Source organism: Microtus pennsylvanicus, chromosome 9 (genome assembly GCF_037038515.1).
Source record: "Microtus pennsylvanicus isolate mMicPen1 chromosome 9, mMicPen1.hap1, whole genome shotgun sequence".
Lineage (NCBI taxonomy): Eukaryota > Metazoa > Chordata > Mammalia > Rodentia > Cricetidae > Microtus > Microtus pennsylvanicus.
This window is the reverse complement of record NC_134587.1, coordinates 13,038,536-13,276,298: the sequence shown is the minus strand read 5'-3', so window position 1 is coordinate 13,276,298 and position 237,763 is coordinate 13,038,536. Positions and strand designations below refer to the sequence as shown.

Below are 237,763 nucleotides of genomic sequence, written 5' to 3'. Positions count from 1 at the left end.
GAACCAGACAACCTGAGTTCTATGGTTGGGGTCTATGAAGGAAGGAGAGAACAGACTCCAACAAGGCCCTCTGGCCCCAGATACACACCAGGGCACGCGAGCACACCTCATATGCAGAGATATAACAAAACAGTTTAAATGTAATATTCTATGATTTTTACCATTACTAAAAGTGAAAAACAAAAATTTAACTCCTAAAAAATAAAACTGGTTTTCCTTCTAAGCTTCTTTGTTCTTTACTGCGGAGCCCATTTGACAACTTTCCATCCATCAGAAGCCATGAGGATGCCACTGGTTCTTTCAAACTTGCTCCCTATGTAGGGCCAACTTTGCACCCTAGAAACCTCAACCTGGGACCATAGACCCACATCATTTCCTGAGGCTTTAGCTCTCTAAAGACATTTGCAGAGTTTCTTTGCAAAGAGTGCCAAATAGCTAAAGAAAAAAAAGTTTTTCCCAAGTATAGTATGTTGACAGCTTACCCAGAGAGAGGCGACATTTGAAGACGAAGTCAGGATATGAACTTCCTTTGAAGTTCGTGTAGCGAGCTGGATGCTGACTGAAACAGCCTTGGTGAATCTGAGTGAACTAAATTCCCAGTGAAGATCGGAGTAAAGATAAAGCACGGAGCCGTAGGGAGAATTTAGACAGAACACAGCCAATCCTTCTATCTCCCTGCTAAGCGGCAAGTCTGGGAGACTTCAGTCGCATGTGCTGTTCAGTCGGCCAGAGTTCACCAGCTCCAGGACTGGAATCTGCCTCTATCGCATTAAACAAAGGAGTCATGTGTCCCCCTGCATCTACCACCATCATCGACACAACTGTGCGTTGCGTGAGTGCGTGCGTGCGTGAGGGGAGGGGGATGCGCGCCCGCGTAGGTGCATTTACAAATGAAGCCTCGTTGCCCTACAGTCTGAATTCAGATCCCTTGAAATGTGATTGAAGTGGTGAGACACTGTGCCAAGAGCAGCTCAAGGCTTCTTGTCTTCCAAAATTAAGACTTCTCTCCCAATAAAGTTTTCACAAGTTGCCAAAGAAGCAACCAAAAAAATTATTTTAGAAGCGGTTAACCCAGTTGCTCTCTTAGAGACAAGCAGTTCTGTTTTCTTTGTAGCGAATTCCTCCACATTGTCAGGGAATGATCCAACACTTCCCACTGTGCTCCATTAAGTTCTTCCAGAAAAGTGATACAGGTGTAACGGGCTCCAGAGAGACTAGTAAGCCAACTAAGGGGCCCTGTGCCCCTATGTCTAGAAACTGGAAAGAGAATACTTACACATATCAATTTCATTCTGGTGCTAGATACTGGGAATTATGCAAGGGGGTGGGGGCTCCCCATCTTTTACTGAAACAATGTTCTTAGAAGCATTTAGAGAAGGTGAAATTCACCTGCAGCTCTCCGCACTATGACAAGGACACCAAGACAATAAAACATAACCAAACCCATTTCTCATCTCCATTCCAGCTTCGAATGGGATAAAGTCATCCTTCCAAGGGCCCAGCTGAAACCTGAAACTGGATCATCTCCATAATTGTCTCCATTCAAAAATGCATTGAGAGGTGGAATGGGTGTGACAGAGAGCAACCCTGCACAACTCAAGTGATTCATCACCAAGGCTCGAGAAGGAAGGGCACAGAGACACAAAAGACCTCTGATAAAATACACATTTATTAGACATTTTCAGCAGCATCATTTCCAGTTGCTTTTTATTCTAATCAAAGTAATTACAATCAGCACTCAAAATATGAGCAACGAAATATTTTGAGAACTGGAAAATAAAATAATCAGTAGTATGTTTCATTCATTCATTCATCCTCCCACCCTTCCATTCATTCATTGTTTAACACATGTGCAATATTAGCACAGAGAACCAGGGATGCTACTTGCTATGGAAAAAAAAAGTGTATATTCATGCCATGGTCCCTGTCGTAAAGAATAAGAAGAGCTGGGATGGACAGTACATCCTGACACAAATGTACAGATTTAGGCAAAGCCCTGAAAAAGACTCAAGAAGAATGTTTTCCCTTTCTCGTCATTGTCAACCAAGGAAATAAATACTCTATAATAATATTTTGTACACAGAGGCAAACACCCAGCTTCACCGGTATCTGTTTGGCACCCCACTTACTGGGGACATGGGTTTGGTTTTAATCAGCTACCAAACTCCAGTGACTAAGGCGGATGACACCTGAGCCGCCAGGCAAGGGCGTACGTTGATTTAAGGTCCATCAAGCAGAGAAGCTCATTCAGCGAAATACAAACTCAGTGTGGGACATAGGGTGACAGACACGAATGTCGGCTTGGCAACTAGGGAGAGCACATTCAAGACATAGCTGGGCTTAGAAGCCAGAGTCACACAGAAGGGTCCAACCGAATCACTTTTTGTACCTTCCGTGTTGTCTGAAGCATCTACAGTCTATGTAACCAACATTAGCCTCTCTCGGTACACTTACTGAGCAAGTTGACATGGAACACTGAACACCGATTATTAGTCTAAGAGCTGGTGTGTAAAAATGGATGCACAAATGAAGCTTGGATGCCTTTCCTAGATTGTTCTAAAGGAAATGTGAGTTGTATCTCTTCTTTGACATAATCAAGGCCCTCAACCAACTCCTTTCCTCACTAGATCCTTTATTCTTCAGCTCGCCAACCCACTCAATAGGTACTTTCAGCGGCAAATGCAAAGACGTACTAATCCTTCCAAAATTTATAGAAGTACAACACCACCCATGACAACATCAGCCTCGGGACAACATCAGTGCAAGGTATACACAGTACCTCGTGATATTTGCAAAAAATATGAAATGGCATGAGTAAAAAAAAAAAAGACACGCAACACACTTTCAACTATAGGCAAACAGAGAAAAATATATCTTTTAATAAAGTACTGAATGTTAACTCTTTCTTCATTTGTCTGTAAAAAATATATGTGCAAAAGTGAGTGTCTACAGATTCCCTAGAGAGCAGGCATGGCTATACATCCGAATCCTCTTTAACAAGGTTTGCAGTATCCTTGAAGGTGTCTTCTGTTGCGCTGTAGCCTGGGGTCGATTGCCTTTTTGAAGCTTTAGCTGGGAGAGAAGGTGATGGAGGGGGGGCCACAGTCACACCTTCCTGCTGCTCACTGTCCATCTACAACCACAACAAGACATGAGTTAGTCACTTACATCCCCAGCGTGGCCAGAACCTTTGCCAGTTTGTCCCGAATAATCTCAATGCGCGCCAAAGCGGTGAGTGTCTGGGCTTAGAACAGAACAGGGATTAAAAGTTACCTCTGCGTAGATTGGATTTTCAAAATTCGTGGTCTGTTTGGGTTTTCGTTTGAAGATGCTCCATTTTGCACCCTGAATGAAAAGAGGAGATGGAAGGAGATGAAGTTTTCTATTTTGTCTTCTTTGTGGGTGTCTTTTCCTAGGTTTTTAAATTCTTATTGAAAAATAAAGTAACTTAGGGATGTTGCTTAAGTAGCATATTGTTCAATTCCTCTTCTGGTTCCTGGACAGTAGTAACTAAGACTCTCTCGGCTATTTTAACGTAACAATTTCAAAATCTTTTCTTAGTGTGAATGTGTGGTGTGTGGATCTGGACCCATGTCATCTAGAAGATTTGCCGTGCCACTAGTCGGGTACAGAGCATAGACACACAGGTTTCTAGAGCAGCTGAGAAGCTCAAGAAAAGCTCTCTGATTTCCAAAATTGTCTTGGCCAGAACACCCACTCTCGCTTCATCACAAACATCATCGCCATCATCGTTGTCACTGTCACCATCATCGTTGTCATCACAACTGACAAACTGACACTTACTGAGTGTCAGGACCTGGTTGAAGAATTTTATGAGGTTCTAATTTTATCTCAAAAATCCCTTGAGCCGGGCGGTGGTGGCACTCGGGAGGCAGAGGCAGGCGGATCTCCTTGAGTTCGAGACCAGCCTGGTCTACAAGAGCTAGTTCTAGGACAGGCTCCAAAGCCAGAGAAACCCTGTCTCGAAAAACCACACACAAAAAAAAATCCCTTGATGCAGGGTTTTCTGTTCCCCCTGTATGACACATATTAAGCCATATTAAGAGAGGTCTGCGTATTGAATGACCCAAAGACACCTCGTCCTCACAAACACACACACACACTTCAGTAGGTTGCCCCCACCCTACTGAAAAGGTGGTTGTAGTACCGGCCACCTCTTTGGCAGGCCCCCACCACAGGCGGCTCAGGTAACCCCTATGTTTTCAAGATGGCTGTGAAATATGGTGCCTGTAGCCCATGACTATGGAAGAGAGGCAAGACCGTTCACCCAACCCACACAACTATTCTGTATGTCACCAACAAGGGAAGATGGAGACATACACAGAGGTCAGAGCCCTTTATTTGGAAAGGTGAAGTTAAGTGATGCCAACAGTCATTGTCTCAGGCTGCAATAACTCCTTGGAACTGAATAAGGCTAAGGAGAGGAATGTGGTGGTTCTCATTCCCCAACATCTTTGGGAGATCCCATGCAGGTCAATGCAACTTGTGGGAAACAACAGGACTGAGTAATAGGGTCCGAGTATTTTCTGCATATTTACGTGGAAAGCTAAACTTGCAAGACTCCTTTAGACATTAATATCCTCAGTGGGCTAACTAAGGGCTTCTGCTGTCTACAGCCAAGTGACTATTTAGTGTCCCAGGGGTCACAGATACGGGATCCCTGGACCTGCGGGGGGGGGGGCAGGGATGTAGATAACAGAACTTGGAGGATCTCCTCTCAGCTTGCACTGAGGTGAAGTGCAAGAACCAATGGGCTGCAAATATGGACAGCTGTGCTGGAATTGGTGATGCTTGGCTCTCATTCTCAACAATCCCTCCATGTCCATCTGTTTCTGGGGCCTAGGGCAACTGGGCAATGGAGCAGCTTCTTGCTGCCTTACCCCTCTAAGGAGCTACTTCTGACTAAAGAATATTACTAGGACTTGGACTAGGAAGAAAACATTAAGAATAAAAAGTAAGTCTAGCACTGCCTTGGGGAACGAGACTGGGACTGAACATTTGACATTATTCTTGGGACCGTAGAAAACAAATTGTCAATGCCCTTTTCAATGTCCCTGGGAAATAGTAAAGTAAAGTAAAACTTCCTTTCTACGGTGTGTGTTTGGGGGTGTGTGACTTTTCTTTTCTTTTCTTTTTTTAAATATTTATTTATTTATTTACAATATTCTGTCTGTGTGCATGTCTGCAGGCCAGAAGAGGGCACCAGACTTCATTCCAGATGGTTGTGAGCCACCATGTGGTTGCTGGGAATTGAACTCAGGACCTTTGGAAGAGTAGGCAATGCTCTTAACCACTGAGCCATCTCTCCAGCCCCGGTGTGTTCTGAGTCACACTGAATTAGAGAAGACGCTCCTGAGCGAGGAGTCCTACACAGTGTTTTGCATCCGGAAGCACTGTCACTTCGAGTTTGCCCCAGTGAGAGGCATTGGTAAGGACACCAATAGTTTGCAGAGGTAAAACAGGTGTTCAGAACCAAGCACGTAGACCTGGGATAACCACATGTGTGTTCGCTAAAGTTAGTAGTTATTCAAAAGCACTTGTTCAATTATACCCCAAATATTCTACGAAAAGGTATAACATATATGCTAAAGAAAATTCATCAGGAGGTGGTCTCCCTCCATCCCCTGGCCCTTTTAGTCTCCAGCACTAAATAGTTTCCCTGGCACACTAAAGGCAATAATGTTTGTGGGATAATTGGCTGTACAATTAGGTGCCATCTATCTAGACTCAGAGGAAAAGGGGATAAGTAGTGCCACCTGGTGGTAGACATTGGTAATAGTAAGGCTCGAAGCGCAAGGGCTGTGTGAGTTTCTCAGATTTGATGTCCTTTTTCTGAAGATAAACTAGACCTGGATTCTGTTTTCCATTCTTTGTACATGGTCTCACACGGATTGATATTAAGTTTCAAAGTCCTTTGCAAATTTCTCTTCACATCGTTACCTGACTTTCATCGGCACCCGGGGAGGCTGGCTTCGGCTCTGGAACGATCTCCGAAGGATCTATGGGACTTCCATAATTCTGGTTTTCCACATTTTCTGATACAGTCACCTGCGAGCCTATTGATGGCCCCTATGCAGTTTTGAAAGAACAAATGAATAAATTAATCTTGAATTCTGTTTGCCGCCTTGTTCTTCACACACACACACACACACACACACACACACACACATCTGGATACCACAGATGAGTGACCCTGGCAGCTGTAAATACCACCACCACTTGCCCCAGGTGAGAACAATAGCCACGAAGTCACCCTGGCAGGCAAGCACAGTCCTCACTATCACGGTCTCTCATCCTTAGGCCCTTCGTTCCCACTGCTGACCATAAACGATAATGGTTAGAGGCCCTGCACAACATTCTGCAACATGGAAAGATTCAGCGGCAAGACGGCTGAGAGCAGATCATGTGACGTCTCACCTGAGCTGCTGAGACCACTTTGGACGTATTGTCCTTGGCTGCATATGTTGGGTTTTCAAATACCACAGGCTGCTTCCCCACCTCCATGATGAAGTGCTCATTCTGGTGGGGAGAAGAGGGAGAGGCGTCACACCCACCGATCTGCTTCAGACAGAAAGGTGTCTCCCTCATACTTGACTGCACACCACACTTTCACAAGGTCACCCAACACATGCCGTCTTAGAGAGAGTGGGGGGAGAACACAGCAGCGAGACCCACGGCTTCTAGGTAGCAAACAATTATTCCAACTGATAAAAATGAACTAAGCCATCTGCCCCAGGAAGCACAAATGCTCTTCCCATGGCTGGATTCTCTATGGCCCTTTAATGTATGCAACTCGCTGTGGTGGGGACAGTGGAGAAAAGGGTGTTGGTATTGTTCTCTCTGGCCAGAAGATTGGAGGTGGAGGCAGAGCACTAGAAGAAGGCCCCTCTGCTGGGCTAATGCTGTGCTAGGTTCATCACCGAGAGTGCGACCTGTAGGCACGTTGCTAATCTACACACGGGACCAGAAAGACTAGAAAAGGTCAACCCTTGCCTACAAATGAATACTTAAAAGATGATGGGGGCCGGGCGGTGGTGGCGCACGCCTTTAATCCCAGCACTCGGGAGGCAGAGGCAGGCGGATCTCTGTGAGTTCGAGACCAGCCTGGTCTACAAGAGCTAGTTCCAAAACAGGCTCCAAAACCACAGAGAAACCCTGTCTCGAAAAACCACAAAAAAAAAAAAAAAAAAAAAAAGATGATGGGGTCAGTTTCCACCAACTCTATGGGATACAGAGGACACACTGTGTTCTTCGTTTTAATATCCCCAGGATTAGTTTTTTCCTTGCAAGAAGGGTTTCTTCCATCAGTTAGTGTAAAGGGAAACCTCAACTAATCCCGTGAGAGCCCCCACTCACCATTGCCATGGATCTATCAATAATTGTCTCCGGGCCAAAAGGGGACACGCCGATGTCCATGTTAACATCAGTCCCCGATCTGAAGGTCACCCCATTTCCATTTTCAGAGGGTTTGGCGAGGCTGCTTAAGCTGGAATGAACCAAAACAATGAAAACAATGTGTTGCGTTGTTACGATTAATTTTTAATCTTTGTAATGATTACCTCCCTTTCATAGTACTGAATCTTAAATGTGCAGTTCTCTCTCCTCGAGGCACATGTCAAACACAGTAGCAAGCCTCCCCCCCCCACGTCTACATGAACACATGAAGGCACGTTCTCAAATCTAAAATCCGAGTAGGAACTAGAAGGGGTCCCTTGCAGAAAGCCAACCCAACACAGACACTGACCTTGGCAGCTTGGGCAGAGTAGGTAAAAGGGAACCAGTTTTTCTATAGTGTAAAAATCCAACGAGTACCAGAGCTCCAATGATGATGATCATCAGGAATGTCAACAGCAAAGCCATTGCTGCACAGGGGGCAGAAACAGAGAGCCAAGGTCACCACCGTGACAAGGAAGGGCTAGAGAAGCTAGACTGGGTGGAACTATTGGAAGCTGGGACTATTGCAGGTCACTCATATTCCTGACACTTACTTGTCCCGGGAGGGATGCCACTTGAGAGCCCAACTTCACAGTGTTCCCCATTGTAGCCGCTAGAACACCTGCAAGCCAACAAAAGGAGATTCGGTTACCTTTCTTAGGTCTGGCTGCATGCACAGAGGCGGAGAGGGCTCTGATCCAGTGAAATGCATGAGGGACAGGCAAGGCAGCCAGCCTGTACCACATCTGCTTCTCCTGCCGACCTAAGAGCACGGGTGTATCTGGCGGGGTAGCACCTGTAGTGGTGATGAGCCTCGTGAAATAAGCCTGTGGGCATCTACTCTGCTCCATAGAGACAAAGGCTGGACAGGTGGCAGCGGTCTGTCCTCCAACAGCTGTGATGAAGGTTTCCAACAGGCATCCATCTCTCCTATCCTATCAGTTGCTCTCACGCGCTCCTAAGCCACCATACCGGGTGATGGTGGGAGGTGGCATGGGAGACCCGCTACTACCCTTTAACTCCTTATCCTTCCACATGACTGGCAGTCCCCCAGCAATGCAGCATCCCTGAGAGATGCACAAGAGCATTGGAGCCAGATCCTGAGCTGAGAGGGCTCAAGCTAGACATGGTTTGGGAAGCGCTGCAGACTCCCCCAAAGGAGGACAAGCTGGTTAGACATGGAAAACAGTGAACTGGGCAAGCATCTTGCACCTGGTTTCCCAGCTATACAAAGAGCTTGGGTTCGCTAGAGGAGCCAAGGCCTACAGCTGGGACCTCAAGAGTCAGACTTACTTGCATTTGGGGAGGTCATTCTCATCAAAATAGCAACTTCCTCCGTGCATGCACCTGCATGGGGGAGGCATGGTGATGGGAAGTTCGCTGGCTGCAGAAAGGAAAAGCCATGCATGGGTTAGTCAGCCACACGCAGCAGAGCACTGCACCATGCAGAACCTGTCCAGGACGGAGGCGGGAGTTTGGGGGGGGGGTGGAGTCAGGCCAACTGAGTCTCCCCAAATCAGGCTATCGCCTGCTCCCTACAGCAAAGGAAACTTCCTAAACAGTGATGAGCCCCTGGGGAGTGGGAGGACCTTCAGAGTACTTTCCTAGCTCTAAGCAGAGAGAGATGTTAAACCCAGAGCATGTGTGTGTCCCCTGAAATCCCCCAGATTCTCTTCTGGGAACCATTAACACAAGAGTTTATTAGACATCGCTGGAAACTGCAGCCCAGGACTCCAGAGCATCGGCAGAGAATCAAGGAAGAGGCAGACACACAGACATAGACGCACAAGCACCCAAAGGACAGCTTTCGTGAGATCTCTTTATAAGGACCCCGGCACTGGATTACTGCTCAGGTTCCCCCAGAATACTCCCACTTGAGGAGTCTGCCTACCCTCTGGGCTCTGAGGGTCTCTTCTCAAAGTCCCCTTATCAGAGAGGCCAGCCAAGCCAATCCCGCCACCCCTGTGCTCCCACTGTCCCTGTCCACTTTTCCATTCTACTCTGACCACCTATTCTTCTACACCATCATAGGTTTGTGGGGTTTTTTCCTCCCACTAGCATGTACATCTCTGATACTTTCATTCATACCTAGTATTTTATAGGCATTCAGTAAATACCACTGAACTAACTGGTAAGTTCATTAGCAATATACCACAAGCAGGCCCTGTATATTACCGTTAACGGGCTTACTTTGGATAAGGTTCTTTTAAATGAGAATCTTATAGAGTGTTTGTGTTTCTATCACATGGTTGTCTGTGTGCCACATGGTTATGGTGCCCTCAGAGGCCAGAAGATGTGACCAGATCCCCTGGGACTGTTGTCACAGGCCGTTGTGAGTTATCATGTGGGTGCTGGGAATTGAACTTGGATCCTCTGAATGAGCAGCCAGTACCACTAGCCCTCTCTCCAGCCTCAAAATAGCAGAATGTTATCCCAAGTCTCCCCCCCCCCCAACCACTGGAGAGAGCACACGGGGCAGGAGAGGAGATCAGAATCAAAGGACCTTTCCTCCCTGAGCACTTCTCCAAATGAGGGCGGTCCTTGCTTGAGTGCTTGCTCCCCCTAGTGGTAGAAACTTTTTTGCCTCTTCATTTCCCCACCAGCTTCATCCAGGAAGCGCCACCCTCAACCCCACCAACCCCCAACCTGGGATGTTAGCCACAAAATAGACTGCTTAGGACACAGAGGATCTAGGTTAGGGATGGAAGACATCACCATGACTTATTAACTATTTAGATGAGCCACTGAAAAATGGGTCTTGCCAAGAAAGCCATCAATGGCACTGAGAACCAAACCACCCCTGCCTTAACCTGGACTTGGTTTCTCAGTAACACAGCCAGCTTCCAAAACAAAGACCTTTGATAGTTAAAATTCCCAAATGGGCACGTGAGAAAAGCAGGAGGATCCCCCAGCCCCCGCTCCTCATACCCTCCCAACACTGCTCCAGGCTAGCTCCTACACCCTCAGGAAATGCTTCTCTACCTTGAGCAAATTCTGGGACAAAGGGAGAAGGAAGAAAGAGCCTTACCAAAAAGCCGCTCTTCAAAAATGTCTTTCTAACATAAATGGCCACATGGCTGCGCCCCCCCGACCCTCCCCACACACACACAGAGTCTCGCCCACTCTTCTGTTTCCCTTATCCCCCTTCCCAGCTACTCCTATTTGAATCTGCCAAGGTAGTAAATATAGGATCCTTGGGGCTACTGAAGGCCCCGCAGCTTTCCAGGCAGTGAGTATCCTCACCTGCATCACAAGCCACAGCGCTGCCACTTAAGAAGCCGGAGCCTTGGGGGCAGGCGCAGGTGTAGCCTCCTGGTCTCAGCAGGCAGAGGTGGCTACAGACCTGCTTGCAAGGGTTGGACACTGGAAAATAGATGAGAACATAGTTAGGTCCTGACGGGAGACAGAGTACCCCAACATTGTATGCCTAGTAACTGGTGTGGCTCTGGCTGGCACTGGCAAAGCCCAAACAGCATCCCAATTATTTCTCCATTGCATATTACCTGGATCCCTACTCACTGGCACTACGATCTGTGCCACCCCATTGAAGTGGCACAATCCTCCCATCTGATTTCTTTGCTATCCAGTCTCTATCATGGCCACTCATCTCTGCTGTTGGAAGGGGGAAATCTTCTTGGTTCAGACCTAAACTTAACATTTATTGGGGCTAAGCAATTTTAAATGGCTCAAAAGACCAATGGGTTCCAAGTCTTATAGCAAGATTTGTCATTACTCAAATCTACCCAAAGGCCACCCTGCTTTCTACAAAACTTGCTGAAAGAATTTTATTGTGGGCTTCAGTTTCCTCATTTAAAAAACAAAGGGGAACCAGCTGATTTGACAGAATGAGCTGGGAGCCACTCAAAATGTTGGGATGGAGCCCAACTAGTACCATTTCAAAACTCTACGTAATTCTAGAATTATCGGAAATGTGAAGGATCTAAGGGTTAAATTAGATTCATGTTTCCTAGATCTGTTCTCAGACTAACACTCTGTGATCTTCATTCTCCACCATCCAAAATACAATCACAGTCAAGAATAACTATAAAATACATTTCCCTGAACCACCAAAACCTGTAAGACTGAGAACACCCACACATGGGGTACAATGAGCCACGTAAACAGACAGTTAAACAGTCTGAAACATGCTGAAATTTGAAGGGTCTTAGTCCAGAGTGAATGCCAATCTAGCACATTTGGGATGAAGTAGAAATCCTAAGCTTTTATCAAGTCAACATTTCTCCAACTGGCACCCAGAGCTTCAGCTGACTGAAAAAGCCAGGTCACCAGGTCACTTAAGACACAGACTATTATATTGAGTGTTCAGGTGACAAGCTGAGAAAAGCCTATCGCCATAAGCCACTCAAGGAAACTAAAACACACATTCACCAATTGAATGAGACTCCCAGCTCCTGGGAGTCTCAGCTCTGAGCTGTAATTTCCTAAGGCTAACACAGGGCCTCAGAACACCAGAGAACTCTGCCCAAGATTCAGAAATACAGTTTAGATTGGAATGACTAATCCAAGCCTACAGAGTTCAGCCAGAACCAGCATACAACACTAAACCAGATGAGAAAAAAACCTGAGCTTGGGATTGGATAGACTTGAGTTTAAAGGCATCTCATTAAACGTAGAACAAGTAAAGAAGCAGCTATCAGTTTCTCTAAAGAAAGAACCTGGCACTGGATAACTTGGTAAAGGCTGATTTCTTTCCTCATTTTCTCCACATGATGCTGAGACATGTTCACTAAGAAGTGGTACAAAAATAAGAGGAGTTATCAACATTTTAAGCTAGGGTTCACAAGACTAAGTACCTAGTTTTGCTATTTTAAGAAACAGACACAACTTCTGACATTCGTGAAACAGACCCACGTGGTGATTTCTTAAAGCCAGGACTGATGTTTGCTAGATCCTAGGACGTCAAAAGTCTATCTCCCAACAAGGACTGACCGAAACATTTCTAATGGGTTTTCCCTGTTCATGATTAATGTAATTTTATTCAGCCTATAATGTTCTCTTTCTGCATTTGAAATGTGTGACATGCTCACGCATACCCACTCTCCCATCAGGACCACCATCATGCGCTAATGCTACAGCCATCCTTCCAAGACTGGGTGTCCAGTTCATCGCATCCCAAGACTGTGTATTACCTGATTGATTGTATCTCAGTTGATGGAAGACTCGAACTTGCGTGAGCCATGGGTTCACCACCAGCACCTTCGCTTTGTTTCCTTTCCCAAATTTATTCTGTCTCCACACTTCTCCCTTCTCCTTAGCTACCCAGTACAGCTGGTCTTCAAAGATGTCCAGGCTGAAAGGCCTCATTGCTGCTCAATAGTGGAAAAACAATTATTATATATTAGTGAATGAAACAATCCCCAGCACTCCTGTGACTGTTGTTGTTTAGCTTGAGGTAATAGCTAGCTAGCTGGACGGACTTCCTGGAAGGGATACATGGAGCTCTAGATAAACTGGATTATTATAAATGGTCTCACTTTAAAGCTGCTGATTTTATTCCATTTTTAAAAAGTGGGATGAACTGAGGCCCTTCCTGCTTACCAGATAAGACAATTCTGGCCAGGTAGGGGAAATATGCTATAAGCTGGATTGTTACAGCTCTGTTTTGGATTTTCGACAATAAAACAAAATACTCCTTTCCTTCTTCCTGTTTCTAGTTGGACACAAGAATACTAGCACATGGAAAATGAATGTGTCTAGACGCAGTTTGATGTAGATTAGGAAGGACACACATTTAGCATGTGGAAGACACAATCTCAGAGGGACCTAACAGAAATCTTACCTGATACTGCTGCTTAAAATTACAAAAAGGATCGTTGTTATGAATTCATTTGCATTTAATATAGCAGTTGGGAATTGATGGGAACAAATCTGAGGAATCACATCCACCGTATCCTAAGACACACTGAAAATTATTAGACAATTATGAATATGTAAACTGTGACTCATTCCCAACCTTCGTTTATGATGACTCTCCTGTCGGTCCCATCATATTTTATTGTTTCAATCACGTCCTCTTTGGAGTCGCTCCAATAGATCCGGTCATCATTCAGATAATCTATGGACAGGCCATTTGGCCAGCCAAGGTCCTGAGAAACCAGAACAGTGCGATGCTCCCCATTCATCCAGGCGGACTCGATTTTAGGCTGCTTTCCCTGGTCGGTCCAGAACATGAGCCTGTAACAGAAAATTCCCAGGTTGCAGCATTTTGTCCAGTGGTGCTTCCCTAGTACTGTGGCACAGGAAATGTCAATGGTGCAACCAACAATTTCCCTGAGAGTGAGTTACACTGTCTTTACAAAGATGACTCTTGCCTTCCAACACATGTTATACAGAAGAAGCAAAGTTCGGTGCTGAGGTCAAGTCCACATTAGGAGTTAGAACTTCGCAGGGAAGCACATCACTACTAGGGGCCATGATTTCACATGTGGAAAAGGAATAAAAGTAATAACAACTCATATGTTTCATATACAAACATAGGACACACTGGTCCTGCCCAAATAGCAAAAGTATCTACTCAAAATAAGGAAGAATTTAGGTGTCACTACACAAATGCCAAATGTCTACTTAAATGTCAAAAATCAAGAAGACCAAACTAGTACTTGTGTTGTGGTCAACTGCCATTTGAAGTATTTCTATAAATAATGCCATGTATATGCATGAACATGTCTTTTATGTATTTTTCATACATAAAGTTTTTATGGCCAGTGTAATATAACCAAATTGTTATCTGAATTTCAATCAGCAAGATACCTTTTAATGCATGCCAATGAAAGGGAGTCAGATGAAATGAAAGCAGACAGCCTCTCACATATACCCCAAAGTGGAATTTCACCAATAGAAACTGTGTGTGGGCTAAAGCATCCCTTCAAACGCTTACCCTAGCCTAGGATTCACAACGATGGCAGCTGGCTGATCCAGATCAGTAGTAATCAGCCACTTCCGGTACCTTCCATCAAGCATGGCCACCTCAATCCGCTGGCTCTTGGCATCTGTCCAGTAGATATGCCTGAATGGAGAGGGGCAGAGTTAAACAACAGAAAAGCCTGGACCAATCACTGAAGAGAAATGTGGACACGAGAAAACTGGGTTTATAAGTTCTGGCTAGTGCAGAAATACTCAGATGCCTGGAAGTTACTCTGTGCTTACAGTGGATACAGCAGATCACAAGCCTCCATGGGCAGATTAAGGCATGTGATTTAATTCTTACTGCCCAGGAGTCTGTGTCCCTTTGGCAAAGAGCCCAACTGTAATCAAGAAGAATTGAGCACCAGCCCCAAAGAGGAATGGAAAGAACATTTCAAATTAACAAACTCAGTACAGCTAGCCTGCCCTCTTTCCATGTCTAAGGCTGCAAGTTTTTCCTACTAAGCAGAGAGAAGGCCTGTAGTTTAATTCCCTCATTCTCTGAGGCTCTATAGCTTTGGTACCAGTTGGTACTAGCTAGCTTTGATACTAAAAACTGCCTTGTTTCTTTTTCCAAATAATTACCAGTGGGAGATATCTTTAATTCTCTTTGAGAATTCTACCACTGAATTAGTCAATGCTGACAAACTCAAAGTTAGTCTTGACCTGGGTGCTTTTCCGGAACCCTTCTGTAGCACACACTGAATATAGAAAAGGACAATGTTTGTATTGCACTCAGAGGTAATTGTATTGCACGCAGGGGTGATTGCTGTGGCCAGAGCAGGCCCAGGCACAGTAACAGCTGTGCTTGTGACTGAGTTCATGCACCTTGGTGAACTTAAACCAGCACTCCCCCGTGAAAAAGAAACAGGCCCGAAATATGGGGGACATATTACCTTCCAACCCAGTCCACGGCTAATCCATCTGGCTGCATTAAGTATTTCAGGCCCAGGTCAACTTCACGAATGGGATTATTGCTACCAGATTCAAAGTCAGGAATGTAGGCTCGTTTGATGGCGCCAAATTCAGAGCCCTGGCCCAGCACAGTGTAATAGAGAACACCTAGAGAAGAAAGCACAGCGAGAGAGGGTCTTGGAGTGGAGTCATTTACTGATCTCTCTGCCTCATTTCCATCTTAATTCCCTTACATCAAACCGCAATAAACACATTATACCTGTGTTACTAACAAGAAAGGCTCGGCTTATCTCTTGGCGATATTTTCTTAATAATCTCTATTGGAAGATAAGTTTAGCTAAGGGGCTAGTTTTCAAAACAGATTATATAGAAATCACACTCCTTTCACAAAGGTGAAAGCCCTGTATGACAGCATACAAAAGGTGTTTTATACTCAGTCTCAACCAAAAGGCTGAGAAGTTATTTAACAGGTATTTATGTGACCTGCTTATACAGATGGCTTTTTCCTCTCTCCAAGACGAGATCCTGCTATGTAGTGGTTCATGGTAGGTTCTTTGACTTGCAATTCTCCTGCCTCCCACCTCTAAGCACTGAGGTTAATCTAATTATACACAGATTAAGACTGAGTCTTAGAGCATATTGGCTTATACCTCTTCCCTATCATTCTTGAAATAAACATATTACATTGGATAAACAAATGTGAAAAATACAAAAAATACGGTTCAATCTTCAAAGGGCACACAATCAGAGAAAATCATGTGGACAATTAGCTGCAAAAGGCATCATCTAAAAAAACCAGAAAATTCAACACAATGTGTGCAGATCTTATACTCACTGACACCCGTGCCCTCCGGGTCCCAGTCATAGTCAACGGTTTGGATATGTTCCCCCTCTTCCAGATACTCGGAGAACTTCTCAGATGAGACATTGTACTTCCGGATTCGAACGTTCTCGGGCAGGAGCAGCAGAGGAGGGTTACCTGTAAGCAAAAAAGGGCTGCTTTGTCTAACCGATTCCACTTGAAGTCAAGGAGGTATCAACACACTGTAGGTATTTCTTTGCGGGGCAGGGAGAAAAGGGAGGAAAAGAGGTAGTAGAGGGAAAAGTTAGTTTTAGAGAAATCTAACCATCAAAGCTGACTGCTCTGCCAGTCAAAATCCTCAGGCACAACTCTTTCCTTTCTTTACTATTTATTTATTTATTTTGCCACCAGAGGCAGTTTAGACAAGATCGAGACCACTACAGAGAGTTCTCATTTTTACTGCAAGACTTTCCCTCACCCACTGAAAGGACTGTAGACAGAATATCTCACAGAATAAATACGGTATTCACAACCCTCACTCTTGACTGACAGGTTTTGTGATTGTCTTAACAGGTAATCATTCCCCATAGCCCAATTTAACTGCCAGCTAATGAGAAACAAGCCAGCTTGTTCTTGAGTTTGCAGGGTTTTTTCCTAAAGCCTAAAGTAGCTCTTTCAACGGTGACTCATCCCAAAATACTTCTCCGGAATTTTAAGATTTTAATTTACTTGCAAAATGTCAATCAAATGTGATTTAAGTGACTTTTAAAAGTTCACTTATTATATATTTCCTCAGACTTGACATTATGTTTCATATGAATATTCTAATTTAGTTCAGCTATCCCCTTAGTTAAAAGATTTAAAAATTTTTAAATTTGCTACTTAATTGCGGGACCGGCCAGCTGTTCAAATGCCTTCACTCTAGGTTCTATTTGTTCTCACCCTGGAGGACAGAATACTAATCAAATGTACACCTCGAGCACTCGCCTTACACCGTGTATTGGTGTAGAGGTTTTGGCCACTTTAACTTGCTATTTTCTCAGTAGGTTTCTTAAATTCTAGCACCAATTTCAAATCCTAAATAAGACTATATACTCCTTAACTGGGAAAGGTTGATTTAGGCCAGATCTCTGCAATTTGGAACATAATGCTTCTGGACTTATATTCTTTCTCTTTTTGACATTTCCATTTAGTATTTATGGTGTCCTTTCTTTAACTAGGTTCTTAGATATAAGCATTAACCTAAAACCAACAATGTTCTGAATGTACCTGCCTTGCTCTTTGTGACCAGCAGTTCATGAACTATACCAAAGAAATATGTCAGTGTCCCGGATTGGTTCACCTCAGGTTTTGTGGCTTCAAATCTTCAGTCACACTGGACTGGGTACTACCATATCATCAATTTGTTATATTTTGCTACAATCTCCTGTTATTTGTGTCTCCTATTTTAGAAATTTTTATCCAGGTATAGAAGAGGCTAAATTCAGAATAATAACTAAAATCTGTCTTTTAATTAATTGTACACTTTCGTTAGAGGGCAATAGTTTAGAGTCTAAAGCTAACAGAAGAAGAGAGAGAAAGTGGAAGTTCATTTCCTGCTACATCATACTCTTCAGGATTTCTGTCCCTCGGAAGTGAACCCGTCATACCGTCAGCGGCACACCGCTCTCCATAATGGCTACTCATAGACTTGAAGCCATCCACACAGAAACATTCATAACTTCCTTTGCTATTTCGGCAGCTCTGGGGGCAGATGCCAAATTCCTCACATTCATTGATGTCTGCAGGCAAAGAAGAAGAAAGTGTGCAACATGGATTCCGACCCAGTCAGAACTGGAGTTCACAAGCCAAGTGGACTAAGAGTGCGTGTGAAAACAAGCAATGAAACCAAAATAAGTTGATGACATAGTTCACAATAAAAAAAATCCACAGTAAACTACTATTGACCCTAAAGACCCTATGCCGCTCAACAATGGACAGAGGATTATTTTAACTAACGCAGCATAACTTCATACAATGGTAAGGCAAATGTTTCCTTGCCAAAAGCATCTATATGGCTGGTATTTGGCATTGCTTCTGTTCTGATAAATAAACAGCTACAGGAAGACTCATTCATTTGGTATAACAACTGAGCTGTATCCAGTACACAGGATGCCCTAGATTCAATCTCTGGTTTGAATGAGACACAGTATTTTACACGACGAAAGACCCCTGACATCATATTCTTCTCTGACAACCTTGATGAGCTACCTACTGAGCCCATGTCACAGAACCCGATGATATCTAAGTAGGTGTGTGACAACCACGTGGGTTGTGACTTGGGATGAAATGCTGTGATTTCTGGTGCTTTTACTTCGTGGACTGGTATAACGGACAGCCGTCACCATCAAGACCTTCATTATTTGGCACTGAGGAAACCACATTAAGGAACTTAGACAGTGGTTTAGTAATAAGGCAATAAACGGAGACCATAAAAATGTAAATTTCTCTAAACAACAACAGAAGGAAAATATTCTACCTTGGCAGGAATTTCTGTCCAGAGTACTAGATTTGAACCCAGGTCTACAGGAGCAGATAAATCCTCCGTTGCTTAACTGGGTACAGTTCTGTTCACAGATGTTTTCAGCACATGTTCTGTTTGCTCCTAGATCTTAAAACAGAATCATAAGTCAGATCAGCCACAATCACACAGACATATAGCCAACTATACACAACCTCCAGATGACCCATTTCCAGAGGTCCTGAAGCAGAGTGGATCTAGGTTCTGTAAATGGTCTGGATGTCATCTACACAAATGTGTAATGGTCCTTAAGGCCATTTCCCATCATAGCTGTAGCAGTACCAGGCTCGGCCTCAGAACATCCAACCAACTCCATCAAATGTTCTTGCTCATTCATCTTATGTAAGCAGGTAGATGGGTGTTAGGTAGATCACACACACACACACACACACACACACACACACACTCATGCATGCACACAGATGCAGGCTAGAAAATGGTTTGAGTATAATTATTCCAATTATTGACTGGTTAATTGGAAGAATGTTTATCAGGATGTGGTATAATACACAGTCGTGTTACACAATTTTCATGCACAAAACGCTTATGATAAAGACTGAATCTAAGCTTTTAATAACCATATCCAGGTTTCCTTTCTGTTTTTTTAAGGCAGTTAAGTGTGTTGGAAATTTGCTTAGTTCATATGTAGAGCCTTAAAGAGCATATAAGAGAAACTTATAAGAGAAATTTTATTATTATTATAAAATTTCTTTTATATAAGTAATAATGATAATAAAATAATTTTATAATATATGTGGATCTTAAACTACTTTAACAATACTCCTGCTTGACTGCCATTATAGCTGAGTTTTTTTTAACAGATTCTTTTTTTTATTATGTATACAATATTCTATCTGTGTGTATGCCTGAAGGCCAGAAGAGGGCACCAGACTCCATTACAAATGGTTGTGAGCCACCATGTGGTTGCTGGGACTTGAACTCAGGACCTTTGGAAGATCAGGCAATGAATGTTCTTAACCTCTGAGCTAAAGAAACAGTGGAATCTCCTGGTTCAGCTCAAAATAGATTTATTTCTGTCTTTCTAACCACATCTGAGGATCTCTTATGGCCTAGTGAAGGTTTTCATTTGTATACTTTGGATGGATTAGTAACACTGAGTAGAAGAATGAATGCCCTTCGCTGCGGATAACTACATATTCCTAAACAAATAAACCTTCCCAGCTTTCTAGCTTTTCCGAGTAGTTTCAGAGTTTTGAGTGTGTCTGAATCGTCTACTTGCCATTCATTGGTAAGATCATCGTAATTTTCTCTCTTTCTAGTGCCATAGTCTCTCTGCATTGAGATAGTCTCACGATTGTGTCACTGGGCTTTGTGGCCCTCTCTCAGCTCTAAAGCCCAGCTCTAAAAGGTCAAGAATGAAGAAAGTTCTTCCTTCACTGAATCATACTCTTTCAAAGCAAGCGACCTTAACGAGAGCAGGGCCATCGCAGGATATGGAATGAAAGATTTTCATGTAATGTCTTTTGTTTGAAGACCAGAAACATCAAAAGGAACATCTAGCCATCACCCTAATCCATGGAACAGTGGCATTAGGGCTGGACATCCAGCTCAGCGCTGGCGGTTGCCTAGCAACCAGCCTCTACAAAAAGAAGCCTATGGCTGTCTGTTTACAAGACGGTCAGTCTCACCGGTTTCCAATTTGTGAAAAAGGAATAAGAGAGCAAGTCACTCTACCTTTATGATCACAGAAATTCTATCTTTGACCTAACATCAGTTTATTTCCTTTATAATTGGATGGTGCTAGGAAAATGTTCATGTCTTTCCATGCCGGGAAATGTAGTGACTGGGTAAAGCTTGGGTGCCCCAAGCACACTCAACACTCAAGTGAGGCATGTTTCTATTGCCAAACATCATGATGCATTGTCTTAAATGTTTAAATATCACAATTGAAGCATTCTATAGAATGTGAAGGAGGGAAGAGATGGGGAGGAATAGAGACAACAAAATTGACATTTATAAATAATTCTATACCTAGCCAGACACGTGTCTTTAATCCCAGTACTCCGGAGGTGGAGGCAGGCAGATCTCTCTGAGTTACATAGTAAGCTCTAGGACAGCTAGGGCTACATAGTGAGACTCAGTCTGGAAATAAAACTTTTAAAAAAGAAAAAAGAACTCTACACTTGTATCAAATGAATAGCATATATGAATTCTATATAACTACACTTATGTGTGAAAAGAAGTTAATGCCATACCTCTTATTTCCTCTAAGTAATTCCACTTGAAAGTACACAATAGATAAACACAGGAGGCACAAGCAACAAGAGAAAGCCACAAGTCAAACTGGGAAATTGGCTAGCCTCCTGAAGCTGTATATATATATATATCAAGCTCTTCATGTCAAAACCCAAATCTGCCACCCAGCTTCATAAATTCTATTAAGAGTTTAATCAAGTAATTTCATCTTGCCAAACCCTCCATGTCCCGCTGAGGGAGTATGGGATACGTGGCAAACCAACACATGGCCATTTAGTAATTGTCAAAAAGTCTTCTGCAGGCCTCAGGGTGGGGGTGGGGTGTGGAGGGGAGACCATATCATGAATCTGAAAGCACTTGGAGCTAACATGGCCAATCTCAGACTCTCACTGGAGGCCTGAATTTCATCCCTGAAATCTATAGAAAGGAGGAGAGAACCAATAACCCCCAAATGGGGCAGACTATAGCATGTATGGGTACACATACTAACAAGAGCTAATTAACTGACTGGTTACTTAAAGATCAGACTGTGACAGAGGGAACCAGGTCACTCTCCTTGCATATATATATATATATGCATATATATATATATAGAGAGAGAGAGAGAGAGAGATCATATATAGAGAAAGCATATATACAGAGGGCATATGTAGAGAAGGCATATAGAGAGGGTATGTATATTAGATAATATATATTATTCCATATCCTATATGGAATATATATATAAGCTATGAAGGGAAATCAAAAATATATACTACTAATATGTCCTCAACAGTGTCAAATAAACCCAGCCCTTCCCTTGATTATGTTATCTCTTCCAGCCCAAAGTCTACTATAATCCTAGCACTTGGAGGCAGAGGCAGGAGAATCAGGAGTTGTAAGTGATCCTTGACTACACCTGTGTCTGAGACCGGGGGTTGAGCCATTCCAGAGTGTATTTGGTTAATTTACTATAATGAAATACAAAGCTAAATGTTGACTTACTGCAACCATTTTCGTCAGAAAGGTCACCGCAGTCATCGACGTTGTCACACACATAGTGCTGCGAAATGCAGTTTCCATTGCTGCACTTATATTCAGTTTGTGTGCAAGGTCTCTGGGTTGGTTTTCTACCTGCAGTTAAAGAACAAACTTCATTGTAACAAAATGCTTCAGCTCCTCTACTCACAAGTAAATGCACGCTTCCCTTCTTTCGCCAGGCTCCCTTGCAGCTAGACTGAGACCAAATGGCTCGTTCTAGCCAATGGTCTGTGAATTGGAAGTGGCATATGTCACAACTGGACTGAAGCAGGTAAAAGCCCCATGAGCCCTTGTGCTGTCTCATATGCTGGGGCTATAACCTTGGCAGTCAGGTAGTCAGGTGATGAGCTCCAAGCTGGAGGATTCTATGCAAGCTGTGCTGCCCTTTATACAAAGGAGAAGGAAATCTTGGTTGTGTTAAGACTTGGAGATTTGCTGGTTGCAGCAGCACCAACTACTATGACACAGACTCTCCCAGATCAGAAACTGAAAGCACTGGGCATCAGTTTAAGCATCAGGACGTCCAGGTTAGACAATGGCAAAGCAGCTGGGAAGAGGGAAGACAGACCACGTGCTTATGAGGTTTGAAAAGAGTGAGCCCAGCCTGTCCTTACAAACAAAGAAGGTCGGTGAGAAACTGTTTGGTGCCTTACTTACCATGGTCTTTTCAGCTGGGCATGGGAAGGAATATACACTCACATACCAGATTAGCAATTAGCAACTAACTGTCAGGGGTAGAGTAACCAAGTCTCATTTTGGACGGTGACTCAACCAGCATTTAGTCTTCTCTCATTGGAAGTAGCTTATTAAATGTTTAAACAAAGACTGACTTTTAAGGGGCACGTCAACATCTCACTCAGGTGAGATGGGAAGGGGGTGACAGGAGCCACATGTGTGTTCGTGTTCTCTGAGATACACTATCACAGACACAAAGCAAGCCTCCTCGGCAGGGCAGAAGGAAACCCCAGAAGAGCATCTTAAAACATCTAAGGACCCTGGTTTCTGCCTTCCCCCTTTCCCGTTTTGCTTACAGTGTTCTTCTTTCTCATCGGTCCCGTCTCCACAGTCATCCACACCGTTGCAAAGCTGGTGACCATAAATACAGCGACTGTTGTCGCACCGGAAACGATGCGGCGACTCACATGGAACATTGACTGAAAAAAAAAAAACAAAACAAAACAAAAGTAGAATAACAACCTACTCTACTCCAGGCTATCCCATAGGCTCACTTCATTCATTCATCATTCATCCATCCATCTGCTTGCTTATCTGATTAATCTCAGATACACAACACTGTTGCGGGTGCTAGGTATATCCTAGATAGAGAGAAGAGCAAGAAAGACTCAGCCTTTATTCCATGGCACTTCATTCAGGCAGGAATAGACTTTAGCTAGAGGTGGAGCCCCCTCCTAGGGAACATGTATATGAAATACAGCACAGGGAGGCGGGCCAGAAAAGAACCCCAAAGGGAAAGAGACGAATCAGGAAAGAACATGGTAGGCTTGAAACCTTTATAAAGATCTCTATGGCCAGGGCACAAATGAGGGGGACATGTGTGGGCCACGGAGCTGCTACTTGTATTATTTGCTGTGGATGGCTGGTAGAACATTAGAAAAGTATGCTAACATTTGCTTGAGTCTCTGCCACTCTGTGTGTGTGTCTCTGTGTGTGTGTGTCTGTCTGTTTGTGAGTGTGAGCGTGTGTGAGTGTGTGTACGCACATACATGCACACTCTCATGCACATGTATACTCACCTCTCCAAAATTTTATTGACTATGGCTATTTTGCCTTACAAAGAGAAGTATCTCCCTAAGGGCTTCTCTAAAATGTCAAGCCAAGAAGTTAAAAACAAAATAAGACACAGATCTGATTAGTTAAGACAACATCAGGCAGTGCTAGAAGGCCACTGTGAAAATACAGCCATTGGATCTTCTCTAGGAAAGAAGGAAACATCAATCCTGGGAATCAAATCTCTGGACCTAGGCAAGTCCATGAATTTGCATTTCTCACTTTCCTGAGCAATGCCACCATTCCCAGCAGGGGAAGACAGGGTGAGAATTATTGAATTAGCTTTGCCCTAATGGCCCCAGACAATAGCAATTTCACTCCATCTGTAACTCCATTCCCAGGGGCTCGGACACCCTCTTCTGGGCTTAGGTAATGTGTTGCACAGACATACATGTACCTATGCACATTTAATCTGAAAAAGGCCCCATCCTTACAGATTCTGCCTCAGAAAGTGTGTGTGTGTGTATTATATATATGATGGTCTTGAATTATTATGTAGATAGAAGTGGTTTCAAGGATCAGGTCATGGGTTGATCTACAAAACAAGGGGAAGGTGCATGTCAAGGAGGGCGCAGAGGAGACCACAACCGGTGCTCCCGCATATGTGTGCGCTTCTGGCTTCCATGCTTGCTACAGTCTTAAGGCTCAAAATCGTGGATTTTAGAATCTGCGGTTGGAGAACTACAGCCAGAAGACAAAGTGAAATCACCAATACTGGTTGTGCAAAATGATACCGCTGCCAGTTCACACACTGCCCTGGAGGAGCACCGAGAAGGTTGCCCAACAGGGCGGTGCCCGTTCCACCCACCCCTCTCCCTCTTACAGCACAGGTGAAGTTCCTCATCAGAGCCGTCGACACAGTCGTTTTCTCCGTCACAGACCCAAAACGACTGGATACACACGTGGTTTTTACACTCAAACATGGCAGCTGGGCAGTAGGTGCCGTTGGGAAAGCGAGTAGCTGTTGGGGAGGAAGGGAGGCACACATGAGACGAACATGCCCTACCTATTAGGTCTCCCTCCACTCTTGCCAACGTGGTTCCCTGTTATTCATTACCCTGTGGCTCTGCTTATTGTGAGATTGAAAAGGGATGTGTCTTGGCTGAGCACTGTAGCACGCGCCTTCAATCCCAGCACTCGGGAGGCAGAGGTGGGTGGATCCTAGTTCTAGGGCAGCCCCTGTCTCTGAGCCCAGTTTTCAGTGATACAAATAATCCCATAGGCACTAGCCACCTGCATTGGAACTGTCTTTTCCCCATCATTTTTTAATGTCTCTTTGAGCATTAGAAGGTGAAAAGTGCAGTTAAATATTTATTCAGTGATTCAAAATACTAAGATGTGAGGGATTTTGTTTTTAAAATGATCTTTAAACATTATCGTGCATACACCATAACACTGTAATGCTGTAGATTCTCAACCCAAGTTCTTTATATGTGCTCATTCATAGCTATTGCCTTCTTCATCTGAAATGCTTTTGTCCAGTTAGTGATTTGTACAATAGCCAATAATGCAAATTGTTAGTACATTCTACTTAAAATATTGTTGATAATTTGCATTTGAATGGCTCCTGCAAACACCTGGGATCCTAAAGGCTGAATAGAACACACTTATGCTTCTAGGAGAAGAGGTGAATTGTGTCTAAACTGCCATTCCCGTGTGCTCGGACACGCAGAAGCTCAAGCGAGCAGGCACTTACGACAACTGGATTCATCGGAAGCGTCCAGACAATCTGCTCTCCCATCACAGGTCAATGCATTGGGCACACAGTGTCCACTTGCACACTGAAAATGTTCGGGGTGGCACGTCTTCATCTCTGAAGGGAAAAGATGGCCTCGTGGCAGGAGAGTGTGAGGAGGCCATCATCGCCTCCTGCCCACACCCTCTGGCTGGCTCACAGCTCAGTCAATGACCAATAAAACAGATCAACTTCTCTATTCAGCGTATGGAGATGGGCACACCTATCACCTGTTAGCAGACCTCACTGCAAAAAATACTAACAATCCCCAAAGCCAGCATTTACTCAGATTTTCTGACTCAATTCTCTGGCCACTTATGACATGGTCACATGACCTTCTGTGTTTATTTAGAAGCACAATGGAAATGAAGGTCGGCTTCTGGGTCACAGCTAAATTAAAATGAGATACTCTTTCTGGCCAGACAGACTGTGAGTTTGAGGTCAGCCTGGTGTATAGAGTGAGTTCCAGGACAGCCAGGGCTACACAGAGAAACCCTGTTTCAACAGAAAAGAAAGGATATCCCTTACTATTTTTCCCATCAATAAGATCAGAATACTGCAAGTTAAAGTACAGAAAATGCAGACTAGAGTCCCTGCACTGTCATAGGGTAAGATTCTGTAAGCCCCTGGTAGTTACCACAATCCCGTTCATCGGAGTTGTCTCCACAGTCATTTTCTTGGTCACAGACCCATCGAGAGGGGATGCATTGCTGATCGGCACATCGAAACTCACTCTCTGTGCACTCCCGAGGAACTGGAAAGAAAAGCCACCTGGCCATGAGTGTCACTGGGAATCACACTGAGGAGAGAGGTTGGGGAGATGCCTAGGCCCACAGGTACCCAGTTCTGTCCTGTGTTCCATTCCCATTCTAAAACCTTTTCTTCTGACTCACTGGGAGTGGTAACACAGCTTTTAATCCCAGCACTTGGGAGACAGGGGCCAGCCTGGTCTACATACTGAGTCCCAGGACACCCAGAGCTGTATAGTAAGGCCCTGTCTTTAAAAACAAATCCTTTCCTCTACGTATGCTTTAACTGCAATTACAGTATGTAATATGAACTTTCTTAATTACCTTTCTGTTCATAGAATAGTGGAAATAGAACCTAGGGTTATCATCTCTGACTCATGCCCGTATTTTCACAGTCTCCCTGGGTTTCCCAGGTTGTCCTTGATCTCACACTTTGACCCAAGCATATTGGGGTTTCTTGTTTCAGACTCCCACATGACTGGGACTACCCTTTCATATTAACAAGTATCGGCAGGTTGATACTTGCTGGTGTGATCAATACACTAATTCTCCCAATTGCCTCCGGTCATGAGCCAGTGATACGTGCTCAGGTGGAGCTCATTTTCCAGACACAAACTGAACGCTCAGTGTAGCACCATCTAGACATACTGCTTCCTTCCCCCAGGCTCATGTCCCATCCCTAGGCGTTATTAGACCTTCTACTAAGAGTTAACTATTCCAGGAGTGATAACCATGCAAATAAGCAGAAATACTCCTTCCCCTGCTATTAGGACCACATTGGGGAAAAAGCTTTCGGTTCAGGTCCTAAGGGTCAGTGCTCTTCCTTACTTTCTTTTTTCTTTGTCATTTGTCAGAAAACATCTCATTTGTGTGAGTAAAAAAAAAAACAATTTGAGGAAATAAATGCAAGAGATGAAAAGTAGACTTGATCAAATAACCCCCTTCACAAATACCTTCTCCCAAAGCTTAACCTATTAGCATTTCAGAAGCCACAAGAAGGGATGTCCCACTGTCCGAGGATGAATTACAAACAGGCATGGCAGCCCTGCTGGCTCCTAGCATTGCGAAGTCCCCAGCACTCACCACAGCTCTCCTCATCCGAGTTATCCCCGCAGTCGTCATAGGCATCACACTGCCAGCGGAGAGGGATGCACTGGTGGTTTCTACATCGGAAATCCCCAGGACCGCATGGCACAGACTCTGCAGAGCACACGCAATTAAGACTGCATAAGCCAAGGTCCCAGCTTCGTTAGGATACAGTCTGAGAATTATGTTTCCATATGCCTGAAGCTCCCGGACGTAGGGACACAGAGATGGCCACTGTCAGCTAACCTATTCTCTACCTTTGGTGGAGAAGGAAGGCATGGCCGTTGTGACTGGCCCTTAAGGTGTCGGGTTTGTAATGGGCAGCAAAAAGCTAAAACATTGTCAGTGGCTTAAAAATGGAGTCGGTGCAACGTTGCCTCTAGTAAGTTTAGACCCATTATCTTTTTTTCTCTTTCAAACAATATAAACTAGGACACTTTGATTTCAAGAGATCGTATATACCTAATTTCCATTAATTTATTTGGTCTTTTGTCCACAGTTTCCATAAATTCTTTCCGTGTTGCCAGAGTGACTACCGCTACCCAATAGATGATTATAAAAGCCACAAAGGCTGGTATGATGGTCATAAAATAATGCATCCAGATCTGGAAATCTCTTGAGGCATATTGTGCCTTCTACCATCTATATGAGATCGGACAAGCTATCTAGACCTGCCGTGTCTGAATAAGGATTCTATATTGGGGAGGCATTTTAATGATATTTTCTTTAAATTATTACATGTTTTTGGACCAGATGTCATTTAAGATGACACGAATTAAGTCCCTTTTCAGAGGTGAAGAGACACCCTTAGGAGACAGCAGCAATTGACACTGGCGTTCTCTTGCCCCTCCCCCACGCCTGGAGCCCCTCCTACCACAGCCTTGCTCGTCGCTGTTGTCCCTACAGTCATCGGCGCCATTGCACACGGCCCACTTTGGGATGCAGCGGTAGTTAGTCTTGCAGCTGAATTCCGTGTGGTTGTCACAGTTATAGGCAGCTGTCACTGAAAAGGAAGAAAGCAAGAAATGAGAATGCGAGTGGGTGCCTGTCCTGCTGTCTCCTCACATGGTGCCGGCGTCTGCAACTACCATGTAACCACCAAACAAACTCTGGGCATCTCTGATGATGCTGTAATGACAGGGCCCTAATTTTCCTTGCTATCTCAGTCTCGTTCATTAGTGTTGTGATGTGGTTTGGAGTGGAAGGGATGTGGTGGTTTGAATGAAATGGCCCCCCAGGTCCATAACCAGAAGCACAATCAGTAGGTGTGTCCTTGTTGAAGTGGGTGTGGTCTTGTCATTGGGATGGGCTCTGAAGTTTAGAAAGTCAAGCCAGGCCCAGTATCTATCCCTCTTCCTGCTGTCTGAGGATACAGATACAGAGCTCTAAGCTACTCCTCCAGCACCATGTCTGTCTGCGTGCTGCCGTGCTCTTATCCGTGATGAGAATGAACTAAACCTCTGAACTATAAGCCAGCCCCAATTAAATGTCCTCCTTTATAAGAACTGCTGTGGTCATAGCGTCACATCAATAAAACCACAACTAATACAGAGCATGTGCTTGGTTTGAGTAAATTCCCTGAGCTGAAATGCTGGTTCTGTGGTCACGGCCATTCGCTCAAGTGAGCCTCACTTTATTCACTTATAAAATGATTAAGCCTTGGGTTTCTGATCAGTGTTTCTCACATACCTTGCTACTATTGTGTTCCGCGTGACACTTAGTGCCATGCTGGGGAGGTACGGCCAGGGTCTGGTTACAAATAAAAGCCGCTCTACTTCGCTTTATCTCACAGCGATGGAGACAAGAAAGGGTATCCCCTTCCCCTGGGCTGAAGTGGGGGGTGCATCCCCACCTGCTGGCCTCCTTGCTCTGGTCTTGCACAGCCCGCCCCCGGGAACTCACTGCATTCGTGGATAGGCTCGTCGGAATAGTCTCCACAGTCGTTGTCCACGTCACACTTCCAGCTCTGAGGGATGCAGCGGCCGTTGTTGCACCTGAACTGGCCAGGCTTGCAGGTCCTGCTGCCACAGTGTGAACTCTCTTCATCCGAGTTGTCCTGGCAATCGTTCACCGAGTCACACTGCCAGGCCTCTGGGATGCAGCGCTTGTTGGCACACTGCCATTCGTTGGCTTGACACCGGTGATGCTCTGCCAGCAAGGCATTCAGTTACCAGGTGAGACGCTATCAATTCACACCGGTGGGGGTCTAAAGAATTCTACCTTAACTTCCTTTCTCTGGGGTTTACATTCTAGGCTCTTATTAGACTCTGAAACTGGGATTATTGCTATTCTCTTCTTTCTTTGTTGTTGTTGTTGTTTGAGACAGGGTTGGTTTCTCTGTGTAGCCCTGGCTGACCTGGAACTCACTCTTCTCTATAAACCAGGCTGGCCTCGAACTCACAAAGATCCTCCTGCCTCTGCCTCCCAGGTGCTGGGATTAAAGGCGTGTGTGCCTGGCATATTGCTACTCTTGATGTATTGAGGTACCGTTTCAATTAAAATACAGTCCTCTCTCATTTTAAATGGACAGGGATTTGTCTTTCTCAATGTCCGCTTAAAGAGGATCCTCTCCTAGCACTACCCCATCGACGACTATTGACCCTAGAAGTTCAAAACCTCTATTAAATACAGGATGGACCCTAACTTTTCTCCAAAAATTTTTTGAGCCAGATTTTGGGTTGATGCTACAAGAATCAACTAAAGGATTGGGCAAAGAGGGCAAAAACGTACCACAGAGAGCACGGTCTTCATCAGAGCCATCGGCACAATCCTGTTGAGCGTTGCACAAGGCCTGGGGGCTTGTACAGTTGCCATCCTGGCATTGGAACTGTCCCAGGCGGCAGAAGCGGTGCGGGCACGTGTCTGGTTCATCGGAACCATCCGCGCAGTCTTTCTGCCCATCACATTTCCACCATATGGGGATACACCTGCACAAAGGTAGAAAGCCTGTAGAAACTCTCAGAGGACCGATGACGTAAGCAATGTCCACAGGGAGAAATGAACTAGACCCTAGTCCCAAGTAGTGGGGGAGGGGAAGGGATGGAGTTTTGAGCGATGCTTTTAGAAGCTAGTGGTTAAAAATTGTCTACCTAAGTGAAAGAAGGCATATGAGTATTTTTTGGAAAGCTGGGGGCCTCTAAATTGATCACATCATGGAACACAAACAGAGCTTTATCTCTCTGTTTATCTCTCCAGATAGTCCAAGGAATTGGGGGGGGGGGTCTTTATCTGCTCTAAAACAGATTTTGGGCTAATATCCAGAATTTACAATGAACTGCAATGAACCCAAAAAGCAAAATGACCATCAACAAATGGCCTAAAGAAATGAACGGACAGTTCTCTAAAGAGAATAACACAAACAGCTAATAAGCAACATCCCTGGGATTTGCATATGCAAACGCAAATTAAAACTACCACCAAACCCCAGTGGCTGTCTTGGCTATTACCAAGAAACCTGACAATAAATAAGTATTGGGGAGAAAAGAGCCCTATTTACTACTCATGGAACTGTAATCTAGGGTACTAAGGAGGGTAGTTTCTGAAATTAAAATAGAATTCAGCTAGACTGCTCTCCTATACCCAAAGATCTCCATATCCTGTCAAACATGTATTTATTACTCTATTCATTTACAAGGCCAAGGAAATGGAACCAGTTATGAATAGCTAACTATGACACAGGCACATCAGGGTTCGTCCAGTTAAAGAAAAAACGACATTAGTAGGAAACAGATGCATCTAAAAGCATGAACCCTGCGAGACACAAATGAACAAAAAATGGACCCCCTGGCAATGGTAGCGCTCTGGCCTCAAACCTCAGGACAGTTTATTAGAAATCAGAAACAGTACTCAAAAAGCTGAAACAGGAGGATTGCTGTGAGTTTCAGGCCTGCCTGGGCTAGGCCAAGGAGCTACATACAAAAATCTGTCTCAAAGAAAGTCAGAAAACTCCCTGCCAATGGCCTCACAGGTCAATGTTTGCCCAAGGGGGCACCAGCTATGTGCCGGGGGAACGGGCGCCTCACTTCTCATTGTTTCCGCAGAGGAACTGCGTGCTGGAGCACATGGGCATGCAGAGCGTTCGGCCTCGCAGCTGAACAGTCTGGAAGTCGTCTGGACACTCGCAGGTGAAGCCTCTCCCTCCGGCTTTGATGAGGCACAGATGAGAACAGCCACCATTGTTGGTACCACAGGGGTTGCTCACTTAGAAGGGAAGAAAGCAAGCGTACACGGTCATATAAGTTGGTGGTTCTGCGTTCATACACCAGATTTCAAAAGTGAGTTGTAATTCTCGGCAGACATTATCAATTCCTCCCTCGTCCTAACGATTTAGACAAAAGAAGCTTGGACACCAGAGGCGTGCAGACAGCCTGTGCCTTGTCTTTCTCAGTTATTGCTTCAAGACAAGGATTAACTTAACTTCCAGTAAGCCCCTATGAAAAATATTAACATTCAGAAAGAAATACGGAGTACCATTGATAATTCTCATTTTCTCTTCCAAGATGTCATGACACAGCAGGCCCAGAAAAGCCACTAAAATTATACTCCAGATCTAGATGTGTGCTCTGCACATTTAGAAGACGGGAATAATATTTGTGTGACACAAAACATGCTGTCATATTTCATAATGACTATAATCTTCTTTTAAATTTGATTTTGTTATTAAGGGATAGTTGATAGGTGTTACAATTGCATACTGATGGAGATATAAAATGTCCTCATCTTTCAGTGCATTTAGGGATGAAACCAGTTAATTGTTTAACTCACCTTCAAATACAACAGTCCTCCCACCAAAATACTAACTACGGGAATGCCTGTAATGGGGGCATGATCACGACTGTCACGTCACTTCAAGGCCAGTCTGAGCTACATACCTAGTCTAAAAGCCAAGAGCTTGAGCTGTAGCTCAACGGTAAAGGCTTATCGAGAATGCACAAGGCCCGGGTTCTACTGCAACACTGTACAGAAATGAGCTTCTCTTAATTCAAGATGTGTTTCAATGACGTACCAATGAGCTTCCTGCAAACCATGTTCCATAAAGCAGCTACACCCGAGTCTGTTTGCCAACGACTCACCGATCGGCTGCCTGTACGGGTGGTACACGTGGATGTCGAAGGGTCTGTGCGTGGTGTTCGCCAGCACCACCCTATTTGACCCATCGTACTTGTTCCCCTTTTCGATTGTCCTTGTATTCCAATCCGTCCAGAAAATCGTGTCTTCAAAAACGGTGAGAGCAAAGGGGTGAGGCAGAGTTCCGTCATACACTGTCTGCCGGTGGTGGCCATCCAAATCAGAGAACCTGGCGGCAGGAAGAGCAAGGATGTAAGTAACACCTCTCGTCTAAACATCATCCAGGACCAGTGAGAGAACTGGATTCAAGTAAGAAAATTCTTCTACCACTCTGAATCTGAGGAAAGCAACAATTAAAAGTCAGAGACAAAAATTGGAATAGCCACAGCTACTAGCTGTGATGTGGGTATTATGGGTTAATAATCTTGTGTGCTAAGAGGAGCATCATTCTCTCGTTACCTAGATCAGTGTGTGTGTGTGTGTGTGTGTGTGTGTGTGTGTGTGTGTGTGTGTGTTGAGTTCTGAGTATATGCAGATGCCTTCAGAGGCATCAGATCCCCTGGAGATGGAGTTACAGGGGGATTGTGAGCCATTCCACATGGGCCCTAGGAAGAAGTGAACCCAATCCTCTGCCATGTGAATTGCTGGGTCAACTCACTACCTCTTGTCACCCTGCCCTCTCCTGGATTCGCCTGTAGGTAGTGTAAGCTCAGACTGTGAACAGTAGAAGTTCAAAATCATCCAAGCTGCATAGGAAACTTGAGGGCAACCTGGTATACATAAAATTATGTCTTACAAAAACAGCCCCGAGTGGCTCTGAGTGTGGATACACAGTTGTTGAATCCCCAGAAAGCACAGCCCTGCTTGGTTACTTAGCTTTTCCTCAAGGTACATACTCAATGTAGCCCAGGTGAGCATCTGCCCAGTACAAGAGATCATTGGTGTAGTCAATCGTGATGGCATTGGGCCATGTTATCTTGGTAGAGATAATCACGGATTTATTGTTCCCATCCATGCCAGTTCTCGCAATGTATGCTCGGGAACCCCAGTCTGCCCAGTAGACATGCCTGCGGGAGCAAACACAGAGGGAAAAGCTGAAGCCAAAAGCTGTTCTCAAGTTGGAGAAATGAAGTTCCCAACCATCCCACAGAATCTCTCAAAGAGGAAAGAGATCTGGCCAAAAGTATCCACAATGGTGAACAGGTGGTCCTCAAAGACGGACGACTGTGGATTTCAATGGCTTTGCTGTAGGGAGTCTACAATTTTCTATGCATGCAACTCAAAATATGAACAGTTACATCCTTGCAAAGACAAGAGTTCAGCTGATGAACACCATTTGAGTGAGCCACACTACTCAATGCAATAACCCACTCAAGCTGGAAAAACAGAATACGATCCCAGCAAGATATTGGCCCATAAGAAGCTAATTGAACAGGTGGATAAAGAAGAGGTGCAAGATGACAGAGAGGCGGTACCCATTTTGAGGATGAAGGACAATTCCCCTGGGATTTTCAAAGCAGAAGGTATTGTTGGCATCCACACAATGCTGGGCTAGCATTCTGCGATGTCGGCCTTCAAGGTCGGAGACAAACAGACAATCCAGGGCGGCATCCAACCAATAGAGTTTTCTGCAGTGGAAAGACAGACCTTACCGTGAGAGTCTATTTATACACAACAGTTCCTATCCGAACTCCCTAAGGTTCACACATACAGTGTACAGGACACTTTTCACCAACAAAAAAAAAAGGGGGCACAGAGAAACAGGAAAGGTTATTAAATGTTTCTACATACCCCAGTAGAAAGGACCAATTAACAGTTTTACAAATTCCATGGTTGAAGAGATGGCTCGTTGGGTAAGGAGGACCTGAATCCTCAGAACCCACAGCAGTATTCTGTTTCTACAGTAGACAGACAGTCGGGCATGTGCAGTGTTCTAGAGGTTCTTACCTGCTGACCCAATCTACAGCCAGACTTTCAGCACGTAGTAATCTGTGGCTTATGATCGTCTCCCGGTTCGTCTTATTCAAAAACATCCGCTCAATGATTTTCTTCTCAGCATCAATCCAGTACAGCCTCTTCTCTACTCTATCAAAATCCAGGGCCACCACATTGCCCAGGCCTTGCAAAATCAGGGAGTAAAACGCACCATCTGTGGTTAGGTTTCTCAGATAGTACCGGTTGCTAAAGATGAGGTAGGGCTCGATGTTACTATTCTGCCGACAGGTCCTCCCATCTGGCTCGCGGATGTAGCCCGGGGCGCACTTGCAGATGTAGGAACCAACTACATTTTCACACTTCTGGCTACAGAGTTGGGGGGACTCCTTGCATTCATCGATATCCACACAAGTGCGTTTGTCGGGCATGAGCTTATACCCAGGGAGACAGGAACAGTAGAAACTGGTTATGGTGTCTGTACAGTTGTGGTCACAGCGACTGATTGACGAATCCTGGCACTCATTAATGCCTGCAGGCAAAAGACAAAGTTACTAGAGATCCATAGGCCCACAGCTTCACCCCTGCTAGACAGTACTCCTGCTAGATAGCGCCAATTCTTAGCAAATCAAAATGAAAGACGACAAGAGGCAGCCCAGTGCGCTCACTGTGATAGCCACACTCTGATGAATCACAAGCTTCAAGTACGATGTGTACATTTGCCTTATAGGATAGGATAAGACAGATGGGTATCTATCACACGTGGCCTAGCCCACCCTATAATCATCATACCCCTAAGAAGTTCATTTTTGTAGCCATATGCTAGTTTAATTGTTTAGAGAAGGAATAATATATATGCAATTAGAAGGAATCCTGCTGGCTATGAATCTGGATGTTTAGTGGGCTTATAAGAGCTCATTTCCTTTTCAAGCCAAACATTTAAAATTGTGTTGTTTGGATCCTACCGCACACAGTGTGTGGCAGTGCAAGCCTCTAATCCCAGCACATTGAAGACTGAAGGAAGAGGATTGCCATAATAGACAGGCATGCTGGTGCCTCTCTCAAATCCCACAGCACTGGGACAGCCTGGTCTACACAGTGAGTTCCAGGCCAGCCAAAGCTGCAAAGGGAGGCCATGCCTCGAAATACATGTCATCCAAATAAAACATTTCTTAAGCTTTAACCAATAAAAATATAATGAGAACTCGACAAGGAAAAGGAAGGTGGAAGACAATAGAGTCTCAAGCTTTTAAATTTTTCACGGGAACACCACCATGCAAGACCAACCAACTCCACAGAGAGGATGAACCGTTGGTGGTATGAAGTTCACACAGGCAGAATTCATGATAAATTTTTAGCTGGCTAAATTTGGTTTGTGAGTATGAAGGGAAGACTAGAATGTTCCAGTCTCCTAAGAATTAAAATGAAGACCATTCTGGATGTCTTATTGAGCAAGCCTCTTAAAGAACATCTTGAATATTATTCTATGCTGTATACCAAGTATGGAAGCCACAGCAAGTTGTTTGTAAATTTCCTACATAGAAAACATCCTGGAAGTCCTAAGCAACCCAAAAGGGTGGAGAATGTACACAGCTCCATCCCGCACCCCTACTCACCGCATCCTTTCTCATCACTGTTGTCTGAACAGTCGTCCAAGTGGTTACAGACTTTCCCCATGTCGATGCAGTTCCCATTGTCACAGCGGAACTGGTGAGGGGGGCACGTGGGTTCTGGGGTGTGGCATAGGTGCTCCTGTTCATCTGACCCGTCTCCACAGTCATTGTCCTCGTCACAGACAAAGAACTTTGAGATGCATCGCCCGTTCTGACAGGTGAACTGATTGTCGCGGCAGGGTGGGTATGTGCAGCCCCTCTCGTCGCTGTAATCGCCACAGTCATTACGCCGATCGCACCTGTGTTAGGAGATGCAGGACCACGGAGAGCGTTTTAACAACCACGGTACCTTAGCCTACAAAATATTCGTCTACCCCAATCTCCAGTTCCTGAACAATCCATGATTTAGCATTCGACAAGTGCCCCTGGTGCCTTAAGAAATATGGCGACAACGTTGTTCACTCACCATTTCATAGGGCATATTAACACAATTCAGACATTTGTAGCTCAAGGGATAGCTAAAGGACACTGGGGGCTTTCTCAAAGAGATACGTTGTATAGAAGTACATAAAGTCTGTGCCCTATAAAATTGTCCTTGGATGTGTCTTTTCAGAACACCTATCTTCCCACACGAGTAATGCTTGCATTGGCAGATCCCTTCATATAGTTCTACTGGCACCTGATATGATATGTGAGTTAGATATGGTAACGGGAAGGAGATTAAAGCCAGTAGTTTAACAAGAAATATCTGTAAAGAAAGAGTGTATATAGTAGTCCTGATTCTGATACCTAACATCCCCAGTTTGTTAAGGGTGATACAGGCTCCTGAGGTGCCATGAGCCACACTGGTCTATGTTCTCTAGATTCCACATAAAACGCCATGCTTGCTGAACAATGTCATGGTGACAATGCTAATAGGATAATTCAAACAGTAGAATGAGGGCAAAGGTTAGTGGCAGAGTGTCATGAGATATTAAGGCACCAGAACCGAACCTACTCAATTTTACAAGAGTGCCATGGGCACTAGGCCCTGCGATGGACATTTGGGGTATAGAGGGAAATGCTTGAATCCCAGTTCACCTGAACGATTGCATGATACACCGCCCGTTTGCACAGGTGAACTCTCCTGCAGAGCAGGTTCTCCTGGTGCAGTTCTGCAGCTCATCGAGGGCGTCGCCACAATCTGCATCGCCATCGCAGACCCAGGACTGCGGGATGCACCTCCTTCTCGGAGGCCGGTCATTTCTGCAGGCAAACTGGAAAGCGGAGCAGTTCCTGAGCGCTGAAACCGAAGCAGACAAGACTCTCTCAGTTTCTCGTCACCCTTTCTAACACTATGAAGGATGAAGAGAAATGAGAATAAAGGGGACAGAGATCATAAGAGAGCTGCATTTTTCAGAAGCAAAACATCTACATTAAAAAAAAACTCTTAGTTCTCCATGAGATCAGAAATCCATTCCTATTTTGAAAATTTGAACAAATAAAATATAATTAATATAATTCATTAAATGTTTCATATTCCATTAGTGGTTTGGTGCCAATCTGCTGGGTGAAAAAATGGTTTATTGGACGTCTCAAAGTCAGACAAAAACCAGAAAGAGGGGTCAGACTTGTCAGTATGGCACGAGGAGCTGAGCAAGAAATAAGATACTCAGAACCACTCATCCCTTATCCAATCCCATGACAAACAAGACATAAGAGCAAGAGAAAATGGTTCCCAGTGAGGCAGTGATGGGGCGGGGGGGGGGGGGTAAAGCTGTGGCCACAAGTTGGTTCTCAAAGGCCAAGCCTCAGGAAACTCTGTCCATTCTGTTCTAAGATGTTAAATCCCCTCAGGCAGCGAATAAAAATCCGGCATCAATGTTATGGGTATAACAACTTCTTTTTGCTGGGCGGTGGTGGCACACACTTATAATTTTAGCACATGGCAGACAGAGGCAGGAGTATATTTTCATCCAGTATATTTAGTCATATTTCCCCTCCCCCAACTGTTCTTAGATCCCTGCCCACATCCCTATTCACAATGTTCTCTTTCTCTCAAACAGAACAAAAGAGATGAAACAATTTTTAGAAAACAAGAGTCAAAACACCAAAAAAAGACAAAAAAAATTCTAACAAAGGAAAATGAAACAAAAAAAAATGTTCATTTGTATTAGCCAACTACTGCTGGGCATGGAGCCCATATGGAGAGTTAATACACCTACTTACACTTCATTATCTATTGCCATAGTATCTCATTTAAGAGTAGTAGAAACTGGAAAGATCTAGAAGGGAAAGAATATGATCCAAATCTATTATTTGAAAGAAACAATGGTACTTAGTGGCCATCAAAAGACAGAATTTTCCTAGCCCCGTGTGGGTAAAAGGGAGCACCAAGTCATCTTGCACATGTGAGCGATGATGTCACACAGCAGAAAATAGCGTGCAATTTCCTTGTCAGTTGGACACTCCAGCCACGAAAATCAAGCCTGACTTTGCTGAGCCCACGAAGAACCTGCCTTCACTTACCGCACTGATGCCGTTGGTCCTCATCGCTCATGTCCCCACAGTCGTTGTCATCGTCACAGATCCAGCTACTCGAGATGCACCTGCCATTGTCACACTGGAACTGGTTAGCCGAGCAGGTGTTCACAGTCTGAACTGAAAGGAGAAACGCTCAATGAGAAGACTGGCTTGTCTGCTTGGTGTCTCTATGTGAAGGACATTCAAATCTAGTTTATGTCGTGGAGGAGCTGACTCACATCCGTCGGGAATACACAAAGTGTCACAGCTGCCATTATTATAATTATTATTATATTATAATAATATATATTATTTCTTCTTTTATATTATAATTATTTCTTCTCCCTACAGATACTCAAAATTCTATATCTACATAGTTTTCAGTGCTGAGGTAAGGATAACATACAACTGCCCCCAGATGAGGGCCGGGGCACCTCATTCCACAAACTGGCACAGTGTGCCTGCTAAGTGCCCTCCCGGGTGTATGTGAAAAATCCTATAGTTTTACAACGCTCAGACAAAAATTTAAACCATGTGTCAGCTGAAGTTGAACTCTGCAAGCCAGACAATCAGTTCACTGGATGCCTCACAGCCGCTCTCATCAGCGGGCACCTTCCGTGGTCTCATTGGCTCCCCGCAGACCCTGCGCTAGCCGCTCTCTGATGAACGCCCACAGCATGGTTTTGGCAACCCTTCTGGGAATAGGAGCCGGGAGGGTGAGCACCCAGCCGTGTGGTGCCAGCATTTGAAGTGAAGAGCCCCGGTTGCTCTAACTGCACCCTTTGCTTCGCGCGGTTGCGGACTCTTACCACAAGTGTCGGGTTCATCAGAGCTGTCGGGACAGTCGGCTTCGCCATCACAGTGCCAAAAGTTTGGAATACAGCGATGACTGGATACGCACCGGAACTCGCTGCTGCTGCATGTTTGCGCGGCTGGAGGACAGGCACAGATTAGAACACAAGCGGGCGCCCTTCTGATGCTCGTCTGTATCTTTAAACTGCTTAATTGCGGCCAGAAAAGGTTGGGGCTTAGGAAATGGCCTTCTTTTCTAAGCTTCTATGGGGATGAAGGAGTTTATTGTTTATTTATTTATTATTTAGGTTTTGGTTTGTGTAGCCCTACCTGTCCTGGCCTTGAACTCAGAGATCCTCCTACCTCTATCTCTCATGTCCTGTGTTTAAGGGTTGTGTGCCCCATGTACAGTTTGAATATATTATATTATATTATATTAATAAAATAACATAATAGATGAATTATATTAAAATGATAAAAGTAATAATGCCAAATCTGTCACTCACCACAACCTTTTAATCATAATTTGCAGAATTCTCACCTATTCATTGGAGCCTTACACAGCCATGGTCACCTAGCTTCTAATGCATAGGTACAATATTAGAATGAATATTTGTCACATATGAAGTTCGGTTCTTCTGCTCTACAAAGCTCCGCCTGCCTGGTCCATTATAACTGACAGATTTCCCGTGAGCACTTACTGGGAAGGCGGTAACTGAATTCTGGTTATTTGTGCGGCTCCTACTGTTGTACCTGATCGCCGCCCTGGCAGATGCTTGTTTTATAGTACTTGGACACCGCACCAGGTTTCCAGAATATAGACGAAGCATGAGACTTCAGATTCTGCCACTCGTGTCTTAAAGCAACTTCCAAACTCAGTTTCTACGGTTAAAGCTAGCACATTCTGTGAAGTATGGCCATGCCTTTGGTTTTGATCCTACTCACCGCAGTACATGGGGTTTTCATCGCTCATGTCTCTGCAGTCATTGTCCCCGTCACACAGGAAAGCCCGGGAAACGCAAATATTTGTAGTTGCGCACTTTATGTGGGTGGGCGGGCAAGTACGGGGAGCTTTAAAAAAAAAAAAGCAGATATATCACAAATATAATATATATCACAGACAATGTCCATGTTACCAGACTCAGGCAATCGTTCAAACCATAGGAAGGCACAGCTCGTGTGAGCTGTAGTAACTCCAAGCTGGCTCTGGAGTGGCAGAGATGAGTCTTATGGAAGTAAGATATACTTACGGCAGTTTTTCTCGTCTGTGGTGCCATTGTCAAAGCAGTTGTCGACGCCGTTGCAGACACGGCTGAGAGGGATGCACCGCCCATTGCCGCAGGTGAACTCCGTGGTGCTGTTGCAGCTCCTGAACAGGCACCCGACCTCGTCGCTGTTGTCTCCACAGTCGTCATAGTAATCGCAGCGATAGCTGTACGGGACGCATCGCCCATTGCCGCAAGTGAAGGCTGTTGATCGGCACGTGTGAAAGGCTAGGGGAAGGAGAGACATTGGAAGGAGATGTCAATTGATGTAATCATCGGCACACAGAGGTGACCACACAGGAACACGTCCTGTATCATCAGAGTCAAGGTTTGGGCTCTAACAGAAAGCCCATCCAGTACACCGTGGAATTTCGTGCCAAACAGTTGCACGATGACATCTTAGCTCCTAACAACAGCACTGAGTCCAGCTTACCACAGACGGTTTCCAGCTCGTCACTGCCGTCACCGCAGTCATTGTCATTATCACATTTCCAATCCGGTGGGATGCAGCGCCCATTGAGGCAGGTGAACTGGGACTGGCTACACCGGGTGCCTGTGTCCGCAATGCAGTGCTTATCATCGTTGGCCAGGTACCAGCTGCCTTCGTGTGGGCACTGACACTCGGCTCCATTTGGTCCTGGGGCAGGGAGAGGTGAAGCGTAAGCCTAGGAACCGGTCTTCGTCTTTTCCAGAACGGCATTTACAACATCTTAGAAATGAAACACCATCTACCTTTCAGCTATATTCTGCGTTGTTCTTTAAAAATAACTACTGTCACACACACAATGGTTCTCATTTTTGTGAAAACACAATATCAGGAAGTACATTTCCTATGAAACTGTCCTCATATTTAAGACAAAAATATCAAACTATAAACAATATCTCCTAAAGGGAAAATTTACATTATAGAATTCCTATTGAAGTCAGGAAGTCAAAACCTTCTTACTCTTTCTCTCCTGGTTTCCACTTAAACCGCCTTTACAGAACCAATTCATGTAGAACAGAACAGAACCCTGTAACATAACCCTTGGTCCATTTGACAAACAGCCTGCAACTAAGAATTTATCCAAGGGTCAACGTCATTGTTGTTGCTATACCATGTTCCTGCTCAACCCTTTACCTGGTGCACAGATATGGCTGCATCCTCCATTAAACTGGTCACAAGGGTTGCTGCACTGCTGCTGCTGTGTTTTGAGAACTCTGGAGATCCCCCTGGGCTGCACGGGCAAAGGCGTGGTCATCGCAATCAGAGCTGACCCATCGTATTTGTTAGCACGGTAGATCTTCTTGGTGGAGATGTCTGTCCAGTAAACGTGCTGGCCGTAGACAGTCAAGCCGAAGGCGAGAAAAGTGGTGCTGACAATGACTTCGCGGTTGGTGCCCCTCAGAGTACTGCGCTCTATCTTCTGCCTGGAACAAAGAGAAAGAAAAGCAATTGCTGAGATGGAGAAAGAATCACAATGGTTAGGCGCCTGGCAATTGCTTATGCTGCTTCCAATGACTGTGCAAATGGGGCAGACATATATGGTGCCTGACTTGTGTTTCTTCCTTGGTGATAAGAAGTCCTGTTTGCTTATCACACCCCGGCGTTCACATATTGTTTAGGACAAGCCAGGCTAACATTAGAAGCAGGAGCAGCCCATGAACAGATTCCCATAATGCATGGGACCTGGCGTGAAATGATATTATTTCGGAAATTTACTTAGAATGACACAAAACATCCCTGCTGTGATTCAAATGAGAGAATGAAGGAAAAAATGAGAATATTTCATCACAAGACCAAAATATTCAAGAGAAGAAGTAACGAGCAAAATCGTTTCATCCCTTAGCCTCTTTCATGGGGAGGACGCCAATGTGGTTACTTGGAGACATCGCATAATTACACTACTAGTGCGCCAGAGAAAAGGGATTGATTTGAAAAGAGGGCCCAAACCAACAGATGTTATTCAAATCTGATGCCTATCGTCAGAAATTGAGTAATGCCATTATAATTATAGGTATACTTAAAGATGCAGGTAAGATCTCTCAGGAAACAGTCACAAAGCTAGAACAGGCAGCATCTCTCCACTTTTTCAGATTTTTGTCACATTAAGCAAGTCCCTCCACATGATAAAGAGACACCTACAGGCTAGCATCTGCCCAGTAAAGAAGGTCAGTCTCAAGGTCCAAAGTGAGTCCGTTGGGCCAAACCAGGCTGGTGTTCACAATGGGGACGCGGAAGTTTCCTCCCAGCGTGGCTCTCTCGATCTTGGCATTAGTACCCCAGTCAGTCCAATACATGTACCTAGTCAAACAGGGGATAAGATTAATTCACAACAAGAAAGCCTTTAAAGACCTTTCCACATTCTTTCATTGTAAATATCCATCAATTTGTAAGGAACTCAAGAATACACCATTCCTTTCCACACATGGATGTTCTGAGTCAAGCCAAGTTAAAAAAAAAAAAATCACTGAGATCTCTGTTTCTCTGCAAGTTCATAGATATTATTATTTATGCAGTAATTTCTGGTACCCACTCCCCCTCAATCAAACAGATAAATGAAGAAGACCACGTCATACCCTCGGCAAGGATCTAATACGATCGCTCTCGGTTTGGAAACACGGGCTATCACTGCACGCTTAGATCCATCTTCAGCCACAGAATTGATCGTCTGGTTTGTATAGTCACTGTAATAAATTCTTCTGTTTATCCAGTCAAAGGCAATCCCATCACAAATGCCTATATCTGGACACAGACAAGGAGAGATACACATATATAATCACATAAAGATGCTAGACTCTCAACGTGCGTTAAAAATACTCAGTATACTGACCATATATCTACTGCCAAGGTGAACTCCACCTGGTGTGCACTTACCTGAAAGGAGGCCCACTGGAGAGCTGGTCCCTGAATACAGGCTGACGTAGGAAATCTGGCCACGGACAGAGCTTAGCTTTTGTGTGAAGAAGATTCTATTATTTCTGTGGTCATAGTCCAGAGCAATGGCGGTTCTTCTCACATTTATCTCTTGGAAAGGTGGGCTATGGTCTTCAGGGTCAAAGTGTAAGCTCCTCAAGGAATTGTTCAAGGTATAGATGAGGAAATCTTCTCTTGAGGTGGCACAGCTCTTGCCATCGTCTCCTAGAGCACCAAAGGCACACCCACACTTGGGGGTGGACAACTCAGGTAGGGCAAAGCAGAAGTGGGCACAGCCACCGTTACCTTGCAAGCAAGGGTTGTTGTCAAGATCTGCTGCTGAAAGGGGCTGGGCACGCTCATCAAAGACGGTCACGTCCCGTAGCAGGTTGATGTTGTCTCTTATCACCACAGGTGGATCTGTATTCCCTGGTTCCTTGCTAGCTTGGAAGATTTTTTTCAAATTTCTATCAACCCATATGATATAGTCTCCAAAAACGGTGATGCCATACGGCGTTGGGTAACGACTGCCATAACGAATCACCTGAGATTCTCCTCCATCAAGATGGATCCTGGCAACTATATCTAAGGAATCATCAACCCAATAAATATAGCCAGAGCTGTGGTCCATTGCCAAGCCCCGAGGTGTGACGATGCCTTCAGAAACAAGGACAGTTCGATTGGTACAGTCAAGAAAGGCACGCTCAATCTTTGGTTTCTGCCCATAGTCAGCCCAGAAGAGATATCTACTCTTGGGGTCAACAACAATATGCCGAGGCATATCCACGGAGACCTTGAGGAGAACACGGCGGTAGGTGGTATTGATCCTCAACACTTCTATCAGGGTTTCATATACAAAGGCGTTGGTGAAGTAAAGATTTCCTATGGGGGAAAAAAATTTAAAAAAAAAGAAGTTGACAAATGAAAAAGCAAGAAGGAAGAAAAATTAGGGTGAACCATTTCTGAATAGAATAATGTAAGGTGGAGGTTTAATCACTTGTAAACTTATAAAAATGAACATTTATCCTTGGATTAAAGAGAGTACTTTTGGAAATTTAGGGAACATTTTCATTCTCTCAAAAATCTTCAGCTTCCTTCTAATGGAAAGGAGTGCACTATGTAAGTGAGGATGAACTCAGCTCTTGATATTCCTGCCCTCTCTACCAAGTACAATAAGTCAGGCATAGGCCAACACACCCAGCAAATAAATGGCTTCTCTCATGAGCATATTCAACTCTGCCATTGCCCAATGACAACAGCCATTGACCACACCAAATGAATGAGCTTATTTTGGCACAGTGAAAGTGTACGGAAGCCAAAACTGGGCTACATCTGTCCCGTTGGGCACACTGTGCTGACACTGTTCAGTCCCACCACCAGAAACAGGGACAAGAATTTGGACTTATCTAATTAAGCTCCTATATTTGCTATTACAATTCAACTTTATATTTGAGCCATATCTACTCATCAAGATCAACAATATATAATGGTCTCTGTTTGTAATATAGTAATATAGTATTTCTCAGAGCACTGTTAAGAGTAAGTAGTAATTCAAACACAAGTAAATTAATGCTATACTGAGTTGGGCACATCAATAACTAAGAGAAATACATGTAATGATTATTTTATACATTATCAAGGAAGCAATTAAGAGTCTGCAACTCCCCTCAGCAGCTGCAGCCCTCTGGAAAGCGAGCCCTGCTCCTCACCGGGGCAGCACTGTACAGCTGACCCTGTTAAGGGGGAATCCAGCCTTGGGGATGTGAGAACAGGAATTTAGCCCTCCCCGCACCCACCCCTTACCATCTGCAGGAAGTTGGAGAGCTGGCCTCAGAGGCATGGAAGCAGGGGAGCTAGTCCAGCCCCTCAACAAATGTCACACTCAAGAGAAGGGTCCCACACCTCACTGGGGTTAGACGGTAGAGCTGGCACTGGTGGTGGGTGCGTCAGTGAGTAAGAGAACTGCCACCACCTGCTGCTTCCACGCCTCCCCTGTTACTACCTGCTAAATTGGGTGAGCTAGCCTGGACAGTGTTCGAGAGCTCATCATGGTGGTGACAATGAGGGAAACCTGGCAGGCTGACCAACCCAGGTACCACCCAGGTCCACCAAAACTAAGGCTATGAGTTGGCCCACCCCAGCATCCACCTCATCTATGAACTGCTAGGTCATGTGAAGGGGCAGGACCTGCAGATGCAAGACTCAGGACAACAGCAGGATATTTGGGAGGGGTCCCAATGAGGGCCCAGTATCAGAGGCCTTGTACCCAACCAACTCATTACAAATGAAGATAAGATAATTTTGTTTGTTTCCTTTTTTTGTTTTTTTTTTCTTTATTTTGGTGGGGAGGTTGCAAGCGCAGAGGGCAGAAACTTTAGATGGGGATATGAATGGGATCCAGATGTATATGCAAGCAAGGATGTGCAGGCAGTTATGACAAAAGAGGCCATGCATTTGAGGGAGGGGGGTATGGGAAAGTTTGCAGGTAGGAGGAGAATACAAAAAATAAAGAGAATAACAGAATACAAAAAAAATGAATCTGCAACTAAAGCTTCTTGACTTTTATACATTTAAAGTAAGCAAATGCCTTTCCTCTTCTTAATTTTAGATAATTCTAATCTCAATATTTTCCTGCTCAATTGCATAAAATAGATTCATCCCCAATTAATTTGTCAAGTAAAATACCTCATCCTTCATTTAGTCTTAAATGACCTTATACCCGATCTAGAAAACTCCAGTTCTGACACAGAGATGAAAACGGAAGCTGTAGATCACGTACCTGCTACCCAGTCCACGGCAATACCCCGGATTCCATTTGAGCCTATGCCGTAGGTAACGATGTTGGTAAAATTAGACCCATCAGGTTTGATTCTACGGATTCCATTAGAGGATCTCACAGAGCTGCTATAATCACACCAGTAAACAAAGCCAGAGGCGACATCCACGTCCACGTGGAGAACGTTTCGCCCTACAACATTTAAGACAAATCAGCAAACTGAACTGGCACTTTTCACATCTCCCCCACTTATTAGCATTTGTGTGCTATACAAACTAATGTGTTTCATTAAAGCCTTTTAGCATATCCTGCTGCCCACTAATGCTCCCTCTCCTCTACTTCTAAACCTCATCTACTTTCATGTATTCGTTTTCTTTATTATTCTTATTACATTATTATTACAAGCTACACTGACAACTTAGTATTTGTTGGCTGAAACCAACTTGTGGGGTGCATCTCCGAGAAAGACTCTCTCTCTTCTCAGCAAGTCTTCATCTAGGAAGGGGCCTTGAGAGACCACTGTTCACTCGGATGTGCCGTCTCCTGCTGCTATTGTCTTGTCAAGACTGCAGAATTGTTAATGGGTGCAGAACTTTCTTCTGAGTGTGTTTCCTTCTTGTTGTTGGTCTGACTTGGTTTTGCAATGCCGGGGAGCAAGTCCATGACCCTTCATTTTAGCAGTGAGCAAGCAAGTTTCATCACCACCCCTTGGTGTTCTGAAATAGATATCCTGGCAAGAATGTTCTTGCGTGTTTCTTATGGTGCTGGAAAACTCTGCTACATACTTTGGCTTATAGCTAAGAGGCACGTTATTGTTTACATATTCACAAATATGATTAAGTCAGGCAGGGTAGCACGTGCCTTTAATCCCAGCAATCAGGAGGCATAAACAGGTGGATCTCTGGTCTATATACAGCTAAACAGGAATACATAGTGAGACTTTCTCCCAAATAAATAAATAATAAAAGAAAAATATGATATAATTATTGGGGACTAATACATCACTTCACCAAATATATACTAATAAATTTGTGTACACTTCATTAACAGAGAAGGAAGGAATACAGAACATCCATTCGGTGATACCTCTTGAAAATCCATGCTATCTATACTTTATAGCCCTCTAAGCCTGTGAATCTCATGAACCAACAAACTCTGGCCCCATTAGATTCTCCACCACAATACAGAGGACAGGACTTGGCTCAGCTCTGGGCTTGACAGTCTCTCGCCTCCAGAAGATTCTGTTGAGCTTATAAAGTTTATAAACCACATTGGAGCTGGCACCAGCTGGAAGCAAACCTTACCTTGGCCAGCCACTGGCACCATGGCCTCTGCGTGATCCGATAGCTCCAGGCTAAAGCCTCTAATTGCAGACAACTTGGAAACAACAATGAAAGAGTTGTATGGGGAACAGGAGCGATGATCAGGACCAAGCTTAAACCCACTGGCGCAGGCGCAGGAGAACATTCCACCTGGTGTGGGCAGGCAGATTTGCTGGCAAGCATTTGGGTTGTTGCTACAGCCATTGGAAGAGTCAGCAGCACCTGAAAGAATGCAAAAATCAGTCTGTAACCTTGTGGACTTGACAGTCCAATTATATAAATAAACACATAATAACTAGATTAGCAGATTAATATCAGTACTGAAAGACAGGAATTTGTTTTTCACCTCCTTGCATTTCAATCTATGAGATAAGAATATTTAAAAGACATTTAATCACACACAATAAAAATAGCATATATGATGCAGAATAGTTGATACTCTTGTGGTTAAAGTGAGAAACTCAATATTATAAATCTAATATAAAAGCTTAGTAGTCAAAGGCAGGCAGATTTCTATGAGTCAAGATACTACTTTCGTGATAAGTTACTATCTTGGTAAAATAAAGTTAATTTGTTGGGGGGAGGGGGTACTTTAGTTAAGGCAAAAAATTCTGTCCCAAAATTTGTTCAACATTGACATTGACAAAAAAATGACTGCCCTTCACGGAGGTCCTATTACAACAGGAAACATACAGGAAGAAAAAAACCATGTAATACGTGATGAATGCTATAAAGTAAAAGGGAGTAAATAAACTCTGAAGCTAATTCTGGCCTTTGAAACGTCAGATAAGTCACTGACACTTAACTGTCAAATGTTTTGCTTACATGTGTATACACCAGGAACTACATGTGGACAGGGTGTGAGTGTAAGGATGTGTGCATATGCGTCACACGTCCGTGAATGTGTGTCCATGACAAGTACTCACTGCGTCGGTGATAAACCTGAAGACCTCTCAAGTTCGGAACGTTATCTCTCAGGACTACTTTGTTGCTCCCAGAAGACTTGTCGACTCTTTCAATAACCTCATACTGCTCGTCAGAGTAGTAAAGGAAGGGGCCGTGGATCGCAAGACCCCATGGGTGGGCCAGGTGGTGCACCAGGATCATCCGCTCTGTACCGTCCACGTTTCCTCTTTCGATCTGAAGGATCAGAAGTCTTGTTACTTCACTGATTCATACTGAATGATCATGTTCAAGTTCCCATTCTCTTGCATCTCTATGGCACTGTTTCCTTTCTACCTATATGGAATTGGTCCAAGACAAGTATTCAGAACAGGCAAACATCCTCATCTTTGAGTGACTCACAGCATGCTTAAGAGTACGAAGAAATGTCTGAGCATGCACAATTATGCAGCAGCTGACTGTGACATCTCCAGAGACATGTTCCCCAGAACTTCAAGCCAGCCTTACTGGATGGGAGCCAAGCATGGTGCTATGGTGTGGATAAACAGTTTTTGTCCACAGAGAAAGAATCAAGTAGATGGCTTCTAGGGAGTGTGAGGGAGTAACTGGCTTAACTTGGGTTCAAAAGCCTATACCATCAGCCAAGCAATAAGTGAGAGATCTGGGTTATCCACTACCTTACAGACAAGAGAACCCAGATGTTATATGCCAGAAATGACAGAAATCCTAGAAGCAAGGAATCATGACCCTTCTGGCTGCCAGTGGCTAGAGAAGAGAGGTTGAGCAAGCTCTCAACTGGGCAAGCATCAAAACTGTAGTTTCATAAAGCCATGGTAGGAATAAAAGTCTGAACATAAGACAAATCAACTTCTGATGATTAAAGAAGGAGAGAGGTGGAGTATAAAGCTCATGGATTCAGGAGAATGAGCGCAGAACAGGGAGGAGTGCAGACAGCCATTGAGTTCTGTCTAGCCAGTACTAACTGTATGCAGAGATCACAGCACGTGATGAGAACATCCTCACAACATCTATGCACCCAAGCATGCATGGTGCTTACATATATGTTGATAAGTTTTATGTGTTTTTATTGTGGTTGGGTGTCCCCGTATGCACAACATCAAGGCTCTCTCTCTACCTTGTGGTTCTCAGGGATTGAACTTGGGTCCTTGAGCTTGGCAACAAGTACCTTTAACAACACTGAGCCATCTCGCTGTGAATAAGCATTGGGACAGCAGAGGCTGTATATTGATGAGAGACAGAGTATGTGGTCCGAGGATCAATACCAAGAACTGCAGTTGGTGATACAAATAATAACAATAATGTCATCCCAGAAATGAAGCTAGTATCTGGGGAACAGAAAGGGGAAAGAGAGCAAGGACTACTTCATGGCATCGTAGCTAACATCAGTGTCTGATGTTACTGAAATTACTACTGTCCAGAATATATTCAACATACAATCTGATTCGTCAACAATCATTACTGAGTACTTCCTTTGCCAAACTCAGCTACAACATCTAGCAGCAACAGTCAAGTGTCGATGGAACCATATAGTACATTTTATTGCAGAGTATAAGGGGCTCCATCTTGAAGTTTTAAAACTATCAGAGGAAATTTCACATGTGTACTAATGATGTCTTTAGCTGCTGAGCTGAGATACTTGCTTAGTCTCTGGTGTGTGTGTGTGTGTTTACTCTGCAATGGGAGAACCTAGAGTCTTTTCAATGATTAGACTGACATCACTTAACACGTTAAATCTATGTCTCCATACAAGTGGTGATTACCTATCCTGAATGAAAGGGGGACAAATAATAACCATCATTCTGGCAGGAATGTGGCACATACTGAAGCAAGGCAAGCACTGTCGAGAGAACGTGCAGGAAAACCCTGATCTAGGTTGCCAAGTAACGCGGCACGTTTGGGATCACAGTGGTGTGAACGAGGAGTGAAAGGCTGCTCATACCACGCCTCTGCTGGAGACCGCCCAATAGAGCTTCTGCTCCTGGATGTCCAGGGTGACAACCTCCAGGTGACTCAGGTCCCCGGTGAAGAGAATTTTTAAAGCTGTTCCATCCATGTTAGCACTTGCGATCTTGGCAGGAACCCCACTGTCCGTCCCCTGGTCTGACCAATACAGTTTCCTACAACCATAAAAAGCATGAGGGTTTCGTGAAACCGGAAATAGAAAGCGGTGATCCAATGTAGAGGGGCATTTAACCGGTGTCCCATCAACATCTCTAGGGGTCTGTTATCTGACGCCAGGGTGGTGGAATTTTCCATCTGCTCAGCCTTCAAAGTCTTCAAGTCAGAATATATTGCCCAAGCTTGTATCATATTTAGTTCCTAAAATTCCTGCAAGTGGAGCACTGAATATTCAACTTGAACTTAAAGGAAGAAACATCTTCCTTCAACATATTCAACATAATTCCGAGTTACTGCTCTTCCTCACTGGGGTTTACACTGTTAAAATGTCAACAGGACACCTCATCAGACGGGGCATTGATGAGGATGGTGCAGACACGGGAACATGCGGGCCACTTGGTACCACTCACCCACGTGCTGGGTCAACTGCTATGCCAACTGGGAGGCCAACGCCAAGAGAGGTGCCATCGTTGGTAATCAGTGTTTTTCCATACCTCGTGTCTCCCCGGAGGGTCACCACCTACAGTCCAAATTCGTGTATTAGAACTGAATTTCTTTTGTGGAAACAAAGATGGCTGGGGTGCAAAGCTAAAAGCTAAAGCATGACCAGTAATGGCTCAAGACGCCATTGTGTTTCCCTCTGTCCCCACTACCTCTTTCCTCTAGGGGGCTGGGAAGAATAATCTCAGCACAAAGTACAACCAGCGCTGGAGAGGTGGCTCAGAGAGGCTTGGACTATGCTCCCAACATCCACATTCGGCTCACTGGAGTGCCTATAACTCCAGTTCCAGGGGACCCAGCATATTCTTAAGGTCCCCCTGGGCACTGCTTCAATGTTCTGCCCTGACATATACGGAGGCAAACACTTCCCAGCATTGGATAAGCAGACAAAGATCACTGCCTGTTGATATACAGAAGGTTTTCCATAAAATCGCTACTGGATGCAAATAGATCACTTCTCTGTATTAGCATTCCCCCCTCACCTCTCTCCCTTCCTCTCTCACACACACACACGCACACATACATGCACGCTACGTTTTCCCCCTCAATCTATGCCTTGTCTGGCATTTCGAATTACTGCTTGAACTACAGTAATTTTTCTGATTTCAAGTTGCCCCTTTCTATTACAATCTCCTACGTTTTCTGGGTCTAAGTGTCTTCTTGGGTCACATTAAATCCCTTCTGTTCTACCTCAAGTTCTCTCATCAGCCACCTGCAGGCTTCATTTATAAGCTGCACCTGTTTTCAAGAAATAGGCACACAGCGACCCCTAGTGGAAAACAGGATCCTCAACACCACCTCCTATTTTCAACATGGAATGTTCCCTTCTGGAACAGTATAGATCAGTTATACTGCCTAAGAGTTATATAAACTCTTGGATGATTCATCTCCCATGTTGAATACAGAGATAATTTGTACCCCATTTCATAAGAGAACTCAGTACCATGAAGACATTTGTCCAAGGTCAAACAGTTCATGAGTTCAGGGTTTTTATCTCTTAGCCTTTTCCATACTTTTTCTAGAAACATACATTGGTCATCCTCCAAGGCTCAGTAAAATAACCACCCCTCACCCTGCATGGTTGCTTTTGCCACACTGGAGCTTGTGTGCAAGGGAAAAAATGCCTTGCTCATCTTTGAAGATAAGATTAATTTGTAGGAAAGAGATGAAGAGCCTTACCCCAATGGACTGACTTGCAGAAGTGGTGTAATAAAGGTTTCTTGATACCCAGTCTAAGGCCAGGCTATAGGAGGACCCAGCCAGAGACAGAGGAGCAAACACTTCCCGCTGGCTGCCATCAGTCTTCACTCTGTGGATTTCACCCTGGCAAGAAAGACAAGGGAGGTGAGCTGACCTGAGGCAGGGGCATGGCCCCTACACAGAAGTCCCCTTCTCGGTACAGCTATTGCCAGTGCCGCCAGTGCTTCCTTGATGCGCCTCAAGGAAAAGCAAACAAAGGTTAGAAAGCTCACCAAGCAGTCTTAAAAACAAAAATTGAAAGCACATTTCAAAGCGGCTGAGAGAGAAGTCAGCAAGACAGACACATCAACCACAGATCTCTCTTCACCCCCCTTTTTCCTCATTGGCTCTTTCCCCATTCTGGCAGATGAAATGAAGTTTCCATGAAGGAAAAACACAGACACTGAAGAAACATTTGCCCCATGGAACCCAAGGCCCCCAAGAGCCGCATCAAATGTCTTCCTGGAAATCCCTGAGGGAACTTTGTCTTAAAATAATGGCCATATACATTGAGCGCATACAACTTACCGGGTTCTCAGCCCAGTAGATGAACTGCTCGGAGTCATCAAATTCAACATTAAAACCATTATGTATCCCTGCTATGGGGACCATAGCATCGTTGCCCTTCACCGCGGGGTCAAGGGAGATTCCGAATATTATATCATTTCTTACAGACATCAAGAAAGGTTGATCACCTGTGGAAGCAGCAAGCAGTGTGTCAGGCATTGCAGCACTAACATAGAAGTGTTATGAGGAACCATCGTCCTCCCACAGAAGCCCCCCAGCCCCTCAGGAGACACTGCCTGAGGATGGTCCGCTACATAGTCCTCATTATCTCCTTACTCAGACAAACTATCAGGATTTGAGTCTGAAAGTTCTCTCTACCAATAGAGAGCCTTAACGATAAATGATGCTGGGAAGGTGGGGAAGTGGAACACACTTGGTAAAGAGTAACTGTCTCGTGCCTCTCAGGTATCGTTTTGAGGCACAATTACTATTGTATGTAATTGTACGTTTAGACCTTTATTGAAAATCTGCAAATGGCCCAAATAAATATCTGTAGCAGAGGGCTGTAGCTAAATTAGAGATTACTTGCCTTGCTTTCAGGAGACCATGGATTCTCTGTGTGTGTGCGTGTGTATGCGTATGCGTGTATGTGCATGTGTGTGTGTCTTTGTGCCTTTTTCCATGTGTCTGTGTGTATGTGTCTGTGTGTCTATGTATATTTGTTCAAGTATCTATATGTGTCTGTGTGTGTTTATCTATCTGGGGGGTGGTCAATAATAACTGCATAACTGAAATGGGTAGAATTCACACGAAAAAATATATAATCTAGTGATGATGTAAAGAAAGACCCCAGGTTGCATTTTGCATTCTGACCCTGAGTCAGAAACCTATTTGGATGTACAACTAGAGTTTGTCTACATGCTTTGGGAAGTATATTTCTTAAGTAAGTTCTCACCCTATAATTTTACATTATATAAAAGTAAAATTGAGTCAAGTGAGAAGGCTCAGTTGGCAAAGCATTTGTCACACAAGCTGAGTTCAAACTCTGAAACCCACAGGGGAAGGAAACAGCTCACAGTGGTTCTCAAACATTCGCACACACATGTACATGCCCCATGTGCACAGGCACACAACCCACATGTAATAATGTAGAGTGAGGTAAAAAGAATATAAAATTCTGAAGAAGAAACAATCAGGCAACCCTATCCACCATTAACCTCTCTTGGTTTACTGATGCTTACTTGGTTTGGTTTTTGGTTTTGCATGGCTGAGATTAAACCCAGGACCCCACACAGGCAAACACCACCCCCACCATCCCACCCCAGTCCATCTTCAGAAACCAACAGGAGACACTAGTGACCACTTCCAAAGCCTGCCCATGGGAAAACCACAAGTGAAATTATTTGTGAAATGACAAGTGATACTATTTGCTGTCGCCATTAGATGTCCCTACAATAATCAGCTGACAGTCTTGTTTGGTGAAGGAATGCCCTGTATCTAAAATATCTATGTCCAGATTAATCTTCTCTGAAAGATTCAAGGACACATTAAATTAAACAATGTCACCAAGGATTAGTAATGTAATAAATCTCTGAGAAAAGTAGCGAAAAAAGTATTGCCAATCATCAAAACCTTTCATCATGAGCGTATCAGTGCACAGTGTCACAGGTCTGTACGGGGCACCATCCTCAGGACCTCAGCTGCAAACACTGGAACCTGAAAACACTATAAATGCCCTAAAAACCCATCCTGTATTTATTTTCCATCTCAAAGCCGGGTTTCCCTAAGATTTGGAAACATGTTGCAACTAACCATTTTGTTTCAACTTCTCTAGCAATTTCTATCAGTTTCAAAGTACTTCCACTCTTCGGTGAGGGGTGAACAGATTCAGAGTAACTTTTTAAATGTCTGAGCGATAGAGGATGATTTTCAAGAGTTCTATGCATATACACCCTTGAAGAAATCATTTCTCTTTCCTTTTGCACTCTTGACCACTTGACACAACACTCCACACACCCTTCAATCAACCTACTAATATAACTAAGATTAAATTGCTCAAATGGCCACTTGTAATATTTCTTAACAGAAAGCACTTATTTCTGGGGTATCAGATAATAACATTAACGATTCTGAAGCTGGAGACCCAGGACAGATCACTCACTCACCAGTGATTATTTGGTATAAGAATAAATAAAACAAAGGACCTGAAAACGTGCAAGCGGACCACAAACATCAAAAATAAATTCTACTTTAAATGCAGAAAAGGTTAAAGGTTGACCCATATGCACAGGTCCACAGAACCTGTATAGCAATAGAGATGCTTAACGCTATCACCCCACTGAACATAACGGAACTGGGTGCAGGGTTTCCCACAGTCTAGCCGCAACTACGACAGGCTTGATCAGAGCACACTTACCTCTCACGCAGTTGACAGAATCATCAGAGAGGTTCCATCCTGAAGGACAAGCACAAGAATAGTATCTAGGGTCCTGTGCAGAAAGCAGGCAAAGGTGACTGCAGGGAGCAAAGGCACATGGGTTGTGAGCTGTGGAAGAAAGCAGAGAATGCATGTGTGTGCATGCGTGAATGGAAACCACCTGCAGAGTCACAAGATTGGCTTTCACAAGGTCCTAGTTCAGTCTATAACCAGGATATACCCTAGATCCTATAATATAAATACAATGTCTACTTGCCAGACCTAAAAGCTACCTTGCTGTATGAAAGATGAAGGCAGCTTTGCATGTGTCCGTTATTTGGACTCTCAGTGTGTATCCTATTTCTTCTACATATGACATGCTAGATAATCTATTCTTTTCCTCACCAAAATACTAAGCATCTGTAAGTTCCCAAACACAGTTTATCTAAACATGGAGTGGGCATTCTAGAAAGGAAACAGAGCTGGTAACTCATGTTGTGGGTGGTAATTTCAGAATGTGAGGATGTCAGAGCACTGTGAGAGGTGCTTAAGGAAAGCTTCTCCAAGAAACCATAGATGACTCAAAGCAGCAATTCTGAGAGAGACGGAAAGAAGACAGGTGTTCAAGACAGAACAGAAAAGTACCAAGGTTCAAAGCTGAGAACTCGCCTGCTGTGCCACTAGACCATGATATAGTCTAGGAGGGTAAATGTAAAACACAGAAGAAACAGGGCCAGACACCACTGGAGAGATTTGAGGAGAGATTATGGGAAGATTAAGTGTTGTCCCTCACAACACCCTATGCATGAAGGTGACCTGGGATGGCCACAGCAGAACACCTACAAGGAGATGGTAACATAATGAGTCCCAACAATTCGCGGCTAAAGAAGGTCACAGAGGTAGTAGCTAATTGCTACATTATGTATACAGAATATGGTATTGTCGCCTACAACGGACTGTTCTTCCCGCAGCAAATAAAAGCAAAAATGATGCAGAAGCCCAGACAAAGCATGGAGTACTGTGGGCAGCAAAAAGAAAATGCCATTTCCAGGCAGGCAGGTATCACTTACAAGACGGTTGCCTTGCGGGATGAATGGCAACGATCCCAAGAGGCTGCTGAACGCTGTACATTTCAACAGACTGGTTGCCCCCGTGCCACTTGTTGGCTTTCATCACCCGCCGAGTACCACGGTCGGTCCAGTACACAGAGTCCTCGAACAGAGTCAGAGCGTGAGGGTGGTGGAGAACCTGGAAGAGAAGCAGACGGTGAGACCTCACCCGGAAATGGGAAGGAATGTCTGGCGCTTAAATACTGAAGATTCTAATTCCTACAGTAGGCACTAGGAATGATACTGAGCATTCATTTTGAAATGGAAATTGTTCCGGGGTTATTTCTATTATATTGTTGGCCTGTATTACCCAATATGCACGAAGGCTCACTCCTCGTAGCATTGACCAACTTGTCAAACTTAAACAGAACTCATTGAATAAAAAAAAATTAAGCACACAACAGGCTCTGTCTTCATTGGGAAAATATAAGTCTAGTAACTTCATTTCACCATGATTTTTAAAGATACATAAGCAAACGACTAGCATCCATTGACTAATGGCTAAGATAAATGTACTGAGTTTCTTGCTAAGAACAGAAGGTTGATTTAACCTCACTAAGTACTCCCTAATCTGGTTTCCTTTTGTTTATTCTCATTGTGCGAATCTGTTCTCAGTTCTCTTTTACTGATTTCTACTGTGGTTTGAACTAAATCGAAAACTTACCAAATCACCTGAAATGACCTGCTTCCGGTTGTGCCCATCATAATCGCAAAATTCAATGTAATCAAGATAGGCGTCCATGAAGTAGACGAGTCGGTTGGGGTAGTCAATGGTTAAGCCACAGGGCCAGAAGATCTTTTCCTGGACGATGACGGTGCGCATGGTGCCGTCCATGCTGGCTCGCTCAATCCGGGGGTGACGACCCCAGTCAGACCAGAACATTAGATGGTTCCTGTGAAAAGAGGAAACGCGTATCCACAGGAAAGATAACTTTCACTTAACATTGTACACCACATGAGTCATGCCTTCCTCTGTGGTCACAAGACGACCACAGATCATCTAGCTATTTTTTTAATAATGTGCATAAAACATGCAGTACCTTATGACATGGAAATGTTCTTTTTTTTTGTCCTTTTTGTTTACCTTATCTTCAGAGATTCATTAACTTCCCTAATGTGGAATAACTATCTGGGAAGTCAGCACCATATTAAACATAAACTCTAACTCAGCATCCTGTGGAAAACATTCTAACTTCATAAACTCTAGGAAATCTTCATAAAGCCTAGGAAAGATTTCTGTCTTTCTTTTACACCAATCAAGACAATGTCTCTTCCTTAACCAGCTTGACAGGATTCTCAAGAAAATAACATGAACATGAAGCAGAAACAGCCATTTTGTTGTTTCCAAATCTCAGCCAAGAGACCCATCTGCAGGCCGTTACTGCATGCCTGAGAAACCTAACATGAATTCAGTAAAGACTCGCAGGGCTAAATCAGTGTCTTTCTTACCCCATTCTGGGATCTAATGCTAGTCCCCTGGGGTTTGAGACATTTGTGTTAATCAGTACAGTCCTATGGCTTCCGTCAATTTTAGAGACTTCAATCGTTTCCAGAGCATAGTCTGTCCAGTAAAGATTGCGACCTATCCAATCAACTGCAACCGTTTCTGTCACAGAGGTGCCGCTGTCGTGGACCTACAGATAAAAGAAGAAGAAAACAGAAATTATGTGACCATCAAGCCGGGCAGTAGTGGTGCACTTCTTCAGTCCCAGTACTCAGGACACAGAGACAGGCAGATAGACCTCTGTGAGTTTGAGGCCAGCCTGTCTACAGAACAAATTCCAGGACTGACTCCAAAGCTATAGAGAAACTCTGTATCAAAGAATAAGGAGGAAGAGGAGAGAAGGAGAAGAAGAAAAGAAATTATATGGAAATCTAGAATAAGGAATATAACAATGTAGCTACCCAGTAAGCCAACAGTATTTTCAGGTAAGTATAAGACATTCATACCTTAAATAATGCAAGGCAGATGTATTAGTGAGTGGTCTCATTTTGATTTTAAAAGCTTCCGCATTTGCTAAGAACTCTACCAATGTGTAAAGACATGCAGTGTTCACAAAAAAAATTGTGACTGTCAGGGGTCAAGAAACAAACTCAGAGATAGATGGTTCAATCACTTAGTCTTGCAGAGGACTTTAGTTTTGTTCCCAGCACCCACAAGACTGCTCACAACTAGGGATTAGTCATCTGCTCCTGGCCTCTTTTGGCAACCACACATACGAGTCAGATAAACTCCAATCAAACAAATTGAGGGAGATGGGTTGAAAAGTTTACGCTCTTGTGCTCCCCTCTGCTCCTCTTAGGAAAGATTCACAAAGAATCTGCATCACGTGGTAGAGAAATCAAAATCGTGGAGAGGCCTGGAGAGCAGCCCCGCAGCCCTGAAGTTAGGAACATCCAGACCTCTTGCAGAGGATGCGTTGCCCGAGGATAAGGGAGGGTAGGACCTTCTCTTGGTGAGGAGCAGTCAGTAGGGAAGGGCACTTACTACTCTCTGGTCTGTTCCATTTTGAAAGGCACTCCAGGTTTTGCCCTGCTGTAAGTCGGACCAGAAGACACGGCCGGTGACTGAATCAAAATCAATAGCGACCACGAAGGAGACATTCTGGACCAGTGAGTAGATGTTGTGTGTGTGGGCTGTGATGTTGTCCACAATGATTTTGTCACGGCTTGCTACAACTAACAACAGGCTTTCAGGGGCTGTTGGGGAAAAGAAAAAAACAAACTGTTAATGAGCTAAAGGGAAAATACAACTAAATACAACTCAAGGGTCTCTTCAGCATCCAATGGGTGAGTAAGGCACAAGAACTCATCACTTCATTCTTGAGCTCTAAGCTGTCCGCAGCCATAAATGCCATCCTAGACACTCCTGAACTCATCGGAAGCTAAACTGTGTCAGGGGAATCTTAATTGTTCATTGGTATAATAGTGGTATCCCAAAATAGCTTGCTTTCTTGAATTATTGCAGAGGGCATCTGAGTATTTATCAGGTTGGAGTGAGCTGTCCTTACGGTTCTCCTTGGGCTTTGCTATCTACCTTAGCACACAGAGGGATTGATTCTTGGCAATGATCAAGTCTTCAGCACTTTTATTTTCCCCAAACATTTAGTTGTAGCAGAGAGTTCTACACGTCTACTTTCCCCCACCTCTTGTCTTTTTTTTTTTTTTTTTTTTTTGAGACAGGGTTTCTCCGAAGTTTTTGGTTCCTGTCCTGGAACTAGCTCTTCTAGACCAGGCTGGCCTCGAACTCATAGAGATCTGCCTGCCTCTGCCTCCCGAGTGCTGGAATTAAAGGCGTGAGCCACCACCGCCCAGCTCCCTTGTCTTTTTAGTAATACATCATACCACGTTAGGTTGGCCTAGGCTACTCAAGCAGAGATAGGTATCTGACGCCACCGTAGCTGTGGTAACCAAATGACTGAGTTCTGACCACCAGGTTACATCCTTAAAGGAAGACTGTTTTCCTAGTCTGCTTTCAAAGGATCGTGAATGGTAACTTCATGATGTTACGAATCAGTCTGTCCCTTGGACCACTCTCATCCAGCCTACTTGGAAAGAAAGGTTCCCTCCTTTTTCACGTTGGTATTTTTGAAGCAGAGCCTTGAACTCATTATGAAGCCCCAGCTGACCTGATCCTACCTCCTAAGGGCTAGGATAACAGCCATACCACTGTGACTGGTAATAAAGGAACTTTTAAATCCTCCTCTGTTGAACCACTTTGAAAGCAGCTGGATCAATATTCTCATACCTATTATTATATAGGTCGCAAGGCATTACATAAATTGGCAAGGAGACTAGTCAGGCTGACTGCTGGTCAACCTTGACAAATGCTTATACTCTCAAATTTCCTGGAGGTGGTTCACCTGTGAGAGGCTCTCACCTGTGGTTCACCTGTAAGCTTGATGATTACCTGTGACTTTGCAAGTCCGCCCATCACTTTCCAGTGTGTATTCTGCATCACATGAGCACCGGAAGGAACCTCGCATGTTGACACATTGCTGGCTGCAAAAGCCTAGAGTATCACATTCGTTCACGTCTTCACAGGTCTTAGAATCGTTGGCAAGCTGGTATCCTGAGGGACATATGCATGTGGCTCCAAAGGGCCCTTGCATGCACTGATGAGTACAACCACCATTGGAGTGTATGCAACTGTCTTGATCTAGAATAAAGAATCATGGGAAAGAGGGTTTTTTTTGACTCACTCTGAAGCAATCCCATGCCAGACTTAATAAGAGTTATTAAGATCCACATTCTCTTGGATAATCGGTATAGTGTCTGAGAATATATTATCCATTGGAACTAAACTCTACGACCACCCTCCGGTATTTAGTGCTGTGAGAAAACACAGCTGACGTCAAGAAACCCAACCGTCCTTGATGAAGCGGACAAAGAAATCTAAATACTCTCTAGGATTCACCAACCTAACTAGAAATGGAACAATAGGTCTTAAAGGTGTCACAGAAAAAGCTAGACGTGGAGAAGACATAAACTGACTGACACACCATCATTTTTTTACTCTCAGGGCCAACATGAAAATGGCTGAGCCTGCCCAAAGCCAGGGCATGTGCCTGGGTATGAAGATATCCTCCATGGCCATGAGCAGCACAACGGGACAGGTTGAGTTGTGACACAGGACGTGCAGTAGCGGGGGGGGTGGGGGTGGGAGGCACAGTAATTAGTACAACTCCAGAATTACATGACACATGTCCGAAGTATTTCACGGTCATACCTGCTGTGGTTCATCTGAGAGTGAGCGTTAATCAAAGAGGAAAGAGAAGGGACAGTAATTAGGATCACATGCCAAGCAGAGCATTTTAATCACAGAAACACAATCCCCGCCACACACAGATTTTGGTTGTTATATGATTAAAATTAGACAATTCTCAAGTTAGAAAAGTTCATAAGCACATTACTAAGAGAGTTAATTTGATGTGATTTCCTCATTTAGTCTCGTTTATTTCTAAACAATGACATAAAAAAGGGGGGAGAACCACAGACACAAGAGCAAAGGACTTAATGAGAAGTACGATGCAGCCATGATTTATTGGAACTAAATTATCAGGGATATGATGGTACAGAGGAACTAAAATCCCTTCCCAAACTGCGATATGGGGACTGTGACAGTGCGAGGTTACAGCAGGACTGTTCAGAATTCATTTCTGGCAGTCACATGTGATCAGGAAAACTTACTGCAAAGTGGGGACTCGTCGGTCCCATTCGGGCAGTCCGAGACGCCGTTACAGAGGACATTCAGATTGACACAGGTATTGTGGCCCGGGCACTGCCACTGCCAAAAGGGACAGCGAAAAGACTCGGGAGGGCAGTTCTTCTCATCGCTCATATCCCTGCAGTCATTGTCCCCGTCACAGGTCCACGGTCGGAAGATGCAGTTTCCATTGTCACAGAGGAAGTGAGTTGGGGGGCAGGTCTTCGGGACGCAGCCATTGTGCTCGTCGGAGCCGTCGACACAATCGGGATGTTTATCACACTCCCAGGTGTTGGGGATGCAGGTGCCATCGCCTTGGCACTGAAACTCATCTGGGTGGCACATACCGGGAGGCCTGGTTGCTAGGAGAAACAAAGGCATATATGGATGGTGATGCACTTGGGTTTGTAAATGCAATGTCATATAGCTACAGAGGAAATTATTCTGGACAAATGGGGAGTTTATAGTAATGAGTAAGACAGAACCAATACTAAAGGCTAAAATGATATCAAATGTTCTTGCACATTATGGTACATAGAAATATTTATGTGTGGACTTGCTTCTGATTCTTTGGGATTGTCTAAATGCCACCGAGCAGATGTTTCAAGATCTCTGTGGTTTAGGGGTTGTTTTTTGGTTTAGTTTTGAGTGAGACAGGGTTTCTCTGTGTTACCTTAAGTAGAACGTATTACAAATAAAATCTATTTCATGTCTGTGAATATAGAAAGAACAGGGTCCACCAGGTGGTGGTGGTGCACACCTTTAATCCCAGCACTCAGGAGGCAGAGGCAGGTGAATCTCTCAAGCCCAGCCTGGTCTACAGAGTGAGTTTCAGGACAACCAGAGCTGTTACCCAGAGAAACCCTGCCAGGTGTGGTAGCACATGCCTTTAGTCCCAACGCTCCAATCAACAGAGTCCATCAGACTTGCCTCTATCCTGGGATTAGAAGACTTTGCTTCGAACCCTCCACAGAAGGGTGACTAAGGCATTTCTAAGGCTATCTGCCTGGCTTTAATGACCTTGAGTCAATTCCACAATTCCATACCATTTCTATTCCATAATTTGCCTTTCCAATTGAGATTTAAATGAAACTGCATTCAGATGGGGCTGGCAAAACAGCTAAGGTCTATGTAAGATTTACATAGTGGAAAATGAGAACTGTCTTCCACATGTGTATGGGGGCATGCGCACCCACGTACACACAAACAAATAAACATAATTTTAAAAACCACATTGGTGAATGTCCTACGATTGTAAAAAATGTAAAAAAAAAACCTAAGAAATTAATTATTTTCAGTATACATTTGTATAACATTGGCTGCCTATCTACAAATCATTATTGGGTACTATTACCCATTGACTCGTGAAGACTTTGTGCTTTATGTCTTCCCCCAGCTTGTCTGAATTAAAAAGAACTAAACAGCAATGTCCAATACTAAAATAAAGGATCTCCTTGTATATATACACCGTGCATGTGGTACTTACGACAGCCTGCCTCGTCAGAGTTGTCCTTGCAATCAACAACACCATCACAACGAAATCGGCTGCCAATGCACGCGCTCCCGTCAGCGCATCTGAATTGCGAGCTCGTGCAGTTTAACACTAGAAAAGGGGAAAAGGGGTTTGAAGGTAACTCCAAGGTAAACTGAGAACACCGTAAGGAAAGACTGAAGCCATCTACTCACCACAGCCCGCCTCATCAGAGCCGTCCACACAGTCCTTATCCCCATCACAGACGTACGTCGGGCTGATGCATCGGTGGTCGGGGCAGCGGAACTGTGTAGGTTGGCACGTCGCTGAAGCTCCTAAGGACATACGAAAACAAAGCCAAGTTCTGTTAACTTCTCAGTTCTCTGTGCTCAGCTCAGCCATAATGTCGAAGCCAGCACAGTAAAACTCAAAATGAGGATTTGGAATAAGACGACTCCAGGGCAGAGCCAATCTTGGAAAACAGAAAACAATGATCACAGAAGCACCAAGTGCCTAGCCATATCTCTGTGAATCTACCAATTCTGAGCAACCTGCATGCTAGCATGCAACAATGCTGGTGACAGGTGTGCAGGCTGCCCAATCCACTGCATAAAATGCATGAAAATCACAGGTTCCTAGGGGGCAAGATTTCAAAGGGCCAGGCTCCTCCAAGAGGAAAGTGAATCACCTAATCCTGCAACCAATACAAGAATTTAGTTTGAGAACTCTGCTCCATCTTGAACTATTATTACTAATTACAATAATAATAACAGGTGAAATAAAAAGGGGGACTATGTCTATATTCTGTATTAAATGTGATGTGTGTATGTGTGTATATATATGCATATATATACATGCATATATGATTATATATGCATGTTAGACAGCACACTCTTGCATGTGATAGCCAAAGGTTGATGTCATCTTCTGTTGAGTGAAATCCTTCTCTCTCTACCCTTTATTCATGGGACAATGTCTCTTGCTTCCCCCATAGTCTACAGATGTAGACCACCACATCTGGTTCAGGCTTGTCTGTGTATCTGGATGTCAAACACATGTGTTATGCTTTGATAAGATTCAGTCCCTATAGAAGACGCATCCAGCCTGTATCAGATACAGAAAGGGTCTTAGAAGAAGAATTGAAAGCCTATTGGTTATTCAAACCATTCGAGGCTCAGCGACCCAGAGCATGCAGCTCAAAACTCACCACAGTTCCTTTCGTCGGATCCATCAGAGCAGTCATTGTCCGTGTCACAGACCCAGTCTCTGGGGATGCACAGGTGATTGTCACAGGTGAAGGAGGTGGATGGGCAGGTAGACGTTGGCCTCGTGGGGCAGTTCTGCTCGTCACTGCCATCTAAACAGTCATTGTGTTGGTCACAGCGCCACTGGCTAGGAATGCACTGTCCACCACGTGCGCAGGTGAAAGCCAAGGGCGAACAAGAATTATCTGCAAACAGCCACGAAGGGGTCAAGACCAGTTGTTCTTGCAGCGACCAAGTCATCTTTCAATACAGCATTACACAAAGTAAGAAGAAATGGGCAAGAAGTTCTGGTTTGTTGAGTACCAAACATAGCATATTATGATGTAGATAGAGTTATCTTAAATTAGACTTTGAGTTGGTATAATCTTGTATTTGCCTTCTTCCTGCAACAACCTCAGGAAAATGTACAGCTTTTCAAAGAACCCTTCTTTGCCACTAAAAGATCTCAGTTGTCTTCATTTTCTAATGGGATACTTGGGTGTTTGTGGAATAATATTTTTAAAGAAGTGTCACTCTGATTGCTTTTATAAAAAATGCTGAATGGTCAATAGCTAGGCACAGATGATGCTGGGAAGAAGGACAGAGAGAAGCAGGGACACCGGGATGAAGAGATGAGAAAGAAGCAGGAAAGCAGGATACACAGATGAGGTAAACAGGTTAACTTAAGCTATCATAAGAGCTAGCTGATAACAAGCCTAACATTTAATAATTGATCATTAATCATTAGTTATGATTTGGTTATTTATAATTAATTCGTAATTAATACTAAGTCTCCATTATTTGGGGCCTTGCTGTTGGGTCCTTCTGCAATGGTATTTAGGACTGAAATATCATGGACTAGAATACAACCTAGAGACTCATTATACTCCGATTCATTTCACTCCAAAAAGGGGGATAAAATACACAGGACATAATGTTTTCTAAGGCTACAGTTGCAAGTACCTATGATACTGTGATACTATTCTCTCCAGTGCCAGTGAGCAAACCTGGGGCCCTGTTTGTGCTAAAAAAATTTCACTACATTTGAGTCCTATCCTCAGCTCTGGTTTGACGTTTTGAACAACTGACTACATTGGTCCAAAGAACTAATGTCAATTGACAATAATCAAATCCACCTGTAACTTTACCTATAAATCATGCTTATTCTAAAATGCCACAGTGGTATTTTCCCATGCACACAGCCCATGTTTTATTATTGCTTTTACGACCACGCCTGTGCTCTATTCCAGCACGCCGATACTTACTAAAGGCAGCACACTGATGTTCATCGCTGCCATCATGACAGTCATCCACGCCGTCACAGCGGAAGAAATCGGGCACACACTTGCCATTGTCGCAGGCAAAAGAGAAGAAGCCACACTGCTCTGTGGGTGGCTCACCGATGGGGTCGCCTTCACATGTCCTTTGATCGCTCTGAAGCTTCATCCCATAGGGGCAGCCACACACCCTCTGGAAGTTGGGTGCTGGGTAGCAGAAGTGGCTGCAGTCCCCGTTGGGATGGGTGGGCTGGCTGCAGTAGTTAGACCCTGAAAATGCAAAACAACTAGATTTGTCCAAGCAAAGCCATTCCAGACCCCACGGTACAACGTTGGAAATCGGCCTGCCAAAGACAGCATTTCATCAAATATTGGGATGTGTATTTCCAAGAAACCAAGCTATGGGAATACAGCACTATGTTGACAAAATAGTTAAAGGAGCATCGAGTCAGATAACTGTGCCCCTAGCGGGGAAACTTGGCAGTGCCCTCACCAGTCTGCAGGTCCGCATCGTATGCTTTCACTTGCATCAAGCTGCTGATGCCACTTCGAATAATTGCCATATCGCCACCATCCGATTTCCTGACTCGGATAATAGCGCCCAGTCTCCAGTCTGTTAAATACAAATTATCTGAAGAAGAAAGACAGAATGATTAGTGCAGGCACAGTTTGAGGAAAGAGCCATGTGCGTATAAGAACGCAACAGTCCGAGAACCCATCTGTAGCCATTTCTTCTTGATGTCATTGTTCACACTGAGGTAGATACATAATGGCATTAGTAGTAATTAGGATTAAACCTCCATGGATAAAAATGAACATAAAGAATCTTAAGAGTGAGTATAGATAGTTAACTGTGGAAAGAAAGAAGAGCACACCATCTCCTGTAGCCTGGGTCTGCATGAGGATAAAGTACAAATCTCATCCCCCAAACAGGTGTGTGTTTGAGTAAAATATCAACAGCTGTGCAAATGCCTACACGATCTTAATAGTTTAGGACTGTAGCGATGCAATCCATGCAAGACCATAACATGCTTACAATGTCAGCCCTATCAAATCAAGCCTCTTTATCTGAGATCCACACTAGTGGGTCATTGACGCCACCAAATCTTATCTCCCTTTATTGTAAACTTTAGTCCCGCCATTCAGCAAAGTATCTCATTGTATTTAAAAAAGATAAGTTCTGTATAGCTAGCTAGTCTTTCACTAAAGGATTAATGATTTGCATCGTGCTGCGAAATAAAAGAAGTTTCTGTACCAGATTCCTATTTGGTATTTGTCCACACTTGGCATGATGACATTCATGTATTTCTGAGACTAAGATCAAAGGTTTTTTGGAGTAGGTCTAGGCTATATACAAAGACCATAACTAACATGGTAAAATGTTCCTGTGTTCTAGCAAATACCATGTGTCTGACGATACTTGAAAGTCAGAGTCATCTCAAAAATTTCAGAGCATTTTTAAAATATTTTAAAAATGTCACACACTGCAGGGATAGACAGCGGAACAGAACATTCAGTATGACTAGCCCTAGTCAGATGCTAAGTATTTGAGCGAGAATGTCTCCACAAGGACACAAGTGGCTCACACACAGGGCTTTCCAACAAACCAAACTGTTTTTCTGCATTTAGTAGCCTAATTTTAAATTCCAAGTAAAAGCATAGCGTACCTTTTATTGCTTCAAAACATACCTTTAAAAACGGTGAGTCCGAATGGATATGTCATCTGAGCTACAGAGTCCAGTCTTTTTCTGTCTAAACCATCGAAGGTGCTGTGCTCGATTTTATCAAAAAAGGCATCTACCCAATACAGTCTTGAAGCACTAAAAGAAGGAAAATGTTATCTAATACCTAGACACGAGCAGAGTGTCCTGAATACTGAGAAACACTGAGGTGGTTCACTTTCAAATATGTCTCCTAAAAAATTAAGTTGTCTGCTTCCCACAAACACAGTAAACTTGAAATCTGTCTTATTCCTTGAGGACCCCCAAAGCATATGTCAGCAAATAGGGACTGGTTGATTAACAGTATTCATTAATTCCCTTGTTGATTAACTCCTTCCTATCCTTAAGATGTCTCTACAAGAAGTTAAACACAAGCTAGCTACATTTCATCAGCTCTAATACAGTTTGGAGCTTCATCTATCTTAAGCCTGTCCTTCTGCTGTTTGTAGAAATTTCAGAATATTTATCCCACCAGCAGCTAACCAATTGCGTTTGGAGTCTGCATCATTTAGCATCCATCACTGATTGGTCTCAGGCATTCGGTGCTCATGTCCTGTGTGCCACCCTGTGTCCAGCATACTGGAACTGTTATGCGTGTTGCCCTCCGTGCCTTCAGTGATGAAAATACAGATAGAATCTGTTCGTACTCACCTCCAGTCGATGGCCAAACCATTGGGCAACCCCAGAGTAGTGTTGACTATAGACATTAGGCGAGACCCATCACTCCATGCTCTCATGATTTTAGCAGGACGTTGCCAAGTACTAATGAATATAAACCTAGAAAGTGGGAACAAATGCAGGAGGCCACCATTGGAGCAAACTGATGACTTAGAGTTACAGTCGATTTCACTCTCCATACCTGCTGTCAGATTTGTTGTGACTATGTAGTCACGGTCACAATGGTAAATGATATTAAAATGGGATACAGAGTAAACACCATGAATAAGAAAACAGATTTTATTCTCTTTTACTCTGGAATTAAACAGAAACCACCTAATCATTCAATATTAATTCTTCCATAGAGAATTTATAGTTACCAAAAAAAATATTAATTCAAAGTTAGAGAAATGGTATAGGGATTAAAAGCCCTGGCTCATGAGATCTGGAGTTCAAATCACTCTTTAGGCCACTCTAGACCATTAACAAGCTTCTCACCTGCACAGATACATACAATATGAACACTAATGAACAAACTCAAAATAACATCTTTTTCTTTAATTTTTTTTCTAGGCAAGGTTTATCTGTGTAGACTCTCTTTGTAGTTCAGACTGGCCTCAAACTCAGCGAGCTACCTGCTTCTACATCCTAAATTCTGAGATTAAATTAAAGGTGAATGCCACTATACCCATCTCTTTAATATAACTCCTAGGACTCAAAACCAACCATTTCCAGTGTAGGCTATATATACTTTAGATAGATACAGTAGATATATCCATCTGTGGGTGGGTGGGGTTTATAAAGAAAAACTAAAAGCATAAAGCCAAAACACATACTTTGTTAGGCAAAACACGGAAAGGTGTGTCCAGGCAGGTCTAGAGTTTGACAATTATTATTGATCTGGCTTGATAGTGTGAGCCCTTCTGGGGCCACTATACCTCACGGAGCCACAGATTCAACATCTCAGAAGTTGATTGTGCATGCCTCCTCCATAGCCTCGCTTTTTGATCAAATGAGGTACTATTGGTACCCTCACCCCAAGTGAGGGACCCCAGCTGACTCACGAGCTAGTTTTCTAACACTCTATTCAAATGCAACTTCTCAGGCTTGCTTTGGATAAAGTACTGAACATGTAGGTAAGAAAACACTGTTCTGTTGCCTCCTGTCTGCCTCAGGGCTAACCGTAGCCCACATAACAGGGATATGAAAGTCCTTATACTAAAAACCACAAGATGATTAGCCCCTGCCCTGCAAAGCTTCATATCAATACATTAAAGCAGGGCAAGAATTGGATCCTTTCGTGATAATCTTGCCACATATTTTCCTGCCTACAGAAACTTCACATTTTTGAAGGAGATAAGGTGATCACTAAAATGTGTGTGCCAAAGGGATGAAATTGAAGGTGAGGTATGCGGTCTGATCCCCAGGGCAACACACTGTGAAGGCATATATAGCCATTCCGTGTTCTCACGTACCCAGCAGTAGGATGCACCACAATGGACCTCGGGGTGTTTAAGTCACTGATTATCTGTCGCCGGGACTTATCAGCCAGTCTCATGACGCTGACACTCTTTAGCCCTCCGTCTGTCCAGTAGAGATTCCTTGAAATCCAGTCAAAGGTCAGACACTCAACATTTCCCAACCTGTTTGCTGTGAGCACTTCTTTTCCTAGGAGTAGGAATAGAGTCGTGTTAATTAAGACAAACTTCCCAACCGCTGCACATTGCGATGTCAGATGAAAGGGCATATTTTTAAAACACGTGTGGAATTCTTTAAAGGAAAAAAAAACCTGCAAATTGCTGAGCAACAATGAGATAAACCTCGAATCTACCCCTTGCCCACAGTCTGGATCTCAGAGAGGAGATAGGGTGGTGATAAACAGACCTGGGTCTGGATTTACTCCCTCGTTCAACCTTCCAGAACTTGTGAGAAAGAGATACCTGAACTCACCTATTACCACTCAGAGACGGCTCTGGGCTGATACTGCCAGGTACAGTCAGGGGGTAGCCCACAGACACTGCCGCCCAACCCTCCCGAGACTCTCGGCAGGCTTGCCCAGCCACGGGTGGCCATGAGAGCCGAGGAACCAGAAGGCCTGGTTACGTGAGAAAAAGATCCCTCTTTCCCTGTATTTCTTTCCTTATGAAAACCTTGTGGCTGTCTTCTTTCCAACTCATTGAGAATACGCATCACATTTCTCTGTTTTTCAGATAATAAAAAGGAAAGGCCCTGGTTCTTTACCCATAGATCAGAATACTAGGTCTTCTGTGTTAACAATGCAAAAGCATGTTACTTGAGTACTTACTGGGAGCCAGGTACTTGGCGTGGATTCGTTCATCCTCATGAGCGAATGGTGATTTCGTGTAATCACCTCATATCGAGTGGTGATTACAATCGTGTGTGTTGTAATTCTAATTTTTATGGTTTCTCTATATAGTTTTGTATTAGGCTTAGAACTCTTATTTAAATGAAAGGCGGAGGTGCTATGGGAATTCCTTCAGCCAGTAGCCTTTAAGATACCAACCCACTTGGGCATGGCCTTTTATACTATAAATGCCAACATAAAGCACCCACATACTCTCTCTCCCAGCTTCTGGACTTAGTTCCTGTTCCCCATCCATGCAGAGGACTGTGATCTGTGAGTCTACCCCCAAATAAATAGCCCTTTATTATACCCATTTCTGAGCTAGAGTGGGATTATTTTATAGCATCCATTATCACTGCTTGATGGTGCATAGCAAACTAGAGATTCCCAATGGAAGCAGAGAGAAGGAGTGAATTCTGCTTTCTGCTGCAGTTTAGCTAGGGGCTCGTGTGTTTGTGACTGAAGGATGGAGAAGTCAAAAGACCACCGGGTGTCTCAGTCTAAGTTTGGGTGGTAGCATGAGCCCATAATTCCAGCACTTGTGAAGTTGAGGCAGGAGGATGGCTGTGAGTTCTGGGTCAGCCTAGGTTAGATAGCATGGATCAAGGCCAGCTGGGGTTTCATAGTAAACTTGCAAATAAATATAATAATCTCATTCATAATTTGTTTTGAAAATAGAGATGTCAGGGTTGTTTATACCCATCAACCCAGAACTCAGGAGGCTGAAGCAGGGGGATCCCTGCAAGTTCCAAGTCAGCATGGACTACACAGCAAACAGAATGAATGGTTGCGTTAGGGGAAAACAAATCAAATATGTCAACACACACACACACCCTCCTCACCTGTGCCATCGATTTTTTGTTTATAAATGATGTCCTTTGCTAAATCGGAGAAAAAGATGGTGTTATACTGGGCATCAAAATCAATTCCAACAAAGAAGGAAGGACTCCCAGTGATGGGAACCATGACGTCTTCCTGGGTGGAGAGGGTAAACGGGATCCCTCGCACAGCCGATTGCGATGAGAAGAGCAGGAAGTTCCTAACAGCTGTAGGAAGAGAAAGGAAACAGCGGTGTCAGTCACAATGCAGCGGGGTCCTGCGCCAGAGACAGCGCTTTTCTGCTCTTCATATAACGGGGAACCACAGTCCAGAAGAAAACAGATTGCTGTGGTAACTCCTTCAGCCAATAGCCTTTAAGATGCCAGCCCACTGGGCGTGGTCTCTCACACTATAAATGCAGCCATTGAGCTTGCATTCCCTCTGCCAGCTGTTGGATTCGGTTCTGTTGCCCATTCGCGCAGGACTGTGATCTGTGAGTCTACCCCTAAATGCCCCTCAATTCTGAGCCAGTGTGAGATTATAGTGTCCATCTTTAAGAGATGAGCAAATATAATGGTCAAGTATTGTAGTCTTCACGTTTCATTACTGCACTTATGCACAAATGTGTATGTTCTCACTCCTGTTGCCCTTTCTGTGTAAGAAGTGGGGTAGGCACACTCCTGAGAGATCAAAGGCCAGAGGAGGGTGCTCTAACCCCTCTTCCCAGAGACTGTGTCTCTCGCTGAACCTGGAGGTCACCATTTTTGGGCAGGCTGGCTGCAGGCACACCCTAAAGACCCACCCTGTCCCTGACCCTCTCTCACTCTCCCAGTACTGGGATTACAGGACTCAAGGCAACCAGAGTTCTCACATGGCTACTGCAGGAACCAAACTCAGATCCTCTCTCACCTACTGAGCCATCACCCCAGTCCCCTCATCATAATCTCATTTATTTTTATATTTATATTTTTATAAATGTATATTTGTAAATATATATTTATATTTTTTTTATTTCTCCTTAGGAGAGTGCAGGCAGCCCAAGAGAAAAGCAGCAGCCTCCAAGAGAACCAGGAGGAAGAAAGGAATTAAAAAAAAAACTATTTTTGAATGAAGCTACAAGGCCAGGTGATCCAGAAATTATTCCAAAATGGCTATGTGGCAATGTGATAGGCACAGCACAGGACCCTGGGGTTCCAAAGCCAGCACTAAGGGGAAAATGTGGGAGAACCCAAAATGGGGGTATACACCAGTAATGCTAGCACTTGGGGTACTGGGGCAGAAAGACCATGAGTCCCAGTCCAGCCTGAACTACATGGGGAAACTGCCTAAAAATAACTCTATAGAATCTAAAGGTCATAGCTGATGACTCATGATAATAAAGAGGGACAGAAGTTTCAGAGGAAAAGATCGAGAAAGCCATGAACGACAAGCCAAAGGGAAATCTCAATCTTCAATTTGAATGGTTCTCTACAGAGCCATTGCAGTTCTTGGTGAGTTGGCCCAGAGCACAGTGGGGCTGTCTGGGCAGAAGCATGCTCACAGAACCCATGGGATGCCTACAGTCCAGGCAGATTTCTTACCTACACAGTGGCGCTCATCAGCGTGCAGTTCAAAGCCGAATTCACACTTGCAGCGGAAGCCCAGGCCGCCGTTATCTGTCCTGTGACTCAGAACACAGACCTGTTCACAGCCCCCGTTGTTACTTCCACACGGATTGCTGGCTGGGGGAAGCACACATATTACGACACTTGAAGTGACACAAGACACAAACAACCATTTGGGGGCCCCACGGTGGCTATAATTTCAGAGTCATGTCTCCAGTCTGGTCTCTCTAACCCTCCACTCCTAGTGGCTAAACTGTGACTCCTGCAGCGTCTAAACTGTGAGATAATTATGTCCGTGTGGTAGCCTCTAGTATATAACTGCTATGTCTCCAATTTCAGAACATCTATTACTTAACGAGTGCATATTTTACAAGTAAGTCAGTATATCAATTCTAACACTGAAAGAAATATTTATTCCAGCTGGGGCCTGAAAAGTTAAAATTGAGTGCTTGGCTAAAGCACAGATCAGGTTCCAAATCCTGCGTGTCACACAAACTAGGTTTTGCCTTCTGATAGCTCATTGTAGCCTATGCAGAGATGCCAACAGTACGCTACTTTGTCTGCTTTTTTTTTTATTTTATGTGTATGAGTGTTTGCCTGCATTTATGTTTGTGCACCATGTCTGTGGATCATGTGTGTGTAGTGCCCAAGCACCAGAACAGGGTTTCACATGCCCTAAACCTTGAATTGTAGACAGTGGTGAGTCTTCTTTCTGAACCTTATAAAACTTTCCCTCTCAGTTGTGTTGATTTGAGGAAATAGTCAGACGTCATTCAGAGCAAATAACAAAAATAATATGGAAGTCTGAACAGATTATGGAAGCTTTGAACCTAGAGATTCCCAGAATGTTTTCAGACCAAGTATACATTTTATTTAAATTTTAGTGTATTAAATGCTATCCTGGTATATGATATTTTGTTCTCATGTGGTTTTCTGTCTTTTTTAATATTGAATTACTTTATAGTTTTTCTTCATTCTAAACAGATTCCTCCCTTAATTAACATGACAGTCAAAATTCTAAAACAACTTTTTCTTTTTGTAATGTATCAAGTCTTTCTGCAGCATCACATTGGTTTCACAGACAATACAAACCCTGCTCTAAAATAACAGTATCTGAATCCAAAGAATCCCTCGTGCGTGTACCCTTCCTTTTGTTACTATGCCTCTACCATACCTACCTCTCCTGGGATTGAAGGTATTTGCAACCAGACTGGGCTTTGAAACATAAGAATTATTGACCAGACAAGTAAACATATCTGGTCCATGATAGCCCTAATGCAAAAATAAAGCTGACATGAAGTCCCATGAGCACAGAGAGCTGGTTGGCATAGTTCATTTGTTGCTATCAAACACCTGTGCAGGCTCTGGACTACACTACAGGATCCAAAACATCAGTTCAAGGACTATCCTTCATCTGTGATTGTAAGTCTAAAATTGATGTTACTGATTTCTTGAAGGTTTAGTTAGCGGCACCCAGATCTCGTGAAGGGTCTCGTCATTAGTTTCCATGGCTACATGGGACAGAGACTTACCATTGGGCTGTCTGAGGGCGTGGTAAACGGCCACCCCGTAAGGCCTCAGGGAAGACTGGTAGTACACTTGAGGGCTGGTCTCTGTGAACTTGTTTGCTTTCATCACGGCCAGCTTTGTCCAATCAGTAAAGAACACGTGTCCCTCAAACAAGCTTATTCCAAAGGGATGAGGGACGATGGAGCCGCCACGAGCTACTGTCTTCCTGTTACAAAAAAGATACGTGTGTGTCATACCATCGTTGCCTGCTTTTATTTTCGTGACATAGTAATTTGTTCAGCTGGGTGCCTAAAAACCTAAATCGATTGTTATGATTTAGAACATGTTGAAAAAGAAATGTTTTAGGGTGCTTTTGAAATCCTCCATACAGGCTGGGGTTGTAGTTCAGAGGTAGGAATGCTTTCTACCATGTTAGGGTCCAGTACCACCAAAGCAAAGGAAAGGAGGAGGGAGAGGATGACGAGGGAAAAGGAGCGGGGATGGGAATTATCCTCCAGCTTGTTCCCTCAGCAGTAATTCCCTGCTGCACTGGGCACCATTCCTCAGCAACTCGAAGACAAGACGGTGGAAGGCACAGGGGGACGCCTGGCAAACCCCCAGGGCTACCACTCTCAGCTGCTGGGTGAAACTGTCCACAGGTCAGAACTGTGGCAGGAACACAACTGACATTTGATTAAGTACAGGAAAGAAGTGAGGTAGAGGGGCTGGAGAGATGGCTCAGCAGTTAAGAACACTGACTGCTCCTCCAGGGGACCCGGGTTCAAATCCCAGCACCCACATGGCAGCTCACAACTGTCTGAAAATGCAATTCCACAAGATCGGACACCTTCACACCGATGCACATAAGGTTAAATAAATAATTTTAAAAAAATTTTAAAAAAAGAAGTGAGGTAGAGAGTGGTTCTAAAGGGAAAAACACATTATCTGAAAGAAAAATGTTACCTGGCTCTGAAAAGCAGTACAATAATGATAATAATGATAAATGGAATTTTTTTAAAGAGCAGGTCACTGCAGGCACAAGTCAACATACAAAAAACTGAAGCTCTTCTTTTAATTCAGTTTCTTCAGATTTATACTGTTTTCCCCAAAGTTTATAAAGCTATTTTTTTTAAAAAAGGCTCACCTTTGAATGCCATCGTAGGTTACAGTTTCAATGTAGTCATAGCGAGAGTCCACCCAGTAAATCCTCTTGGACACCAGATCCAGAGTGATCCCAGCAGGCCACCCCACTTTTGTTTTTACCAGATCCTTCCGGTTGCTGCCGTCCATGAAGGCTCTTTCCAACTTGGGTTGCCCAGAAAGGCTTGCCCAATCTGAGAAAAATAAATAGCTACGAGAGAGGGGCAGAAGATGAAAAAAGTCTGTTTAGTAAGTTCGCCTCACCTATGGGGGTCTAGAGCCTAAAGAAAAACCTAAAGGGAAGGAGGCAGGATTGGTGTGTGGTGTGGGTTCACACTGCTGATCAACGTGAGAGCTACACCCAGAGATGGAGGGCAAACCAGAATACTGACAACAGCCTTCCCCCTTTTAAACCCTGTCCGTGGGTCCACACTTGAGGCATCCCCTTAATATGGTATTGTATTATGTATGGTATTGTATTATAATAATTAAACTGAGCCAGAACCCACAGCTAGGCAAATATGATTAAACAAGAAGACAGTTCACACCACATCGAGTATCTAAAGGACACCAGAAGGTGTGCTTGGATTATATATCCTCATATGGACTTTAATTACATAGCCTTCTATGGACTTATCTTTATATTACATATCCTCATATGGATTTACAACTCTGCTGAAGCCTCTATGCCTTCTAGAGAACCGAACCTAAAAGAGCTCAGAATTGACCTCCAACCAATCAAATGGGGGTTAGATGTTTAGGCCAAGGAATAGGTATATTCTGCCATCACTTACCCCACAGTTGGATCTAAGGCAATTCCTCTAGGACGCCCCAAGTTTTCAGTTATGAGAGTGATACGCTGACTTCCATCTAAGTTGACCACATCAATGCGGTTGACTTTTGTCTCTACCAGATAAAGTTTATTGTTAATCCAGTCCACAGCTAAATTCTCTGGAGTGTCAACAGAAACATTGAGAATTTCTTGGGTATCTAAGCCATTTATGTCAGTGGAAAAAACCTGAAAGAAAAAGCCACAATCAATATATTTAGAAAGTATATCATATATTGTATGACTCGGTTACCTCAATCTTACAAACAGCTAACTAATATATTTTATATTGTGGGTTATCGGGATAAAATGGATTTTATTCAGAGTACATATAAGGTCAATACATGGTTGCATTCTGTAGAATTCATTTTGTTTTGATTTAAGCCTGCATTTTTTCATCCTTGTTGTAACGATTTGTTTTTGTTGCTGTTGTTTTGTGGAGATGGTGGCCTGCTTTCAGTTTTATTCAAATCAGAATTGATAAAAATCAAAATTCAACATTGTGTTATCCCTTAATTAGAAACTTAGGCATAATTGGTTTCCTATTAAAAGAAATATAACAAGAATAAACAAAATTTCATGACTCTTTAGGAGTTTCTAAAATATTATATTGAATATAATACAGATTCAAAACATCAATCCTATATTTTAAGTAAAACAATGTAATGAAGAATTGAGCATCACATAAAGAGTTCCAGTATTTTTTGCCCAACCCTCAATTGTACAGTTATATACAATCTGAAGGTTAAAAAAAAAATCTGATTTTTATCATGCAAGTAAGCAAGAGCACTATGATCGAGTTTCAAAAATGACTACTAAATATCTATCTAGTATTGGAAGGTCTATGATTTCTTTTAATTAAGCTTTTGGATTCCCTTATGAATAAAATTAAAAGTTGCTCAAGGCTGATCCAAATAATAGCTGTCTTTGTCTCATGGGTTACATGTAATAGTATAGCATGGAAAGGGTGCTGATTAACATAAAATATCTCAAGGGCCTTTTTTGTCAGAAAACAAAAGAGCTTCCCCTCCACTCCCCCCAAATGAAAAGCTATCAACACTTTGTGCTTTAGGTTCCATGCGGCTCACAAGCTATGCCCTTGACTTTTCTATTTACCTTATCCTGCCTGGGGTCTGTCCAAAAGACTCTTTGCTTTTGGTAGTGAAAATCCACGCCCGTAGCCTGTCCACGGTTTTTAGACTCTACCAGAATCCGGAAGTTTCTTCCATGAAGATCTCCAATTAGCAAATCCCGACCATTGGAGAAGATAATGGAGGCTGCGCTGACTGCAAGGGGAACCAATAAAGGACAACTGATGTCAGCAGGAGGTGAACTGGGCCACAAAGATGCTTAACAAAGTGAGTTAGAACAGTATCCTCATCACTGGTCCAACGCGGTTAATAATACAGCAAGTCCCCTGATAAACATTAGGACACCTTATCCTCAGGGAATGTGTGGCTCTGGTGAATCCAAATCTATACTACACACTCCCGAGGTATCCAAAATAACATTAAGAAACCACTTAAGTCATATTGGAGTAATATGGTTGGCTGGGTTTCAAAGTTATGTGCAAGGCTCAGTGGGTAGAAGCAAGACTGCTCTTCCAGAGGACCTGGGTTTGATTTCTAGCACCAGCAAGGCAGCTGAGAACCTTCTGTAACTCCACTTCCTGGTTTTCTGACTCCCTCTTCTGGGTTCCTCAGGTACCAGACATGCACCCATACACGCAGAAAAATGTGCATTCAAAGCTGGCATACTATCCACAATAAAAAGGAACAGATGCATGGAGTGGTGGTTCTTGCCTGCCATTGCTGCTGGGGCAGGACTATCCAGAGCTAGAAGCCAGCGTGCCCTACACAGTGAGGCCTAGGCCAGCATGAGCTACACTGTGAGGCTCTGGCTTATAAGTAAAAATAATAAATAAGCAATGACAATAAAATAAAGAGTTAAGACAAGCATAAGTGACATTATCAAAAACAGAACTGCATGCATAATTTATTAGTACATGTTAAAATGGGATTAAATATCTATAATTGCACATTTTTGCATTTTTAAAAAATTTTCTAAAATTGAAATGAAGCAAAGGAATTATTTGTGGGAAAGGAAATATACTCGGAAGAAAGTTAAGGATGGAAGGATATATTTATATATGTATTAAACATGAATATGCTTTTTTAACATGAATGTATTTTTATTTTGCTGTCTGGAGGAGACATCATCCCAGGTTGGTTTAGGCAAAATAGATAAGATTCAACATTCACAAAAAAATTAGCATGTCCGTGTTAAAATTTTCTATTATTTCTACAGATATTTTAACACATTTGTGATAGGTAAGTTAAAGATTAAATACCTGTCCGTGTCAGTCAAATGCAGCCATAACTGTTATTCTACAATCAAATTAATTGGGCAATACGATGGCCTGGGTCAGTAAAGAAGCCATTGAAATGGCTGAAACTTATTAGCTGGGCTGGAGTGGTGCACTTGAGGTAGAAGCAGACAGATAGTTCATGGCCACGCTGGTCTATAGAGTGAGTTAGCCAAGGCTACAGGGATAGAGCTTGTCTCAAAAAAAAAAGCAAAACTAACCCCCCCCCAAAAAAAAGACGGCATGGAATGGAATTAGATCCAATACTTAGTACTGAAAATGGGGAGAAAAAGAAGACTATTAGAAACACCCACTATTATTGCACAAATTGAACCTTAGTGCTAATATACAATTAGGGCTTATCTTTTCTTCCAGGCTGCAAGGCCACCTCCACTCTGAGAGGACAGAGATTCTGTTCTGTCTTCTGCCATCAGCTAAGGAAAGGGAGTACCAGGAGATGACTGACGAATCGAGTACTCACAGGAGTTATTGGCTTTGCAGTGCTGCCCACGCTCCAAGACGTACCCTTCTTCACAGAGACACTGGTGACGGCCTTGCCGATTTTCACACTTCTGGTCACAAGTTCCCCATATCTGGCAGTCATCAAAATCTGTCACGTGGGAAGAAAAGCATTCATAATCATGTCCATCAGCATATAATGAAGGTTATATCCTTGTCCGGAGAAGTATACAAAAAAATAGGAAGGAGAAACCTAAGACATGCATTTTCACAAGAGAAAAATCCAAAAATGTTATAGAAAGCTATCCCCACACACTCACATCACTATATCTCATTATTAATACTAATTAATATTGGCTTACAGGATTCATGCATTTTGCCGAAATGCTTCCCCTTGAAAACCTATACTTTTCCAATAATAAATATTTGTCCCCCGGTTTCTTAGTCTTGTCTGCTACAAAGTCGTCACTGGCTACATATAATTACAAAATAAAGTGAAGATACAGGAATACAAATGTGTGAGAGACCCCGCAAGAAGATGGTCTGTGTTCTTGGGGATTTTTGTTCATTCAAATGTCATAAGCAACAATAAAATTATCTTCCATTTATTCCTTAATCATTCATGCAAAGGTATTTGTTGAATGTTCCTTACATAAAAGGGATGCGAAGTCACACACAAAGCAATCTCAGTTCTATTGACAAAGAATTTTAATATGAAAGACATATATAACAACATTGTAAGAAAGTTCCTTCAAATTGTAAGGTTTGAGAGACGCCCAAATTATCCTATCGTTGGTAGGCCGGTACATTTAAATACCCTTCCTATCTGTGACCCCTCCCCTAACAATGAACCACCTCCTCATGCCCCCTGGCACTAGGGGGGCATATTGATAATTCATTATTTATTTTGTTTTGGTTTTGCTTTGTTGCGACAAAGTCACTCCGCTGGCATTAAAGGATATCACTATACCCAGCTACCGATTTCATGTGTATGTGTGTGTGTGCGTGTTTGTGTGCTTGTGTAAGTATGTGTGTGTGTGCGCGCGCGCGTGTTTGTGTGCTTGTGTGTGTTTGTGTGCTTGTGTATGTGTGTATGCGCATGTGCATTCCACAGTAAGTGCGTGAAAGACATTGGGATTGAACTCAGGTAGTCTGTCTACCCACCGAGCCATTTCACAGGCACACCGTCTAATTTTGATTATCAAACTAAGGGCCTGGAGTCAGAGAGCAGCAGGGGTGTGGATGTCAAACAGAAGACTAGAGCTGGGTATCTGAGGCGCAAATGCCCTTTCCGTCCATCACCCTTGCTTTGCATGCATTTCACATTGGGATATGTGTGACCATTTCCAATAACAGTCAAGAAAGGACTACATACATGGTAAGACCATGACAACCAAAAAGATTGTCCTGTTTTGAGATCCCTACTGTGAAGAATGAAGGCTAATTAAACGTCTATCAGCAGCTGAATGAGATAAGAAAATGAGAGTAGAATGGGGAACTTTCATGAAACTAGGTAGACAAGGCCTGAAGCACAGTCTATGCCCAGACCCCTGCACATTTATCTGTTTCTCTTCCTTTCGTAGTCTTTGCCCCCCACTCCTACAAACAAGCCCTGCTTTGACACAATTCAAAAACCTTTTTGGCTTACGACGCCTAAGATACTTCTGTCCGGCTGTGTGAAACCCTGCCTGCTGAATGACCTCCGTGCCCTGACCCTGCGGCACAATGTCATTCTGTCAACAAACAGCACGTCCTGTCAGTCAGAAACAATGAGCCCCCTAAACTGCTCCGGCACTCCACAGAAACTCCGCTGCCAGGTCGAGACTACCAGAGGCCAGTGAATGGTGGAAAGACACCAGATTTCATGTCAAGATTACTCCTTTTTATTCTTGATTACCACTGAGGCATTCCGTGGAGAGACAGAAGGCACCCAACACCTGAAGTCTCTGTAATGAGGCAGCCATGCAGAGAGCAAAAACCACGCAGGTTTGCTTGAGAGAACAAACTAAAACAATTCCCCTGAAATCTCAACTCGGCTTAAACAACTGTATATCTGGTTTCATAATGTCCTGTATTTAGACTAGAGTTCACAAAGAGAAAAACAGTCATCTTTGAAACGAATATGAAAGAGTTTAGCCCTTCTTAGAACTCAGGGGTAAATCAGGCATTCTTGAATCCTTGACAGGGAAGAGGTCACAGAAAAGGCCTCTGCAGGTGGCAGGGGGCCTTCCAGTCACAAAGGCCCTCAAGTGTAGACTTTTGAGCTTATCTCTAAATGAGGTTGTCTGTAAGAATGTCCCAAAAGGGGACTGAGGGGGACTGAAGGATGTCCGCTGGAATTTAAAACGAGTCCCCTCACTGTTCAACCATGCTGCTTCTATTGTGTCTCAGACTGAATGTGTTTGGTAAACCCTAAACGCAACTGCCGGCACAATGAGGACTTTTTCTGCATCACGTCATTAGCTGGCTACGCTTAAAACTGAATAAAAGCCTCAGTTCAGAGTTACATATTGGAAAGATATATGCTACGTGGAAAGGGGGAGGGGGAAAAGCCCAAGGATAGGTTGTGGGCGGCATAGGACAGGGCACACTGTAAAAGCAAGTCACTCTTGGCTTATCAAGTTTCCACAGCAAGACAGCTGACACCCAACCCCCAGCCCACCCTCTCATGGCCCACTACCCACCCCCATTCTCCCCCACTCTTACCTCCCCCCCACCCCCACCTCATCCACTGGCTTTGGGAATTGTGAAAGGAGCAATGGAGAGATGACGTCACCCTGAGAATGTGGCTTCTGGTATTTCTCTTGGAATTCCTCTTCTACTGAGAGAAAGGGAAATGCCTAGAGAAGGAAAAGCCTGGGAATGGGATTGGCAGCGTGCTGGCAGCCAAGGGAGCAGAGCAGCCTGACACTTGCCAAAGGAAAGGGGCGGTCTCGGCCCACTAATGAGCCCCGCCCCAGGAAGTGGAATGCTACTCAGAAAAATGCCAGGGGGAGCTGATGGAGAAGTCTACCTGCTGGATGAGGGTGGGCCTGCATGCAGTTTAATCCTTGACCACATCCCAGTGCCGTGAGAATAAACGTAAGAAAACATCTCAGTTTCAGACTCCATAAAATGTCTTGAAATTATTAAAAACCTGGACGGATGTTTATGACACCACAGAATTTTCTCAGTCTCAGGGTGACAGGCACGAACCACAGGTTCTCCATGTAGCTCAGGCTGGCCTCAGACTCAAGGAACATTTAACTCCTGATCTTCCTGCATCAATTTCCCAAGTGCTAGGATAACAGGTGAGACATGACACCAGGAGACCCCCTTTAATACTTAAGGATAAATATAATTACTTGAGGGGGACAGATAGGCCATAGGCATACCTTGGGATATAGTCCTAATATTTAAAAAGCTGAAGTTGGCCTATCCAACAACCTCAGAACTCAGTAGGCAGAGGCAAGAGGATAAATAAATAATTGATGTCACAGAACCATGACATTCAGATATCACAGGGATAACTTCCTAGGCTTATTCTACTGAATATATGCTGTAGCATTTGACACTCACTAAGAATTCCAAGTTAGTGACCAGCAAGATGATTTCGCTTTCATACTGACTTAAAAATTAAAAAATTTTCCAAGTTGAATTTGCTAATTTATTCAAACGATCATCTCACTATGGATAGTTACTAAGATCAACTATATTCAATAATTGCAAAGTTATGTTCTAGCCCAATGCTAATAGTAAAAACTGCATGGAACGTCACTTGGTTTGTCCAAATTTAACATTTTTTTAATAGATTGGAATAAAAGTTTTTCCGAAGACATATTTTTCTAAAGCAAAGTCTATTCCCCCCACTGATGAACCACTGGACCCTTAAAAGGATTTCCTGTGCTTGTTTGCGGTGTTTAAAAATCAGCGCGGCTGTATGCCCTAGCTTCTGTTCATATACCTGTACAGGAATGGACTTGAATGGTTATGAGAAGGAAACCATGAATGGGGAGGGGGTTAGAGGGTGCGGCAGAATACAATAAGTGTTCAGTGGAAAGAGAGCGGAAGGAGAATCAAGGATACACTTTGTCAGAAATCAACAACCCCCATAATACTCATGCTAACTTGAAAAAAAAACCAGGTGGTGAACTGGAACAGGTCACACTAGTCAAGCCACTCTCCAGCTGTCACCTCAGGGCTGAAACTGCCCAGGACCCTCTGGTACATTCTGAGGGAACTCTTGGAGCTCCTGGCAGCCACTTACCGGTGCAGGTACGGCTGTCATTGGTGTTGATGATGTGACTCGGGGGACAAAAACATTCTCCTCCGAATGGCGTCTGGTGGCACTGGTACTCACAGTTTAAGAACGAGCAGAGACTTGTGCCTAATCAGAGAAGGAAAGAACCGGGCTGGGTGGATTGACTGGACAAAACGAAGTTTGCCTAATAACTTTTATGCCATACGTAGAGCAAGGAAACCAGACACCTTACCACAATATTATACAGCAAAAGCTTCATTTGTATTGGTAACTAGTAGCTACTAGTGACATTCATAAAAAAAAAAATCAGGTCATAAGCTTTGGTAGTTCTAACTTGATTGGCTTCAAATAGCAGGGTTTCAAAGGTTCTTTTTTTTCTTTCTGTTATTGTCTATTTTCTAAACTTTGAACAATAATTATACAAATTATAATATATATAATATATATATAAATGTTTAGTTTTGAGCTTTTATAATAAAGCTTACAAATTAAATGGAGGAACATTTAGATATGACGAGCGTAGGTGGAGGGGGAAATCCTTGGGATTGGAATTTTACATGTGCTCTCATCTGTGAAACCACCAATTGATTTAGCGTCCAAACTGTATTCGCCTTCAAGATGTGAGATGCTCTCAGACATGATGGGCTAATTGGAGGAAGGAGATGAAAAGGGTGCACTGCTTAGCCAGTTCAGTTTTCCCACTGGAAAACTGTCCTAAGAACCAATAGAAAACAGCTGAGTATACACTGAATATACACAACCTAGGAACCAGAAGCTTCTCTTTTTCTTAGTATATCTTAATATAAGGCAAAATATCACATGTATGAAACAGGATAGAGAGCACAGATCGGTGGGTAGGGCATTTGCATTACACTTATGGGTCCTATGGGTCACACAAAATAGGAATCTCCCATGTTAGAGTCATAATTGTTTTTCCATGATTTTCCATGTTGGCATGCACTTTCCTTCCGTTCTAGCTTCAGCCAAACGGCACGCTAAGGTCGATACATCCGCGAACACGACACTTGCAGACACTTTAAAATGTTTGAATGCTGGGGTCTCCTCTGTCCAGCATCATCAACCCAAGTGTGGGCTTGTAGAGGCAAGAACCACTATGGGAATAAACGTTTGTCCCTGAGGCAACTAATTTGAGAACTAATTCGTTCTGCAAATACCAGCTGACACCGTCTGCTTCTGAGAATCTGAAAGAGAAAGCAGCCCTCCTAGGGTCCCCACACTCACTGCATTGCCTTCCGTTCGTGGTGTTATTTTCATCTTCTCCATTGGGGCAGTCGGGAACTCCATCGCAAACTTTATCAATGGAGATGCACCGTCCAGACCCTGGGCAAGGCCATTCTCTCGGGTAGCACGAATGATGACGCTGATTACTTTCTGGAAGGGAAGAAAAGAGTGCTAGACCACCCTCGAGATTGTGCCGCTCTTCTCGCCAGATGGGCCGGGCGAGAAACAAAAGTCCAAGCAACCCTATGGAGGGTCTACAACCAGCCTCTTCCCGAGATCCTGTGGAATCATTTAAGTTCCACATAACCTTTTCTGAAAGAGGCAGCAAACATGGATAACCCAAGGGAAATGCCAACTCAAAAATGGGAAGGCCGCCTTCCGGACCACTAGAACATAAAATCAACAGATGCTTCAGATTAAGATTGACTCTACTTTCTGAAACTGGAACGTTGAAAGGAACCTGCTGTATGGAACGGACATTCAATAACTGAGACCTGGGGGAGGAACTGCTGGTGGCAGCAGCACAGTGAATACCAAGAGCAATTTCCTTCCCAAATGACAGCGTGCAGGATGTTCCCTAAATTCCCTTCCGACGTTCCCGGCGTGGCTCATCCTCCAGTGATTCAAAGCTCACAGGTTACTACAGGCCTAAGGTGTTTATAAAGGCTCTAAAGCCTAAGAAAAATTACGTTCTCCCTCCTTCCCTGTCTTAATTACTTTTGCATCAGGAAAACAAGTGGTCTTGAAGGGAAAAGAAAAGTGGAGCGATGGCTCAGTGGTTAAGAGCACTCACTGGTTGCTCTTCCAGAGGTCCTCAGTTCAATTCCCAGAATGGAATTTGAAGCCCTTGTATGCATAAATAGAAATAAGAAAGGTATAAAGAAAGGCAAGAAACTGTCCTGTCCGCTCTTCCTTAAAGATGGGAAGGAGGGGATTAATTAATTGATGTTGCATCTGGGATCTAGTGGGGTCACCCAGGTGGTGGGAATCCTGGCTGGCCCTTACCACATTCGTCTTCATCACTAGAATCTTGGCAGTCATCATCTCCATCACAGACCCAGTTCTGATTGATGCACTGGCCATTGGAGCAAGTGAACTGATGGCCTCCGCAGGTGTTATAGGCTGGAAGAGAGCAACAGCAGAGCGCTGGAAAGGCGCAGTCACTGGGGAAAATCGCTGCCTGCATTCAGCTCCTAGACACTCATCAGTCTGGGCCTTTGTAGCTTAACAAGGAAAAGAAGGAAGAAAGGAAGGAAGGCAGGGAGACAAAGGAAGGAAGGGAGGAAGGAAGGAACACAGGAATGAAGGAAGGAGAAAAAGAGGCAAAAACTTTGACTTGAGGGTATGAACTCTGGGCCAAAGAGCAGAGATATGCCGTGATCAAGAGGTTAGATGCTAATACTCAGTAATCACGGACTTTACCATAAGCATTGTAACTGTCACCTACACCAAAACACCCGGAGTCACCCACTCCACAGTGCCTCATGCCTAACTCCCAGAAAAACAGGGAGATGGGTCACCAGCCGATCAAAGCAATAGGGAAAAGACCGCAGGAAGCTGGTGATTTGTGGGAGCTGGCAAAACAGTTACCATGATGTCTTCTAACTTTATAATATTCCAAGAAAGAAATACACTGAAGACATGGAAATATTGGTCAGGTCAGGAGGAAAGATGCAGAGACAGTGATAATCATCTACAACCTTAGAAACTTTCCTGGACTTCTAACTACAAGGCAGTAGAGATTTTAGGATTGGCGTTAGAGGATTTGTTAGCTGGACACTCCCTTCCCTTCCCTCTCAAGATCGACTCTCAAGATCAGAGTTGTGTGACATACTGTGCCTTGCAACTCTGTCTCAAAGAATGCAGGAAAGAATGCAAGCTATCAGCAACTCTTTGCCTCTGCTGTGATCTGTGGAGGATAAAGGAACCCAGGTCAAGCAATACTAATAAAGTTGGAGCAATGGCCCTTCCATTATCTTTTGGCCTCTTCTGCCATCAGAGACTCCTTTGAGGGAAAAATGCTAGCGGACGGAGGAGGAGGAAGCACCCCTTATCACATGACCCAACATAAAGAAGTCACCGTACTGCAATTGTGCTCATCGCTGTTATCTTCACAGTCATTGTCATGGTCACAGACGTAGGCGCGGAGGATGCACTCCCCACTGCCACATTCAAACTCCTTGTGTGAACACTGTGCGGCTGAGACACGAGGTTAAAAAGAGGAAGAAAGATCATTTCACATTAACCCTCACCACCTGATTTCTTTTGGAAGATTCTACCTCTAGTTTAGAAGTAACTTATTAGGCGGTGGGCAATGATACAACCAGTCCTTGGGGAATCAAATGGGCCCAATTTGTGGCTTCTACCAAAATGAATTGTGTAAATACTCCCACTGATAGATGATATGGATCCAGTGCACCCAGGCTTGGGAAGAACGGTGTGTGTCTGTCCCTCCAGTCAGTGTAGGCCGGCTTCAACTTCCCACACCACCACACCACTAAGGCACATGACTTACTGCAGTTAGCTTCATCAGAGGAGTCTCTACAGTCAACCTTCTGATCACACCTCTGGCTCGTGTTATAGCAGGCTCCGTTGGCACACGTAAGCTGATCACATGTTGGATAACCTGTTACAGGAAAAACAAAGCTTCAGCGAAGGCATCCTGAGTGGTTCCACTGTGCAGGCACTGAATCTAAGCGGTCCCTGACCTTCTCAAACAGTCAAGTCTGGGAAAGGGGCATCAATCAAATATAGACATACACATCAAATGATACGCAAATGAGGGAGTCACCGATATGCAAATGAGGGAATCACCAAAGCTTCACCACAGGACAATGTGGGAGCCAAGAGATGTCTAAAGAAGTGTAGCTCGAGACTGAGAATTGGTAAATATAAAATGATTTAAAATGGAGCCTCCTCCTATATAATATGAATTACATCCTAGGAAACTCTTGTACTGCTATACTTGTTCTGGGAAGTGAAGGGTCATTTCTCTCATGGAAGGGGGGAGAGAGAGCAAGCCTAGAAATGAGAAGACCTTGGCCAAGGGCAGAGAAAATAAATAAATAGCCAGTGGCTATTTAATCAAGTTACTCAGTTTCTGTCAACGTGAATAAATAACTACCACACAGGGTCGATTGTCCTAAGGAAACAATGTCTAGTAGACAGCTTGAAAAAGCTGTGATTGCTCACTGGGCGGTGGTGGTGCGCATCTTTAATCCCACCACTTGGGAGGCAGGTGGATCTTTGTAAGTTTTAGTCCAGCCTGGTCTACAAGAGCTAGTTCCAGGACAGGTACCAAAGCTACAGAGAAACCATGTCTCGAAAAAAAAAAAAATAAACTAAAAAAAAACAAAAACAACAACAAAAAAAAACAAAAAAGTTGCTGGGAGTGGTGGCATGGTTGCTCCCCAAGCACACATTACTATTATACCTCGGTATCCATGGAAACTAGCTCCAGGACCACACTGTGTGTATCAAAACCCAGAGTCCTGAGTCCCTCGTATAAAATAGTGCACATTTGTCCACAACCCGTACCCATCTTCCTGTATACCGCATTTATCTTTAAATAGCTTATCATTCCTCATATAAGCTCCAAATACTTGCATGCTGTATTATTTAGAGAGTATTAACAAGTCTGTCTTAGTACAGATGTCTTCAACCTTGAAGCTGACTGAATACACAAATGTGATTGTTGGGTTGCTACAATACACAGACATACACAGATACATACATAAACCATATCTACACAATCATATCAATATTAACCTAGATTTCTGAGCCACAGCAAAAAAAAATCAATGTGCAATGCAGGAATGGGACGCCATCTGTCTGCCCTTTGTATTACCCTGCATCCTAGGGTGTCCTTTACATGAGGACACGCTGGAACTCATGGGTTCGACCTTACTTATTTAGTCATAGGAATACACCACTCAGTTCACTATTGCTCAGGGTTGGTAGCTCAGGAAACTGAGGCAAGAGGATTATTTTTAGCTAGAGAAAAGAAAGCCTGGGCTACATAGTAAGTTCCAGGCTAGCCTGAGCCACAGAGTGAAAAAGCAAAGAGGGGGAAAAAAGGAAGACAAGAAAAATGGGTAACAGGAAGATCTCAAAGGGGAGAAAAGAAAGAGAACTGGCCAATACTGCTATTGAGTTACCGATCCCACATAGGTTTCTCAACACCTGCTTTGCTTTGTTACTGTTTGTTTCATTTTGCAGCAGTGTCTTGCTATGTAGCCCAGGCTAGCCTGGAATTCACTATGTAGATCAGGCTGGCCTCAACTCATGATCCCCCTACTTTAGCTGCCCTAGTGTTGGAATTACGTAGTATTTATGTCCTTCACACAAGTGTGTTCTCCTCCTGGGTCTGACTCTTTCTCCTTGAGGATTATATTCCTTGGGATTTGCAAGTTGTTTTCAGATTTATTTTTAAACAAGGAAAAGGCAAGTCTCAGAGTAAGTAAGATACACATCCCTACCTTGAAGGTAAAGCCCAGCTTGAAGTTGTACAGCCAGAATAAGATATGGATGGTCCCAGAGTCTTTTCAAGCAAGAGCTATGTACAGAATCCTTGCTAAACTGAATTCAACTCAATAACAATAACAATTAACAAGTGTGATGTGGCAGTGAAATAACATTATGGTTGGGGGTCCCCACAACATGAGGAACAGTAGTAAAGAGTCACAGGAATGGGAAGATTGAGAACGACTGGTTTAAATCTATTTTTCATCTTTTTCTGGTGCAAATAATCTTTTCCCAGTTTTTTTTATAGTAAATGAATTAGCCTAAACCCTCTTCGTTTCTAAATATCCAAAACTGGGCCAGTAAATATTATTCTATGTCTAAGCTTCCAAAGTAGCATGCAATGTTCAGTCACATGACTTCAAAAGAAGAATCTTCATGGCACTTCAACATAGTAGCTTCAACATAAAAGTGCCCTACATGCTAGCTCACTGAAGTGAATGATCTTACCCTTCTTACTTTACATGGGAAATGAACAGCCACAATGATGGACAGCCATGGGGGACGGACAGCCATGGGGAGGGATGGCCACGGGGGATGGACGGCCATCGGGGAATATTTCTGGTACTCTGTGAAAGACTAAGAAAGGGTATGTGATCTAAAGCCTTTGGAGGAACAAAAGATTTCCCTACACAACAGGTACTTGGTGGTAGCCATGCGTACCAGCAGCTATGTGAGGGACATACCTGGGGCTCCAGAGTTTAAAACACAAACTCTAAAGATGTGATGTCCACCAATAATATATTCTATTACCAGAAACAATGGATCAATGACTAAAGTACCCACAACTAAGCATGTGGTCCATGTCCAGTACACAATAACTTAGCAAGCATATCGCTCTGAAAAGCAGTGTTCTTTAAAAGAAAAAAGTTGTAAAAAAAAAAGTTGAAGAACACGCTAGTCCTTTGTCCAAGATAATGAGAAGCAGTTGGGCCAGGCTGTCAGCGGACAGCACGTTTGCTCTCTGCAGCCTTCTACTTCTGAAAACCAAACTCATAAGATCCAACATCAAAAACAAAACAGGCAGTTTTGTAGCTAGCTATAATTTTACATTTCTTCTGAACTTTACGACAGCCCCAAACTGAATTCATACCTAAACTGCTGCTTAACTTTGATTATAGAGATGCTTCGGTTTGCGAAAGGGCTTTTAATGGGCCACACAATTCTGTTTATTAATTCTGCCTCCCAGAGATGCAAGTGGTCAGGTGAGGGCCTCACTGAAATCCCTCCCCCTCCACCCCCCACTGCTGTGTGCCAGATAGTTCCAGGAGTCAACACGTTATCTAGCCTTCCGAGAGCAGCATCAAGCCGAAAACCAGCTCTCTGCCAGCCCTCTGGCCAGATAAGCCTCCTGTCAGGGGGAAAATTTATTTGGGTTTGGACTGTGGCTACCACATTTGAGGTGATTGTTATGGCTAGGAAGGATCTGGAATCAATGTGGATTCAATGTGCTGGGCAGGGCTCTTGTTTTCTCCAACCATAAAACTTGAAGGAGATTTAAATCAGTGTCCACTGACAAGGCTCTATCCCTGCAGCTCCCGGGGCCAGCTTGATGTCATCAGGGTGGTATCAGAACGGCCGGAGGTCAGCGCTCTGAATGAATAGCAAACAGCTATTTGTCTCCATCCAACATGATAGTGAATCTCTCTCAAACAATGGGGGACAACTCCCAACTGCAAACCATGTACACCTTCTTGTCTTTTCTGGGTACATAACTTGAGGTGTATATATCCCCGTTTGGATAGTCACCCTTAGGAAAAAAAAAAAAATTCCCTTGCTAAACTTGACAAGGCGTTCCAAGCTAAGCCATGGAACAGGAAGTCATAATTAGACGAGTTTCTTACTGGACAATCCCTAACACTCTTCTTTCTGAGTTTATACATTTGGCAAACCTGCACCTAACCTAACACTTTTTTTTAACCAGGTCAAAGCCATCCTATGACCATGGTGTTATCAAGTAGATGCAAGGAAACAGGACCCAAGAGCCCCAGCTTCTTTCTGAGCCTTGAAAGACTGACAGAGGCTGCTTCACTTCCTCACCCCACATCCCACTCCTTTCTCTTCTTCCCTCACAGATTGACATCTGCCACAAAATCTGCATACAGCATTGTTCTCCCCTTAAATGATTTGGTTTTGTGCAAGAAGCTTTCAAGCTATAGTTACATAATCAAGGAGGTCCAGGCACAATGGCACCAGGTAGGCAGATCTAGGGAGCCAGCTTAGTCTACTTAGTGAGATGCCGACAGCAAGGCTCAAATGAAACCAGAATCAAGGAGGAAGACTTTGGTGGAGGATCTGGACCTCTAAGATTGGAGTCATTTGTTCCAGAAGACACAGCTCAAAGGTACTATAAGAACTTATGAATACTATAAGAACACAGATAAGAAGGTATAGGCCTTCAGTTCCGGGATATTAGAGGCAAAGGCAGTTGAGGGAGATCCAGATAGGGAATTCCAGGCCAGAAAAAGACAGAGACCCTGTAGAAAGGGAAGGAAAGAAGGGAGGGAAGAAGGGAGGGAGGGAGGGAAGGAGGGAGGGAGGGAGGGAGGGAGGGAGGGAGGGAGGGAGAGAGGAAAGATATTCAGTACTCATGAATTTTTTTTCATCCATAAGAGGTGAACACTAATTATTTTCCATTTTGTTGATGAGGAGCCTGAAGCACCCAAGAGGTTGAGGAATGTCTGCTGGAGAGTCAAAATTCAGAAACAAGCAATCAGGAGCCACAACTCCCGTGTTTAAACTACCACAGCAGTCAGGGCTTCTGATTAATTAATAGGGGGAAAATTACAGAATGATCGTGAACGGAAGAGCAATAAAAAAACCTTCAAACCCCGGTATTCATAAGGCTGCAAATTCAGTGAACAAATAAAGTGAATTCCAGACTAGCCTGGTCTACAAAGTGAGACAGGCAATGGAGAGAAAGGAAAGGACGGACAGATGGAAAGAAAGAGGGAGGAAAGGGGGAGATTGGGAGAAAGGAGACGGAAAGAGTGAAGTAACTTAAGGCCATGGGTTTCTTTTTCTCAGTTTGTCATCTCCTTTAGGAAGCCTGGGGAGTTGAGAGCAACTCCACGTTCTTTCACTTCATGGCGTATTTATTCCACGAAGATGCCAATTTGATATGTAAAGCGGGATTCGTCCTCCCTTCCAGCATCTGTGCAGGGGCTGGGATTGGACTCATGGACCTGAGTGACTCCTGCCCTCCTCCCACTACACACATACAAGCTTGCAACGTAAGTGCTAAGTGTAAATGGTGCAAAGACTGCGCAAGGACAAATGCCCACGTGTTACACTCATTTAACATATACCGTACTATTCCCATATAGAAGGAGTTGTGGAACTACATATTGTCAGAGTCAACCACCTTGGTCCCACCCCTATCTCATCCTCAGCATTGTTCCCAGGTAGTGAAAAGAGTGGGCTCCAACTGCTAGGAGCCCAAGTCAGTGTGCAGACCAGACACTCGGCAGAGCGCTGCCTTCATCTCGAGATTGTATCCTACGTCATTCCATCCCATCTATTCTATGCTATACTATTCGACATTGAATATTGAAATCTGTCTTCCTGCCTGAGACTGGACAGAAAACAAATGCAGGGGCATGTGAAGAACCCTGAGCTCAAGTTAGAGGACAGCTTAGACCACATGGCAAGGCCTTGCTGAGAGAGAGGGCAAGAATGGTAAGCTAAGTCAAAATTCTTATAGCCTTTAAATTGTATGATTAAATCTTGTGTGATTAATATATAATGTCCTAATGCGGCTGCCCGTGGTGGCACACCTCTGTAACCCCAGCACTCTGGAAGGAATCTATATGGTGTGTTCTAAGAAAACTGATGCCTCCAAAACACAAATGAATAATTATTATTATTTCATATCCAAAATATCAAGGCACTTTAGATGGAGCTATGCAGTAAAATCCCTTTTCTTATGGAACTCTCATTCTGTGTGAGGGGGTGGAATAACCCATCCGCATAAAGGATATCCAGAATATTGCAAAATAGAGCAACGTATACACAAAAAAGTAGAACAGGGTAAAATAATAACTCAAGAACTGTTCTGTGTCTTTAATAAATAAATAAATAATACAAAAAAATAAAGCATTAAAAAAAAACAAATGTAGAAGCCTAACACACAGCCTTCCTCATAATGTGCTTAATTTTTAGGGATGCGATTAGTTTTCTCTACCAAGGTTAAAGCAGAAAAAAAGAGAACAATATATAGAAAGAAAGAGGGGAAGGAAAAACAGAGAAACACTAAGGAAAATAAAAGTGAAGTTTGCTGGTCGGGAAGATGGACATTAAATAAAAAACAAAACAAGTAAAAAAAAAAAAAGAACTGTTCTATGTCAACAAAATATTGGTGACTGAGAACCTGGACAAGAATGCTCCTGGAAGCTGGATGGGTTGCAGGCCAGTGGATCTACATATAGTGATGGTGTATCTCAAGAGACAGAGAGAGAGAAAGCAAATGGATTCCTCTAGGACAGCTCTGTGTGGCTTCACTGTGACGGGGATAGAGGAACTGGGCAACAGCTAACTGTGATCTTAGACTTGTTATAAACACAGCTAATATTTTTAAAAGTTCTTGTTTGATGGACCCCAAATGAAAAAGATTTGTATTCCTCTTTTTCCTCACATTTCAGGGCCCAGAATCCTGTCTCGGTGTGAGAATGCTAACCAGGGCCAACTGTACTGTGATGTGTGCCCAGGTCACTTGAACAAGGCTCATTGGGCAGCCTGGAGAACTGTGTGTTCTTTACGAGAGCCGTCACAACCCGGAGTGACTTTAACTGTCTTCATTACTCCCTTCCAACTGTGGCCCCAGTTGGCGTTTCCGCAGTTAGACATAGAAAGAAAATGTTTAAATTCTGAAGTCAATAGAAAAGAGCCACTGGGGACAAAGCAATCGCGGTTGCAGGCAGACCAAATACCTCCGCTTCCCAGCAAGAAAGCCTCCATTGTAACAGGGATTTTACCCTTTCTTTAGCATTCCTAAGTAACAAAAGAGAGGGCTGCAAACTCACGATAATTAGCGATAGTTTTGCTTGCACCAAAATCACTCCTATCTGGTGCTCAATAAAACGAAATAATCTTTTTTACTTCCCTGAAAATGGCTACTATTTTTGAGCAACCAAAAGTCACTTCGGTATATTAAATGAATGACCCATAATTGGTGCATTGTTCTGATGTTTATCTAAGACTCCGCATGAGTGGTTTTCCTTGATGCTAATCCCATTACGAGTAAAATGGACTGCAGTTTTGAATCTTTCTGTTCCTTTAAGAAAAAAAAAAAATGGGCAAGTTGTTTAATATCGGGTGCCATTTTACAGATGACCAGATTGAGTAATAAAATAACTGGAGGGTGGAGGCGTGAGCCTATACCTGTTTCAAAGCTTTTAATATAGGCAGAAATATTCCTCAGGGTGTAGGATAACCAACAGTACCTAATGCGTATAAAAATATAGCAGGCAAAAGGCCAGAAGCATTAAGCATCTCTTCTGTCACAGGAAATTTATGTTGGGCGGGCAGGAGGCCTGGCCTCAAATTCAAAGTCCACCTGCCTCCCTCAGCCTCCCTAGTGCTGGGATCAAACGCCAATGCCTATTTCATATTGAGGTCATGGACAATCATTTATTGGGACCTTAATCCTTTTGCCTTTTCTCCATCCATTCCCTACCTTCCCCCTCTCCACCTCCCTAAGAGGACTCCAGCACATCATTCTTTGTCCCGGAAAGGAATTCCTGGAATGGACACAAGGTGTTCTGCCGTAGAGGGCAATGCCTTGGCTTCAGAAACTTGAAAGTGTAGGGATCACAACAGTGAGGTCTGGTCTCACTGGCAGAGCTACAAATAACAGAGCTAAGCTTCTTTAGTCTTCAAATATTGGAAAAACAAATTATCTGGAGTTTCTACATCCATTATTTTCTGCGCCTTATTTATAAGTATTTATAAGTATCTGACAGATCAAGATCCATTTCTGACATAACCTTATTTCTAAGAAAAGGGAAAGAAAAGTCATCATAGTCATAAGCTTGATTTGGGTTTGTCCACAGCAATGACTCCGAGGCAGAATATTGCAAGGGAAAATATGCCCGGCTGCTGGTTAAGTCTTATTTACCACTTGATCACATAAGGAACACTAAAGCAACTATAGCTTCTACATGTCCAAGCTGATGTTTAAAACAGCTAAGCATCAGCGATTAGCACTAACCACTGACATCACACACATAAAAAGACAGCTCGGCACGGCACACTATACAGAGGATTGTTGCTTTTGATGGAGCATCCCCTCCTAGAAGATCCATGCATCCGTTTGTTCTGTCTATCGGCCATTTTCAACCAAAGCAGCAAGGCTCCAGAAGACATTTGGCAATATTTGAAGACATTTTGGGTTATCACAATGAGAACATGCTACAGACATATCCTGCAATACACAGAACATCACAGAATTCCCAGAAGTAAAAGTCTTTTTAGAACCAACTAATTTCCAGGAGATCCAGGAGGGGCGGGGAAGGGGGGATGGATGGAAAACAGAGAATGCAACAAACAAAATCCAGACTAAAATATTCTAGGACAACTGACATGACTTTATCCTCCTTACCCCTCCTTTCTCCCCTACTCCCCTGCCTGCCACACACACACACACACACTTTCTAATTATTTATGTCTGTGAGCATTTGCCTGGACTTTTAAAGAAATCATCCACAGGAAAAACCATAAGGAATAACTATTTAGAATACAAGCTATCAACTAGCACACACCTTCAATCCCAGTACAAGAGGCAGAGGCAGGTGGATCTCTCTGACTTCAGAACAGCCAAGCTGTACAGTCAATACAGTGATGGAAGTTGGTGAAAACCGATTCCTTCTCCCCAAGAGAGCCAAACAATGCTATGGTTCCCATACACACACAACACATACTGGCGTTTTTTGGGCTTTTGGGCGGTTTTTTTTTGGGGGGGGGGTTGAAGAGCTTTTTTCCCTTTTTTTATATTTATTTATTATGTATACAATATTCTGTCTGTATGCCTGCAGGCCAGAAGAGGGCACCAGACCCCTTTACAGATGGTTGTGAGCCACCATGTGGTTGCTGGGAATTGAACTCAGGACCTTTGGAAGAGCAGGCAATGCTCTTAACCTCTGAGCCATCTCTCCAGCCCCCTTTTTTTTGTTTTTCGAGACAGCATTTATCTATGTAACAGCCTGGTCTGTCCTGAAACTCACTGTAGACCAAGCTGGGTCCCTTCCCTTTCTCACCATGGTGCTATCCCACCCAGTTTTTCCCAGAAGATCCAAAGCAGTTGAACTAGCAACATTGCCCTTGGCCAGAGGGTCCTCAGTGGAAACGTTCCAAAGACTGGCTTTTACTCTCTCAAAGCAGCATTCCTTCAGCCCCAGTACTTTTGAAGTAAAGCTTCATTTTTACACATTTGTGGATAAGGGATAAACATATATACACAGCCTGTGGGCTGGTGGCGTAGCTCCAGGGGCTCCTGGAGGATGGACCTTTCTCCTTCTGTAGTAGCCAGACAAGCTGAGTGAACCCTAGTACCGCAGTCTTTCTTTGCAAGAGACTATGATGCCTGCCCCGCTGTCCTAATAACTGGCATTTATGATGTTCTGAATTCACAAAATGCCGTAATATACCATCCATCACCATTGCGTGGTGAGGGACCTAGTGCCTGTTACAAAATAGGAAGTCCTTGATTCATGTTGTGGCGTTGCAGGCAGGCAGGTGTGAACTTGCGCGTGCACACGCATGCGTGCGCACACACATCCTCTCAACTCTAAAATTGCCAGTGGTCAGCCAGTTATCGCCACAATATCCAAAATGAAAGTAAGCAGAATGGCATTCCTAGTCCTCCTGCCTCCAGGATAGCATTACAGGGGTGTACCACCACACCTGGTTTATGCAGGGGTGGGGATCCAACCCAGGTCATGATCCCTGCCAGGCAAACACGCAACCGGCCCCAGCCCGTGTTCTTATCCAGGGTCTCACTGTGTAACCCTGGCCAGCCTAGAACTTGTTATATCGACTTTGTGGCTGGCCGGGAACCCCTAAAAGCCTGCTTGCCTCTGCCCCCCATCTCACCCATCACTGGAGAGTTTTATATAAACCTCAAAGGAAACAAACTCCTCTTTGCTTATTTCATAGTATACAGTATAACGGTTTCTATTTTGATTGCAATTACTTATCCATTATGCAGAGAATACTGTGATTTATCTGCCTTACTTTGTGGCAATCAGTTACAAACCAATCTAGTTATCATTATGCAGAAATACAACTTCAAAACCTAACAAAATAGTCAAAAAAAAAAAAACAGGAGAAAAACTAAGTCGTTTTACCCAGCAATGTAATAAGACTATAGATTTTGATGCAAAATGGAATTTTGTACTCATTATTCAATGATCTTTGGGCATTCTGCTAATGTTTAAAGTTTCTTCAACAACTTGATGTGCTAAGTAAAGCAGGACACACAGAACGTCTTAAAAATAGACTGCTATCAGTCCATCACCCCTAATCCACAAAAGAATCTGCCAAGAGATTTCAACAACAAGAGGCGTATTGTAGGCATTTCTGTCCATCAACAAATCTAACAAGTTGATTAAAATGCCAAAGGCGAAACTGAAGACAGTGCAAAGACCGAAGCCGACTCACGGCAGTTTCTCTCATCGGATCCGTCGGGGCAGTCGTTGACGTGGTCACACCTGTACTCCCTGGGAATACACTGACCGTTGGAGCATGTCATCTGCTGACTTGAGCACGTGGTCCCAGCTGGGAAGGAAGAAGAATTATTTATTTTATTTCTGTGTACAGTGTTCTTGCCTGTATGCCAGAAGAGGGCACCAGATCTCGTTACAGATGGTTGTGAGCCACCATGTGGTTGCTGGGAATTGAGCTCAGGACCTCTGGAAGAGCAGTCAGTGCTCTTAACCTCTGAGCCTTCTATCCGGACTCTATAAATACACATTTAAAAGTCAAGCTGTGGCACCTTTAATCCCAGCACCTGCAGATCGAGGCCAACCTGATCTACAGAGTGAGTTCCAGGACAGGCACCAAAGTTACAGAGAGAAACTCATCTCGAAAACCAAAAAGGAAAGAAACAAAACAACAAACACACACATATTTAAAAGTTATATGACGGAGGGTGAATTAGGATATGGGAAAAGACTGGTAAGTACAGGGTACCAAGCTAACCAATTCCAGTCCTTGAAGGTCTAATTCTGTAGTATAACCAACCACAGTTGGTATGACCTAGCCCCGCCCAGTGTTAATGAAGAATCTGCTCACTGTGTGTCACCTCTAACAGGTTAGACTTCAGGTGTCAAAGAACCAGAAGAAAATGCCGCTCTCAACACTTACGGCAATTCTGTTGCTCATCGGCGCCATCTGAACAGTCCTGGTCCTGGTCACACACCCAGGAGAAAGGGATGCAGGTCCCCTCGGCAGGACACCGGAAAAAGCCTGATCCACAGGACCGTGGAGCTGGAACAAAGGAAAGAGGGCTTATGCTGGCGGACATCTGCCCCCTGATGCAGCAGAAGCGCTTGGAGAGAACCTATGGGCTCTTGCTCCATCTCATCAATGGCATCCAAACAGGACAGGTGACCCCAAATAATATATAAACAGAGAGCAAAGCAGACATAGGCACACACAAACTATCAAACATACATACACACAAATCTAAGGCAAAGTTATCAAAATCCAATTTATATAAAAAGTTAACATGTTTTTGCTACATTTCTAACATCCAATAGTGAAAGTGTCATGTGATGAGATACTTGTTTTAGGGATTTTGGTGAGTTCTGAGCCTTAATGTGTGCATCCTAAAAGTGAAGTAAATACTGTGTGTGTGTGTGTGTGTGTGTGTGTGTGTGTGTGTGTGTGTGTGTGTGTGTGTCTAAGAGCCATGTAATGCGAGCTGTCATTATCACAGGGCCTCGAAATGTCTGCAGACCTGAAGACTATCCATGTATGCTTGCATCCTAGAATAACTGTTCATCCATTCAGCCCCTGTTACTTAAAAACAGGCAGAGCCCGGGAGTCAAAGCGTATTATTCCAGATCATGTGAGCCTGTTCCACAGTATCAGCTTCCACAACCCCAGCTCTGCTCCTTCAAGGGATGACTCGGAAAATAAAAGCATCAACTAGGGACTAGCAAGAATGCAAAAATATCAGGGTCTACCCCCAACACGGAATAAAAACTTGCAGCATTACAAGCTCCCAGGTAACCCATTTGTGCACGAAGGCGTGAGAGGCCCCAGACTCTTGCACTTCTTTCTTCCCATTCTCAAATGCACCGCTGGAGTCTGGCTGCTCAGCGGTGCCATGGAGTGGCCAATTCAAAACAACCCTCATGCTGTCACCTGCCTTCCTGCCTGGGATGATAACTTCTGTCTGTTGATCTGTCAGAAAGAGGGACTTCGAAGCCCGGTGACTCATCACCTAGGACAGGTCATGGGGAGCAAAGGTCTCAAGGACAGTGACTTGAAACCAGCCTAAGACACTTGTGGCCCCTGTTCTAAATGGCTCAGCTCATCCGAAATCTACTCAGAATAATGTTGAGTGATATATACATAAAGCTATATGAAGGGATGTGGAAAATGGTTTCAATAACTAAAATAAATTTCAGATTTAAAATATTATGGTGCTTCACTTAGATTTTTTAATAACGTAAAACCAAACTTGCAACTACTGTAGGTTCTTGGTATTAACTCACAAGCTGCTCTGCACATACATACATACACACACACACACACACACACACACACACACACACACACATGTAGCTCTCCCTGGATTACGAACCACAGTAATTCACATAGCATCGTTTGATTTACAGAATCACCCAGGTGAATAACAAACAAACTATAATTTTCAAGCTTCAAAAAACCAAGTATAAATTCATTCTCAATAAAGGTCGAAGTCACAGGCTCGCAGCAAGGATCTGATGTAAACTCAGACTCTCCCTCAAAAGCGGACACTAACGGCTGCTCAGAAGCCTTAGCCCAGCCCTGGGTCATCCACCGAAGCACAACCTCATTAATGTCGTTCAAAACAGAGCCAGGTCTGGCTCCTCCTCACTTACGACAGCCAATTTCATCTGTGTCATCCAAACAGTCTTTGGTCCCGTCACACCTCCAGGCTTCAGGGATACAGTATCCATTGTCACAGCGGAAATTCCCACTGCCACATCCTGCAAGAGCCAAGAAACAGACATTGTTTTAAGACTTAAGATGTTGAGAGACATGCCTCAAACAATAACAAAAAAAATTATGATATTTCTTGATGGGAGGGGAGGTGGGGAGGAACTGGGAGGAATAGAGGAAAGGGAACCTGTAATCAGAATGCGAGAGAAAAAAATTTTCAATAAAAGAAAAAATAAGTTGTTTCGTGAAAGAAATACAAGTTAGAGATGAAATGAAAAATATTCAACTATTTAGTAGCAAAAGAATGCAAATTATGTGTCAAGTTAGGAAAGCAATTTCACACTGATAACATGAAAGACATTTGTTTGGATGTCTGTAAGAAGGATATTTTCGGGCACAGTTGGTTAGCATACACCTTGACATGACCTGTCCAGGAAGTGGTTTGACAGCGTGCACCTTGCTGTTTAAAATGTTTACTCTGCCAGGCAAGCAGCACACACTTTAATCCCAACTCTCTTGGAAGAGAAATTTGGAACTTCCACATCTACATCTCCTTTTCCTAAGGAACTGCATCAAATAACATAGAGATTCTAAATATTTTCATCACGATATAAACTGTCTAAACCACAACACTCCTATCCAATAAGAAGGTCATACTTTCTCTTGTCTATGTCCTGGCATATTAGGAATCTGTGAAAATGGTTAGGAAGAATTTATCAAAGAAACAGAGGCAAATGTTAACCAGAAAAGTTAGCACAGAGTTTTAATCCCCTTCCTATTAAATGGATTTTCATTACTAAACTATATATAGGGAGTTTAAATTCAGATCAACTGCCTTTTTCCAAAAACTAATGTGAATGTTGTCACGCAAATTTCTGCAACCGAAGTGCACAAAACTTGCTCCAAAGATTAGCACACCCTAAGCGGCAGTGAGGATGGAAAGGGGTGACAAACTCATTGTGCTTAGCAAATATATTCTGCATGGCTCTTGGGGACTAAGCTAAGAGTTGGAAATACTACAAGCTATCCCAAATATCTGGCCAACGAGCTTCCCAAGAATTTTGTGCCAAATAGAAAATTTTCTTCAAAGAGGGCAACCAACACAAACCCAACTTAGAGAATATTCAAATTAATTTCACAAACCCAAGGAATCGGAGTATTTTTTTTTCAAAGTTGGAAAAATACTTGTGTATTTTCTTTCTGTATTTAAAAGCAATCATGCTAAATGAGAAAATTCAGGTTCCTGGCTACAATTAACCCCACCTTAGCTAAATATACAGATCAATTACCTACCCCTAGAATAAATAAACAGGATGTTCTCCTGACTCGTGGAAAGGCAGGCATATCAACAGCGAGACATAAACAGAGCTAAGTGATCTATTTCTAGGGAATATAGGCTACTTTGTTCATGGAATGTTCAAATCTGATTGTCTGGTAGTGACACCCTGATTTATAATGTATGCCGCAAATGGTCAGAAACTTCCCTTGGCTAGATGGTGGTACCGAGTGGTACAGGAGTACGTACCACCCAAATACCTTCTATAGACTAATGCATGGTGGTGGTTGGCGGTGCGGGCCTGGGGTTGGTGGGGCAGGTCTCTTATCAACTACCTTTAAAACACAACAACCTCCCTTGCAAAAATGCCCCTGAGGAATGTACAAATTCACTCTGGAATCCCAGAACTTCTCATTGGATTTTGTTCTACAAAGCAATATTTCCCTGGGAGATTAGGGGCTTTGGAGGTTCAACTGTTTAACACAGCATATATTAAATCACTTTTATCAATTAGGTCTATTGTGAGTAATCCAACATAATATTTATGGGCTTAATGTGTTTGTGTCTCCTAATAGCAAATCACTCCTGATAGAAAACATCATAGCCACTGTAAAGACAACCTGGTCAGGCTTTTATATTGTTGCAAAAAGACAATTCTTAGGTTAGGATATTGAACATATACATAATTGATAATATTTCTTACATAATTTTTAATGTCAAGTCAATTGAAGTTTGTTTATCTTAATCTTGCTAAAATGCCAATTAATTACAAATAGACAAAAAAAATTTTGAAACATTTCAAAGCCAATTATTTAAAATTAAAATTAAGAATGAAAACTGATGGGAAATGTTGGCATTTAAACTATAGGCCATGATTTCCTGTTAGTCTTCCAATTGCTACATTATCTAAATGTAAAACCCAATTTACTCAATCTATCAGTAGTATTTTCATGATAATTCATTTGTCAAATTCATCTTTTCAGTGGGACTTCATGCCTGCTATAACTCTATGTTATAGTTATAAGTGCTATGACCATTGTTTGAAAATATCTCTCCAGAGAAAAACAAACAGACACTTTGTCATTGCTGTGTGGTCTCTCCACAGCCAGCCAAAATCCTGATTTTTGTCAGAAGTGTGTCCTTCATTCTACCCCGAAGAGAATGTGTGTTTAAAAACCAACTGTTCATGGAAAGGTCTAGCGTAGGGCTTGAGCATAGTTGCAGGTGTCCCCAATTTCAACTGATTCAGTATTAATGAATCAGCCTAACTCGCAAGCCCTGCAAAGGTGCCTGTCAATCCTTATGGTGACCGTGCGATACACACCTGGTTGCAGAATGCTGCATCAATGAGCTTAGCATTCATTCAGCAGCAAATAGAAAGAAACGACTTGAACCGTGCGACCCCACACTAGTAAACAAGCCCCGCTGACCGCCGTTCTGCGTTCCCTTGTGTGCACGCCAAATATCCCAAACTCAAAAATGAACGTGGACTTTTCATTTCTTTTTAACTTGCTATCTATTGTTATTGATTTCAGGAACCACAGAACTCATGCGTTGTTGGGAAGGAAGTGTACTAAGATTTGGGGGATTTCACAACACTCAGAAACAAAGGGAAATTCAAAAGAAAGGGTGATACGGTCTGGAAGCTTTAATCCAACATGGAGCTGGATTTCACCACCTTAGAGCCCAAAGGCATTGGTGTTTTCTTCAGAAGTAGTTGACTCCAAAGCTTCAGGACCTAAGTGTTGGGCTAAGAAAATGTTACGATAAGAACTGGACCAGCAGATAGTGCAGAGGAGGTAAGAAGTTAATTGTTTTCCAGGGCAAAGGACAGCCACTAGATTGAGAAAGTATTTGTCTATCATACAGTCTCCAGCGGGGCTCTGAGCACTGTGGATAACGAATGCACACATCAGGAAATCAGTAACAGAGCAAACAAGGAATGGGAACCCATGATCTTGAAGTTAGAAAAACGAAGCCAGATATGGCGTCCCATGCCTGTAATCCCAGCACTCAGGAGGCTGAGGCAAGGGAGGGTTCTTGGGTGAGAAAGCAAAACTCCTAAAATCTGCTTTCAAGGCTGACCTTGGCTTCAGAGTGACTGTCCGGCTAGCCTGGGTCACTTAGCAAAAATCAAAAAAAAAAGAGAAAAGCAGAAAATGAATGAATCAACTTGAAATAAAGACAACAAAGAAGTTGAGTTTTTTTTACCAAAGATTATTTACGTGTATGTATTTTCTTACATGTACAGCATTGCGTGTAGGAATATGCAAATATGTAGGTCTCCAGAGTTGGAGTGACAGGTAATTGTGAGCCACCTTAGGTTGCTGATGGGAACCACAGTCCTGTGCAAGCACAGTGTGTGTTCTTAACCACTAAACCACCGCTCCCGCCCCTATGAAGAAGTCTTTAAAGAGAAAACTATGCATCATTATAATAACCTTTTCATTCTTTTTTCTAATTTTGTGGTATGTGTGTATACGTGTGCACGGGTAGGCCAGAGACATTGGCCAGGTGGTTGCAGGCTGCTCATCACAGGTGTCAAGATGCAATACACAACCTGGTCACCTGTCCCGTTCCTAATCCTAATAATCTAGGTTGCATTAAAATTCTCTTGCACGAGATCATGCATTAATTGGTTTTGTGGACTTTATTCCTAAACATTTGACATCTGCAAATAGGAGTCTAATAGTTTATGAACTAGATTAAGGGTACAAAAAAAAAAGTCAGGTTCCATTTAGTGTTCTGTTATGAAAACCAAGCCATGAAAACGCTTCATAGGAAGCAAGGGTGTGGTCTTGCTTCACTTCCAGTGAGTGCATTGACTGTCCAGTCACCATCAAGCTGAGTAGGATCGCCCATATGATTTGTTACCCCAGCTGTCATTGAAACAGCACAAAGTTAAGCAGATAACCCTCGATCTCCAAAGGAGACTGACCTTCTATGTAGGTCAGAGGTGGAAATTATCCTGCACCATGACTCATTAGAAAGATCAGAGTGATGTCAAGGGATCTGAGATGGAGGGCAGAGAACACGGGTGAATTAAGGAATTGCTCTGCATTTGTTTTGAGATCCAGCGAAGGAAGAACAGTCACCGAGATTTCTTTAGTTGCCACACTTTGAGAACAGACACACGAACTTCCTTCCCCAGGGGGACCCTGTGTTTGGGAGGAAAAGCATGTGTGAAGAGGAAGGATCTGGGTGGACTTCAGACAATGTTCCTCCGACAGCCATTTGCCTCTTGTCTAAGAAAATGTGCGAAAGGGTTAAGAATAGGGGCAGGGCGGGGTGAGGGGTGTGATGAGATGATTGATAGTTCAGGCAGATAAAAGAATCTGACCTAAATCCGATCCCCAGACCTCAGGGCAGGAGAGAACAGATTCCAGGAAGTTGTCTTCTGACTTTTACACCTACACCATGCACTTGAACACCTACACACACACATACACACACACACACATACACACACGTGCATGCACATGCATGCATGCACACACACTTTAAAACGAAAAAAAATTAAGTGGAGTTTGGGGGTGTGGAGAGATGGCCTGGCAGTTAAGAGCACTGACCGACCTTCAAAAGGACCTTTCCAGGGAATCTAGTGCCCTCTTCTGAGCTCCATAGGCACCAGGCATGCACATTATACACACATAGATGCGGTGGAAACTCATACATATAAAGGTAAATAAATCTTAGCAAAATTTAAAAATAGACCAAATAATGTGATGTCAAAATTACTAAAGCCACAAAAATAGAATCCCCGATTCCTATGTGCAAACATTATTTTAGTGTTTATGGAAGAAATCAAAGAGCAGGACTCTTATCCACAGAGCTCAAACCATTGGGAACGTGTTATCCAATACTACTATTTATTGGATACATAGACATATCAATTGGATCCTCTGGATGAATGAGCCACAACAGGAAAAATGTCTGTCCAGTTCAGACTCTCGACCGCGTTCATTTCGTCACCTCATTGCCCACAACACAAATTCACCAGAACATGTCTGCAGTGTTTCTTCTGATTTCCAGTGAGAGATTGCTGACCGGCACAACCCTGTGAGAGAGTATTAACAGCCCCATTTCATAGATGAGTTACTCAGCCCTTACGTTCACACCTAAGCATGCTGACTCCAAGATTAGAACGTAGTAGTCGATAATTTAGGTCTCAATAAGTAGACAACAAAATGACAGCCAAAAAAACTGGATGTGATGGCACATGCTTGTAATCTATTTCTTACACTGGATGGCTGTGCCCTGCTCAAATACAAAGGCCACCCCCTCTGGCCACCAACTCCCAGAATCTCTAAGCAGTTTGAACACTCAAAGTTCAAAATGTGTTAACATGAAGGATCACCTAAGAAAGCCCCTAGAGTAAATTCTTCACTTTGAGAAGATAATAAAATTTCTTAAACAGCCAATTGCACTCCTTCTCGCCCATCAATGAGATCTGAGATTGGGAAATAATCACACTGCAGCTGCTGGTACCAGTAACGTGAAAAGAACTCCCCAGGGAGTGCGATAAAGAATCTTAAGTTGCAGGGAGGCCTGTTTCACCCTGGAATGTTCCAGAGCATCCACGGGCTTCCCCGTTCTAGGGGAGGGAGAGGTCAGGCCAGGAAAGCCAAGACCAGATATCAAAAATCCTAAAGGACTTCTTCAGTAACGCAAAGGCTGTGAAAGCCAGGGCCATAAGCACACGTTCCTCAGGGTGAAGTCATCAGAATCAGATAATTTCCTCACTATCCTCTCCTCACTCTCAACCAGATACACTCGCAAAAATTTATCTGAGCTGGAAATCCATTATGGGTCTAAAACATTACTCCCGGCCTGAACCAAAGAAGTGGAACTGGGTCTCATGTTTTCTTCTGTTAGTTTGAATTTTCTGCAATGCTTCCCCTAGCTGCTAAGTCAAAGGGTCTATAGAGGGATTTCCCATACTTCAAACAGCAAGCCCCAACCTTCCTCTCCCCGTAGGAGAAGGACGCTCATAGGATGTTGAAAAGAACACTCTAAAAGAGGAAAATTTAAGATGCTCTGCTGGCCCCCATAAATAAGGACCCAATGAATCAAACTGCTTCAGAAAAGGGCAACATGCCCTTCAACACTTAAGTGATTTAAAATAGCTTGAAAAAAATACTATAAATCACCCCTTCACATAGACTCAATCTCTTTCCTAACCCAGATCAGTCAACGGATATCTATTGACTTCCTAAATATATCAATATTAGAAAATAGTTGAATGATCTCAAACATTAAAAACAAAAGTTTTTCATGAGAAACAAAGGCACTTTCCTGCTGAAGGGTTTTAAATGGTACAACAAGCCCAACACAACACAGAGTGCCAAGTATTGAATCGATGAAAATGGCGTGGGTGTGTGTATTAAAGCTGCTGGTGGGATTTTGGTCATCCTAACAGGCAGGTAAAATCAGCAGGCCTTCACAATCAAAAAAGAAATGGTTTGATATTACCCTCAATTGCCAACAGTAAGAGCAAAAAAGATTTATTCCCTGTTGGAACTGGGGAGCTGGCTCAGTGGATAAAGGGCTGGCCGTGCAAGCCTGACGGAGGTCGGTCTCCAGAACCCACACAGAAAGCCAGAGTGGTGACACATGTCTGCACCACCAGCATTGATAGGCACGATTGGAACAGGACACAGGAGAACTGAATGGAAGCCGAGAGCCAGCCGAAAGGAGAAACACTCTACCATAGCATTTGTGCCCACACAGACACAAATACTCACACTAAAGAAACTTGATTTTCTTCCTCCTGCCTCCATCAACTGTTAATGATTACAATGTTACAATACTATAAAAAAATGAAAAGGAAGAGGAAATAGGAGAAGAAGGGAGAAGAAAGTGTTCAAAAAGGAGGAATGTCATTCCTAGACACAGAATTCAACGACACCGGACCTCCCAGGCATTTAGCCTTTGTTTAAATTACATCTGGTACCGTGTACCTCCTTCAAGCAGGTACAAATAGCAATTCAACATTTATGGCCCAATCCATGTTTCGCCAACATGTCATTGCTATGTGCCTTTGTAAGTCACAAATTACATGGTAGGAACTAAGTTGCTTCTCATTCAGAATGTATTTTCAGAAAATACATATCAGGTTAAAAAAAAATATTTTTTTCTGTTGCAGCCCAGTGTCATTTTTAGCCCTGGCTTGTTATGCCTGGGTTCATTCAAAAAAGCAATGCAGGCCTACGAATCACTCCCAGGCAGTATAAATGTCATCACGTCATGTCATGTGATCATGATGACACACACAAAGGCTTGTTGACACAAAGTCACAGCATTGTGTTTCACCAGCTGATACTCACGCACGATAAAAATGCTACCCCGGCTGTCCCAGCACTATTAACCAAGTTAAGCCTACCTGTACTGGCTGCCAGAAACAGCAAGAAGAAAAAACATCGCATTACACTTCGTCATATTTGACCTAACGTGTTTTAAGTATCATTAGTAATTAATGAATGGACTGCCATTATTACAAATAAAACTTGTAAATTTTAGTATGTCTGTTTATTTACAAGAGGGGAGAGGCACATCCTATGTGTTGTAGGAGTCAGCTCTCATTTCACCGTGTGGATATTCAGTATCAAATTCAGGTTATCAGGATTAGCAGCAGCACCTTTACCCACTGAGCCCACACACACATACACACACTAAATTAAAGTTTTTAAAAGTCACTAATTATATATATGAGTTACGTTATCAGAGTCCTCAACCTTATGTGGCAGAGAAACACAGCAAAATATTCTAACTGAACGAATGTTCACTACTGCCTTTTCAATACATTGAAAAAACTTAAATCATCCTAAGGCATTCTATTACTTCTGGTTGAACATGAATAAGCATGGCCATCCAACCGTCCCCCAAAAGGTGAACCCACTGCCATGATCCCATCGCTAATAATGAAACCTTAAGGCATGGCAATAATTCATATCTGCAAAATCTTCATACAGTAAACATGTTAAACTTAGTCCGAGCAATCATCTATTAATAAACAGGAAAATCAATTCTCTGTGCGACTGAGACGGAAGGACAACTGTCAGCAAATGCAGTCTTTACAATTCATTCTTGTCCAGTGAACCAAGTCAGCTAGCCCAGATCCATCTAGATCTAAGAAGTTAGGGCAAGCCAGTTCTAGACGGCAAAGCTGATGCTCAGTGCTGCCGAAGTCTCCTGGGTAAGTTAGGATAGGGAAAAACATCTAAACCTAAAAGGCTCTCCCAATAGTCCAAGAATTAGAGGCGTATCCATTCAAGGGATCCTACCCCACTCCGTATCTGAAAACCCCTTCTCTCTCTTGGCTTGCCAGATTTCTTGGCCTCCAAAATCTCCCTGTCAAATGAGCTTGTGCACACAATAGTTTAAAGGAATGTTTTCCGTGGGCATGTGCACTTGCTTAAACAATAGGAAGCTCACAAGGGAACTCACTCTGTAACCGTGCCCTTCTGGTCATTTTCCAATGCCCAAATACCTTCCCTCGATGCAGCTTGATGAAGCAGACTGGAGAGAAACAGGCTGTCCTCGAAGGGTGCATGCTGGGCGGTGGTGGCACAGGCCTTTAATCCCTGCACTCAGGAGGCAGAGGCAAGCAGATCTCTGTGAGTTCGAGGCCATCTGGTCTACAGAGCAAGTTCCAGGACAGGCTCTAAAAGCTACACAGAGAAACTCAAAAAAAAAAGTGCATAATGATGTCATGTATTGTAACAAAGCTTTTGATGAAGCCGAAATTTCATCAAGTTTAGCGTTTTTCTATGAAAGCACAAAGGGCCTCTCAGGGGTGTAATAAATCTTGGATTATTACAAAAGAAAAGGCCATTGGGAATATCGCACAGACCATGGAAGCAGCAAACAAACAAATGGCGTTTGTTGAAACACTGATTTGGAAACCTTGCTGCACTGGTTCTGAGTCAAGCAGCCCAGTGGAAACACACGATTCACCAATTCTAGACAAATGGAACTCGAGTATACATGCGCGCAACCCCACGCAGCAGCCCCACAGGCACAGGCTTCCAAACTTCCAGCACAGGGTTAATTCAGGATGTATAAGTGATTGTAGGTAATTTCCCCTCCCTATTGGTTCACCTATTACTACATGTGGAATCATTATTTCTTCACAATGTGAGTTTACATTTTCCTTCTTCCACTCAGCCTCTCCCATCTAAAAGCCATTGACTCTTACACAGAAGGTTAAGATGCTTGGTGTGAATTGCCAGATGGATGCACACTGCTGATAAAGTCCTGCACAATTATAGTAGAGTGAGGAAGGGGCAGAGAGAGGACTACTGGGCAACCAAGAACTGCCCTGGGTGAAGTCCCTGACGTCATACACCCCAGACTCAGACCCCAGCTCCACCCCTCACCCTCTGAAAGTCATGTTACTGCCAGCATCTGGTTCTCCTCAGAGGATAGTTAGTGATAATAAAAGCTCTTGTCCAGACCCAGGCAGTGGGGGCACGCTCCTTTAATCCCAGCTACTAGGAGGCAGAAGCAGGTGGAATTCAAGGCCAGCCTAGTCTACATAGTAAATTCTAGGACACCCAGGATTACATAGTGAGACCCTGTCTTGAAAATCCAAATCACCGCAACAAAAATCCAGGTTGTTAATGGTATCACCACCCTAGCCGCTCCTGAGCTGGGGGTTCTGATATTTCAAAACAAGAGAATGTAGATATTGATAAAATAAAGACACGGACAAGTTGGTAAAATACTTGCCACTCAATCCCCTGCACAGAGGCAGGAGCCTAAAATTCCAGAGCAGGAGAGGTGGGAAACAGAGAATCTTGCGAACTCACCAACCAATCAGTCCAGCCCAACCAGTAAACCCCAGGTTCAACAGGAGACCCTGCTTTAAGAGATAAGGTGGACATCAATTGAGGAAGACACTGACATCACAGTCTCCACATGCACATGTGTGTGCACATAGCCGCACACACACACACACATAAGCAACAAACAAAATCTGACCACTATACTTCCCAGTTGACATTTCTTCAAGCCCATCCAACCACTCAGCTGGTCAGAAGAAACCTTCCCCAGTGTGGCTTTGCCAGCTCATCCCCTGTGACACCCTCCTCTAAGACCCTGTTCAAATAGTCTGCATGTGGGGTCTTCCTTGCCACCTCACACAGACTGGATTACATCATCCCCTTGCTGTGCTCCCAGACCTCTAGGACTGCACAGCATCATCTCCACATCTCAGCATCTGTGTACAACTGGTCCCTAACAACACAAACGCTTGTGTAAAAGCACGCCAGTGGTCATTCTAATGGGAATGATCAACCAGACGAACCCTCCACTCACAACTTCTCAGGATATAACCCATGCTGGTCACAAAGTCACAATCCTCCTGCCTCAGCCTCACAAATCCTGGGATTACAGGCTTGGGTCAATGAATGAGCAAACCCTACACATGGGAACAAATGCTGATGGACGGCTGGTGTGGTTGATGTGTCCTACCTGGAGGCTCCTCAAAGTGAATCTAATCCTCCTGTACTCTTCTTTCAGCAAATCCTTGACCAGAGGGCATAACAACCTGTTCCAACCAGTCCCATCCTCAAGGTTAGAGAGGCACAAAAATTACAGAAAAGCCCAATGAACAGGTGCACGTCCCGGACACGTAAGAAATTTGAACCTTTTCATAATTTGGCATTGAGTTTTCACCTTTAAAAATCAGAATATGAAGGACCAAAATGTTCTTGATGGGGGGTGGACAGGCAGGTGACAAGGCCTTCTGCTAATGTGGCTTTGTCTGGCAGTCTCCTTTAAGAAGCTGCACTTTTTTCCCCTCAGCGGTTTCTCTGGACAGGGAACTTGACAGTTGGCTTCTGCACCTCAAAAGCCCTCAGCAAGGAGGCTCCTCGGCAGCACTGACCCAACCAGAAACTGGTCAAATGTGAATAATTTGGCACCAGGTTCCCTGTGGGGCCAAATGTTCACCCAACACTCACCAAGCCCTAGTACTTAGCATGTTCGCAATGACCTGTAAATATTCCCGAGGGGCAGAAATTAAAATCGACATTGTACAGTGGAGAAAACCGGGGTTCAGAGCTAAAGTGACTCACAAGAATGCCTCTGGAAAACAACTAAATCTCCAAGTCGCAGCCTATGTCCCAACATGAGAAATAGTTTGGTCCCAGGTTCACTCAGGCCATAGTAGCCTCTGAGACGAGGAACCTTTGAACAGGCTGCGGGCGCTGGGAGGAGCATGGCCAGGGAGCTTCTAAAATCATAGAAATGCCAAAAGTTTGGCTTGGTAGCAAGAGCTTTAAACTTAGATCACTGGCTTCCACCTACTCCCACAAGGCAGGCCATGTATGTACATACATCATGTGTACAGACGCCAGTCTGTGTGAAGGACAGGCTTACAGAGGACGGAGATCAGAGGTCCTCCTGTCTCTGTCTCAATGACTGAGCTGTGTGTCCCCAGATCCGAGGCAATCTATCACCAGTAGATCCTCTTTAGAAAATGGAAGTGGTTTTTATCCTAGAATTGCTGCAAATGTACAAATATTTACAACTCAAATATTTCTTCCTGGCATGGCCCTAAACGATTCTTATCAGCTTTCCTAAGGAGCAAATCACCCACATGATCAAATCAAATCTTTCCGAAAATGCCAATGATGTTCTCAAAAACACAGGATCTATTTTTCTCATATTCTGGCTCACAACTAATTGAAGACCAGAATGTTCGTCTGGCTCGGTGGTATATCCCCATAGTTACATCACTATTGAGGCTGAAACAAGAATTTAGTTGTGCTGTTCCTATGATAGTTTCTAAACATAATCGAATCGAATAAAATAAATGTGGCCAATATAGCCCAATAGGCAGAGGGTGTCCTTTCAATGGTAGGGCAACTTGCCTAGCAACCCGCTAGCAGTTGACAACGGGAAAACAGAACTTTAAATAACCGGGCAAGTTCTTCTTTTAGGACATTATTTGCTGCCTGGCGTCTCCCTAGTGTCACCAGGGAGGAGGTGCCTTAAGTTCCTGCTAAGTCAGTCTTCTGCAACATGCGAAGATGACAGAGCAAGGTCCCTCAAGCCTGACTTCTTAAAACCACGCCGTTAAGTTACCGGGGTGTGTCCTTCTGAAAGTAAAACCGGCTGAAGCATTCACGTTATCAAAGTAAGGCTAGCAGAGAGTGGATGAGACAAGAAAGGGACCATCTCTAATCTGCCATCATTTCAAACTCAGAAGAGCCTTTCGTCTTTAATGTGCAACGTACCGATTCGGTAACTTATTTACAAAATTTATGGAAATTGTTAACAGGGAGTTAATTGATTTAAGTCACCTGATTACCACAGTTAATTAACCACACTGACTTAATCTTCTTTGCAAACATCAACTAATCATTTCCCAGGTGTCAGGGACTCCTTGAATAAAAATTACCCCTCTCTCCTCTTCAAGGGAGATTCCTGTGTGTTTTCTTTTCAGATTCCAACCAAACAACAAGCAAGATCTTTTTCTTATATGGCTATATTGAAAGGGCTTCCATCTTTCCCTGGCTTCCCTCCCCCCACCCTTCCATTATAATAAAGGAAATCCAGCCGTGCGACTTCACCGACCATGTCATTTTGAATTACTTCAAAAACCAGCAGAGAACACTTCTTGAATAAAAATGAACAAATGAAAGGCAATCGAGACTTTCGTCTAGGAAAGTGAATTTCCAGAAAAAAAAAAAAGACTTTATTTGCTGGAGCTGGTTATAAAGGGAGAGCTCAAAGGAACAGGGGCAGGGGTTGAACTCTCATCCCGACTATGGTTGTTACATTAATATATACATAGATTAATATTTATAGAAATAGGAGTTGGGGTGTGGCTCAATGGTAGAGCGCATGCTTAGCATGAAGGGCTCTGTCTAGCATATTCCCAACATGTTACAACATGTGTGTACATTAATGTACAAACAACTTAGCCTATGGTAATTTAAAATAAGATAGAACAGCTCACAAATACAAACATTCAAATCCTGTTGCTATAAAAACCTGTAAAAAATGTATTAATTTTTACATATATAAAAACTAAGGTTAGGTGTGTGGTGGTGCCCAGCTTTAAGTCAACCACAAAGGCAGGGAGATCTCTGTGAGTCTAAGGCCAGCCTGGTTGACATAGTGAGCTCCAGCCATGTCTCAAATGAACATCTCACCCCTGCCACCGAAAGTGGTGAGCTAAGGAAGCAAGCAATGTTACTGGGGTGATCAGAAACAGCCCATGCAGTTTCCCCCTCTCTTCAGTTCTCAATTAGTGTCTTTATCATTTTTCTTCTGAATAAAGGGAGTCAACTGTCTTTGATCTACCCATGCAGGGAACTTCTGGAGGAGGTCAGGACAGTAAGTCACACTTAGATTCCCTCAAGAGTTCTGGGGTTTGAAGAAATGGCCATCTCTCTTTACTTCTCTTTCTCGTTCCTTCACCCACATCAGAATGTCTGAAAAATCATTGTAAATTACGAGGATTTTATTGCAACTGTGGGCATCCCTTTTCTTCGGTTTCCCTTGCAGGGAAACGGCGTAGGCTCTGCACTCTTAACAGCTCAGGTCCCTCATGGTGTGCGCATTCTCTTGTCTGCTCTGCTGGGTTTAATCATTTACAGTGAGAAGCATCGAGCCTTCAATTTTTAAGCCACACATTTTGTTTTTCCCAGAACCTTAGCTTCCATTGATTGTTTAGCAAATTCCTTCTACACTTCGCTGCACCAAATATTAGGGGAGAAGTAAATTTTTATGTCAGAAGTATACTTAAGAAAAAAGAATTCTGGTACATAAAAATTAACTTTAGCAACTAACTTGGAGCCAGGTTTAGGAGCACACAACACTCAGGAGGCTGAAACAGGAGGAATTCAAGGCCAGCTTGTGTAGTAAGACCATACCAAAATCAAAATACAGCAACCAACTAGGGAAAAGTTGCAGTTTTTATTATATGCTAACTTAAAAGGAAAAGGTTTATTTTATTGTACTTATTTATTGAGTGGGCGGGTGGGTAGGAGTAGGGGTGCCAGTGTGACATAGTAGGCACATAGAAGTCATGACAACTTAGTCTGTCCCACTACTATGTGTGTGGGTCGCTAGGGATCAAACCCAAGGGGTCAAGCTTACTCTGTGAGCAGTCCTGCCTGGCCAGATGAATAGTTTATTAGCAGTAAATTAGCCTCCATTCCCAACTCAAGAACCTCTTCTCAAACTGACCACTGCTCATGGGTCTTAACAATTGCATTATTGTGTTGGTTTGACAGATCTTTTTTTTTAAGATTTATTTATTTATTATGTATACCCACACACCAGAAAAGGGCACCAGATCTCATTACAGATGGTTGTGAGCCATCATGTGGTTGCTGGGAATTGAACTCATGACCTCTGGAAGAGCAGTCAGTGCTCTTAACCACTGAGCCATCTCTCCAGCCAAGAAAAGATCTTTTTGAAACCCAAGCAGACCTGAAACTCACAATGTAGCCCGGACAGTCCTCAAACTCACAGCAGAGGTCAACCACATCTAGCTACAATCTTTTCTAGAATCCTATTTCAGGTGAGTTTAGTACGGGCTGTGCTTAACTTTTCAAAGAGAAAATCCCTTTAAAGGCATCTTAAGAACAAGTAATCATACATACCACACATACACATACATACACACACACAAGTTGGCTTCCTTGTGAGACTCTTACTATCTAGAACCTTCTACCCTATAAAAACATAAAATCATGCCAACTTGGGACTTTAGTCCACAGGGAAACAGCGTCCCACTCTGAAGAACTGACATTTTCAGACATAGCAAGAAATGCTTTGGGACACATACCATAGGACGTATCTCCCTTAGCTCACCAGAGTAGCCTCCTCCTGGGTTTAGAGATTCAACCCTCATTTTCTCATCATCTTTTCTAGAACTTCAAATAACAGAATTTGGAGATTCCCCATCAATATTTTGTCATTATTCCATCCCTAACGTGAAGTTGGAAGAGAATTCCCTATGCTAAAGCACTTAGAATTGAGAAGCACATAGTGATGGGGGAAACAGCTCTCCTAGGTAACAAAATGGTAGCTAGAAGAAGCTCAGCGGACAGAAAGACAGCTAGCACGGGAGGAGGCGGGTAAGAGAAGAAGTATTTTTTTTCAACATCAAGGATGTCAAGGGAATCTAAGTCTTATAGCTCCTGGTTTCATCACCCCAGAGGATGGCAAGATCACCACCAACACATGGAATATGCATGAGGGAACTGCCAAAAGGAGAACAAACAGGACCAAAGGTCGAGCCGCTCTGAAATGAGGTCACCTAATCACAATACAAGGGAGGGTTTGTTTGACGAGGCACGGGGGAATTGTCTTCCACTTTCTTCTACTTTCTCTGACTTATCCACGGTGTCAGCATTCTGGGCATTAATTTTAGTTCTGCCACTTAACCACCAGACAAGCCCACCTGTCTTGCCTTGGTCCTTTACTCATAAAATTTCAGGCTGGGCAGTGGTGACACACGCCTTCACTCCCAGCACTCTGAAGTCAGAGGCAGGTGGATCTCAGTGAGTTCGAGGGCAGCCTGGCCTATACAGGGAATTCCAAGGCAGCCAGGGCTACACAGAGAAGCCCTAGCTCATAAAAACAAATGAAGAAAATTTGCTACTAATAAAGCTGGTGAACTTAAATCTGAAAAATATTTAGTTAGGAACAAATACTTAAAAATTTAGTCATTTGAAGAAAAACCCTTTCTCAGAAAAAAAAATTCAGTCGTGATTACTAAGCTCATTTTCCCAGCTTTTTACCTATGTTACTCAGTCATTCCTTGTCTCCAACCTAATTTTGGGGGCATGGGGGTGAGCCTTGACTTTAATGGCTGAGCCATTTCTCCAGTTTTCCAGTCTATTTTTATGTAGGGGAGGCCAGAGGTCAACCTGGGGAGCCATTCACCCATTAAAAAAAAGGCCTGGGACGAGCCCCACTAATCTAGGTTTGCAGGTCTCCCTGCTTCTCCCGTACTGAAATAACAAGCCCACCTTTTTCCATGGGTGTGGGAGACTAAACTTATGCTTGCAAGACAAACACTTTTACCAACTGAACCATTTTCAACGCTGCCAAGAAGAAAGTCTGTGGCCACGGGACAAGCAGCCTTGGCCTTTATCGGCAGCCTGGGCCCCATTCTTCAGGCCTATTTTTCCTGCATCCATCAGGAACGAGGCTCTGCCTGGGCACCCGAGGCTCTTCCCACCTCGGCCAGCTGCCCCCCAGAGTTGGGAATCCAGTCCCCTCTTCAGCGAGGGCCTTTTGTCTAGTTGTTGTTTTCACTGTACCACGGTCCCAGGCAGCTTTCTTTGTGCTCTGTTGAAATACAGAATGACAGACCACTAACGGGACATGGAAAGACTTTGGCTTATCTTTTTGTAAAAGCTACTGTATCAAATGTGTAGCAAAAATGCCAGAATGACCTATTGTGTGTGTACAGGGCAATTTTCACAGGATAACCATGGATCTGGAGGGAAGCTTAAGGAGGAATGAAGAAGCAGCTACTCTCAAATGCACTGGGGGTGGGGTGGAGTGGGGGGGGTGTGGGGGTTCAGATGGAGAGAAAGTGTTGCTAAGCCACTTGTTTTGATTAGGACAACAATTTTCTTTTTTCCTCCCTCAGAGTCTAAAAAGGGGCCTCTAGAGACCCTAAGATATTAAGGGCTGGAAAATTCAGGGTAGGAGGCTCTGCCCCTTTCCAGTACTGGGGGTTGAATCCAAAGTTTTTGTCCACTGAGTACTTTTTTTTTAAGTCCTAGTTTTATGTGGTGTTTGCTCATGTAAGCACAGAGATAGACAGACAGATAATAGAATAGATAGATGATAGATAGATAGATAGATAGATAGATAGATAGATAGATAGATAGATAGATAGATAGATATGCAAGGGTGACCTGAATGTCTGACTTTTCTGCATCTAGCAGGTTCTTGGATTACAAGTGTACCACCACATATAGTTTGTGGTGCTGGGGGTGGAACAAAGATTGGTGCATGTCAGGAAAGCACCCTAAGAACTAAGTTACACCCCCAACCCTACTTTTTCAAACTTTTAAACAGAATCTCACAATATTATATAGAGAATGGCCTGGAACACGGGCATCTTCCTGCCTTGGGCTCCCAAATGCTGGGATTACAGGCATGAGTCATGTCTGGTTAAAATGATTGAGAAGAGTTCATTCTAAATTGCCCAGGCTGACTTCAAATTTGCAATCCTCCTGCCTCAGAGGCCAGTGTAATTGGGATTACTGATATAATAACACTCAGCTGTTGAGGATTCCAGCTCTTAATGTTCACGGGACATCATCCACACATCCATCGGACTCTACTTGCCTGTTGCGGAGCCCTATGGATAAAACAATGAATAGGAGAAATGAAAATCCCTGCCTCAAGAATTTACCTCTTAGAGAAGACAAAAAGTAAACAAGCAATTAAGAAGTTCTGTGACTTCACCTCTAATGCTGAGTGATGTAATGGAGAACATGAACCAATCAGAAAAGACTCAGTGGGCAGTTTGAGCTGGTTGTCAACCCAGGCTACAGGTGGCCTGCATGCACGTGCACACACAAACATACACACACACATACACATACACAATCCAATCTTGAGGTTCATTTTTATGCCTTTAGTTTAGCACTGTGCATGCTATTCTCCTGCCATTTTTTTTCTTTTCTTTTTCTTTTTTTTTTTTTTTTTTTTTTTGGTTTTTCGAGACAGGGTTTCTCTGTAGCTTTGGTGCCTGTCCCGGAACTAGCTCTGTAGACCAGGCTGGCCTCCAACTCACAGAGATCCGACTGCCTCTGCCTCCCGAGTGCTGGGATTAAAGGCGTGTGCCACCACCGCCTGGCTCTCCTGCCAAATTTAGAAAGAGATGCAGGTGTGAAGAACTTGTTTTCACCATGATCGGGGCTTTGCAGAGCAAGGTTAAAGGAGGCCAAGCTCCTGAGAGTGTAAGGAGGAAGTGACTTGAACAGCCATTCTGAACCTGCTGAGGATGTGAATGAGAGATCTGAAGGACAGGGAAGAGGTGGCGAGATCAAAATTCTAAGGCTACAGAGGAAATGGGCTGCCATGGCAACCGCAGAACAGCAAGTTGTTCTGGAAGCCAACGGGCTGCACTGGGGATGTGAGTTCATCTCTAATTCTCAGCTTGCAAAACTAAAAAATGAGAGAGACTCCCATTAACAGTTGTTCTTAAACTGTCTGAGCCCAGCTCTACCTGGAAACTTCAAAATACAGATTCCGTGTTCCTGGTGCAGTGGCTGTAGTCTCTGGCCTATGAGTTTATTACATGCTTTATAAAGCTTCTCAGTAGATTTATTTGATATGGCTTGGAGAGCTGGCTGACATCTACCCAGGGTCCTTAGAAATTATAGCATCCTAAAAAGTTATTGAAGTAAGCAAAGTAGTTAGACTTTTAGGAAGATTCTGAAGCCTGGCACGGTGGCTCATGTCTACTACTCCAGACTTGAGAGGAAGAGGCAGAAATACCAGCCGTGCAAGGCCATCCCAGGGCAAATGAAGGCCTAACTGAAGCCAAACATTGACGGTTCACAGTTGTGAAGCCGGCACCTCACCGAGGATCAAGTAAGCAGTGTCCCAAGACCAGCCTGGGATACACAGCAAGAGCTAAGAGGAAGAAAAGGGAAGAACGAAGGAAATAAAAACAGAGCAGGGTAGGGACAGAAAGGGTAGGTAGGGAAGAAGCCTTCCAGGTTTCATTTCCCCAGACAAGACCAAGAATACATGTAAGCCCTTTGTTCTGGCATTACAACCGTAGGAAAGCTGACTGAAGACAGACCTGACACTAGAGAAGAAGAGAGGGTAGAAAAACACAAACTAAAAGAATGAAAGACTTGCTGAACCTCACCTAAACTCTACTCCAGCTCAGGATTTTTCACCTCCAGGAGCCAGGAAATACTCTATTGTTTTATCCAGTGTGGTTTGGGTTTTCTATTTGTTTCTTTAAACAAAAAGTATTCTCCACACCCTTCCCCACATCAGAATTAAAAGAATGTGGGAGTCCATGCCAGCTACTTTTCTTCCCCCCCTTTAGTAAGGTTAAATAAAATATAGCCAATATTGACATATCCCAGATCAAATATATCCAGTCTTAAATTCAGTGCATCATCAGGCCCTGTAATTTTTGTACCCACGACACTGAGGTAAGAGTGCCAAGAGTTCAGGACTAGCCTGAGTTAGCTACATAATGATTCCAGGCCAGCCTGGGCTACAAGACAAAACCAAAACGTCTCAGAAAGACCAAAGGTGTAGTTGTGTACGGTAGTTCAAGACTATCCTGGGTTAACAGGAGACATTTAAAAAATTAAGCTAGTTCCAGCACAGGCTCCAAACCCTCAGAAAAACTTTGTCTCAAAAAAAAAAAATTAAGCTGTCAATCATGGTGGTACATGCCCTGAACCTCAGAAGGCAGAGGCAAACTAGCCTGGTCTAAATAGAAAGACCCTGCCTCAATTTCTTTAATAATTTATTTAAATTTATTTTATGTGCATTGGTGTGAAGGTGACAGATGGTGTCAGATCCCCTGGAATTGGAGTTACAGACAATTTTCAGCTGCCATGTGGATGCTGGGAATTGAACCCGGGTCCACTGGAAGAGCAGCCAGTGTTCTTAACCACTGAGCCATCTCTCCATACAGTCAACTGTACTTAAGGACATGAAATTTTTTGCAGCCTTTAATCAGAAACTGTCCTTGTTAAAAAAAAAAAAAAAGTCACAGAATTGCTCCCAAATTACATGCAAATGTTTGCTACTTAATAGACAATTGTTCTTATGAGGATTCAAGAAATTCTAGCCTGACAGAACGGTAGTCACATCTTTTCCAGATTTCAGCCTCTTTTGGACCCTCAGAAGTATTTGCATTGCCACATCGTGGGCCTCAGCATTAAGTGATAAATAAAGGTTTATTTTCAAAGTTAGGGGGAATTACTGGCTGTCAGTACATCTGCTTGAAAGAGCTCTTTGGTTATTGCTTACAAACTGGGATCCCAAGATCCGCAGACAATAAACAAGTCATTGTATCCATGGTAACAGTGGCTTAACTTTTCAATGCAGAGACTGGTAATTGCATTTTCTTCTTTCATTCATTTCTTACTGTTTCTTATAACCTTGGGGTTCAGCGTGATCTGAGGGCTATTGATGAAACACATTGAAATTTCAGAGTTAAAAAAAACTACATACTGTCAGCTGGGCAGTGGTGGTGCACGCCTTTAATTCCAGCACTCAGAGGCCAGCAGATCTGTGAGTTCAAGGCCAGCCTGGTCTGCAGAGTGAGCTCCAGGACAGCCAGACTTACTGTCATTTTCTGGGAGAGACATGTTCTTTATTGCTGTCCTTTTAAATCACAGGTGACCACTGCACTTTAGGAAAGAGAATGTCTCCACTTTCTTAGCATCTATCACAGATTTTGATTAAGGACTGACAAAGTAACAATCAAAGTAAATTTATCTGTCAAGAAAAATATTTTCTACCCTTTACAGAACAAGCCTCTGGCTTTGCTAGGAACTCCTTTATAGGTACCAGGATGTATTCTGTCTCCACAGATCTTAACCCGTCTCCAGATGCTTCTGTTTCCTTCTAGCTCATCCCATAGTACTGATCAAGAGCTTGGAACAAGGACTAAGTCCAGGAACCAAACAAATAAATGATAAACTAGAAAAGAAATCACAGCAAAATGAAGCTGTACGATGGACTGAAGAATTCCATGCTCTGACCTTGCCACTCATTTTTCCAAACGTTTTTTCTCTTCACATTCCCCAAATGGGGCTGAGTGGTGGTGGTGCATGCCCTTAATCCCAACATTCAGGAGACGGGGAGGCAGGTAGATCTTTGATGTGATTTCAAGGCCAGCCTGGTCTACAGAGCAAGTTCTAGGACTGCCAGACTACAGAGAAATTTTGTCTCCTGAAACCAACAGGAGAAAAGAAAAACTTTAGTCGGAAAATAAACTCTAGAAGCTCTTCTAAACCTGAAATGCTGGGTTGGTTGGAGTTATGTCTCTAGGGTAGAGTACCTGCCTGGCACTCGGGAACCTGTAGATTTAATCTTTAGTATGGCCACAGTTGTAAAGTTGCAACATGATTCCAGGAACATAGAATGTCCTGTCTTTTACCTTAATGTTCCCAATACTTTCCTCCTCCTTTCAACTCATGTTAGCTTGGGACTGCCAGCTCTAGCAAAATTTCCATACGCCTCTCAAATCTGTCTGCACATTCAAAATGAAAATAGTATCATTAACCAATTTCATCAAATAAGGTTTTGTATCTGATTTACAGTTCAGCCTGTATTCACTGTTCTCTTCACAACCCTACCCTAATTTCTTCCTGAGGCCCACACTTTGGCTGCAAAGTCACAACCAATAGGGAGCACCTCTTCCCCTGGGTAAGGGGACCAATTGTCTGATAAGCTTACAATTAAGAAAAGCCATTGAAATGTAATCAAATTAATGCTAGTAGACGCTGTCTATTAGCTATTTCCCTAATTTACTCTGTACAACCACTCTGAAGTGGATGTGAATGGAAGCCCAATTTATAGACAAGAGTGAATCATGGCTCCTCAAGCAGGAACACTGATTTTCTTGGGTAATAAGAAAAAAAAATAAGTAAGATTCAAACCAAGAGTCTTAATTCAAAATCCCAAGCACCGCCCACATCCTCATGGACCTCTACAGAACACTAAAGCAAACTTAGCCTTTCAAAACAAACCACTACCAATCATTTTCAAATAGAAACCCAAAGCTGACATAGAAGCATGTCCAATCTTCCTTAAACCAGCGAGGTCCTGGGAGGGCTAGCCGAGAACCAGAGAATGACCATCTCAGAGCAGTACAGTAGCTACCAGCTCACCTACACGCTATGGGTTTGTAAGGCATCTCAGTAGCATCGATTCCTTTTAATCTCTTCAGCTTTAAAGTTAATATGAAAGCCATTCCAGTTGTACCAATGAGTGCTTCCTCCATCTCGTTTTCTCCATTCTAGAGCAGAGCTGGACAACTGGTGTGTTTGTAGGTGTTCTACACTCACACTCAGAATCCGTGTGTGTGTGTGTGTGTGTGTGTGTGTGTAGTAAGAATGTACAGTTGGAAGACAGGTCTCATGTAGCCCAGCCTGACTTGGAATTCCCCATTTAGCTGAAGCTAGACATGAACTTCTGATCCCACTGCCTCTACCTCCCTACTTCTAGAATTAAAACACATGCTCCAACTCCTGCCTTTAAACACAGCACAGAGGTAGCTGTGCATGCCAGGCCAGCCAAGACTACACACATTGTAAGACCCTGTCTCAAAAAATAACAAGGAAGGCAGAAAGTGGTGGCGCATGCCTTTAACTCAGCACTTGGAAAGCAGAGTGCAGGATACCTGAGTTCAAGGCCAGCCTAGTCTACGGAATGAGTTCCAGGAAAGCCAGGACTGTAACCTAGAGAAACCCTGTCTTGAAGAAAAAAAAAAAACACCCTACCACACCTGGCTCCCTTGTTTTGGCTTCACTTATTTGTGGCCTGGGGGCACATGTAGCCAGAGGCAGGGCAATGCCTCTCATGCAGAAGCCCCAGCTTTTGATCCTAGAGCCAGAATGAAGGAATGAGCATTTCCTAAGTACCCTATAATTGCTTGTTACCCTGTTTTAGCTGATAAGACTTAATAGCCAAAGTCAATGACAATGAATGTTTTTTAAAATACTGTAAAGTAGGTTCTAGATGTCAATATTTTTAAATATAATAAAATTGCATTCAAAAATTTTTAAACTTCAGTGCTTGTTGTTGTTGTTTGTTTCTTGTTTGTTTTTTTTTTTTTGGCTTTACTACTTAGCTCTGCTGGGATTAAAGGTATGTGCAATGGCCAGGCCAATGGTTTTGTTATTATTGTTGTTGTTTTAAGAGACAGGATTTTTCTGTGTAGCTTTGGAGCCTGTCCTGGAACTTGCTTTGTACACCAGGCTGGTCTTGAACTCAAAGAGATTCAACTAAAGGCATGTGCTGCTACCACCCAGCTAGGCCAGTGTTCTCAAAGTGCTTGTCTAGATCCAGTGATTATTAACCAGGACCTAATAATTCCCCAGACTTCAGTTCTGCAGCAGTCCACACAACAAAACGCCAAGATCTTCAGGAATGTGCATTGATGCCCCAAAAATTTACAAAAAAGGATCTGAAGATGTTGGGGCACTGATGTGGCATAAGTTCTAGACCAAGCTGAAAGCTGAGGTCCTGAGTTTACCTTAACCTTTTAATGGATTCCTCTTTGGCCCCACGGACTTTCTGCTACTGCCTCTTTCAACCGCATTAAAGACTGCCAAGGTCATCTACTCCTCTTCCTCTGCTTCATCTGATAAGCGTGGTTCACCAGAAAGGAATCTAAAAGTCTCAACCAAAGAGGGTGGGGGTCATCTAAAAGAGGAGATAAACAAAGAGAAACTGACTCCATCTGGGCTCTATCACAGATTACATTGCCCTTAGGCCAGGAACTTAACCCCATTCTTTCCACGTTTTCCTCGGCTCCTCCCTGCTGGGTTAACCACCCATCAGACTTAGATCCCTAAGATTCCCTCCAGCTACAGATGCTTCCATTCCAAGATGATTGAAGAGTGGAGACAGAAGCCTATTAAACCCTGAAAGCAATGCAAGCAGAAGTAGAAACCACCCTGACGTAATTACAACAGCAAATAAGAGGCAGGTGAGGGACCAAAAATATGCAGCCTTGATTATTACAGGTCCCACTAAATGGGTCATCGCCACAAAAGTTTAAGCCAATAACAGAACTGTATCAGATTAAAGAATATCAATTTAAGATGGATAATAGATTCTTAAAAAATAAAAAGAGAAGAAAAGGAATCATTTCAAAAATACATCCTAAGGTCTAGGGAATCCTCAAAGAGTGGAGAATGTTCAAGATTGTCTGAGCAGCAGGTAAAGGTGCTTGCCACCAAGCCTGGCCACTTGAGCTGGATCCTGGGATCCACATTCTCTTCCACAGGCACAGACACTCCCACATACATGAATATAAGTTTTTTTTTAAAAAAAATCCTTTTCTGTGTCTTTGAAAACATGTTGACAAATAAAAGACAAGCCACTAGTTTATTTTCATCGTCTATTTTTCTCTTCATTGGGCTAAGTATTTTACATAATTTACCTCCCTATGGTCATATACACCGGGACATTCTCACTAGGACAACTAAGTGGTTCTCCAATCTGGGCGGTCTGCCAGGTATGGCAGTGTACTCTCTAAACCTGACTCAAGAAGCTGAGACAGGAGGATCACAACCAGCAGTGACTACAGGTCAGTCTGGACTAAACACAGAGACACACTTACTCATGAAAAAAAATATTAATAAAAATAATCAATTATCAAGACAAAGAATAATGAGACTTGGGTTCTTCAAAGCCTGAGGGACTCCCGGCATTGCACACCTAATCCCAGCACTCAGGAGACAGAGGCAGGCTGAGCTGAGTTCCAGACCAATATGATCTACAAAGTTCGAGGTCGGTCAGGGCTTCCTGTGTGGGGAGTGGGGGAAGCCTGAAGAACTTAACCATGTTAAGTGAACATTACACTACCACATCTGCTTAAAGACCTGCAGAATCCTTCCCAGCTTTTTGGATATTACACTTTGGATAGAAACTTTCCACACAGAGACAAAAAAGTACACTAAACACTGGGGCTATATTTAGTGCATGATATATAACCCTAAACACTGTGCACTCTCCCTACCTCCCACACACACAATAACAGTAAATCCTTTTTCTAGGTTTCCAATACTTCAGAAAGATGTTCAAAGCAAGAATTGTTAGTCCTCTTCTCCTGCCACCCACCCCCCCCCCTTTCGAAAGATTTTTGCAAGCCTGGTGCTTCCAAACTTCCCAGGAAGTCTGAGATGGGTGCTGCTCGGAGTGCTGTATAATTACTTGATTCCCTCTAAGGAGCTTATGCTAAGAATTGAGGGGGGAAAAGCAGATTAACCATTTGAATACATGCCACGGCCCATCCACAAGCCCTCCCCTCTCGCCTCTATAAATGGGGGCTTCCACAGTCCTCACCCATCAACCCCCAATATGTGATCTAGGGAAATCAATTTATTGCTTTGACTAATCCTGCAACAATAGGGGTTTCATTTTTATTGTGGGGCAATTAAGTTGTCGGTCGGGGGAAAAGAGGGAGGGGAAAGGGGGGACTGGCCCATCCCCACAGACAGATTAGTCCCTGCGGTGGCAGCAGCGTCCACTCTGTCTGTCTGGTGGTCGGTCACACGCAGCTCCAGGCTGCTACCTAGCAACGAAAGCCAGGGAAAGAGCTCCAGGGTTTCTCTCTCTCTCTCTCTCTCTCTCTCTCTCTCTCTCTCTCTCTCTCTCTCTCTCTCTCTCTCTCTCTCTCTCTCTCTCTCCATTCGCTCTTCAGTCCTCTTCATTTCTTTTAGCTTGTCTTTTTCTTCTCTTAAACTTTCCTATTCTGAACTCCTCTCTTTCTCTTTGCTCTGTTTCGCGGGGGGCTCTAACTCCCAGACAACTTGAAAAAGTTTGTAGGCACCTTAGAAACTCTCCGCATTCCAGCCCCAAAACTCGGGCGCAGCAAACCAGCTCCATTCATCAACACAAAAGCACCCGCTCCGGGTAGGAAAGGGAAAGCCCTCAAGAAAGTACTTAGTGTATCAGTGGCTTTCTCTGCCAATCCCACCTCCCGGCCTTATCTGGCTTCGTAAGTGATCGGTATCAAGAGCCGCGGTCTCAAGGGGGTCACCGCGGGACGGAGTTTCGTCACTGCTGGAAGGGAGGCTCTGGCCAACCGCCCCGGGCGCGCAACGGGATCGCCCGCGCCGGTCGGAAGCTGCAGGTGGAAAATTGCGCTGGGAGCTGCGTGTCGGACCGGCCCCGCCCCGGCTAGAAGAAAGCTGCAGACCCACGCGGGAGACCCTCATTCTCCAGGTTCCAGCCTGAAAAGCGGTGAGGGCCAGGACTAATTCCCGTGGGAACAAAGGCGCAATCGCCGCGGGGTGAGCTGTCACAGAAGTCTGTGAGACCGCGTTCCCCAGCCAGCAGAGGAACCGCGCTGCGTTTATCACTCCTAGGGTCACCGGAGCGCTCAGCCCGGCCAACCTCGCCACCGCTCACCCTCGCCCCGCTCCACTCTGAAAAGCCTAGGGTGGACTGCGCAGCGTGCCTGGCTCCTGCAGGTGGCCGCTTACCTTGGCCACTGACTGGCGCCAGGTAGGCAACTATCGCCAGCAGCAGCATCCACGCTGTCGCCGCGGCCGGGCGCTCCATCCTGGAGAGCGCCCTGACCTCGCCGTTCCTGCCCCGGGAGGTGGGCGCGCGTCGCAGGAGGCACAGGAAGCAACTCCGCTGCGGATCGCGGGTCTCGCTCAGCAACTCCGCTGGCTGCTAGAGGCAGAAAGCCGGCCCGGATCCCTGAGACACCAGTTTTCTACCCGCGCCAGTCCCCACCCTCCAGACTGTGCATAAAGCGCTTTAGGCCAGACCGCCCCGGAACTAGCATGCGGGAATCCAATGGGCCAGGCCCCCTGCCGCCCGGCCCGCCCCCTGCACTTTGCGACTCTGGGAGGAGTGGGCACTGGAACACTTGCGCGATAGCACATGCACACTCCACACGCGCGCACGCTTGAGCACGTTCTCATCCAGGAGCTCACGCACCGGGCACACACACACTGCCTCACAAGTTAGGGAGCTCATACCCCTCAGTCGCGCACGCATGCACATTCCACAGTCATACTCAATCACTGACAATCACCGCTTCTCACACACGAGTAAGCGCTGCCCTCGCCATTCAGAGAGATTTGTCTAGAGATGCAGGCAGGCTAGACGGCCAATGAAGAAATTTGCCAACGACACAAACTTTACTAGAGTTTGAGAACGGAGATAGAAAGGAAATTGGGGGGGGGGGGGGCGTCAAGAGAAGCGACAAAAAGAAAAGAAAAGATGAAAAAGGAAAGAAAAGCAATAAAAAGGGAAGGGAATAGAAAAAAAGCTGGGAGTGTGGTGGGGCATGCTTTTCTTCCCAGCCCTAGTTAGATGCACCTAGGCGGGGGTATCGTCTGCAGAGCGAACTACCGGACAGCCAGGGCAAGGTAAAGAGAACCTTTCTGGAGAAGGAGGACGAGATGGAAGAGGACGAGAAAGGAGGGAGGGGAGGGGAGGGGAGGGGAGGGGAGGGGAGGGGAGGGGAGGGGAGGGGAGGGGAGGGGAGAGGAGAGGAGAGGAGAGGAGAGGAGAGGAGAGGAGAGGAGAGGAGAGGAGAGGAGAGGAGAGGAGAGGAGAGGAGAGGAGAGGAGAGGAGAGGAGAGGAGAGGAGAGGAGAAAAAAAAAAAGAAGAGAGCGACCCAGGGAAAGGCACAGAAGGGCTGGAGAGTCCCATGAATTTCAAACCCTGGCCTGAACTCGCTAAGCTCCTTCGGGCCCCTGCTTTCCCCTGACATGATGCAGGCTGCTTTCAAGGGTTTGCTTGTGCTGGGGGGTGGGGGGATTCTGTCGTTGCTGTGGAGGCGATATCTATCTAGCCTCTTGAGCGCTACATCTACAGGTGTCACAGCCAGATAGCTTCTCTTACAGTTCCGTTCACCTTGAACAAAACTTGGGAGGAGGGGCTGTCTTCTCCGTGAGGCCAGTAATGAAACAGCAGGGGTTTGGGGATCCCGCGGTTCCCTGGGGGCCACACTGAACCTGTTAACTGAGGGTGGACCTTAAGCGAGCCCCTCAGGCCATGGTCCCCAGCTGTGCGAGACTCAGCGGCGCTGAGACTAGCCAGTTGGTGCGATTGATTGAGATCGCTGGGAGTCCCGCGGGAGTACGGACTGTTTCCCGGGCTCAGACCATCCCGAAATCTTTTGCCCCGGCAGCTAGAGCGGGTAGGTAGAGCCGGGATCCAAGGAGTCATATCCTTCAGGCAAAGGGCTGTGACGTAAGGAGGCGGCTATCCACGTGGTGCCGGAGTAGGGTCCCCCCCACCCCCCTCCCTGGAGCGACAGCCTGTCAGTCACTGCCGGCTTCTTCTGCCCTTGCACGCATAGTCTGGGCCTCTGCTGACCACAGCAGCGTGGCTTAAATTGGCGGAGTTTGGGGATGGGAGACAAATTGTTACTTTGGGAAGGTAAATCCAGACACACACACAAAAAAAAAATTAATACTTAAAACAGCTTTGTGATAATAGTGATGTCCAGGACTGGGAAATAAAAGTTTGATGCATTGGTCAAAGTCTCCTGCTGTGCGGCGCTCAAGAGGAGGAAGAATTAAAGACACTAGAGGAGTGTAGACGGGTAAAGGGGACAAAGGGTGGGGACTGGTGAGGGGGCACGGTGCTGCACTCCAATCTCAACGGATGATTTATGCCTGTTCCAGAACGATGGTACAAGACTGCGCTGGGCTAATGCAGGCTCGAAGCCTTCCAGAGATTGCATGATCATCCAGAGTCCTTGCGTCCTTGCACCTCAACCGGTTGCAGAGAACGTCAGCCCGGCCCTGAGGCGCATGGGGTGTGTGTGTGTGTGTGTGTGTGTGTGTGTGTGTGTGTGTGTGTGTGTCCTTTCACTGTGGCGGTCCAGGGATCCAAACATTCCTTTCTGCGCTGAAGGGTTTTCCTCATTGTTGCTGCCTTTGTGCATCAGTGTTGCCAATTTACCGGAATTCCAGACGTGGTTGCACAGCAGGGCTCAGACTGACCACACCAGCCCAGCCGCGTTTGTGTAGGGGACCACGCAGCGTTAATCCCAGAATAACGCAGAAAGGGGAGGGGGACATAAAACGGTGGGGATGGGAGGGGTGAGTAAGACAGCGTGATCTATCCTCCCTCACACATTTCCAGTAGAGAAGAAAAAACACTGTCTCAACGCAATTCCAGATCTACTGCCCTAGAAGGAGGTCTGCACCGCACATGTTTTTCTCGGGTATTTGTTTATACCTAAGGATGCTTGTGTCTACATTTGGAGAATAAGCCTATGGACCAGTTTTTTTGGAAAGGCCCAAAGTAATTCGTTTGGGATGTAAGCCAGCATCGCATCACTTCTGTCTGATGCAAAAGTGTGATTTGTTTCACATTTCTCTCTCCGTATGTGTTCATGGGCTCTACAGACACTCGCTGGAAAGGGACATGGGAAAGCGCTCAAAAGTGAACTTTACTGAGTACATTTATGCCAAGTAGCTTCCTTGACAGACATTTTTGTTATCTATATTATCCTACTCCCTCATCTCAATGTCAAATTATTAGAAATATATCCAAGTATTTGCTTCTACCATGAGCCAATTTCATGCTCCCTGCCCTGATCATGAGGTTATACAGTCCCCTTGAGTAAATCAAATTTCCATTAATAATAACCCAACCCTGGATTTCCTCCTGAGTACCACTGCCCCAGCTGCCCTCTGGACAGCTCCAATATAAATGTCACAGGATTCAGCCTGAGTCCTAAGCTCCAGGTCTTGAGTAAGTAGCATCGCCATCCACTAGCGCCTAAGATATTCTTGATCCTCCTGCTTCTTACATCCAAATGCAACGGATCGTGAATTCTGCAAAGATCCAGTTCCATTCACTTCCTTAATATCGTCGTCATAGTCACCAACCTCTTTCATCTGCATTATAGCAAGAACCTTATCATTGGTTCCTTGCTCTCGATGCTGCTCTTCCCACCTGTTTTCCATCCAGGAAAGAACTACTTGTTTTAACAACAACAAATGTCATTACGTGTATTTATCTATTTGTTGGGAGAGGGATGCTTGCACGTGTCCCAGGCATATGTATAAATCAGAGCACAATTTCCGGAGTGGGGTTCTCTCCTTCCGCCATGTGGATTCTGTGGACCAAATTTGGGTTGCCGAGCTTTGTGGCAGTCACCTTTACCTATGGATCCATCTGTCTAGTCCCTATTTTTTTTTAATTACTTCATTTTGTTTTTGAGACAAAGCCTCATGTAGCCATGTTGTCCTGTGTAGCACATAACGGTCAGGCCATACAGACTCTGAGAGAGGAGGTGGGAAGAGTGGAAGAGTCAGAGGACCAGGAGGAAGTCTGCTGTGAAATCTTGTCTTCTAGAAATGACAGGGAAGGGATACCCACGACACCTCAACCGTATGCATGCCTGAGCAGGAGCTGAAGGATGGCAATACCAAGGGAGATGCCATCATGGAAGGGAGCAGTGACACAGGCCCCCCCACCCCTAGACTGCAGGCAACTAAAGACTTCTGCAAGAGGGAGAATTAGTCCTCCCTGAAGTTGAGTCTCCCCAACTGGTTGTCCAATTCCAAATTGTCAGCCCTGAAATCACATCTGTAAGAGCAACACTAAGGAAACTCAGCAGGTTGAATTTTTTTTTCTTTTTTTCTTTTGGTTTTTCGAGACAGGGTTTCTCTGTAGCTTTGGAGCCTGTCCTGGAACTAGCTCTTGTAGACCAGGCTGGACTCAAACTCACAGAGATCCGGCTGCCTCTGCCTCCCGATCAGCAGGTTGTATTTATGTGCTTATAGATATATATAATGAGAATATGCAAAGAAAAAAAAGCCATGAATTTGAAAGGGAACCAGGAAGGGATATATGGAAGGGGTTGGAAGAAGAAAAGGGAAGGGAGAAATTATTATATTTTAATTTTTAAAATGTAAATATATATGTTTTTGAAACTACTACCTGATTCCCTAAGCATGTGGGCAAAAGTAAGAGACCTTGTACAGAGCCAAAGGTTTTCAGAGTTGACTAACTTCCTGGCACGTCTCCTGATTCTAGTTCCTAACCTGGCATCCCCTTACAACAGAGTGAGAAGCTGGGAAGTTCCTGCAAAACAAAGCCAGACAAACCTCATCAAAAACAACCATAGCGACGAAAGCGTGGCTCATTTGTTGGTAATCAGAACACTCAGCACACCCAAAGCCCTGGGTGTTCGATCCCTAACACCAGAAATATATATATAGTACCAAAAGGTATCAGAGGAGATCAAATACGGTTCAATAGGTCTGTGATCCCAGCTCTTGGAAAATAGATGAAAAAGTCTAACTGGAAGTTTGAGCTCAGCCTAGTCTACATACTAAGTGCTAGGTCAGCATTGCATGTCAAGCGAAGAGGAAGAAGAAGAAGAAGAAGAAGAAGAAGAAGAAGGAGGAGGAGGAGGAGGAGGAGGAGGAGGAGGAGGAGGAGGAGGAGGAGGAGGAGGAGGAGAAGGAGAAGGAGAAGGAGAAGAAGAAGAAAGGGAGGAGGAGGAGAAAGAAGAAGAAGAAGAAGAAGAAGAAGAAGAAGAAGAAGAAGAAGAAGAAGAAGAAGAAGAAGAAGAAGAAGAAGAAGAAGAAGAAGAAGAAAAGGAGAATCAGAAATCAGAGATATTTTACCACTGAGGTAAATTTATGACACTTTTGTCTTTAGAAGTTGGGGATTTTGTTTGTTTGTTTTGTTTTCCTAATAACTTCAGACTTGTCACATTGAGGACCAGGTCTAAGCTATAAGTTAGTTAGTGGCCCGTTCCCAGTAGATAGCCAGAGTTGATGAACCCTCAGCAAGACCTTATGGACAATCTGTGCAGGAGCCATATTTTCTATAGCAAAACCACAAAGACCTTAGGTATAACATAACAGCAGGGTCCTCTTGATTTCTGAATAAAGTCATGTGGAAATCTGTGCATGGTAGTTCACACATTTAATCCCAACACCCAGGAGGCAGAGGCAGGTGGATCTCTGAGTTGGGGGCCAGCCTTATCTACATAGTGAGTTCTAGGACAGCCAGGGCTACACATAGAAAAGAAACCCTGTCTCAAACACACAAGGACAAAACAGCAATAACAGTTCAATAAAAAATATCTTGGCAAAGATTAAGAAAATCAGCACTTCGCTGGAGAGATGGCTCTCAGAGGTGAAGAGCCCTGGCTGCTCCTCCGGAAGTCCTGCATTCAATTCCCAGCAACCATATGGCAGCTCACAACCGTCTAGGATGAGATCTGGTGTCTTCTTCTGGACTGTAAGAATACATGCAGGCAGGGCTGGAGAGATGGCTCAGTGGTTAAGAGCATTGCATGCTCTTCCAAAGGACCTGAGTTCGATTCCCAGCAACCACATGGTGGCTTACAACCATCTGTAATGAAGTCTGGTGTCCTTCTGGCCTACAGACATATATGCAAACAGAATAGTGTGTCCATAATAAATAAATAAATATTTAAAAAAAAAGAATACATGCAGGCAGAATACATGTATACATAATAAATAAATAAATCTCGAAAGAAAGGATGGGAGGGAGAGACGGGGGAGAGAGAGAAAGAGAGAGAGAGAATCAGTGCTCTAACAAGTCCCAGTGACAGGGGGAAAAAGTTAAGTAAAATTAGAATGCCCCCAAAGTACAATTTAATATTTTAATAAGGTCACAGGAACTCCTGGGAGTCTCTGGGGCCGAGGCAGGAAAACATGCTCTGACCCAGCCAGAGGCACAAGCACCTGTTAAGGAAGATTTCACAATGCAGAGTGATGGAAAGAAATACAGCAGCAGGGTCAGAACGTTCAACGTCCTAGCTTTCAAATTCCTCTCTGGGGAGCAACCTGCAGGTAAATGTCAGTGGAAAACACCAAGCTAGTTAAAGAGTCTTGAGGAACAGAAGGCCAACAGGATTCCAGTCGTCCAGTCTTTCTTGTATCTCAGAAACTGTGGTTATATCAAGCTCTGTAATAAAGACTATCCAGACAAAAAAAAAAACCCTACATAGGGACAATTACCTCATAGTCACAGTCACATGCAAATATAGCCTTCCATGTTCAAAGATTTGGGGCATGCAACAGAAATCAACCAAGATCTTCAAAAAAACAAAACAAAACAAAAAAAAACTTAAGTCTCTCTTCTTCACCATCAGGCCTCAGAACCTAGTATAAGACTTGGTACAATAAATAAATTTAAAAAAAAAAGACTTGGTACATAGCAGTCCTTTAGTAAGTATTTGGAGACTGAATGAATGAAATTAAGCAGGAAATACTCTTCGTTTGGCTTCTGGCGTTTTACCCAAGTCAGAGCCTAAATACTGAGCTTGCAGGCTACGCCTCATGCTGAAATGATCTTGAGATCTTGAGTACCAGAAATGCCAGACATCATCCGAGTGTTTCAGAGCGCAACCTCTTCAGGCCCATGGTTAACTTTTCAGTGTGCACTAAAGCTTGGTTGTTTTTCTCCACTGTCCTGGGGCACAATAGGTAGAGACAGTTTTGGTTTTCACTGCCGTCTAGATGCCAAGGGTTCTGATAAACATTCACAATCGACAGGACAGGGCATCACAGTCAATAATAATCATGCAAGACCAAGAAACTCTGAAATAGAAGATCAACCCTTTAAGAACTTGACAACAGGGAAGTATCGACCTGCTCCGTTTCCGACCTGGACCAGTTCATCCCTCCTTAGGCAACCTGGTGGTCCCCCGCTCCGGGGAAGTCACCATATTGATGCGAACTTAGTGCGGACACCCGATTGGCATAGCGCACTTCAACCCAGAACTCCTGGACTCGTGAGACATGCTACTATCTCAGCTTCCTGTGTAGCTAGGACTACAGGCGTACGCCACCACACTGGACACTAAGAGAGACTTACATAGATCTCCTGAGTAAATTGGGAGCATGGGGACCTTGGGGGAGGATTGAAGGGAGGAGGGGAGAGGCAGGGAGGGGAGCAGAGAAAAATGTAGAGCTCAATAAATATCAATAAAAAAAGAATTAAAAAAAAAGAACTTGACAATAGGTTAGAACTGATTTGGAGTCCTGAAATCCCAGCACCTTAGGGGTTAAGGGGGAAGAATTGCTATGAGTTTGGAGTGAGCTTGGGCGGCACAGTGAGACTTAAAAACAAACAAAGTCTTTGATAGCAAAACCATTGAGCTGCATTTCAGATATCAAGAATAAAACCACAGGGGCCAGAGAGGTGGCTTAGCAGTCAAAAGGCTGGCAGCTCTCCCAGAGGACCAAGGTTTGATCTCCAGCACCCACGTGGCGGCTCACATGTAACTGCAGCTCCAGATGATAGGAACCCCTTTTCTGACCCAATGGATCTCTGGCCTGTATGTGATGCACAGACCTACATTCAAGCAATACACTCACTTTCTTAATTTATTTTTTGTTTGTTTTGTTTTGTATTTCAAGACAGGGTTTCTCTGTGTAGTATTGCAGCCTGTCCTGGAACTCACTCTGTAGACCAGGGTGACCCAAACTCACAGAGATCCACCTGCCTCTGCCTCCTGAGTGCAGGAACTAAATGTGTGCACCACCATCGTCTCAAAATCCTGTCTCTAAAACAAACAAGACAAAAACAAAATTACAAGGGGACAAGGGGTAGGGGCATAAGTAGGCAAGAGAACTTGGTATACATCATAAGGACTTGAGATGAACCCCTGGCACCCACATAAAACAGTCAAGCATGGCCCCAGGAAAGGAGGTGGAGGGGAAAGACATGGGAATAAAATAACAGGGTTTTTGGGGCGTTTTGGGGGGTTGTTTTTTCGAGACAAGGGTTTCTCTGCAGCTTTGGAACCTGTCCTAGAACTAGCTCTTGTAGACCAGACTGGCCTTGAATTCACAAAGATCTGCCTGCCTCTGCCTCCCAAGGGCTGGGATTAAAGGCATGCACCACCACCACCGGCTAAAATAACAGTTTGGGGTTCAATGAGAGACCCTCTCGTAGGGAAACAATCAGGATACTTGACATTCTTCTCTGGTCCACTTGGGAATTTAAAGAATTACACACACACAATTTTAAAAAAAACCCTCAAACACACACTCACACATTTGATAGAGCATACAAACACACAAAAAAGCAAAAATGTAGCAAAAGAAAAATATCAAAATCATAGACTGCATTTTAAGACCCTTTTTGCTACTATCCTTGCATGTTATTTTCCTTTTTAACAGTACTGACTTTGAACCTAGGGCCTCACCCTGACTAGACAAGCACCATATTGCTGAGTCAGCCTAGTGTTCGTCTTTCTAATAACTAGAAAAATCACTGGGCAAAGGACTAATTCTGTAGGCCAAAGACAAGCTAGTCAGGGCGTCGAGTGCATGGAACCCCAGCTCTTACTGTGGCTAAGGCAGTACGATCATGGCTAATGGACCAGCCTGGGCTAGACAATGAGATCCAGAAGTAAAACAAAACAAACATAACCCTGAAAAAAAAAATCAAAGTCCACACAAAAGAAACAGATAAGCCAAGCTTGGTGGCGTGACTTCTAGTCCCCAGGGCTGAAGAGTCTAATGTTTCCATGAACTCATGAGTTCCAGACCAGCAAGACAGGCAGAATGGTGAAGTAATGCAAGATGGCTACTCTGGTGTTTGTTGATGAGTAGAAGAAAGAACCAGGCACCCAAGTGGATGGGTTTCCAACGGGGAAACAGATTTCAATAGCACCATGAGTTGGCAAACTGTTCAAGAATCTATCAGCCTTACCCAAAACAGGCAGGAGGCTTAGGAAATGGTCAACAGAGCTACAGGACATCGCCTACCGAGAAATGAAAAAGTCCTTTCCCTTCAGTCCACTTAATTTGAGAGTTTGGCCTGCCTGAAGAGCACTGATTGCACACACCCCTCCCCTTGAATGAAGTGCTTCTCAAGATCTGCAATGCCCCAGAGAAGACTTGAGAGGTTGTTACACTTGCCCCGTTCACCTAGGAAGAAACCACTTGCTCCATGGGAATCAGATTTGCTGCCATCTCCTTCCAGCATTCTCTAGACCCGTGTGGTGACACGGACCTGGGTCATCTCAGCACAAGGAAATCAACAACAACAACCACAGTGGATGGGCCAAGCCAAAAAGCATTTCAGAATGGAGACAACAAATCTGACCTCATACATTAGTATTATTTAGACAAAAGCTAAACAAGAAAGCACTTCTCTCTCTTCTCCTCCCCAGGCGGCTAGTAGCTGTTTGTCCCCCTCAAACCCCAGGGGAAATGTTTCCTCCATTGTCATGGGAACTCCGTCTGTTCTAGGACAGTCTCTTCTCTATGCCCTATCACAGCAAATACCACCAGGACTCTCCTTCACAAAAGACATCCTTTGGATATAGACAGTATGTTCCTCAGGTCTTTATTCCCTTAAGATAGGGTCTTGGACAGCCCAGGGTGGCGTTGAACTCTATAACCAAAAACAACTGAGCTTCTAGTCTTCTTTCTCCACATTGCAGGGGCTGGAATCACAAGTGTGCACCATTATGTGGGGTTTTTTGTTGTTGTTGTTGTTGTTTTGTGGGGGGGGGGGTTGGTTTTTTGTTTGTTTTTCGAGACAGGGTTTCTCTGTAGCTTTGGAGACTGTCCTGGACTTCATTTTGTAGACCAGGCTGGCCTCGAACTCACAGAGATCTGCCTGTCTCTACCACCCGAGTGCTGGGATTGAAGGCATACGCCACCACCACCCAGCTTCCATTATGTGGGTTAACTAAACTTTTAAAATACAAAATCGATTTATTACAAACAAAATGCAGACAACATTCTGGTATCTTACACCCAGTTTAGCCCAGTATTGACATCTTATATGACTATGGTTCATTCATCAAAATTAATACTAAGGCTTTTTGGTTTTTTGAGACAGGGTTTCTCTGTAGCTTTTGGAGCCTGTCCTGCAACTTTGCTCTGTAGGCCAGGTTGGCGTTGAACTCACGGAGACCCGCCTGTCTCTGCCTCCGGAGTGCTGGGCTTAAAGGCATGCACCACGACCACCAGGTTAATATTAAGTATTATTAACTACAGTCCACCCTCTGAGCAACTTTGCTTGTTTCTTTTTTCTTTTCCAAAACCCCACCAAGAAGAGGCCACTTCACGTCTAGTCACGTTTGCTTAAGTCCTGTTTGTTTTAACAGTTTCTCAGACACTGTTTTTGATGACCAGGGCAGTTTTGAGGTGGACAGGTCAAGTGTTTTGTATGATGTCCCTGAAGTGGGATTAGCTTGTTTTTCTCATGACTACCCGGGGGTCCTGTGGAGGGCAAGGCCCCCAGGTAAAATGCCTTTCTTTTGCCATTGAATCAAGAATATACTGCATCAGCATGACCTATGATCAGCCAAGCTGCTGCTGACCTTGGTCACTTGGCCAAAGCAAAGTTTGTCTGGCTTCTCTGCAGAACTTAATCCTTCCCCTCCCTTTACATTTTCCACATTTTTTTGTTAGTTTGGCTTTGGTTTGGTTTGTTTCTTCTTTCCTTTCTTTTTCTGAAATAGGGTTTCCCTGTGTAGCCCTGGCTGTCCTGGAACTCTATAGACCAGGCTGGCCTCTCACTCAGAGATTCATCTGCCTCTGCTTCTCTGCGCTGGGGTTAAAGGCATGTGCCACCACGCCAGGCTTTGTTTTTTTGAGACAGTTTTACTTGGCCTAGGCTGGCCTCAAACCTGCTACTTAGCCAAAGATGAGCTTGAACTTCCAACCTTTCATTTCTTTACTTGCCAAGTGCTAGAATGACAGGGATGTGCCCCCATGCCCAATACATTCTACACTCTTTAGAAGGAAGTTCGAATGCAGACCAAGATGCACCATATCCTTAAATGATAGATCCATTAGTTCGTTCCTATTTGTTTATTTATTCAATCATTTATTTATTTTAAAATAGGTTCCTTGCTGTTTAGTTTGTATTATGATCTATAATCTAGTATGACATTTTTATTTTATTTTTTTTCTATTTTCTTCAAATTTTCTTTTTTAATACATTTCTTATTACTCCAAACATTTCAGGTTTAGGGCTCATTTGGTAGGATCCGAGTTGAGTTCCCAGAGCCCATATTTAAAAAGCCAGTCATGGTAGTACACATTTACAATCCCAGTACCAGGGACGATGATCCCTGGGCCATAATACTGACCAATCAGAGAGACCAGTGGAAAGCCTTGCCTCAAAAAGACATGATGAAGGAAAGTCATTGGTTAAAAAATAAAGAAACTGCCTTGGCCCATTTTATTGGTTAAAACATAGGTGGGTGGAGTAAACAGAACAGAATGCTGGGAGGAAGAGGAAATGAGCTCAGAGACGCCATGCTCCCCTCTCCCGGGCAGACGCGATAGCTCTGCTCTCTGAGACGCATGGACGCATGCGGCGAAGCAAGCCACCAGGTCAGACATGCTGAATCTTTCCCAGTAAGACCGGTGCTACACAGTTCATTAGAGATGGGTTGATTGGGATATCAGAATTAGCCAGTAGCCGGGCGATGGTGGCGCACGCCTTTAATCCCAGCACTCGGGAGGCAGAGGCAGGCGGATCTCTGTGAGTTCGAGACCAGCCTGGTCTACAGAGCTAGTTCCAGGACAGGCTCCAAAGCCACAGAGAAACCCTGTCTCGAAAAACCAAAAAAAAAAAAAAAAAACAGAATTAGCCAGTAACGGCTAGAGCTAATGGGCCAAGCAGTGTTTAAAAGAATACAGTGTCCGTGTAATTATTTCGGGGCATAAGCTAGCAGGCGGCCGGGGTGCTGGGGACGCAGCCCGCTGCTCCTTATTACAACAAAGACAAAGTGGTCAGCACCAGATAAATGACACCTCAGGTAAGCTTCTAACCTCCCCAGACACATGCACATAGATGCACCCAAACACACACACACACACGCACACGCACACGCACACACACACACCCCTGTTTGGTCATTGAGAACTTGCTGAGTTGACTCTTTGGTCTCTTTAACATACTCCATCCTCGTGGGATTTGGGGTAGGTTGTGTTTGTTTTATGTTGTTCTTTAGTTTTAGTTTTGAGCCCTTCCTTACTTGCCATCACTACGAGATGGTCTGAGGGCTGGAGATAAAAAGATGTCTTAAGTACATCTTCTAGCCGGGCAGTGGTGGCGCATGCCTTTAATCCCAGCACTTGGGAGGCAGAGGCAGGTGGATCTCTGTGAGTTTGAGACCAGCCTGGTCTACAAGAGCTAGTTCCAGGACAGGCTCCAAAACCACAGAGAAATCCTGTCTCGAAAAACCAAAAAAAAAAGTACATCTTCTATATCGATCACTTAGCATAATATCAATCAAGGTCTTGAGCTGTCTTTTTGCAAGGCTAAGTAAGAAGTGACCCAAAATTCCAAATATGCTAGACAAGCATTCTACCAGCCCCCCACCGAGCTATATCCTCAATATTCTCTGTCTCTCTCTTTGTCTCTGTCTGCCTGTCTCTCTCTGTCTCTCTCTCTCTCTCTCTCTGTGTGTGTGTGTGTGTGTGTGTGTGTGTGTGTGTGTGTGTGTGTGTGTGTAAATGCCATGGTTCACATGCACTTGTGGAGGTCAGAGAACAGCTTTCATGAGTTGGTTCTCTCCCTCCACCTTGTGAGTTCCACAGGTCAAACTCTAGTCCCAACAGTTGGCAGCAAATGCTTAGCCACCCTACTGGCCTGATTTTTTTTTTTATTTTTATTTCAAGACAGGGTGAACGTCAGTTGTCCAGGTTTGCTCTGAACTCACTTAGTAGTCCTGACAAGCTTTGGGACCGGGGCTGCCTTTTTCTGGGCTTGTTGAGAGGCTAGAATTACAGACCTGCACCACCAGGCCCAACTTCACACCTTCTTGTTCTTCATTTCGAAGCTGAACATTTGCTGAACATGCATTATGGTGCCAGGTATAAGCTAAAACGTTTTCTTTTTAAATGCAATGTATCGTCACCATGTGTGTGAACCATGTCAGGAGGCTTTGAGGTCCAGGGAACACAGGCCATGGTGTGTGTATTGTGGAGCTGGCTCTCTCCATTCATCTTTACATGGGTTCCACAGAGCTAATTTAAGCCTCCAGGCTTCTGCTACCAGATGAGCCATCACACTATCCCTGAGCTAAAACTTTTATCAGACATCATGCAAAATCCCAGCTAACCAGTGTTCAATCGATAAATCTTGTTGGTAACAGATTGTCCAAGGAAACGCTTTATGATTTAAGCTAAGAGAGCCTGCCCAGTGAGAGTATGAGCTTCTCATCCAGAATGGAACAAACTGATGGACTTGCTCATATAAAAACTCAGTTGGGAAGTGTGGTGCCACAGCATTTGGGAGGTAGAGTCAGGAGAATCAAAAATTCAAGGTCATCCTTGCTACGTAACAATTTCAAAGACACTCCAGATTGTATAAGACCCTTTCTAAATTTGAAGACAAAGAAAAAGGAAGAGGAGGAGGAGGAGGAAGAAGCAACAGCAATCAGATGTTACCATGCACAAACGTAGTTCCAGCTGCTTTGAAAACAACATACGAAGCTCACTTGAGCCTAGGGGTTTGAGGCCAGCCTGGACAACACAGCAAAGCTTCATCTTAAAATAATACAGAACCAACAAAAATTATAAGGCGATTAATAACACTGAGTGATAAGTCTAAGAAAATACTTGCTAAATACACCTGACCCTGACATAAAAAGACTAATATGTACTCTTTTTTCCCCCCCATTGGTACTAGATGTGGGAGGATGAACCCGTGATCCTAGCACTTTAAAACGGTGGCACAGCCAGAAAATGGTGACACACACATTTAATTCCAGTGCTCTGGAGAGGCAGAGGTGGGTGGGTCCTTGAGTTGGTAGCCAGTTTGTTCTACATGGCCAGTTCCAAGACGGCCAGGGCGACACAGAGAAATCCTGTTTTGAAAAAATAAATAAATATAATGTACAAGGATAAGGACTTTAGAGTCATCCTCAAGCATGCAGCAGATCTGAGGCCGTCCTGGAACACATAAGATAAGATGCTTTTCCTTAGAAGGGAGGAAGGGAGGGAGGGAGAGAGGGAGGGAGGGAGGGAGGGAGGGAGGGAGGGAGGGAGGAAAAGAAAGAAGGAAGGAAGGAAAGAAGGAAGGAAGGAAGGAAGGAAGGAAGGAAGGAAGGAAAGAAAGAAAGGCAGAAAGAAAGAAAGGCAGAAAGAAAGAAAGGCAGAAAGAAAGAAAGGCAGAAAGAAAGAAAGGCAGAAAGAAAGGCAGAAAGAAAGCCTGCAAACACAGCAGTAGCTCCCACTTATAGGGTGCCTACCACCAGGCACAGCGGTATATCAACCTTATAGGTATCATGATTACTCCTATTTTACAGATAAGGAGACTAAGCTCAGAGAGTTTAGGTGATTTTCTCCAAGATTACGCATTTAGATCATTGCATACCTGGAATTTAAGCCCAGTAAGCACAGCTACAGAGTATAAGCTCAGACTTTCTCTGAAAACAGATCTGTGATCAAAAGACAGGGGTATGTAATTAATAACAGGAATAATTCCCAAGCTCGAGAGGTAAGATCAATGAGATAGGCAGGGGAAGGTAGCCCCCCTCATTCTAAGGGAGATGGAGAATGCCTTAAGATTTACCCATCCACAAGCACTTACCCAAATGTTCCCATCCTGGATTAGTTGAGAGCTCTTTCCAGGACAGTAGCTTGGTGTAAGCCGCTGTCTAGATTCGTGCTTGCTGAACTCACCCTGTGTTCAGCCATGGAGATGCTCTAGCGTAGAGGGTCCCGTGGGCTCAATGCTTTCAGTAAATGGAATGAAAGATCCTATGAGAAACCAAACAAGCAGGCAAGCTCTCTTATGCCAGTGTTACCCAGTTCTTTTAAATGTTAATATATTTCATAATAGGATAGTTTTTTAAGTGATTTTTATTTTGTGTGCATTAGTGTTTTGCCTGCATGTATGTCTGTGAGCGTTAGATCTTGGAATTTCAAATAGTTGTGAGCTGCCATGTGGGTGCTAGTAATCAAATCCAGGTTCTCTAAAAGAGCAATCAGTGTTCTTAGCCACTGAGCCATTTCTCTGGCCCCAGACAACCACCAAAATAAACATTTAAGTATTATGTGGTTGTCAGAATCCAAGTGACAGACACAAGTTTTTCTGAAATCTTAATTTTTCCATTGAAAACATAAAATCTCCACCTACTGATTATAATGTACCCTATTATTATTGAAAATCTTTAGTAACATATACATCTTTAAATGCTCTACTTTGTCTGAATCTATTGCAGGACATTTGTATGGCAGATCATAAAAGATATAAAATTTTGCTTATATGCTTTAGAAATTATATATCCTGTCAACATGAAACTAGCACTACATGTAATTAGTATTTCACCCTAAAAATAACTCATCTTCAAAGGTAGGTCCATCGAAACAGGAAAGGTCTTTTTCAATTACTGTAAAAAGAAAATATCCTGCACTATTAGCCCTAGAGATGAGCCAGGCATGGTGGTGCACACTCGTAATCCCAACATCAAGTTGGCTGAAACAGGAGGATTGCCATGAGTTTGAGGTCACTTTGGTCTACATCCAAAGATCCAGAATTACATAGTGACACCCTATCTCTCTCCTTTTTTGTTTGTTTGTTTTTTCGAGACAGGGTTTCTCTGTGTAGCTTTAGAGCCTGTCCTGGAACTAGCTCTGTAGACCAGGCTGGCCTCAAACTCACAGAATTCTACCTGCCTCTATCTCCCAAGTGCTGGGATTAAAGGAGTACACCACCACCACCTGGTAATAGTTTCGTATCTCAAAAAAAGTGCTTGGGAAGCTGGGAAGCAGAGAAACAGGGGGCTGCACTGGGCCTCACCTGACCATGGCAAATACAAAGTGATGGAAAACTTACTCATTTAACTAAGTAGTTTTGTTTTGTTGTTTTTTTTTTGGGTTTTTTTGTTGTTGTTGTTGTTGTTGTTTTGTTTTTTCGAGACAGGGTTTCTCTGTGGCTTTGGAGCCTGTCCTGGAACTAGCTCTGTAGACCAGGCTGGTGTCGAACTCACAGAGATCCGCCTGCCTCTGCCTCCCGAGTGCTGGGATTAAAGGCGTGCGCCACCACCGCCCGGCACTAAGTAGTTTTAGAAATGCTTTGTTACAACGAATTTACATCTTACACAACTATACTTAGGATAGACTATAAGGCTCAGCGGAGTGCTAGCCGTGCAAGCGTGAGCTACTGAGCTTGGTTGCTATTACCAGAAAATAAATGAATACATAAATAAATGCTCCTTTTAGCTTACATAATCGTACTCAACGTCCATATAGTATTTCAGGTGGGAAAGTGGAGGGGGCTTTCGGACACAAGGCTGGAGAAACAAGCCGGGCAAATTCTTTTCTTCCAACAAGTCCCTTTGAGAAGGGAGATAAAGATAAACTAACTTCCCACCTAAATGCCTTTCTCTCTCTGCCTGAGAGCTGGCTGGTTTTCCTCTGCGCTCTGTCTTCCATCCCTGCACGAATGCTTGCTTTCTGTTGGCCCCTTCTTGCTCATATCATTCTTTCGATTAGTAGCCAGACCACTGCCCCCAACACCAAAGAGAAGAAAGGGTGCTAAAACAAAGACGTTGCAAACTCAACTTCACTTGCATTGTTAATTAGCATTCAGAGTAGCAGGTGTCCTGGTGGTAGCCTTCTCCGATGTCTCAATTTTGATTGATTGTCACCACCACCACTGCTCATTCGTTCCTCTCTTTTGAAAGATTTTATTATATTTCTTTGTTTATGTGTATGTGCGGGTGGGGAGAGCACGGGTCATGGCATGCGTGTAGAGGCCAGAGGACAACCTGTGGGTGTGTGTTCTCTCCCTCCACCACGTGGAGATGAACATTGTCAGCTGAATGTAAGTAATTCATATGACTGTCAAGAGAGGGGTATGATAATCATGTATGTAGTATATTTAGCTCTTAATAGCCTATGTAACCAAGTGTTTTGAGGAAGTGGGGATGGTTTGGTTGTTTTCTGAGACAGTCTCCAGTAGCTTAGGCTGTCCTCCAACTCTCTGAGTAGCTGAGGTGACCTTGAATTCCTAAAGCTTCAGCCACTGTGTCCCCAGTGCTGGGACTGCGGACGTGCGGGCGTGCACGACGCACAATCACACCCAATTGGAACAGGTATTTTTATCTACTCAGAATCTCCTAGTCAGGCATTATCCAAACCCAAGTTCTTATCATCTTGAAGATGTTTTTGAAAACAACTGTCATAAAATACCTCAAAAATATTTCATTGATAAAACTACTTCAGAGACAGCTGGGTGTGGTGTTACATTCCTATAATTCCACCACCCTAGAGGCTGAAGCAGGAGGATTAAAAGTTTGAGGCCATTCGGGTGTTGTGGTTCTGGATGTTAACCTGAGCGATGAAGGAGGGGATGATCAGATGGTCCCTCAATGGAGCAGGGAACGTTTTAATGAGCGATGATTCTGCAGAGATGCTGAGCCAAAGGGAAAGTCTGCACAGAGAAAGGAAGTGTAAGCTAGAGAGGCTGTTAGACACAAGATACCCCTACACCATAGTTAAAAGAAATTATTGAGCCAACCTAGGTACATAGCTCATGCTGGCTGGGCTAATCAGAGCTATTTAGTGAGACCTTGGCTGAAAAGGAAAAAAAAAAAAGAATCGTTGGGGAGCTAGGGTTAGAGGTAAGTATACCCAAGACCCTGGGCTCAGTGCCCACCACTTCCCGCCACCAAAAAAGGAATCTCTAAGAACAAAGATGTGAATGTCCTACTTTTTTTTTTTTTGCCCAGGAACATTTTTTTATTTTTATTTTATTTTTTAAATTTATTTATTTATTAAAGATTTCTGTCTCTTCCCCGCCACCGCCTCCCATTTCCCTCCCCCTCCCCCAATCAAGCCCCCTCCCTCATCAGCCCAAAGAGTGATCAGGGCTCCTGCCTTGTGGGAAGTCCAAGGACCACCCACCTCCATCCAGGTCTAGTAAGGTGAGCATCCAAACTGCCTAGGCTCCCGCAAAGCCAGTACGTGCAGTAGGATCAAAAACCTGTCCGCTATGTTCAGCAAGTCCGGTTTTATCCCAGGCTTTTTCCCAGCTGGCCTTGGTGAGTTCCCGATAGAACATCCCCATTGTCTCAGTGTGTGGGTGCACCCCTCGCGGTCCTGAGTTCCTTGCTCGTGCTGTCTCTCTCTTGCTCCTGATTTGGAATGTCCTACTTTTTGCCTCTCTTTGGTCTAAGCTACTAATCACAAATAATCGTAGACACTGCATTTTAATAGTAACACATTCTCATTCGACACTATCTCCTGCAATTTGAGTTCTATGAATTAGTAAACCAAAGTACATTAAAAGTTATACATTCAGCCAGGCGGTGGTAGCGCACACCTTTAATCCCAGCACTCGGAAGGCAGAGGCCGATCTCTGTATGAGTTCACAGTCAGCCTGATCTACAAGAGCTAATTCCAGGACAGGTTCCAAAGCTACAGAGAAATCCTGTCTCGAAAAACCAAAACCAAAGCCAAAAAAAAAAAAAAAGTTATGCATTCTAGCCAGGCGTGGTGACACAAGCCTACAATCTCAGCTAGTTGGGAAAGTCACAAATTCAAGTCCTGTCACAGTTACAGGGTGAGTTAAAGCCAGCCAGAACAACTCGGTGAGACTCTATCTCAGAATGAAAAGTACAACAATGAAGCTGGGCGGTGGTGGCGCACACCTTTAATCCCAGCACTTGGGAGGCAGAGGCAGGCAGATCTTTGTGAGTTCGAGACCAGCCTGGTCTACAAGAGCTAGTTCCAGGACAGGCTCCAAAACCACAGAGAAACCCTGTCTCGAAAAACCAAAAAGTACAACAATGGCTGAGGACATGATTCAGTAGTAGGACCCCCTGACAAGGGTCTGGGTCCAAATCCCAATACTCTCTTCCCTTCTCCCTACCCCAAAAGAAAAAGAGAGAGAAGTAGACTCGGGCATGACTCAGAGATAGAGCACATGTTATATGCAAGAGCTTGGCTTACTACTCAGAACCCCAAGAACTAAAACTTCAGGCCAAAACTTGAGCAGGCCATGGTGGCATACACCTACAATCTGAACTCTTGGACGGCCGAGAAGAACTACCAAGCTGGAAGCCAGCCTGGGCTACAGAGTGAGGCTCTGTACTGAAAACAAAACACAATTTTTCAAGAGGATATATCTGAGTTGGACTGATCGATACTCACACTATTGGTGGTTTAAATAAAATGCATATAAATGTCTATGGTTGCCAGGCAGAGGTGGTGCATGCCTTTAATCCCACCCAGCACTCGGGAGGTAGAGGCAGGCGGATCTCTGTGAGTTTGAGGCCAGCCTGGTCTACAAGAGCTAGTTCCAAGACAGGCTCCAAAGCTACAGAGAAACCCTGTCTCAAAAAACAAAAGCAAGCAAACAAACAAACAAAAAAGAACAGGTCCAGTCTCCGAACTTCCTCTTTTTGTTCCATACTCCAACAAATCCCTCCCCTAAAAAAGAAACATCTATAGTTTTACTAAGACATGCCTCTCTACCCACCTCTAGCCTACTTTACGACTAAATTTTAGTATTTTCTGTTAATAAGAATGTGCTGGTCCCCAGAAGTCCTACATGACAGCCAAAGTAGATGACCTGTGTCTGTGGTCCAAAGGTTGTGAGCCTCCCAGTCTGATGGTCACTGAATAGCCAATATTTTACCCCTTTGCCAAGGTGTTTTCTTAGAAATCTTTCCAGAAAACCATCTCTTGAAAAGGAGTAAAGCCTCAACCCTTGGACCCTGAGATGATTAAGGTAACTGTTTTACTTGATGATAAACCATGGAGGAAGTTAGAGAAGGAAATGTTTAGCTCTCAGGGCTGCCTTTGTACACATTGCAAGTCTGAAGGGCTGTAAGATTTGGTGGACAATCATGGCTCCAATGTCAAGCTGGGCAGCACTCACAAGGGAGTCTTGTAAAGATGACAATCTCCAACCAGTGCCTCAAGACCTTCCCACTATTAAAACCAAAGCAATCTTGTCAAACAACTCTCTCTCTCTCTCTCTCTCTCTCTGGAAAGCTCAGCACAGCCAAAAAACAATTTACGCGTTTACGCGAAGGCTTCTATTCTTCCAATGAAGGGATGCACGTAGAATTACAGACATCAGAGATGACCATGGTGAGGGACATCTCTGTCATCTACCTGGAGCTGAACAATGAAGACCCGTGTGTGACAGGGGCCTCCATGGGCACTGCATGCATGTAGTGCCCACAGACACATGCAAGCAAATCCATTACATACATAAAATAAAAACAAATATTTTTAGAGAAATGTCAAGGGATACATCTCAGTGGGAGAGCACTGGCCTAGCATATGTGTAAAGGGCCTGGGTTCAGCTCTCAGCACCAAATTAAAGACCAGAAAACAGAAACTCAAACCGACACCCGGGCTCTGCATCAGACCAGTTCAGTCAAAATCTCTGAATGTGGGGCAAAGGATACAGGTTCTACTGGGCAGCCAGGGGGAGAAGCTGAGACAGGAGAAGACATAATAATAACTCCATAGAACCATACGGACCATACGACTAACGGAAGGGTTTGAAGGTGGTTGTATCCGTAGACAATTAGTATAAGCTTCCTGGTGGCTTTAGTAACAGTTTCACTCGTAAAATGAGCTCTCCTAGGTCAAGCTGATTTTCCCATGACCGAAAAATTGACTTCACTCTGTGCTTGCCCATACATTAATAAAAAGGTATTCTTAATCTTCCCGTGTGGTTTAGTTTGGGCTTGTTTTTGTTTTGAAAGTATTTTTTTTATTATTGTTTTAAGCGTAGATACAGTGAAGAGAGAAATCTAGCCAAGCGTCAGAAGAGCTTCATTCGGCCAGAAAACCATCACTACATCTCTCTCGGAAGAACTCTATTGAAGAAGAATTGATTTGAAGTTCAGAAGAGCTAGGAGCATAGCTTACTGGTAACGCACTAGTCTGAGGGGCACGCAGCTAGGGGGAAAGAGAACAAGCTTTTTTGTTTTTTGTTTTTTCAAGACAGAGTTTCTCTGTGTAGCTTTGAAACCTATCCTGGAACTCGCTCTGAAGACCAAGCTGGCCTCAAACTCAGATCCACCTGCCTCTGCCTCCCGAGTGCTGGTGTTAAAGGCGTGCGCCACCACCTGACTGGGTGTACAATCTTGAGCTACTAAGTTGATTATAGCAGTTGATAATAGCTAACATCCTAGAATTTCAGTAACTGCCGCACGAACAATTTACCAAAAGCAGCTGGGGTGCAATGGAGTAGCGAAGGGATTTCTTAACCAGAGAAACTTCATCCCTCTGCCACTCGTCTCGTCACCCCTCTAAGGGAACCCAGAGTAGCCTCATTGCCCAAGAGGAAGGAGCTCAAGGCCGGTTACGCAATGCCCCCTACACTCCGAGACGGGGCAAACGGCAAAACAAGGATTGCAGCCAGACTTGGGTGATCCAAAGTCTAGGTTCCTCCCCATGAAGTTCAAGGGTCATTCCTACCTCTGACAACCGCACCAAACATCTTGGCTGCCTTCACAGTTCTACCTCACGCCATCAAATCTCATCCTCAGACCGGACTCTCTAACGTTAAAGCCTCAATTGGCAACATGAATTAGTTAACACGGGGCATACTTAAGAAAGAACATTGCTCTTCTGTAAAATTTAGCTACTACTCAGCGGCAGCTCGTCTTTGTCCAAGAAACAGTAACTCCCAAGTTACCAATTCCTCTAATGGCTTTGGACTTTGCTCCATTGGGGGATGTTTGTCCATTTTTGAGAGGATCTTCATGTAGCCCAGGCTAGTCTAAAACTATGTAACTGAGAGCTGGAGAAATAGCTCAGAAGAACTCTGGCTGCTCTTCCAGAGGATCTGGGTTCAATTCCCAGCCTCCACATGGCAGCTCTCAACTGTCTGTAACTCTAGTTTTGGTGGATCCGACACCCTCACACACACATACATGCAGGCAAAACACCAATGCACAAAAATATTTTTTAAAAAATTGTGTGGCAAGCCGGGCGGTGGTGGCGCACGCCTTTAATCCCAGCACTTGGGAGGCAGAGGCAGGTGGATCTCTGTGAGTTCGAGACCAGCCTGGTCTACAGAGCTAGTTCCAGGACAGGCTCCAAAGCCACAGCAAAAGCCTGTCTCGAAAAACCAAAAAAAAAAAAATTGTGTGGCACACGCCTTTAATCCCAGCACTCGGGAGGCAGAGGCAAGCAGATCTCTGTGAGTTCAAGACCAGCCTGGTCTACAAGAGCTAGTTCCAGGACAGGCTCCAAAACCACAGAGAAACCCTGTCTCGAAAAACCAAAAAAAAAAAAAATGTGTAACTGAGATGACATTTAACCCCTGAGTCTCCTGCACTTACTTCCTAAACTTTGGGATTATAGTTGTGCACTCCCATAATAGGTTTATGTTTTTCTGAAATCTAACCAGGGCTTCCTGTGCACTTAACCAACTGTTTAACACCCTGGCTATGGTTCCCCAGCTGTGTATAAAAAGAGAAATCTTTATCTTGGACAGGAATGACCACATTTTCAAATGTTGCTGATAAGTTTGTCTTTAAGAACCATTACATGAGACAACATTGAGCAGCTAAACTATATCATATATATAGGTTAGAAGAAAGGGGGTGCTCTTGCATTCTTACCTTTTGGTTTCTGACAGACATCACTTGACTTAGGTCTCTGTAAATGAATTTCTAGATAACACCGGAGGAAAGGACAATGGCCACAAAGTCCCCGATAGAAAGGGAGTCAGTCATTTATTAATCAGTATCATTTCAAATACCGCAAAAGACAGCCCTTAATGTGCTAAGATGTTACAGACACGAGAAACTTATACATCTCTCTCCTCAAACAACACATCAATCGGCACCTTAAAAAAAAATGGAAAATCCCAACATTTTTTAACAGAATAAGGCAGAAAGATCAAGAGTTTGAAACCAACATGGCCCTCAAACCCAGACTGTCTCAGAACAAAAAGCAATTAAAAATAACAAAAGAAAAAAAGCCCTGCAATGGTAGCACACAGCCAGCACTCAGGAGGCAGAGGCAGGTGGATCTCTGTCAATTTGAGGCCAGCCTGGTCTACAGAGTGAGTTCCAGGACAGCCAGGGACACACAGAGAAACTGTGTCTCAGAAGCAAACAAACACATTATCAAAAGCAAAGCTAGACTGAGACCAACTCATTGCTGCCATTGGGGTGGCTCAGCTGATAACAGCGCCTGCCACCCAGGCCGAGGACCTGGGTTTGATTCCTCCAATCCACAAGGAAGAAAGGCAAGAGACTCCCTCTGTTGTCCTCTAACCTCATAAATGGTTTTTTCTCTTCTTTTTTTTTAGAAAAGGTCTCACTGTGTAGTCCTGGCTAGCCTTAAACTCTGTTTCCCAGATGTTAGGATTAAAGACGTGCCTGGTCCAAAATTTTTACTAAAATAAATAATTCTAAAAAATCAACTCGGGGACTGGGCAGTGGTGGTGCATGCCTTTAATTCCAGCACTTGGGAAGCAGAGGCAGGTGAACAGACAGATCTCTGTGAGTTCGGGACCAGTCTGTTCTACAGAGCAAGTTCCAGGACAGGCTCCAAAACTACAGAGAAACCCTGTCTCAAAAAAAAAAAAAAAGTCAATTCGGCCACGTGGTGGTAATGCACACCTTTAATCCCAGCTTTTAGGAGGCAGAGGCAGAGGCAGGCAGATCTCTGTGAGTTCAAAGCCAGCCTGATCTACAGAGTGAGTTCCAGCACAGGCACCAAAGCTACGGAGAAAACCCTCTCTTGATAAAAACTAAATAAATGAATAAAATCAACTCGTTGCTTTAAGGCAAATTTCTCTATAGCAAACCAAGGAAGTACTGTCAGGATTGACGATAGCTTTCTGTTTACTCCCCAAAATGACAATTTAAATGAAAAGGCCTCAGGTTGAATTACAGCAAAAAGAAACAAATTCCTGTTTTCTAAGCTTCTCCCTTAGCCTCGGCCCTCAGAAGTCTGCCATGGAGATAGGGCTGGAATGTGGCTACAGGCTAGGAATCGACTCAGTGGCTGGGCAGCTAAAGTCAGGATTGGTAACAGAGCCCCCGAGGTCAGTCAGTGGAGGTGGTTTGTCCTTTACCTCTAGGCCTCAGTCAGTCCTATACAGCCTAGGATCTTGGTTTGATTGGCGGCATCTAATTCCCATTAGAAACTATAGCATTCCCCTTAGAATTGTCTGCTTTCTCCTCCAGCTCTCTATCGCTTTGTGAAGTGTTGCTCCTTGAACATTTGGAGGCGCCTCGTCGCATGTGCAAAGACGCGGGTCTCAAATACGTGCGCTGTAAGATCAAGCTAGTAAAAAACGAAGAAGAAAATGTTTGGAAAAAAAAAAAGAAAACGTTTGAGATGTCAGTGTCTCCTTGAATGGATGTTGAAGACAGTAACTTCTTCTCAACTGAAGGGGGAACCACGCTCCTACTGGGACAGCTTTAGGAGTCATTATTCTGAGTACAGCCTACGTTGAAGCCTGATCTGCCATGAGCAGGTCACTGACTGAAAGAGACTGAACATTTGGCAAAGATGCTATAAAACCTATCTTTAAACAGAGTTAAGTCCAAATGTGTGTTCTCTAAGCAACTGTCAGGTTCCAGCTCTCCTACGTGGCCAGTCTTGAGACACACAGACGGGAGACCTCAGAGTCTTTCTACACCTTGCACAAGGGAGCAAAGGGCAGAAACTGATCATATGCACCAAATCTTGATGGCCAGAAATTCCAAACTTAGTGCAGCCAACATCTCTCTTGCTCTCTGGTTTTTCTTTTTTCTTTTTTTCAAGACAAGGTTTCTCTGTAGCTTTGGAGCCTGTCCTGGAACTAGCTCTTGTTCAGCGGATACTTTAGTGCTGAGGTACTTCCCCAGGCCCCCAACCCTTTTTTTTTATTTTTTTATTTTTTTGGTTTTTCGAGACAGGGTTTCTCTGTAGCTTTGGAGCCTATCCTGGAACTCCCTTGGTAGACCAGGCTGGCCTCGAACTCACAGAGATCTGCCTGTCTCTGCCTCCCAAGTGCTGGGATTACAGGAGTGCGCCACCACCGCCCGGCTCCAACCCTTTTTCATACTGACCCATCCTGAAATTCTTTTCCGAGATGAAGCCAAAGATCTAACTTTATCTGGGGGAGAACTCCTTGGGCTACCATAGGCAACAGCATGGAACTGCCCTGCCTCACGCACTGAAACCTATGAGCCCAATACACCCCTTCTCTGTGCACTATCCCCCCCACACACACACAGGGATATTGTTGCTGTTTAATGTACTTATTTTATTTTTAATTAAATATATGTGTGTAAACTGGATGACTCTGAGCTCTTTTTCTTTTGTTTTTAGTAATTGTGTGTGTGTGTGTGTGTGTGTGTGTGTGTAGAGGAGAAATAGAGAGAGCACTTTACATAATAACTTGTTGTTGTTTTGGATTATTTTTCTTTTAGTTCCTGCATGCAGGCGCTACACATAAACTCATGCAGGCATACACATGTGCATATCAGTAAGTAATTAAAAAAAAACAGGAAAAGGAAGAAGAAAAAGAAAAGAGGGAGGGGTGGAGGAAGGCAAGGGTCAGTAACAAGAATGTCAATCTCTGAGTCAACTCAAAGGATATTTCTAGAAAGTTATAATGTTTTGTTATTCTAATTTTTAAATCGCATTGTATGTGCATGCGTGCGTGGGTACCGGTTTGGAGGTCAGGACAACTTGAGTTGGTTTCCCAGGGTCCCTCTCTAGCCACCAGGTTTAGCAGCAAGCACCTTTTCCCACTGAGCCTTCTCGCTAGCCCCACAGCTATTTAAAATGTAAAATAAGTCAGATTTTCTACAGTTAATTTAGATTATAAAATCTGCTTGTCTTTAAGGATGGCGCATTTTCCATGTCATTCATGGGTTTAATCAAAACTTTAAAAGGTGGAGAGAATGGCAGAAGATCAAAGAAGGAGAAATAGGTGGTAAGCTGTGGTCAGTTTTACATCAATAGCACACAGCCGCCAACTCCTCCTATTTCTTGATAAAAACCCATTAATTCCAACTCCCTCCTGTGCTAACATCCACTTCCAGAAAAATATGCTTGGACCTGCCTCGCGCCTGCATGCCTTTCACACTGCGAGGAGCAGAGGTGCAGAAACAGGCTGAGCCGCTGCAACCTTTCTGCTGAGTTCAGCGCGTCTCTGGCACCTCGGCCCCTCCTCCACCCACCTATGCAGTCCTCTCAAGCCCCCATCGCCGCCTGGGGTCGAAGACAGATCAGATAAGGGCACAGAAAAGGTTACGCGCGGTGACCAGACAGAGTACAAGCATCCACTGTGGGATGGGTGGCAAGAAACAGAACCCCGTGAGACTGTTTTTCCACACGTCCTGAGAGGAGTCCAGAAGGTTGCGTTTTTATCTGTTTTGTATCTTAAGTAAATTCACTAATTTAGAAAACCTGGACTTCCAGGCAGAGTGCAAAAACGGAGGTGCTGGATTTGTGCAGCCGGTCCAAATTGTGAGCCTCTGTCCCATCGCTGCTCCTTCCATCCATCCGTCCTTCCTTCAGTAGGGGTAAAACGGGCTTTACATACGGCCTTTCTCAGCAGCCCAGGTAACTGAACCCAGACACTTCTGCATGCTAGACAAGAATTCCACCACTGAGTTCCATCCTCAGCCCTCCAACATATGTGCTCTTTGAGGGGACTCTGGGGTTCAAGAAGGTTTCTCTGTGTAACCCTGGAACTTGTTTTGTAGACCAGACTGGCCTGGAACTCAGAGATCTTCCTGCCTCAGCCTTCAGAGTGCTGGGATAAAAGGTGTGCACACACCTTTCATTTTATTTTTTTGAAACAGGCTCTCACTCTAGTTCAACCAACCTTTTGCCTCAGTTTCCCCAGTGCTGGAACTGCAAATGTGAACCACCACACCTAGACAGACAATAGACATAATAATTTCTTTGTCAGTAGGAGTGCTCTCTAAAACAATGACAAAGCATAGCGCACTATTTATTTATTTGTTTGTTTGTTTATTTATTTATTGCAAATGGAGTCTCACTAAATAGCCCTAAATGGCCTAGAATTTTGTTGGGAACACCAGACTGGTCTCAAACTCACAGAGATCCACCTACCTCTGCTAGGATTAAAGACACAACACCTGGCCTTCGTTCTGCCTTCTAAGACTTGTCTGACAGTCTTAAGGAGCCCAAACTGACTATGGAACCAAACAGTGTCTTAAACCTCCGATCATTCCTACCTCCTGCGTGCTGTGATTACAAGTACACAGCACCACACCCCGTCTAGGTGGTGAAGAGAATGGAATTCAGGACTTCAAACCCTCTACCTAAGGAGCTCCAGCTCCAGCCCTTAAGGCAGACTCTTAATCAAAGCATCGTTTAGAGCTCTGTCCTGCAGGACCTCCTGAGTAAACTGGGAGTATGGGGACCTTGGGGGAGGGTTGAAGGGGCAGGGAGAGGCAGGGAGGGGAGCAGATAAAAATGCAGAGCTCAAAAAAAAATCAATAAAAAAGAGCTTTGTCCTGCTTCTGCCCCCTACAGTGTCCAACTTATTCTCTCTGATTTAAGCAAAGAATTAATGACAGTCAGGTCCCAAAACCTGCAGCAGTTCGGGTCTTCCAAGGTTCTCCTCAACCCCCTTTCTTTGTGGACACGTGGCCTCAGGGGTGGACTTTCTCTGATGGTATCACCAAGGTGTTTAGGGACTTGAAGGTGCACAAGTCCTTAAATTCCCAGAGGAAATGAAGGACACAAAAAGGCAGTGTTCTGCCTGAGGACAAGGAGAGGCCATCCTGGAGGAGAGCAAGGAGATCCCAGGAGGTGATACAGGGCAAACTGGACGATCAAACAGTCACCGCCTTTGTCAAGATGCTGCCAGACAGGGACGGTCTCTGTGTTCTCTAGGATGCAACCTGCGAAATCAAGGAGAACAAGGAGGACCTGATGTTCATCTTCTGGACCCCTGAGAGTGCATCCCTTCAAGGCAAAATGACCTATGCCAGCTCCAAGAATGCCATCAGAAACGACAGGCATCGGGCACGAATCATGAACAACCTGCTAAGAGGAGGTCAAGGACCACTGCATCCTGGCAGAAAAACTGTGCAGCAGGCAGTACCATCATCTCCGTGGGGGGCAGGCCTGTGAGCCGCTTCTAAGCCCTTCCTCGGAGCATCTAGCAGCCTTAGATCTGCTCTTGGGTGCTGCAGGCTGCCCCTTTCCTGTGATACCCCAGCAGGTGGAGGGCAATGCTTTCACCCCAATTGTCAAACATCTCCCCTGGACCACTCTCCCCCATCCACCCCTGATGGTTCTGGCTCTCACAAACAACTTTTGTGAATCCTCCCGGGTTGAAACAGGCCAAGTTCCCTCTTCGGGCACCCAGTTTTGGGGAGCCTGTATTTCTTCAAGACGCTCCTGCTCCTCATCCCATGCTGCCAACTTCTTAACTGCAATCGTGATGCTGCGCTTGCCTCTTCAGGTCTGTGTGTATGTGGAAGGTTATAGAAATGATCCTCTGTACCAACTGGTAGCCTCTCCTTTTCCCCCTGATCTTGGCCACTCAAGGAAGCAAGACAGCAAGGGACCTTCCTTCCAGACATCATGCTAAGGCTAATAAAGAAACATCCTTCCACACATCATGCTAAAGCTTACAAAGAAACAATAATGAATTAACAGTGGGGTGGGAGACTAAATAGGTATGGGTTATTAGAATAACAAAACCAGGCATGGCTGTGCACTAAGGAGCCAGAAGCAGTCAGATCTCTGTGTTCGCAGCCAGCCTAGTCTACAAAGAGAGTTCCAGGACAGCCTGGGCTACACAAAGAACCCTTGCTTCAAAACTCAAATGAAAGAGGTCCAAGGAAATATTGGCATTTGCTGATCCCTGCCTTACACAGCAACCTGCCTGGGCAGAAAGACCAAAGTAAAGAAAGCTTGTCCCAGTTCTTCACAAGCTCAGTGGGACCTTATCGTGCCCAAATCAAAATCTGTTACTAAGTACGTCTGTTCTCATTAATATGCAAAAGGCTACGAAGCAGCCCAAACGTTCTGTAAATGCTTGCACTTGCCAGGACTTTTTGGTTTGATGGAGTCAACCTCCAGGTACAGGATGTCACATATGAGAGTCAGGACAGCAGATCATCTAGATCCTCTTCTAGACAAGGAGCAATAGACTCCATCCCATCAGGGAACCATGACGCCACCCCTCTCTCATAATACATGTGGCTCCATTTGCTGAGCACTTACTGCAGGCCAATGTCATGCCAAGCCCTGCAGAAACATCACCTCATCTTCGTTTCACAGAAGAAAAGACAGCATCCAGCCTCCTCTGTGGCCTTCTGACTAGCCAGCCTGATCGTGGCCATCATAGAAGTTCCTAGTCAAAACCGGAGTCCACGGCACCCCAGAGCAACCCCACTATTATCCCAGAGGATCCATTATTCTGCATCACCAGTAGGGGCGGTCCGAGAGATAAGGCCACCCACTTCCATCCCTCCTCTATTGGACCCTACCAGATGCCATGCTAGTATTCTGAAGACCTGGGGAAGTTCAACCACAGCCAGCTCAAAATGCAATGAAAGAAGACTCCGGAAGTTCTACAGAGCATGGGTCAGTGTCGAATTAACCCACGGTTACTCCTGACTGTGATGTTACTACTGAAGTTTTCGAGGCCAACGAGGATTTCATCTGCAAACCAAGGACAACCTCAAAACTTGCCATCCAGTATAAGGTACAATACTGTCCTCACTAGCAAAGCTGGCCACATCTCCTACTGTTCCAAAATCAGTGTTCCAGCTGCTCCAAAGAGATGTTTATACCATGGTGTGTGTGTGTGTGTGTGTGTGTGTGTGTGTGTGTGTACGAGCACAGGTCAACTAGGAATCCACTATTCAGCCAGGCTAGCCTCAAACTTGCAGGGATCCTCCTGCCTCTTCTCCCAAGTGCTGGGATTACAGGCATGCACATTCACGCATTTCTAGCTCAGTATTCTGAAACTGGTCAAAACCAAATGAATTCTGAACCTCGGTATAACCCCCTACAGTGCTTGGGTAAGGAGAGACTGTTGAAAGACGACCGCAATGGAGGCTGCAGAGATGGCTCACTGGTTAAGAGCACTTGCTGCTCTTACAGAGGACTTGGGTTTGATTCCCAGCACCCACAGAGTGACTTGCAACAGTCTGTACTTCCAGCTCCAGGGCATTCAAAACCCTCTTCTGACTTCTGAGGGCACTGGATGTATGTGATGCATGACACACGTGCAGCTACTCATACACATAAATAAAATAAAATAAATATTTGCTGGGTGTTGGAGCATACCTTTAATCCCAGCACTCGGGAGGCAGAGGCAGGCAGATCTCTGTGTGCCTAGTCTATGGAGCCAGTTCCAGGACAGCCAAAAGAAAGGGGAAAAAATCTTTTATGAGAGGGAGAAAGGGAAGGAAGGCTACATCAAGCCAGACACAGTACTGCACAGCTATAATTCCAGCACTCCAGAAGCTGAGGCAGGAGGATTGCTGGGAGTTCAAGGCCAATTTGGGCTATATATTGACATGCCAGGCAATACTACACAGCAGACCTTATCTCAAAACACATGGGCCTATAATCCAAGAACTCTGAAGGCAGCTAGAGAAAAGAAGAAAGAAGCCTAAGAAAACAGCCCGGTAACTCCACACATTGGGACTCCTCGGCCACCTGTCGAAGTGGCATCTCAGCAGGTGGTGATTACATCGGCTCTGGAAAGATTATTGACATTCCGTCTGGAACAGTTTCCATATCAGTCAGCATTATGGAAGGGAGAGAAGGGGACCACGGAAACCAAGGGGAATATATAATCTTTCATTTAAGGTCTGTCTGTGAGAGGAGAGGTGTTTTCTCAGATTTGCCCGGAACATCCAGCCTTATCTAATTTTGTGGGCTATTTCCTTCTGAGCCTGTAACAATTCGACAGTGTGTCTCGGGAGGCACGGTGCAGCCGTGGCCTGGCGTGAGACTTATCAGCACATTTTAGATAAACAGAAGTCAGAAGTCTATCTAGATTTGGGATGGGGGTGGCGTGGAAAGAGGAGAAGAGCATCTAAGGTTCACAGAGTGCCAGAGGTGGGGGCACCGAGCTCCGCTGACTTCCCTTTCCTCTGATCTGGATGGGCATATCTGGCCACATCCCTGCCTCTGGTGCTGCTTCTAAAATCCTGGAAGATGAGAACATCCCACATTCAAGCGCTGTTTGATCTCTTCTGAAAGAAATGGTCTCCATTCATACGGAGGCAGATCTGTACTACAGACAGAAAGGAGTGCCCGAGCCAGGGCTGATGGCGCAATGGCAAATACCTAGTGTGCACAAGACTTATTTAACATTTTTTAAGTTTAAAATGTGTACAGTGTGTGTGTGTGTGTGTGTGTGTGTGTATGCGTGTGTGTGTGTGTGTGTGTATGCGTGTGTGTGTGTGTGTGTATGCCTTGTGAGGATTGTAAAATGGGGACGAACCTAAGCTATACAGCAAGACCTTGTCTCTAAAAGAGAGAGAAAGAGACAGTGGGAATGAACCTGTATTCTCAACTACAGTGGAGACGGAGGCAGGGGAATTTCTTGAGCCAGTAGTTTTGAAAGCTGCCTTGGCAACATAGAGCTCCATGCCTAAACAAGAGACGCCAATGGGAATCCTCCAGCCGGAGACTGTCCGTTTGTACATCATCGCTGGTGCCTGCAGGAGTTCGTTCACAAGCGAGAGGGAAATGCTCAGAAGAAGCAATGATGAGGAGCTAAGAGACTCTGAAGCCCCCATGTCACATCACACAGCATTTTACGGTTTTATTTTTTTCCCAGGTCCAAAGGGTAATCAGAAACTACAAGGCACCATAGCAGTCCAAGAGCTAAACTTTCAACGCTAACATCTGACCTGTGGGACTTTGAAATGTTATATAGCAGAATGACCACACGCATGGAAAGCGATCCTCTGGTATCTTACACGGTTGACGGAGCTTCATCCAGGAAGATTTTTGTTTTTGAGACAGGGTCTCATTTTGTAGCCTAGGCTACCCCCCAAAACACACCGTGTACGCTGTTCTCAAACTTACAACAACCCTCCTGCCTCAGCTTCTGAAGCCTGGGATTACAGGCCTGAGCCACCATGTCTGGATTCTGCCTAGGGAGAAGTGATTTGGTTTGATTTTTGAGACGGGGTTTCAGGCGATTGCAGGCTAGCCTTGAACTCACTATGTAGGGGGAAATGACCGTGAATTTCTGATCCTGCTGTCTCCACTTCTAAGTGCTAGGATGACAGGTGTGCACTACCCGACTCTTTGGTGCTGGAGAGGGAGCCCAGGGCTCTGCTCACTCTCTGTCAACTGAGTCACATTCCCAATCCTATTTGGTTTTGTATTGTTGTTGATATTTTGTAGGTTTTTTTCTATTACAATCTTTTGTAGCCCACACTGGTTTCAAACTCATTATGCATCTGGGGATGACTTTGAGTTCACAGTCTCCAGCTCCCCGGTGCAGAGACGACAGGAGCCTAGCAGCAGGCCTAGCTTCCTCCTCTGATTTCTGATGAGTCAAATTTCCACAGCAGCAAAAGAAAAATGGCAAAGGCTGGGAAAGAGAAAGGTCTATCCACGATTAATAAATCCCTCCCCAAGCCTCTAGAGTGACAATTAGGGGGAGAGCCAGAAAGTGGCCCCTAAGCACCGGGACTGTGGATCAAGATTGACACCCAGTGGCCGAGTTCAGTCTTTTTCATTGAAATTTCTTTCTGTATAATATGTCTTTTGATTTCTTTTTCCCCTTTGAGTTTTTGAGACACGATCTCACTCAGTAGCCCAGGCTGGTCTAGAACTCACCCTGTAACCAAGGCTAGTTTCAGATTCTCCATCTACTTGGCTCTATCTCCATCCTGACTTCTGGAATTACAGGCATTCCCCACCACACCCAGATAATTATCCATTCTTTAGAATATACTTAAATCTGTTCTTGCTTTTCTTCTCATTTTTTAAAAAAGATGTATTTATTTTTAGCCAAGTATAGTGGCACATGCCTTTAGTCCCAGTACTCAGGAAGCAGAGGCAACTCGATCTCTGTGAGTTTGAGGCCAGCCTGGTCTACACATAGTGAGTTCTAGGATAGCCTGAGCTACTTAATGAGACCCTGTCTCGGGGGAGGGGAATATTTATTCATTTTTATGTGTATAGCTGTTTTGCCCATATGCACACACACACACACACATACACACACGTGAGAAGTCACTTTCCTCCCAGCACAAAAAGACCTGACTCCTGAGAAGAAGAGACAAAGGACCTCTCTTCTTAGCCACCAGGTAATGTCAACAACTTGACATTTTCCATCTTCTCTGACCCCAACAGGGACTGGCACTAGGCCTGGTCTCAGAACTATTCCTTATCAGCAGCCCCCAGGGCTCCTGGCCTGCACCAGGGTGGAATGGCCGCTTAAAACAGCCCTGGAATTCCAGGTAGCCAGTCACAACACCTCCTATTCACCCCTCCCTGATCGAGTTGTGTTAGTCCTCGGGGAAGTCACCACACCAAACTAAAAATAAACCTAAGCACAGAAAAAGAAAACAAAAGCAAAAATAGACTTAGGAGTAGTCTTTAAAATAGATAACTGGCTGTGGCGGTGTGCACCAACACCCTAGCACTACAGAAGCTTAGACAGAACCTCTGAGTGTTCAAGGCCAGCCTGAGCTACTTCTTTCTCCAAAGGAAGTGGGGCTGAGGAGGTGGCTTACTTGGCAAAGTGGTAAAATGTGTGCCATGCAAGCATGAATGTCTTGCATGAATGGAATTCAGATGCCCAGTGCACCCAGGGCTCTGGAAGGGTGAAAGAAGGACCCTGGGGCTCGCTGGCCAGGCAGTCTAACTGAATCAGTGAGCTTGACTCAGTAAGAGACTATCCCAAAAATAAGGTAGAGAAGCAACTGAGGAACAACACACACATCATACAGAAGCACGCACATATAGAAGCACGCACATACAGAAGCACATACATACAGAAACACGCACATACAGAAGCACACACATATAGAAGCACGCACATACAGAAGCACGCACATACACACGGAGGGAGGGCAGGGGAAGGGAACATAGGAGGGATGAAGAGAGGGGACAAGTGTCCAATTTGGCCCAACTGTTTGGGGCTCTGGTCCTTTACATGTAGAGACTCGTCATCCCTAAGAACAGAACCCGTGCAATGGGTCTATTGCTGTGTTAGGCATTGTATTAGGAAGTTTCCCTACTCCCTACCAGAGTGACTGTCATTCAGCTTTCCAGGATTGGAAACGGAAAGTCAGTGACTCCGAAACACAGACTCTTTCCAAAGAATTTTCCTCCTGATTCTTCACCTTGTTCCTGCCTAACCTCCCTTAGGGTTGGGATAGGCAGTAGACTTGGCATCTGTCACCATCTCCTGTTTCCATGTTTTCCTACGAAACCTGCTGACCCACGGTTGCCTTGGAGACAAGCTCCTGCTGTTCCAGGCTTTAGGTCTGGGCTTCCTGTGACATGGCCTCCCTGCCTACACACATTCTCTCCATTTGATCCCAGCCTTTCCTGCGTCAGGCTTGCTGTTGCTCCAGGGTCCAACACACTTCATATTTGAGCTGGCCTCAGTTCCCTTACATAGCATCGTAAACGCCCTTAGCACAGGAACTTAATGAACTGTCAGATTGGTTACTGCCTTGGAGAATGCTGTATTTCATTAGGACAGGTGACTGGGATTCACCATTAAGAAAGAGAAAGATTTGTCCTTTTTTTGTCCTTCTTAGGGGCTGAGAATATAGTTCAGCAACAGAGCTATTACCTAGCATGCGTGAGACCCTAGAGTCAATCCCTAGCACCTGGGGTTGTGGGGCAACACAACCTTTAAAAAACTAAATTAGGCCAGGTAGTGGTGGCGCACACCTTTAATCCCAGCACTCGGGAGGCAGAGGCAGGCAGATCGCTGTGAGTTCGAGGCCAGCCTGGTCTACAGAGTGAGTTCCAGGACAGCCAGGGCTTGTTACACAGAGGAACCATGTCTTGAAAAACCAAAGAATAACTAATTAAGTAAGTGAGTAAGTAATCTAGCAAAACAGGGACCAGTGCCAGGAGATAGACACAGGCCTTAGCAAAGTGGCTTCAGCAACTAGACCGACAGCTGAATGTGACCGTGTCCTATAAAGCAAGTGCGAACAGTTAGGGACTCCATTCTCAGCATCATGAGAATGTGCAGGCTGGGAGTGCAGCTCAGCGTGGCTGGGAAGCAATGGACACCGTGATGCCAAGTATACTCTACGCAAGGAACAGCAGCCAATTCCCCTGGCTGCTGTGGGCAACAGACAAACTGCTAAGGAAATCTCCAGTGGTGGAGACCCGGACTAAGTGTGTAGGGAAACATCTGGCTAGGATCACTTAGAACCTCAGACTAGAGAGCACAGGTTGCTTCCCTCACCAATGAGTTCCCATCAACAGGATCGCAACCATCTTGATCCTCCTGCCTCCTGCCTCAGCCTCCTAAGGAGTTAGGCTCGCAGGCTTGGGCCAGCAGGCCCAGCTTGAATTATTTCCTGGATGATCAATTTTGCTTTCATTTAATCTCACTCCCCTTCCCGGAACTCACTCACCACATGCCCCATACCCAGAACTAATCTTCATATTTTCTTATACTTTCCTTTCCAGCCTCCCCCACTCATTCCCCTCTCCCCTTTCTGGGAAGACTCTGTGACCCTTGCCCTTCTCTTTTTTAAAAAGTACACAGCGATCTTGTTTATTTGTTTCCGTGTTTATGTTTGGAGAGTCTGAATCTTGGTATGTCTGGTATGTCGCCCAGGCTGGGACCAACTCTTAGGCTCGTGACACACACACACCTCACCTCAGCCTCCTGAGTGAGACTGTGTGTCCCTGTGCCACCTCACCTGGCTGGAAGCACAGATTCTAATTTTCTTACTCATAGAATATTGGTTCTAAGGCACCTATTCTTTCTGTCCGGTTCTTCTCTTTCTTGCCCCTCAACCTTTCTCCAGATCCCTTTTTCCCTTATTTCTTTTCCTAATGTTTGGTGGCTGGGCTCAGTCTCTCCACATTTTTGTAATCTGGAAGCACCTGATAAATCTTGAGATTCAGGACCAGGGACGAGTTGGCTCAATGGATAATGGTGCTTGCTGCCCACACCTGGAAACCTGAGTTCCACCCTCAGATACCATGTAAAGGTGGACGGAGAGACCCAACCACATAAACGTACCCTCTGATCTCCATGTGTGTTCCATGACCAATAAACCCGCACTCACACACAATACAAAATCCTAACTTTTCTATTTAAGGATGCAATCCTAAACAAGCAACTGGTTTTAAGTCTGTGTTTAGCCACTACTGGGGAATCTTTCAAAGTGTATTTAGACTATGTACTCTAGCCTTTAATTTAACTGATGAATTTTGCTTTATTTTATTTTTATTTTTTATTGAAAATAGATTGTTTTCTCATACAATATATCCTGATTATAGTTTCTCCTATACTCCTCTCAGGTCCTCCCCACCTCCCCTCCCATTGGACCCACTCCCTTTCTGTCTCTCGTTAGAAAAGAACAGGCTTCTGAGAGATAACAACAAAACGTAACAAAATAAAATATAATAAATGCAGGAAAAACTATCACGCTGAAGTTAGACATGGCAACCCAAAAGGAGGAAAAGAGTCCTAAGGGCTGGAACATTTGCTCTCATAGTCAAGAGTGCCATAAACATTCTAAGCTAACAGCTATAAAATATACATGGAAGACCTAGTGCAGACCCATGTAGCACCTGTGCCTGCTGCTTCTGTCTCTGTGAGCTCATATGCACCCTGCAAAGTTGCTCCTGAGGGCCTTGCTCTCCTGGTGTCCTCCATTCCCCTCTCTTACACTCTTTCCACCTCCTCTTCCCCAGGATTCCCTAAGCTCTGAGAGGAGAAATCTGGCAGAGACCTCTCTCCATGTAATGTCTGGCTGCGTGTCTCTGCACCTTTCCCCATCTGCCTCTGGAAGAAGCCTCTCTGACTATGACTAGATAATGTTTTGAGTATAGTGGAATATCATTAGGAATCATTTTATTGATTTGTTTCAGACCAGTCATGTTTGGTTTTACCCTAGGTCTTTGGGCTATCTAGTCTCTGTTTCTTGGTTATCCAAGCAGTGTTGGGTATGGGTTCCTTTTTATGTCAAATCAGATATAACCTCGCTCACAAGTTTTATGCCACCATTGATTAACAAATTCATTTTTTTCTTTTTCTTTTTTTGTTTTGTTTTGTTGTTTTTCAAGACAGGGTTTCTCTGTAGCTTTGGAGCCTGTCCTGGAACTAGCTCTTGTAGACCAAACTAGCCTCAAACTCACAGAGATTCACCTCTGCCTCCCGAGTGCTGGGATTAAAGGCATGCGCCACCACCACCCAGCAATTTTTTTATTAAAATTATTTTATTTTGGGTTGGTGAGATGGCTCAGAGGTTAAGAGCACTGATTGCTCTTCCTGAGGTCCTGAGTTCAATTCCCAGCAACCACATGGTGGCTCACAACCATCTGTAATGAGATCTGGTGCCCTCTTCTGGCCTGCAGGCATACATGCAAACAGAACACTGTATACATAATAAATAATTTTTTTTTTTTTTTGGTTTACCGAGACAGGATTTCTCTGTGGCTTTGGAGCCGTCCTGGAACTAGCTCTTGTAGCCCAGGCTGGTCTTGAACTCACAGAGATCTGCCTGCCTCTGCCTCCCAAGTGCTGGGATTAAAGGCGTGCGCCACCACCGCCCGGCTATAAATTAAAATTTTTTTTTAATTTATTTATTTATTTATTATGTATACAATATTCTGTCTGTGTGTATACCTGCAGGCCAGAAGAGGGCACCAAACCTCATTACAAATGGTTGTGAGCCACCATGTGGTTGCTGGGAATTGAACTCAGGACCTTTGGAAGAGCAGGCAATGCTCTTAACCTCTGAACCATCTCTCCAGCCCTAAATTAAAATTTTTTTAAAAAGAAAAAGTTATTTTATTTTATGTATATGAGTGTTTTGCTTGCATGTATGACTGTGTACCATGTGCATGCATGTCTGGTACCTGTGGAGGTCAGTCACAAGAGTGTCAGATTTCTTGGAAATGAAGTTACATGCATCTGTGAACTGCCCCCATTGGGTGCTAGGAATTGAACCAAGGTCCTGTGGAAGAGTAGTGGGTGCTTTTAAACATTCCGGTCCCCCTCCCAAAATTATTTATGTTTTATGTATAAGGGCTCTGTCTGAATGTACACCTGCATGCCAAAAGAAGGTATCAGATCCCATTACAGATGGCTGTGAGCCACCATGTACTTGCGGGGAATTGAACTCAGGACCTTTGGAAGTGCAGCCAGTGCTCTTAACTGCTGAGTCATCTCACCAGCCTCTGCTTAATTGATTGTTTTTTGAGACACGGTCTCACTAGATAACCCTGGCTGGCCTCAAACTTCCCATATAGACCAAGCTGACCTCAAACTCAGAGACCTACTTGCTTCTGATCCTCAGATTTGGAGATTTATGTGTATTTATGACTTTATGACATGAATATGGCATATTTATGACAGGCACTATTTTGGGGGTTTTGTGGGCTTTTGAGACAGTTCTCACCTAGTTCGGAATGCCCTTGAACTCCTGAATTTCCACACTCCACCTTAACAACCCTGGAGCAGTCTAGGATCTTTCTTCTCCCTGCCAGCGCCACACAAGTTCTTGTTAATTCGAAGCATGGTTGAAATTTCTGCTCTATCCTTGCACGATCTGCTAAAAACACACAGACTACTTGGTTGCGTTTACTAAATAAAAGCTAGTAATGTCTTCTTTGGCTTTTCTCCTTGGCTCTGTGGGCAGGTCACTGACTCCAGGGTGTCCACGTCCTTCCTCTGTGACAAAAAGATGAGCCTCCACATGGCCCTGCCTATAATTCCAGTGCTCTAGAGGCAGAGGAGTGACTGGGTTCAAGGCCTGCCTGGGTTGCTTAGTAAATCCCTTGTTAGCCAGAGTTACTTGTGACCCTGGAGTGTGGTGGTACTTGCTTGTAAATCCCCCCCCCGCGCCCGCAAATATGGGAGTCTGTACAAGTTGGATTGTGAGTTTGAAGCCAGCCCAGACTACATGGGAAGACCCTATCTGAGGAAGAGAAAAGACAAAAGAAAAAGGAGAGAGAGAGGAGTGAGAAAGGAATCATGGCCTTTTCTTTTGATCTCAGCTGGCTTCTTAGTCAATCAGCAATAGAAAGTAGCAGAAGCAATGCTGCTGGCTTCTGAATCTAAGTCAGGAAGGGGATGCAGCTGCCACGTGTGTCCCTGTGCTGTGAGGAAACCCCAGTCACAGACGCAGCGTGGCCGTGGCTAGATTCTCAGTCCCAGCTAAGGTCTTGGCTGGCAGCAAGCATCACCAGTGAGCACAGAGTGAAGACACCTGGGGACTCAGCTGCCTTCCAGCTATTGTGGCTCCCACCAGAGGCCTCAGATGTTGGCAGTGGGGGAGGGAGTAAGTCTGTCTTACTATGGATGCTGAAATTCACACATCCATAAACACAATAAAATGGTTTTTTGAAATTACTGTGTTTTGGATTGATTTACTGCATGTCAATGGTAACTAAAAATAGAAGAAATTGCAGGAGGAGATACATCAAGTTCTCAAGGAGGGAACGTTAACTTGGAAGAGTAACTATGTGGAGTAGAAATAAAATTTCCAAGTCTTCAAGCAGAACAGAAGCAAACTTCAGTGTGACTATCCTGAAGTGCCCTGAGGCTCCCCTGAACATTCCTCTCATGGGTATTGCTCTAACAAACCACCAAATTGGCTTGAAATCCATGATGCAGCCACAAATGCCTTTGCATTGATCCTCCTGCCTTCATCTTTGGAGTACTGAGGTTACAGACATACGTCAGCCACGGCACCCAGTGTATGTGGTCTATGAGGTGCTGGGAACGGAACCCACGGTTTCATGCGTGCTAGGTAAGCACACTACCAATTGAGCATAAACACACACATACAGCCATGCACTTACATGAATTCACACAGCGTCTCAGGTGTCTTTTTTTTTTCAAGGCAGGGTTTCTCTGTAGCTTTAGAGCCTGTCCTAGAACTAGCTCTTGTAGACCAGGCTGGCCTCGAACTCACAGAAATCTGCCTGCCTCTGCCTCCCTAGTGCTGGGATTAAAGGCGTGCACCAGCCGGGCGATGGTGGCGCACGCCTTTAATCCCAGCACTCGGGAGGCAGAGGTAGGCGGATCTCTGTGAGTTCGAGACCAGCCTGGTCTACAGAGCTAGTTCCAGGACAGGCTCCAAAGCCACAGAGAAACCCTGTCTCGAAAAACCAAAAAAATAATAATAATAATAATAATAATAAAATAAAATAAAATAAAGGCGTGCACCACCACTACCCGGCTATTTTTTTTTAAGACAGGGTCTCCTACATAGTTCTGGTTCTCCTGCAACTCACTATGGAAATAAGGCTGGCCTCAAACTCACCTGCCTCTGCCTCCTGAGTGCTGGGGTTAAAGGCATACATCGCTATGCCTGGTCCTTCAAGATGTCCCTTTTTATTCAGGAATTTCTATATTACATCCCCTCCCAGAACTCATAATGAGTCTGAGGTGACAATTTAAAAAAAAAAATCCATGTGCCCGTGTGCGACAGTGGGAAAGTACCGGCTCAGAGCCGTCCATTCTGGCTTCTGCTTTGATGTGATCTCCAGCAGCCTATTCTGAGGCAACACATGACCTTGGGTTTCCATTGTCGGGGTAAACACGACCTTTCTTCTGCCAGGGGATTGTGGTTTTGATCCATTGAAAGCCCTCCGTGGACAGCTAGGGATCAGCATACAGGGTGAGAGGTGAGCTGTAAATACGCCAGTGCCTTAGGACCAGTCAGCTCATAAGAAAAGCACCGAAGCCAAACGGACATGGGGCTTCACAAAAGCAGCTATCGTGCCCTGTGTTTCAGAGATGGATTTACGGCTAATTAACTGTCCAGGACCATTCTAACTCCTGTACCTAGGAAAACACGAGCCGAGACAAAAGAGTGATTGATTTTAGTGGGAAAGTCCTGCATTGTGAAACGAGAGAAGGGAGGTTGGCCCGGGCAATCACTCGGACGTTCCACACTTGGGCAGCTTTGCCGTGGAATCAGGGTTTTGCAAGGCTGGCTTTGGTTACAGCGGCTATTGTTCTGATGGCTATTATTCGTGTTGTTTCAAACTATTTTGGAGTAAGGTGATAGTTAAATCTGTCGTGGGAGGATAGCCGGACCACAAGATTTACTGGAAGCTTTTGAAGTTGCTATCACTGGAATCCAGAGGGAGAAGATATCAATCAGTTCTCATTGTGTAGAAGGAGATTATCATCACACCGTTACTATGGGGGGGGGGCGCTTTGCCCTGTAACTGTAATTACCTGTTCTGCACACCCAGCCTTTGCACAATTTCAACGCTGAAAAGAGTCCATGAGAAGATAGTTAAAAAATCTAATTCCCCTTCAATTTTTTTTTTCTGTTCTAAAATAAATCAGATCTACCAGTGCCTGCAAACGCATCCACTCTCATTGATTTGAAACCCAGAAACAGCTGCAATCAAAGCGCTTGGGAGGCTGATGCAGACGTACTGGAGTCAAGCTTCAGTCTGCTTGGTGGATATGGTGAGCTCCAGACCAGCCAGGGTTGCATAGCAAGATCCTATCTCCAAAATAGAACAAAACAATGGCTTAGGGGCTAAGAGCGCAGGTTGCTCTTAGAGAACCTGGATACAGTTCCTACCACCCACCTAGTGGCTAACAACTGTCTGGAATTCCAATTCCAGAGGATCTGAGTCCTTCTGGCCTCTGTCAGCAAGTTCTGCATGCATGCATGTACTCCACACCCTTGCACACAGGCAAAACACCCACACACATAAAAATGAGACAACTAAAAATCTTTTTTGTTTGTTTATTTGTTTTTCGAGACAGGGTTTCTCTGTGTAACAGTCCTACCTGTCCTGGGTCAGGTTCTTGTAGACCAGGCTGGCCTTGAACTCACAGAGATCCACCTGCCTCTGCCTTCCAAGTGCTGGGATTAAAGGCATGCACCAACACTGCCTGGCTGATAAAAATAAATCTAAAAAATAGAAAGAAACATGATCAAACCAAGAACTTGCTGGACATGGCAGCGCATATGCACAACCCAGTCCTGTGGAGGAGGATCAGAAGTTCAAGGCCAGCCTGATACACACACACACAGAGAGAGAGAGAGAGAGAGAGAGAGAGAGAGAGAGAGAAGGATTCCCCCTCTTCCCTATTTCTTTTTATTTTGTTTATTTTTTCTTGTCTTTCTCTACTCTTTCTCTGCCTCTCTCTATTCTATCTTAAGGTCAAGTGCTATAACTGCAGCTAACACTGCCTCCCTCTAAAGCAGTGGTCCTCAACCTGTGGGTCGAGATCCTTTGGGGAATGAATATCAGATATTCTGCATATCAGATATTTACATTATGATTCAAAACAGTAGCAAAATTACAATATAAAAATTAAAATTATGAAATAACAGCAAAAACAATTTTATGGTTGGGGTCACCACAGCGGGGGGGGGGCTGTATTAAATGGTAGCGGCATTAGGCAGGTTGAGAACCACTGAGCTAGATAGAGGTTCTTTGCAGAGGGGTGAAGGAGAAGGCAGTTCAAGGAAAAGGAGGGCTCAAATCTAAAACACCATGAGGACCTGGACAATAGAAGACAGAGGATCTGCAAACAGGTGAAACCGGTTGGATGGAGTTTAAGTTGGTAGTGAGGAAAGATTAAATGGTAAACAAATAGCTTGAGTTTCTGGAAGTGGAAAAACTGGATTCTAGATTCTGCCAACTAGTGGACATTAAGCCCTGAAACCACATAGACCACCGGGACAGACGTGGTGGTGGCTCATACCTGTGATTCCAGCACTTGGGAAGCAGAGACAGAGGACTTTCAAAAGTTCGAGGCCTGCCTGGTCTACATTGAGAGTTCCAGGCCACCCAGGATCACACCCGTGGCAGTTTGAATAAGAATGGCCCCCATAGACTCAAATGTTTGACTACCTGGTCCTCAGTTGGTAGAAATGTTTGGGACAGATTAGAGTGTGTGGCCTCGTGGGAGGAGGTGTGTCACTGGTGGCAGGATTGGAGGTTTCAAAAGACTTGTGCCATTCCTAGGGTCCTCTCTGCCTGCTTGCAGATCAAAACGTAAGCGCCCAGCTGTTCCTGCCACCATGGACTCTCACTCTCTGAAATTGTAAGCCAAATTAAAGTCTTTCATTTATAGTTGCTTTGGTCATGGTGTTTTGTCACAGCGATATAAACATAAATAAATGAAAGAAAGAAAGAAAACAAAAAATCCTATCTCAAAACTATAAACTGCTTTGAACAGTTCATAAATTTTGTGGGCTTGGTTTGCTTTTTTTCTTTAAGACTAATTCATTTTTATTCTGCGTTTATGGATGTTTTGCAAGTACGTATGTTTTGGCATGTAGTACCCTTGGAGGCCAGAGAAGGGCTTCGGATCCCCTAGAACTGTAGCGGGGGGGGGGGGGGGGGGGAGAGACGGAGGGAGGGAGAGGGAGGGAGGGGGAGGGAGAGAGGAAGAGGGAGGGACTGAGGGAGGGAGGGGGAGGGAGGAAGAGGGAGGGACTGAGGGAGGGAGAGAGAGAGAGAGAGAGAGAGAGAGAGAGGGACGGAGGGAGGGGGAGGGAGGGAGGGGGAGGGAGGGAGAGAGAGAGAGAGAGAGAGAGAGAGAGAGAGAGAGAGAGAGAGAGAGAGAGAGAGAGAAAGAGAGAGAGAGGATTTATTTGTAGCTTTGGAGTCTGTCCTGGAACTCACTTGGTAAACTAGGCTGGCTTCAAACTCACAGAGATCCACCTGCCTGGATGGATGCATATGGAAGTGCCAGTTTCCCCAGAATACACTGGCACAGTTGCGTACAACGGCCAAGGTTGTTTTACAAAACAAACACAGCCGAATTGGTTTAGTCCCTATTCATCTGAGGAAAATACAGAACAATACAATAAAAAACATCTGTGAAAGAAATGGCATAGTCCCCATGCATGGCAGGTCTCCATAAACTCTCTGAATTCAATTCAGTCTGATTGATGTAGTTAACAGTGATTTTTTTGCATTCAAGAGAGATAATCAACACCCACTTGGCTTCGTAGCTGCTGTTCTAGGAAGTGGTCACACGGTGGCAATATTGTCCTAGGGAAAAAGACAGACAGGGCGCTTCCCTTCTTCCTTTTCCCTTTCACAATGTTTTTTTTTGTTTTTGTTTTTTTTATTTTGGTTTTCTTTTAAATTAATATTTGTGGGGGCAAAGGGAGGGGAGAGAGTAGCGAGATGACTTGTAGCGGTGGTTCTCAACCTGTGGGTCATGATCCCTTTGAAAGTCACATGTCAGTTATCCTGAATACCAGATATTTACATTACAATTCATAACAGTAGCAAAATTAGAGTTGGGAAGCAGCAACAAAAGTGATTTTATGGTTGGGGGTCACCACAACACAAGGAACTATGTTAAACAGAATTAGGGAGGTTGAGAACTACTTTATTAGAGGTTAAGAGCACTTATTGCTATTTCAGAGGAACTAGGTTCGATTCCCAGCACCCACACACACAATGGCTCACAATTATGAGTGTCAGACGAGCACTAAACCAACGGAGCTATAGCTCAGCCCTCCTCTATGTGACTTTAGACGCATTCTTCAACATCACTGTACTGTAGACTAACTATATAAGGAAGGATGCTGATGATGCCCACCTTACATAGGGGTTGGTAAGGTTCTGATAAGGAAACATCTAGAGTATGGAATGATGGCTGTCATATCAACAGATAGGGTGAAGAAAATGTGCAATTCAGGAAGAAATGGATAGGTAAGTAACGTACCTGCCATGCAAGCCTCCCAGTGCACACACTGAAAAAATTTAAAGGACCAAGCATGATGGTGTGCATCTGTGTGCACACAAAGAGGACAGAGACAGCAAGCTCCCCGGAGCTCACTCAACAGCGTAGCTCATTAGTGAACTTTGACGCAGTGAGATATCCAGGCTTAAGAAATAAGGTAGAGGGCAGGCACTACCTTTAATCCAAGTACTCGGGAGGCAGAGGCAGGCGGATCTCCGTGAGTTCAAGACCAGCCTGTTCTACAGAGTGAGTTCCAGGACTGGCTCCATAGCTACTGAAACACTAGTTCCTGAAGGGGTGTTGGAGAGATGGCTCAGTGGTTAAGAGTGTTTTCTGAAGCCGGGCGGTGGTGGCGCACACCTTTAATCCCAGCACTCGGGAAGCAGAGGCAGGCAGATCTCTGTGAGTTCGAGGCCAACCTGGTCTACAAGAGCTAGTTCCAGGACAGGAACCAATAGCTACGGAGAAACCCTGTCTCGAAAATAAAAATAATAATAATAAAAAAAAGATCTCTGTGACTTGGAGACCAGCCTGGTCTACAGAGCTAGTTCCAGGACAGGCTCCAAAACCACAGAGAAACACTGTCTCGAAAAAAACAAACAAAAAAAAAAAAAGTATTTTCTGTCTAATCATGGGGACTGGTGTTTGGCTATTGGTACCCACATAACACATAACAAGTTGGGCATCTTACAGATGTCTGTAACTCCAGGTCTGAGGAGTCCATTGCCTGCTGCTGACCTCCATGTGTGCACAAATGCATACACACATGTGCTCATGCAGACACACACACACAATTTTTAATGAAAGGAATACCGTCTGGCCCGGGGCAAACACTGGTGGTGCTACCTAATCCAGACACCAAGCCATGTCCGTTGCACACCATTTCCCCCAGCCCCTATGTACAGACGTGTATGCGCCAAGCATGATGAGCTCCCGCTGCCTTGAAGGAGACTTGGGACCATTTTCCTTCCTGCAACAGCTTTGGCCCATTCCTGCAGAGACAGTAATGAAGTGAAACTAGGCTAAGGAAGTAATAAGCAGAACTAACAAGCAAGCAGGTGTGCTCCTGCTGTTTCTAAGTTCTCGGGCAATCAGGCTGATTGACGGGTGGATGAGGACACTGCTGTTCTCATTACTGCTCAGACCAGGCTTGGGTCGGCCATGGCTTGAAGAGGGCTGGTACCATTCGGTCCCACAAGCCTGCCTCAGTTTCTTGGAGGAATCACTCCAGGGGTGAAAAGGAAAATTTGTTCTCCCAAAAAAAAGAACAAACAACTTTTAAGCGTTCTTAGTACAAGTCTAAGTACTTGACATTTGTGTAATTTCCTGCTTGCCTCCCTGGAATTGTTTTGGAGAAGAACTGACAGTCAGGGAATAAACAGGTCGCTGCTGCCTGTGCCCTTGGGGGTACTGGCTGGAGTTGAGTTGACCCCACTAGCAGAAGCTTATCTGCAATCCCAATACCCGCTTTGCAGCACCTACCACCATGACCAAGCTCTGTCCTTCTAGAAATTCTCAACTCTGACTATGCATTAGAACCACTTGGGAGCTTTAAAAATCACTGGCTCAGCCCCGGCAGTGGTGATGCATGCCTTTAATTCCAGCACTTGGGAGGCAGAGGTAGGCAGATCTCTGTGAGTTCGAGACCAGCTTGGACTACAGAGTGAGTTCTAGGACAGCCAGGAATACACAGAAACCATGTCTCGAAAAGCCAACCAAAAGAACAAAACACTGTCTCCCAGTCTATGCCCCAGAGAGCCCCATGCCTTTGGTCAACAGAGCAAGTTCAAAACAAAACAAAAACCTGTCGCTCAGCAGTCTGTTCCATTCAAATGAGTTTCTACTTCATCATCTCTCCGAGGCCATTTGGTTCACCTTTACCTCTGCCTTCTCTCCCCCTCTTCACAGTACAAGTATCCTTGAAAAACTTCTAGAAAACAATTTTCCTTAGTGTTCGGCCCAGATGCGATCAGCGTTTATAAAAATGGATTTTGTAGCCTTGCCGGCTGTGTTATAATCAGTAGGTAACAAATTCTAAAGAAAACAACTTTCTCTCCTTTCTGCAGCCGCCTTAATTATAAAACTTATGCTGGTTAATGTGCTGTAAACAGCTCGGTCGTCATCAGCTTGTTTCCGTGTTCTGAATTTGCATGAAAATATACTAGCAATCAAAGTCATTCTGTTCACGGGGTTTATGCTTAATGCTGTGAGGAGCTGTGCTTTTACCAGCCCATTGAGCACTGAGAGTCAATATGAGTGCACAAATCATGGTGTAAGACAAAATAATAGCCTCTGAGGTCTGTTGTCAGGAGCTATGAGTGGAAGGTTATCAAAATAACTAGGCGCTATCGTAGTACATCTCTCCTTGAAATGTGAGTTGAAAATGTTTGTAAAATGTTCTATAAAAATGACTAAGAATGGGCAACAAAAAAAATTTTTTTTTTGGTTTTTCGAGACAGGGTTTCTCTGTAGCTTTGGAGCCTGTCCTGGAACTAGCTCTGTAGACCAGGCTGGTCTCAAACTCACAGAGATTCGCCTGCCTCTGCCTCCCGAGTGCTGGGATTAAAGGCGTGCGCCACCATTGCCTGGCTGGGCAACAAATAATTACAGGTATTTTCTTCATCCTTTTTTTTTTTTAAGATCTATTTATTTTTGTGTGTATTAGTGTTTCGCCTGCATGTGTGAGGGTGCAGGATTCCCTGAAACTGGAGTTCCAGGCAGTTGTGAGCCATCATGCAGAGGCTGGGAATTGAACCCAGGTCCTCTGGAAGAGCAGTCAGTGCTCTTAACTGGGCTATCTCTCCAGACCCTCCTTGACTTTTTTTTTTTTTTAACTGAGATTACACAGGAGCAGTCACGAAGAATGGCTTAAACTAAGGCCACTCCCTGCATAACACAATGGTACCCCAATTAATGACTGTTCTAAGTTTTGGCTGGGTGGTTGCCCCAGAAATGCCCATCACTTTGTCAGTGAAGGTGAACATAGAATGGCCTGCCTGTTTTCTAAACGGCAGTTGGCATAACAATATAAGTATGAATTTAGGAATATAAGTAACTTGGGAATCTGATAGGTTTAGATGAGAAGCGATGTATCCAGAAAGAGAAGAGCGAAAAGCTGAGGCTTGGGGCATGCACTGAGGGCTGGGTTTAGTGCATGGCTACTGTTGAAGAGGGAGACGTCAAGCTGGAATTCTGGGATAATCTGGCTTGACAAGGGCAAGGAAGTCTACCTTTTAAAGGCGGAGGAAAGGAGGTAGCATGCAACTTTAATCTCAGCACTTGGAGGGCAGAGGCAAGTAGATCTCTATGAATTCTATGCTAGCCTGGACTACACAGTAAGCTCCAGGCCAGCCAAGGATGCAAGGAAAGACCTGTCTCTGAATGAATGAATGAATGAATGAATGAATGAATGAATGGCAGCTAAGGTAGAAGCTAAGTGTGATGTATACACAGGTAATTCCAGAAGTTTGGGAGCCTGGGACAGATGAGGTTTGACCATCTGGGCTACCTAATGAGTTCTGTGCCAACCTCACAAAGCAAGAACTTGGTTCATAAATAAATAAAAAGCAGGCAAGCAGACAAGCAAGCAAGCTAGGGAGGAGACTTGAAGTATGAGAAATAGAATTAAACTCATCGGTTGTTTCTGGCTGGATTAAACTGGAAGTCCACAGAGCTTCTGCCATTAGGTAGAGCAGAGGCTTGATTCCTCTCACAACCAGTTCCCAGCAGAGCAGAGCAGATACAGCCACCATCAGATGTCACGAGAGTTACAGCCTTTAGTGTCTACCTTATCCTTCACTGTCCCCAGCGAACCTGGGCTCTACCTCTCAGTCCACCCAGGCAAAGGCATGGTCATAAACATGATCTCACCCGCCTCTGAACAACGTATAGCAAATGCAATTGCCAATGACCTTAGTCAGAGACAGAGAATTCGTCTGTTTAATTCCGCCTTTATTTATTTAGCTTTAAATTTTTATTGTTATTTATCGTGTATGAGAGAGACACTGGATGTGTCTCCATGCACCACTTGTGTGCCAGGTGCTCTTGGAGACCAGAAGAGGGTATCAGATCTCCTAGAAGTGGTGTTACAAATGGTTGTGAGGCACCATGTGGGTGCCGGGAACTGAACTCGTGTCTTCTGGAAGGGCAGCCAGAGCTCTTAACCGCTGAGCCATCTCTCCAGCCCCAGCACATCCCCCTTTTTAGTGAAATAAGAAGTCCTCATTTGCTAGGTGTGGTGGGACTCACCTCTAATCCCAGGAGGCCAGGGTTGGTGGATCTCTGTGAGTTTCAAGTAAACAAACCAACAAGAAGTCAGCGTTTCTTAATCCTGTAAAACGGGTACCACTGTGTGCACGCGCACACCAGTATGATGCTATAGAAATGCTCTGTCAGCGAGCTACGCCTCTAGCCTTCTATGTTTTACAACAATTTGCCCTAAGGTGTTATTCAGGTATCCGTGATGTGTATTTATTAGTTGTTTGCACATAGATGCTAATGAATATATCGTAGTTAAGACGCACATCAAAGACATCTAACAGTTTAAGTGTGTTCCAGAGAGCTGCTAGGCAACACACCACCAAAAGGACATTGTGCACCTCAAACATTGTTGAAGGCATGGATCAGGAGCGTGGCACAATGGTAGAACACTTGCCTAGCAGGTCTAAAGCCCTGGGCTCAATGCCAACAAGACAAAAGCTTATTGTTGTTGAGTACAGTTCATACTCAGTGTTCCTATCGTCAAACAGACAAAACCCACAGAGAGAACAGAGAAACATTTGGAGATAATGGATTTGTTTATTATCTTGATTGTGGTGATGATAACACACAGGTGTACATATGTTCCAACTCACCAAATTATATGCACTAATTATCTTCAATTTCTTATATGCCATCTATACTTCGATAAAACTAGAAAAAATATTTCAATCAATATTGATTCACATTATTGAACAGAGCAAAAAAATACTTTTGAGATAGTTTTACTACTAACTAGTACTGGCCTAGAACTCACTATGCAGACCAGGTTATCTTTGTGAATTCACAAAGATCTGCCTATCTCCCAAATGTTGGTATTAAAGGTGTGCACCACCACTCCCAGCAATATACGTAACTTTTTAAATAATTATACTCTCCAAAATTTGAGACTAACATTGATCTACATTCTTGCAAAACTTTAAATTTTGTGTTTATTTTATTTTATGAATATGAGTGTTTTGCTTGCATGGATGTCTGTGTACCATGGGTGTGCCTGGTGCCTGTGGTGTTCATAAGAGGATGTCAGATCCCTTGGAACTGGAGTTCCAGGCAGTTGTGAGCTACCACATGGGTGCTGGGAACCAAACCCTGTGTCTCTGGAAGAGCCGCTGATGCTCTTAACCCTGAGCCATGTAACCAGCCCCTCTTACAAAACTGTTTCAAGTCTCGCTTAGTAACAGGCTGCTGCAGCCAGCGTGATAGCACAAGGCTGTAACTCCAGGATGCTGAAGTCAGAACCATGAGGACCACAAAGACTGTCTAGACTGCAAAGCAAGATCCTCCCACCCCCACCCCCCCTCTCTTTTAACTTTGAAAAGGTGAGCATAGTGGTTCACACCATAATCCCAGTATTCAGGAGGCTGAAGCAGAGACATGAACGATGCTAATAGGATTTGAATGATAATAAATCCTAAAGCCAAAATGCCCTAGCCCATTAAACAACGGGTAGAATGGTCCCCATGTCTAATAACATCATTCTGAAGTTAAAGTAGGAGGGTTGATGTGAGTTCACAGCCACTCTGATCGCCATAGTAAGTTCCAGGACAATCAATGAGGCATACACCGTGAAACATTGTCTGGGAGAAAGCAAACAGCAACTGGAGTCTTCTATCTGCTTCCATCCGCAATTACACACAGTGTGTATCCATGACCCCACCAGAATTTAAAAGGCAACTGTGGCCATGAAAAATCTCGAGTACACCAGGAAACCCTAGACCACTCTCTGTGAATATGTAATTTATTTAATATGTTGTTTGTTTACTAACAATTGTCACGTGCTGAAAGAAAGCACTTTGATTCCTTTTTTAAAAAAGTATTTCTAAACCTGGCAAGATGCATGTTCGTAATTCCCAACTAGGGAAGCTAGTTGTCCTATTTCCAGGCCAGCATGAAGGGCCACAAAGGGAAACCTTGTCTCTTTAGGAAAAAAAAAAAGGTAAATAAAATGTTTATACCGTGATCGCTCTGTACAGCGCGTTGTTTAAAGAGCTCGTCTTTTGTTTGCTCACAATAGAGGGACCCCAGAGCTGACCTGTAAAATAAGACTTAAGGGCTGGGGTTGCACACATCTGGGAAAGCAGTGATCGAGACCAGAGCAGGACCTCAGCAGGTTCTGAATCTGGGATGGGAATGTGTGGCCAAAGAGAGTCAGGACCTCCAGGGTCTGCGGGGTGGGCAGGGTGAGAGTCCCACCAAACCAGGAACGTAATTTGATGAAGATTTCTGGATGGTGTAGAAAAATAGCGGAAAGGTTGAAATGGCTAAAAATATGCATGGAGACCAGAGAGGTGGTTCAGAAGTCAAGCACCCTCTCAGACTCCCTCCTCAAACTGATCCAGTGACGCAAAACGATAGGGGGAAAAGCGTGCACTACCTGGTGGAAGCTTGGGCCTCGGCGCCCGCCGTAGAGGCGGTGATGAGGTTAGCGGGTTGCCCTGGAACCCGCAAGACGCCGCAGAACCTCCGCAGTGGACAGCGTCGGCGGGGAACCTCGGTCGCCATGTCTGTGCTGGACGTGTTGTGGGAGGACCGCGACGTGCGCTTCGACGTGTCCTCGCAGTGAGTGTCCCCGACGCCCTGGAACCCCGCTGGGACCTCGCCGTTGCGGTCCCCTGCGGCCCTCGGCCTTGCCTTGGCCCGCTGCCCATCCCGAGTGAGGGAGCCATCAAGGCTGTGACCCTCCGCGTCCGGCGGTGGAGGGGATGTAGGGCAGGGATTCCCGAAAGCGGGGTTCTAGGACCAAATCTGGAATAGCCTTGCCTCTGAAGGCCTGGTGTGACTATGAAATGAGGGCGGTGGGAGTCACCAAAACTTCCGACCACACAAACCTTGTGTCCGGGCTGAGCTTTCATCTAAATCTTTTCGTGCCTGTTAAACAGAAGCCCTGTTCGTGGGGAGTATGCTTTAAAGAGAAGATGGTTAAAAACCTTCCTGCCCAGATGTCGGGGGAGGGATGGGGGGCGCTGAGATAATAAAGGTTGGAAAACACGAAAGCTAACGTTCTCGGATCAATAGATATGTGGCGCCTCAGCAACTTCCTAATGGTGCTTTATCATGAACAGTACCTCCTTGAATGGAAAAATGAAATACTGGTACATTTCTCAGTTTTTGTGGCAATTGGATGCCTAACATGGTATTAGTTCCTTTATGAAGTCAAGGGAAGGGATATTTGTAAAATTACAACCCACAGTAACTCGTTACACACCTTTCATGGCTTTTGTATGGTTCTGGGAGTGGGTGGGGGGTGTGTCTCTTAATCCAAACAAAACTCCATTTTTCATAAACATTTTCAGTTACCAGACAGTTATCACATGCTTGTCACTTAGTGATAGAGACAAAAAAAAATAAGAGAGAGTACTAATCACACACCCTTCCTCCTTCTGGATGCAGAAGGCGAGCTGCAGTGTAAAGACAAATGAGCAAAAGGAACCGTGGAGACAGCTCAGTAGGAGTCCTTTCTGTGTGCTCCGTGCAGGCGTGTTGGTCAGAAGTCAGTTCTCTCCTTCGTTAGGGTCCCAGGGACCAAACTCTGGTCATCGGTCTTGGTGGCAGCCACCTTTACCTGCTGAGCCATATCCCTTGCCCCTGAGGGTGCTTCTCATACAACTCCTTTTAAAATCGTTCCTTCCATAACTGCCTGGTGTCCTTCCTCTACCTAGAAGCCTCTTGGGAGTTGTCTGTTGTCCACAGACATCATCCTATCGTCATGGAGTCCCCAATTCTTCAATAGCTTGTCTCCTCAGTCACCCAACTATACTTCTGTAACAACTCAGTTCTCTTTGTTGCCTGCTTCCCCCCCCCCCCCCGGTCTCTCTCTCTTTCTCTCTCTGTTTTGTTTTTCAAGACAGGATTTCTCTGTGTAACAGTCCTGGCTGTCCTGGAAATCACGCTGTAGGCCAGGCTGGCCTCAAACTCACAGAGATCCGCCTGCCTCTGCCTCCCGAGTGCTGGGATTAAAGGTGTGCGCCACCACCACCCGGCCCTGTCCACCTCTCTTAGCTTTCTTGTTCCTGTTTTTAGTCATGTACTCTTTGCTCTTTTCCTTTTAGTTATCTGGGACTCCAGTTGTGCACCTAGCTGACTCCCAAGTGGCCCTGGTCAGTTGAGGTCTCACTGACTCCCAATGTCAGAGGCCGTGGAGGTATACAGCATATGGCAGTTGGCATTCAGGTGTCCACCCAGCAGACGCTGATGGAGATAATCCTGTCTAGCAAGGCTTACAGAACCACTGACTCTGAAAGCCGGTGCCTGTATCTGTAATTCCTCTCATGCGCCACTTCATTTCTTCCCTAAGAACAGCTTTCGGTGTTTTCCCACTGCTTGTGTATTTATCTTGTGAAAACATTACATCGATTGGGCACACATATATCTGTGAGTGGTCAGGAAGATGACTTTTCATTTATCTGTATAATTTTGATATATAGAAAATATACTAGGAGAGGCAGGCGGATCTCTGTGAGTTCGAGGCCAGCCTGGTCTACAAGAGCTAGTTCCAGGACAGGCTCCAAAGCTACAGAGAAACCCTGTCTCGAAAAACCAAAAAAAAAAAAAAAAAGAAAGAAAGAAAATATACTAGGGCATGCTTTATAACTAGATCCATTGTCCCAGGAGGACTATAAACACTTAGATGCCTGCTTTGTTCCTTTGGCTCAGACTAACTGCACACAATTAGCACATTTTTATCTCAGCACAAATTCAAACTAGACTAAAGGCTCTTTGTAAACAGATCATAAGTTTAAAACTTTACAGCTGTGCACAAGGTCAGAGTCACAGGTGTCTAACAAGGTTGCTCCACAAAGCACCCTAAGGAAAGCATACCAGTTCTTCGCTTTCCAAGACTGCTGACAATAGACCTACGTCTCAAAGTTTGTCACTGGGCATTGTGCCCCACCCCTGGTCTGGTCACAGTCTTACTCCTTGGAGTAAGGAAACCTTGGAGCCTTGTGTTGCCATGGTAAATGGCTTGGCTCCTTATCGTTTACCCTACAAATGTGCTTTTGACCAATGAGAGGTAACTCTTGTAATTTTTCTCATTGCTTCAAGGTCCAAGTGAGAGAGTTAGTTCCTAGGATAGAGGAGAAGACTCTAGAGTGAATTAGAATTAGGACACGAGGATTAGAATAGAAGCAGAAGAATAAAGAGACTTGTTTGGAACAGCACAGTGTGAGAGAATTCATTCGCCCTCAGATACAGAAAGTTTCTTTCATTTCCTGTAGCATCTCATATGGACCCTGAAGAGGACACTGGGGCTGGACCCCAAAGGCCCCCAATACCCCAGGGTCTGGAAGTTGTTTTCAACTGCATGAGCACTCAGTGTTGTATTTATTACACTATTGTCTGCCCTACATCTCTCTTCCCTGAGCAGATTGGTAACAGAGGTGAAGTTCTAACCGGCACCGTTTTATGTTTATTTTAGACAGATGAAAACAAGACCCGGAGAAGTCCTTATTGACTGTTTAGATTCGATTGAAGACACAAAAGGAAATAATGGGGATAGAGGTGAGTAGATTTGAGTTTTATTTATTTGTAGTTTAATTTATATGTGTTGATTCACATTAGCTGGAGAAAAAGCATCATATGTAAATGTAATTGTGAAGAGAAAACAGTGAAGTCCACAGATTTTCTCCAGCAGAGGAAAAGGTAGGTATTAATCCTACAGATAGGAAACACCAATTCTCCCTCAGCGTTAGCCTGTCATTAATGACATGAGATTTGTTAGTATAATGGTTAAAGCTCCAAGAACCTTGTTTGTAAGCACCATAGACTAGTTAGTTCCTGCCCTTGTATCTCCCTCCCGCTAAAAGAATGCAGAGTGATGACCATTAAATATTCTTGGCTGCAGTATCTGTAGCACACTTCACCTTAATCCTGAAGCACTGCACAGCCCCTCAGACTGAAGAAGTCGACATGTACAAAGAGAACGTTAGTGCTACACTGAGAAGTCTGTCTGTCAAGTAGCAGAAAGTCCTGTGGGAATTTCCCCCGCTTAGGGCCACTGAGAAACAGCTGTGGCTGGACTCTAACATCCTTCCCAAATCAAACTGCCTGAAGCTAAAAACAAAACAGGCAATGGTCAGTGTGCAACCAACTGGACCTAAAAGCTCATTACTGTTCTATAGGATTCAAACACATGAATCTAAGAGGTCCATACCTATTTCAACCACAACACCCTCTCTTTCCTTCCTTCCTTCCTTCCTTCCTTCCTTCCTTCCTTCCTCCCTCCCTCCCTCCCTCCCTCCCTCCCTCCCTCCCTCCCTCCCTCCCTCCCTTCCTTCCTTCCTTCCTTCCTTCCTTGTTTTTGATTCTTCTGAGAAAGGTCTCTCTCTATAGCCCTGGCTGTCCTGGGACTCTTGTCGTAGGCCAGGCTAACCTCAAACTCAGGGATATACCTGCTTCTCAAGTACTGAAGTCTTAAGTATAAAGTACTAGAGTATCAAGTATCAAGTACTAAAGTATTGAGTACTAGTATTAAAGGTGTGCCGCACCATGCCAGGCCTTCTCTCTCCCTTTGAGACAGTGTCTCACTATGTAGCCATGTCTGGTGGTGGCCTGGAACTCATAAAGATCTACCTGTCTTGGTCTCAGCCTCCTCAGTGCTGGATTAAATAGAGGCATGCACCACTACGCCAACTCTTCTTAAAATTTATTTTAAGCCTAAACTCCAACTCAGTTTTTTAAAATAATAAATGTAATTTAAAATGTTTTATTTATTCATTTTAATAATTTGTTTAACTTTATTTTATGTGGATTGGTGTGAAGGTATCAGATCCCCAGAAACTGGAGTTACAGACAGTTGTTAGCTGTCATGTGGGTGCTGGGAATTGAGCCCGAGTCCTCTGGAAGAACAGCCAGTGCTCTTAACTGCTGAGCCATCTTTCCAGCCCTCCCAACTCAGTTTTAATACTAGTAGGATTAACTCTGAACTTCTTGGTCTAGCACCAAAGAACTTCTACTTTGTCTGCAGTCAACCTTTCTTGCCTGTACCACTAGCAGGATTGGCTGTATAAGTGCATGGTTCATTTGAATGAGCGCTGTTGGGGTGGAGCAATGGCACAGCACTTAAGAGTGCTTCTTATGCACTGGGGCAGGCTGGCATAGGAGCATCAGTGGGGCTGGGAGAATGGTAGAGGAGGCCACCTGATGCTCCCCCATGATCTCTGCAAATGTGTGCATCCACAAACGCAAAAACACAGGCACACAAAATGAGAACGCTAAGAGCTGCTCAGATGGCACTTGTGTATCGCATTTCTCGTTTCTGTGGCAATGCACGGGACAAAAGGAACTTAGGGAAGGGTTTATTCTATCTCTCAGTTCCAGGTTAGAGTTCATCGTAACAGGCAAGTCATGGCAGCAGGTGCTACCTTGCCCAACCTATGCTTATTTTTTTTTAAATCATCTAAACCAGACTGTCCTCAGACTTGGTATGCAGCTAGTATTGACCTTCAACTTCAGTCCCTGAGCACTTGGGTCACAGCATGCAGCAGCACCTTGCTCAGTTTGAGCATCTGGATCACAGGATGCAGCTAAAATAAGTATTGGACATCGACCCACACACAGGCTGTTGAGCCACAGTTCCCATTCCCATCTCTGTGCTTTGAAAAGGACCTTCAGCTAATCTCTTCTTTCTTGCTTTGAAAAGGACCTTCAGCTAATCTCTTCTTTCTTGCTTTGCCTTTAGGTAGACTCTTAGTAACAAACTTAAGAATCATCTGGCATTCCTTGGCATTACCCAGAGTCAATCTTTGTAAGTATTCTTCTTAAATGAGATGTTAAAGGAAAACAAATTACTTTTTCAGGAGTGTTGGATGGTGGATTTTGTATTTAAAACAGACAAAAACACAAAAATCCAAAGTGCCGAGGACAAAGCTCAGTGGTAAGCTTCATTTTTGCCAAGAGCTCTCTGTCCACTTAGCTACATCCCTAACCTCAATTTGAACTTCTCTCATAAAAACTTTAAAAGTAGTACTTTTGCTCATGTTTAATTTTCAAAGCTTTAAAGTTTTAGGTTTAATTTTTTTTTACTGTATTATGTTTGTCCATTTATGATTTCATACTCCTTATATTCTTTGTCTTTTTTTCAATTGTAGCTATTGGTTACAACTGCATATTGAATATTACAACAAGAACTACTAACTCCGTAAGTCTGAAAAGTCCTAGTGAAGTAGATGTGTGGTGGAAAACATTAGATATTTAAAGTTAAGGCTTGCTTCCACCTTAAATGGAAACTTGCACTTTAACTCTGAACTTTATAATAAATTTGTCCTTACAGAAACTACGAGGCCAAACTGAAGCTCTTTATATGCTGACAAAATGTAACGCCACCAGATTTGAGTTTATTTTCACAAATCTGGTTCCTGGAAGCCCTAGACTTTTTACTTCTGTGATCGCTGTGCACAGGTACAGACGCCCCTCATAGATTTTGAATATGTCCAATTATTTTGATGTAGTGGTATAAAGGATGAAATTTAGATGTACAACAATATCTTCTAGTTGCAAATATCCCAGGTATCTAGAATAATATACTTCATTATCTTATATCTCAGGTATTTAGATAATACACTTCGTTATCATACATTCCAGGTATTTAGAATAGTACACTTCATTATCATATATCCCAAGTATTTAGAATAGTACACTTCATTATCATATATCGAGCACCTTGAAAGAATGAAGTGTGCAAGGTCCCAGGGGTAGTGGTGCACACTTGTAATCCCAGCACTCTAGAGGGTAAAGCAGGAGGATTGGGGGTCTGGGCCATCCTGGGCTATGTATTGCTACTCTTTGTAAAATGGAAGACTATTAGAAAGATTTTACTAAATTATTGACCAAGATAAAAAATTTCATGTAGGGAGCTGGAGAGATGGCTCAGTGGTTAAGAGCATTGCCTGCTCTTCCAAAGGTCCTGAGTTCAATTCCCGGCAACCACATGGTGGCTCACAACCATCTGTAATGAGGTCTGGTGCCCTCTTCTGGCCTGCAGACATACATGCAGACAGAATATTGTATACATAATAAATAAATAAATAAATAAATATGCCTTGAATGGATGAATTGTAAAAGTTTTAAAAAAAAAAATTTCATGTAATGAGTTTACAAGATTTTCAGAAATACAAATAGACATTCAGGTGTTTTCCCCAAGCAATTTTTCTTTATAATTCTTCGGATTATTAGTCATGCTTCTCTGACCATCTATGTACCAGTGTTTGTCTCAGGATATGTGAGGGACACCTCGATGCCTGAGCCCCTGCCTAGCATAGTCAAGGTCTTGGGTGCCATCCCCAGCACTATAGCAACAACATACAGTTTTCAATTTTTATACTCAAACACTTAAATCATAGCTCTTTGTTTGTCTTAATAAGTACTGTGATCAAGACTAGAATACATAGTAAGTTCAAAGCCAACATCTAATTTTTAAGAATACGATAAAATGAAAAGCTTGAAGTGGTTTATGAAGGGAGCATAGGAGCTGCTTTCTATTAATAATATAAAAATATTGTATTCTGGGCCTGCAAGATGGCTCAGCAGGTAAACGTGCTTCCTGCCAAGCCTGATGACCCAAGTTCTGTGTCCAGAACCGACATGGCAAGAGAAAACCAACTGCCAGAAGTTGTTTCTGGTCTCTACACATGTACTGTGGTATGCACGCGTGCATGCGCGCGCACACACACACACACACACACACACACACACACACATAAATGTGAAAAATAAAACAAAAACACTTTGTTGCTTTCTAAATGAATAGTGTAAGCAGTTCCATTCTTCAACTGGTTATATCTTGATGAACTAAAGGAAATTAAGATTTATAGACAGGATGCTCAAACTCTACTGCTTAACAACGGAACAGAATCCTAACTAAAGGAAAATCAGATTTTGGGTTTTTTCTCCCTCTACCTCTCCCTAGATACTCTTTAGCATGGACATAGAGTTTCCTCTGCATGGATAGATACAAGCATAATAGTTTCAGGCCATAGTGAAAATACTAACTGGACCTTTGCCTGTGTCCATAGAGCACTGATAACTTTGACTAACACTGGGAAATGAAGGACTGGGCACTGCAGTAAATGTGTCAGCGTCCTCCACCAGATGGGAAGCTAGAAATACTCATCCTCACTGAAAGAGAAACTATTGTTTTGTTCTATGGGGTTTTGTTTTGTTTGAAATGGTCTCTATAGCCCAGGCTGGACTACAACTCAGTAGTCAACAAACAGTTCTCCTGCCTCAGCCTCCCAGGTGATGAGCTAACAGGCATGTGCTACAACAGCCAGCTGGAGACGGTTTGAATTCAGCATAATGACTGAGTGAAATCTTCAAGCGTTAACCGCGATGTCTCTAGTAGACGAGTAAACGTATCCTCACAGCTCCGCAGTTTCTGCTTGGAGTCACGGATCTTTGCTTTCACCCTTTCTGTAGAGCATATGAGACATCTAAGATGTACCGTGACTTTAAACTGAGAAGTGCAGTCATTCAAAACAAGCAGCTGAGGTTGTTACCACAAGAGCACGTGTACGATAAGATCAACGGCGTTTGGAATTTATCCAGCGACCAGGTACTGCGTAAAGGGATGACTTCTCGGGCTGTCTCAGCAGCCACTTCCCACTCATGGTTGGGTGGGTGTGATTGTTAAAGTTAGCATTAGAGATGTGGATAAACTACAGCTTTAAGTGATATTCTAACTTTCGTGGTCTTGTGCCCTTTACATCGGCTTCTGTTCTGTAGAGAACCAACAAGGGCAGTGGGCCTCAGACATGATCTTGTTCAGGCTGTTCACTCCATGGGTGAGAAACACGGAGTCACACTTGCCCACGCACCAATTCATCACTGTGACACACTGGCAGAGGCGAGCCCTGGTGTGGACAGACAGAAGTACCCCTGGCACTCACCATGTAAAGCAGACTGGCCAAGAATTTATGGAGAACCCGCCTAGTTTTGTTCTCTGAGTCTCACGGTTTATAAGCATACACCCAGTTCCACCAAGACCTTATTTATTTGTTTGTTTATTTACTTATTTATTGGTTTTTTTCAAGACAGGGTTTCTCTGTGTAGCTTTGTAGCCTGTCCTGGAACTAGCTCTGTAGACCAGGCTGGCCTTGAACTCACAGAGATCCACCTGTCTCTGCCTCCTGAGTGCTGAGAATAAAGGTGTGTGCCACATCACCACCTGGCTCCACAGAGACCTTATATCCTGTGTTTGTGCTTAGCTTTGAGACAGGGTCTTATTATATAATCCAACCTGCCCTAGAACTCGGCTTCTTCAGCTGAGTACTGGGCTTCAGACCCACTACCTCACAGCCACTAGCTCCAGGGAGATCAGTGCCTCTGGCCCCCATGGACACTAACGCTCACATGTGCATATCCAAGCACATGCACGCGCGCACACACACATGAATACAATTATATAGGTTGGTGCCACAGCCTACTTCCAACACTTAAGAGGCAGAGGCAGGCAGTTAGTTCTCCATCGATTTAAAACCAGCCTTGTCTACATAGTGAATTCCAGACCAGCCAGAGCTACAAAGTGAGTCCCTGTCTCAATATAAACATATAATTAAAAAAAAAATCTCATTGTTTCTGTTGGTGGTGGTGTTTTATTTTTATGTGTATAGGTATCTTGCCTGTGTATACCTGTGGACCATATGCGTGCCTTGTGCCTATAGAGGCTGGAAGATAGAGGTCATTGGCTGCCTTGGAACTGTATTACAGATGGTTTGAGCTGCCTTGTGGATACTGGGGATTGAACCTGAGTCCACTGAAAGAGCAACTAGTGCTCTTAACTACTAAGCCATCTCTCTAGCCCCAAGTTTTGTTTTTGGAGACAAAGTCTCACTGTGTAGCCCACATTGGCCCTGGACTCATGGTCTTCCTTCCTTAGCCTCCCGAGTCCTGAGACTATGGGGTGAATTACCACATCTGGCTGTAGTTTTGCTATAGTCCGTATTAAAGAGTCATCATATATCCTGATAGGTCGATGGGGGTTAGACCGTGGTTTTATTCTCAGTTGACATAACTCCTTTGCTCAGGCAGAGCTCAAATTTGAGCAAGTATAGAAAGATGTAATTTTTAAAAAATGCTGTGTGTCAGGTACTATATTAAAGCCCTTTTCATGGGGGGGGGTTGCTTTTTTGTTTACTTGTTTAACTGATATTTTTCAAGACAGAGTTTCTCTGTGTAGCCCTGGCTGTCCTGGAACTTACTCTGTAGACCAGACTAGCCTCAGACTCCCAAAGATAGATACCTACCACTGCCTCCTGAGTGCTGGGATTATCATCTGGCTAAGGTGTGTTAAAAAACAAAAACAAAACAGCAAAAACATGGGTTATTTATTCAAATTCCCAATCTACAGTTGACAAAATATACCAAATAGAATTTTTTTTTTGTCATTGAAATGGCTCAGGCTATCAAGCGTACAGCCTTGATAGCCTGAGTTTGATTCCCGGATCCCATAAGGGTGCAGAAAAACCTCACTCCAGAGAGTTGTCCTGGGAACTCCACACATACGCACACACACAATAAATTTTTAAAAATTTAAAAAGAACTTTGTTCTCAGACAGATATACTAACTCTGATGTTTTAACTGTATTGGTGTCCTATTGCTTAATGATACCAGGGTCCAGGCACTCAGTCATCTAACTGTGCCAGCCTGGAAATAGTAGAGTCACTATATAGTATATAGTCCATAATACTAACTTCCTTATTAATCTACTGCTGGGATAATCAGAATTATTCTGGGTCTTAGCAAACAGACTGGGAATACAATCAATCATTGATGTACCTCTCTCTCTTCTACAGGGAAATTTAGGAACGTTTTTTATTACCAATGTGAGGATTGTGTGGCATGCAAACATGAACGACAGTTTTAATGTCAGCATACCATATCTGCAAATTGTAAGTTCATGCATTTTGGTTACCGCCTTTCAATTTAGGGTATTAGTATAGTTAATAACTGGATGTTTGGGGTTATATGAGTTCTGGGTTTTTTCCTTTTTACCATGCTTTTGGGGCCAGTAAGACGGCACAGGTTAAGGTGCTTGCCACCAAACCTGAATTCAGTCCCGATGATCCACATGGTGGAAGGACAGCCAACTCTACGGGTTGTTCTCTGACCTCCTTACTCATACACACTTTGGCATACACGCGTGTCCCTCCCCAGATAAATAAAAAGTAAATAAATAAATTTTAAAGTATAGTTAAAAATAAGCAAATGAAAGCAAGTTTTCAAAAGAGAAAAGGCTTAAGGAATTTATAAATCAGGCAGAGTTGATACTTTTACTTCCAACACTAGAGCAGCAAAGGTAGAAGGATTTCCCCAAATTCAGGCCTAGTATACCTAGCAAGTTCCAGACCAAGCAAGGTGACATAGTGAGACCAAGTTTCAAAAACGGAAAAGGAAGGAAAAAGGACTGAAGGACTGGGGTGTAACTCCCTGATAGTGCCTCGCTAGTGTGTTCAAAACCCTGGGTTCAGTCCCCAACGCTGAAAGAAAAAAAACAACTGTAGGCAGACTTTTCTGTCCCACCAGTTCCAGATAACCACCCAGAGACTTATAAATTATAAACACTCAGCTGATAGCTTAGGTTTGTCTCCAGCCAGCTCTTACAAACTTAAATTAACCCATCATCTCATTTTCTACACATCCTGTTCCCTCTGCATCTAGCTCGAAACTCCTCAGACTCTGCCCTTCTTCCTAGCATTCTCTTTGCCCCCCAAATCCTGCCTAGCTGTCAGGAAGTCAGCTTTTTAATTAACAGTGAGATCAACACATTTCACAGTGTACAGAAGGATTGATTATTCCACAGCAAACAGCTTTCCCAAGAGGCGGGAGCGACGACTCAGTGGTTAAGAGTGCTTGCTGCTCTCTCTGAGGACCCAGTTCAGTTCCTAGTCCTAATAGCAGTTAGCTCACAGTCGCCTGTTACTCCAGCTCCAGGGGATCCGACACCCTCCAAAGGCACATACATGGCATACACACAGATAGATGATCATACATGTAAATAAAGACTAGGAAAAAAGGAGTTAGCCACTAAGCAACAGTCCTCCTTGGCCTGTGCTTCAGCCCTGCCTCCAGCTCCTGCCCTGACTTCCCCTCGTGATGGAGTACGATTAGGATGCAGGAACTGAAATAACCCCTTTCCTCCCAAGGTTGCTTTTGGTCATGGTGTTTATCACAGCAGAAGCCCTCATTAAAACAGTATCACTTTGTGCTCCGTGATCAACAGTCAAGACCGTGAGCCAGCGCACAGCCCTGCTGTTGAGGAGCAGAGGAAGCAGCACATTAAATGGATAGTCAGAGTTTGATAGGAAGGAAATCTAAAGAAACATGATCATCTGTTTTGTTTGTGGTACTGGAGATCAAACCCAGGGCCTTGTACAAAGTAGACAAGTAGTCTACCACTGAGCTATGTTTCCACACAGAAATTGTCAGTTGTCAAGGCTGAGTGTCAACACACGTGTGCTTGATAAATTGATATCTGTATTGTTTATTGCTTGGTTTTGTTTAGTTTGGGATGTTTTGTGAGGCAGAGATTCTATAGTCCTGACTGATGGAACTCACCATGCCATCCAGGAAGGGCCTCAGATTCACAGCAATCCTCTGTGTGTGATTGTGTCTGTGCATGTGTGCGCACCCTGTCTGACCAGTCTGTGTGTGTGATTGTGTGTGTGTGTGTGTGTGTGTGTGATTGTGTCTGTGCATGTGCGCGCACCCTGTCTGACCAGCCTGTGTGTCTGTGTGTGTGATTGTGTCTGTGCATGTGCGCGCACCCTGTCTGACCAGCCTGTGTGTCTGTGTGTGTGATTGTGTCTGTGCATGTGCGCGCACCCTGTCTGACCAGCCTGTGTGTCTGTGTGTGTGATTGTGTCTGTGCATGTGCGCGCACCCTGTCTGACCAGCCTGTGTGTCTGTGTGTGTGATTGTGTGTGTGTGTGTGTGTGTGATTGTGTCTGTGCATGTGCGCGCACCCTGTCTGACCAGCCTGTGTGTCTGTGTGTGTGATTGTGTCTGTGCATGTGCGCGCACCCTGTCTGACCAGCCTGTGTGTGTGATTGTGTCTGTGCATGTGCGCGCACCCTGTCTGACCAGCCTGTGTGTGTGTGTGTGTGATTGTGTCTGTGCATGTGCGCGCACCCTGTCTGACCAGCCTGTGTGTGTGATTGTGTCTGTGCATGTGCGCGCACCCTGTCTGACCAGCCTGTGTGTCTGTGTGTGATTGTGTCTGTGCATGTGCGCGCACCCTGTCTGACCAGCCTGTGTCACCTGTTTAGATAGACAGGTCAAGATTAACGTTCGTCTTAGTTTTCTGTCTCTGTGATGAAACATCATGACCAAAAGCAACTTGGGGAGCAAAGGGTTTGTGTCCACATCACTTCACTTGCTCCCAGAGAAAACAGTCTGTTATGCTTTAAGCACTTAGTGGCTTTTCTAACCCAAAGTCCAAATGCCGCCACAGTGCTCCCAAAGACACATGGTCAGATCTATCACAGCAGTACTCCATGGGCTGGCACAAATTCCGAGTTAGGAATTCTGTTGCTGTTAAAACACCCTGACCAAAATCAACTTTGGGAGTAAGGGGTTTGTTTTAGCTTATTGTTCTACAGCACAGTCCATCCCCGAGGGAAGTGAGGGCAGGAACTCAAACAAGACAGGAACCTGGAGGCAGGAACTGATACAAAGGCCATGGGGGATGCAGCTTACTGGCTAGAACCCTCATAGCTTGCTCAGCCTGGTTTCTTGTAGACTCCAGTACTGCCTACCCTGGTAGCACCATCCACATGAGCAGGGCCCTCTCATACCAATCATGAATAATGGGAATGCCCTACAGGCTTGCCAGCAGGCCGGCCTGATCTCTCAGTTCAGGTGGTCTCTTACCAGATGACCCAAACTTTTGTCGGTTTGACAAAAAACTAACCAGAGCCAGGTGGTGGTGGCGCATGCCTTTAATCCCAGCACTCGGGAGGCAGGCAGAGACAGGTGGATCTCTGTGAGTTTGAGGTCAGCCTGGTCTACAAAATTAGTTCCAGGACAGGCCCCAATGCTACAGAAAAACCCTGTCTTGAAAAAAAAAAAACCACTAACCAGAGCAAGGTGTGAGAAACAGAATGGTACATATAACTTTAATCTTGTTTTAGGAGCCAAGAAAGTCACTGGCTCCTAATAACTGAAAATTGCTGGCCTTTTGTGTAAAATATTCAGACTACCCTTTGACTATAGCAGTCAGGAATATTGGAATCGGGTGGCTCTCCATGGTTGTCTTCTTACATGGTTTTGTCAACTGGCCATCTGTCTTCAGTAGGAGTCTCGTCGTTTTCTGACCCTGTGGAAAGAGGGTAGAGGGTGTCTGCCTTTTAGACGATGAAGGGTAATTCTTTGGCAAAAGTGGATGTGCTAGCTCACACTAAGGTAAGTTAAGGTAGAGGATTTCCCAGAGTTCCAGGCCAGCCTGAGGTATGAGACCCTTTTCAGAAGCCAGTGCTATAGGCACAATACATAATTAAAATAGATGTGTATTAAAGACTCACTGCTACTAGATAATAAAATTGTGTGTCTTTTCTTTTTCATTTCATATAGCGTTCAATAAAGATTAGAGATTCAAAATTTGGTTTGGCTCTTGTCATAGAAAGCTCTCAGCAGGTAAGATATTTTACATTTTTATTACACTGATACATTTTTAACTGTGTGGCTAGGTTTTTAGTTGTTATTCTATAGTAACCAGTTTACTTGCAAGAATATCAGCTATAATATGGAGATCTATGAAGTGTTTGAAATCTTATGGAAATCGATGGAGACAATTACTTCCTGTGTGTTTGCGACCACAACCTCAGGGACCTCAGCCTCAGCCTCCTAAGTGCTAGGATTGTAGGTGTGGGCACCGTTTTACTCTCTGCCAGTTTGCCTTTTAGATGGATATAATCATTATAATCATTACACTGATGAAATTATGAGGGAAATCACTGTGCTAGGTCAACATATTTCATACATTCTCTCAATCTAATAACTCCATGAAATGGCTGTTTTCCCTTCTTACCGTCTAGGATCCCGAGGCCCGCAGGGGTTAAGCATCTTCTCCAGAATCTTGAAGCTGGTAGGGATGGAGCTATATTTTCATCCTGGGTTTGTTTGATCCACACTTGCTTTGAGAAACAGGGACACGGAGAGAAGCATATATACGCTGAGATTTTATATTCTCACAGACTGAACAGTATCTGACTATGAACTGCTGTCTACCCATTATGTGGTGTTTTTGCAAAAGCACATTTGAAACTTTTAAAATGCTTTACTTATGGTCTTGAACTCTGTGTAGACGAGGCTGATCTTGAGCTTGTGATTCTCCTGCCTCTGCCTCCTGAGTCTGAGATAACAGGGCATGTGCAACCACACCCCCAAATCCATTGTTTAAGTGAGCTATTATAGGACTGTTGTAGTTACTGCCCAGCCCTCTGCTTCCTCACAGTATACCCAACAACTATTCTTCCTTTTCAACACAGGGGCAAAGTTATAAAATCAATTCTAGACTTAAAAGTGAATGTCTATTCTCTCTTTTCCATGGCCTCTTACTGCCATTACTAAGTACAATATCCCAGGAAGTGTACCAACAGGTACACTTTATTCTGTGTAATACAACCACTTGATAACCATTCCATGGTTTTTTTTTTTAAATGGGGCTTAGAAAGAGGAAGGAAAGAATACTGTCCAATATTAGTTGTTGAACCAGAATTGAACCCCCAAAAAAGTATGTGCTTTTAACACAAAATATGCTCTTATCTCTTATAGTATGATACTTTAAAAAAAAACTTTCTACCAATCTGTGGTCAATCACAGTCAAGGTGGTTTGCAAACCCTTTAAGGAAATAGCTTCAAATGGTGCATTCTTTAATGGATAGTCTGTTCTTTCTCAAGACCTAGCAAAACTAAGTTCCTTTGGCCCTCACACTCCACTGTGCATATTTTTCACCTGGGAAGATGGGCTTGTGTTTACAGATGATCTGGACATACTACAGAATATGAGGGAGGCAGGCGTTAGGGAGAGAAGTCGGAAGATGGGCCCTTCCACGACACCCTGGAGACTCGCTGTTTAATTTCTTTGGAGCCGCTTGGCTGTGCTGCTCCAGAGCAAGGGCGGTTAGCCTGCATCCATCGCATTCTGTAGCTATTGCTCCTCAGACTTGGTTTTTGTTTTTTCCTTGTTTTTTCTCATAGAGTGGAGGATATGTTCTTGGCTTTAAAATAGACCCTCTGGAAAAACTACATGAATCAGTTAAGGAGATCAACTCACTTCACAAAGTCTATTCTGCCAGCCCGATATTTGGAGTGAATTATGAAATGGAAGAAAAGGTAATGTGTTCAATATTATGGATATAGAGTTTGCTGAATTGATTTCATACTACCTATGAAATTCAAAACTAAACTCACTGTGTACCAACTTAACCATCTATGTAGACCATGGTCAAGTGAGCATGGCCTCAGACTGGCCATCTCTAACTGGTGACTTTACTGTCTTCCGGTTGATTGCCATCATTCATTCCTCTTGCCCAGCCTAGGTGAGCAGCCTGTTCAGGCACAGCCTTTAATCCCAGCACTTGGGAGGCAGAGGCAAGAGGATCTCTGTGAGTTTGAGGCCAGCTTGGTCTACAAAGTAGGTTCTAGGACAACCAGGGCTGTTACTCTAAGGAAACCCTGTCTCAAAGAGAAAAAAAAATCTCTAAATATGTACACATTTATGTACAATATATGTACACATTTCTAGTTTTAATTATTTTGATGATGTTGAATTCAGGTTTAAAACTTTTTGCTTAGGGCTGGAGAGATGGAGAGATGGTTAAGAACACTGACTGAACTTCCAGAGGTCGTGAGTTCAATTCCCAGCAACCACATGGTGGCTCACAACCATCTGTAATGAGATATGGTGCCCTCTTCTGGCATGCAAGCATACATGGAAGGAATGTTGTATACATAATAAATAAATCTTTTAAAAAAACCAACTTTTTGCTTAACTTTTACAACTCACCTTGGTTTTCATGTAAGAATACGAACTATGGACTGACTTGAGTGGTCTTCGCTGTCACCTTTACAAGTATCTGCAGCTCTCACACTGCATTTTTCTAAAACAACTTCTTTCATATTGACTCTGACATCTTAATTTTTAGCCGCAGCCACTTGAAGCTCTGACAGTTGAACAGATTCCAGATGATGTGGAAATAGACTCAGATGATCACACGGATGCTTTTGTGGTGAGCACCAGGAAGAACTAGTAGATTTCTTGTGATGTTTAGACTCATGATGAGTCATGTCTAATGAATAATGGTGTAACTGTGTGCAGTGTTGTAAAACATGAGACTTTTGTTTTTTTAGTGAGAGAATTTCTTTTGTGAGAAGACTTTTAAATTCCCAGCTTAGGGAGGAGGCAGAGATGGTGGATCTCTGTGAGTTCAAGACCAGCCAGCACAACAGAGAGAAACCCTGTCTTGAAAAAAACAAAACAAACAAACAAACAAGCAAAAAAAAACCCTAAAAACAAAACAAATTCCCAAGCAACCTAGGAAATAGCTTGAGAACAGTTAGAGGATTTGATTTATGATAATTAAAGTCTTTACAGAATTCATCTTTATAAAACGATTTTTTAAATTTACATTATTTTAGAAGGATATGTATTTGAAAAAAATACTTTCCTATTTCCAAATATGAATTATTTAACTAGCCAACATATTAATAATGTTGGGCTGGGTGTGTTAATACAAGCCTTCAATCCTAGAACTCAGGAGGTGGAGGCAGGTGGATCTCTGTGAGCTCAAGGCCACTAAGTGAGATACTCTGTCTCAGAAAACAAAGTGATGCTCTCTAGTGTTTCCATGCCTACAGGCGTATGATTCTGACCACAGCATGTACCTTCCCTCCAGCAACAAAGAGATTCAAATAAAGATGTGAAGTTGGCACAATCCACCCTCAAACTGTATACTGACACTTTGAAGTGGTATTTTGATTTGTTTTGGGGTTTGTTTGTTTGTTGAATCTTTTTGTTTTGTTGTGGTTTGTTTTACATTGAATCATGTTTGTGTATGAGTGTGTGCACATAAGTGTAGGGGCTCTTGGAGGCAGAGGCCTCAGATCTACTGGAACTGGAGTTAGAGGTGGTTGTGAGCTAGCTGATATGATTTGGGGATTAAACTACGTGCTCTTCTCTGCTGAGCCATTTTCCCAGCCCCTGGCCTTGAAGAACTCTTGCCCCGCCTCCAAATTCATGTGCTGGTATTGCAGCCACCATCCTTTTTTGCTTGGTTGATTGATTTTGTTGCTATTTTTGTGTGTTTTTTAGTTTCTGAGACAAGGTTTCTCTGTGTAGCCCTGGCTGTCCTGTCCAGAAACTGACTTTGTAGACCAGGCTAACCTTGAACTCAGATCCACCCGCCTTGCCTCTGTCTCCAGAGTGCTGGGGTTAAAGGCATACACCACCATGCCCAGCTCTGAGTGACTGACTTTTTTAATGATGTATTTATTGGTGTTTGGTCTGCACGTTTGTCTGTATGAAGGTATCAGATCTCTTGGGGGATGGATTACAACTGCCATGTGGGTGCTGGGAATTGCTTTTGGGTTATGTTTGTTTGTTTGTTTTTATGTGCATTGCTGTTTTTAAAAAAAAGATATTTATTTATTTATTAAGAATACAGTGTTCTGTTAGAAGAGGGCACCAGATCCCATTATTGATGGTTGTGAACCACCATGTGGTTGCTAGGAATTGAACTCAGGACCTCTGGAAGAGCAGCCAGTGCCCTTAACGGCTGAGCCATCTCTGTAGTCCCTCTGCCATCATCTTCTGAAGCAGAAGTAGAGAAGTCATCGTTTCCTTTCTGGCTAACAGTGCTGTACATCAACAGAAAGCCTGTCTGCTAGAGCATAGAGTGCAACTCTTACAGACATTAATACTGGCATAGGAAATTGTAAAATGTTTGTTGTTTTGTTTTTAAGATGAGGTCTCACAGTGTAGCCCTTGCTGGGGAACTCACTGTTTAGACCAGTCTGGCTTCACACTTGGGAAGTTCTAACTGGTCTCTGTCTCCTCCGGTGCTGGGATTAAGGGCCTGTACCACCACAAGAAATAAGTGGCAACATTATAGGTGAAGAAGCTATCAACTGCACAGTAACCAAATGTGAAATATACTTAGTTATTAAATCTTTCTGAAAATTAACTGCCTGTTCTTTAGGCCCCTGATTTATTTTGTATGAAGCATGTAAAATATTATTTTCTTTCTCTTACAGGCTTATTTTGCTGATGGAAATAAGGTAAGGACATTTTACCTTTAGTTTCTTGTTGTTTTATTTTATTTTTTTGAGTTTCAATATTACAGCATTTAGCATTCACTAACTTAGTGAAACACTTTTTGTTTTTCCTCTTCTTTGCCCGCCTTCCATTCCCACCTCATCTTCTTACCTTCCCCAAAGCAACAAGACCGTGAACCTGTATTTTCAGAAGAACTGGGGCTTGCAATAGAGAAACTGAAGGATGGATTCACACTGCAGGGACTTTGGGAAGTAATGAGTTGAGCTTGAGTTGAACTGGATTTCTATTTAAATATGTCTCAAGATTAAAAGATACCACTTTCCTGCTCTAGGCATGGAATAGTTTTTATATTTATAGCTTTTATATTTTACGAAAAGTTTTTAATAATTAAGGAAAAACTCCTGGATTTTAGAAAACTGCCAGTTTTCTAAAAAATATATTCAAAATTGTAATTGAAATGTACCTGGATTGTAAATGTTTATATTGTACCTAATGCTTGTAAAATAGCAATTTACAGATATTAAGTGACTATATCATGTTGGATTTAATAAAGTTTTTTATTTAGTACCACTTAATGTTTTGACAGTATTATTTTTTAAAAAAAAGATCATTCTTAAGAAATAATCAAATACTTCTTGACTAAAAATCATGTTTATTACCACAGGACTCTAAATGTAAAACTCTAATACAAATACAATTCTGTTTGTTTGTTTGTTTGTTTGTTTGTTTTTGAGACAGGGCCTTACTATGCAGCTCTGGCTGTTCCAGAACTCACAAAGATCTGCCTGAAGCCTCTCAAGTCACAGTTCTTAAACACATCATTTTTAGGGGCTCATTTTTGTAAACACTAATCTTTTTAACTATTGTGTATATTTCTAAAGAATGCTAATCTGTAAATAATGGTATGATGGTTTCAACAAGAAGTTGGTTTGTAAGGAAATTGTTCGTTCATAAATTGTTTTGTTCGTTCATTGACCATCTCCTTGTTTGTATTCAGTGAGACGCCTTTGAACATTTCTCAGATGATGTTTTTTGGACCTCACTGACATCATTCAGTTGTTTTGGATACAGTGACAGTCTAAAGAAAATTTATGGAATCTTTTAACAAATAATTGTACTTAGCCAATTGCAGCTTTCTCACTACTGAGAAAGAAATGAGCACATAAATAGTTTTAAAATAAGATGCAATAATATATATATATAATCATAGACAAACATACATTACAACCTAGTGCTTCCCTGATTCATTAAAAATTGGTGAAAAAGATGCTACATATGTGTTTGTTCTTCTAAATGGAAAATGATTTCTACATACTTAAAGGACCAAAGGGAGTCATAGTATCCAGTATTTAGAGATCACAAGTAAAACGCTTCCATAAACATCGTTCACTGCTGTTCAAGCAAACGGGACTAAAAATGGTCCCCAAGCAAGGAATCACCTCAGACGTCATACCCTGGTGCTTACACCTGACTCACTGATCTTTTCAAATGTTAGGTATTATATGTGGAGAGAAATGAATCACTTCTTGTTTAAAGAAGAGGAGCAGCTGTTAGCTTTGTCCAGCGTTAAAAGCTTTAATGACATCTATAAATGGAAAGAGAACCATTGATCTCCCCCTTCAGCTGTCATCTAGCAGCTGGCAGGACCGCCAACTCACTGTGATAGAAAATAAAATAAAATGCTCTTTATGGAGAGACAACTTAAAGCTTGAAACTACGTAATTCCCTGATGTTGGAGTGTTTGCTCCTTTAGCAGATACTCAAGGACCACCCGTGAGGCCTAGGCACTCTATAGACTGAACACACAGGCCTGCAGCACAAAGCCAAGTCTTCACTGAGCTTACAGGGGGGGCACATGTAAGAACCCCAGCCACTGAAACTTTAGCTTCTCTGTGGCTTTACTGAGTTTAGGACGTGATCATGATTGTATAGTAAAGGACTTCATGAAGAAATTTATAATATCATCTCGATAGAAATGAAGGAACACGTGGGAGAAGTGACAGGGTCTCACACAGCCCAGGCTGGCCTTGAACTCACTATGTAGTTGATAATTTTCCTACCTCCACCTCACAGATGCTGGGATTACAGGTTTGTGCCACTAGGCCTGGCTGGGCTCTTTAAATCACATCTCGGTTCTGTATGGTGTTCCACTCTCATCAGCACCATAAAGTGTGACTCGGTATCGTGTTTTCTTAAACAAGGCCTGCTTTCTAAGTGACATGGATGGTGCAGTAGCTCACAGTCACTTTGTGTCTCTAGAGACAGCATTTTTCTCATAGGGTTGCAGCTGTTCTATTTTTTTAACTTTTTATTTCATGCAAGGTTCTTTTTAGCACTTAAAAGTTACAAAATATTCTTAAGTGTGTGGGTCTTTTCTTTCCCAAAGGCTTAACTATTTTTCTCTGGTCTTGATTCCTTTTAAACTTGTCTTTATCTTATTTTTTTGTATTATTGTTTGTCACTCTATATCCCGTGTATGGCAAGACAGAGTGTGAATGAATTTGGTAATTTAGCAGTAATTACAGTTTACCTACCTAAAAAATAAAGATAATTTAGAATATTTTAGTAAATTAAGTTTCTCTGCATTTGTTATTTCAGTCATGATGGAGGTGCCATTTAAAAGGTTATATAAAACTATTAAGTATATAAACAACTTTATGCTTCCTACTTGAAAAAGAAAATCCTATCTGCTTTGCGTAGAAATGACCAGTTTGCGCTTTAACATTGTAAACCACTGGACTCATAGCTTATGAGAATTGAAATGAACTCACCTCATAGTCTTGACCTTGGCATCACTAATTCAAGCCAAGTGGCTTGCCACTAGGCCATTTTTAGAGGAGTGACTCACTTTTATGATCCGTTTTTCTGTTAGTTCAGTAAGCATTTTCTTGTGGATGCCCTTTAACTTAACGTTCCAAGGCTTTCAACATTTCAAAGTTTTCCACCTCACCTGAATGTCTTGTTTCTTAGCGGTTTCCTTGGTGACCAGAAGTTCCAGTTGTTACTTTCAATCTCAGACAGCTGAACAACTCTCCGTTCCAAGCCAGCTCTCTTAAATTCTCGTCGTTAGAGCTGGTGTCTATATTTAGCTGGTGGGATTAAATTGCAAAGGCTCCAGGCTGCGCGGAGCAAACTGATCCGCCTTTTTACAGCTAGACCTGTGTGCAGCAAGGAGCGAAGACCCTCAGTGTCCCCTTCCTTACCCAGGTTCCTCACAGAATGGATTCCCAGCGGGAGCTTGCAGAGGAACTCCGGCTTTACCAGTCCACCCTTCTTCAGGATGGTCTAAAAGATCTCCTGGAAGAGAAAAAATTCATCGATTGCACCCTCAAAGCAGGCGACAGAAGTCTTCCTTGCCACAGACTGATATTGTCTGCTTGCAGTCCTTACTTCCGTGAGTATTTCTTATCTGAAATTGAGGAGGAGAAAAAAAAGGAGGTCACGCTAGATAATGTGGATCCTGCTATCCTTGATTTGATCATCAAATACCTGTACTCTGCCAGTATCGATCTCAATGACGCAAACGTGCAAGACATCTTCGCCCTGTCCAGCCGCTTCCAGATCCCCTCAGTCTTCACCGTCTGTGTGTCTTACCTTCAGAAGCGACTGGCTCCTGGTAACTGTCTGGCCATCCTAAGATTGGGTCTTCTCCTTGACTGCCCAAGACTCGCCATTTCTGCCCGGGACTTTGTCTCAGATCGCTTTGTGCAGATTTGTAAGGAAGAAGACTTCATGCAGCTGTCTCCGCAGGAGCTGATCTCGGTCATTTCAAATGATGGTCTCAACGTAGAAAAGGAGGAAGTGGTGTTTGAGGCCGTGATGAAATGGGTGCGGACAGACAAAGAAAACAGGGCGAAAAGTCTTAGCGAAGTGTTTGATTGTATTCGTTTCCGCCTCATGGCAGAAAAATACTTCAAAGATCACGTCGAGAAAGATGACATAATTAAAAGCAACCCCGAAATCCAGAAGAAAATCAAAGTTCTAAAAGATGCTTTTGCAGGCAAACTCCCGGAACCTAGCAAAACCGCAGAGAAGGCAGGGGGCGGCGAGGTGAACGGCGATGTCGGGGATGAAGACTTACTTCCTGGTTACCTCAATGATATTCCCAGACATGGAATGTTCGTTAAAGATCTCATCCTCTTGGTCAATGACACAGCTGCAGTAGCTTACGACCCCATGGAAAACGAGTGTTACCTTACCGCCTTAGCAGAGCAGATCCCCAGAAACCATTCCAGTATCGTTACCCAACAGAACCAGATCTACGTGGTCGGAGGGCTGTACGTGGATGAAGAAAATAAGGATCAGCCCCTACAGTCGTACTTCTTCCAGGTACGGAAACCAAGGCTGTTGTTCACCATGTATTAGCCAGTTGGTGAATTTAGGGGCTGCTTACATATTGCTCAAATCGCTCTCCTGTGCCCTCATACACTTTGATACTTACAGAGTTCTGGCAGAAATACTCAATTTGACTTAATATTTAGTAAAAGATACAGGAAAGGAAGTCCTTCCGTGTAACTCACGACTCAGGATTTTCTTTCCATTCTTTGATTCCAAATGCTGTACAACCGCTGATAATTGTAATTCTTCAAAGCTCTGTATTTTAGTAGAGACTAAATTTATCATATTTAACACGATTGCCTAGTAAATAGGTTAGGATCTTTTCCAAACAAAGTTATTCGCCTTTATCAACGTGCCTGACATGCTGCAAGAAGTGAGAATTGGTCTGTTTTTGTACTTTTCCCCTTTAGCAGGATGTTTGGGGAAGCAACATTCATATCTTACTTATTGTTACAGTATAAAATATTTTAATGAAAAAGGACTCATACATATTCTGTACACTTTGAGCTGTATGAGGGAAAATAACCTGCCTCCACAAGTATCTCTATTGGAACTGCATTTAGAAGGTATTGTTCACAATATTACCTTTATTTGATCAGAATTAGAGGTAGGTATTATTATAACTTAATCATCTGTTTAGTGTATCCATAAAACTTCCAGGAAAGCAAATCTTCCTCATCTAACCGACCCTCTCTAGTTTATTTGGGGACATTTGTTTTGTAACAACAGTAGGCTGCACCTAGCAGCTTCTGACTCACTCGGTGACTTCATGTGCACCTCCAGTATTGCCAGTATCAATACTTCATAGCTTATGGTTAGCGCAGTAAGAATCTGTTTAGGTCATAGCTAATCGTGGCCTAGGGTGGAAAGGCCAGAGATAACCAAGTGTGGAATATCAAACCACAGTCACCGAGTGCTCTCAAAGTACACGCCATACCACGTTTTCACAAATCTCTGCCTTTTGCCAACTCATCTAATCTCAACAAAATGGAGTAATAATGTATATTAATCATGTTTCTTAATTGTCTGAGTTCCAGCAAAAGACACCAGCAAACGTATTTGAATGGATCGGTAGGCAGACAGACCGGTATATAATTATATATAGATAAATCTATATATAGATTCAAGGGACAATTACAGCAGAGAATAATCCTCCAACACTCCTGCAGGCTTTGTTCCACTTCATATTACTATATTGATTATAAGGCTGAGGACCTAGCTCATTGTTAGAGTTTGCACACACACACACACACACACACACACACCTTTTGAAAATATACCCAGAGCCCACACTCCTGATTTTCGAGTACTCATTTTAACCTTTATTTTCTCCATCCTATTACTTCCTTTTACCTTTATTGTGCTTCTGATTTCAAGTGAGGTTACCCATCTCAGCACAAGCCACTGAAACAGTTGTACAGAGTTGGAAGGGTGACCCCCTTGTCACTTCTAAAAGCCACAAACCTGGAACAAGATGCTTGAATTAAAGCCATATGCAAGAGCCTTGTATGAGAATCTCAGGTTTCATGTTTTTCTGCTTGGCTGCCCATGTGAGGTGTATTAAGTTCAGAGTGAATTGCTATTTGGTATATGCTGCAAATAGACTGGAATTTGGGTACTTACTAAGGTTTGTTTCCCTCTCCATAGGATTAACAGATTCACATAGTCCTAGACTGCACTAAGCTTTGAGATAGTCTAGGTATAAACTCTAATTTTAACAATGAGGAAAGTGGGATGCGGAAGGGTTAAAGAGCTTGAGAGCTCATCCACTGAAGGGGCTGGCAACCTGCCGATCATCTGCTAGAGAAAGTGTTCCCAGGAGAAGAGACAATGGTGGGTACTGCAGAGTCCGTATAGGGAACTGGACCCTCGGGTTTGGAACTGTGATAGCTGTTGATCCATTAAAAAAAAATAGTACCCAAGCTGAATAATGACACCCAGTCTCAAACAGACAACAAAACAACTATATATTTAGACAACATGGTATTAAAAAAAAAGCCATGTGAAGTTAGGCAAGTGATTTAATCTCTCTGTGGCCGTTTCCTCTCACCTGTAATGCAGATGAGAAAACGCCCATCCTGGAAGACCAAATGAGATTTTCTGTCTGAGCACTGTGTACAGAACTCTCACAGGCAGACTCCCATAAACACTTGCTGTGATTTCCACTCTGTGCCATAATACTTGCCCCACCCCATTCGCAGCTGGGCTAGCAATCAAACCCAGGCTTTTGCACATGGAATCTCCACCCCGCTGAGTGATGTACTCTGAGCCCCATGATACCTTCTTGACCAGAGTTTTTTTTCCCCCCCAAGAAGTTAAACATCATATAATCACAATCTAGATGCTGCAGTGAGTGACTGCGAAGCCAGCACGGTGCACACAGGGATTAAACCCACGTCACGGCATGCCATTTGCTCTCAGTACGCTGTTTGACTGGCACTACTAGACCAGAAACAAAGAGGCTTCCACAGATGCCCCGTCACTGCCATCGCTACCACAGTCTTCCCCATTCCTGCCTACATGAAGTCTGCAATGAATGTGATGATGGCCTTCTCTTCTGCTACCTGGAAGTGCCACACACAACGCAGCTGCACCCCTCAGAAGGAGTTTCCTTGGTGGTGTTGCCCTAAAACACAAAAGGGAGTATGTCAGGAGTTTGGAAAGTAAATACCAAAACGAAAGCCAGCCAGTCCAGAATCACCAGAACGCGGCACTAATGGGACCATCGCAGGGCTGGTGACAAGCCAGGTTACTTCGTAGCATAAACCAGAAACAGGCTATTTAAGGTGGCTCCACCCAAAATGGGGATATTGAAATGTGTATTTTTCTGTATCAAAAATAATAGAACAGGGAACCTAGCCATGTTTAAAAGACAGAAAAGATGCTGCCCAGATTCTCAGTTGTCTGCGGACTGAGCGACAAGTCCAGCTGTCGCGGGTGCTGGCTGTGGGAGTGTGTTAAATATAGCATCCAGGGGTCATCCGCATACTGTGACCCCTGCCACAGACACGTCTTTCCCAGTCTCCCCAAAGTTTTAAGATTCCTTTTTTCAAACCTGAACAGGGCAACTTCAGAAGAAAATTTAACAAGAGACTCAGATTTCTAGCTAACCTAGCAATTCTGTTGTATCGTCTTTCCTTTCTTGATGTCTTGTTTTTTTTATTGGGGGGGGCAGTATTTTTTCATAGGCCAAGTAGATTTTCTCATTCTTTTTAGTAATTCTAAGGTAAAGTATGATACTTTGGGATTGTAGTTTTACAAGACCTTAGACTGTCTCTGTAAATTTTCAACACTCCATGAAATATTGTGTTCTTTTTAGTTACCAATCTCCATAACTCATCTTTTCTTCAGCTTGATAGCATAACATCTGAGTGGGTTGGACTTCCTCCTCTACCATCAGCCAGGTGTCTCTTTGGTTTGGGAGAGGTGGATGACAAAATCTACGTGGTTGCCGGCAAAGACCTCCAGACAGAAGCTTCGCTAGACTCCGTCTTATGCTATGATCCCGCGTAAGTTGACGTAATACTCCTAGCCTGTTCCTGTTCCCTAAGCATGCCAACAACAAACTCATATTTTCACAAGCTGGAACATAAATTGTATTGTCATCTGATTTTAGAGCTGCAAAATGGAGTGAAGTGAAAAATCTTCCTATTAAAGTTTATGGCCATAATGTGATTTCCCATAACGGGATGATCTACTGTCTAGGCGGAAAGACAGACGACAAGTAAGTAGTGCCCATGGTTTCCTTCTGATTGACGTCCGAGTGAGTGCTGAAAGAGCTTCTGCCTTTGTGTGTGTTTGTTTTGAGACTACATACTGAAGTGGGACTTGGCTCTCGTGTCCTATTTTGCAGGTAAAAATTGCAAATATAGTTTTGACGTTATTAAAGGAAAATGTAATTATTTTTTAAAACAAAAATGACATTTTAAAGTCACTAGACCAAATAGATAGGAATGTTGTAAGCTGCCAGATGGGCACAACACCTCAACCATAAGCATCCTAACAGGAGAAAAGCAGCATCCAGGAGCACAGTCAGTCTTTTATTTAGCCGCTATCCGAGAACACAGTCAGTCCTTTATTTAGCTGCTTTAGAACTATTGTACTACATTGAGACCAATAGGCTCTCTTATTCAATTAAGCATAAGTAGAAAACATTACCTGTTTCTGTAGAATGTGGAGGGTGCGCTTCCCACAGCACACATGTGGAAGTCAGAAGGCAACTTTGATGAGCTGGTTCTCCTTCCACCAGGTGGGATCTTGGGAAAGAACTCAGGTCATCAGGCTGAAGAGGCAGGTGCCTTTACCTGCTGAGCCATCTCTCCAGCCCCAACTGCTAAAAAATATCCAATGTATTCTTCTAGGATTTCTCTGGGTAGTCCTGGCTCTCCTGGAACTAGCTCTGTAGACCAGGCTGGCCTCGAACTCACAGATCCACCTGCCTCTGCCTCCTGTGTGCAAGGATTAAAGGCGTGCGCCACCACCACCCAGCTTCAACATACTCTTTAGCATGGTGTTGAAGTATATCCATTAGCAAAATCGTCCACAGTAATGTAGATTTGTACTTTCACCAAAAAGAGATTCTAAAAGGAACATTTGTTGTCTTTTTCTGTTCACAGGAAGTGTACAAACAGAATGTTTATCTACAACCCCAAAAAGGGAGACTGGAAAGATCTGGCTCCTATGAAGACCCCTCGTTCCATGTTTGGAGTGGCAATCCATAAAGGCAAAATTATAATCGCAGGGGGTGTCACCGAGGATGGTCTCTCTGCTTCAGTTGAAGCTTTCGACCTCAAGACCAATAAGTGAGCTGCTCTGTTGTGCAAATGAGTCCTGTCCATTTAGTTGTCGCATTTGGGTGGCAGTTACGCCTTCTAAGGCATGGGGGGGGGGAGCCAAGAACCTTAGGTTAAGAGAAAGTATTTCTAACTCCCCACACCATGTGTTTGTCATTTGAAATGTAGGAGTCATGAGTTAATGTTGATATACTGTTTACCTGACTCTGGGCTAAATTTACACAGTCAGCCATTTTGCAAAGGCATTATTTATCTCTGAAAAGTTGTATGAACAAAGATGGGTACACATGTCTTAAAAGAATTAATTAATGAGGAACACATAGTTTAAAAATTAAAAGATATTGTGGGGCAGTGGTGGTGCATGCCTTTAATCCCAGCACTCAGGAGGCAGAGACAGGCAGATCTTGGTAACTTCGAGGCCAGCCTGGTCTACAGAGTGAGTTTCAGGACAGGCTCCAACGCTACAGAGAAACCCTGTTTCAAAAAAGATAAGAAAAAGATTAAAAGATGTTTTTGGTGAGGTGGTGGTAGTCTTTAGCTCCAGCACTTGGGAGGCAGAGGCAGGCAGATCTCTGAGATAGAGGCCTGCATGATCTACAGAATGAGTTCAGGACATCAGGGATTACACAGAGAAACCCTGTCTTAAAACCAAGCAAAAAATTTAAAATATTTTCTATTGTTGACAACTAACACTCATAAACTATGAGTGCCTTATAAGTTTCTTAATTTTACTTTTAAGTTTTTATTGAATTAATGTGAAAAAATACTTGAGTGATTTTTGGGTTTTTTAGTTTAATTTAATTAATTAATTTATTTTTAAGACAGGGTTTCTCTGTGTAGCCCTAACTGTCCTGGAACTTGCTCTGTAGGCCAGGCTGGCCTCGAACTCACAGAGATCCACCTACTTCTACCTTCCGAGTGCTAGGATTAAAGGCATACACCACCACCAACTAACTTGATTGCTATTTTTATGTAAAAATAATCTTTCTAAATTTTTGAGCTTAAACAAACTAGGTGAGTACATATGTTGAAATTCCTACAATAGTGTTGAAAAACTTAGAGCAATGTTGCTACTTTTTTGAGAAACCAAATATATATGATTACAAAATAATTTTGATATTTGCAAATCACAAAGAATTTTCATAAAGCTAGATTTAAATGATAATTTAAAATGATGTTCTTGAGGATTGGAGAATAGAGGTAAATGCTCCAAAAAAAAATGTTTAACGCTACTGGACTTTGTGGGCCACACCTTTGATTGGCAGTGCTTGGGAGGCGGGGCAGTCAGATCTCTTGAATTCCAGTCCAGAGCTACATAGTGAAACCCTGTCTAAAATAAAAAAAAGTGTAAACCTGCACACAAAGCTACAAACCCTCTGCGGTTTTAGTTTTAGACCTCTATATGGACATGTGTATACACGCATGCACGTGTGCACGAACACACACACACACATATCCTTTAAAATGAACAAAATTACACCAAAATGGTGTGTTTCTGTGCATTTTGTGTTGACTGCATTTTCAATGAAACACCTAGATGGGAGGTGATGACGGAATTTCCCCAAGAAAGAAGCTCCATCAGTCTGGTCAGCCTGGCCGGATCCCTGTACGCCATCGGCGGTTTTGCAATGATCCAACTGGAATCGAAAGAGTTTGCACCCACTGAAGTCAATGACATATGGAAGTAAGTTTTCCTCAGTCTAATGCTTTGAACCAAGTATTAAGCCAGTTAACTGGGAAGCAAGTTTGCAGTAAATAAGCCAGGTTTTCCCATCATGCCCCTTCCCAGCCTAACTGAACTTTTGAATATGCCACTTATTGATCAAGTACTACTTGTGATTGGTTAGCTGTGAGATTAAGGAAAGAACTCATCCAGAATACCTTCTTGGTTGGTTTTGTTGTTGTTATTTTAATTTTTTTAAAAAAATGTTATTTTATATATGGTGTTTTGCATATGTGTATGTCTGATGTATTTGGAGGTCAGAAGAGGGCACTGGATCCCCTGGAGCTAGAGTTACTATCAACTGTGAACCACCATGTGGGTACTGGGAATCAAACCTGGGTCCCCTGGAAGAACAGCCAGTACTCTTAACTGCTAAGTCATCTCTCCAATCCTAGGCAGGTTTCTTTAATTGTTAAAATGAGTTAGAACAGCTGAGTTTTTCTGCCCAATTCTAGCTTTAAGAGTGACTCATTAAGGCAGAATGTCTTATTTTCCTTCAAAGTAGTTCATTTCCTAAGAAAACACAGCATTTGAGGCTGGAGAGATGGCTCAGCAGTTAAGAGCACTGGCTGCTCTTCCAGAGGACCCGGGTTCAATTCCCAGCACTCACAACTATCTGTAACTCCAGTGCCAGGGGATCTAATACCCTCACACAGACACACATGCAGGCAAAACACCAATGTACATTAAAAATATAATAACTTTTAAATTATTTTTAAAAAGGAAGGAAACAGTACTTAAGAAATGTTTGGCCTATTCAGTTTTTCATGAGTTCATTAAATCTAATTTATTCATTCTTCCAATTGTTTGATGATTCAGATAGCAAATGATTATTTAAAAAGAAAAAGGTGAGAGTAGCTATCCATTTTACCACCTAGGCCATTCTCCTAAGTATGCAGTGGCTACTCAACTGAACTATTTTAGTCAAAGAATGCTTTCTAATCTAAAGGGCAGGGAACACTTTGACCACGGTGTCAGATCCAGTAAACATTTAATGGAAAACAAGGTATATCCCAGAGGTCACAGGCACGTAAGTTCCATCTGGAAACCATTGTCCAGTGGGTCATCTGTCCATGACTTTTTCTGGGCGGTGCGATTCTAATACAATGGCCATGGTGCAGGTATATGCTCACTCACAGGTGCATACATTGAAAGGGATTCAACTGTTACCAGGTGAGGCACCTTGTCTGGCAGGAGGCAGTGGGGTTCCTCCCCGCCCCGAGACCCCATTTTTATACTGAGTACAAAGAAACTTACAAACTGCTCTCATTAAAGGCTGCTTATTGTTTCTTTGTTTTCTTCTTCCATCAGGTATGAAGATGATAAAAAAGAATGGGCTGGGATGTTGAAGGAAATACGTTATGCTTCAGGAGCTAGTTGCCTAGCAACACGCTTAAATCTGTTCAAACTGTCTAAACTATAAACAAGGTGACAACAATAACCATTTGAGAAGTGGCTTGTTGGGACAAGAGGCCTATAATTTACTGCCTTTCTTTAAGCCTGTACAATGATTCATGTAGAGTCTCTGAGGTTGACAGTGTAGCCGGATCTCGGAGTCACTGCTTGTTCCAACGCTGCCGAGTATAGAATCCTTTGCTAAGAGCTTTAGTGTTCAGCTGAACAGTGTTCTTTTGTTAAACTTTACTCAAAGATGTGGGCTTTCTAAATCTGAGCTGTTTACTAAGCCTTTGTATTCTTAAGGTACATTTACACTTGTTTTCTATTGTCAATGAAATGCATATGTCTACATTCTAAAGAAATGTTTGAGTAACAGAACCCTTTCCTCACATTGTGAGCGATGACAAGGATCTTGTGCATTGTAACGAAGATGACTGGAAATGCTGTTTAAGAAAAATAATAAATGAGTTTCATCTGAAGGCAAAGTGTCTAATCAAATCCAAATGGACTCCCCCTGCCCCTTTTAAATTTTTATTTTTATGTGTATGGGTGTTTTACCTGAGTGTATGTCTGTACACCACTGCATGCCTGTCAGGTGCCCACAGAGACCAGAGGGCATCAGATCCCTGGTGACTGGAGTTAGAGATGGTTGTTTGCTGCCACGTGGGCGCTGGGAACCAATTCCCTGTCCTCTGGAAGAACAGCAAGAGCTCTCAACTGCTGAGCCATCTCTCCAGTCCCTTTCTCCTTTCTGTAACACTGGCATATTAGTTCTTCCCAAATCAAGATGTAGTATTTTGTGTGTATCTGTATACAACGTATGCATGCTTGCATGTACCACCGTGCATGTGTGGAGGTCAGAGGGCAAGCTCAAGTGTCAGTCTTCCCTTCCCACTTTCCAGAGACACGGTCTCCTTGCCGCTTCTCCACTGTGGACCGCAGGTTAGCTGGTCTGTAAACTCCTGTGTACACTCCTGCCTGCATCCCATCTTCCTGGAGGAGCACTCATGCTACATGCCAATCTTTTTCTGTGGGTTCTAGGATCTGAACTCTGGTTCTCAGCTTTTGAGGCGAGCATGCTTACCAGCCCCAAATATAAAATGCTTAAGTTAAAAACCCCAATAAATCATAGCCTTCACAACATCTACCACAGCAGCTATAACGGGGAGTGATCTTTAAAACTTCCGAGGCAGAAGACAATGTGAAGGATGGTAGACAGTCACTGGTTTGACTTATAGCTTTATATTCCATAAAAGGGCTGCTGCTTTGGCATATTTCCAACAGCAAGAGAGATGACTGAGCCAGGTTTGGTGGCACACATCTGAAACCCTGGCTTCTTCAGAGGCTGACTGTTGGGACACACAAGTGTGAGCCCAGCTTGGGAGACAGAGAGACTCCGTGAGGAGGATTGGGAGGCTCTACACCCACCGTATTTCTTGGTGTCTAGACAGACTCCACAGTCTACCATAATCAGATTCAACCATGTAAGTCATGAACTAGCCATCACCAGGACCACACTTCTGTGTATGGATGGATACCGGGGACCTCTGAGTGCCAGCCTCAGCGACTCCTCAGGGTTCAGAAGAAGACTCACAGCAAGCACAGGACTTAGATCTCAGGGTGAAAAGAAACTCTCCACTAAGTACTTTTCTGCATCAGTTTCTTTACTCTTCGCCTGCTGTTCTCCTCCTGCTCTGTAAAGTTTCCAGTTTATATACACAGGCAAAACAAAGGCAGTTCTCGGAGCTTAGACGTCCTTTTATCTGTGAAGGTCCTGAATATGATCTATATGGAAGACTCCTTTCCTGACTGCATGCCCTTCCAAATGGAAGAGAGTTGCAGGGAGATGGTTTCTAATGTACCTCAGGGAACGAAGCGGAGATTAGACTGTGGGAGCCAAGGTTATTGACTGTGTGACTAAATTTCACACTGGAGGTCCCACGGAGTGGGGGGGGGGCAGGAGATGACCCAATATACCAATACATGGGAAAGAATTGGGTCCAATGATCCATACTCTGCTGAATCTTGCACCAAGGGAGAGGGATGATGGCTCCGTGGAGATCTACTGTAAGAATAGCCGATATACAAAAGGCTACCACCCAGCACCCTGCAAACTGGGTTTGCCTCCATCAGCACGCATTCGTTCTGGTGGGTCAGCCTTCTGCTCTGTCAGCTGAGATCTCACTGCAGGATCCCTGTGGATGATGGTCCTCATGGGCCTCCTTTGCTGGCTCTTCTTTCTGGTCAGCACATCTCCCCTCCATTCCCAGTCTTCTCCAACAGCATCTTAAAGTGATTTCATGGAGCCACGTGGTATTAAATACCAGTGACGACTTCCATATTTCTTTCTGGAGCCTAGACCTCTCCGTGACCTCCGAACTCCCTGAGCGGACTCCTCCGCTTAGATGCTGGAAGAGGGCCGTAAATTCAACATGTCTGAACAGATGTAGAATTTGTCTCAACAGCAGCCCACTCTCACCTAACACTTCCCATGGACCCCCATCTTGGTGAGAGGAATGGATTTGTGTCTCACCCTCTCACCTAAGACTCAGAATGTCCCGGATGTAGGGGCAGGAAGACTTTAAGAGTCAAACAGTGTCTTCTGGAGTAACAGGCACTTGTAACCATGAACTCTCAGCAGCTAGAGTTGCCTACTCAAGACCTGCACGAGATCAAGCTGGTCAACATTCAAGCATGGATAATGGGGGCTCACACATAGCAGTTGCAGGGGAGCAAGTCTTCTTTCGTCAGGGCCAGGCCAGGCTACGGAGGACAACCTTCCACCCATGTGCATGCACCTCACTAAATGAATTCACTAGGTTACACATACAAACGTGGAGGTAGAGCAGGGATCGGGGAGAGGGACACAGAAGGAGCTGGGGAGGGGAGGGAAAGGTAGACTTGGATTTGATCTAAATAAAACACATTCGTGCATGAAGGAAAAATAGAAACATTTAAAATTGTGCCTTATGAATTTTTTTATTTGGGGGAGGCGGTTAGGGTGGATGTTGTGATACAGTGTCTCACACTATGGCCTAGGCTGGCCTGAAACTCACTATGTCCCACAAGCTGGCCTCGAACCCACAGCAGACTTCCTACCTCTCCCTGCAGAGCATTGGGATTAACTCACTTATGAAAAGAGTTCTTGGCTGGACATGACGGCACATACCTGTAATCCCAGCACTCAAGAAGCAGAGGCAGGAGGACTGCCACAAAGTTAAGACCAGCCAGGACTACTTAAGATACTTTAAAAATACGAACTGTGTATATTATCAGCATTCCTTGCTTAAAGCTTTGCACTGGCTTCTCGTCTCACCCGGGGGAGCCATGAAGTCATACACTGCTGTCTCTTCTGACTTTTTACTCCCAACCACTTCCCGCTTGATCTGCTCTAACCACAGCTGAGCTCGTTAATCCCAAACACATCAGGTGTGCTCCCAACTCAGAATACTTGCACTTAGCATTGTTTAATTGAGTCAGACCACTTAAGTAAAGGAAATAGAGACATGGTATGCCATGGTCATTTTAAATGGAAACTCAGTCATGATTTGCCTGCTCCAAATATATGTTGTCTCAGGTAGTCCATCCTCGCATCCTGTGTGGACAGTGCCATAGAGTTCCAGTCAACGTAAGGGACCTGCAAAGTAAGCCGTTCGTTTGAATACAAGGTGTAAAGCAACTACAAGTGTTTTTAATTAGACTTCCCCACCATTAGGTAGATCTCCCTATTGGTCTAGTGAGGGGATATATAAGCTTTCTAATGATAGCTTCAGAGATTTATAAAATGTTGTAAAATGCAGAAATTATTTTTATAATCTATTTCTTTATTGATTCTTTGGGAATTTCACATCATGAACCCAAACCGGCTGACCTCCCAGGCCCTCCATATCTGCAGCATCCTCCACAAAAGAACCACCACCATTAATTAGAAAGCAAAACAAAACAAAACGAACAAAAACTACCTCACTCCTCCAATTCTCCTGCCTCTCCAACACCTCTTCATTTGTCCTAGTGGCACTGGGAGCTGTGGTGTGTCACACTGCAGACCTTTTGTCCAATCAGCCCTACCCACAAATGTTCATTGCAATGAGCCCTTGGGCCGGTCCAAGACCTCTGGCCTCTGGTAAGCCATCATCACTGGACCCTCACCAAAACTCCTCTCAGATATCCTGCTGTCGCCCCAGTCACGGAGATTCTGTGGCTATCATTTTGCAGGACCAGTCCCTTCATGTACTCCAGGTCCTGGGTGGTAGCTGAGCTGGTCAGCTGGGGGCACCGGAGCCACCGACCTTAGGCGAGGGGTGGAGCCAGCTTCCCTACATCCATTTCATTGCCATTAGGGCCAGCTCTCCCATGGCAGTGGTGAGGGGTGGGACTATCTCATCTCTCCTTAGTATGGGGTAAGGGAAGAGAGCTCTCCCATGATGGGCAGAGCCAACTCCTTTTAATAAGGGCATATATCAGGTTTCTAATGATAGCTTCAGAGATTTATAAAATGTTATCAAATGCAGAAATTATTTTATTGATCTCTAAGGTTATGAGCTAAGAGTGTGTAAATGATCTATCACCCAGTATTTGTAGCTGTTGATTGTTTTGTGCTAAAAAAATGAAGAAAGGTGGGCACGAAGCCGACACCACCTAGATACAGAACAGGCACCATAGATGCCACAGCTAGGCTGCTAGAGCCTGCAGCCGACCACCCATCTCTGGGATCATAGACACGCCTGGCCCTACCCACTCCACCATGCCTGTTTAGAGAATGAATTACATGACTGTTCCATACCTGAATAACACGATAGCCCAAAATTTCCAGATGTCGTTTTTTCATAGCAGATTTTCCTTTTAAGTGAGGAATGTTTGAACAAAAGGCTCTTACATCCAAAAATTCTAAAGCAATCCTACAAAATATAAAAATGCTTACTTCCAAACTCAAAATGGGAATTTAAGTAACCAGAAACCACAAGCCTGTCAGGAAAAAGAATGCATGCATTCATATACACTAACAAAGGCTCAATGACTATACCTCAGTATAATCAAAAGGGTTTTTTTTATCTTGCTCATTCTCTGAGACAGAGTATCACCACCACTGTGGTGGTTTGAATGACTGTTCCCAGTCTCTCAAACTTGAATATTTAGTCCCCCTTTGATGGCTGCATTTAGAGAGGCTTGGGGAGGCGTGGCCTTGATGGAGAACGTGTCACTAGGGGTGGACTCTGAGGTTTCAAGAGCCACATGTCATTCCCAACTTGCTCCCTCTGTCTCTGCCTGTGGTTCAGGATGTGAGCTAGCTGCTCCAGTGGCCATGCCCGCCTGCAGCCATGCTTCCCTGCCTCGATGGCGATAGACTCTTCTCTCTCTGGAACCATAAGCCCCAAATAAGTTCTTACTTGTCTAAGGAGCCTTGCACACGGAACGGAAAAGTGACTAATACAGGCTAGCCTTGAACTACCTCTTGCTTCTACTACCCAAGTGCTGGGACGACAGGCACACGCCACACCCAGCTCCAAATTATTTTTCTACTTAAGAAATTAGTGACTGAAGTCAAACCTTTTCATTTAAAGAAACTATAAAACAAAACATCTCGTAAAACTCATGAGTTTCTTTGTCCAACAGGCACCTATGGAAGTCCAACAGACTCCCATAAAGAATTTACCCATAAAGTCAAGCAGCATAGCTGTGGTCCAACTGGTTGTGTGAGTACAGCAGCAATGCGAAAGAGGTGGCTAAGTGCTCCCCCAAGTGGAGAAGCATGGGGTGCTGAGAAGAGAACAATGCACACCTGGCTGAGGATGACCAGGCCACCACTTGGTTACACAGACTGCTGGCCATGGACAGCTGAAGGAAAGTAGCAGGTGCTAACACCAACCCCTAATACAGGAGGCTATGATATAATGCCGGATATAACCATTCAAAAAAATACCCTAAAACTAACATATAAATTACCTCTCAGATTCTGGTGGAAGCCTCGACTCAACTCTTGAAGTATTCGACTCCCAGTATATTCCCGGTGATTTCCCTGGAGTTAGGCTGTGGCTTCCATAAGGAAGAGGTTTTTTTCGTTTATCCAAAATGCATTCAAAATCTTATTTTAAAAATAAAAAGAATCAATAGTATAAATTAGGTAAATTTTAGCAGTCAAAAGTTTAAGTATATTTTAAACATATTTACATAGACATATATATTCACACACGTATTTAAAAGAGCAAAAAGAACAACATAACTTCCTGACTATCCAACTCATTTTGTAAGGTAGCGTCCAATTAATACTTTTCTTTGAAAATCAATAAATACCAAGCAAGTATTAAGTACAGCACATAGCTGGCTATACTTGGCACTGAGCTAAGTCAAATCATATGCGAGAGTTTTGCTTTAAGCCAGGCATAGTGATGCATGCCTGGAATCTCAGTAACTGGGAGGCTGAGGCAGAAGGAGGACAAGTTAGGGTCAGCAAGCTACATAGCCAGACTGTCTCAAAAAAGATGCACTAAGACAACACATCTATACAACAAGGACAAGCCTTCCTATATGAACGTCATGCACAGTAACTAAGCTGACACAGAAATGCTTTTCAGAGACACATCGGAGCCATCAATGTAGAAGGAATGGTGCATGCAGAAACTTGCTATTCTGGCCTCCCTTACAGATACTAGATTTAGCCGGGCGGTGGTGGCGCACGCCTTTAATCCCAGCACTCGGGAGGCAGAGGCAGGCGGATCTCTGTGAGTTCGAGACCAGCCTGGTCTACAAGAGCTAGTTCCAGGACAGGCTCCAAAGCTACAGAGAAACCCTGTCTCAAACAAAAACAAAACAAAAAAACAAAAAAAAACCAAAAAACAGATGCTAGATTTAGGCAAAGAGCGACAGGCAATGGCGACTAAAGTCAGCAGGGCAAACGCTCACAAGGGAACCGTCTCACTGATGAGTCAGCCTGAAGAGCGTTACAGACCCACTGATGAGTGATGGGATTTGATGCGATGCAATAATAGCCATCTGTGAGACAAATTAAAGCTAGAGTCCAATTAAGTAAGCATCGACCTCTAACTGGTTTACCAGAAAGGTGAGAGCAACATGAGCACGTTAAACGAGGCCAAAGGGGTTCGATCAGAGGAGTCTAGATGATGGAACGTTCTCCAATAAATTATAAGAGGGGTGTAGGAGAAAAACTGAAGAAGAAAAAAAGACAAATTAACTAAATGCAATATTTGTATCCAAATTTGAACAAGTAAATCAAATATATATATAAGAAACAACCGTGGAGGCTATATGATATTAAATTTAGTTATTCTACCTTTGCATTTCTGAGATAGGCTCTTGCTATGTTGCTTAGCTGGTTAAGAATCCCAATGCTCAAGTCATCCTCCTGCCTTAGCTTCTTCCATAACTGGACTACCAGCACCCAGCTTTATTCTATTTAGTGGTTGAATGAATGCTCCCATATTCTCAGGATTTGAACACATGGTCCCTAGTTGCACTACTTGAGGAGGTTTAGGAGGTTTAGGAGGAGTGGCCCTGCTGAATGGAATGCATCACTTTGGGGTTTCAAAGCTTCCTACCACCCTCCGAGGACTCTGCCTCAGTTCCTGCCTCCACGTTTCTGTCCTGCCTTCCCTGGATGACAGGCAACAAGCTGTCATGAAATCAACCTTTTTCTCACCATGTTGCTTTTGGTCATGGTGTTTCCTTACAGCAATAGAAAGCAAATTAGGACAGATGGTCTCACCTGAAATTTACATAATGGGACTTAATCATCAATATGACGGTATCAGGAGGAGAGCCTTTAGGAGGTGATGGTTTCATGCAGGCAGTGACCTCATTACCTTATAAAGTGCAGCAACCTTTCCAAACAGGAAAACCATGGGTGCAGCTGGAGGGAGCAGCAAAGGCCTACACTTTCTCCAAAGCCCTGCTGTGTGCTTTGGTTTTCTTTCTTTCTTTGTTTTTGAGGCAGGGTCTTGCTCTCCACCTACACTTCCCGAGAAGCTGGGATTATAGGCATGTGCCACCATGTCCAGGGAGGAGAGGATCTTGTCGGGGTTTTGGTGGGTTTTTTGTTTGTTTTGTTTTCGTTTTTGTTTTTTGTTTTTCAAGACAGAGTTTCTCTGTGTAGCCCTGGCTGTCCTAGAATTTGCTTTGTAGACCAGGCTGGCCTCCTGAGTACTGGGATTAAAGATGTGTGCCACCACCACCCAGCAAGGACAAAATGTTTTGAAGATCCAGAAATGTTTAGTGAACCTGAATCTGGATTTTACTTAGCACTGGTGAAGATCAACTTTAATTTTTTTCTGAAAATGACAATATTGATGGTTATCAAAGTTGGACTATGGGAATGAACTTGAGAATTCATTATTATATTTTTTGTCTACTTTTGTCTGTTTGAAAATTTTAATAATAAAAATTTGAAAAGAAGGGGGCTGGAGAGATGGCTCAGAGGTTAAGAGCACACTGGTTGCTCTTCCAGAGGTCCTGAGTTTAATTCCCAGCAACCACATGGTGGCTCACAACCATCTATAATGGTAAACATGCAGAAAGAACATTATATACATAATAAATAAATACATCTTTAAAAACAAAAAAAATTGAAAAGAAATTATAAACCTGGGGTTTGAGAGAGGGCTCAGGGATGAAGAGCACTGAAGGCCACTGCAGAGGACCCGGGCTGGGTTTCAGCACCAACACGGCACTCATCACTGTCACTAAGTGCAGTTTCACAGGTATGGCTCTCTCTTCTGGTATATGTAAGTATAAAGGCTACACTTAGTGCACTTACACAAATGTGCACTTACACATGAAAAAGCCTGGGATAAAACCGGACTCGATGAACATAGCGGACAATGAGGATTACTGAGAACTCAAGAACAATGGCAATGGGTTTTTGATCCTACTGCACGTACTGGCTTTGTGGGAGCCTAGGCAGTTTGGATGCTCACCTTACTAGACCTGGATGGAGGTGAGTGGTCCTTGGACTTCCCACAGGGCAGGGAACCCTGATCGCTCTTTGGGCTGATGAGGGAGGGGGACTTGGTTGGGGGAGGGGGAGGGAAATGGGAGGCGGTGGCAGGGAAGAGACAGAAATTCCAACTAATCAGAAGAAGATGATCCAAGTGAGTGTGGTCCGAAAGGAGCTGGCGGTGTCCGGCCACTTACCCACTGTGTGGTAATACGGTGAAAGAGTCGAAGCCTTTACACATCTGTGTCCGCCAAGGATTTCTGCTAGCATCTTATAGATCTGCTGTTGTGCTCCAGTCATAACACCAACATCTTTAGAAAAATTACGAAAATGAAAAGCCATCCTTATTCTACAAATCGAAAAATAAAAATTCTTACCCAGAGCCTCAGCAGTTTTGTGAGAGGGCTCACTCACTTCCCAAGCCTAAGGAGCTGAGTTTGAGCCCCAGAGCCCAGATAAAGGTGGAAGGACAGCGCTGACTTCAGAAAGCTGTCCTCGGACCTGCACACACGCCTGGGTGTGCAACCACTGGCACACGCAAGAAGCAAATAGATACGGTAAGAGCCTAATGAGATCCATGTGCGATAACACTAAACACAGTAGGAGATAAGTGCCTGCTCAGGCGGTCGGTGTCCTGGTTAAGAAATTCCTGCAAAATGAAACCCACTTACAAAACTATTTAACAAGCCATAGGCCCTTCTGGAAACTCTCACCATATTTAGATTTAATGGTGATAACAATGTATTACCTAATAATCTGTTCTGGAATTAACTATACTCTCTTACCAAAAGAAAACAAACCTTTGTTATAGTGTTCTTGACAAAAGCGATCGTGAAACCACGGGGTCTGAAACTCGGGGCATTCCAGGCAGACGGCTCTATTTAACTCCATAAGGCGGAACTGGACCCTTGCACTTAGACTTGAAGGTAAAGCTGAAATTAAAAACAAATTACTGATGGATTTGGATAGCCTAGACCTAGCAGAAACTTCATTTCTTCACACCATGACCCCCACTGTTGGTTGATACTTGAGCTCTTACATGAGAAAGTCACTTCCTTTGTGAATGCTTCATATCTTTAAGTTGATATGTTTGGTAACATGATTAAGACTGATTTCTGCCAGGCAGTGGTGGCACATGCCTTTAGTCCTAGCACTCAGCAAGCAGAGGCAGACAGATTTCTGAGTTCAAGGCCAGCCTGGTCTACAAATTGAGTTCCAGGACAGCTAGAGCTGTTACACAGAGAAGCCCTGTCTCAAAACAACAAAAAGACCAGTTTCTACACTTTGTGAATTTTAAAGCTACATTAATTGCTACATTAAAAAAAAAAATGCCACAAAGAATTTTCATTGACTTTCTTCCAATTTTAGAATTTATCCTAAGAAACCAATCCATGGTCGTGTGTAATATTTATTAGTTGTAATGAATTGGAAACAACCTGTAAAATGAGAAATGAGTCCCAGGATATAACTATAGTGCATGCCTGCAGCGCATGCACAGGGCCCTGGAGTTAATCCGCAGCGCTGCCCTTTTTAAAAAGGGGGTTCCTGATTTTAAATGACAGAAGTTTTACTACAATTATATAATGGTATGCCATGAATCCAGTAAAAATATGACATCAAAAAATATTTTATGACATTCAGAATATAGTTCAATGAAAACAGCAGCTTAAAAAGCAATTTAAGTTCTCCATCTATTTAAAAACATACTTTGATTCATAAGTATTTATATGGGACCAAAAGGAAGACACAAAAGAAACATTTTAAGCACTTGAGTACCGCCTAATGGTAGAGTGTGTGGTTAGCATGCAAGATGCCCTGGGTTCAATCCTCTCCAAACAAAAGAAGGAAAAGAAAGCACCTCCCCATTAAAGTTGGTTTTACTTGGTAAAAGAATCTTACTCTGATGCTTTATGTGTTTATAAAAGTTTCCATTATATTCATAATTTTTTTTTAAGACAGGATCTCAATACAAGGCCCTGGGTGGCTTGGTCGGCTTCAAACTTTCAATCCTCTTGCCTCAGCTTCCCAAATGCTGAAACCATGGGTATAGTGTGTGTGTGTGTGTGTGTGTTATATACTATTCTATATTATATATATTTACAAGTATATCTGCATATATGTATACACACATCCCCACCTTCCTAATTCTGGAGATAAAACCCAGGGCTTAACAAATGCTAAGCAAGCATTCTACCATTACACTGCCCCCCAGCTAATCATAAAATGCTTTTATTAGCAGGAAATAATATCCTTAGCCTTTAAATGCTTCAGTATGGACACAAATGACACTTGCATACAAGGTACATTTAGTAAATTCTAAAACTAAAATGCAGGGGCTGGAGAGATGGCTCAGTGGTTAAGAGCATTGCCTGCTCTTCCAAAGGTCCTGAGTTCAATTCCCAGCAACCACATGGTGGCTCACAACCATCTGTAATGAGATCTGGCCTTCGGCATACACACAGATAGACTATTGTATACATAATAAATAAATATTTGAAAAAAAATAAAATAAAACTAAAATGCAGATACATACTTTCAAGTTGGGAATCTAATCTGGCTAAGAACTTGATGGTGAACATTTTCTTTAGCAGATCTTCTGGAAAATATTCAAGCGTGGCCAAAGAAAAACCAACAAACACTAATGTAACAGGATCCAATTTACCTAAAAAATGAGTTTAAAATTATAACATACAGCTGTTTCACATGTACATATAGATAAGCAGTTCAGATAAAGCTAAGGCTTTGCCAGATTTGCCTCACTTGAGAGCCTTTTTACGCAGGGGAAGGGAAAACTACCATGATGCACTGACACAAGAATTCTAATGAAGGACAGAAAAGACGAACCCAAAATCTTCACAGATGTGGTAGCACACTGCTATAATCCTAGTCCTTGGGAGGCTGAGGCAGGAGGACTGCACAAGTTTGAGACCAGCGTGGCTACATTACAGTTGCAGGTCTGCCTAGGCTCATGTGAGAGCCTATCTCCAAAACCAATCAAACAATAATCTTTCCTTTTGGATTTCTTTGCTGATTTTATTTTTACAAAAAAGACCAAATCATGAGCAAAGCAAATAGTTAGGCACAATTGACTCTTACAAGTTGTCCCCTGACTGTGACACACACACGCGGTACCCAGACTGTGGTATATGCCCCCACCATACAATAAGTAAATCTAAAATAAAAACAATTTTTTTAAAAACCTACTCTGCATTCAAAATGAGGAAAATCATCACTCCATTGGGTTTATTTGTTTGTTCATTTGTTTCTTACAGTACCAGCATTGAACCTGGGTCTCATCCATGCTGGGCAAGTGCTTTTCCAGTGAGTGAAGCCCTCGGAGTGACAAACAAAAGACACTCACAAGGGGAAAGCCAAGTACCTGAAAGTCCCCTGAGATTGTCTTCTGCCACTCACATACCAGAAGCACACACACACACACATACACACACAGTATGCACACACACACACATAACCTCCCTATATGGGAAACAAAAAAACTAGTAACAAATGGGAAACTTTGATGATGGTCTAGGTAATAGATGGCACTGTTGGTTATTCTGGTTGTAATGCTGGCATAGTGGTTACAAGGAGAACGTTCCCTTTCCCTGAAGCATATAGAGAGGATAATTCAAAGGCTCGTCATATGCAGGAGAATGCTATAGTTCAAGCTAGACTGGGGATATACTACACAGATATTTGTCCCTTCAATTTTAATAGGTTCTTGAAAACCTTGTTAACAAAAAGGAAAGAATTGAAAGCTTCTCCCCAGATGTCGACACCAAGTTAAAAGTGTATGAGGGTGGTACTCTAGACTATGAGAGATGAAACAGGTAACCACCAAAGTAAACACTGGAGTGGTTATTTTGGGTACAGATTAGGAAGACATTAAACACAGACTCTTTAAGTATGAAGGGACCACTGGAGTTTCTTAGTGTGCTCACGGTGTGTGCTGATATAAGAGGTTCATCATTCTGGGCAGGGGTGTGCTTCAGTAATACAGGACAGCGTGCTTTAAAATAGATGGGGTGGGGGAGCGAGCAAGAGATAAAGCAAGCAGGACAAAACAGTAACATCATCCAATCCACGCCGTGGCTATATTGGTGCTCCTTGCTCAATTCTTACACAAGTCTCACATTTTCCTACTAAAAAGGCTTCAGAGAAATGGATACTTCTCTTGAGACAGATTATTTCAAGACACAACAGGTAGGGAGACAGGCAGATGGATGGACAGACAGGCAGACAGAAGTCCATCCCAGCCCAAGCTGGTCTCAAACAAGCAACCTTCCTGCCTCACCAAAGGGCTGATATACACCACCACGCCCAGCTTTAAACATCTGTAGCACAGAGTTTCCGGCTATTATGAATACCCGGTTACTGAAGGCCATTGTAACAGCTTTTAGGTCATACGAACAAGAACCTACTCACCCATTATACTGCCAATCATTTTACCTACCTTTGTAAGAATTAAGGCACTGGACACACGCTCCTAAAAACTCATCCCTTTGAGGTGGATCATAGTTCAAAACACTGAATGGAAGAATAGTAGCGGGGATGGAAAAGGGATGGATCTGTATGAACAAACAAGAATTTAGCATTGGCTTCAGCGAAACTAATTTTAATCTACCATTTTAGACGAAGTCTTTCTCACACGCCTATAATGAAATTACAAATGTATCACTTTTGCATCCTGCAATGATCTATTTAAATCTGTAACTATTAGTAACTGTGAAAATGTTAGTACAGAACAGCAAAGCAGCCAGGTGAAAACCCTGTTGTGGGATCCACCCCTCACTGGAAATGAACAGGAAGAAGCCCCAATTACTTCCACGTCATCAGTGCATTGAACAGAATAACATCCTTCTACAGCCAAGGAAGTCCCTTAATTTATAGCCACCAGCATCTTTCTTCCACACACTTTCCATCCTTTGGTATTTTTGAGACAGGGTCTCACTCTACAGCCCAAGCTCAAGGCCAGTTGCCGAGATCCCAGGAGTGAGCTATGCTGCCTGGCAGTACTGAGGGCTGGACCGAAGGCCAAGCAAGCGACCACCGATCTAGAGCCACTTCGTTGTTCCCTGTTGACACATCACTCATCTAAGCACCTGTCGGGCACAAAGCTAAGCAAGTTAGACATTTTTATGTTCATTGTGAAAAGCACTAGCTTCTGAATAAAGACCTCATCCTAACATACAGACAATGATTTTGTAAGAAAGGGTCTTCTCATCCGATCCATAAGGCAGCTTAGACAACGTAATTTCAGAAACAAGTATACAATGACAACTTAGGAATGCGAGTGTCAGCAAATACCTTATTTTCTCAGTCTTCACGCTTCGCTCGATGTCGTGTGTGTGTGTGTGTGTGTGTGTGTGTGTGTGAGAGAGAGAGAGAGAGACGTGCACGAGTGCGTGTGCCACATCCACAAGTGTAAGTCAGAGGACAGCTTTGTGTAGTTGGCTCTCCCTTCCACGTTTATCACAAGGATTTTGGCAGCAAACTCGGGTCCATCAGACCCGCATTGTTGGAAGGCAAGTGTGTTTGTTTGCTAAGCCATCTTGCCAGCCTGCAATTGTTTAATAGTGATACCCAGGATTACAGAGAAAAAAAAAGAAAATTAAAAATCAGTTATTGGCTACCATGAAAATATGCCTAATATTTTAAATATTGCCTTCCAATTAAAAAATTCCGACTTCTGATCTTAGCTGGGCATAGTGGTACATGCTTTATCCCAGCACTTGGGAGGCAGAGGTAGGAAAATTTCTGGGAGTTCTAGACTGTGAGCTACATAACAAGACTCTGTCTCTCAAAAATGAAACAAACCAAAGCCCCTCTGGCTTCTGATCTTAAGGGCTGAAGGAATCAAAGGATGACCATGGTTCTCTCCAAATCCATGGCAAGGGGAACAAGGCGGCTGCTTCCTTTTGTCTGAGACAAGGTCTGTCTGTGTGTTCACTTGGACCTTAAACTCTTGGCAATCCTCTTGCCTCAGCCTCTCAAACACTGAGATCTCAAGTGTGCCATCACACACTGCTCAAAAGTGGCTTTAAAGTGAAAAAGAACAAACTGATAAACCAGAAGCCAGAGCTGAAATTTTGAACTTTACTCTCATCTAAGTTTAGAAAGTATTTAAGTATTTATAATTTATATATCCATGTATGTATGTGCTTTCTGGAAGCTGAACAGTGTAAAAGTCATGTCTAACACTTAAATCTCACCTTTTCAATCTGCTGGACGACCACCGAAGCTATCCTATCAAGTATTACGGTGCTGAGGTAGTTAGTTTTGGAAAGAAAAGATGCGATCTTTGCAACGTTGGTGCCATCGATTTCATCCACAAAGTGCTCCAAAGCAGCAACTGATTCTTCAACCAAGGACTCCTGAAGCCATTCCCCTTTCAAAGCTTTAAGCTCCTCCCACAGGAGATCCAAGCTGGTGCTTTGCTGTAATCGATGATGGCCCCAGTGATCCAATTTCCGAAGGAGATTCAGTTGCTGTCTAGCAGGGCCGGCCAAGCATGTGTGATCATTCTGGATCCACCTCAGAAGAGACACTACAATATCGCTCAGCTCCTTGAAGTCACACTGGGGTAAAATGGCTTCGATGCGGGACAGAGCTGTCTGGTCGAGGCGAGAGGAAGGAAGCATGGATAAAGCAGAGACCAGAATACAAATCTCACTCGGCATGACGCTAGCTTCCAAATGACTGTTACATAAAGGAAAAGGGGAAAAAACAGAAAGAATATAACCAACAAGCCAGCAACAACCAAAAGATACACAAAATATGTGAATTAAAATATTGTTACATAATTGTTAAAAAGGTGAGGTGGCCTTAGAAAGCCAGGTTCATTTAAAATTAATTCACAGGGGACAGATCATTAGGGGTCACTAAGGAAAGGCGAAGGTGACAGCCATGCTCCACACTTCATGCAGTAAGAAAACCACCATCAATGGGAAAAAGGTCAGCATCAGAAGAGAGCCTGGTACTGCCGCCACCACTGCTGCTGCTACTGCTGTGCAAGAATCCGAGCTCAGTGTCTGCATGGCCACCAGGAGCTGCTGCGATGTTGAATAGGCCCTGGCACAGGACAACCCTTAATAATACCAATTCCCTTCTTAGTTATGAATACCAGATACATAGTCTTAAAACACTGGCAGACAGACACATGCTCACAAGCAGACAGACAGACACCTGACCTCACTCTCTATTCCCTGTTTTCCAAATCTGTGCAGTAACTACCTCACCGTGAGGACAGTAATTCTTAAACAACAAATTAAGGACTGGCCACTTTAAGACACCTTTAGGTTTAGAAGTGTGGAAGAAATGATTCAATCTACATTAAATACAAAACTGAGTTGCTGTGATTTTATTATTTGTTGTTTTTGGAGTTCTGAGTTCCTATATAAAAAAGAACAAACACACCCACAAACCCCACTGATTGCTTGGGAAATAAAATCTTACTAGTCCATGCTAGCCACAGTGCACTGGTCATTCATTATTAGTAAACTTAAAGTAAAATTAGTAATGCTTCATTTTAGCTCAACCAAATCAATGGAAAACTGAGAACACATGTTACATAAGCAGAGAAGATACAGTCATTTTCAGCTATTAAGGTAAAGGGGAAACTGTGTATATGTTTGCCTAGTTGTTTAGTGGTACTGGGATCACACGAGGGGCACACGGTAGTACGGCACAGTAGATACAGCCCAGGTCTCAGAACGTCAATAATAAGCCATTCAGGTTTGTCTAGAAAATTCTAGCTATTTTATACACTATAAAGCAAACAAGGATAGATTTCTAAATGAAATACTAATTGAATATTTTATTCTTTAAATTCTTAACTCTTACCTGAGAATTAATTCTCGAAGTTTCATAAAAAGCTCCTTATTTTGGAAATGCAGACAACTCAAGGCTTGTGTTATCTTCAGTAGCTCTATCGATCTATAGGTATCCAAATGTTTATATAGCACTGAAGCAATCCTAAAAAGAACATTATTATAGCCCGGTCATTCACTTGTTTATTGAACAATGACTAGACAGACTTCAGGCCACACACACTGCTTTGTGGAGGATCAGTAAAAAATGCCTCCTCTTCTGTTCTGACAGAACTGTCTCCAGATGCTGACAGAAACAGAACTAAAGGGGCAGTCATGAAGTGTGAATTTGAAAGGGGGCGAAAAGCATGGCTTTAGGGGCTGGAAAGGTCACTCAGCAGTTAGGAGCACTGGCTGCTCTTCCAGAGAACTTGGGTTGAGGACCCAGCACCCATATGATGGTTCACAATGATCTGTAACTCCAGTTCCAGGGAACCCAACAACCTCTTCTGGAGTCTGCGGCACCAGATACATGGTACAAATACATACATGCAGGACAAATACTCAGAAATACAATTTTTTTACAGAATATTTTTCTAAAGAAGGGCATAGCTTTACTTCCCAAATTACAAAACAGAAAAAACAGAAATAAAGCTCATGGAGCAGACATCAAATTCCACATCCTGTTGCCAAGAATAATTTTTATCATAAATTACTAGCAATTAACAAAACTAATCTCATTTTTTCCCCATAACCTTCTGGCCCTCGGGGGATGAGCTAAAATAATTGAAAGAAAAGGAGAAAGAGGGAAACATAATGAGAAATGAGACAGTGGAACCTTAACTAAAGGAACATATAACAAAGAAAAATTAAGCATATGCAATTTGAATGGCTTTTTTTTTCCTTCTTAAATCTTACACTACCAATAAGTTAGAGGCAACAGTGAGACAAGTCCTTATGTTCTGGAAAGTTCCAGCCAAGTGTTCTGGAAAGCACAGCCCTTGCTCTACGCATGCACTACTACAATGCATGCACTACGATGCTCTGCTTTGGTCTAGCAGTAGCAGGAAAGGAAATGAAAACCTCTGTAAAGAACCCCATCTCTGTCCTGAAGTCACAAACATTTGGGAACATAAACAATGTTCATTCTTTATTACTTCAAAGCAATTAGACACAAGTATTTGTCAGAAAAAAAAAGCAGATACTTATGAGTGACAACTACACTTAGCGCCATGAACTTCAGGAAAGACTACTTTTTAATCAAGTGTGCATTTCTGCTCTCCATATCCTCCATGGCTATCAACACTGTCAGCACTTGCTGGCCGGTCAGCTCCTCTGACATCAACAGCATAGTTGATTTAAGCCTAGAAACAAAAATACAGGTTTTTTAATGTTGGAAAACTGGCTTTCAATTTGTTTGAATGAACAGTTTTTGGGTAACAGAAAAACTACATATCTCTCTACTATGGAGTTCTTGGGAACTCTGCTTAAAGAAAGCTCTTCACCGCGCATCTACAGATTGCTATGAATTCCTGGGCTGAAGAAATGGCTCAGCAGGTAAGAATGTGTACTACTCTTGCAGAAGACCTGAGTTTGGTTTCCAGTATCCATTTCAGGTGGCTTAGAACCACCTGAAACTCCAGCTCCAAGGACTCCAACACTCTACAGGACTCCCAGGGCACCTGCACTCGCACGTAAACATGCACACTCATGCACACACATGTATACAAATAATTTAAAATAAATATTTTAAAAAGACTACTATAGCCAGGCGGTGGTCACGCATGCCTTTAATCCCAGCACTCAGGAGGCCGAGGCAGGAGGATCTTTGTGAATTCGAGGCCAGCCTGGTCTACAAGAGCTAGTTCCAGGACAGGCTCCAAAGCTACAGAGAAACCCTGTCTCGAAAAACAAAACAAAAAGGCTACTATAATTCTGAATATTCCATATAGTTACGCTGATTAGGGATTAGAGTTATTATTGCATAACTCTAGCCTCATAGTCTAGGAAGAGATAACCAAATGATGTTTGTATATTAGTTTAATATTTACATATCTCCTAGCAATATCTAAATATTTTAAATAGAGCAAGATCTAACCTATATATATCATATCTAACCAAATGCCAGGTACTGACCCATAATTCAGCAGTGTGAGGGGCTGATACAGAATTGCAAGTGTTCAAGACTCACCTGAGAAACTGAGTGAGATTGTCTCCAAATACAAAGTAAATAGATAAGAGCTCTTGTCTAATATATGAAAGACCCTTTCTGAGTTCACCTCACAACAAAATAACAAAAAAATCCCACTAACCATTCCAGATATTTATATCTATATCAATAGTCTATGAAATCAGAACTTCTTAAAAAAGATGAGCCAGAGTAAACTCACTCAAGCTGTAGGTGCACCTGTTCCTGCATCTGAGTGTTCTGAGGGGAGGAATCGCAGTTCGGGCTCAGCTGGGACTCCCTGTGTAACCCAGAGTGGCCTCAAACTCACTCTACTCCCTCCAAGGCTGGGATCACAGCCAGGCACCATTGCACCCACTGTGTGCTTTCTTATTTTTTTTTAATTACCGCCAATCTTTATGTGTGTGTGTAAAATCATTTTTAATAACAGAACTACTTGTTCTGGAATTGGAATTAAGTATCTGTAACACATGATTATCATTAACATTGTCTTAGTTAGGTTTTTTATTCCCGTGATAAAACAGCATGACCAGAAGCAACCTGGGAATTTTGACATCACGTGAGCAGGATGAAGATAACAGGATAGAGAACCCACTGTGTAGACTACTGCAACCTAAACAGGAGTCTCACACCTCTGTGCAGACCCAGGAAGGGCTGAAGAAAATACTTGGGCATCTTCTGTCTAGTCCACTGTGGAGGATACCAGACATCTGAAGGAACAGACTGTAACAGATTATTTCCCTTCCATAGCCGAGCGGGGTGATTCTGGTGAGTTTCTGAGCTCCGAGGAGAGCTAAGCATGAAGAATCCAACATGAAAATAGAACATTTTTAAGTTAAACTTACTGTTTCCTTATTTCAGGCCCTGCCACCGGTCCCAACGTGGTAAACAATCTGACAAAACTTGCGGGGTGGCCAGATGACCAGGGGATCATCTCGACTAGCCTCCTTCGAGCCACTTCAGTAAACTCAAAACTGTGGAACTGCAGGGTCTGATACAGGCTGAAGATTCTACAGACGGTCTCCAAGTCAAGACTGCTCATACTGCCTATAAACACTTTGTTGCACCGCTCCAGGAGCGGGTAATAACTGCACTTGACATTGCGGAGGAACAGTAATATCCGTCTAGCATTGTTGACCTTGGAAGAGTCGACACCGTCAAAAAGCAGTTCTGTTTTGTTCATGAGTCTTTCTTGGAAACAGTGGGATATTATAGAAGAAATGCTGACCATCAAGACAGACAAGGCCCTGAAGGAGAAAAGAAGATACACAGATTTTTATACTCCTAGCAAAAATGACCAGTTCTAAATTAAATGAGCAGATATGGAAAAGTTGGCAAGCATACAGCTTCATGCCATAAATTATTTCGTTATTTTACTTTTTTATGGCATCGTGAGAAACAGTCCTCTGGCTCTGACCTGGCAATCCCACGTTTTCTGCTGCCACACGTGAAAATGTGACATCTGGCTATGGACACGGCAGGCCAACTCGGTAAGTTAAAAACCTTAGCTCCTCAGAGATCTCCACAGTACAACGCAGCTCTTGCCGTCGCTGTTGTGTAGATGAGGATGTCGACCTCACAAGAGATGTGGTTATAGTGACACCTGACACATCTCTATCTGCACCCAAAGCCCAGCATCCTTGCACCCCCATAGGCCCCAAATAAATGTACCTTAAGTCCTGTATGGTTTCCAAGTTCCTGTTTACAATATCAGCTATTTTTCCCATTAATGGACTGAAATACAAATGCTGATCAGCCAGGCAAGTAGAAAATATTGAGAGCACATTAGTATCAAACCTGTTAAAAGAAATTCAAATTAGATCATTAGTATCAATTAGAACACATGATGTAGTTATAAAATAAGATGAAGGTTTTTCAAGGGCTGGGCAGTAAGTCAGCGGTTGGTTGCATGCCCAGCACATGCCAGACGCTGGTTCTGGGTTTGATCCTCAACACTAAAAACAAAACTAAACAAAAAACAAGTAATGTCAAGCTAGGTGCACACCTTCAATTCCAACACATGGGAGGCAGAGGCAGTCAGATCTCTCTGAGTTGTCCTGGACAGCCTCTGTCTCAAAAAAACAAGCAAACAGAAAACCAAAACCCATCAAAATTTTCCAAGGTGAGCTGATTATTATTACAACAGTACCAAATGATGAGACTTTTAAAGTCCAGCACTGCAGAAAGATTTTAAAAGAGAATCACTCAATTTGAGTTTCACTTACTTTTTGAGGTAACATGGAATGTTGATTCATTTGCATATTAGCAAATGAGTAAAAAATCTCTAGAGAGGAAAAACGATCCAATTTCTTCAAGTGACTGGCAAGACAAAAGTGCACCCCTACACAGTTCAATGCTTTCCTCTCCCTTTCTTCTCTTTTTTGTTAGTTCTGGAGATCTAACAGGGCTTGAATACACTATCCTTGCTAGCACACTACCACTGAGCTACCTTCCCGGTCACTCCATTTTAATTTGTTACTATTGTTTGTTTTGTTTATTAAAAGCACCAGTGTTGGGGCTAGAGAGACGGCTTAGTGGTTAAGAGTATATACTGCTCTTCCAGAGGACCCAGTGAGCTGCCTCGCACTTACATCAGGTGGCTTACAGCTAGGGATAGTACCAGCATTCAGCACCCTCCCCTGGCCTCTGCAGGCACCTGCACATGAGTACGCACATCCCCCCACTGGACACATACATATACATGTAATTTTTAAAAATAAAAAAACCCAAAAAATCTATTCTTAACCTAAGGAAGTTCATAGCAGCACAACACGTAAGAGCCAAAATTTCCAGTATTATGGCTAAATCCCACATAGCCACTGAACAACATAACAGAGCAATAAAAAGAAGAAACCACGGAGCTCAATGGTGGTAGCAAATACCTTTAACCCCAGCACTCAGGAGGCAATGGCAGGCAGATTTCTATGAGTTCAAGGCCATCCTGGTCTACAAAGTAAATTCCAGGACAGCCAGGCTTCTCTTCTCTTGTTACACAGAGAAACCCTGTCTCAAAAAATTAAAAGCCCGAAAATAAATAATAAAGAACCACTGAATCATATATTATGGAAGACTCCTCAAAACACAATGAGAACTAGATACATGAGTACTATAAGAATTCATTTTTATAAAAAACAAACAACAACAACAATAACGAAAAAACCCCTAACTTAACCGGGCGGTGATGGCACACATCTTTAATCTCAGCACTCGGGAGGCAGAGGCAGGCGGATCTCTGTGAGTTCGAGGCCAGCCCGGTCTACAGGAGCTAGTTCCAGGACAAGCTCCAAAGCTACAGAGAAACCCTGTCTTGAGAAACAAAAACAAAACAAAGCAAAATCCTAACTTTTGGCGAGGGTGAAAATCCTTTTGCAGGACCGCAAGATTTCTCAGTGAGTAGGTTCAATAACCTTGATCCCGTACAGCGGCTGCCAGTTGTTCTGACCTCCACAACCAGGGACACGTGCATGCCCTACCCTTCCCATGCCCCCTACAAAATGAATAAATAAACACGGGGGGGGGGACAACTAAAAAGTCAACATCCTTTGAGGATAACAAAGCGGAGCTGGCGATTCTAAGGAGAATTTGGGGGAAGCGATGATATTGCCTATGGTGTTTGTTTTTGAGACAAGCTCTTCCTCTGCAATCCTGGATAGCCTGGAATTCACTATGTAGCTCAGGTTGTCCTAGAACACATAGAAATCCTCTTGCCTCATACCTTCCCAGTGCAGGGATTCCAAGCATGAACTGCCTAGCATGATATTGTTTCTCAAATTATTTTTTTTAATTATGTATAGTGCTCTGCCTGCAGGCCAAAAGAGAACACCAGATCTCATTACAGGTGGTTGTGAGCCACCATGTGGTTGCTGGGAATTGAACTCAGGACCTTTGGAAGAGCAGTCAGTGCTCTTAACCTCTGAGACATCTCTCCAGTCCTGTTTCTCAACCAGGCTTAGGGACAGGCTCTTCATCAATCACGGAGCACCTCGCTGGTCCTTGGGGTTGCTTTCAGTATCCTCCATCACTCTCCTGCTTTGAGTGTTCTTCCCTTGACTTCCATCTGCCTTATCCTACTAGTAGTGGCTTTGGCTACCACAGATTCCTAGGTAGAAAGTGCAGAAGGCTTCCTAAACTGGTTCTGTTATGCCTCGGCTCTCATACACGGAGGACTTCCCATACATACTTGCAGAGTGTGCTGTGTATTCACAAGAAAATCCTGAACAGAGTTCACATTCCTCTCGATGACGATCAGTTATGGTCACATGAAAACACAGCTGTCCAGCTTGGACAGCGCCTTTGCGACAACACCGTCAACAGCAGAGGACCTCAAGCTTACTTTCTTTTCTATCCTTCTTTTGGGTGAAGTCAAAATTGATTCACAGCAACACGAAGCAAGCTAAGAGTGAAAGGTGCCATCTAACAAAATCAGTAACTGGTGCAAAGCTAACTCTTCCAGAAGCTTTGAAGCCGACTGTAACCTGCGGTCACTGCCGTCTCACAGAAATGGAGTAACAGGAAAACCAGAGATGCTCAAGTGTCACACAGCGCCCCCCCCACCCCCCAGTCCACCAAACTCGTGTCTTCCTTTATCTCCTTTCGTAGCCCTTGCAATCTAGGGGTGTTTGTTGCTATTGTTGTTGTTGTTGCTTTTATTTAACGTGTATGGGTGTTTTGTTTGAGCGTACGTATTGCACCCGTGGCCTGGAGGTCAGAGGAGACTCTCTGGAACTGGAGTGACAGATGACCGTGAGCTGCCAGATGGGCACTAGGAATCTACTGCCAGGTCATCTCCCAAGCCCCGAAATTTAAGCTTATTCGTTTGCTTGTTTGTTTTCTGGAGTCAGTTAGAATCTTCTGTTTCTAAAGCAGAACTCTTCAAGAGTGCAAGCAACTAGTGACTACCTGTGACTCTGCCGCACTTAACGTCTATGGAAAAGCATACTGAGGCCTGCTCTGAATGAAACTGGGAACAGCTGGAATAGTTCCCTGTAGGGCCCGGGTCTGCCCCTGCTCCTGGGGTTCATCTTGAGGACAGTTTCTGGTCAGCCAGCTAAAACATTCTGTTTGTTCCTGTGTTCCCTCTGCCCCACCTGGTGATTAGCTGTAGGGCACTGTTTATTCAGTCTTGGGTGTGGCAATTTCCCACCTGCCTGGGGGGGACTCCTAGTGCAGCAGCGAGGTGTGTAAGGATTTCCCTAAAGTTGAATAAACGGCATTTGGCTGATCTCCTTTTGAATGACCCAGGTCTCTAGTGTGTTCCTTCAATCTCCAGGCCCTTGCTGCTCGCGTAAGGTACAGTGGCGTGCAAACTGTGCCCAGGGGGTAATACAGAATCGGGTGCTACAGTTCCCTTTCTTTATTAAAGAAAGAATGTTTTTACACAATTAAAAATCCTCAAATGAATTGAATTTGAAACTTTTTTTTTCTTTTCTTTTGAGACAGGGTTTCATTTAGCCCAGGCAGGCCTCAAAAATGCTGTGAAGCCAAGGATGATTTTGAATTTCTGATCCTCAGCCTTGTGGTGGTATGAAAGAAAATGGCGTTTATAGTGGTATATTACTTAGTGTTTTAATAACTAAAGCTTGCCTGAAGATCAGAGTGCAAAGCAGCCACACTAGCCAGCCACACAGGCCATGCAATGGCTGCACACGCCTTTAATCCCAGCAGCCGCGCTAGTTAGCCATAGAGGCCAGGCAGTGGTGGTGCATGCCTTTAATCCTAGCACTACAGAGGAATATAGAACCGGGGGAGACAGGTCTCAGCCTGAGGATTCGTGGAGGCAGGATCACCCACTTCAGTCTAAAGTAGAGGTAAGAACCAGTGGCTGACCACTTTGCTTTTCTGATCTTCATCTTGAATCCTAATATCTGTCTCTGGGTTTTTATTATTTGTGCTACAGGCCCCTCTAGAGAGTGGCACTATTCGGAGGTATGGCTCTGTTGGAGTAGGGGTGACCTTATTGGAGGAAGTGTGTCACTGTGGGTGTGGGTCTCCTATGATAATAATGGACTACACCTCTGAAACTGTATGTCACCCCCAATTAAATGTCTCCCTTTGTAAGAGTTACCAGGGCCACCGTGTCTCTTCAGAGCAACATAGCCCTAACTAAGACAAGCCTCCACCTCTACAGTGCCCTAACACGTTGGTTTGCTGTGTCGCTGGGGATGGCGTCCTCAGCCTTGTGTACATGCTCACACGTTCTATCAAGTCAGCTACATCCCCAGGCCCAGTGCATTCTTTCCCTATGAAACTTCATTCTTTTCCTCTATTTCGTTTTGATAACACCCCCGCCCCCAGATAACCCTGATCTTATATGATAAGCCCAGAGTACTTGCCTTTCCAGCCTTTTCCACGCTTCTGTAACCAGTGCTTCAACCAGAGGGTGATGGGATTCAACACCAAACCTCAATAAAAACAAGGCAAATCAATTTTTAATTATGAAAGCCAAGAGACTGCAAATGGATCAATAAAAATAGAACCTCAATAACTGTTGGCTTGTTAGCAGACGTTAATCTGACTTAACCTACTTACCTATTATATCCTCATTGCCGTTAGCCAATCACGTTTCTCCACTATTCCCAATCAACCAATCACACATACGGAAAGCCAGTCATTTGTACTTTCCTGGCTTTCTAAACTATATCACTAACTGGTACCAAAAAAATATTCTCCAAATAGTCTTAAGATACTACAGTATAAGAAAAACTGTCTTCTGGAAGAATGGTTTTTCATTTAAAAGAGATTCTCAGGAAATTAAGATATGAACTAGAATTATTTTCATAAACTGAAAAACAACTTACTGTCTTATGCTGTATAGCACATCCACGAGGGTGTCATCACCCATTGCTTGGATGTGATTCGCCGTTGCCTTGCAAAGAGTAAGAAACTGGGGATGATTTCTAACAAACTCAATGTTTTTCTCCAAGTTAGTCTTCTGCTTCTGAAACTGCCAGAGCATATTAAACGCACAACCCACTTGCGGCTCTGAAAGCATGGCCGGGCTTCTTTCGATAAGATCAAATACTTGTTCTTCATCTGTACAGTTCTGCATTTGAGTAATTAATGGCTCACAACTGAAGGGGCGGAACTGAACTGCTCTCCGAGAGAGTAGAGAGAGGCCTCTGAGACAGAACATATTTATAATGGATGGGTCTCCAAAATACAGGCTTCTGTTCCTTTGTTAGCACAGGTTTTCTTTGGTCCATCTGCAGCTAGAAGTCGGGTATTCTGTGATGGCATAAAAACTGCCTTTCACTAATGTGCTTTATTTCCATCCTGATGGCTCTAAATCCATTCCAATAGAATCTGCAAAACAACTGGTTTACCTTGGTTACTCGTTTCATTAATATCAAATTACTCCCCTAACGTCAAACTTCAAGCAACAAGGATTTTCCTTTTTTGCTTGGACTACAGACTTTGTTCTTGGTCTGAACCAGCTAGATTTGATCCAAAATGAGACATCCAGGAAAAAAGGGGTTTCTTCCGGCCCCCAATTTTTAAAGGGCTCAATTCTGACCACGAACTCGGCAGAAGAAAAAACAAACAAAATCGGTTTTTGTGTTTGTTTTAGGGTATTTGCTTGCTTGTTTGTGGAGATAGGGTCTCACCTGGCAGCCGAGCCACGACTACAAAAAGGTGACCTTGAGGAAACCATTTAACTGTAGGAGAGGCCTGGGGAGTGTGACAGGTTGGCTTTGCGGTGAGCAGTTGTGAGCGGCCCACACGGTTCACAAGTGACAGGTAACTCGTGCATCTGGCCCGCAGGAGAGCTGACCCTGAGCCTAGGTGGCCAGCACCAGACGGCAATGGGCTCGACCTGCCCCGGTCTCCTGCGGAGACCCAAACCCGCAAGGAGACCGCGACTGCTAAACTAAACCGCGCGTCCCGAGCGGAACCAAGCCGGGTGCGGAAGGCAGAGCCGCTGACAAACCCCCGAGTCCTTCCCCACGCCCTCCACGGACCCGACAGCGCTGCTCCCGACGGTTCAGAAGGCAGGGATCATCCAAGGCCCCGACAGCAGCAGGAGGACGCTGGCGTCTCCGGCTCACCAATCGCGTCCTGGGGTGTTTAGCCTTTCCTAGTGAGACACCTTTCTTTAACAGTGTCCCAGAGCGGAAGAAAGGCAGCCCCAAGGCGGCATGCACCACAGAAATTTAAACTACATGTCCCAAAGGGCACCGCGAGAGGCACAGGCGGAGCTATGTGCAGAGAGAATTCTGGGCTTGGTAGTTTCATTCTCACTGACTGAAGCGTTCTTAGTGATTGGAGGAAACACGGGTCCCTTAAGTGCATCTCTACGACGAAGATATTCCCCAGTTTCTGAAGCACTGACAGATTTGTAATATACACAACAAAATATTTTTTTTTGATGATTCTAGAGGGCCTAAGAGGTAAATGCGCTTGCTACCAAGCCTGATGATGTGAGTTCCCTACCAGGGACCTACATGTAAGAAGAGAGTCAAGTCTTTCAGTTTGTCCTTTGACCCCATGGACACACATAAACAGATGTATATACATAGCTTTACACGTTCATCAAACATTTCCCTTATGTGCAAAATGCATGTTTTACCTTTTTAAATGTTTAAAAATTAATAACTACTTTGATTATCTCTACCCGGTGGTTAAGCAAATTTATTTATTTTATGGTTTTTCGAAACGGGGTTTCTCTGTAGCTTTGGAGTATGTCCCGGAACTAGCTCTTGTAGACCAAGCTGGTCTCGAACTCACAGAAATCTGCCTGCCTCTGCCTCTCGAGTGCTGGGATTAAAGGCATGTGCAGCCACCGCCCGGCAAATTTAATACTGGTAATTTCCCAACATTCCTTGGGCAACATATGTATATATTTTTGAGTTTTTTTTTTCGAGACAGGGTTTCCGTAGCTTTTGGTTCCTGTCCTGGAACTAGCTCTTGTAGACCAGGCTGGTCTCGAACTCACAGAGATCCGCGTGCCTCTGCCTCCCAAGTGCTGGGATTAAAGGCGTGCGCCACCACCGCCCGGCTTGTATGTATTTTTGAAAGAATGAAACAGAATTACATACTATGAAATGTTGTATAAATCTGTTTGTTTTATTTTTTTTTTTAAGGCTGTTATGGGTGCTGGAGAGAAGGCTCAGCAGTTAAGACCATGGGCTGTTCTTCCAGAGGATCAGGGCTCAATTCCCAACATTCACATGGCCCCTTATAACCACTTGTCACTCTGGTTCCAGGGAATCCGA

At 43.8% G+C, this 237,763-nt stretch overlaps 4 protein-coding genes, 1 long non-coding RNA gene and 1 pseudogene across 9 annotated transcripts; 3 read left to right on the top strand and 3 right to left on the bottom strand.

The window, feature by feature from the left end:
* Positions 1 to 2,678: 2,678 nt before the first annotated feature.
* Lrp2 (LDL receptor related protein 2) lies at positions 2,679 to 126,592 on the bottom strand. Its single transcript, XM_075984402.1, has 79 exons — positions 126,514 to 126,592; positions 99,987 to 100,094; positions 98,260 to 98,382; positions 97,555 to 97,671; positions 86,894 to 87,004; positions 86,464 to 86,577; positions 85,384 to 85,500; positions 84,379 to 84,528; positions 83,143 to 83,262; positions 78,919 to 79,047; positions 77,189 to 77,358; positions 76,038 to 76,261; positions 75,248 to 75,454; positions 74,127 to 74,329; positions 72,571 to 72,711; positions 71,014 to 71,217; positions 69,282 to 69,474; positions 67,801 to 67,926; positions 67,118 to 67,248; positions 65,922 to 66,059; positions 65,417 to 65,698; positions 64,115 to 64,357; positions 63,123 to 63,242; positions 62,923 to 63,039; positions 61,421 to 61,798; positions 60,141 to 60,389; positions 58,719 to 58,930; positions 57,680 to 57,864; positions 56,895 to 57,123; positions 56,192 to 56,369; positions 55,122 to 55,250; positions 52,727 to 52,893; positions 52,139 to 52,282; positions 50,869 to 50,978; positions 50,280 to 50,457; positions 48,343 to 48,556; positions 47,399 to 47,638; positions 46,098 to 46,286; positions 43,280 to 44,200; positions 42,982 to 43,147; positions 42,548 to 42,706; positions 41,543 to 41,832; positions 40,856 to 41,059; positions 40,408 to 40,650; positions 40,103 to 40,228; positions 39,175 to 39,297; positions 38,372 to 38,503; positions 36,944 to 37,145; positions 35,867 to 36,162; positions 34,266 to 34,782; positions 33,794 to 33,946; positions 33,215 to 33,385; positions 32,324 to 32,547; positions 31,274 to 31,451; positions 29,982 to 30,178; positions 29,154 to 29,399; positions 28,126 to 28,254; positions 27,249 to 27,365; positions 26,054 to 26,170; positions 25,378 to 25,494; positions 24,505 to 24,642; positions 22,925 to 23,047; positions 21,858 to 21,986; positions 18,615 to 18,746; positions 17,746 to 17,877; positions 16,130 to 16,273; positions 15,276 to 15,441; positions 14,354 to 14,482; positions 13,430 to 13,650; positions 12,606 to 12,782; positions 10,699 to 10,818; positions 8,749 to 8,839; positions 8,010 to 8,077; positions 7,766 to 7,883; positions 7,378 to 7,507; positions 6,439 to 6,540; positions 5,962 to 6,090; positions 3,274 to 3,345; positions 2,679 to 3,133 (listed from the first exon to the last, which is right to left on the bottom strand). Exons 1-79 carry the CDS (start codon positions 126,590 to 126,592, stop codon positions 2,975 to 2,977), a joined length of 13,977 nt encoding a protein of 4,658 aa, XP_075840517.1. The 3' UTR covers positions 2,679 to 2,974.
* A 1,453-nt stretch (positions 126,593 to 128,045) lies between these two features.
* Positions 128,046 to 155,085, top strand: LOC142856733 (cofilin-1 pseudogene; annotated as a pseudogene).
* A 23,097-nt stretch (positions 155,086 to 178,182) lies between these two features.
* Bbs5 (Bardet-Biedl syndrome 5) lies at positions 178,183 to 198,072 on the top strand. Of its 2 annotated transcripts, none has more exons than XM_075984969.1 (12): positions 178,183 to 178,646; positions 181,504 to 181,586; positions 183,766 to 183,831; positions 184,175 to 184,224; positions 184,357 to 184,484; positions 186,501 to 186,636; positions 188,877 to 188,972; positions 192,652 to 192,714; positions 194,281 to 194,415; positions 195,228 to 195,311; positions 197,335 to 197,358; positions 197,518 to 198,072. In XM_075984969.1, the coding sequence occupies exons 1-12, from the start codon at positions 178,345 to 178,347 to the stop codon at positions 197,617 to 197,619; spliced, it is 1,269 nt and encodes a 422-aa protein (XP_075841084.1). In that variant the 5' UTR covers positions 178,183 to 178,344; the 3' UTR covers positions 197,620 to 198,072. The 2 variants fall into 2 exon arrangements, with proteins under 2 accessions (XP_075841084.1, XP_075841086.1); XM_075984971.1 differs by having other exon boundaries at positions 178,595 to 178,646; positions 181,508 to 181,586.
* On the bottom strand, positions 191,999 to 200,499 carry LOC142857192 (uncharacterized). Its single transcript, XR_012911776.1, has 3 exons — positions 200,307 to 200,499; positions 193,109 to 193,214; positions 191,999 to 192,397 (listed from the first exon to the last, which is right to left on the bottom strand). It is a non-coding gene; the product is annotated as an uncharacterized LOC142857192 (long non-coding RNA).
* Positions 200,481 to 210,087, top strand: Klhl41 (kelch like family member 41). The gene is made up of 6 exons (XM_075984968.1): positions 200,481 to 201,685; positions 205,046 to 205,203; positions 205,311 to 205,418; positions 206,311 to 206,496; positions 208,025 to 208,171; positions 209,522 to 210,087. The coding sequence occupies exons 1-6, from the start codon at positions 200,576 to 200,578 to the stop codon at positions 209,631 to 209,633; spliced, it is 1,821 nt and encodes a 606-aa protein (XP_075841083.1). The 5' UTR covers positions 200,481 to 200,575; the 3' UTR covers positions 209,634 to 210,087.
* A 2,483-nt stretch (positions 210,088 to 212,570) lies between these two features.
* Fastkd1 (FAST kinase domains 1) lies at positions 212,571 to 236,715 on the bottom strand. 4 transcript variants are annotated; one of them, XM_075984966.1, is made up of 15 exons: positions 236,510 to 236,715; positions 235,349 to 235,775; positions 234,884 to 234,952; positions 230,223 to 230,348; positions 229,397 to 229,798; positions 227,617 to 227,727; positions 226,398 to 226,529; positions 224,768 to 225,254; positions 223,009 to 223,123; positions 221,089 to 221,217; positions 219,356 to 219,487; positions 218,753 to 218,866; positions 215,552 to 215,690; positions 214,392 to 214,506; positions 212,571 to 213,245 (listed from the first exon to the last, which is right to left on the bottom strand). In XM_075984966.1, exons 2-15 carry the CDS (start codon positions 235,681 to 235,683, stop codon positions 213,150 to 213,152), a joined length of 2,502 nt encoding a protein of 833 aa, XP_075841081.1. In that variant the 5' UTR covers positions 235,684 to 235,775; positions 236,510 to 236,715; the 3' UTR covers positions 212,571 to 213,149. The 4 variants fall into 4 exon arrangements, with proteins under 4 accessions (XP_075841081.1, XP_075841080.1, XP_075841079.1 ...); XM_075984965.1 differs by having other exon boundaries at positions 235,349 to 235,853; positions 236,510 to 236,703; XM_075984964.1 differs by having other exon boundaries at positions 221,089 to 221,151; positions 235,349 to 236,703.
* Between the last annotated feature and the right edge of the window lie 1,048 nt (positions 236,716 to 237,763).

Coding starts and splice junctions, on each gene's coding strand:
- Bbs5 (XM_075984969.1), top strand. CDS start 178,345: ATGGCTAAAAATATGCATGGAGACCAGAGAGGTGGTTCAGAAGTCAAG. Junction 181,587..183,765: donor AGGAAATAATGGGGATAGAG/GTGAGTAGATTT, acceptor CTTTGCCTTTAG/GTAGACTCTTAGTAACAAAC. Junction 192,715..194,280: donor TCATAGAAAGCTCTCAGCAG/GTAAGATATTTT, acceptor TTTTTCTCATAG/AGTGGAGGATATGTTCTTGG.
- Fastkd1 (XM_075984966.1), bottom strand. CDS start 235,683: ATGTTCTGTCTCAGAGGCCTCTCTCTACTCTCTCGGAGAGCAGTTCAG. Junction 225,255..226,397: donor CTTCGAGAATTAATTCTCAG/GTAAGAGTTAAG, acceptor TTTATGTAACAG/TCATTTGGAAGCTAGCGTCA. Junction 221,218..223,008: donor GTGCCTTAATTCTTACAAAG/GTAGGTAAAATG, acceptor CTCATTTTTTAG/GTAAATTGGATCCTGTTACA.
- Lrp2 (XM_075984402.1), bottom strand. CDS start 126,592: ATGGAGCGCCCGGCCGCGGCGACAGCGTGGATGCTGCTGCTGGCGATA. Junction 67,927..69,281: donor GTGGTGCATCCTACTGCTGG/GTACGTGAGAAC, acceptor CCCACTTTCTAG/GTTTATATTCATTAGTACTT. Junction 61,799..62,922: donor CTCTGACGAGGCAGGCTGTC/GTAAGTACCACA, acceptor TGTTTCTCCTAG/CAACCAGGCCTCCCGGTATG.
- Klhl41 (XM_075984968.1), top strand. CDS start 200,576: ATGGATTCCCAGCGGGAGCTTGCAGAGGAACTCCGGCTTTACCAGTCC. Junction 205,204..205,310: donor GTCTTATGCTATGATCCCGC/GTAAGTTGACGT, acceptor ATCTGATTTTAG/AGCTGCAAAATGGAGTGAAG. Junction 208,172..209,521: donor GAAGTCAATGACATATGGAA/GTAAGTTTTCCT, acceptor TTCTTCCATCAG/GTATGAAGATGATAAAAAAG.